At 51.1% G+C, this 250,956-nt stretch overlaps 8 protein-coding genes and 2 long non-coding RNA genes across 30 annotated transcripts; 4 read left to right on the top strand and 6 right to left on the bottom strand.

Annotated features, from left to right (window-relative positions):
* Window positions 1-9,296: 9,296 nt before the first annotated feature.
* On the top strand, window positions 9,297-20,959 carry TMEM222 (transmembrane protein 222). Its single transcript, XM_058718474.1, has 6 exons — window positions 9,297-9,538; window positions 15,441-15,525; window positions 16,771-16,802; window positions 18,413-18,509; window positions 18,594-18,724; window positions 19,867-20,959. The coding sequence occupies exons 1-6, from the start codon at window positions 9,345-9,347 to the stop codon at window positions 19,952-19,954; spliced, it is 627 nt and encodes a 208-aa protein (XP_058574457.1). The 5' UTR covers window positions 9,297-9,344; the 3' UTR covers window positions 19,955-20,959.
* A 2,714-nt stretch (window positions 20,960-23,673) lies between these two features.
* On the top strand, window positions 23,674-32,360 carry SYTL1 (synaptotagmin like 1). Of its 5 annotated transcripts, XM_058718470.1 has the most exons (15): window positions 23,674-23,830; window positions 26,233-26,461; window positions 27,432-27,580; window positions 27,773-27,857; window positions 27,938-27,983; window positions 28,403-28,475; window positions 28,748-28,953; window positions 29,091-29,204; window positions 29,378-29,544; window positions 29,789-29,885; window positions 30,223-30,381; window positions 30,647-30,725; window positions 30,833-30,932; window positions 31,721-31,926; window positions 32,134-32,360. In XM_058718470.1, the coding sequence occupies exons 2-15, from the start codon at window positions 26,271-26,273 to the stop codon at window positions 32,271-32,273; spliced, it is 1,812 nt and encodes a 603-aa protein (XP_058574453.1). In that variant the 5' UTR covers window positions 23,674-23,830; window positions 26,233-26,270; the 3' UTR covers window positions 32,274-32,360. The 5 variants fall into 5 exon arrangements, with proteins under 5 accessions (XP_058574453.1, XP_058574452.1, XP_058574451.1 ...); XM_058718469.1 differs by having other exon boundaries at window positions 27,432-27,857; window positions 28,868-28,953; XM_058718468.1 differs by having other exon boundaries at window positions 27,432-27,857; window positions 28,856-28,953.
* A 169-nt stretch (window positions 32,361-32,529) lies between these two features.
* Window positions 32,530-45,712, bottom strand: MAP3K6 (mitogen-activated protein kinase kinase kinase 6). Of its 4 annotated transcripts, none has more exons than XM_058718461.1 (29): window positions 44,805-45,710; window positions 43,404-43,543; window positions 43,294-43,317; window positions 42,855-43,045; window positions 42,571-42,739; window positions 42,079-42,185; window positions 41,480-41,650; window positions 41,282-41,394; window positions 40,457-40,616; window positions 40,070-40,232; window positions 39,883-39,990; window positions 39,708-39,757; window positions 39,523-39,618; window positions 39,282-39,369; window positions 39,042-39,175; window positions 38,523-38,675; window positions 38,157-38,289; window positions 36,599-36,704; window positions 35,943-36,100; window positions 35,647-35,839; window positions 35,401-35,539; window positions 34,940-35,099; window positions 34,623-34,799; window positions 34,210-34,351; window positions 33,790-33,961; window positions 33,585-33,697; window positions 33,428-33,501; window positions 33,055-33,131; window positions 32,530-32,843 (listed from the first exon to the last, which is right to left on the bottom strand). In XM_058718461.1, exons 1-29 carry the CDS (start codon window positions 45,145-45,147, stop codon window positions 32,753-32,755), a joined length of 3,945 nt encoding a protein of 1,314 aa, XP_058574444.1. In that variant the 5' UTR covers window positions 45,148-45,710; the 3' UTR covers window positions 32,530-32,752. The 4 variants fall into 4 exon arrangements, with proteins under 4 accessions (XP_058574444.1, XP_058574445.1, XP_058574447.1 ...); XM_058718462.1 differs by having other exon boundaries at window positions 38,157-38,293; window positions 38,548-38,675; window positions 44,805-45,708; XM_058718464.1 differs by lacking the exon at window positions 33,428-33,501 and having other exon boundaries at window positions 44,805-45,712.
* A 1,309-nt stretch (window positions 45,713-47,021) lies between these two features.
* Window positions 47,022-51,183, bottom strand: FCN3 (ficolin 3). Its single transcript, XM_058693998.1, is given in 7 exon segments — window positions 47,022-47,386; window positions 48,211-48,345; window positions 48,454-48,583; window positions 49,847-49,993; window positions 50,346-50,395; window positions 50,750-50,945; window positions 51,106-51,183. Coding segments are annotated over 7 exon segments (978 nt in total). The 3' UTR covers window positions 47,022-47,144.
* A 2,924-nt stretch (window positions 51,184-54,107) lies between these two features.
* CD164L2 (CD164 molecule like 2) lies at window positions 54,108-58,316 on the bottom strand. Of its 2 annotated transcripts, XM_058718459.1 has the most exons (6): window positions 58,148-58,316; window positions 57,516-57,683; window positions 57,344-57,415; window positions 56,693-56,737; window positions 54,994-55,138; window positions 54,108-54,436 (listed from the first exon to the last, which is right to left on the bottom strand). In XM_058718459.1, the coding sequence occupies exons 1-6, from the start codon at window positions 58,233-58,235 to the stop codon at window positions 54,430-54,432; spliced, it is 525 nt and encodes a 174-aa protein (XP_058574442.1). In that variant the 5' UTR covers window positions 58,236-58,316; the 3' UTR covers window positions 54,108-54,429. The 2 variants fall into 2 exon arrangements, with proteins under 2 accessions (XP_058574442.1, XP_058574443.1); XM_058718460.1 differs by lacking the exon at window positions 54,108-54,436 and having other exon boundaries at window positions 54,990-55,138.
* Window positions 58,317-60,785: 2,469 nt separating this feature from the next.
* LOC131505184 (uncharacterized) lies at window positions 60,786-61,911 on the top strand. Its single transcript, XR_009258296.1, has 2 exons — window positions 60,786-60,991; window positions 61,495-61,911. It is a non-coding gene; the product is annotated as an uncharacterized LOC131505184 (long non-coding RNA).
* A 3,214-nt stretch (window positions 61,912-65,125) lies between these two features.
* On the top strand, window positions 65,126-68,370 carry GPR3 (G protein-coupled receptor 3). The gene is made up of 2 exons (XM_058718458.1): window positions 65,126-65,233; window positions 66,310-68,370. The coding sequence occupies exon 2, from the start codon at window positions 66,315-66,317 to the stop codon at window positions 67,305-67,307; it is 993 nt and encodes a 330-aa protein (XP_058574441.1). The 5' UTR covers window positions 65,126-65,233; window positions 66,310-66,314; the 3' UTR covers window positions 67,308-68,370.
* A 7,160-nt stretch (window positions 68,371-75,530) lies between these two features.
* On the bottom strand, window positions 75,531-149,580 carry WASF2 (WASP family member 2). Of its 3 annotated transcripts, none has more exons than XM_058718454.1 (9): window positions 149,413-149,580; window positions 97,840-98,012; window positions 90,026-90,160; window positions 89,348-89,501; window positions 87,073-87,190; window positions 85,919-86,049; window positions 83,439-83,594; window positions 81,057-81,571; window positions 75,531-79,633 (listed from the first exon to the last, which is right to left on the bottom strand). In XM_058718454.1, exons 2-9 carry the CDS (start codon window positions 97,967-97,969, stop codon window positions 79,476-79,478), a joined length of 1,497 nt encoding a protein of 498 aa, XP_058574437.1. In that variant the 5' UTR covers window positions 97,970-98,012; window positions 149,413-149,580; the 3' UTR covers window positions 75,531-79,475. The 3 variants fall into 3 exon arrangements, with proteins under 3 accessions (XP_058574437.1, XP_058574440.1, XP_058574438.1); XM_058718457.1 differs by lacking the exon at window positions 149,413-149,580 and adding an exon at window positions 149,105-149,268; XM_058718455.1 differs by lacking the exon at window positions 149,413-149,580 and adding an exon at window positions 99,192-99,385.
* A 295-nt stretch (window positions 149,581-149,875) lies between these two features.
* LOC131505185 (uncharacterized) lies at window positions 149,876-172,202 on the bottom strand. Of its 2 annotated transcripts, none has more exons than XR_009258298.1 (2): window positions 171,453-172,202; window positions 149,876-150,412 (listed from the first exon to the last, which is right to left on the bottom strand). It is a non-coding gene; the product is annotated as an uncharacterized LOC131505185 (long non-coding RNA). The 2 variants fall into 2 exon arrangements; XR_009258297.1 differs by lacking the exon at window positions 171,453-172,202 and adding an exon at window positions 157,460-157,888.
* Window positions 172,203-185,052: 12,850 nt separating this feature from the next.
* AHDC1 (AT-hook DNA binding motif containing 1) lies at window positions 185,053-249,061 on the bottom strand. 10 transcript variants are annotated; one of them, XM_058718450.1, is made up of 8 exons: window positions 248,605-248,920; window positions 248,274-248,371; window positions 235,440-235,557; window positions 205,942-206,120; window positions 200,709-200,820; window positions 200,533-200,570; window positions 195,231-200,147; window positions 185,053-185,496 (listed from the first exon to the last, which is right to left on the bottom strand). In XM_058718450.1, the coding sequence occupies exon 7, from the start codon at window positions 200,071-200,073 to the stop codon at window positions 195,274-195,276; it is 4,800 nt and encodes a 1,599-aa protein (XP_058574433.1). In that variant the 5' UTR covers window positions 200,074-200,147; window positions 200,533-200,570; window positions 200,709-200,820; window positions 205,942-206,120; window positions 235,440-235,557; window positions 248,274-248,371; window positions 248,605-248,920; the 3' UTR covers window positions 185,053-185,496; window positions 195,231-195,273. The 10 variants fall into 10 exon arrangements, with proteins under 10 accessions (XP_058574433.1, XP_058574430.1, XP_058574427.1 ...); XM_058718447.1 differs by lacking the exons at window positions 235,440-235,557; window positions 248,605-248,920 and adding an exon at window positions 249,046-249,061; XM_058718444.1 differs by lacking the exon at window positions 235,440-235,557.
* Window positions 249,062-250,956: the final 1,895 nt, after the last annotated feature.

Below are 250,956 nucleotides of genomic sequence, written 5' to 3'. Positions count from 1 at the left end.
CATTTTACATTGTGACCCAAGATACCCATGCTTATTTGTGTGTATATAATGAACATAAGTTTTATACAATAATGTTCATTACCCTTGCTACATGCAATATGTTCTATTTATCATTCATATTTACTTTTCTATTTTATTAAGGAGAGGAAATGCTGGCCATAACCCACTAAATGGTTTCACAACCTACAGTTTTTTTGTTTTTCTTTTTTTTTAAGATTTTATTTTTAAGTAATCTCTATACCCAATGTGAGTTCAAACCCACAACCCTGAGATTAAGAGTCGCATGCTCCACCAACTGAGCCAGCCAGGTACCCCTAACAACCTACAGTTTTGTGTGTTTTTTAAGTTTATTTACTTTGGAAAGAGACAGCAAGTACGCAGTAAGCCGGGAAGGAACAGAGAGGGAGAGACAGAAATCCCAAGCAGGCTTGGGGCTGTCAGTGCAGAGCTTGGGGCTCAAACCCACAGACTGTGAGATCATGAGCTGAGCCAAGGACCAATAGTCAGATGCTCAACCAACTGAGCCACCCCTGGTGCCCTATACCCTACAATTTTTTGATGTGCTCTGGATTAGAGGACTTCTTAGACCAGATTCCCAAACTTTCTCAGTTCACAGCACTCTCACCCCAGCATTCGTGGCTCAGTAATTTTCCCATGGAGTCTCTAAACCAAAAGAAATACCTAACAGTTCAATTTATCAAGTAATTCAACCGAAATCACATTATAAGAATTTATGTCCTACCAAGTCAGTCATCATTTTAAAAAATAGTACATATAAACTAGAAAAAACTATTTCATTTTTAAATACAATAACTAATGGGATCTGTGCGCTTGTTGGGCACCATAAAACTTGTCAAACTTTCTAATCAGATTAGACACTACCACCCTCATTTCCTATTCCACATTGACTTTCAGTTGCTTTTTATCACAGCAACCACTAAAAACCCAGCTTCTCAAAGATGACATAATCAAAGGAATGTGCCACAACTTAATGATGAAACAATGAACTACCTTGAGCTAGTAGATCTCTCAGTAGCAACTGATGTTGAGTATCTCTCAAATTTTAAAATCTCCTACTGTGCCCCCTATGAACTTGTTATGGCACCCTAAGGTGTGTTGGTGAAGTTTCAGGACTGTGGTTTAATATTGTGGGAACAATAGCTTCACTGCTGGAATTTTGTGATTCTTCTGTTTGTACATTTGGGAAGAATGGGGTGGGGAGTTGGAGGGAGAGGCAGCAGGGCATGCTCGGTTTAGTACAGGAGACTGGAAGGAGATCCCACCAGGAACAGAAGCACAATAGGCTGTGTTATGAAGCAGGTGCTTTGGACTGGTACTATTTCTTTGTGTCCAAACTGAAGTCTTCTAGAAGCTTCTTCAAGACACTTGCAGACCAGGCAAAGGAGAGACCGTGTTCCGGGCCAAGGCAGTAGTGTAAAGTCCCAGATTCCCTCGTGGAGCCTGAGTGATTCAGTTCAGCTGCACTGTAGAGGGTAGGCTGGCTCATGGGCTGAAGGGGCAGTCCAACTGTAGAGAACTCCCTGTGCTTGGTGAGAGGCTGTGGACTTGATCCTGTAAGCAAGGAGGAGTCACTGGAAGATTTCACCAGGAGTTCCCTTTCATTTGGAGTTGGTACTCCCTTTTTCTTTTTCTTTTTCTATTTCTAATAGACTTTGTTTTTTAGAGCAGTTTTAGGCTTACATTCAACTGAGCAAATAATACAAAGAGTCCCATGTACCCCCCCTCCCTGGCTCAGTTTCCCCTGCTATTAATTTATTGCATTACCATGGTACATTGTTATAATTAATGAGCCAATATTGATATACCATTATTAACTAAAGTCCGTAAGGTTCAGTCTTTGTATAGTTCTGTGGGTTTTGACAAATGCATAATGTCATGTATCTACCATTACACTGTCATACAGAATAGCATCACTGCCCTAGAAATCCCCTGTGCTCCAGCTGTTCAGCACCAAAAACAAAACAAAAAAACCTTAGGAATAACTCTGACAAAATATGTACAGATCTATATGAGGAAAACTACAAAACTCTGATTGAAGAAATCAAGGAAAATCAAAATAAATGAAGAGATACGTTATGCTCATGTATAGGAAGACTCAATATTACGATGTCATTTCTTCCCAACTTGATCTATAGCGTCAGTGAAATCCCAATCAAAATCCCAGTAAGTTATTTTGAGAATATCGACAAATTGGTTCTAAAGTTGATATACAGAGGCAAAAGACCCAGAATAACCAACGAAGTCAAAGAAGAACAAAGGAGGACTGGCATTACCCAACTCAAGACTCATAAAGCTACGATAATCAAGACAGTGTGGTACTGGCAAAGGAACAAATAGATCAATGGAATGAGGAGAGGAACCAGAAGTAAATCCATATAAATACAATCGACTGATCTTTGACAAAGGAGCAAAGTCCATCCAATGGAGAAAGGATAGTCTTTTCAATAAATGGTGCTGGATTTAAACACTGTACATTGTTCACAAATGTTAACTCAAAATGGATCATAAACCCAAATGTAAAACACCAAACAATAAAACTTCTAGAAGATAAACGAGAAAAATCTGAGTGACCTTGGGTTTGGTGATGAGTTTTCAGATACAACACCAAAAGCATAATCCGTGAAAGAATTGATAAATTAGATTTCATTAAAAACTTCTGCTCTGTGAAATCATCATTACGAGAATGAAAAAGACAAGCCAAGGACTGAAATTGTTTGCAAAACATGTCAGATAAAGGATTTGTACCCCCAAATATACAAAGAACTCTTAAAACTCAACAGTATGAAAACAACCCAATTTTAAAAATGGGCAAAAAATCTGAATAGATACTTCACCAAAGAGGATTTACAGGTGACTAGTGAGCATATGAAAAGATGCTTGCATTATGTCATTAAGGAATTGCAAATTAAGTCAAAAATGAGATATCGAAAATGTTGACAAGGATGTGGAGCAACAGGAATGCCCACTGCTGGTGAGGATGCAAAATGGCACAGCCACTTGAGAAGACAGCGGGCAGTTTCTTACAAAGCTCAATAGTCTTACCAGAGGATTCAGCAGTCGCTCTCCTATTTATCCAAATGAGTTGAAAACTGAACGTCCATGCAAAAACCTGTGCACAAATGTTTGTAGCAGCTTTATTGGTAATTGCCCCAAACTGAAGCAACCAGGAAGTCCTGCAAAAGGTGAATCAATAAATTGTGGTATAGCCACACAACGTATTATTCAGTGATAAAAAGAAATGCGCTATCAAGCCACAAAGACATGGAGGAAATTTAAGTGCATATTGCATAATGAAAAAAGTCAGTCTGAAAGCCACACTGTATGATTCCAACTATATGACATTCTGGAAAAGAGAAAACTAGAGAGAAAGAAAGATTGCATGGTGCTCCATTTTCTACATGTTTCCACATGTGTGACTCACCCAGAGCTGTCACCAGCCCTGCTGATAAGAGAGGCTGGAGTCAGATAAACCCGCCCGGTGAATGTATAGCAAAACACATTAGAAGTGGACCTCCTGTGTTTGTGGGGGCAGACATGGCCCTAGAGGCCTGCTGCCCATCTCTTTGCTTCAGCATGTACTAAAATATGGCTGCAGAACTTAAAAGGCATCTAGCTCAGAGGTTCTCAGCTCTGGCTATACCATCAGAATCACCCAGGATCCTTTAAAAACTACCAAGGTCTCACCCCAGAGATCGTTTTAATTGATCTGAGATACCTATCCATTTTTTAAAGTTTGTTTATTTTGAGAGAGACAGAGCAAGCAGAGGAGGGGCAGAGAGAGATCCCAAGCAGGCTCCACACTGTCAGCACAGAAGCTGATATGGGGCTCAAACCCACGAACTGCGAAATCATGACCTGAGCCGAAACCAAGACTCAGAGGCTTAACCAGCTGACCCACCCAGGTGCCCCTCCATCCATTATTTTTAAGCATCCCAGATTCATTCTAAGCATGGCCAGAACTGAGGACCACTGATCTAGCCCTAATCTCCACATTTTCTAAAGAGAGACAATCAGTTCTAAAGAGGGGTGGAAAAGAATGGGCTCCCCAAGGACCCCAGTGAGTTAGAAGCAAAACCAGGACTGGATCCCTAATCTCTGATTCATGGTCCAAGTCCTTAAAAATCATTTTCTTATTTAAATGCTGTGATACTTTTTGAGTTCCTACATGTGCCTAGCACTGGTTTAATGAAAGTGCACACAACAGACTAGTTCCTGCCCTACTGGAACCTCTACATTATCTGAAAGACGTGGAATAGAAATGTGGAGTGTGCATGGTCCCTGAACATTAGATTCCACTGGGAATCATGAGTCCTCCCCTGTACATCCTGCCATCGAGTGCTCTGTCTGGCAGGGGTCATGTGGGGAGAAAAGCATCCTGATGGACAGAGGGCAGGCATGGGGGCATTCTATTGTTCAGTCTTGTTCTCCTGCTCCCAGCTCATTTTATATATATATAATATATATATAATATATTATATATATTATATATATTATATATTATATATATACATATATATATAATATATATATACACATACATATATATGCATATGTGTGTATGTGTATATATATATATATATATATATATATACACATACATAATAGCCTGGTCCTAATGAGGTTGTAGTTTGCACCAATTTTGTGGTGATTTACAGAATCTCAGGCCGGCTTCAGCCTCATCACTCGTCAGTAGACCACAGAGGGGTCACCAGCAGAGGTGACCAGGATCAAGGTCAAAACCCCAACTCAGTCTAATACATGCTTAGATCTCAGAAAAGTTCCTGAACCTCTCTGGGCTCATTTTCCTCATCAGTAAAATGAGTATCTTGTTACCTGCTCTGGTTACTTTACCACATTGTAAGAAGGCCCCAAATCATAGTGAGATTAGGTGCATCAAAGTGCTTTTTAAGTGAGTAAGGATTCTACAATGGTAGTGTGTGGTTTTCACTGCTATAATAGCTAACATGGAGTGTTTATTTGGGACCAGGAATGGTTTAGGTATAGCCTATCAAATAAACCTTGCAAGAACTCTGTAAGATGTGAATTATCATTTCCCATTTTAGAGATGAGGAAACTGATGCCGACAGACTGAGTTACCTCCCTAAGGTATGATAATCACTGTCAGAGCTTAAGTTGAAACACGGGGCTTGCTGGCTGACCAGAGTTCATGTTTAACCATCGTGCTTTACTGCCACCTGGAAGTAAGAGACTTAGATTCTGGTCCTGGCTGTGCTTTCTATAATCTTGGGCAAGTTTGCCCATCTATAAAATGGAACAGAGAAGGAAGTCGTTTTGTAAACTCTAATGTCTGAAGAGTCGGGGGGGGGGGGGATGTCCCCTCCCCACCATGGAACGGTTTGGAGCCATCCTGGAAGACAGTTTAGGGTTTAATGGGGAGGATCCCTGTCTCTAGGAGCCAAAGAAGGTAGTGAATGGAGCAGAAGCAGGAAGACTGAGGAAGAGAGGACTCTGCCCTTCCACATGCCAGGCACCGTGCCTCATGCCCAGCAGAAACTCCAGCCTGCAGAAGTGATTGCCCCTGGCTTGGCCCTGCTCCCCTGGATTATTGATTGAGGTGATTCTTCCACAGAGCCCTTAAGGAGGCCATCTATGGTCAACGGATAGCAATGGTGACATTTCACGAGCACTTCCTATCTGCTGGGTGCTGTGCTTGGGCTACAAGGACCAATAAATCCAGGCAGAACCCTTCTCAAGGAGTTCACAGTCTCTCTGGGGAGACAGACATGTAAACAGCTAATGCTAATGCAAGTACACATGAATATTCAATAGGTAGAAAACACAGCTCTCGTGCTCTGGGAGCAAAGAGGGAACATTTGCCAGAAACCTTGAAAGTAGTGTAGGAGAGGAGGGGAAGGGCATTCCACCGAAAGAACAGTGTGAGCAATGCCATGAGGGATGACGTGCTGGGCTCATTCTCTGAAGGGCAGCCCAGTGAGGTTAACTCCAAGAAAGTCCCAAGGGAGACGGCAATGAGGCTTGAAAAGCAGGTTGGGGTTTAGAGCCAGACCATGGGGGCCTTGAATGCCAGGATGAGGAGTGAGGTCGCCTGAGGGAGGTGGTATGTGAGCCCTGGGGACTCATAAATGGGGCCAATTGAGGGGGTGGGTGACTCCCACCGAGAGAATGTGCCCTGAGTTCACTCTTCAAGCAGCATCTTGCCCTCGAAGATTTCCCAGCTTGGCAGTTCCAGCTCTACTATCCTTCCCTCCCCCAGCCAGCCCTGTAAGTGGATCCAGATGGTCATTCCTATTTTAGGTCGGTGTGTGTGAGGGGAGGGGCAGCTGTGAGCCCTGTCAATCCTTTCCTGAGCTGTCTGTTAGAGGAGCTTCTTCCAGGACCCTGCTGTGATCCTCTGAGCCTGGAAGGAAGTGTTGGTCTTTGATGGTGATTTCCCATCTGTCTGTGGGTGATAGAGGTGGCAGCAGCAAGGGAGGCAAGTCACAGGCCAGGGAGGCTTTTTTATTGGGTGAGAACACCCAAGTGATGTGTGCATGTGAGAGGGGGCCTTGTGGACAGGCTGAGGGGTTGGGGGAGAAACCTGGGAGAGACGTCCCAAAGGAGTCATAGGAGCTGGCTTCTTCCTCCAGGTACCTGGCCCTCTTCATGACTCTGCTTCTGTAGCTGCCTAGGCTAAGGAGCTAAGGACCGCTGATCAGACACTACTCCTAACTACGTGCCCAGCAGCCTCCATGGTCCTCTTTAAGAAGCTTGGGACACCAAAAAGTAGCAGGTGATAAGCTAGGCTCCTGCCCTGGGACTGTCTGTAGCCAGCCTATGATACCAAGCTTGTGTGTGCCATTCATTCATTTTTTGCAAATGTTTATTAAGCAAATGCTATGTGCTAGACACTCCTAGGCACTAGGTTTACAGAAGTAAACAAGACAAATATAGTCTCTGCCCTCAAAGACTTTCCAGCCTAGTGGGGGAATCCAGCAATACATAGCTACAAATGTACTATAAAGGAAAAGAACAGGGTATTCCAAGGGAGATTAACAGGGACTTACTGATTCAGGGAAGGACTCTCCAAGAAAGCCACATTTAATCTGAGACTTGAAGGATAAATAGAAGTTAGCCAGTTTAAGGAGGTGAGGAACATTCAGCAGACGAATGTGTGCCAAGTCCTTGGGGGCATGAAAGTGTGTGGCACATGAGAGGAACTGAAAAAAAGGCCAGGGTGGCTGCAGTGTAGTGAACAAGTAAGACAAAGGGCATGACGCGGGGCCTTGTAAGCCACGGTAAGAGATTTGTGTTTTAGCCTAAGCACAATGAGAAGCCACTGAAGGTTGTCAGCGTAAATGTGGTACTTGTGTTAGTGCTATCAAATTTGTGGCAGACCCTAAGAAAGACTTCTTTGATTGTTTATTCCTCCATATGTACAATAAATGATTAAAGGGCACCCACCATCACTGACGGAGGAATGTATAAGGCAAAGACCTTCCTCGGAGCTTGTAATCCAGAAGAGATTAGCTATAATGACTGAATCAAGAAGTAGTGTAACTTATTCATTCAACAAACATATACTGCACACTGAATCTATTCCAAACTCTGTGCTAGATGCTGGTTGCTGTTCTTCAAGGATCACACACTACACGTGGATCATGGGAGAAGCACAAACCCACTCAAAATGTTTTTACTAGGTTAGAATCATCATCAGCTGTGATCTCTGTAAGGCCTTTTTTTGTTAATTTATTTTTTAAATGTGTGTGTTTATTTATTTAAAAAGTGCAAGTGAGGGGCGCCTGGGTGGCGCAGTCGGTTAAGCGTCCGACTTCAGCCAGGTCACGATCTCGCGGTCCGTGAGTTCGAGCCCCGCGTCAGGCTCTGGGCTGATGGCTCGGAGCCTGGAGCCTGTTTCCGATTCTGTGTCTCCCTCTCTCTCTGCCCCTCCCCCGTTCATGCTCTGTGTCTCTCTGTCCCAAAAATAAATAAAAAACGTTGAAAAAAAAAAAGTGCAAGTGAGGGAGGGGCAGACAGAGGGAAAGGGGATCCCAAGCAGGCTCCAGGAGGCTCAATATCACAAATCACGAGATCATGACCTGAGGGGAAACCAAGTCTGATATTTAACCGACTGAGCCACCCAGGCGCCCCTGTAAGGCCTTTATAAAACACCCATTCAATCATTAAATCAATAAACATCTAGTGGACATCTGTACTAGAAACTCTATTAGCTCATTGAAATCGGGACCTTAGAGTTCCATGAGACATAACCCCCAAAATGTATTAGAATATTAGCTGTTAGAAACAGGAAGGATAGCAGGCTTTTTATAGATCAGCATTGAGGGGGGGTAATTCAATGGAAGAAAAATACATTCCCAAAAAGGCATAGCTCCCGCTTTTCTGATTTTGTCCCTACTTCCCTCTAGCACGATTTTTAGCTGCTGCCTTTCTTCTTGACCCTACATTTCCCCTTCCCATCCCAGCAGATTCCATTTTCTTTGGCTATCTTGGCATCTTTAAAAAGCCCAATGTATCCATGATTTAAGCCTATCTTCTTTATATTGGTGTGTGATCTCAGACAATTGGTTAACTTCCCTAAGCCTCAGTTTTCCATTTGCACAATGAAGGGATCGGATCAAATCTAAGGTTTGTGATTTGTTCCAGCCAAGGTGATATTCACACTCCTGCACACTGCGCTCTGCAAAGCCTTTTTCTTTCTTTGCACGGCTGCACGCATCCCTGCACCCCCACCCCCGTGCCACCTGGCAAACAACAAGACAGCTCCCAATATCTCCCGGCAAGTCTCCCCTGCTTATACACACACCACGCACAGCGTTTTAGTCTGTCCTTCCTCTACCCTACCACTACCTCATCAGAGACCACAATGAAAAGGACATGGGAGATAGCCTTGAGTTTGAGTCGTGGCCACTCACCTCACCTCATGAGCCTCAGTTTCTCACTTGTAACCTGAGGGAAATAACCCAAATTCGCATGTTTGACCAGTTTATGGGGATTAAAAACAAAACATTTGTATGTCAAGTGCTTGGCACCTAGGAAGTGTTCAATAAATAGTGACTATATCACACCTCCTGGGAGGCCTCAGCGTACTGAATTATGAATTCCTTGTTCAGTCTCTCGCGCTAGACTCCGCGCTGCCTGAGGGCATCCCTTCCGCAGCCGTGCAGTGTAGGCGCAAACACTCCGGGCTGACGGGCGCCGAGACCGGGAGTCAGGCGGGCCCGGCCCGGAGGGATACGGTTCCAATTCCCCGGGGGAAGGCGAAGCCAGCGGACCTCACCTGCCGGAAGTGACGCCACGGGGCGAGCGGCGCCGGAGCAGGGGCCTGCCGGAGCGGGGCGCGCAGCATGGCGGAAGCGGAAGGGAGTTCGCCGCTCCTGTTGCGGCCGCCGCCACCCCCGCCCGGGATGGCGGAAGTGGAGGTTCCGACGGCGGCCGAGACGGACAAGAAGCAGTTCAGCGGCTCGGGCAGCAGCGCCATGGACGTGGACCGGAGCCGCTTCCCCTACTGCGTGGTGTGGACGCCCATCCCGGTGCTCACGTGAGTCTCCCCCCGGCGGCCACCCGGGGACGCGGAGTGTCGGGCGGCCCCAGGCCAGCCTCCGGTTCCGACGCCCTGCAAGCCCTTCTCTAGGGTCCGGCCCGCACTCCTCGCCCCCTGCGCGGAGCCAGTTTCTGCCGACGGATGGGACACGCTCCTCGCCCTCGTTACACCTGGTCTAGTCAGGGAGAGAGGCAATTGTAGACTGGCGGGAAAGGTTCCGTGGCTGGGAAGCTCAGGACCTGTGGGCGTGCAGAAGAGGGGCCCCTTACCTGGTCTGAGGAGACAGCTCCATTCATTCACTGCTTTGTTCATTCATTGAGCAAATGCTTGCTGATCACTTCCTGTACGCAAGAAGACGGAGTCCCGAGGCGAGAGTGGGAGTGTGGTTGGGACCACACCGCTTCTTGGGATGTCAACATTGAAAAGGCCCCCAGAGATCTGGGAGTCCAGCCCTTTGTCTCAAAGATGATGAGCCTGGAGATCACATACCATTTCGGTTCTAAGGCGAGTTTAGGTCCCAGAGTGTCTGCCTCTCAAAGCAGTGTTCCTTCTGTGGCCTCGTTTTTTGTCAGGAGAGAGAGCAGGTGCTCCTGTAGTTCTGCCGCCTGTTTTAGTGGGGGAGCTTCTGGGTTGGGGGGGAGCTGGCTTACTGTCCTATTTCAGCCTTGACAACTGATGAAAACCACACAAAACCTCACAGTTTCTCTGAATTTCACAGTCACTTTCTAAGGTGGGAATTTCTCTGATGAAGAAGCTGGGCTTCCTCTGCACCGTTAAAGGTCTGGATCAGGTTCACATGCCAGTAAGCAAGGGCATCCCAAACTCAATCTTCTGACTCCACAACATGCTCTCTTTTGACTACTTCCCCTCACCTGATGAGGAAAAATTTGTTCCCTCCATCATAAAGAGCCAAGTGGTGGTGTGGAGAAGGGATGGTTTTTTGGCTTTATATGTTGCTGATTCAAAAATGACTTTAATTTCTGTATCACGTTAAAATGCTTCACTTGCTTTGTGTTTTCAACTGCTTATGCATTTGTTTAAAGCATCCAAGTCTGAATCCTTTAAAAATAAAAATTTTAAGAAAGAGTGTTCATTTATTCATTGAGTGTGCTTGTAACACATTTGCTCAGTGACCCCTTTGTGCCTAGAGTAGTTCTGAGTGATAAAGATTTGAAGAGACAAAGCAGATATGGTGCTTGCTGTCATAGAGTTTAAATCATGGTGGAAGGAGATAGACAGTAAACAATAAGCTAATAAGAGAACTTCTGATAATAATTAGTGCTATGAAGAAAATAAAATGGCAACATGAGAATAACTGGAAGAGATAGGGAATATATTGGTTTTGCTAAAAACCTGTCTTGGTTTTGTTTGTTGTTTTTTAATTTTTTTTTTTTTTTTTTTTTTAAGAGAGAGACAGAGTGCGAGCAGGGGAAGGGGCAGAGAGAGAGGGAGACGGAATCTGAAGCAGGTTCCAGGCTGAGCTGTCAGCACGGAGCCTGATGTGGGGCTTGAACCCATGAACTGCGAGATCATGACCCGAGCCAAAGTCGAATGGTCAACCAACTGAGCCACCCAGGCATCCCCTGAAACCCATCTTGTTTTCTTAAGATCTCTTTGGCTTTTCTCGGTTCTCAGAAACACATTCATAGAGTCCTCTGCTCTTCAGAGAACTGATAGCAACATAAGGTGGAGGCACCATGATCCCCAGTCATCTCGGCTAGAAGCAGCTCACACCCCCTTTTTATTCACATCTATATGCATGCGTTCATAAGATAAATAAGCCATAGTTTCCCTGTCAAACCTCCGGCAGGAGGGGGAGAGAGAGATGACCTAACGATTGTAGTGCATTGTGATGATTGCTGACCTAGAGTGCAGAGCTAGGAATAGATGTGGCACAAGGAACCGTCATGTGTCTTTGGAAGAGGGATCAGAAAGGAGGCAACTGAATCCAAAGATTTGTCCACCCCCTCAGAGATGTTGACAATTCTGCCTGAAAAGCCAGATGATAGCTGCTGCTACTAATAAAAGCAGCTAAGATTGGATACGAACTCTGTTCTCGGCTCTATTCTAAACATTTTATATTCATTATCTCGTTCAGTCCTTACATCAACCTAATGAAAATAGATACTGTCATCCCCGTTTTATAGATGAGGAAATAAAGGCTTAGAAGCTAGTATGGGGCTTTTTCCACTGAGACAGTCTACCTTACCAGGTAGAACCCTCTAGGGTCAATACCTGATTCATTCTTTCCTTCCTTCCTTCCTTCCTTCCTTCCTTCCTTCCTTCCTTCCTTCCTTCCTTCCTTCCTCCCTCCCTCCCTCCCTCCCTCCCTCCCTCCCTTCCTTCCTTCCTTCCTTCCTTCCTTCCTTCCTTCCTTCCTTCCTTCCATGAATAGTATTGAGGGTCTATTATGTACTAGGTCTAAGTAGACAGTAGTCCATAAAGCCACCTTGGAGCTTGCCTTCATGGAGCTTCCAGACAGACAACTACTTGGAGAGTTGTTGTCTCCAGCCTCTACTCTGATTTGTGACACAGCTGTGGTATGTGGGGTACTGGTCAAACCAGATGAAAGGAATTGGCCGAAAGAATTAGGCGGGTGAGATCAGGGTCTGAGAAGCCAGAGGAGCTACTTTCCCGGAATTCTCAGTGTCCATCCTGTGGCCACTGTGGCTGTTCAGCAACTTACTCTATGCCAGTCTGGCCAATTAGATAACAAGTGTTTATCATAAACACCTCATGGTAACAACATTGAGCAACTACCAAATGCAAGGAAGTGTGTCAAGCACTTTGCAAACACAGCCCATTTAATCCTCACAACAATTGCCCCACATTGAGGTAATTATTCCTCTCCACCTCTCACTGACAAAGTTGGGAATGAGTAACTTGCCCAAAACAAAGACGCAACCCAGCTCTGCCGTCAGAGCCTGACTCCACTCTTAAATGCAGGACATTGATTTATTCATCATTTATCAGTCAATGAATTCATAGCTCCAGCTGCGTGCCACGCACTGCTCTGGGGACCATAGTAAATAAGAAAATCCCTGCTCTCTTGGAGCTTCTATACACGGGAGAGGCAGACAGTAACCAGGTAAGCAAACAAGATGATTTCGGGTAGCAGCAGATACTGTGAAGAAATTAAAGCAGAGGAATGAGACCTGGGGTGGTATATGGCTGTTCTAGAAGGCCTGGCCAGGGAAGCCCTCCCAAGTTGATAGTTAAGCTGAGGCCTAAATGATGAGAGGCAGCCAGCTGTGTGAAGATCTAGGGGAAGAGTGTTCCAGATGGAGGCAAATGCAAAAAGAGCATTGAGGTGGGAGGATTTGGTGTGTTTGAGGAACCAGAAGCAGACAGCAGCTAGAAAGAGGAGTGAGGTTATTTCAAGGGATAGGCAGGGCCAAACTGTCGGAAGGAGTCTTAAGTGCATGTTAAGTGTCATAGGAAGCCATGAATGGGTGTTAAGCAAGGGAATGATGGAACCTGAATTATGTTCTCAAAAGACCACTCTGGCCACACCACCCTTTCAGATGCCTGGGCTGCAGACCTAGGAAGACCTCTGTCTCATCAGTCATAAAACCCCCCAGTGTGCCTTTTAAGGACCTTTTGAATCCATTTTTCTCACCACCCTACCAGCAATACTCTAGTTAGCATCTCATCTCTGGCCAATATTCCAGAATAGCCTCTGAACTGGCCACGCTTCTTCCCTCCACTCTCGTCCCCTCATGTTCTCCAGACACGTGCAGCACTTTGCTGCTTTGGAGTTTTGCTTTCGTCTGCCTGTTGACATCCTGTCGTTTCACAGGCCATGGTTAAAAGTGACGTGCTCCGTGAAGGTCTTTGCTAACTGCCCCAGCCCCTAATAATCGCTTCCCTCCAGGTTCGGCCTCCACCTCCCTAGCAAGGTGCAGCTTTGAACCCAGCACTTGGCCACTGGCCCTGTAACGAGTCCTTTGTTTTGTCCCCTGTGAGTCCTTAAACTGGATCAGTTGGTCCAGCACCTAGGTAGAGCCCGGAATACCATGGTTCTCACACTACAGACAGCTTAGGGGTTCCTGTATGTTTTGCATATTGGGGTCCAACTGAAATTTGGTTTTTAAAAAATTTGAACTTTAAAAGTTCCTGGAATATACCATGCTTTTATCCGTATCTTTTATCGTTCCACTTACTGTTACTTTCCTTAGAGCCGCCTTCCCTAAAACCTTACCCACCAATCCCCGCCCCAAACCTGCACACAGATTGGTTTAAATGCCCTCCACTTTTTTTAAAGCCTTTTTACTGAGATATACACCATAAAGGGGACAGATCTTAAGTACATGGCTCAATGATTTATATATGTACTTTTTTTTAAAGTTTATTTATTTAGAGAGAGAGTGAGTGAGTGTGTGTGTGTGTGTGTGTGTGTGTGTGTGTGTGTGTGTGAGTGAGCAGAGGAGGGGCAGAAAGATAATCCCAAACAGGCTCCACACTGTCAGCGCAGAGCCTGACACAGGGCTCAAACTCACAAACTGCTAGATCATGACCTGAGCCGAAACCAAGAATTGGACACCCAACTACCTGAGCCACTCAGGTGCCTCTTATACATGTACTTTTTTGTAAGGTTTCTTTCACTGCCTAATGTCTTTGAGAATATGTGTTGTGTGTAAAAGTTTGTTCTTTTTTCATTGTTACATACTATTTCATTTTATGACTATACTCTAATTTACTTACTCCTTTTAGTATTGTTAGACATTGGATTATTTCTAGGTGTTTTTTTTTTTGGTAATCAACTTTATTGGGGTGCCTGGGTGGGTTAGTCGGCTAAGCATCTCACTTTGGCTTGGGTCATGATTTCACGGTTCGTGGGTTCGTGGCCCCTCATCAGGCTCTCTGCTTTCAGCAGAGTGCCTGCTTCAGACCCTCTGTCCCCCTCTGTCTCTGCCCCTGCCCCACTTGAGCTCTGTCTCTCTCAGAATAAATAAACTAAAAAAAAACAACTTTATTGGGGGAGGTATGGAGGGAGGCTGGTTAAACAGGTGATGGGGACTAAGGAGGGCACTTGTGATGAGCACTGGATGTTGTATGTAAGTGATGAATCACTGAATCTCACTCCTGAAACTAACATTGCACTATATGTTAACTAGCTGGAATTTAAATAAAAACTGGGGGGGGGGGGATCCATTTTATTGGGGTATAATGTATATACAATAAACTGCACACATTCTAAGTGTGCAGTTCAGTGACTTTTGACAAATGGTTCCAGCTATTTTGAATGAAGGTGCCATGAATGTTCATGCACACGGCATTGGTGGACATAAGGATTTGTTTCTGTTGGGTGTATGCTCTCAAGTGGGATTGTTGAGGGGCACCTGGGTGGCTCAGTTGGTTAAGCATCCGACTTTGGCTCAGGTCATGATCTCATGGTTCGTGAGTTCAAGCCCCACATCGGGCTCTGTGCTGACAGCTCAGAGCCTGGAGCCTGTTTCACATTGTGTCTCCCTCTCTCTCTGCCCCTCCCCGCTCATGCTCTGTCACTCTCTGTCTCTCAAAACAGGAATAAATGTTAAAAAAATTTTTTTTAAAGTGGGATTGCTGAGGCATATAGCCTAATTGCCAGTTTTTGAAGGCAGTAGAAACGCCCTCCAGCAACGGAGAAGAGCTCCAGTCACCCCCCACCCTCACCACACTCCACGTGATTGTCCTTTGGGTTCAGCCATTCCGTGGCGTGCAGTGGTGTTCCATTGTGCTGTTCATTTGTACTTGCCCCTCTTTTCTTGCTCCCCCAGTCCCCCCGGCCACCCTAATTGGCACTCACTACATAAAATTATATTCACATATTCTCACACCGGATGGAGTGTCCCCAGTGTCTGTCTGACCAGCTGGAAAACCCCCTAAGCCCTGTACCTTCCCTGTCCTTTTTTCACAGGTGGTTTTTCCCCATCATCGGCCACATGGGCATCTGCACATCCACAGGAGTCATTCGGGACTTTGCAGGCCCCTACTTCGTCTCGGTGAGTTCCCACTCTGCCCACCTCTGGTGGGCTCCAAGGCTTAAGCGGAAGGATGGCCTGTCTTGCCTGAAGCAGCCTTCCAGTCTCCCCGAGGCCCAGGAGAATGCAGGCCCCATACAGTCCTGGCCCTGGCCCTGGCCCTGGCCCTCTGCTCTTCACCGGTGTTTGACCCCTTTCCCCCTTCTCTTGCCTCCAGGACAGGCCAGGAGGGCACTGTGGCCAGAAGGATTCTTAACTAACTGACCCAGTCCTTTGCCCACCCCTGGGGTACCAAGACATGGGTAGGGGTTAGAGGCAAGAGTGGAGAGTCAGATCATCCAGGAAGCACATCTCTGGACCTTCAGAAGGTGGGAGTCACAAGGTGGGGGCACAGGGGAGGCTGACATGGTTCCCCGGGTGTGGCCACGAAGAAGAGGAGGTGGGGCTTGTAGAGTGAACCCGCTGTGTTCTTAGGTCTGTTTCCTGGGGATGTGCCCAAGATGGGTACGGTGGGCTTCCTCCAGATGAGTGGGCAGCATCCTGCCTGTTGGCAGGTGGCAGCTTCATCTCCGTTATGGGCTGGAATGAAGAGATGTGGTGGTACCAAGCTGTTTATATTAATAGTTGTCGTGATCATCTTAACATGACATAGGTCTTTTACTCGTATATTGTTATAGCGATTCATCTTTGACCAGCTCTGTCAGCTGGTCTTCCTGATTCTGAACCCAGCATCTGTCCCCGCAAAACTCCCGTACCCAGATCTTACGCGGCAGGTCCAGGACTTGAGTGAAACATGTCCCTCCTAGGAAGCCTCTCAGGCCCCCGCCCCAACCCCTAGTCGTGCTCTGAATGCAGGCAGGCTGCCACTGCGTGGGCCACCACCGTTGGGTCAGGAGCGCAGAGGGTGTTGTCATTTTTACCCCCGAGGGGACTGCCTCCCTGTGATCAGTCAGAGGTTGACCGGAGAACTTGGAGCAAATGAGGGCCAGAGAAGGTGAGAAAATTGCCTGGGAGCCGCACAGAGGGCCAGTTGTGGCGGCCACTCCGAGTCTCGGGTTTCTGTGCACTCCTGCCACAGCGCTCTCTTCCCACAGAGAAGCTGCTGCTGGCACCTCAGCTGCTGTGGCAGCCCCAGAGCAGAGCCCAGCCCCACTTCTGCCCGCCTGTCATACCCCCTCTTAGTCCCTGCACTTCCACCGCTGACCAGGTCTGTCTGCCAGGCTAGATGCGCGTTCTCCACTGACTTCTGCACTTTTCCCTCAACAGGAAGACAACATGGCCTTTGGGAAGCCTGCCAAGTAAGTGAAGAGCACCCGTGTGACTAGCCCTAGGGCCAGGCTCCTGCACGAAGCAGCAGGGCAGGCCTTCTGAGACAGCAGGAGCCAGCCCCCTAAGGAGGGGGCGAGGGGAAGGGCACTCTGAGACTTTGTCTCAGCTCTGCTAGGTCATATTCAGCTCCACTGGAAGGATGAGGAAAGACAAAGGTCTAGTCAAGATTGCACAGGAAGTAACAGAGCTGAGACTCACACGCAGGTGTCTCATTCCAAAATCTAGATTCTTCTGCCCCTCAGGAGTGAACAAGCCATTTAAGGTGTAAGGAGGCACTGTTTGGAATTCTGGTTACAGAAAATAAAAGTAGTCAGGTCCTCTAGGAGCTATTGCTATACTTTGCTTGGGATTTTGGGTCTTTGTCTTTTCTTTTCTTTTTTCTTTTCTTTTCTTTTCTTTTCTTTTCTTTTCTTTTCTTTTCTTTTCTTTTCTTTTCTTTTCTTTTCTTTTCTTTTTTTTCTTTAAGTAATCTCTACACCTAATTTGGGACTTGAATGCACAACCCCCAAGATCAAGAGTCACATGCTGCACCAGCTGAGCCAGTCAGGCGCCCCTTTATTTTCTCTGTCTTGGGGGCCCACCTCAGCTATGGGCCTAGTGACAGTGCCTCAGTCAGTATGCTCAGAACAGCCCCTATGGTCTGAGGCTGCCCCCGGTTGGTCAGGTCCCAGGGAGGAATTGGTATCCCACACAGCAGAGGCAGCCTGAAAGTGGCTCCCTGACCCCTGCTTACTTCCTCAGGCAGGTGGAAATGTTGGCCAGGGACCTCTGGGCTGTATGTCTGCTGCAAGGCTGCTTTTCGAGGTCAATTTTCAGGGTACCCGTTCCCAGACAGGAGCCTCCTAGCAGCCCCAGTCCATGCCCTGCCTCTAGGCTCCTCCACCAAGCCATTCCCCACACAACCGCCAGAGGGCACCCTGCCCTCCCAGCACTTCCTGACTTGAGACCCTCTGGGCACTCCCTTGCTTGGAACAGCTGGTCTCAGCTTGAGGTCTGTGAGCTTTCAGCTCCTCAGGCTCTTCTCCCCCTCACCCCCGTCGGGCATTTGGGGGAGGGAGGGACTAGGAGAATGCTGCTTGCGAATAAACTCAGGGTGACATTCACGTCCCCCACGACATGGCCCCACCTGCATCTCCCAACTCACCTTCTAACGTCCCATCGCTCTGTTTCTTCCTGTGAGTCCCCTAGCAGTGCCCAGCCACTTAATTCCTGGTGCACCCCGCACAGTCTTGTGCCTCTCCCTCTGTTCAAGCTCCTTCCTCTGGCCAGCATGCTCATTTCCTCTTTTGTGCGTGGCTAACCCCTCTTCCTTCAAACTAGACTCAGATGTCACCCCAGAAGCCTCTCATATCCCCCACATCAGCTAGTCCGTATCTTCCCCAGGATCCACATGGCACTGGGCATGTCACACTGGGTTACAGTTGTCCACCGTGTGGCTCTTTCCCTGGACTCGCCTCACCCCTACAGCCTCAGCACCCAGCTCAGGGCCCTGCACAGAGCAGGCGTCAGGGAACATCTTTGAAGCTGAGTGACCGTAAAAGAGGTGAGCCAGTGCCCAGAACTCCCTCTCTCTTCCCAGGTACTGGAAGTTGGACCCCGCTCAGGTCTATGCTAGTGGGCCCAACGCATGGGACACCGCCGTGCACGACGCCTCTGAGGAGTACAAGCACCGCATGGTAGGTGAGCTGCTCCTCAGAGCGGGAGCCAGGGTGGCAAGGCCCCCACAGCCCAGCCTGACCCAGCCCTTCCTGCGTCTCTAGCACAGTCTCTGCTGTGACAACTGCCACTCACATGTGGCGTTGGCCTTGAACCTGATGCGCTATAACAACAGCACCAACTGGAATATGGTGACGCTCTGCTTCTTCTGCCTGCTCTATGGGAAGTACGTCAGGTGAGCTGTCCACCTACCGCTCACCCCTGGGGCTGCTCTCTCCCGAGGATCCCAGCAGGGCCATTGTGGAGTCCTGTAGCCAACAGGGACAAAGCAGATGCTGGTTGGAGCCATGAAATTTCTAGAGCGACTAGCTGAGTTCCTGGTGGAGAGGAAGGTGACTCTGCTGAAGTTCACCTCCACCTGGGTCCCACCCGTGACATCTCAGACACCTGCCTTGGCCTCTCTAAGCTGTAACCCCCCTTGATAAAATGGAGATCATGATTCTGGCTCCTGGGAGAGGCTGTGAGTCCACAGAGCCTGCTGAGGTCGGGTGAACAGGTAGACCCTCAAAGGAGGGTGTAGTAACTGCCCCAAGGATCCCTTCCCCCCATCCCTCAGCAGAGGCAGGGTTCTGGGCAGGTGGGCCTCGGTGGTGGCCTGGGAGGACCTTTGAAACCAGAGCCTGACAACCTGTAAGGTCAAAGGCAATTTTCCAATTCACAGGTAAAGGGAGCTCAGAGAAGTTGAGCAACTCACCCACTTGGGAGGCAGCACTCACCTGGGCTCACCTGGCCACCTCTCTGAGCTTTCCTGTAGTTGCATTCATCATTAAGAGCTTCTAAAAAGGAGACACTTAGGGGTCTTTTTTTTTTTTTTTTTTTAAGTCCAAAAGTCTTTTAGAGGCTCCTTGAGAAGACCATAACTGTGGTCACACAGAGACTGAGGCAGAGCCCTGACTCCCAATCCCTCAGCTCCAGCCACAACATTATGCTAACTCTTGCCAATCCCTTCCCTCCCAGTGGGCCTCGTTCTGAGGGCTGTGGGCAGAGGGCAGCCTGGCTTCCACGCTGAGACTGAAGGCCTCCCTAGAGAGGGGTGATTGTGGATGGAGCAGTGAGGCCCAGAGGTGGTAGACACGCCTGCCCAGTGAGGTGTCAGGTGTCCGCCAGGAACCTGGAACAGCCCCCACATAGGACTGTGATTGGTGGTCCTGTGTAGTCAGTGCCGAGCTGGGCTGGCCCCATTTCCTTACCTGACCAAATTTGGGGGTTAAGTCGTGGTTCCAGGAGCTTCCTTAGCGGGAGCAGCCCCGGACAGGGCTCTGTGAAGTGCTTCCACTCATCGGGCCCTTCCCATCCTGACTCCCCTCTCTCCGTCAGTGTCGGGGCCTTCGTGAAGACCTGGCTGCCCTTCGTGCTCCTCCTGGGCATCATCCTAACTGTCAGCCTCGTCTTTAACCTTCGGTGATGGCTGCCTCATGGCCTGAACCCACCACACTCCTGCGGAGGCAGTCGCCACCCCTTTTGGTTCCAGATTCTTTCTCACCCCAAAAGGCAGGGATGGGTTTGCTGGTTTTGACCCAGGGGTCTGGGCTGGATGGGATGGAATAAGGGCTGAAGATGAGCATGGGGCGGGGGTGTTTGTTGTGTCTCACTGGTCACTAAGAAGCTCCCTGTCCCCTCCTTCCCAGGCTTGTGACCCCCGCCCTTGAGGCACCCTCTTTGTTCATCTGTTGGAAAAGCCTTAGCTTCCCTCTGTAGCGTTGCTCCTGCCACTGCCTGCGGGGCTCCCTCTGCCTCAGCCCAGTGCCCGGTGGGGAGGGGAGCACATTTGGACCACCGGACAAGGCAGCACAAGGGGCCAGAGCTGGATTTGGAGCACATCTGCCTGCCAGGGCTCTGGTCCCAGGGTGGGTGGAGGACACCGAGAAACCTTCATAAGCTAAGCTGCTCTGGGACCTTGACTACTAGCCTCTAGAACGGTCTAGTAGGGCTGGATGGGCCCCCAATCAGTTGTCTGCCAGAAGCTGCACCAGGGGCAGGTTGTGCCCTGTCTCCTGGTGTCCTCCAGCCCCTGCAGCCCCTGCTTCCTACTCTCCCTGGGCTTCCCGGCACTTGAGCCCATCTCCCCCTGCAGTTTGGGGCCTGGGCTCCCCCAGCCTTCCTGGACAGGTAGCGTGATGCTGACATGTCCAGAGCGACCCCCTGTAGCCCAGAGCAATGTAAACAGAACTGGGCTCCACCCCCAGGTATGGGCCTCGCATCGGTGAGGGCACCCCGTGCATCCAGGATGTGGGGAGCCGTCAGAGCAGCCAGTGCCATCAGGGAGCGGGAGGGGAGCTGTGTCCTCCCACCTGCCATAGCTTCCCTTATCTTCAAGCTGTAGAAAGGGCACGTGCTGCCCCTTACTCCCGCTCCATGGATTCCTCGTGCAGGGCTCCCTGGGCAGGGCAATAAAGAGTTTGACTCCAGACTCCAAGGTGTCTTGTCCTTGTTTTCTCCCTTCAGTGGTCTCTTGCCCCTTCAGCTCCTTTCTCCCTGCTGTCCTGCCCCCTGGAGAGCGGTCTGGTTGGCAGGGCCGTGGTGGAGTCCTCGTCCAGTGCTTACCTCATGCAGAGCTGGCAGGCATGTCCGCCTCCCTCCAGTACCCCCGGCCCTTGCCCGGGGCTGTGGGAGCTCCGCACCCTCCCGTGTCCACCATCTGTGGGCTTTCTCCTCAATGCAGATGAGTACTGATTGGCAGGTGGGGCTGTGCAGACCAGCGCCCTGGGCAACCAGGGGTACACAGTTTGGGAATCACCCCAGCCCTGGCCCCTACCTTAGCCATCGGTCATGTCGCCGAGTTCCTCGTGCTGACCCCCAGCGATCAGGTCACCGCCCTGCCCCATGGCACCCCACTTCTCAGGGCCCTCCAGGACCCTGCTCTCCAGCACGATGGCAGCATTTCTGTTGCTTTGCTTTCCTCCTGTTGAAGTTATGGCCCTCCTTGCCAAGGCTTGGCTTAAAAGCCACTTCCTTAGTGACGTCTTTCCAAACTTGCTCTATGGCATCTATCATTTTAGTTGAACTAGCCAAGGATTTGGTCTCTGAATCCTGAGGGCCCTTTGTGTTCATCTTGAGGATGACCTTGAGGGCAGCTCTAGCTGCTGGCCCTCAGGGCCCTGGAGGCCTCTGTCAACTCATCCCTGACCCTGCAGGGCTGGGGTTTCTCCAGGGCAAGACAGAGCCACTCCCTCCCCACTTGAGAGCAATTGCATTTTCAAAACTCCGTTTTGCATGTTGGGATCCATCTGCGAGTTGGGGGTGGGGTGGGGGGGAGTTCCTGTACAGAGGACAACCACAGCAAAACAGAAAAAAGTTGTAAGGCCTGCTCCAGCCCAGCAGAACTTTAAATTAGCCTTGGGAAAACAGGATATAAAGGGGCCATAAAAATCAATAGTTATTGAGTGCTTACTGTGCTCTAGGCCTTGGAATAAAGTATCATTTATCCTCACCACAGCCCAGTGAGGTCAGTGCTATGGTCCCCCATTTTACAGATGAAGAAATACACACAGAGAGGTAAAGTGATTTGCTCAAGGGCACAGAGGTAGGAAGAGTGGAACCGTGTTCAAGCTCAGTAGCCTGGTTCCAGAGCCACCCCACAAGATGTCCTGGCTGGAGCACAAGGGGTAAAGTAGGGAGGGGCTGTTCTCCAAAGGGCTGGGTACTATGATCAAAAAGAAGAATGGAGTAAAGGGACACTCCTTTCAGCGGTCCCCTGAGATGGCTGCTGTCATTGCCCTTGTTTTATAAAGGCAGAGAGTGAGGCTTAAAGAGATTGTCGTTGATTCAAGTCCACTGGGGACCATGTGGCAGAGCCAGAAGTTTAAGCCAGACCCACTGGCCTCCAGGCCCCTGCCTCTTCCCCGTGGGAGTTACCCAGTCTAAGTGCAGAGCACAGCATGGAGGCAAGGAGCCCTGGAGGGACAGCGGCGGCAAGTGGGGAGACCACTCCTGCAGCTGGGGACCAGGGCGTGCCAGCAGACCGGGGTGTTGAAGGGACAGGAAGCAGAGTCTTTGGGGAGGGCCCTAAGGATGTGGGAGACCAGGACATCACAGTGGGGTGTCTGGGGGTCAGCCTGAGGAGGACAGCCCAAGAGTTAGTCAAAGTGTCTAAGGGAGTCTGGGCCGGTTGGGAGCACATTTGTGAACCGGCCACAAGGTCACCCTGGTTGTCTGCCAGCACCTTCCAAAGCTGAGGAATGACAGATAAAAGTGGGGTGCTAAAAGGGTCCTCTGACAGCCGTGTGCACAGGCAGAGCTGGAGAAGCTGAATGGAGGCCAGGAGGCAGGGAGGAGGAGGGTTCCAGAAGAGGCTGGGCCGGTACTGACTCCTGGGAGGGCAACAGCGATGGGGGACGGATGGGGATGTTGGGGGGGGGGGTGCAGTCTGGGAACTGGCAGCAAGTAGCAGGAGGCCGGGGCTGTTCACAGCAGTGGAAACTTGGAAGTTAAGATTTGATAGGTGAGGGGGAGGGGTGTGGAGACAAAGTCAGGGGACCAAGCAGCTTGGCTGTGGCCAGCGCTTCCCAGGAGGCACATGTGGACAGGGAGGAGCAGTGATTGTGGACTGTGTTGGAGAGGGGACACTTGTGGAAATGGACTGTGTTGGAGAGGGGACACCTGGTACCTACCACATGCCGGCTTGTGCCGGGCGCTCTCCTGTCTCTCAGAATAGGGCTCTTCCCACTTCTATCCACAGTGTGCAAGAGAGGAAATTGCAACTCGGCGTGTTTGAGACACCTGCCTAAGGTCACAAAGTGGCAGAGCGAGAACTCTCTCTAGTAAGGGTCCTCTGACTGCAGTCTGCAACCCTTCCAACCCTGCTTCTTAGAAACGTCTCTAACCTTGCTTTCAAAGCAAGTTCCTATCAGCAATTCAGCGGGCAGGGTAGGGGCACCACCCATTCCACAGCTTAGACAACCAAGGCTCTGAGGGGTTGGTGCCGCTCTGCCCTGCGGTACAGGAATTACAGAATAAGTCCACAGTGGAGCTGGGGCCAAGCCCCGGGTGCCTCCCGCCCACCAAATTGGCTCTGGGTCCTCTGCAAGGCAAGGCTTTGCAGCACCCCACCCCACCCCCCGCCCCGGGTGCCGGGAGTCCAGGCCTGGTTTTGCATCGGGCCCTGCTGAGAAGGTGAGAAGGTGTTTCCTCCTCCTCCTCCTGGGGCAGCTGCTCTGGGCTGCTGATTGAGTCAGCCTTAGTCCCTCACTGCACGTCTCCTGAAGTTCAGCCCTGAAACTCGGCTGCCAGGGGAGCTGAAGTCACCCTACGAAGGTGTCTGAGCCATACTGGACCCCTCCAGGTAACATACCTCAGGACCAGAGTTCCCTGCCAGTGTCCAACGGGTAGGCACTTCCACCTGGTATCCTGGGTACCCTCTGGGGCCTTGGGTGTGGGAGGAGGTGGGAGAGGGTCTGGGACTGGAACATGTTGACCAATGGGTCTGTCCCATAGGGTCGAAACAGAGTGGGGAGGACGGGACACTTGGTTCTGCCTCTAGAAGGAGAAGGGTCTGCAGGGAGGGAGGCGCTGCTGGGGACCCCAGGCTCAGACCTGCAGGACAAGGGCATGGTCGGTTCTGCAGAACATCCCCCACCTCCCTACTCAATCACACACACCTGATGGTCCCCAGGGCACCAGAGCATACCCCACAACACAGCCCAGTCACACATACAGCACAGGAGGAAATACACAGTGTGTGGCACGCGCCACACAACGCTGTCACCGGAAAGTTACTGAACGTACCAACACAGACAACAGTCACCCACGCGGCATCACATTGTGACATTATGCACAGACACACACGCATTGATACAATATTCACACCCACAAAATAAACAGCCTCCTAGATCCCACAGTATGCAGACTCTCACAAGGGCACGACGTAACACAGAGACCTCAACACAGCCTTGCACACCATGCCACAGAAGAGCCCCCGACCGTGCATTTGCAACACCCAGCACTTTGAACACAGCAGATGTGCAGGAAGTATTGTTAACATTGGGCACATGGGCATTCACAGTGTTATACGTGGTACTCGATATAGACATTCAGGAACCCCAAGCCCTGGGGTGAGGGTGGGGCAGCACAGGGAGAGGGCTCTCTCGGGCTTGACTCAGCTGGGCGGGCACAAGCCAGGACCTGCCTGCAGAGCACTCTCTTCTCATCTCAGCCTTGCCTGGTGCCCTGGTGTGGGAGAGGCTGGGAGGGGCAGCAGGGGAGGAGAGGCTGCCCAGCGGGCTCACGCCATGCCTCTGCTCTGCCCATGGCCCAGTCATGGGTCTCTTGCCGCGTTCACATGCCCCTCTGAGCTTGGCAAATGTTTTCCTTCCGGAGTCACCATGGTACCTGAGCAGCCTGGGCAGCTTTGCCGAACTTGGCCTCCACCTCTGGGACCCCAGCCAGGTCCTGGGTCAGGGCAAGGGGGAGAACCCATGTGGCCCAGAGGAGAGGGGCTCAGGGGCTCAGGGAAGAGGGCAGGGGTGGCAGTAGGGGCATCCCTGGCTGGAGACCTCAGTGGGAGTGGGTGCAGTGGTTACCTCAGAGGGGAGGAAGTGGGGGTGTGGGCTGGGGAGGAGGTTGCTTCAAACAGGAAGGCCAAATGGGCCAGGGCAGAGTGGAGGTGAAGGGTGGGGGGAAGGAACCCATATTGGGAGGTTCCCCGGGGCAGGAGGGTAAGCAGATGTGTGTGTGTGTGTGTGTGTGTGTGCCTTCCCCATGTGTGTGCAGGTATATTTCTGCATTCAATTAATCAAACTTTTACCAACTATCTCTTGTGTATAACATACGGGGTTTTGGGGTGAGGCCCTGTCCCTATCTTCAAGGAGCTCACAATCCAGTTGGTGGAGGGGCAATTTCTGTGCAAAAGTCAGTGTGATTTGTATGAATCTCAGGTCAAGGTTTTGTCCCCAGGGTTATTATACGTTCTGTGGGTCCTCGTGTGCAGGTTTAAGAAAATGTAGGTACAGGAGCACCTGTGTGGCTCAGTTGGTTAAGCCTCCGTCTTCAGCTCAGGTCATGATCTGGTGGTCCATGAGTTCAAGTCCTGTGTCAGGCTCTGTGCTGACAGCTGGGAGCCTAGAGCCTACTTCAGATTCTGTGTCTCCCTCTCTCTTTGCCCCTCCCCCACTCCCACTCTGTCTCTCTCTCTCTCTCAAAAGTAAATAAACATATATATTTTTTTAAATTTAAGAATATGTTAGGTACATGTCCTGGTCTGGGCATGGGTCTATATGGGACTATAACTGCATAGGGTCCTTTGTGGAGGAACATGTGTCCACGTGCCTGTCTATGCAGGTATCAGAGTGCCCATGTGTATACCTCCCTGTGGGTAGTTGTGTCTTCAGTGTCAGTGTGTGTGCATGTGTGACTCTGTACACGTCTTCAAGTGTGTCTATGCGTGTATTCATGAGCTGGTGTATGCACGTGTCCATGGGGGTGCATCATGCCACCTTGATCTGCCAACATTTGGGTGTATATTTGGGCAGAAAAGGGCAGTCGGGGTGCCTGGGTGGCTCACTCGGTTAAGCGTCTGACTCTTGATCTCAGCTCAGGTCTTGATCTCAGGGTCGTGAGTTCAAGCCCTGCGCTGGGCTCCGCTCTGGGCGTGAAGCCTACTTTAACAAAGAAAAAGGAAAGGCAGTCAGCTCCAGGATGTGCCCCGTATTCGGGCAGGGCCTGACCTGACCTCTGGTCTGCCCCCAGGGAGCCACGTGTGCCCAGCTGGGGCACTGCCCCAGCTGATGCCCCACAGGGGTCCCCCATCTCAAGAGGGACTCTGGACCCTGCCCTGCCTCCTCATGGCGCATGAGCCAGAGCCTGAGACTGATGGACTGTTAGACCTCAGCTTCCTGACAGAAGAGGAGCAGGAGGCCATTGCCGACGTCCTGAAGCGAGATGCCCACCTTCGCCAGTTGGAGGAGGGCCGGGTCAGGTGAGGCAGGGCAGGGGAGCCCAGGAGGAAGGGGCCCCAGACTCTGGGAGGCTCAGATGTGCCAAATATCTGGGTAGTTCTTGTTTTTGCCCATTGGTTGCCTCCGCCCTTAGCCAGCTCAGCTCCTCACCCCTCCCAAGGTGGCTGCACCAGCTCCCTTACCAGCCTTCCTGCCTCCCAGCTTACCCTCTCTGAGCCCCTGGTCATGCTGTGCCCGGAGCTCCCCAGATCTGTTCTTAATATCCCCTAGCAAAACCTCCTCTGTTTCCTCAGCATCTCATGTCAGGGCCAAGCTCCTAAGTGTGGTCTGCAAAGCCTCCCTGATTAGTCCCTGCCAGCCTCCCCGATCTCATCCTCCACCAGCAAGCCCCACCCCTGACACACATAAGTGTCCACTACAGCCACCCAAGTGCTTAACAGTCTGAACACACCCTTCACTCCTATGCTGTCCCTTCCTGGAAGAAAGAGCACAGTGGCAGAAGAGCATGGGACTTCAAGTAGCATTTGGGGACAGATACCTCTCAGCCATGTAACCTTGGGCAGCTTACCTGACCTCCCTAGCAACACTCTCCTCATCTGTAAAAGGGGCCTAAGGAGCACTACCTCATAGAATTAGGAGGAGGGATTGATTATGCACAGTAGTCATTTAATGAATGATAATGATTCTCCTTCTCTGCCAGGAGAACTCCAATTTGTCCTTTAAGAAGCAATTCAAATGTCACCTCCAGTGGGAAGGCCTCCTAGATTCCCACAGGCAAAGCCGGCCCTTCTCATATCCATCATGGCACCTACCTCATTATAGTGTACTTATCTACTCTGGATGCAGCCTTCCCACCAACCCGAGCTCCTTGACCCAGAGTAGGGATCGAGTCTGATTTGTTGTGTCCTTGGGTCCAGGTCCAGGGCTTGGCACAGAGTGGGTGGCAGGAATGTTGGTTGGGTGACAGCCATCCCCTCCCTCATCCTCCAGCAAGCTCCGGGCCTCGCTGGCAGACCCCGGGCAGCTGAAGATCCTGACGGGAGACTGGTTCCAGGAAGCGCGCTCACAACGGCACCACCATGCGTACCTTGGCTCTGACCTTGTCCGAGCCTCTATCCGCAGAAAGAAGAGCTCCAGGGGTGAGAGGAGATCCCTAGGGTCGGGCTGGCTGCACACAGCCCAGGGCACTGGGTATACATGGACAGGAAGAGAGGGCCCCTGGTACTGTGTGTCTTTGGGTGGGCACCACCCCTCCCAGGAGCAGGAGGTAAGTGAGCATCTTCAAAGGCCAGACTTCCTGAGACTGAGGGTTCACAGAACTTCTTACCCAGGCACGGGAGACCAGGCTCCAGGCAGCGATAGGGAGGCTGAGGCTGCGGCTGCTGAAGAAGAAACTGAAGAGGAGCTGGAGCCCAGGTGAGGAGGGGTGGCAGGGAGGGGAGGGTGCCTACCAGTCCCCTGGGGCCTGTCCCCTGACAGCCACCTCTCCCTTCTAGGCTCCCCACGGACAAGGCCCCCCAAGAGATGCTCAGCAAGGCTGAGGTGAGTAATGAGTCACTGAATGAGCTGATGAATGAATGGGATGTGAGAATCAGGAGATCCTGGTCTGGGCCGCTGTCATCCTCCTCTGTCCAGTGGAGATATGGACCTGGCCTCTAAGGGAATCTCAGAAGCCGGCTATTAGAGGTGGTGGGGGACGGAGCTGGGCGAGGTCCAGGACTCAGACACTACTGTCTGCCACCAGTGGGACCCTGGGAGTCAGGCAGGGCAGGCCCTGGCATGTGAGGGGGTGTGAAGTACAGGCCCAACTGGTCCTGCAGCTGCTTGCCAGCCCTGCCTTGAGGGCTGTGCTGAATCTGTCTGGAGTAGCCAGCTGGAGCCTCTGACCTCTGACCCCACTGTGACCTTTGACCCCCTTGTCACTAGACCCCACTGTGACCTCTACGCCTTGCTTCTTTCAGGAACCTGATTCTCCCTCACCATATGTCCCCCTAAAGACTTCAGAGCATGAGGAAGAGCCCCAGGCCCAGGAAGGTGAGTGGGAGGGTGTGCACTGGGGAGTAAAGAGGTTTCGGGGATCAGTCTAAGTGACCCCAACCACCTGTGGGGGTCACCTTCTCTCTCACCTTCTCTCTCTCTCTCTTTCTTCTCTCTCTCTCTCTCTCTCTCTCTCTCTCTCTCTCTCGTGTGTGTGTGTGTGTGTGTGTGTGTGGTCTCCTTGGGCGTCCCGCAGCACTGGGGCCTGAATCTGCAGGTGTGTGTGTGTGTGTGTGTGTGTGTGTGTGGTCTCCTTGGGCGTCCCGCAGCACTGGGGCCTGAATCTGCAGGTCACCAGGGTCGCAAACCAGTCCCTCCAAATTGGCTCAGGGGCGGGCAGGAGAGGGCCACGCTCAGCAGCTTGTGCCCCATCCCCGCCCCGGGCCCAGGGGCCCCACAGGTCTACGCGGTGGAGGCGGACCCGGAGCCCAAGCCGCGGTCGCGGGGAGAGGAGCCACCGCCTACTACAGCCCAGGTAGGCGGGAACGGCCCGCGGCTGCTCCCAAGACCTGGAGCGGATTCTGGGCGGGCAGTGCCCTTTGCCCCAGACTTTAAGCCGCCTGGGAAGGGGCTGGGAAAGAGGGGGCGCCCGGTCACTTCCCCCCTCCCCAGACCCAGGCGGCGCCAGAGATCCTGGAGAACGGAGAGGAGACTCCGGGGCCCGGCCCCTCACTCGACCGCATGCTCAGCAGCAGCTCCTCCGTGTCCAGCCTCAACTCCTCCACGGTGAGGGGTGAGGGCGAGGACCTGGGGACGCGGGAGACCGGTGGGGAGGGGGGCGCCTTCCCTCCGTAACTCCGCGCGTGGCCCGGGCCTGACCCCTCCCTCGCCCCCCCCCTCCCCTGCGGCGACCTGAGCCCTGCCTGCACGCTCTCCCTGACCGGCACCCTCGTCCGCAGCTGAGCGGCAGCCAGTTGAGCCTGTCCGGGGAGGCGGAGGCGGGCGCCGTGCAGGTGTGCGGCTCTGTGCACTTCGCGCTGCGCTACGAGCCGGGCACCGCGGAGCTGCGCGTGCACGTGATCCAGTGCCAGGGCCTGGCGGCCGCGCGACGCCGCCGCTCGGACCCGTGAGTGCCCGACCCGCTCTCGCCGCCCCACCCCACCGTTCTTCGTGACCTCAGTTTCCTCGTCTTCAAAATGGGGAGTATCAATGTCCATGGGAGGTGTGGGTGAGATAACTCCTGGGAAGCGCTGCACGGGAAGCCTTGCTCCCCGGCTGGAGCTGGGGAGGCCCACGGTGGGGGGGGGGGGGGGTAGGCCCTGGAAGGGCCCCCCCCACTCAGCTCCAGTCCTCCCCTCCCCCTGCCTCAGCTACGTCAAAAGCTACCTCCTCCCGGATAAGCAGAGCAAACGCAAGACGGCGGTGAAGAAAAGAAATCTGAACCCGGTCTTCAATGAGACTCTGCGGGTGAGGCTGCGACGACCAAAAGACTCCCCCATTAATGAACCCGACGGCCCTTCCTGCGGGGGCCGGGTGGCAGGGACCGCCATAGTATGGTCATTGCAGGTCGCTCCGATCCTCCGTTCTGCGGGAGGAACGGCAGGGAGGCCCTCCGTCCATGCGTTCTCCAGGGGGTCAGTCTAGTGGTGGGCATGGCGCTAGTCCAGACCCCCATTTAATGGCCTTCGGGGCTCCCCCGGATTCCCTCGTGCAAGGAGAGCGGTAGGACAGGGGCGTGCACTCCCGCAGCGCTGAAGCCGGGGCCAGCCGCCGTGGTCCATTAAAGCGCACTTCCTGTCCCCAGTACTCCGTCCCGCAGGCCGAGCTCCGGGGCCGTGTGCTGAGCCTATCCGTGTGGCACCGCGAAAGCCTTGGTCGCAACATCTTTCTGGGCGAAGTCGAAGTGCCTCTGGACACGTGGGACTGGGGCTCTGAATCCACCTGGCTCCCCCTGCAGCCCCGGGTGAGGCAGCTGGCCCGCATGGGGAGATCTCCCACCTGCTCCCTGCCGAGCTTTCCTCCAGCCCCACTCAGACTCCGCCTTAGGCCTCCCCTCCCCTCGGGGCTACCTTACTCGCCACCTTACTGCTCCCTTCGAGGGCCTGGCCCCCGACGGCCGGTTGGGTGCCCCCGGCTGGCCGCGCCCGGTCGATGTATGGAGACCCCACCCCTTTGCGGCCCCTTCGGCTTGGGCCTGCTCCCGCCCCTGACGAGACCGCCTCTCGCAGGTCCCGCCCTCTCCCGACGACCTTCCCAGCCGCGGGCTGCTCTCTCTGTCGGTCAAGTACGTCCCCGCCGGCTCTGAGGGTGAGTGACCGCCCGGCGAGAGGCCGTGCTGGACCGGCCCTGGGAGGAGGGGACCTCCAGTCGCGCAAGGGCGTGGAGCCTCGGGCCTGAGCCTTGCCTCTCCGCAGGCGCGGGACTGCCCCCCAGCGGGGAGCTGCACTTCTGGGTGAAGGAAGCTCAGGGCCTCGTGCCGCAGCGCTCAGGAACCCTGGATTCTTACGTACAATGGTGAGGGGCATCGGGACCTTCGCGCTTCCCTTCCTCCGAGCCCCCTCCTCGGGAGCGCCCCACCTCCGACAAACCCCTCCTAATCAACCACCCTTGATCCCCCCCCCCCCCGTCTGATCTTTGACCACTGAGCGGGGGTGAAAGGGACGACTGGAGCAAAGGCCTGTCAGGGAAGTTAAGGACACCCTTGAGGAGCTGCATTTCAGAGTGACTGGCTCTTCCCTGAAAAGACCTGGAAGGCCAGGCTGTGGGGCTTGGCCCTGAACTTGCAGTTCAGTGGTTTTCAAAGTACCCTCTAGGGGTCTTCTAGGGGTGCCTCCAGGTGGTACCGCACACTCAGAGAGTGAAATGGAATTCAGCGGATCAGGTTCTGAGCTGCAGACCCAGATTCCACCACGGACAGTGTTGGGCTTTTACTTTTTCAGTGATATTTTATCTTGCAGAAAGGGTTCTGAGGCTTTAAAAAGTTTGGAAACAACTTTTGAGGGCAACAGGGAGCCAGTGAAGGTCATTGTGTGGGGAAGTAGCAGAGACATTACTCCAGGGTCTTGTGAATAAGAGTTGTAACTTTTATTTTTTTTTTATTTGTATTTTTTGGGGGGGAGTTGTAACTTTTAAAGGCAGGAGGCCTGAGAGGTGGCTGGCACAAAGATCCCCGAGTTGGGAAGGTTTGAGGCCGAGATCTCAGGCAGCAGCCAGGGGACATGGACATTGTGAGGGAAAATGGGTAGGATTCAGTGAATGGTTGGTTCTGGGTCATGTGATTGCCAGCCCACCTCCCCCCACAGTTCAGTGCTGCCTGATGACAGCCGGGCCAGCCGCCAAAGGACAAGGGTGGTGCGACGCAGCCTCAGCCCTGTGTTCAACCATACCATGGTTTATGATGGCTTCGGGCCTGCTGACCTGCGCCAGGCCTGTGCTGAGCTCTCCCTCTGGGACCATGGGGCCCTGGCCAGCCGCCAGCTGGGGGGTACACGCCTCAGCCTGGGCACAGGTGAGTGGGGCAGGGCCCTGGGGAGATCTGATGCTGAGAAGCAGGGGCTCCGTGTGTGGCCTTGGGCACTTCTCTGCCCTCTCCTGGGCTTTGGTGTCCACTGAGAACTGGGAGTGGAAGTGCATAATCTGGGACCAGGCAGGTGTTCCTTGAGACCTGGGGTGTCTGGTGTGAGCACGGCCTCCACCCCTGTCTACATATATCTAGGCAGCAGCTATGGGCTGCAGGTGCCCTGGATGGATTCCACACCAGAGGAGAAGCAGCTGTGGCAGACACTCCTGGAGCGACCATGCGAGTGGGTGGATGGCCTTCTGCCACTCAGAACCAACCTGGTCCCCAGGACATAGTTGTCCTATAAGCCACCCAACTCCTCTCAGGACCCCCATCTCAGGGCCTGCCCTTGGCTAAAACCAATAAAGTTTATTCTAAGGGCAGCAAGGGGCTGGTGTCTGTTTGGGGGTGAGGGTGATGTTGGGAAAGGGTGACGGTAAGTGAAGGGGAACAGGTGAAGGAACTTTAGACTCAGACGGAAAGACCTTAGGGAGCTACGCCCAGGAGCCCCTGCCCCCACCCCTTACTTCGGAAGTTGCCAAGGCCCAAGCGTACAAAGGTGTTCTGTTTAATAGTCTTTGCCTGGCGGTACTTGATATGCTTGGGGCATCTCTATGGTTGATTCTGCCCACTGGGGCTAGGCCTGGGCCCTAACCTGCCCCCCATCCACCTGGCCTCCTCCAGTTGACCCGGAGTCCTGGGGCAGGTATATCAGAAGCTTCTCGTGTCTTCTCCATTCATCCATCCTTGGGTCTAGCCTCCTGTCTCTGAGCTCTCATTCAGCCTCTTGGGGGCCAGGGGTAACCGGCGTGGATCTTGCTCGCTGTGCCAAGATGGCTCTCCAGATGCGGCATACCATCCCTCCCCTGGGGATAGCAGGCTCAATGTGGCTTGCCAGAATAAGGTCCTGGGCCCTCTCTAATACCCACTGTCTGCCTGATGCCCTCTCTCTCCCCAGAGGACATGGTTTCCCTGTAATTTCCAGGGAGGAATCCAGGCAGGCATGTAGCTGGGGGTCAGGATCTGACCAACACGAAGCCATATGCATGGGTCATCCTTGGAGGGCCCAGGACATACCTGATGCGGGTGTAGATGAGGTCATCTCGAGTGGCACAGGTCAATAGGGTATGGAGGGTGAAACTGTGGTTCAGCAGCTGGTTGCAGACAGAGACCCCGATGCAAAAACAGTGGAAGAAAAAATCAGAGAAAGATGTGTTCAGAGACTCAGGTACTAGCTGTGTATTACCACCAATATGCTAGGGCAAATACCCCTTTCGGGGCCGCAGTTTTCTCATCTATACCATGGTGGGGGGGTATACTAAGTGCTCTTCCCACAGTGAATTCTCTGTGTGAGGGGAAGAGAGAGGGGAAGTGAGAAGAGCTGAAAGATGGGCAGAGATGGAGTCTTTGGTCGGTGGGGGTCAAGGATAGCCAGCACTCTCCCCCTCACCATCTGGATGGTGCCTGAATCCACATTCAGTTCCTGTAGCCACTGCACCAGGCCCTGATCCACTGTGAGAGCAGCTGTCAAGGAGGAGTCAGGTGGTGAATCCAGGGGTACTTCCTGCCAGAAGCTGCCTCACATTCACAGCTAGTGTTCAGCTCACCTGGGGGCTCGGAGGCCAGGGCAAAGATCCCTGTCTTCCCGCTGACCTGCTGTAGAGCTTGGTGCACCAGGGCCTGGCACTCCCGCTCCTTCTCAGCCAGGACATCTCGAAGCCTGTTGGAGAATGCAGAGGCTGGGAGAGTAGAATAGCCGGAGGAATGAGGGTGAAGCTGGCCCAGAGGGGGGACAAGGCCCAGGGGCTTTACCTGTCAGTTTCTGCTCTCAAGAGGCTCAGCTGCACCATCAGGGGCGGGGATCCCTGCTCTGGTTCCCCAGGGAGCCGGCTCAACTGGACCAAGGTTTCCTGCTGCTTGGACTGGGGTTCCTCTTCTTTACTTGACTCCTCTGACCTCGGTGGGACCGCCTCCGTCTCCACCTCTGCCAAGCCAAGTGACTGGGGTGAGGTCAGGCAGGGAGGGAACGCCCATCTGGGATCCCCAAACACATCCCCAAACACTGGGGGTAAGGCGCAAGGCGCTGGGTACCCGCCAGGCAGTGCCAGTCTGGGATAGGCCCGTTTGGCCACGCCCCACCCGTTCCTTTCCGCCCCTGCAGAGCCTAACCCCTACGGGCCACGCCCCCTCCCGGCCCCATTTGTGCTCGTCACGCCCCCGAAGGGGTTTTACCCTCGCTGGCCCGCCGACCAGCTCCATTCGGCCCGCCTGGGCCCAAGACAGCCAGGGCTACCCGTACAGCTCGGCTGAGCAGCGAGTCCAGTACGAACATCCAGTGTGGGCGGATATGGCGCCTGCGGAGGATCTGCTTCACCTGGAGAGGGAGAAAGGGCGCTTGGCTGAGTCTCAGATAGAGGTGGGGCTCGAGTCGGAAGGCCCTAGAAAGCCTTCTGCCAAAGGCTAGTCGGACTTGGGGCCGAGGGAGGGGCTGGGAAGTTAGAACTGGGTAGATGTCCCTTTCCTGCGGGCTCTATCTTCACAGGGAGGACATGCAACCTTGCAACACCAAGTCCTTGCACATTCCCAGGCACAGGGAGCTCACTACCTCTTATTAGGCAGCCCTAACTTCAAGAAAGCTCCCTCACCGCATCCGGGAAGGCGAAGAGCGGTCCATGCAGAAGCGCCGGCCCGAGGCCTTGGGCCCGCAGCTGCCCTTGCAGCGCCCGCAGCTCCTGGGCCAGCTGCCGACGGTTGGGCGTGTGGATGTGCGCGGCGAGGCAGCGCAGCAGTTGTTCCACATGATTCCTGCCCAGACGGGGACCCTGAGAAGGAAGAGGGGTTGTCAGTGGGTGTTGCCGCCCGAGTCAAGAGAGTTGCCGGTGGGTGGAGGAGTGAGGGAGGCGGTCCTCCGGCTTCCCGTCCGCGCTCGACCGCCAGGGAGCGCTGGGGCGGCCGCACCCACCTGTTCCTGCTTCAGGCGCAGATTCTCCGCCAGCGTGGGCAGCTCCTGCTCCAGCACCGAGGCCAGCATGGCCCTGCGCTTGCTCTCCTGGTGCAGCAGGCTCAGCCCAGAACTCTCCTCGGGGGACGTGGGCTCCTCCGCCCCGGGTTCCTCAGGCACCCTAGTGTAATGGGGAGCTGCCGGTGGAGGGCGGGTAGCAATACCGGCCAGCCACCTCCGCCCCAGGGTTTGAATCCTGGCTCTTGTATTTTTATGCCTACCTCACAGGCATACAAGAGATAAGCCTGGCACTGAGGTGGCACAATAAATAGAAGTCAGAGCATCTGGGAGGGGGCACCAAACGCCATCCTTGCAGGTGGCTGGAGGTGCCAAGGCTGGGCGGGGTGGGGGGCTTCTTCTGGAGGGAGTACAAGGGCAAACCCAGATGAGGCAAAGTCACTCTCCAGACCCTGGGCTCTCACCGGAGCTGGCTGGTGTCTCCATAACTGAGGCAGCGCTTGGGCGGACTGGGTGGATGCTGAAAGGGTGCCTGCGGGCATGGGAATGTCTGGGACTGGGTGGTCGAGTCGGCCGAAGGAGTGGGGCTGGCTGAAGGGGTGTCTGAGGGAGGGACATGGCTGTCAGCATGGGCCCCTGTTCAGTCTTGTCACCTGCACATCTCCTCTGCCCTCACCCCAGCGTGCCCCCTCCCTCCACTTGTGTAGTACCTGAGGGCCGCGGTGCGGGTCTGGGGGAGCCAGGGCTGCGGCTCCTCTTCCCAGGCTGCAGGAAGGGGTCCCCCAGCAGTGCCTGAGCACTGGCTCGGAGACGGGGGTCTGGCTCAAAAGTTCGGAGAAGGAAGGTTTGGGCCTCCGCTGACAGAGAAGTGGGCATTGGCGGATGCACCTTGTACATGCCCACCTGGGAAGGGTCGGGGAGGGTAGACAAAGGTCAAGTTTAGAGGCGTTCAGGGCCCAGTCTGTCCCCACCCGACCTCATGAGCCAGGCCATGGGGGGGTCTCACCTGAAACATGGCGGCTTGCGGGCTCCCTAGCTCATGGAAGGGTGGGCGACCTGTGGCCATCTCGATCACAGTGCAGCCCAGTGACCAGATGTCAGCTGCCTTCCCATACCCTCGTGGGCCCTGGTCAATGATTTCTGGGGCCATATACTGTAGGGTCCCTAGGGCAGGAGCAGTAGCAATAAGGCTCACCTAGACTTGATCACTGCGGGGATGGCAGGGGGCTCTATCATCCTCTGGCCACCTGCGCCCACAGTGAATTCTATCATCCAAACAGTTCCCATCACCTACCCTGGTGGTCAAACACCTGTCCTGAGTTTCCTCACTCATCCTAGGCTCCATCATATTCTGACTCCTTCACCCCCTGGAGGTTCCACCATATATCCTGGACAGCATCATCCACTCTGAACTCTGTCACACGCTTTAGCCCGCATCGACATTTCTGAGCTCCACTGCAGGCACTTAAATTCACCATCATCAGCTATCCGAGCTCCAGTTCTAGATTCTATCACCTCACCTCTGGCTCAGTCACCAGCCCTGGGTTACATCCCCCATTAGGGCTCTAACTCCGTGGCCAGGAGAAACACCATTCCCTGAAAGGTCTTAAGAGTTCTTCTGTCCTAGGTCAGCACCCCACTCACCACCCCACACCCCACTACCTGTGAAGGTCTCAGTGCAGGGTGTGATGCCTGCCAGCCTCTTGGACGTGCCGAAATCAGAAATCTTGAGCAGCCCACTGAAGGTGTTGATCAGTACATTGTCCCCCTAAGTAGAGTGGACACTGTGCTCAGTGCACATCAGGCTGGGCTTCTGATGGCAAAACCCGGCCCTATCCTGGGATCCCATCTCCTAGAATCCCAGCCTGACCCCACCTCTATCGGCCTCCTCCCTCTGCGATCCCACTTATGACTCCTGGGACCTGGCACCTGGTTTGCCTTCAGGTCTGAAGTTCTTTCCTTCCCTAGGGAGCCTCCTTGATTAAATTCCCCACCCTTTGCAAAGGGGTCTGCACTCTTAATTTAAACTGTCAGTCTCTGTCTGGAGCCATATCTCCTCCTGTCCCCCTTCACCAGTGAGCCAGGGTGGGCCAGCTACAGGGCTTACCTTTTTTCATTTTTAAAAATTATTATGATGATTATGCTTTTTAAAAAGTCAGCTTTATAATTACTTTATAATAAAAGCCAAGGATATAATTTACATACAGCAATTTTTACCATTTTCAGAGCATAAGTCAAATGGCTTTGAAAAATCTATACAATTGTATAACCACAACCAAAATAATAATATTGAACATTTCCATTACCCCCAAAGGATTCCCTCATACTCTTTTTTTTTAATGATCTCAGGAATAGAATTTAGTGATTCATCACTTACATATAACCCCCAGTGCTCATCCCAGCAAGTGCCCTCCTTAATGCCCATCACCCATTTAGCCCATCCCCCCACCCAACACCCCTCCAGCAACCCTCAGTTCTCTGTATTTAAGAGTCTCTGATGGTTTGCTTCCCTCTCTGTTTTTATCTTATTTTTGCTTCTACAGGGCTTACTCTGATGTCACTCTCTCTCTTTTTAATTTAATTTTTTTTATTAAAATTTTTTATATTTATTTTTTTAAGAGAGAGAGACAGAGTGCAAGTGGGGGAGGGGCAGAGAGAGAGAGGAAGACACAATCCAAAGCAGGCTCTAGGTTCTGAGCTGTCAGCACAGAGCCCAACATGGGGCTCGAACCCATGAACCATGAGATCATCACCTGAGCTGAAGTCAGACGCGCAACCGGCTGAGCCACCCAGGTGCCCCTAATTTAATTTTTTTATTTAAAAATTATTTTTTAATTTATTTTGAGAGAGAATGAGAGCAGGGGAAGGGCGAAGGGCAGAGAGAGAGAGAGAGAGAGAGAGAGAATCCCAAGCAGGCTCTGTGCATCGGCGCTGAGCCCAATGCGGGGCTCAAACTCACAAACCATGAGATCACAACCTGAGTCAAAATCAAGAGTTGGACGCTTGACTGTCCACTCAGGCGCGCTCTCTCTTTTTTAATGGTTATTTATTTATTTTGAGAGAGAGCACGTGCACATGAGCAGGGGGAAGGGCAGAGAGAGAGAAAGAGAGAGAATTCCAAGCAGGCTCTTCGCTGACAGCGAACCTGTGAGATCATGACCTGAGCTGAAACCACGAGTCGGATGCTTAACCTACGGAGCCACCCAGGCGCCCTGCTTACCTTGATGTCTCGATGCACAATGCGGTTGTCATGCAGGTAGCTGAGTCCCTGCAGGATCTGGCGGGTGTAGAAACTGATGGTGCTCTCATTGTCCTGCAGGGGTCCCCACACTGACCGCAGCAAGGAGGACAGGCTGCCTGGGCAGAAGCAATCCGAGGTCATCACTGGCGCCCACTTACTCCCGCCCTCAGCTCTCTGCTCAAGGCCCGGGCACACCCATGCCATGACCCAGACTCCATCACCACCCAGCCGCACTGTGTCAGCTAATGCCAGGCTACGCCACCCACACACGCTAGGATTCATCTTCCCCAAGGGTTTCCCACCCCTCCCTGGCTCCATCCCCATGCCTTGCACTTCCAGTTCCACTTGCCATCCCTCGCAGGGCAGGTACCTCCGGGCACTTCCTCCATGAAGATCTTGAGGTAGCCGCCCTGGCTGGCGGAGCCCAGATAGCGCACAATGTTCTTGTGGCGAAGGCGTTTGTGCAGCGCGATCTCTTCATGCAGGGGTTGAGAGAACCTGGGGGCAGGTAGGGAGAGACCAACAGGCGAGCTTGGGGCAGAGACGCTCCCCCAACTCCAGCACCAGCCAGGCCACGCCCCCACGACCTGCCCCAACCACACGCCCCTCTCTGACCTTCCCCACCCTATCTGTCACCCAGCCCACAGGCCCCTCCGGACCCTTCCGCCCTCCTGGTCCCTGCCGTTCTGCCCACGGGCCCGGGCCCACCGGGCTGGGGCCCTCGCATCTGTAAGCCCGACCAGGAGGGCATCCGCGGTTCCCGCGCCTACAGCCGCGGCCACAGGACCCCCCTCAACTCGTGGTCCCGGCCACCTGGGCCCCAGCGAGCGCCGAGCCCCGCCCGCGCGGCCCCGCACGCCGCACCTGCTGTCCCGCTCCGGGATCTCCTTAATGGCTATGCGCACCCGTGTGTGCCGCTCGCGGCCCGCGTACACCGCCCCGTAGGTGCCCTTGCCCAGCACCAGCCGCTCGCCGGTCTCCGTGTACTCGTAATCGAACTGCGGGGGCGGGGGGTGGGGGGTGGGGTGGGGGGATTGGTGAGATGGGAGCTCAGCAGGGGCCCGGGCCCTTCCTCCTCCCCGCCCTCCCAGCCCCCTTCCTCACCTCCAGCACCTCCCCCACGCCCTCCGCCTCCTCTGTGGGCACCGTGGAATCCGGATTCGTCACCAAGGCTTGGATCAGGCTGCAGAACCTGAGGGTGAGGGAGGTCAGGCCCCCGGGAGGGGTAGCTTGGGCGGGAACCGTCCCCTCCGATGCCCGGGAGCACCCAGGGGACATGTCCCTTCCTTTCCCTCACTCCCCTGGCACGCCCCACCCCCGCCGCCCTCCGAGAGGCTGCGCGCACCACTGGCAGTGCCCTACGCTGGGGAAGCACAGCTGCACGTCCTGAGCCGGTGGGAGCGCGTAGAGGAAGCAGCAGCGCTCGTCCCTCTTCGAGGTGCTGAGAAGGGAGGAAGATCCCCAGTGAGCGCCCGGTGGCTGGCAGCGCCGCCCCTCCGGGGACCTGGTCGCCCTGGTCTCGCCCCTCACCTGACCCCGCAGATGGAGGCCACTGGGAAGGTCCAGCTGGATGGAATGTCCTGGGAGAAGAAGGTGGGACTGAGGGGGCTGCTGGGGACTGGGAGAGTGGCTTGGGGATGGGACAAAGGTTCTAGAGAAGGGGTGCACAGCAGTGAGGGGTGGGGGACCTCAGCGGTGACCTCACCTCGGTCTCGGGCTCCAGCAGGCTCAGGGTCACTGCGCTCACCGGGTCAGTACCCTGAATCTCGAGCCTCGCCGGCAGCAGCACCTTGTTCATCTCCAGGACCAGCACCTGCAGGTGATGAGGAAGGGGCTGGGTTAGAAGGGGCCTGCCCCTCTCCCAGTCCCACACTCCCACGGGGCGGCCTCACCAAGCACTGGTCCCCTTGGGGACAAGCCGTCTTGAGTGGCTGACAGGACTGTAGCAAAAAGCGGAGCCAAAAGCGGGCACGGTGCGGGGGTCCTTCAAGAGGCTCTAGCGTGGGTCTGAAGTGCTGGTACAGCAGGAAGGTTTCCATCATGGACACCAGGTACCTGCAGGCACAGCCTCGTCCTCAGCTCAGCCCAAGCCCCGGCTGGCACTGCCAGGGAGGGCGGACTGGCTTGGACGAGGCCAGAACACGGGCACTGGGTGCGGCGGGCACCGGTCTGGAATAGGCCATGTCGTTGGCTCCAGGGCTCAGGCTGGAATGCCAGTGGACATAAGCGCGGGGGCGGGCAGCCCAGGCCGGGCCAAGACTGTGGAGGGGACCACCTACCATATGGGAGCATTGAGCTTGTACAGCTGCTCTGCAGCCAGCACCACCTGGGCGAGGTCATTGGCGAGGATCTGAGCTCCCAGGTAGAAGCCTACATCCCAGTAATACTGCATCTTTTCCACACAGCCTTTTCGGGCCAGCAGGCAGCCCAGCTTCATGCCTGGGAGAGAGCGGTACGGGTCCTAGGGAGCGTGGCGGCAGGTGTGGGCAAAGCCCAGGTGTGGGCCACAGCATCCGTGTGGGCGGGAAGATGGAACCAGGTGAGGGGTGCGGTGAAGCGCCCGACTCTTGATTTCAGCTCGGGTCACGATCTCACGGTTTGTGAGATCCCGAGCCCTGCGTCGGGCTCTGCGCTGATAGCACGGAACCTGCTTGGGAATCTCTCACTCCCTCTCCCTCTGACGCTTTGCCCCTGCACACTGGTGCATCCTCTCTCTCTCTCTCTCTCTCTCTCTCTCTCTCTCTCTCTCTCTCTCTCTGAATAAATAAGCATTAAAGATTATTTAAAAAAAAAAGAAATAGCTGAAAACTTTAGTGGGACTCTCAGATGGGAGTAGGAGCTTCGGCACAAGGAAGGTTTGGGGAACAAGTGTGTGCAGAATTCAGTGTATAAGGAACACAGGTGTGGCCTTAGGAACACCTGTGGGCTCAAGGGCTCATGAGGGCCCAGGACAGGTATGAGGGTCCAGATGTGGGTTCGGGAAGGATAAGTCCAAAAGGGGACAAGGCCAGTCCCAGCTCCGGCCCAGTGTCCTTTCTCCCCATGCTCTCCCCTGGCCCCTCTGAGGCCCTGCCGGTGGGAGGAGGGGTGCAGGACGGACTCACCTATGAGCTGGAGCTCCTCAGAGTCCTCAAAGCGCTGCCCAGCAGCGATGAGCAGCACAGCTGCGTTGATGCCCGAGTGGAGGCTGGGCTCCACATCAAAGGCCTTGCGATACCTGGGGTGGGGGTGGGGACTCAGGGCTGGACTGATGCCCACAGGCCCCTCCTTCAGCCCACTGTCTACCCACTGGCGCCCCTTACCAGTGATAGGCTTGCTCCCGGTGCCCAGCGTCCTGGAAGCCAGAGCTGAAGAACATGTCCTTGTAGACACGGCCGCACATGCAGTACAGGTCAGGTGCCACGGAGCCCTCACACTGTACCAGCGGCAGAAGCACAGCCAGGGCCTTCTCCCGGTCCCCAGGCCTGTTCCTCCTAGGGAAAGGGGAAGATGGGCTGGGGACTTACCCGATGGCCCCGCCCCCTCTCTACCCAGGAACCCCTAGACCCTGAACGGCAGGGCCCCTTCCAAAGGCCTGACGATAATGAACCCAGAATAGCTGTGACTCTGGTCAGCACTGACGTCCCTAGAAGTAACGATCCAGAGAGAAGTGATTCCTAGCAGCTGTGACTCGGAGGAAGAGTGACGGCGGGAACTGTGACCGCTCCAAGGGCAGCAGCGCCACCCCCACCCCACTCCACCCCAGAGGCAGCAGTGACAGGACAACAGGGACCATTTGACCTCGGTGTGACCCTGGTCAGCAAATTCCCTGAATGGCACTGATCCCAGACTGCGGTGACGTCACACGGCAGAGACCCGTGTCCTCAAGTGGCTGTGACCTGAACGTGGCTCTGCCACTCACCGGTTGAGGGCGAACGTGTAGTGGAAGCAGACGTTGTGCTGCTGGGCCACGTCACAGGTGGGCAAGGCCTTCAGCGTCTCCACCAACTCGATGATGGCTGAGTAGTCCTGCGGGAGGGCACGACACACACTGGCACGATGGCCTCTGGGGGGCGGGGGGGTCCCATCGGCCCCTAGACCCTGAGGAAAACCTTGAGTTGGGGTCCCCTCCCATCCCTGACACCCCATCTTCCCACCCACCACACCTAAGGCCCAGGAGGCAGCGTAGACACCACACCTTTCACAGAGAACCGACCGTGTGCCCCAACTTCCCTGCTGCTCTGGGAGACAGCGACATGATCGTCCCCGGCCGCAAGTAAGGAAACTGAGGCTCAGAGACATCAGATAATTTGCTCGAAGCCACCAGTGACTGAGGGGCACAGCCCGGGGATGGACTCGGGCTCCTCTGACACGGAATACCGCTGCCCTGCCTGCCTCCCTGAGCACCACACACCTGCACATCGCGGTAGGAGAGCAGCAGGTTCATGATGATGTCGGGGCTCAGCAGCTCCACGCTGTCCAGTCTTCGCTGCAGGCGAGCCAGCTCCTGCCGCAGCTGCTGCCCGCAGAACCGCTCCCGGGCCTGCCGGATGTCCTGCCGAATGGTCTCCCGGAAGTAGCCACTATCGCCCCCAGCAGAGGAGGGAGGGGGAGAGAATGACGGGGCCTGTCCCTCAGCCCCAGCCCCCTGGGCCCTCACCGGCCTCCTCCTCCTGCGCCCTCTCTGCGCCCCATTACCAAGAGTCCGTGGGCGTGGCCTCCAGCAGGCGGGCGAGCCGGCCCACCAGGGGTGTTAGCAGGGCCTCCGTGCCCACCCCGGCCTGTACCAGCCCATCAGCCAGGCCCCTCAGGAGGCCTGCATCACCGCACAGCACCCGACCCGTGGCTGTCACCACATAGGGGATCAGTGTGTAGCTGCCAACACAATCCTGGTGGGAGGGAGGCAGGAATCAGTGCAGGTCAGGGGTCAGCACCAGGTCAGAGAGGGGCACTGAAGTGGTCAGAGGTCAGCACCAGTGGGGATGGGGACAAAAGAGAAGGGGCACACTTCATGAAGGCTGGCCGTAGGGAACAGAGGCCCACATGGGGAACTAGTGAGGTCAGAGGTGACTGAGGAGGCCAGAAAAGGTAGTGGAGGTCAAAGGGCACATTGGAGGGAAGGCTGGATTCTGCTCACCGAGTTCTTCTGGAAAACATCCTCCTGCAGGGGACAGTCAGATACTGGTATTCTAGGTAGGCACCACCCCAGGCCCTGTGCCTACCCCCACCAGCCACCTGGCCACCTACCCGAAGGGCCTGCAGGTCAGGGAGGTCAGCCTGGGAGCAGAGGAGCACGTTGTTGGTCATGCTGAAGCTCTCACGCACGCCGAGGTGGTAGAACAGGGAGGGCTGTGCCAAGGAGCTGCTCACCTCCAGCACCACCACATCTGTGGGCACAGAGGTGGAGGCTCTGAGCCTTGAAGCCTGGCTGGGTGGAGAAGGAGCCTGGGGATCCACCCTGGCTCGGTCGGTGTTCCCATGTGACTCCCGCAGGGTCCCGTTTTGCTCTGGGTCTCAGTTTTCCCCTTCTAGGCCCCTCTAGCTCTTCTACAGGACTGATATCTGTGGTGTTGCAGGAGAGGATTGGGCTCAACAGGCTGGGACCTTCATCCCACTGTTCAGAACCAGTGAGCACTGAGCATGGAGGAGAGGAGCTGTGCACCAGCCAACAGCCTGTTCCGCGCCATTTGAAAGGCATTCGAAAGGTGTGGCGCAAACACAGAAGTCCCCTACCCTGAGTCCTCAACGCAGTCTCTTGACAGGGGCCGGCACCAGCAGTGTGTTTAGACAATGCTGTGCCTGTGTGTGTATCGCTTAATGTTTCTACCTCTGTGAGTGACAGTGGCTGCGAGCGCCTGCGTGAATCAACGTATGTGCGATTTGTGAGTCTAAGAGTATGTGTGTCTTTGTATCCTCGAGGTCGCGTCAGCCTTCATTTTTAGGCTGCGATTTTAGGGCCATCAGGCAAGCTTGGTTCCCAGATTCTTGGATGAACAAATAAGTGTCAGGGGCGGGGCGCCTGGGTTGGCGGAAGGGAGGGGTGACCAGAGCGGGAATAGCCGCCTGTCTGGCCCCGCCCCCGAGCGACCCAGCCCTGCCTCCAGTTCCGCCCACTACCTCGCAACCACTGGGGCCTCACAACCTAAACCCCCTCGCCCAGAATCCCGCGCCGATGGATCCCTTGGCTTTTCTTTCGGCCTCTCTAGCCCGATCTTCCCAAGTAGTATGCTACCTCCCCTGAACTCCAGCCCCCAAGTACGGCCCCTTTCCCTACTCCAAGCTCCACCTCCCAGGATCCTCCCTCACGAGCTCCGCGTGAGATCGTCTTGAGGCTGAGCCCTCCAACCTCACTCCTGAGATACCACACTCTGTCCCGCTCCCAGCCTCGCCCCAATCCTAACCCCAGGCATGGTGCCGACTCCAGAGTGCTTTAAGCCCCAGTCCAAGGCCGGCCGCGCTCCAGATCCCCTAAATCCCACTTTTATCATGGCCCTACCTCGACCCCTCAGCCTAGCTCACCTTGTGCCCCCCAGACCCCATACCCATCTCGGGGTCTCCCCGGAATCGCCGAACCACGCCCCCTTCGGCCCTCCCCGGGACCCCCAAGCCCCGCCCCGGCTCCTGACCCCGCCCCCAGCGCGCCCTCACCCGCGTTGTAGAAGGAATCCAGCGCCGCGGTGTCTCCCAACGCCAGCGTCCCGAAGGGTAGGCTGCGCAGCTGAGGTCGCGGTCGCGGCCCGGGGAGCTGCGCGCAGGCCTCGCGCAGGCAGCGCAGGGGCAGCGGCTCCGCCTCGGCTCCAGCCTCGGGCTCCACCCCGGGCTGCGGCTCCCGGGTCAGCACATAAACCACGCTGAGCGGCCGGCTTCGCGCGCAGCCCCGGCCGGCGGGCGCGGTGGGGGGCCGGCCCCGGCTCAGCGCCTCGGCGAGCGGGTCCTGCCAGCAGCTGCCGGCGCGCTCCAGGGCTCCAGACCGCTGGCACGGCCCTGCCATGCGGGGGCGCTCCGGTGTCAGGCGCCCGGCTCTGGGCACCCGGGGCGGGGCAAGAGCCAGTGGCTACGGCTCCAGGGATCTCAGGATTGGGAATCTCCTACGAAATCTGGAAACCCAGAGTCGGTCAGAGGCCCTGTTCCGGGAATCTGGAGCCCAGGGCCAAAGCCAGGCTCCGACCAAAGGTCCTGAAGATCTGAAGTGGGGATTGGGTCCCGAGAATCTGGGGCATCCAGTGATCCGCCGCTCGGAGTCCCGGGAATCGGTCTGGCCGTGTCCACCACCCGGACTCCGCAGGAAAGAGTCCGCCGTCGCTCTCTCCTGCCCTCACATGTAGGCCGGGCCCAGCCCTTTCCCGGCCGACTGGGAAAGCTCCACCCTCGGCCCTGGGGCAGCGCCGCTCCCTAGCGTCCCGGGACTTGGCCTCTCCCCTCCCTCCTCTCCCGCCAGAACCTCTGAGACTGGCCGCTTCCGGAACAGCCTGTGCCCCTGCGCAGCCAACCACTGTGGTCTACTACACGGCAGGAGCTTTTAAGACGTGTGCCCAGGCAAGGGCTAGGAGGGACTTGTGAACTTCAGAACCCGCCCCCCCCGCCCCCTTCCCCCCCCCCCCCCCCGCGCCGTGCAGGTGTCTGTGGAATGAATGGATCTCCAGAGAAGACCAGAGTGTGCAGAACACAGCGAAGGACATACATTCTCCAGGGCTCCACTGTGCAGGCAGAGAGGGACTAGAATGGGAGAAACCTGCTCCTTTGCCTGCCAGGAACATGGTACTTGGCATCTGAGCCCAGGCTTTATTTTGCCTTTTGCCAGGAGGCTGCTTCCCCCAGCATCCAATCTCCTGTGGAGCCTTGCTGACCTTTGACCTCCACCCGGAATATGACCATGGGACCTGAGTCCCCACACCCACACTTCTCTTCCTACCCGAAGAAGAACCCGAAACCTCAGCCCCTGGCCTGCCACACCCGCACAGCTCCCCAGATCCCTAACCTCCTGGTGTTGGCGAGGCAGCAAACCTCAGTGGGCTCTGAAATCAGGAACTGGGGACTTAGTCTCCAAGATCACTCAGTTCCGTGGTGGAGCAGAATGCAAGCCCACGACTGCCTGTCAGACTACAGTTATTGTGCTCTGTGTGTTGCTCTGCCACTTTCTAGAATGTGACTCTAGCGAATTAAGGGCTTAATAAATGCTAACTCAGTAACTGCTGTTTCGCTGCCTTGTTACCCTGTGGAAGAAAAACGGACCTTCCCTCGTTTGACTCAGAGTTCAAACGAGCCCCGAATGGGACAGACAAGAAGTAGTAGAGAATGAGAACTTGGCTGCCGAGAGAGGAGGGGGTGGAAAACAGATGACTTAGAAGGGACAGGCATGGGTCAACAGGGGGAGAAAACTGCGCAAATCCCCCCACAAAACTGTACACTTGTAGGACCCGGAGGACGAAAGGGTGCTGTCAGTGGATGCTTGAATCCTTCTGAGTCCTCCCTTAAATGCTCCTCTGGCTTCGTCTTGCACACCTCCAGAGATAGAAGCCTCACTACCTTATGAGACCAACCCTTCCATCTTCCTGACTGGAAGATCTTCTTTGAATAGAGCTGCACCCCGTGTCTCTGCTCTGCCCTCTTTTTTTATCTAATTTTTTAAAATGTTTATTTATTTTTGAGAGAGAGAAAGAGCACGAGCAGAGCAGGCAGAGAGAGAGAGGGAGACAGAGAATCTGAAGCAGGCTCCAGGTTCTGAGCTGGCAGCACAGAGCCCGATGTGGAGCTCGAACTCACGAACTGAGATCATGATGCGAGCCGAAGTCAGACACTTGGTCAACTGTCTGCTCTGCCCTCTTGAGTTTTTCCCAGTCACTAGAAGAGTCCTGCAAGCCTGGAAAGGGTTAAAGTGATTTTATTTTTAAACGTGGACAGGGGAGCAGAGGCGTTTGGCAATGGGGAGTGTAGCCCTCGGTCCGGAAGCTGTACAGGATAGATAAGGGTGCTGGCTGCCACGGTGTCCTAGCGAAGCATCATGTGAACCTTGCGGTAAGGGTGGCCCACGCCCCGGCCTGAGGCCCAGTCGATGCCATACTTGTGAGCGGCGGCCTCAGACGTTGCGTAACGCCTGTTGAGATTGGACCGGTAGCAGGATCTGTACCACCAGGCACCGTGGACAGTCACGGCACAGTTGCTCTTGCTCGTATCGTGGTCAGCATCGTAGGTGGTAAAGGGCTTCCCGTTGTGGAGGCTCCGGGAGTCTCCTGACAGGGGATGGAGGCACCTTGGAGCCGGGCACCATGCCTGGCACCCTTGAAGAGATGATCTCACAGGAGCCTCAGAGCCACCGTGAGGTGGACGTTATCAGGCCCCAGGAGGAAACAGCAGTACCAAGGAGCCAGAGTGTTCTCCCAAGGTCACTCGGCTAGTCACGGTGGTACTGGGACTTGAACTCGGGACTGCGGCTCCAAGGCCACTTGCGCCTCCCTCTGCCTTGTCTCCCTCCCAGAATCCTCAGCTCCCATCAGCAGCCTGAACAGCTCTGCCTGGGGGAGCTGGGAGGGACTTCTCAATGCCCGGGCAAGGGGGATCCTGAGGCACGTCCCCACAACCACTTCCCTCTTTGAAGTCTCTCCTCAATAGTCACTGTTTCTCTGAAGAAAAAAAAAAACACAAAAACCCAAAAAACCAAACTTTCTGCTTCCTCTTCTGAAGCAGATAGGGCAGATGCTCAGCAGGGCCTCAGATGGCTCCCACATCCTCCCTCCCTGCCTCTTCGCCCATTTTACAGGGGAGGAAACTGACAGGGGAGGAAACTGACAGGCAAGGAGCTTGCCCAAGGTCACGCTGTTAGTAAATGAAAGGGCTGGATTCAGACTCAGGACTGTTGGCCTCCAGAGCCCAATTTCTTCACTCCTGCCTGCACCATTCTGTCTCATGGGTGCCATTTCTCAGATGAGGAAACCAAGGCTCGCAGAGGGGAAGAAATTGCCCTGGGTCAGTGATGGAGGCCGTGGTCACACTGGGAGTGGATCCAGCCTCCCTCACCTTCTTTCCCTGCTCTGGGCCCCACGTCGGGTTCACTCACCTGCAGTGCCCTCCGAGAACTTGCCCAGCACCAGCTGGCAGTGATCTGCCTCCCAGAGGAGGCGGAAAGACTCATAGCGGGCAAAGGTGTGGTTGCCAGTGAAGTCCTCCAACTCCACCCGCAGCTCCCAGGTACCTGGAGGGAAGAAGGAGGCATGGGTGGAGGAATCCTCAGATCCAGGGTGAGGATTCAGAGTGCCAGAGAAATGCCCCCCAAACTCCCTGGGACCTGCTGGGAATTTACCCTGAACAGTGAGCTGGTGCAAATTCTCATTCCCCAGTCAGAATTCAGACTCCTGGCTCCCAAAACCTGCTTTGTAGGCGGACCAAGAGCGGAAGAAATCCACGGACCCATCCTGTCGCCTCTGGAACACCTAAGGAGGCAGAGAAGGCCAGCTCAGCGGCCATTACTCCAGGCCCAGCAGGTCATGAGGAGAAGCCAGGGGTGGGGGTGGGGGTCTGTGGCAGCGGAGAGTGGGTGCACTGTGAGGGGAGGGCGGACACCTGCCCCCTCTTTGGATTGGGGGCTTGTTAGTAACGTGTAAGTCCAAGTGACTTTTGTTTTTATTTTCTAAAGATTTTTATTTTTTTTAGGTTAATCTCTACACCCAACGTGGGTTCAAACTCACGACCCCAAGATCAAGAGCTGCACGCTCCACCGACTCAGCCAGCCTGACGCCCCAATCTTTGCCTGTGAATAGTGATGAACTCCACATTCCCTTACTAACTTCTACTGACACTCAACCTCTTGCCAAAGCCTGACAAGTCCCAGGGAGACTGAAATGATTGGGAACATCCTCCCTGTCCTTAGAGGACGGTCAGTCGTGCTGGGATCAAATTTGATCAAGTCAGGTCAAAATAACCTCCTTAACTTACTATGGGAATCGAGATATTAGAGCAGAGAGGTCACCTCCAGAGGTCCAAGCTTGAGTCCTGGCCTTACCCTGATGTCCCTCGGTCCCCACTGCAGGCTAAGCTGTCCTTAGGCCCTGCAGTTTCCCTCCTCAATATCCTTCAGTCTAAGCACCTCCCCTTCCACTGTGGCCCGGGGCCCCTGAATTCCTCCTGACCTGTGTCCCTGCCTCCATCCTATCCCCCACTGCCATGCACCTTCCATGGTGCAGCCTGAGTCTTTTCCCTAAAACGTAAGTCTGACCGGGTCCCTCCCCTGTTTACAACACTTTCATGGCTGCCTGTTGCCTCCGGTGCTCCTCAGTCAGTTATTCAATGCCCTCCATGAACTGGCCTTTGCAGAGGCCCTTAATCCGTCCTTGACCCACACCTGTAGACATTAGCTGGCCTCTTATCTGCTCCCAGCTCATTCACATGGTCTCCTCAAACCGTCTTGTGTTCTCCTGCCTCCCTGTGTGTTTGTCTTTCCTTCTACTTGGAATGCCCTTCAGTTCCGCATCTACATAGAGAACTTCTATACAGCCTTCAAGGCCCTTTCAAATGGCAATTCCTTTGAGGAGCCTTCTCAGACTTCCTCAGGCCCTCTGGGAGCTCAGTAAGCATTGGTCCGGGAAGGACTGAAGGAATGCTTTAGCTCCAGAGGGCTCTGGCTCCCCCTAGGGTCCAAGAGGAAGAAGTGCCCACTGGGCCTGGCCTCTGAGCCCCGGAGTCTCCCTGGCACTCACCAGCCAGCCGCCCTCGTTGGTGTCCATGTCACAAAAAACTGGGAGGGCTCTGCCCTCGAGTAGGCATAGACGGTACCAGCCGCTCAACGTGGCACCCCGGCTCCGCAGCTCCTGGCAGTTTCTGGGGCCTGGGGAAGGAGAGATGGGCTGAGATGTGTTGCCACAGTATCTCCCAACCCTCACCCTGCAGGCAATGGAACAGGCCAAGTGTGGGACCCCAGGAACCCTCTCGATGGCTCCTGAAGAGGGACTCTACACAGGGAGTCTTTCCCCAGGGAAAGACAGAGTGTTGGATCTGAGGTCTGAGTACTCCCAAGGGAGGGCCCTCAAACCCAAGGGAGAGTGCCCAGGCCCCTTCCTAATCTTCCCCTCCTCTCCCAGCCTTCTACCTCCCCCTGCCCCCCGGGGGGCGATCATAGTGGATTGCTGAACCATGGCTAAGCAGAGACACCCCTCTCTAGAAACAAAGAAAGCAGAGGAAGTCCATGGTCCCACACACTCCACCAGGCTCACCCTTGGGGCCCATCTTGCCAGGTGGTCCAGGTTGCCCTGAAATCCCAGAGACCAAGGTGCCTTAAGTCCCACCCCATGCCCAGGGCCAAAAGGCAATGAGTGACTTGGAGGCTGAAGTCAGATCCCAGCTGCAGTCCTTCCTGGCTCTGTGATCATGGGCACACAGTTTATCATCTCTGAGCCTCACACCCCGCTCAGCAAACTGGGGATAGAACCAGCTACCTCACAGAGTCAAACTTGGGGTGCTAGGCATCCAGCCCACGGCCTGGCACACGTTAGGTTCCTTGCCTCTTGGTCATGGCCTCTCAGCACAGACAGTAACCAGTAACCGCTGATCCCCAGCCTGCCCAGTTCACCCCGGGTCCCTGCCTTCTCCCTGGCATCTCTCACCTTGAGGGCCTGCAGCTCCTTTCTCTCTGGGACTTCCTGGGGCTCCAGGACAACTGGGCAGGAGGACCACTTTGCTGGCTTCCAGTCCCCTGGGGTCTGCAGGAAGAAGCAGGGCCGGGTGGCCACAGGGTGGGCATGGGGGAACGGGTATATCTCTTCCAGGCCCCTCTGCGGTTCTCTTTCCATCTCCCAGATTCTAGCTGTCAGGACCCTTGCCTCCAGAGCCGCACCATTTGCATCAATTTGCATACATTTACAGTCCAGAGCTCCTTGCAGCTCCGTGAGGTTGGGCGGGAGAAGGACCCCCAGGGAAGGAGTGAGGGCGGGTGGGTGGGGAGAGCATCTTAGGCTGCTACCTGGACAGTTGGGGTGGTCCTGGCAGGCTTCCCAAGCAAGAAGAGCAAAAGGGAGAGTGGGGTCCACAGTAGGCCCATCTTGCTGGTGCCCCAGAGGATACCAGTTTATAAGGGGGCCAAGCTGGTGGGAGAACCTGCACTCCACAAGTCCTGCTGGGTGCTGTTTGTGCGTTGCCTCTGGTCCTTACACAGCCTGGCTCATAGTCATTATTGGCCTCGGGTTACACGCTTGGCACAAAGCAGGTGCTCAATAAATATTGGTTAAAGGAATGAACAAACAAGGAGAAAATGAGGCCCAGAGGCAGGGCGTGGCTTGTGCACTGACACTTGTCTGCCTGCGCCCACAGAGATCTTGCCCAAGCGCCCCGCCAGGGAGAGAGGCACTCTTGACAAAGGGACTTCATACCCACTCTCAAGTCTGTTGGGGAGCCCCTGGCAGGGCTTAGGAAGTAATTACTAATATAGGCAGACCATTGAGTGGGCAGACTGTGCAGGGCAGGTCTGGAGGCTAGGAGGCCAGTGAGGGGGCAGTAGCCACAGTCCAGATGTGAGGACTGACGACTGAGCTGGAGAGGGACCTCAGGTGACAGGAAAGCAGAGAGAAGCCTCATTTGCTTGTTCGTTCACTCATCCATTCTTTCACTCACTCATCCATTCATCAAACCTTCCCTGAAAGCCTTCTCAAGCCCTCTCTTCTCAGTGCTTGTGGGGGCAGGGAGGGCTGGGGTACAAAGTGAGTGTCAGAAGGTGGGGGCCAAGCTTGCCAGACAGGATGGGTCCATGAGATGGACTCTGAGATCCTGAAATTCCAATTCAAGGGATCTCTCTTCCCCACATTCTTCCACAGGTGGGCCAAGATTTGCAGACAAGCGTATTTATCATGTGCTATTTATAATTTAAAATTTTAAGTTTATTTTATTTATTTTGAGAGAGAGAGAGAGAGAGAGAGAGAGAGAGAGAGAGAGAGAGAGAGGATGAGTGGGGGAGGGGCAGAGAGAGAGAGAGAGAGAGAGAGAGAGAGAATCCCAAGAAGGCTCCGCGTTATCAGCAGGGAGCCCAACTCAGGGTTCAAACTCAGGAACCATGAGACCATGACCTGAGCCAAAATCGAGAGCTGGACGCTTGACCGACTGAGCCACCCAGGTTACCCCTGAAATGTGCTGTTAAGCATAATTATTTCTGGGGAGTGGGACCAGGGGGAAAGGGTTTCTCACTCTTTCTATAAAAAAAAAATCTGGGGGCGCCTGGGTGGCGCAGTCGGTTAAGCGTCCGACTTCAGCCAGGTCACGATCTCGCGGTCTGTGGGTTCGAGCCCCGCGTCGGGCTCTGGGCTGATGGCTCGGAGCCTGGAGCCTGTTTCCGATTCTGTGTCTCCCTCTCTCTGCCCCTCCCCCGTTCATGTTCTGTCTGTCTCTCTCTGTCCCAAAAATAAATAAAAAACGTTGGGAAAAAAAAATTTTTTTTAAAAATCTGTATCGTCCTTTTGTTCCTTACAGGCATTTACTACTTTGGAAAAAGCAAACATCCGAAAGAAATTTCCTTAACTGATGGTAAAATCAGAAGGAGGTGGGGGCATTTCCTCCCTCAGCTCTGGAAAGGATGGGCATTATCCCTGCCAGCACTAAGTGCTGGGTGGAGAAGCCAAGGGATGGCGATCCAGGCAGGAGAAACTTCGTGTATAAAGCCTTGGAGAAGAGAGAAAGCCAGACAGGCTGGGAGCAAGGAGTAGATCTGAGTGTTGAGAAAGGGGCGCTCGAAGGGGAGGCTGATGTCGGAGACGGGGGGCTTTGGTGGAAGTGTGGAAGGGGAGGGGCGAGGAGGTGACTGTTAGGCATGTCGATGGTGGCACGAGTGGGCAGGTGAGCTGTGAGGCCGAGGAGGAGCCGGAACTGCTGCGGGCCCCAGGGTCCCTCAGTGCCCTTCCAGCTGGAGTGCAGGGAGGCTGGGCCCAGGGGCAGGAAGTGGCGCGAACGCTGTGGGGTGATGGCGTCTGGAATGCGGATTGAGCTTGTGCGTCCGCTCTGAATCTTCCCCAGAGCCCACGGAGACAGACACTGCTGTCACCCCACTTTACAGATGGGGAAGCACGGCCAGGGCTGGGAAATAACTTCCTCCAGTTCACACAGAGCAGTCAGGCTCCACCCGCTGACCTCGCCACCATCACCCTCTATGGCCTCTCCACTCCACTTCCTGGGACAATCATGGGATGAAATCAGATAACACCGTCAGACTCTTAGCCACATGCCCTGTTTCCAGCAAGTGCCCCGGCAGTGGGAGATGTTATCAGTCAGGGAAGACTTCTGGGCAGGGGTGGGGTGAAGTGGGGTGGGAGAGAAGCAGAGGAGGTGGGCATGGGAGGGCAGGGGCTTTCCAAGAGGGCCTGAGTGAGGAAGGCCACGAGTACAGAAATGGCTGTCGAGTCCTAGGGGCATCTCCACCTTGGCATTGGGGCAGAGACCTAACTTTAGGAGCCGAGAGAGCCTGAAGATGCCTCTGTGGGGGAATTCTGAACTTCTGCTTATTCTGGAGTCAGAAAAACCTGGATTCAAATCCCAGCTCTCCCCTGTCCTACTGCATGATCTTGAGCAAGTGTATCTACCTTTCTGAGTTTCCACAGACTCATCTATAAAGGGCGGGGGAAGAGGGCTAAACACGTATAACAAATGAAAATATTAAAAAAAAATTTTTTTTAATGTTTATTTTTGAGACCGAGAGAGACAGAGCATGAGCAGGGGAGGGATAGAGAGAGACGGAGACACAGAATCCGAAGCAGGCTCCAGGCTCTGAGCTGTCAGCACAGAGCCCGGTGCAGGGCTTGAACTCACGAGCAGTGAGATCATGACCTGAGTTGAAGTCACACGCTCAACTGCCTGAGCCACCCAGGCACCCCCGAAAATGTTTTAAAAGGCGGCAGTAACAGTCCAAGGTTGAATTCTCATTAAGGAGAGGACAACAGCTGTACCCCAACCCCAACAAATCCACACAGCCCAAGACACAGGATGTGAAGCACAGTGCTGGAAAGAATTCCTTTATTTGGGGGCAGTGCCAGGTGGGTGGGAAGAAGCAGGCACAGACCCCGTGCCAGGCAGGGGGCCCACAGGGATAATGGATAAGACGCGAGGTGGTTGAAGGATGCTCTCAGCTGCAGGTACCAGGCCCGGGACAGGAGGGGATGTCAGCTGCCAGGCACTGAGGCTGCTTAATGCCCACAGGGGCCAGAAATCGGTGGCCAAAGTTTTTCCCACCCCGGCACCTACAAGGGGGCCGAGAGGGCAGCCTCTTCGTCCTCCTTCCCCTCAGTGTGGAATCCAGGCCTGAAGGGGGTCAGATTCTGCAGAGGCCAGACAGAGAGGGCACTCAGGGCAGTGGCCCTGCCTCAGCCGGGCTGAGGACCCCCACCCCCAGGAAGCAGGCAGTGGCTGGAAGAGCACACTTGAATGGAGGCTGCAGCAACCCACCCCACCACACACACACGCACGGCACACGGGGGCCTCAGAGCAGCCCCCCTTCTTAGAGGAAACCCAAACTGCACACACATCCCAGGCTCCTGCCTGCGGCCCCAGAGCTGCAGAACGAAGGCTTGCCTGGGCTACGTCACCTACTGGTTCTCCTCTCTGCTGGCAGCATGAGGGACAAAGACAGATGGGCTCAGTCGGGCTCTCAGACACAGGGTCCAGGCTGAGTCCTGGCCCCAGCCAGCAAGGGGCAGAGAGAACCCCACATGTTGAGAAGCGTGGCTCACATGGGTGATGATGTGGGGAACACACTGCCCTGCCCTTAGTGCTGCCGCATTGAGAAGACAGTGCACTGGCGCTTAAAGGGGACCTAAAGGGCAAGAGTCAGGTGGGGGAAGTGAGCTGAGACCCTACTGGCAGGCCAGGTACTCACAGTGTCTGGTAGGTGCTGTCCTTGGCCTTGAGGAAGCGCAAGACGAAGAAGGCCGCTGCCTGCAGGCTCAGCACGAGCACGACGCCCCCAATGAAGCTGGCCCCATCAAAGCCAGGGCCGTGGGCTTCAGGGACTGGGGGGCTCCCTGCAGGGTGCAGGTCATAGCAGGCCACTGTGGACCGGGATCCTAGCCCTACCCCAATAACCAGCACAGGTCACCTGGAGGCCCCAGTCCTCCAAATGGGAGCCTTGAACAGCAGGCTCAGAAGTTCAGCCCAATCCTGTGGGCAGTTGGGAAGCGCCTGCTGGGAGGGGCAGTGCCTGGGGCAGGGGAGGGTGAGGCCTTGGCTCCAGCCCTGGCTCTGCTCCCAGTTGCTCTGTGGCTTGATGTCTTTCACGTCCTCTCTGGGCCTCAGGATCACATGGTCCTGATAGCAATGAGCTCCCTTCCAGCCCCCCTATCCCACGCTGGCCAGGCAGGGTGAGGATAGACCCAGAAGTTAAGCGTCTAGAGCCCTTCAGCTGAGAGTTTCTTTTGGCCTCGGGTCTCAGGGTTCAAAGCCCAGATGCAGATGATATAGTCCCTTTTCAGGACTCCTAAGTCCTCGGACCCTGGAGTCACCCAACATCCGGGCCCTTAGAGAAGGAAGAAGGGGAGGCCCACACCCTACCAAGTGGGTCCATGGAGACTGGACGATGTGTATCAGAAGGAGAAGCTGGGTTCTGAGGGTGAGATCTGTCCAGTCACCTCACAGTTAAGACAGAGCCAGTCTCACAGCATCCCCTGACCCTTTCCCCTGTCCCGTCTTAGGGCCCACGGTTGCCAGGCTGTCTGGGTGGCTCCAAGCTGTGCCATGTCAGCCATCAACTCCCACCACGGATTCGATTTCAGCCCCCAGGCCAGGTGCCAGGGCAGGGCAGGACTGGTGGCAGAAGATCATTCTGGGGCACTGCAGAGGGGCCCAACTAGGAGCTGGGTCCTCCTCCTGGAGGGTATAACTTGTGTATAAGGGGGCCTGAGAATAGGAAGGGCAAAGGGGGTCCCAGCTACAGCTCAGGGAGCCCCAGAGAAGGACAGTGGGGGGAGGAGGAGAGGGAAGAAATGAGCTGCCCAAGACCGATCTGGGGCTCAGCTGGAGGGAGCTGGGCCATCAATAATTCAGCCTCCAAGATCAAGTTTCTGGCTTTAATTAACCAAAAGCCTCTGCAGCCATCCCTACCAAGTCTGGTGACCTCCAGGCCCTGAGGGGCAGTGGGAACCAAGGGGCAGAGTTCTTGCTTCCGCTCTGCCAGGAACCTGCTTTGTGACCCTCTCTGGACCTGGGGGCTGCAGTGGGCAGGTAGTCACTGCGCTACATCTCGTTGGCAACCTGAGCCACACAGCCTTCAGCACCAAGGGCAGGTTCTGAGAGTCAGCCCGAGCTCCCAGAACTGCTGGTGTTGGGGAGAAGGGACGGCCACCATCATTTCCCGATTGTTTCTATGTGTCAGACATTGAACTAGGCGCCGTACACCTGCTCATAAGATTCTCGCAGCAACTCTGTGAGGGATTACCCAACCCATTTTACAGATGTGGAAACTTCTTCTCAGCAGAAGTCACAGGGCTGAGGTCACAGAGCATGTAGTGCCTGAGCCCGGCTCTGTCTTTGCTGGCAACTCTAGTCCTCCCACCGCTACCATTCCCCCAGGTAGCACCTACCTGTTGTGACTGTCTTTGGTTCATAGGTGGGGTGGTGGTGGGCAGCTGGAAAGACAAGGGAATCCATACGAAGCCAGCCCTCCCATTCTCTGACCCCCACCAAGACCCCAGCCCAGGCGAACGGCCGGACTTCTGACTCAGATCAGGCTCCCTGGTCCGGGTCCAGGTCCACCTGACATACTTTCAAGCCTTAGTTCACACAGCTCTTCCACCAGAAGTGGCCTCTCTCCATCTCTACCTTTAAGGGTTATCTCTGATGCCACCCCCTCCAACAAGCCCTCCCTCCCCATTCCCTTCGGAACTTCTGATTCTGAAGTCCTGTGTTTTAAATTAGGCAAGATAACTCCTCCATCCCCTCTACGCATCTGTCCTGGACCCTCTGGCTGTGCCAATTTTCAGATGGGAAAACAGGCCAGAAAGGGGAAGGGATTTCTCAGTGAGCTAAAGGCAGAAACGCAAGTGGACCCCACTTCGTGGGCAGTCTGCTCCCAGATACAGACGATATAGTCCCTTTTCAGGACTCCTAAGTCCCCAGAGCCTGGAGTCACTGGAGACCCTGGAAAGAGGCCGATTCCTTCCTGAAGGGCAGGCTCTAGCTTGGGGACACCGTAGTCCCCTCTCTCCAACTTAGGCCAGTGGGAGTCCTCTTACCTGGACACGACTCTGAGCGGTTGTAGACAGAGCAACCTTCCTTGACCACCTCAGCTCGGGCCACACAGTGTCCTGGTGGGAGAAGGTGTAAGGGGGGGATCTGGGGAGAGCGGCCAAGGCTCTGAGGTGCAGAACTGGGGGCACTTGACTTGGGGAGGGCCCAACTCCATACCTGGCTCCTCTGGCTGACACTGCTCCCACACGCAGCCAGAGAGGTTGTGTGCTTTGTGCCCCTCCACACAATGCTCACAGAGCTTGAACTGTTTGCAGGCCCCCGGGACAGCTGGCCAGATGTTCATGCGGAGCAGGGCTCCCCGCCCAAAGCCTCGAGCTCCTTTACCTGGGAGTGGGAGCAACTCCTTGAAACTGAGCTGCAGCCGCTTCCCCACTACCGTGGCTCTCCCCCGTTTACACACCTACACTCACCTGGATCCGCTAAGCCCCACTACACACCTGGAGTTTCCACAAACACATGGCTACACACACCCACAACCTCCCCCACATTCATCCAGAGTCCCCTTCCTTTGCATACACCTGGGGTTCCCTGATCCATGTAGAACTGCTGCCCCCAGACACACCTGAAGCCCCTAATCCCCCAACCCCTGGAGCCTGTTACATACTCCTAGCTCCACACAGGGCTAGAACCCCCTTCGACTACCCCTAGAGCCCCGAACTCGTCTGGAAAGTCCCCTCCTGCCCCCCACCCCCAGGCCAGACTGCTCCAGAAGAGGCGACTGGATGAAGGGCACGCTCCCCCTGCCCCAGCCCGGGCTGGGCCCTCAACCAGATCCTGGTCCGCGTTACCAGCCACAGCGAGCTGGGCACACAGGAGGAGGCAGCAGCAGCCGCCACAGAGCGCGGCCCGTAAGGCGCGGGGTCCCGGCGCGGCCATGGGCGGGGCGGGGGCTGGGGGTCGGCGGAGAGCTGGTGTGATGCGTCCCTCCCGGACTCGGCTCCGCTGGGGTGTGGGGAGCGAGACCCAGGCAACCTGGGCGTGGCCAGGTGGGCGTGGTCATTCTGGGGGCGGAGCCAGCGGCAAGGCCGGGGTGGGGCCAGGTCGTCGGGGGCGGGGCCAGGTAGGGGCGTGGTTGATGGGTGTGGCCTGGTGGGACTCGCTTGGGCGATCTGGGGCGGGGCTCGGACAAAAGGGGGCGGGATCCAACGCTAGCCTCACACCTGGTTTTGGGAGCCCCCACCAACGGCTTCACGAAAACTCTGCTCGGTGGAGAGTTATTATCCCTACTTCACAGGTGAGGAAACTAAGGCTCAGAAAAGGTGAGTGGGTAGGCGGAGGTCACAGTGGCAAAATCTGGATTCCACGCGAGGTTACTTCCTCGCAGGCCGGGCCTTGTCGAGCGAACCCCACCAACCAGGCTCCACGACTGGGGGACTGGCTTCAGCTGGCCCCTAGGCTCTGGCTGCTCGCCTTGCTTCACCCCTTGCGTCGTACTCTCTTCTGCCCCTCAGCCTCCCACGTCTGCCTCCAACCCACCACACTCTCTAGTCTCATTATTATTTTTTTTTAATTTTTTTTAACGTTTATTTATTTTTGAGACAGAGAGAGACAGAGCATGAACGAGGGAGGGTCAGAGAGAGGGAGACACAGAATCGGAAACAGGCTCCAGGCTCTGAGCTGTCAGCACAGAGCCCGATGCGGGGCTCGAACCCACGGACCGCAAGATCGTGACCTGAGCTGAAGTCGGACGCTTAACCGACTGAGCCACCCAGGCGCCCCTGGTCTCATTATTAGTAGGACAGTTGGGACTTTACACAGCCTCCCCTTCAGCCTCAACTCCTGCCCTGGCACCGGCCTCTTCTGGTTCTTCCCCCTCTACGGCTACTTCTCAGGTTCCTCGGAGGGCACCTCCTCTCTCTCTTTCCCCCCTCCTCTTTCACGTCCACTCTCCTGCCCCTTCTCTGCTGCTCCTCCTTTCCCTCTTTCCCCCTCTTCTTCCCCGGTGGCCCGGTTCCTTCCTGAGCCCTAGTCCACCTCTCCTGGGGCCATTTTGGCCATTCCTCTGCCATCAGTTCCCATCTGAAAGCCATCAGGTCTCATAGCGTCATCCCCAGCCCCCTCCCCAGCTGCCACCTGTAACTAATACATACTTCACACTTTTGACCTCTTACTATTAGCAGAATATACATTCCACTAAGAGCTTTTACCTGCAGCTTCTCATCTAATGTCCACAACTGCCCTCTAGGCATGGGTTTTGTTATCCCCAATCTGTGGGCTTTGGAGGTAAAATCAGGGGCACCTGGCTGGCTCAGGCAGAAGAGCACGCGGCTCTTGATCTTGGGGTCGTGAGTTCAAGCCCCACGATGGGTGTAGCGATTACTAAAAATAAGCAAGTAAACTAGAACAAAATCACCTGCTCAGGGGCACATAGTTGTAAAGAGGGGGGCCAGGATGTAAGCCCAGGATCCAGTGGGTCCATCTGCTTCATGGGAACCTCCACCTGAGTATGCCTCAGGTCTCTGAAACTGCCCTCTTTCTCTTCCCCACTCAGGGAAGCTCCTGAATCGAAACAAAGATCTCGTCTCCATCCCCTCTCTCTGTCTCAGCCACATCAGCTCTTTCCCTCTTCAGAGACTTCGTATTGGTGTGCCTTCTCCTTGAAACTCTTCTCTTCTCTCTTCAATGACTTGTTCCATGACCTCCCTGCTTCAAAGAGGGCCCCTGGTTATTCTCCATGCTACTTCTTTTTTCCTTCAGAATATGTATCATATGTATAACGAATTACTCTTTTGTTTCCTAGGCTATAATTCCTATGAAGGGAGAAACCGTGTTTATCTTCTTCTGTAGTTAACTTCCTATACACTTAAGGGCTAAGTAGGTGTTTATTTGGGGGGGGGGGGTTCTTTTTTTTCTTTAATATGAAATTTATTGTCAAATTGGTTTCCATACATCAGCCAGTGCTCATCCCAACAAAGTAGGTGTTTATTAAGTAACCATATTGTATCGTATTGTGACTGTGTACATGTTAGCCTGTCCTTCTGGTCTGTGAGACCCTCAAGGACCCCCCTAGTTAATATCATGTTAAGTGTCTACTTATAGACTGTGCATCTTTCCCCCATCAGAATGGAAGCTCTGTGAAGAAGCCAAGGATTTTTGTTCATTGCTGCATCCCCTGGGGCCTAGAACCATGCCTGGAAAATAGCACAATGCTCAATAACTATTTATTGCATGTTGAAAATGCAGGGATGTGGGGGTGCCGGTTTGGCTCAGGTGGTAGAGGATGTGTTGATCTCAGTGTTGTGAGTTTGAGCCCCATGTGTGGCATGGAGTTTACTTACAAATTATTTTTTTTTTTTTTTTTTTTTTTTTTTACAGAGAGAGAAATAAAATGCAGGGATGTGGCCAGATCATCTCTCTGTCCATAGCACCCACTCGAAGCCCAGGGAATTTTCAGTGAATACTGGCTGAATGAACAAATGGGTCTGTGCTAAGAATGTGTGCGCTGATGATGCCCAGATTCTTGGGGCTTGGACACGGAGCTTGTGTGAATATTATCTGTGCCTCCGACACACACCGACCGCCAATGAGAGCCTAGGCCCATGGGATTCCCCTGATTGGAGAATGGTGAAGGAAGAAGTCTTACCTGGAGGCGAGTGCTCACGGCCATCTGGTGGTCACCTGGGGAACTGCAGGTATTGTCAGCCCTGGTTAAATTTCACTCCCCGCTGCTTCAGGGGAGACGGTGATGTTTAGGATAGAATGGAAGGCACAGCGGATTTGGCTACACATACACTGGCTTCAGATCCCAGCTCTGCCATCTACTCTGTGATTTGGGGCAAGTCCTTCAGCTTCTTTAGACTTCAACTATGAAATGGGGATGCAGGGTTGTTGTAAGCCCTTCGATCTAGTCTGGCACCTGGTAGCTGGAAAGGACCGGACAGGGTATCAGCGGTGGGAAGGAAGCAAGGAGGTATGGCAGAGGGCATAAGGAGGAAAGAAGAGGAGGGGCCGCACAGTAGCCCTTTAGAGAAGAGAGACCCAGTTGGCAGTGTTGGCCTCCATCGTCCCATTGATATAGGGCAGTTTGGAGCGTGGAGAGAGTGCCCATGTGAAAATCCATAACTTTGCTTGAGTCTCTTCGGGTTTCTCATGACTAGAAATATCATTGCCCTCTTCTCTTTCCTGACTGCCTGAGGACCAACTTCCATCTTGAACGACACTGTAACTCTATGGATGAGGGCGTTCTAAGCAACCAACTACTTCAGTGGAAGCATGGTCACTGATGTTCTTTGCCCTGAGAAGGCAACAGTACCTAAGACAGAACTTTGAGAAAAACTAGCCAAAATGTACAAGACCACACCAGCTGTCATCTTTATATTTTGAGTCAGAACCCACTTTGGTGGTGGCACAACTGGCTTGGGCCTGATTTACAATTCCTTGGATTATGCAAAGAAAAATGAACCCAAAGAGAGCCTTGCAGAACATGGGCCGCATGAGAAGAAAAAGACCTCAAGAAAACAGCAAATGGCACAGGAGAACAGAATGAAGAAAGTCAGGTCTCCACACAGGCCAATGTTGGTGTAGACAAACAGAAGTAGTAAAGATTCTGCCAGGGGCGCCTGGGTGACTCAGTCGGTTAAGCGTCCAACTTCAGCTCAGGTCACGATCTCGCGGTCCGTGAGTTCGAGCCCCACGTTGGGCTCTGGGCTGATGGCTCGGAGCCTGGAACCTGCTTCTGATTCTGTGTCTCCCTCTCTCTCTGCCCCTCCCCCGTTCATGCTCTGTCTCTCTCTGTCTCAAAATAAATAAAACGTTAAAAAAATTAAAAAAAAAAAAGATTCTGCCATGACTATCTGTGGTGATTGTGCAAACTTTTCATGAGAGGATTAATAAGCTATGAACATTTTTTTTTGTTTTTTTTTTTAAATGTTTATCTTGAGAGAGTGCATGCACAAGTTGGGGAGGGGCAGGGAGGGAGGGGAGACAGAGAATCTGAGGCAGGTCCCACACTGTCAGTGCACAGCCTGATGTGGGTGGGGCTCGAACCCACAAAACGTGAGATTATGACCTGAGCCGAAATCAAGAGTTGGATGCTTAACCGACTGAGCCACCTAGGCACCTCTACTTATTGAGAGAGAGAGAGAGAGAGAGAGAGAGAGAGAGAGAGAGAGAGAGAGAATGCGTTCACGTGAGCAGGGAGGAGCAGAGAGAAAGAGGGAGAGAGAGAATCCCAAGCAGGCTCTGCGATGTCAGCGCAGAGCCCAAAGCTCCGTCTCATGAACCCATGAGATCATGACCTGAATCAAAATCAAGAGTTGGAAGCATAACTGACTGAGATACCCAGCCGCCCCATCTTTTTTTAATGTTTATGAAAAAAAATTTTAATAAAGAACCATAACTGCTACTGAGAATGACAGAAGACAGTCCCTCATGCCACTCTTTCCTGCCTACCTCCCAGCCACCTTTACGCATCCCTGAGACCAGCTGGGTGGTTGTTGGGACCCAGCTCTGACGGGGGAGAGAGCAGATACCTGAGGTCTGGGGGACTGATGGCCCTGTATTCTCTCTCTATGGCGACCCCACTCTCTTGACAGTGTGCCTATCATTATTCTCCTCTCTCTCTAGATGCTGCTTTTTACTTTAACCATCCAATCAACAAGTGTTTGTTGAACGCCTACTATATAGCCACGTTCTGTTCTCAGCCCAGAACAGAACAAAGTCTCTACCTTTATGAAGCTTAAATTCTGGTGGGGCTGACCCGTAGTAAAAAAGAAGCTACGTGCATAAACAGATAATGTAAGGAGTGGTTAGTGCTCTGAAAAATAAGAAATCAAGGAAAGTGGGGGAGAGAGTGATGGGGGGAGGGGTAATCGAGGACAGATGTCAGGGAAGCCTGCTTCAGAAGAAGTGACTTGAAGGCAAAGTCCTGAAGGAAGTGAAGAGGTTCTAGGGAGAGGGAGGAAATTGGCAAGGACACACTCATCCACAGCCTGTGCCCTCAGCGGCCATGTTCCCTGGGGCTTTTTTCCTCACTCTCCGCTCCCTCCCCTGCGTGGTATCATCTACCCCTAGAACCTCAATTATTACCTGCACATCTGTGCCTCCCAGGCGTCCTCCTCCTGCCAGGTATACAATTGGCAGCCCACACAGCCAGTGCTGATATGGCACCAGGCCCTCCCAACAATCCTGAGGTAGACACTAACATTATCCCCATCTCACAGACGACAAAACAGACACAACGGGCCTAGGAAGCTCACCCAAAGTCACACAGGAAATGGAGGAATTGGGATTTGACCATCTCCACCCCCAACTCGCCACACCCAACCTGAACCACCTCATCTTCCCCAGCTCCTACCGTCTCCTCTTCCCTCTACCCTGCCACTGGCCTGTCACCCCCTCCCCCAACAACTACAGGGGTGTCGTGTTGAGGGAAGAACAACAGGCCCCGGTGGGGCCTGGGATCTGAGCCCCTCTCGATTCCTTAACCCCTAACCTGATCCCTGCCCTCCACCCCCACCCGACACGCCCGGATGGTTGCACTGAGGACCAAAGCTAGAGACAGAGGAAGGAGAAGCGGCCAGTTCCTCTCCCCCTGGGCACATCTGGCACATCTGGCAAAGTCAGCTGGGGGGAGTGTATGTCCCTGGGACAAAGGACAGGCAGGGACGGGGAAGACGGAGCCCCTTCTCCATACCCCCCCCACTCTGCCAGGATGCCTAAGGTGGGAGGTCAAGAGGGGCCTGCTCAGGGGACTGAGCTGCCAGGTTTTCTGCTTCCAAGTTCTTCCCGGCTCCCCCTCTCCTGCTGCTTCGGGGAAGTGCCCCCCACCCCCCACCCCTGCTGGCTTTCCAGATCCCTGAATAAATAATTCAGGGTTTGAAATCTTGCCAGGCCCACCTCTCCCGTGCTGGGAGGGCGCTATTGGACTGACATGAGTGACGTCACCCAACTCCTTATCCCAGCCCCAGCATCACGAGGACCTGCCCTGACAGCAACTCACTTGCCTGGTCACTGTCCGCCTAGACCGCGTACCCTGTCCTTCTCACCCTGGGGCTCATTCACCACAGTCACCTGGTATCTTCATTCCAGGACCTTACAACCCTCTTCTCGTTGTTTTGTCACCTCAGTACCTCAACACTTGTGACAGGGTCATGGTGACCCCAAGTCCTATCATCTGGACATTTCCCTCACCACCGCCTCTGACACCCTGGGATCCCTGAGCCCCATCCTGTCAGTCACCTGACCCTGCTCTGGTTGCCCTGGGGGCTTCCCTTTCTATGGCACCGTGGCCCCATGGCCACCATCCCCAAGATCCTGTCACCATGCTCATACTGTCACCACCACCCACTTCCCTGCTCCCTCGCGCTGCTGTCACCATCACCTCAGGGCCCCATCATCTTGGCAACCCCCGTCATCCTCGCCGAGGACGCCCATTCAGCCTCATCCCTCGGTCTCCGTCACCCGAATCCCGTCCGTCTCTAGCACCTGAGGGGTCCCATCACCCCACAGCCTTTCCGGGGCTCCTTTCTGCTCTTCCTACATATTCCCCGCAGCCTCCCTGCGACTGCTCCGAGGCTCTCCCACCAGCGCCCCCCGAAACCCCGGCCCGCAGAGGGCGCCGCGTCAAGGACAGCGCGGGCCGATTGGGGAGGGGGGCGGGGCCGCGGCCACGGTCGCTTTTTATGAATGGGGGAGCGGGCGGTGCGAGGCCTCATTACTATGCCGCGCGACGCGCGCTGCGCCCCAGCGCGACGCACCCATTGGCCGGCCGGGCCACTTACGTCACCGAACCGGTGGCCGGGGGCGGGTCGGGGCGGGGTGACTCACGCCGCTTCTCCCGCGGCCGCGGGGGCTTCTCCGGGTCCGCGCACACCCTGCGCCGCCCGGACCCGAGCAGAGCTTCCCCGCGGCCCGGCCACGCCGAGTCCCGAGAGGTGAGTAGGGGGCCCCGCGCGGGCACCAGGCGTCCGGAAGGGCACGCAGGATGCTGGGGCACTGGGTCCGCGGACAGGCTCCCAGCGGCTGGCCGAGGTCGGAGGTCGAGACCCGGAGCCCAGAATCTGGGGTAGCAGGCGGGGACCCAGTGTCCGGGTGCTGAGAGCCGTCAGCTGGGTGACCCCGCGCGGGGTGCGCACTCCTCCAAGGCCCCGAGGCCCTTGAAGGGACTGATGGTCCTATGAGATTGGGCCGGTGGGACCGGCAGGAGGCATCTGGGGCAGGCACCCAGGCGTCCGAGCAGGAGGAGGTGTCTGACTTAGGGATCCAGACTTACGGACAGGATGTGGAGTCAGGTCCAAGATCCAGGTGTCCGGGCAGAAGGAGGGATCTGACTCAGGGATCCAGGCCTCCAGCAGAGGGTGTCTGTTCCAAAGATCCTGAGATTCAGGAAGAAATAGAGGTCTGGCGGGGACAGAAGTCTGGGCCGGTGTATGTCGGAGGTGGGGCTGAGTTCCTAGGTGGTGATACCCCAGGAGTGGAGAGTGGGGGCTGGCAGGAGCTTCACGGCGCATTCCCTGGGGGCGGAGCCTGGGACTGGCAGTCCAGAGAATCGTGAGGGGTCTGGTGAGCCTCAGAAACTGAGCGTCATCCTGATCCGGAGGAAGTAGAGCTCCCCTCAGTCTAGAGATGTTTCCCTTCCCCGGTCCTGGGCCTACCTCGCATCTTCTGGATCCTGTGGGCCCCCATCCACTAATGGTAGTCCTTCATCTGGTTCTTCTCTGGTCGCACACGTGGGAGAAAGAGGCCTCAGGACCCAGGGGTTTGGAAGGGAGAGTGAAAAGACCCAGGCCTGGGGTCTGCTGGAGACCTGCTGGCCTGGGGGTGTGTATGTGGGGGAGACAAAGGTATTCTGGAAGGAGCCCTGGGGCATGACTGGGGGACAAGGCACTGGGACCCAGCCAGGTATTCTGAGATACTCTTACAATGTATCCTGAGTGGAACCTCATCCCCTCCAGACCCCTTCACCCAGCATCCGGTCCAGCCAACTTCTCACAGGGCCTTTCTCCTACAGGTACCATGATGTGGGGTGCAGGCAGCCCCCTGGCCTGGCTCTCTGCTGGCTCAGGAAACGTGAATGTGAGCAGCGTGGGCTCAGCAGAGGGGCCCACAGGCCCAGGCACACCGCTACCCTCACCCAAGGCCTGGGATGTGGTGCTGTGCATCTCAGGCACCCTGGTGTCCTGTGAGAACGCGCTGGTGGTGGCCATCATTGCGGGCACTCCCACCTTCCGCGCCCCCATGTTCCTGCTGGTGGGCAGCCTGGCCGTGGCCGACCTGCTGGCAGGCCTGGGCCTGGTCCTGCACTTTGCTGCTGTGTTCTGCATTGGCTCGGCGGAGATGAGCCTGGTGCTGGTTGGCGAGCTGGCGATGGCCTTTACCGCCAGTGTCGGCGGCCTACTCGCCATCACCGTCGATCGCTACCTTTCTCTGTACAATGCCCTCACCTACTATTCAGAGACAACGGTGACTCGGACTTATGTGATGCTGGCCCTAGTGTGGGGGGGCGCCCTGGGTCTGGGGCTGCTGCCTGTGCTGGCCTGGAACTGTCTGGATGCCCGGGCCACCTGTGGCGTGGTATATCCACTCTCCAAGAACCATCTGGTGGTCCTGGCCATTGCCTTCTTCATGGTGTTTGGCATCATGTTGCAGCTCTATGCCCAGATCTGCCGCATCGTCTGCCGCCATGCCCAGCAGATCGCCCTCCAGCGGCATCTGCTGCCCGCCTCCCACTACGTGGCCACCCGAAAAGGCATCGCCACACTGGCCGTGGTGCTTGGCGCCTTTGCTGCCTGTTGGCTGCCCTTCACTGTCTACTGCCTGCTGGGCGATGCCCATTCCCCACCCCTCTACACCTATCTCACCTTGCTCCCTGCGACCTATAACTCCATGATCAACCCCATCATCTACGCCTTCCGCAACCAGGACGTGCAGAAGGTGCTGTGGGCCATCTGCTGCTGTTGTTCCTCTTCCAAGATCCCCTTCCGATCCCGTTCCCCCAGTGATGTCTAGTCACATCTTGGTGACCCTTCAGCCCTGATCACTACAGAATTCCAGAACGTTAGGTCCTCCAGGGCTTTGTTCCAACCCCCACCCCCACCCCCACCCCACCCCCTCCCAGCTCCACACCCCGAAGACCCAGCTGGTTCTGGAGTTCTAGGACATTGGGTGTTTCACAGGATTCTGTTCAGATCCCTACAGGGCCCAGCTGGCTCCATGGTTCTCGAATGTTCAGGTGGCCAGGGTTCCACCCAGAAATGTCCCACAGCCCAGCTGGCTTGGAGTTCCAGGATGCTGCTGGGGGTTTTACAGTGCCACTCCAAGTCCCTGATCTTCCCCCTCCCTTGACCTTAATCATGTCACTTTACTTTTGAGTTTCTGAGCTAAAGAGTCAGAGAGGTTAGTCACTCAGTTGCCTAGATAGGAGAAAGAAATGTATCTCTATATATGTGCACATACAAAAAGAGTATCTATTTATAACTTATTTATTTACTTATTTATTTATGAATTTATTTATGGGTGGTAAGGGGAAAACAAGAGACCTACACCTTGAAATCCAGGCCATACCAGGGTATCCCCAGTCCCCAGACCCCCATTGCTGACCTCAGTTCCTAGAGGGGGAAAAGGGAGAAAGAGAAACCACGTATTTTGTTATTATTTTTGCTTATTTTTTATCAAAGAGATCATAGAAACCAGAGCCTTCTCCCCAGGCCCGCCCCTCTCGGGTTTGCTGGGAGAACACACCAGCCTCTGGTTTTTTATTTTTTTAAGAAGCCATCACCTGAGCAACCGAGAATTCCTCTGCGCTGGGGGCCGGCTGCCCTCTGGTGGCCGTTTGGGGGAAACTGCAGCCCGGCCAGGCTGCCCGGACCGGACCGCGCGACCCCACCTCCACTCCAGCCTGGCGTCCAGCGCCACAGCCAAGACCTGGGGGCCAAGCCCCACCCTGCGGTGCCCTAGAGGAGGCAGGGTGTGAGCCAACACCTGATTCCTCTGCCAACCGGGGTATGGCCTCCAGTGCTTCCCTAATGCCATCCCTGACCCATCCCTCAATAAAGAATGATTTTGTGATAAATGTTTGTCTGTATGTGTGAAGAGGGTGGAGTGGGGCTGATGTGGGGTGAGCCCCGAATGGGAGGGTTAGGCCAAGCCTGGGAGCCTGAGAGATCTGGGGAGCTGGAGACCCAGAGCGGCGTGTGGCTCTCAGGTGACATCCCCACCCCTTTAGAGGATCTGATGAGCCCCACTCCTCTGCTCAGACCAGGGCATTGCCAAGCAAGGACCCCCATCTTATCCTGGGGACAGGAACCAGGGTGCTAGACCCGTCCTGGGTTGAGGATGCCCAGGTTAGCTTTTGTTTGGAGCTTTAGCATGAAGTAGATGCTCAAAGCATGTCCATTTCCTTAATAACAGCTCCGAATTGTGGGTGTTTACTGTGTGCTAGGCACGGTGCCAGCACACTACATATGTTACCACATTTACGCCAAACAAGCATCCCATGGCACAGGTAATCCCTTCTCCATTTTACAGATGAGAAAACCGAGGCTGAGGGAGGGCTGCTGACTGGCCCAAGGGAACATCCATTTCCACAATCTGTGCGCTCTATTGGCCAACAGCCTCTCATCTCCTTCCTTCCCGAGCCTGGTTTGTATTGGGGTTCATTCTCGGGGCCAGAGGCCACATTTGGGAGGAGGTTGGATGGAATACGGTCATTCTGGAGCTGAAAGAGCTTCTCTCCTATCCAAAGGAGAGTGATGGTAAATGTGCGCATGTACCCTTGTGTGCATTTGACGACCTAAGTGTGCAGGACCCTGAGCGTGGGTGTTTGGGAACCAGAAAGAGTATGTTCACCAGGCAAGGGCAGGAGCAGGTTTTTGGGAGTGTGGCTAAAGCGGAAGCTCTTGACTGAAGCTTCTCAGCCTCCCAGGCCTCACAGGTAGGCAAAGCCTAGAGATGGGACCCTCGGAGCACACCCCTCCATCGTACAGATGGGGAGACTGAGGCCTGGAGAAGAACAACCACTTGCTCAAACCCACACAGCTGCTCCAGGCTAGGACTCAGGTCTTTCTCCATTTCTCCGGCCAGAGCTCTCTCGCCAAGTATTCAAGGCTCCTTCCCCATAGTGGCCACAGGACTCCAAGGGGAGTGGACATGCCAACAGGGGCTGGGTCAGAGCTGGTGGAGGGCAGACCCAGCTCCAGTGCAAATACAAAGCAGGGAGGTCCCGTCAGGTCAGGTGGAGTCTTTCCTTCCCCACCTTCCTGGAAGGTCCCCGGAAAAAGACCCCCATTGAGCAAACACCTCCCCCATGCCAAGCTTTGGTGCAAACATTTCACACATCACCATGGCCTTTTCGGTGATGGCTCTCTTCCCATCTTACGAAAGAGGTAGTTGAGGCTCTGAGAGTAGAGGCTCTCATTCATTCACTGCTGTCCTTATGGACAACTTGAATTTCAGCTCGGGGAGATAGTAATAAGGAGACAAATTTAAGATTTGGCAATGTCAGAGAGTGAATAATCCGCAGAGAAAAATAAAGTAGGAAAGGGGGCCACAGGGAGTACATGTACTCTGTAAACAAGGGCTCCCAAAAAAGGCCTCACTGAAGGGGACATTTGATCTGCTCAAAGTCACATAGTAAAGAGTTGAACTGGGATTTGAACCCAGGTCCATTTGAGTCCAAATCTGTTTGTTTTCCTGGGTAAGGGAGTGAGTTTCAAGAGCAACTCAGAAACAGCAAAAGCAAAGAAACTGCGGCAGGGAACCCTTTCCCCAGGCTGAGGAGAAGTTGGGGGTCTCCAGACTCCCCCCAGACCTCTGGAGTGGGCAATGTGTAGAAGGGCCTCCTTACTGCCTCTCCCGTGTCCAAGGAGCCCCGCCAGGGGAGACCAGGTGCCCATACTATTCTGGGCAGACTTGGCCTTTGGCCTCCCCTTCCCAGCTTCGGTATCCGGGGCTCAGCAGAGCCTAAGCCTTTTTGTCTGGGAGGGCCTGGGGGGGCCCCGTGCCGGGGGTCCTCCTCGGTTTATCCAGGTGTGGTTGTGTGGTGGATCTGAGGCATTTCTGGGCGCCTGCAGCTGGGGTGTCTCTGCCTTGGGCTCTGGGCCCACCCTGAGGGATATCTGAATCTGCCCCTTGGGTTGCAGCCTGTGTGTGAGGTGGAACTGGCTGGCTTCTCCTTCTTCCAGGGATTCTGTAGATACAGCTGAGGTCCTCCCTGTACCCCCACCCTGTGCTTCCTCCCAGGAAGCCTCCTTGGCTGAGTCCTCCCATGGCTGTGAAGATGTGCTTCATGCAACATACCTTGCCACACTTCTCGAGTAGGCATTATAGAGCTTGACCTCTTGTCAGCATGGGGGCCCCCCGAAGGCAGGGCTGTGTGTCCCCTTGCAACTGAGGGTCCCTGAGAGAAGGGACATGCCTGCCCTCTCAGAATGAAGCCTTCTATGTCTCTTTCAGCCTCAATTCATCTGGTACTCAGCCTGGAGCTGCTCAGCACTGCATGCCTGGCTGTACGTGTGTATGTGTGTACCTGTTTTTTGGGGGTGTCTCCAAGCCCCTGACACTTTTCCAACCCGGTGCCTGATCCCACCCTACCACAGAGGCTTGGGAGGGTGACCTAGGCAGCAGAAGGGGGAGTCCCCAGGATTGGGGGGAGGTAAGGGCTGGGGTCTAGAGCCCTGCCTTCCTGCTTGGATAGGCCCTAGGGCCCACCTTTCCTCCTCTTCTTCCCAGGTCCTGTGTGGGGGAGGGGAGGAGCCCTGAGTGCTGAGCCCCCGCTGGGGCCATGACCGCCTCTCCCTGCAATAAGTGAGGAGACAGCAGCTATTAATATAAGATGAGTTCACGGGCTCACAGCTTCCGCGGGCTGGAAAACAGGCTCCCGGGGCTGGGGGCTGCGGCAAGTCTCATCGTCTGTCAGATTCTCTCCTGGAGCCCGGAGCCCGCCAGCCCCACGTTCCCTAGCTTCCTACATGCTGAGGCCTGTTATACATGCAGACCTATGAGTACACACACATGGGCACACACAGGCACACATGGGGGGGGGGGGGGGTCCAGGCCCCTGGCCAAACACACATATGCACATACATCCAGACATGCGTGTACACCCAGATGTATTTGCACACTGGTACATACACAGTGTGCACACAGATATATCACTGCACACATGCTAATCGACTTCACGTGCACATTTGCAGGCAGATATACCTACTTCAGTGTACATACATGCCTTCACACAGAGTATACACACAAACTTACTCCTGTATACACATGTGCACGAGGGTCCAGACATGCTTGCATACCCATCTGCACACCACTGCACACCCACATATATACAGACACAAAACTGCACATGTATATACAGATGGTATCTGGTCAGGTACGCACATTTGCATATAGGACCACATTCAAGGACTTGAATGCATGTATATATGTCCTTTTGCACACAGTGTCACACAGGCTCCCTGCTGCTATCGGTGCTCAGCAATCATGAATTCACAGGCAGACCCTCAGTTTCCAGCCAGTAGGCTGGCTCTGCCTCCTCTCCTTATCTCTCCCCTCCCCCACCCCCATGACAGGCAGCAAGTGCTCCTGCCAACCCCAATGCCTGCCTTCAGCTTCCCGCCCCCCGGGGGGTCCCCAGATCCCTGATTAACCCCCTCGCTAATTGGCCACCAGCCCCTTGACTTTGCTGCAGGCCTTCTCGGGGAGCTGGGAGCGAGAGGCTGCAAATTGGCCAAGCAGGATGGGTCTGGGGAATAGAGTGCGGGGGTGGGGTGGGGGTGCTACGAGCCCAGTGCCTGGCTGGAGCCAGAGCTTAGGTGAACACTGACATCATATTCCCTTGGGAGGGCACCCCTATGATTCATGTGTACACAGTCACATGAAACCTTCCCTGCACACACATTTACATACACTCCCCAGTCATGCAAATGGATAGAATTCACTCTGCTTTTTTACACAAATGCATGTATTTGCATATACCCAAGTACATTCATGAACAAACCCAGTACGTGTGCAAACATGTTACACGTACATAAACGTACCTGCCAGATACACAGAAACCACTTACACATGTACATCCAAACACACCTCACCTAAGCACACAAATATAGTCACATGTACACAGACTTGCAAACATGTACACTTACATGTTACACATGCCTATTTGTAGGCATATATGAACGTACGTCTACATGTGAGTGCACGCCTATGGAGCCTAGGCACGCATGCACACCACTCACGTGTGTGTACATACCTTAGTGAATATAGCCTCCTCCAGCTCTGCAGAAGAAGTCTGAGGTTTGCAGTCTGCTGGTAGGGTGGGGGGTGGCAGAACCCACCCAGGGTGCAAGTTGCCGTTTCCCAGTCTCCATCTCAACGCCTAACTCTGGAACGTCCGCTGGGTTCCCCTCAGCCTTCAGGACTCCAGACAGAAGTGCAGAGCTTCTGGGACACCTAGCTGGCTCAGTCAGTGGAGCACGTGACTCCTTGATCTTGGGGTTGTGAGTTCAAGCCCCACATTGGGTGGAGATTACTAAAAAAAAAAACGTAAAAAAAAAAAAAAAAAAAAGCAGAGCTTCTGGCTTAGTCTCTGTTGTTCCTATCTCCTGGACTCTGGGTCTGAGCCCCCAGGGTTTTCTACTCTCTTGTAGGCAGCTTGGGGCCTATAAGAGGATTCTATTTCCATGCCCGCTGCCAACTTGCTGTGTGACTTTGGACAAGTTGCTGTGTCTCTCTGCGCTTTGTTTCCTCAACTGTAAAAACAGCACTAAAAGGTTTTGTGTTGGTAATCCTCCCAGGACTGGCCTAAAGAATCCATGGGGTCGTGTTTATGGATGTAATGTACTCGGGCACATATGTTTGGGAGAGGTGTTATTTCTGGACATGGTGAGATGTCAGGATGGAGAGGTTTGCATACATCATGGTCAACTTAACTCTTCACTAAATAGGTGAGGAAGCTGAGGCCCAGAGAGGGAGCAGCAAGGTGGGAGCTGAAAGACCTGACCTCTGACTTCTCAGCCATGAAGTCTGCTCCTCTTTAAATATGTATCCAGCATGAGCAGGTAGGTGTGTGCACAGTTCGCAAGGTTAAGGGCAGAGTGGCTGACTGCTGAGGTGGGAGGGGGTATTCACGCAGGACTCCTGCCACCAAGGTACTGAGAAGTCGACCATGAGAGTTTCCTGAGGGTGTGAAAGCCTTTTTCTTTTTTGGTCCTCCAGCTCCAGACCTCTCTCTAGACACCTTCATCTCCTGGGGCTGAGGGGCAGTCTACGCAGAGCACCTGAAACTGCTCCCAGCCTCATTATCAAGAAGGGAACTAGCTGACAACCACCTCAGAGCAGAAGTCACAGGAAATAGTGCCAGGTTGCCCTGGTCACTGGGCGGCCAGGAGGGGGCAGTGAGGAACTGGTGGAGGCAGCGCGAAGGGAGGGGTGGCTCCTGAGGACCGTGTGAGGTTTGCTTGCTATTACGTGTTCCTGTAACCGTGTGCTGATCTGTGTCCTTGTTTGCACAAGGGCAGGGCTCTGTGTACGGCGTGTGCACGTGACCCTGGGCCTGGGTTCTCAAGTGTGCCCACTCACGTGGACACGTGTCGTCTTGTGTGTGTGTACGTCTTTGTGCAGAAACGTGTGCACCTCCGCGGGTGTGCGTGCGTGTACTGAGCGGTGTCTGTGGGAAGCCCCAGGCCACACCTAGGGAACCCACTTTGTTCCCGGGCAGCTGAGGGTGCAAGGTATTTTCAACTCTTATGATCTGGGACAGTTGGGCCCTCGGCCCAGCCCACTTGATTTCAAAGAACAAAAATAGCCAACACCTGTAAAACTGGGCACCAGAGGGTGGGGCAGACCCAAACAGAAAACCTTAACATGCCCCCAACGACACCAAAGACCATGATTCTAGATGCAGAGGTTCTGAAAGCTGCTTAGAGTTGCGTGGTGGACAGAGCACGAGCTCTGGCTTCAGAGAGACCCGGGCTTGAACTGTGACTCTGCTCCTGGCCAGCTACACGGTCTTAGGCAACTCAACCTCTGGACTTGTTTTCCTCACGTGGACAACGAGGGACCGACCCTTCCCTTATAAGGCTGAAATAAAGTGTGCGCAGTCCTGAGCAGGTAGTAGGCACTTAGCAAATGCTCGTTCTTCTCAGGATTAGCCCCAAGAGGTGAAGCATGGGGTCACAGCTCCCAAGTTGAGGAGCCGGAATTTAAGCTGGGGCCGCCCGCTTCCCAGAACCACATTCCTCCCTTCCAATTCCCCAGCAAGGGCGGCTCCCGACACCACCATTTTGTCTTCTCCCAGGGCGGGCGTCTGGCCGCCTGTCAGTCACCGGTCTCGGGAAGCCAAGTGCTGACTAAACACAGGCCTGAGCAGGAGGGTGGAGCAAGGGGCTCCGCCGGGGCGAGCTGGCTCCCGCGCCCCCTCCCCTGCACCCCCACCTCCAGCGATGAGCTCAGAGCGGCTGGCGCAGCAGTTGCTGACAATTCAAAACTTCTGCCCCCTCTCCTGGGACGCCAGTGGGTGACTCTCTCTGAACAGCAGGCGTGACCAGCAGTCACCAACCTTGCTCCCACCCCTCTTCCAGGGCCACCCCACTGCAGTCTGCGGGGCCCGGGACTGGGACTGGGTGTCTGCCCATAAATTACCCCCAGGGACAGTCACCCGCAGCAGCTGTGCTCGGAACAACCGTTGCTTCCTGGGTAGGTCATTTTTTTGGGTCAGAATATAAACCCAGCCCCTTCGCCTTCCCAGGCGGGAGAAGGGGCGTGCGGCAGCCGAAACTTTTTATCAGATTCCACTGAAAATCATTCTATTTAAGGTAAGTTGCTTGGGTCTGAGAGGCAGACAAGATGCCGGCCAGATGTTGGGAAGCAGTATCAGCATTCAGCCGGTGCTCTTCTCCTGCCTGATGAAATGGCCAACAGCCGGTCTCCCCCCCTGGCCCCACACACCCACCTCAGCCAGCTAGGAGGGCCTGGGGATCCGGCCTTCTGGGTCCCCCAACCTGGTCTCCTTCTAAACCAGAATGGTTTCCGCCCTTCATCTCCACCTCCCACACAGGGTATACCATCCAGAACCAGAGGCCTCCTGCTCCTGGAGCCCACCCACACTAGACTTCCCTCCAGAGCTCTGGCCACCACCTGTGGCATTCAATGTTGTCCCCTTCCAATCACTTTTCCCATTAGAAACAGAGAGACGTGCACATACACAGACACACGCACACACACCAAAGGTGGCTGAGTAGCTACAAAGACTTTATCAAATTATTTAAAATGTCGGCATTTACATATTCGCATGTATATATAAAATTGTTACATGGAATCCTCAGGTCATGGGGGTGCTAATGTGGTCCACACATGAGCCTGGCAGGGAAACAAATGAGGCCAGGCTTGGAGCCACGGGGCTTTAAAAAAAACAGGACATCCTCCTAAGGGCCTAAGAGGAGGAGTACAGCGAAGAGGAAAGGGTCACCTCAGGGGTTTGGTTTAACCTCACCCTCACAGATCTCTAACTGAATCTCCTTTCCCACCCTCAGGGGAAAGGGACCCATATCCAGACCATTTCCCTACAATGTTATAGGCCCACTCCCTAAAAATCGATGTGGCAAACATACCCAAGAATCCACTGGAATAGGTCCTTATAAATATATTTATATCAGAGAAAACAAGGCACTTTGGGAGCTTTACAGCTCACTCTCCTACATGTACATCATTCTAGACAGAAAGTAAAAATTGGTTAGTTTCTCAAGTGAGTTAACTGAGTTAAGTTAATACAATAACAGAATTGTTCCCTAGCCCTCACTGAGACACAATATGAGGCACAATCTCCTAGCGAAACCTGGTCCCAGGTATGCAGGACCCCAGTAGAGCTCAAAGCCTGATGCCCCCAGGAAGCCTGACACTTCTCTGGAGCAAAAGCCCCTTGCCCTGGGGGCACTGGTCCCCTCCCCAGGCCCTGAGGTCAGGTGAGGGGGGCTGCAGAGGGAGGCAGGCAGAGAGCCGAGCTGGGACACGGTGGGAATGCTTAAGCAGGGTCACCAAAGCCACAGAGACCTCAATCTGTCCAAGCTGGCGCTGCAGAGCCGGAGGATCGGCGCCACGGGAAGAGATTTCACATTAGCCCTGACAACACCGCCTCGGCTCTGCGGTGACATTGGCCAGGGTCGTTTCTGAGGGCGCTTGAGCTTCCGTTGGAGGCGAGCTGGAGCTTGGGCCAGCTGCTCTGAGCCCTCCAAGGGACTGCAGAGCCCACCCCCTCCCGGTAGCTGCTCCTTTGGAATGTAGTCATCTCACAAGCATGGCAAAGCCACAAGTCACTTCTGACACTGCCGAATGGAAGCTGGGTCCCTGGGCCACAGGAATGGGGGCAGGTCCCCTGGGCTGGGCAGGCCAGGGAAGGGAGGTGGCTCCTTGGCTTCAGAGCTTAAGAGTCCTTATGAGCCATTGCTCCATACTCCTACCAGCCTTGGCCCAGTTTAAATAATCACTAAACTTTGCATTCTACAATTACAGGATTCCAAAGACACACAATTACCTGCACAGGGTCCTTTATCATCTTAAAGGGCTCTGGGTTTAAAGAAGTTGGGTTTTTTGGGGGTGGGGGGGTGGGGGGATGCGCATATGCATAAATAGAGCCCAGAGGGCCTCTCGGCTGACTGGGTCCCCAGCCCCCAGAGCTGAGGAGGCTTCGCAAGGCCGGCTGCTACAAAGCACAGAGCTTGGCTGCATAGATTTTAATGAGAGCGTCAGGCAGAGCTGTGCTGTTGCTCTCCGGGACTTGCAGATCATTACCAAACCAGCTGTAGGATGAGAACACAGCACATCGAAACCCTAGGAGGTCACTGAGCTAATGATCTAATCCTACCTTCCGCAGGCAGTGCCCCCCCAACCCCCCCACCCCCGCTCCTGCCCCCAGCCCTTTCCAGGGCGGATTGTGTCCATTCCAGAAGCCAGGCCAACACCGCCCCCTTCAAGGTCAGAGCAGAATGATAGCAAGTGGCGCTGGCTCCCCCTTTTCCGGAAAGGAGGGGGATGGGGGTAATTTAGTCAAAGCCATTAGGCCCAAACCCTGGCCTGGCCAGGCCCCAGGACTCCTATTTGGGAGAACCACTGCCCTCCACCTGCCTCTCCAGCCACTGCTGGGCTGCAGCCAGGGGCACCTTCAACAGCCATTTTAGGGTTCTGAAGAAAGCACCTTCAGCTTCCAAAGTGCAAGGAGGGAAGCAAGGCGGGGGCACACACAGCTTGGTATGCTCAGCACTGTAGCAGGGTACCAGACCTGTGCCGCAGACACCTGATCTGGGGAGGGCGAGGAGGGTATATTCTGAAGCGGCCCCAGCAGGAGGACATGCTGGTCCCTACTGGCTCAGTCACCACGCCAGAGTTCAAGGAAAGAAGGCAGAGGGGGAGCATCCAGCCAGGGCACAGCGGTAGTACCCGTGATTACACACTCTCCTCAAGCCGGAGGGGTTTATGAGGGCTTTGGCAATTACTACAACCATTTGCTGTGCTGGGTAGAGACAGATCCTGTTTCTCTTTGTTTCAGGGCTCTGAAAGCTGGAGAAGCCAGGAGAAGCCGGTTTCAGCATAAGAGGCTACACAATAGTTAGGGCAGAAGAGAAGAAACCTCACTGTTGGCCAAAGCTGACCAGTTTTTTTCTGAATAATAGCACCTGTGTATTAGCTCTGGAAAGAGGGGGAGCGAGGGAGGGAACATCACTGCACGCAGTGAGGAGGGAGCTGGAAACAAGACCCAGAGCCCCTCTGCCTTTCAGCCCTCCTCACGGCTGCCAGGCCCCCCTAGGCAGCTACCTGCGGCAGCCGCCAGCCTGAGGGACTGAAGTTTCTACAGCTGGCAGAACCTATGCTTAAATTGGGGAAATAAAAAGGGGATGAGTTGCAGAGGAATTGAAAACAGCACCTGTCAAAGCTGCCTACCCCCTTCCTTCTCTCACTACCTCTGGTCCCCCAGAAGGATGGCTCCCAAGGCCATGTGGTTCAATGGTGATAGTAAAGGGGAAGCAAAGAATTTTAAGACAGGCTATAAGGGTCTGAGCAGCACTGACAGGCCTGGCACTGGCTCTGAGCCCTCCTACTGGGACCCCCACCTATGGGGTAAGGTCTGGAGTAGCACAGAGCCAAGACTGCTCTGCCTAGACTCCAGCAAGTCTGGAACCCCTACTTGGTTCCAGAAGACACAGGTGACTTGGAATGAGGAACTCTGGGCTCCAGTTCTGTCACCAATCATCTGTGTGACCTGGAGCAAGTCATTTCCCATGTCCAGATTTCAGCATCATCAAGAGGGCAGGATTCAAGGAGTTTACCATTCTTTCAGTCCTGCAGCTCTGAGTCTCTAAGCTTGATTCCTGACAGCTGGCAGAGGTCCACACACCAGTGTGTTGGGGCCAGTTTGGTCATGGATATTAGAGGTCTGAGCCGGGCTGTGGTGCCTAACGCACCTGGTAGTGAGGGAGGGACATTTAAGGGACACCTGGACACCACCCTCTGGAGAGGGAGCCTGGGAGGGAGGTGAAAACTTCAGCCTTTAGAAAGGCACAATTTCTGGGCAGATGGGGAGATGCTCCTTAGGGCCTGATGGCTCCTAGCATAAAGGGCATCCAGACATAGAGATAGCTTAGCAAAAGGTAGCTCACCCTGCTCACCAGGGCAAAAAGGTGTGGCAGGCAGTCTGGCTGCTAGGACGTGTGGCCTGCTCTGCCCTCTCAGTGCATGGGAAAAGGGGCTGGCCAAGTCCATGCAGGCATTAGGACCAGAAGATGGCTCGTATTATTCAAAGGGTAAGGGTAAGGGTAAGGATTCTGGAAGAAGACCACAGTTGAAAATGGCTCCTAGGGGAAGGCACCAACTCCAATCTAAGCCCAATCAAAGGGATCTGCTCTGGAGTTTTCCTTCTCTTCAATATGCAACAGTCACTTGAAGGGAAGAGGGAACATCTCAGCTACTGAACCTCAGGAGCCCCACAGGGCCTGACTATGGGGAGACGGGAAAATATATGTTGATTTGGAGGAAGCACTTGGATATATCTTTGGTTGCTTCAGAAAAGGCTTTGGCCCCTTGAAATTGTTTTTTCCTCCCTCTTTCCCCCCATTGGACTGTTGGGATAGGCATCAAAGGCAGCAGCAGGAAAGAAAAAGGAGGTGGGAGAGCAGGCAGAAAGAGTTAATCCGACCAGTCGTCCTCGTCAAACTCAGAGGAATCATCTTCCGAGTCACTGTACTCCACAGCAATTCGACGTGACAAGATGGTGGCCACATCGTTGCCCACAACATCTCTCTTCTCTTGTTCCTGCTGCTCCTCAACCTTTCGCAGCTGAAAGCCTGGTGAGAGAGAGAGAAAGAAGGAGAGAGAGAAGGGTTCAGAAGGTGAGTAGGTCTCAGAATCCACACAGGACTGAGGAAGGGGGAGTGGCTACTGGTGGGTGAAGTATGGGGAAAGGAGGAAGAAAAAAAATCCTCTGGAAGAGCAAAGAGAGAAAGGGGGAAGCAAGAAAAGACAATGAGGGTTTATACAATTCTGGCCCTAGTGCTGTAGGCATGTTGGAGAGGAAGGCTGCCATCCTTTCCAGTTTCCATGCCGTCAGGCTGGTGAGGCCGGTACTTCTCAAGAGGCTCTGAGTGGGGAGTGGCCACCATACCGCACCAAGTGGGCACTCAGTCTGCTCAGTTCATCGATTATCACGGAGCTCAGCTGCCCCAACTTGTCTCCTCCAGACAATCCTTCAGTTCCAGGAGGCTCACACACAGAAGAAACCACTCTAACCCCTAGGGACCAGACCTGACCTCTGACAGAAAGAGAATAAATGCTCCACAAGGGTCAGACGATGATGAGGGAGCACAGAAAGGTGGGGAAGGAGACAAAGAGGGAGGGGATAGGAGAAAAAGGGGAGAAGGACAGGGTGAGAAAGGGGGAAAGAGAGAAGGAAAGAAGGATGTGAAAGGCACAAAAGTGGAGGAGAGGGCCATGATGGAGTCTGGCCAGAGAAGTACCTTCTAGGGAGTAGTGATGCTTGTTTTTTTCCGGGGCACAAAATGAATGCAAACACATGCAAAGCATGTATTTTCAAGGAGTTCAAAGACCCCAAGTTAAGAACACATTACTTATTTTCACGACCCCGATATATCAAGAGTCACATGCTCTTCTAAGTCAGTCTAGGAACCCTAAGAATCCTTTAGTTTTTAATTTAAAAAAAATTTTTTTTTTAACATTTATTTATTTTTGAGACAGAGAGAGAGCATGAACAGGGGAGGGGCAGAGAGAGAGAGGGAGACACAGAATCTGAAACAGGCTCCAGGCTCTGAGCTGTCAGCACAGAGCCCGATGCAGGGCTCGAACTCACGGACCATGAGATCATGACCTGAGCCGAAGTCGGATGCTTAACCGACTGAGCCACCCAGGCGCCCCTAGTTTTTAATTTTTTAATAGGCTCCACACCCAACGTGGACTCAAACTCAACGACCCTGGGAACAAGAATCGGATGCTCTACTGACTTGGGTAGAGTACCAGGTGCCCCAAGAATCCTTTACTTCACACCAAGGTGGAAAGAAATCTAAATCTCTGTTATTTTCAGAGCGAAGCCTTTCTTTAGGCTGATCTGAAGCCTGAGGTCCCTCCCAATCCCTCCCCACCTAATGAAAGCTATTTCCTGGGAAGGGCACAGAACCCCTAGCCCACCCTCCAATCAGTCATCCCGGCTGCAGAAAGACAAGACTTCATGGCCCCGGACCCAGCACTGGGAATTACCTTGACGTATGGCTGAAAGTAAGTCACTGCGGGCATCGCTCACAGGAGGCAAGGAGGACTTAGGCTTGGTGGCATCGGCAAGTGGTGGGGGTGCAACAGGCTGGTCATCCACACCACTGAAAGGGAGAGGAGGGGGCCCCGGAGGAGGGGGAGGAGGCGGAGGAGGAGGTGCGCCTATCACTGGTTGGGACAAGGGAGGTGGTGGCAGAGTCGGGTAGTCAGCTGCGGGCGGTGGGGGAGGAGGTGGAGGGGCAGCAAAATTGGGGTGAGGTGGGAAAGATGGGGGTGAAGGTGGTGGTGGGGTCCCCGGAGACCCAAATCCTCCAGGCGGTGGTGGGGGTGGAACGCCCATCACTGGAGGTGGAGGTGGAGGAGCAGGTGGTGGAGCAAACCCGGGTTTGGAGCCTGGAGGAGAGCCCAGAGGAGGCGCTGGTGGTGGATGGCTTGGGCTGACCACACTGGATCTTTTGGGTCCAGCTAAACCGGACCCTCTTTGGTTGCTGTCTACGGGGCAGCTAAAAGGACACAGAAAGAGACCCATCATCACTCTCAGCATGTGAACATCCACCTCTAATTAAGCTTATCTACGAGCCTAGGTTCATTTCAGTTGACTATTATTTCATTTTAGCTCAAATAGAAAGAAAAACCCGAGAATGGTTAGAACAAACCAACAATGCAATGGGGCAGCCTGGTAATGTAATGAGCTTTCATCAACAGAGGAATATAAGCAGAAATTGAGAATAACTATTTGAAAGAAGTAGACTAGGATTCCTCTACCAGGTAAGGGTTAGCCAAGGTCATCTCTTAGGTCCTCCTCAAACCTTTCAGCTTTCCAAGGGAAGGCACCCTCCTGAACCCTCCTCTAGGAGGAAGAGTCTGTTTAATCCTAGAGCTGGGGACCAAGAAGGCATGCAAAAGAAATTTAAAACAACACCCACTCACTGGGCTCTATTCCTCAGGCTACTGTCATTCACCAGATCTTGTGAGGGCAGGAAACCCAAGCCAAGCTGACCAATCTGAGCAGGGTACAGATTTAGGCAAATGTACCTCCAGCGTTCATGTGGAAAAACCTGACAGGGATGAGGATCTGAGGGTCAGCAGAGATGGGAAATGAATGTGCCACTCATTTAACTCATACTGAATTGAAGCTAAGTAAAAAAGTAAAAGATAAGTTGGTGATCTCTATCTGTTCCAGTATAGCTAAACAGTTAAGAATATAGGCTCTGCAGACAGAATGACCTGCTTTCCAATCATGGCTCTGCTGTGCAACCTTAGGTAAGTTCACTGACCTCTTTGTGCCTTACCATTCACTCATCTGTAAAATGGGTACCTAGCTCAGGATGATTGTTGTGAGGATTAGGCAACATAGAAGGTGTTTGGCATAATGCCTGGCACCTAACAAACACTTAAAAAAAATGTTAATCATTTCTATTATCTAGACAGACTTCACTGAAGTTATTTTACTGGTCCTGGCCTGGATTTGGAACACACATTTTGTACTTTAAAAAAAAAAAAAAAAAAGTTTATTCTGAGAGAGCGAGCGAGCACACATGAGCAAGAGAGGGAGGGGCAAAGAAAGAGGAGAGAAAGAATCCCAAGCAGACTCTATGCTGTCTGCACAGAGCCCAACGTGGCACTTGATCTCACAAACCGTGAGATTATGACCTAACCCGAAACCAAGAGTCAGATACTTAACTGACTGAGCCACCTAGGCATCCCTCGTCGTCTTTTTTTTTTTTTTTTTAAGATTTTATTATTTTTTTTTATTAAAAAACCTTTTTTTTAACATTTATTTATTTTTCTTTTTTCCAACGTTTTTTTTTTTTTTTTTTTTTTTAATTTTTGGGACAGAGAGAGACAGAGCATGAACGGGGGAGGGGCAGAGAGAGAGGGAGACACAGAATCGGAAACAGGCTCCAGGCTCCGAGCCATCAGCCCAGAGCCTGACGCGGGGCTCGAACTCACGGACCGCGAGATCGTGACCTGGCTGAAGTCGGACGCTTAACCGACTGCGCCACCCAGGCGCCCCAACATTTATTTATTTTTGAGAGACAGAGAGAGACAGAGCATGAGCATGGGAGGGGAAGAGAGAGGGGAGACACAGACTCTTAGCACAGAGCCTGACGCAGAGCTCAAACTCACAAACCGTGAGATGGTGACCTGAGCCAAAGTCAGACGCTTAACTGACAGAGCTACCCAGGTGCCCCAAGATGTTATTTTTTAAAGTAATCTCTATACCCAAGATGGGGCTCAAATTCACAACCCTGAGATCAAGAGTTGCATGCTCTACAGACTGAGCCTGTTCAGGCACCCTAAGGAACACATATTTTGTTCTTGAGTATGTAACCACTCAAAGTAGACAGAAGAGATAGCATCATTTACCTGAACTCTACGGGTGGGGGAGGCAAGCTGTCCTCAGAGAAGGAAGGAGAAGGTGGAGAAGTGGAATCTGACTGCGGTGGTGGTGGGTAGCTGCTTCCATCCATATTTTCAACAGAGCCAATACTGCCATTCTGGTACACCAAGGTGGGCGGATACCTGCCAATGAACCCAATGCCAAAACAGTCATTTAAAAAGTGTGAGTGAGGGGCGCCTGGGTGGCTCAGTCGGTTGAGCGTCCGACTTCAGCTCAGGTCACGATCTCACGGTCCGTGAGTTCGAGCCCCGCGTCGGGCTCTGGGCTGATGATGGCCCAGAGCCTGGAGCCTGCTTCCGATTCTGTGTCTCCCTCTCTCTCTGACCCTCCCCCGTTCATGCTCTGTCTCTCTCTGTCTCAAAAATAAATAAACGTTATTAAAAAAAAAAAAAAGTGTGAGTGATACGCTCATGCTTTTTTAAGCGACTCCACAAAAGTGCATTTGATACAAAAGCTATTAGGAAGAAAGAAAGAATAAAATTCCACATAAAATTCTGAAATTTAATTTTAGGACTAAATTCTGGATTAAAATTTAGGACTAAATTCTATTGTTAAATGTCTCCCAACCCAGATAATCAAAACCATGCCGTTCCTTTCCCAGTGCTGGTTGGCTTTGGCAAACCCAGCAGTTGTTTTAAATTCTCTCCCAAATGTTAAGAGCAGCCTATACCCAAATCCCAAAGTCTGTCTTGTGGCAAAGGGCAAAGCCAAGCCCCAAGGCTAGTGAGCTGTAAACACGTGACTGGCACACAGCCTCGTTTGGAGGTCAGCAAGCCTCTGGAGTACTCAAAGGCCAAGGAGGCATTTGATTGCAAAACCAAGCTGAGGACAAATGCAAGTTGCTGTGTGGTAGCTAGACTCGGTCTCCCTGCCAGGTCTCTTATCCAACACAACAAGCTGCCAATTTAAGTAAGGTGCTAGGGCCTGTGCCTCATGAAAACCTGTCCCCCAGAGCACTGGGCCTTGGGTGAACAACAAACCTCCAAATGAGCATAAATACACCAACTAGCAGCTAGCAAAATATGGTTGGTTCCGCTCCACCTCCCCCTTCTCTCCACCACTGCTGGGTTCTAAAGAACTCATTGCAAACAGACTCCAGGAGAAGAGAGTTGAAGAGAACTAACAAATCAAATGATGCTCTGATGCAGAAAATCCCCAAAGCCCGGACCCCTGTAGGCTTGGCACATCTCTTTATAGGTTCCCCAACAAGCATATCCAGGTAGGCCAGCCATGTGGCCTGATCCCAAACTTCTTGGACAAGAGGAAAATGGGAGGCAAAGTCCTTGTTTTCACCAGCCCCATTCCACACCCACAAAAACAACAAAAAACAAACACGTAATAGTTGGCATTCTGAACGTGCAAGATTCTGGCCTTAGAGTCCCAGAACCTGAGACAAGGCCTGACTGAACAAGATGGGACCATGGAACAAAATGGCCCCTTTTACTTGGAGTTGAAGGTAAGGAAGGTGCCCTCAGGGCTGATCTCCCTGTAGAAAGGTTCATTTTTTCTCACACCACCTTCATCACTCTTTAAAACAAATCTCTTAATCCAGGAAGAACAAGTGTCAGAAGTGTCAAGATTTTCAAAAGTCAAGATTTTCATGGTAGAGTTATTCCTAAAAGCAAGAACAACTCAACTCTTTCCTTTTATCATTCCTAGACACCCGGCATGGGCTGGCATCGTTCTCCGACAGCCAGGATGCAATGTATTTAGAGGAAAAACCAGGGCAACATTCATGCCAAGCAGTCGTGGTAACTTGGCTTTGAATGTCACACAGGTCGGACATCAGGATAAGCATCAAACCAAGCTCTAAAACCATTTTTTTCCTTTTAAACCTCCAGTGTGATTTGGTATTGGGAAATGGGTCAGACTGACATCTACTATTTCCCCATGGAGATATATAGCCTCAATACTGGCCAAGCGACCTTTCCCACACTGTCTCTGAGGTCTGCTTTCAGTCCCTTGGCCAGCCTCTCTCCCGAGACTGACAAAGGCTGACTGAAAAGTTGCTTTGGTGATGTGCACAAATCCTCTGCCTGGCCCTCTCCGCTCCTGTGAAATGCCCAGCCCTTAGGCACGACCTTCAAATCAAAGCTGTGGAGGCAAAGGGCTCCCAAGACCACTTTTCTTCTCTTTCCAGTCTTTTCTTTGAGGCCCACAGACATACTAGTGTCTGGCAGAGCAAGGGCACTAGAAGCCATGGGTTTTCTTTTCCAGACTACTACAGTCACTTCATTTAAACTGCTGCATCTCTTGATTTATTTAGCAAATTTTAATCACCAGATGGATGTGCTTTAAGGTAGCTGATTAATAGTGGTATGATCTATGCCACACGGCCAGACTTCAGAGGGGTGTGAAAGGTGTCACACCAGAGCTGTTAGGCTGTTGCCCCCAGGTCCCCAGGCCTTTCAAAGAATGCTACCAATATGACGAAAGCATCACCTACCCAGAAGGCCCCAGCTTTTCTTTGGATTCCACAAATTCTTGTCCCATCTTCATTTTCTCCCACTCTTCCTTACGTGTCTTGATTTTACGTGGATTTACATTCCCTCGATTTGGATTATCTTTCTTTTCTTTCTATAAGGATAAGAAACAGAAAAGCCTTTGTAAAACATTTTCCAAAGTTCATTAAAATTCCACCAGGTTTCATGGATGCAAAGAGATGATTTGCCTGGACAACACACGGTAACTAGAGAATTTATAGAATTGCTCGTTTGGGAATGACCTAGAGTCATCTAGTCCAAACCACCTCCCAAAGTCAAACACATTCACTCAATCCCACACTCAGACACCTCTACAGATGGGAAACTCACTACCTCTTTGGGTAGCTCACTGATGTTTCTGAGCAGCTCTAATTGTTAGGAGGTTAGTAAAAAAGCTATTTGTTACTCGCTCTGCCACAAAGGTCAGTCAACAGAGATGAGGAGTAATAACAGCCGTAAATATCTGGGACAGATATAAGGAAATAGTTAACAAAACAAAATAAAACAACCAAGGCAGAATTCCTCGGCCTGTGCAGCTGCACTAGCCCCTGGCGCTCTCTTGGGCCTCCCAGCAGACATGCTAATGGGATTGTGAGGTAGCCACCAGTAGGTCATATGCTTAAACGCATCACTGGAGGTCTAGGGGAAGGGAGCACCTCCCAAAACTAAGTCTATGCCTTCACCCCACCCTACCGAATCAGTAGTGAAGGTGTTAAACTGTTCCTGTTTGTAAATCAAACACTGTAGGGCCCTGTGCTGATCTCTGAGAAATGAGCTGCAAAACTGGCGGGGAAGGGACTAGCCTAGCTTGAGTGTCCAGCAGAGTCAGGTGCAAATTGCAAGAGAAATAAATGGTGAATAGAAAAGTCAATTTCTAAAACTCAGCCTGAATATACTCAATTGTTAATAGCGCTAGGGGGAACAAACACATTTTTGGTGTGATTTATACTTTCATCTTGGTTGTGCTTGGAGTGGACACATTTTTTAAAGAGTTTCACCTGGCATCCAAGCAAGCAGCCACTTGGAATGATTACTTCATATAAGACTGGCTTCCTTTTTATCCCCCCTCCACAATCGTGCCTACTGATGTGTAGAACAGAGGCCCCTTTCCCCTCACCCTATGCTTTCTCTTCTCTTTCATGATATCCTTGGTGTCCTGCAGCATCTTCTCCTTCCAAAGATCAAAGAAGTACGAAGGGTCTGTGTAGAATTTGAGTGCCTCTTTCCCATCGTCCCTGGGATAGAAATGAAGACAAGTAGCTGTCAGTAGACAGATGAGCTCCCAACCAAATCCGATATTCCAAATACCTACCAGTTAGCAGTTTTTACACTGAGGAATCAAGAAGTCATTCAAATCGACTGCATATTTCCTCTTCCACACCAGCATTCCAATGCCCCCTGAATGGCGCCTCTTTATTTATCTGGCTTTTTAAGAAACTTAGCCTTACTTTCAATTCCTGATAGAGGAATTTGCATGGTCAGGGCAAGAATGGGCTAGAGCAGCAGGGATCCTGATTATTTCTAATGATCTGCATGGCTACAGACATTCCCCCTGAGGACATCCTGATATCCTGGCACACCAGAGGGGATTTCTGCCATTGGTTCCCCTTCCCCCACCAATTCCCCAGCACTCTCTAGGAAGCATTAGTGGCTTCCCACCCACATGAAACCTATGCACATATGTGCAGGTTCACATGTGTACATTATGTATACATATATATACATGAAAGCATTTATGTGTGCAGCTGTTATTCCTCTGTAAAAACAGGTAACCACAGCAATCCACCTTCTTGCTCCCTTCTAGAATAGCTCAGCACCCCCCACCCAACCCCCCAACCACAAGGGGCCCCCAGTGAAAACACATGGCCAGCTGTTTTATGATAAGATTGAATTACCATCTTTTAGTGGCTGTGACAGAAGTACAGAGAGAGCTACTGAGTGTCCATGTAAGGGTTACCTGCCAGACTTGATGTTCCTGGTTGGAATCCTGCACTTTGGCATGACTTAAGTCTCTCTCACTTTCTAAAAAGTATGTGCTAGGTAGGGGTGGACATTTATTTTAGCACTATTCTAAACTAGAAAGGATTAGAAAGGCAATTCCATTCCCTGGCCTCCAATCCTGTCACAACACACAGAAAGCATTTCCAAATCCAACACTAATGATTTTTATATTAAATCTTATTCTGAGTTAGCTACACCATTGCTCATTTCTGTTAGGCCAAATCTAGATAATTGAGAGGAGAATAAGTAAGAAAATACCATTAACTGGAAAATAAACTTGTCTTAATATCATTTGTTTACCCTATCCTATCACACAAGCCCTTTGTCGTATGTCATACTCCCTTCAATATCAGGTGTACACTCCCTTCTTGCCCTGAAACCCCTCTGCCCAAATCCAACTTGATAAATGATGGAGGCTACAGAGTCAAATCTCTGCCCTGCTCTGCCAGCTAGCCCCTTTGAAAGCCAAGGTGCAAACATAATTTTACGCAGTAATAATGCAGGATAGATGCTATGTGCTTTTATCCTGTGTGAATAGCTACCATGCTCCTATTCCAGGCTCCCTGGATCAGGTGGGTGTCCTTGAGTTTCACACACACATTCTACTTTGCAGTATACCCATGTCTCACAGAAGACATCTGCCTCCAGCTATCTGTAATTACTTTTTACCTGTTCCAAAGATATTTATGGATACAAGCAAGATAAATATTCGCTTTCTGCCCCTGCTCAGTGTTTTTTTGCAGGATGATCACACTACAGACCACTGGAGGGGGGAAGGGCTTTAAGCTGTCTATAAGGCTACCTTCTTTCTCAAGTTTAGCTGCAGCAGCATAGGTCTTTGCAGAGGGGAGTGTCGAAAGGATGTTCTAAACAAAGTAAAGACACTCATTTGGAAGGATACCAATTATTCCTTAAGCTCTGAAGGACCCTCAGGGCCCAGAGCAGCCAGTCCACAAAGCTAGCCCCACTAACACACCCAAACATCTGGTAATCTAGTGGTTTCTGAGTAAGTGGGAGCCTTGCTAGAATGCTGCCCCTGGGATGCATGCTCTAGGACTGCCTTGTAACAAAGTCCTTTTGGTTCTATAATAACTAAATTCCTTGGACAGAATCCAAGATGGACCTGGCTTACACCAAATTAAACTCTGCAGCATGCAATGTTATGGCAAACTTTCAATACATATTATATTTACTATGAATTTCAGAAACCAAACAATAATAAGTGACAAGTGTTTATATGGTAAATATTAGCTTCTGCTGCCACAAACAACTCTGGGGTAGGTAGTAAGCTTTTTGATACAATCCTCTAATGTAAACATCTTTAAATAAAAAGACACTCTAGTGCTGTTAACCACAGGTTGAAAAAGGGAGGAACTAACTAGCCAGGTTACCTGTAAGGGGTAAGATTGTTGAGAGGTGGAGGAGTATCACAGGTGTTATATGTTTCTAAGACAGGTACTGGGAGAGAGTTTCTGTCAAAAAGCTTCTGGTCTTGAATGGTAGAGCTTCTGAAGGCCTTTCGGGTGTTGATTCCTTGCAGTGACACTGAGAGAAGATGGAAGGCATTAGAAAATGGACGACAGGCTATTTGAGCAAACACTGAGTCACACCAGTCTGAGAGGCCTCAGCTGCTGCGTTTCTTGGCTGCGGCTGTCTGCAGCCAGGTTTTTTTTCCTCCCCCTCTGGGGAAGCCCCACAAGGCTGTCAGCAGCCCAGCCATTTCACGACTGAACAAAATGAGGCAACACAAAGGTTTACTATGTGGCCAGATCTAGCAGGCCTCTCCTTGGGAGGAATGAATCTTCCAAGTACTTTTATGGTAACAAAATACGACTGGGGGAGGGGGCATTTGAGCAAGAATTGGGGGAATGGGAGAGAGGGAGTGTGTGGGGGTGTGGTAGAGCTAAAAAGGTTTCTTTACACCACCCAGGCTTGTGTCATTTCAAAGCAGAACTCCATAGGTCTCTGTGATTTTTCCCTTTACTTTTTTATAAATCAGGAAAAAAAAAAAAAAAAACTCTAAGAAACTGCTCGGCAAAGCCTGCAAATGCTGAGCTCAGCTTCCTTACCTTCTTCTTCCTTGGGATCCAGCTGAGTGACTTTAACTTGTAGGCGGTCGACCCTCTCAGCAAGGGAGCTTACCCGAGAGGCAAAGGTATTTGCCTGAGTAAAGAGCTCTCCAACAATGTCCTCTGCATATTTACCTGAAAGAGCAAAGAAACCAAGTCACTAGTGCATAAAAATGACATAAATGGTTAGAAAAACTGGCTACTATAGATTTTACTCCCCACCTCCCCAACACATGCACACACCCCCTAAGATGGTTTGGGTTACATGCAGATGCTTGCTCTTCATAGATAGAGAGTTTGAGCAGTCCATAGTTTGAGCAGTCTGCTTATGTTCTCTAATAGTCTTCTTGGCAAACTCTGAACAGTCACGAACTCAATGCAGGATGAATAATACCAAAAGGTGCAATACAAAAAATTAATCCTGGAAGAGCAGACAATATGTAGACATATGCCTACAGCCCTTACCCCCTTGCTGCTTGGTAAAAGCACCTTATAAAATGGTTCTGGGAAACAGACTGGGAGTTACAAGGACCTTGTAGGTGTCTACCATTAACATGAAAAATAAGAAATTACATCCTCAATGGAGCCTCCAAAGTACATTCAACAACCATGATGAGTTGTGGTATCTTCGAGGGGCCTTGAACTTATCAACAATTCACAGCACAGACTTATAACTTCTTCTAAGGGGTGAGAAGGTTATCTTATGTTTTATAACACACAACTTTGGAAGTCTTTGCTTTAGGTTATAATCCTTCAAATTTACATCTCAAGGAAGAAGTGAAAAGCTGAAACTTTCAAGCCCTCCCAGAAAACCAACACACCAGTGGTCTCTTTCTGCAATATCTTATTTTTTTAGAAAAAGAAAAGAGTTCGTACTTTCAACCCTGGAATGCAAGGAGAATTTGCAGCCAAAGAAACCGAACAGCAATTTGACACTACCTCCATATTGTCATTCTAAGCCACAAAGCACATTCTTGCTAGGAATGAAAAGTGGTACATATGAATAAATATATCATCTGAGTTTCTTAACTTGCAAGGTGAAGGTAGGCAGAAGTCACTGTGCCCAACCAAAAAAACTATTGAGAACTATTTTAAGTAGGCTCTGATTCTTAGCTTTGAAACTACATGTATGCTTAGTCCACACTTGAGGGGAAAAATATTAGTCAAAAGGCCAAAACTGCACCTTCAGGGTGAACTAACTACAGCTCACCTTCCCAGTGTAACCTGGAGAGTAAGGATAAGACCAATCAACAGCATATTTTGAATTGCTGGTAAATTTAGTCGATAAGGAGTTTCTAATCAAGGAAGGAACAAGTCTTTGCACACTGAACGATTGTGCGATTTAAACAACCATGGGAAGCTCCTGGGCTCAAAGAACACAAATTGGCAGAGGATCCTATCTGATCCCTGTCCATAATACAGCTAAGTCCTATAAAGACCATACTGCATCATGTTCAACCAGGTAATGGAAAACTGATTGGAAAGCTAAAGCAGAGAAACATGCAGCATTATGTGTGGAAAATAGACCAGGCTCAAAAATATCTGTTAACCAGGGCACCTGGCTGGCTTAGTTGGCAGAGTATGCGACTCTTGATCTCGGGGTCATGAGTTCAAGACCATCTTGGGCATGGAGATTAGTTCAAACAAAACAAAACCTCAATCAATCAATCAATCAATCAATCAGTCAGTCAACCGATGAGCTATTCTGGAGGAAAAGAAAACCTCAAATCAACCCACCCTTAGGTCACCAAGAGAGTACCCAGGATTTTCTCAGTGAAGGGAGTAGTGGTAACGTGAGTAGTGGCTGAATGTGGCACAGTGATTTTCAAGATAAAATCTTACCCCCAACATATAAACATGCTAACGTTGAGAATGCTGTTTGAAGTGGGAGTGAGGTGGTGTGAAGGTTTCCCCACTGTCACATCATCCCCTCAGGCCCTGGGCCTACTCAGAACTACAAGATGATGTATGGAAAAAGCAGCAGACTTCAATCAGAAAAGTCTGGATTTAAGTCTCAGTTCTTTCTATTTATACCTGTGTACTCTTCAGCAAGTCACAATGTCTCAGCCTCAGTTTCCTCATCTGTAAAATGGGGATAACTGTATCAACCTTACTAAACTGTCATAGGATTAAACAAGCTAAAAATGTAAGTTGTTACAACGAAGTTCTCCCTTATACTGCTCAACCACATCAGATGACTTTCAAGAGTGTATCTAAATATCCTATTTTACACTTACAAGAAATTTAAGATATAATTCCAGTCAGTAATATGATAGCCCCTATTCTTCAAGTACTAAAAACTACTCCAATCTCTGAAAACAGAAGTGTGATACTTATATAGGAGAAAACCAAAGCGCCTTGTTCAGAGTAAAATTTCATTCAGATTACCAAGATACACCCACTATCACATCAGGACATTCATAATAGTTATCAAACACATTTTGCAAAAAAGAATCCAGAAGCAGTCTTTAATTTATTTTTTCCTTAGCAGGACTCTTCAAATGAAAGCCTATGTGGAAATGAACAGGTAAAACTGATTTTTAAAACTGTGAAGTTGCTCTTGTTGAAGTCTGAGTGGGAGTCTTGGAGCCCCCAGGGGCATGGCCCCAGTATGCTCAGAAAACCCAGTATCATAGCATGATTTCTTCAACGTGTTTTTTTTTTTTTTTTTTTTTTGGGACAGAGAGAGACAGAGCATGAATGGGGGAGGGGCAGAGAGAGAGGGAGACACAGAATCGGAAACAGGCTCCGAGCCATCAGCCCAGAGCCTGACGCGGGGCTCGAACTCACGGACCGCGAGATCGTGACCTGGCTGAAGTCGGACGCTTAACCGACTGCGCCACCCAGGCGCCCCTCATAGCATGATTTCTTAATGACCCAAGTGGGGGTTCCATTCTACCAGGTGGTCAGGATACTAATTCAAAAGTGCAGGCTGGCTGGGCTGTGTCTATATCTCCTAAGATATGGCAACCTAGTATGTGAAATGCCAATCTCCCTGCACTGAGGGAAAATAAAAATTCTGGATATGCTATCATGCAGCAATCCAAGGCTGTGGAATTTTTAATTTTATGCCTTATCCACTCCATAATCACACTTTGCCTACTAGGCCAAGAACTTTGGGCTACAGCACACGAAGACAAGGTCATGACTATGAAGTACATATGAACTTGTCCCTGTGCCACTCTCTGCTAGATGAAATACTAGTCATCTTTGGAGGCCTGGTGTGAATCTACCCTCTTCTAAGAAGCATTCCCTAACTCTCCCTATACCCCCACACCATGCACTGAATCCCCATACAGAGTACTACTTCCTTCCCTGTGTTCTCTGTGCACTGACAGCATGGAATGGTGGAGAGAACACAGGCATGCATCATTCAACAAACATTTACTGAGCTTCTACTGGGTGCCAGATTCTACACAAGATAAAACACTGGGGTTCAAGGATAAACAAGACGTGATTTCTGCCTTCAGAGAACTTTTAATTTAGTATAAGAGATACAGAAAAGTTTCAACACAATGTGGCAAGTAATGATATAGCTCAGAGGAGCACTTAGTCCAACCTAGAAGAGATCCTTGAGCTAGGCCTTGCAAGAGCAGCTGCAAGGATGGTGAGGGTACTCCAGGCAGGAAACAGCAAGGGCATCGCATGCAAGTATGAGAGTATGATCTCTCTCACAAATACTATAAGTGATAAATCATTCTTCCTTCCTTTTCCCCCCTCTTTTCCTTCTTTCTCATTAAAAAAAAAAATCTTTTAAAAAGATTATAAAATGGGAGGGGTGCCTGGGTGGCTCAGTCGGTTGGGCATGCGTCCGACTTCAGTTCAGATCATGATCTCATGGTTTGTGAGTTCAAGCCCTGCGTCCTGCTCTGTATGACAGCTCAGAGCCTGGAGTCTGCTTCCGATTTTGTGTCTCCCTTTCTCTCTCTGCTCCTCCCCTTCTCATGCTCTCTCTTTCCTTCAAAAATAAATATTAAAAATTTTTTTAATAAAATAAAAAATAAAAGGATTATAAAATGGGAGAAGATGGATGGCAGAAAATGAGATTTGAAAGGAAGGCGGGTCTTGAAAAGTCTTGAATGCCAGGCCAAGAAACTTAAACAATTCCACAGTGAGGAACAGGGGAGACTTCTAACATTTGCACTCTTATGTACATACATTTATTTTTTGTTCATTCATTCATTCGAGTAGGGGAGCAGGGAAGGGGATAGGGAGAGGGAGAGAGAGAATCTTAAGCAGATTCCTCAGGGCTCGATCTCAACAGCTCAGGGCTCATTATCATAATCTGTGGGATCATGACGTAGGCCGAAACCAAGAGTTGGACGTTTAATCGACTGAGCCACCCAGGCACCCTTGTACTCTTATTTTTAAAACACTTTTGGGGCACCTGGGTGGCTCAGATGGTTAAGCATCTGACTCTTGATTTCGTCTCAGGTCGTGATCTCATGGTCATGAGATGGAGCTCTGTGTTAGGCTTCATGATGAGTGTGGAGCCTGTTTGGGATTCTCTTTCTCTGCCCTTTCTCTGCTCTCTCTCAAAATAAACAGACATTAAAAAAACAAAAAACAAAAAACTTTTAAATTGCAAAAGTTAACACAGACTTAACTTTTATTTTATTTTTTTATTTTTATTTATTTTTTTTTTAATTTTTTTTTTTTAACGTTTATTTATTTTTGAGACGGAGAGAGACAGAGCATGAACAGGGGAGGGGCAGAGAGAGAGGGAGACACAGAATCCGAAACAGGCTCCAGGCTCTGAGCTGTCAGCAGAGAGCCTGACGCGGGGCTCGAACTCACGGACTGTGAGATCATGACCTGAGCCAAAGTCGGACGCTTAACCGACCAAGCCACCCAGGCGCCCCACAGACTTAACTTTTAAAAAGTCAAATAATTCAGAATTATAAAAGTAAAAAGTGAAATTTGCATTTTGAGCAGACCACTCTGGCAGGGATACAAGTTTTAAGATTTGTAAGATCTTTAAGGTTTATATATTTAAGAGGACTGATAGAGAAAGGGAGGCCAGAGGGAGGCTAAGGCAACAGTTAATTTTATTATTTTTTATTATGTTTGCTTATTTGTGAGAGAGAGAGACAAAGCACAAGTGGAGGAAGAGCAGAGAGAGAGAGACACACAAAATTCCAAGCAGGCTCCAGGCTCTGAGCTGTCAGTGCAGAGCAGGCTGCAGGGCTCGAACCCATGAGCCGTGAGATCATGACCTGAGCCAAAGTCGGATGCCCAACCGACTAAGTAACCCAGGCGCCTCTATTTCTTTTTTTAACTTTATTTATTTACTTAGAGAAAGGGAGAGAGAGAGAGAGAGAGCGAGAGAGAGAGAGAGAGAGAGAGAGAGAAAGCGCACGTACGCAGGGGTGGGGCAGAGAGAGAGAGGGAGACAGAATCCCAAGCAGGCTCCGCACTGTCCGCACAGAGCCTATTGTGGGGCTTGAACTTACAAACTGTGAGATCATGACCTGGGCCGAAGTCAGACACTTAACCCACTGAGACACCCAGGCACCCCAAGGGAACAGTTTAGGTGAGAGTTAACGAAGGTCTAAACCAGGGTGGTGTTGGCAGAGACAGAGCAGAGAAATTCTTTGGAAATCTTACTTTACCTCTTACTGGCTATTGTCTCTCTAGGCAAGTTACTTTTCTGAGCCTTCATTTCTTTACCTGAAAAACGGGAATACCACCACCTACCCTCACAGGATCACTGAATAGATTAAATGAGATCATCTATGTCAAGATCCTATTAAAACCTGGCATAAAGTGGGCAATCAACAAATGTGAGTTCCCCTCTCATCGCCCTCTCCCCTTAAAAATTATTTATTTCTGTCTCCTCTGGTAGATTATAAGCTCCTATAAAGCAGAGACCTTTTTTCTTTATTTTTTACATTTATTTTTGAGAGACAGAGAGATACAGAGCATGAGCAGGGGAGGGGCAGAGAGAGAAGGAGACACAGAATCCAAAGCAGGCTCCAAGCTCCGAGCTGTCAGCACAGAGCCCAATGTGGGGCTTGAACCCATGAACCGTGAGATCATGACCTGAGCCGAAGTCAGACGCTCAACTGACTGAGCCACCCAGGCGCCCCTGGCAGAGATCATTTCTTATTATCACTCTATTCCCTCAGCATCTGGCACATAAAATATGTTCAATACATGTTTATTGGATAAAAAAAAAAGGGTCAGTTAGCTCTACAGTGTGAGGAAATCTTGTTTCTGTAGGTACAAACCAATCCTGGCCCTCAGATCAGCTTCTTCAAGATGGGAGTGGTCTGATCACAAGTGAGAGAGTGAGCAATGACATCCATCAACACTACCCTGGAAAAACACCTGAGAGAGAGCATAACTCCTGCTGAGTGAGAGTAAGAAGCATCATTAGCTAGATGTCCTTTGTCCTATGGAGAAGGAACCGGTGTGTGATTGACTTGCACCCATTTGGCCTTCTCAGGGTGACAGAAGCAGAAATGATGCTTTTAAGAAGCACTGAGGCTCTCTACAGCCTTCATGTGCTTCCTTGTCAGCTGCACTGCTACTGCACTGCTGTCAATGTTCCTTTGTGTAAGACGGGCACTGGCAGGGTTTCGTTTCTTCGTGACGCCCCATCCAGGTTTCTCTAAACCCTAGATCAACAGAGATGGCCTCTGGAGCTAGGAAAAGGCTTAGGAATCTCAGACCCCATACATCATATGGTCGCAGAACTCTGTCTCCTCAGGCCCCTGTTTTAAAGGCAGGGCCTGTTACTATCTGGGGGAATGCAGGCTTTCCTGATACCCCACTGCCTTCACTAAGGGTAGTAGTGATTCAATAGAAGGGGTGAATGTCTGAAAGAATTCATACCAAGATGCCTTTGCTAAGGAAGATCACTAAAATGGCAATTTGACAAAGGTTCTTATGGGAGCTGGAGTGGCACTAAGACAAATGCAGAGCCTATCCAAGCGTCTGCCCTTCCCCTACCTCAGCTTCAAACAAAGTCAGCTTGATTCACAATGAAATCCAAACCATGCATGTACTCCACCCTAGGCAGTCTCATTCATTCTTGCCAATTAAAACAACAACAACAACAACAACAACAACAACAACAACAACAAAAATATCATTGAGCTGGCTTTCCCTCAACTCCAAAACAGACTGGGCTAACAACCGTCTTCTTGCTAGAGAAGAACGGCTCCAGCTACACTTTGTGTCATTGTGTGTTCATGCAGCTTGCAAAATTCCCAATACCCTAGAGACTGCAAAAGTAATTTGCACCCTGAACTTGGACCTGGGGGCTTGCAGCACAATTAAACGTGTACCGGGGTACACAAGTCAGCTAGAATCTGAGTGCATGTTTGCTTTACTCTTCTTTGGGAAGAAAAGTTGGGGGAGGGGGTGTAGGGTAGAGAAAGACTATTGGCACATTTGAGGCTTCAACAAAGTCAGCTACATTGAACAGCTCGTGCAATTACGGACACATTCCCCAACCCAAGATACTGCTCTGTGAACCTCCCACTTTACACACAGAGAATTCTGCTCTGTCATTCCATCTGCAGTTTCTGCTGCAGCCCTTCCTGCCACCCTTCCCACAGATTTCTTTTGAAGCAGGTGGAGGGGGAGGTGGAGGGAACCTAGAGGGTGGTGGTAGATGAAGAAAAGGTTGAGGGGAAGAATTCTGTACCAAAAATGAACCTCTCTTTGGGGAGAGGGGGAGGGATACATTTTCGCATTACCTAGGGAAGGCAGATGGGGGAGAAATAGGAGCACGGGAGGAGAAGGAAACTAAATAAAGAGCACCAACGACCCCTGAGGGCAAAGCACAGGCTCTCTGCGGCACTCACTCAGGCTGCCCAGCTGTCGGATGACATTTGCCAGGGTGATGTTGGTCACGCATTCCAGCTCGCTTCTAACGCTAGGCAACGTCTGACGGCACAGGTGCCTTGGCTCGATGTTCCTCGTTACTAACGGCATGGTGGACCTGCTTCAGGCAATGTTCTGAATGATGAAAAACAACCTAAAAAAGAAATAACAGGAAAGTATTACTCAACCACAAATTCCAGGCACACTAGGGCTGTGCGAGTCTTTTTTTTCTTTTGTCTTGTTCTGATCTAAAACAGCTTTAAAAAAAATCTCTCCCCCATCATTTCTTCTTTTTTAAGCTCCCCCCGCCCCAATCTTTAAGGTTTGCTATTAGAAGGCTTGCCGGATCAGTTTAGAAATTCTGAACTAGTGACTGCTGGCTGAGTTACATAGGCAGCATAAAAACCTAAAAACCTTAAAATAACAACGACGCTCCAACCAACAAGAGTCTCCAGAGGCAAGGAGGCATGGTCAGAAAACAGTCCATTCAGCAGACTCTGGATAGTACGGACAGATCCTATCCTTGGTGTATCCATAATCAGGACAGATCAGATTCCAGATGATCAATTATAAGGATCAAAAAAGAGCTGCTGTCATCTGATCATCTCCACAACGGAAATTAAGTTGCCAGTAGCAATTCCATTGATCTACATCAGGACATAACTTCTCCAGTTCTTCCCTGATGGATGACTGTTAATGTACAACTAAACGCTAGCTGCCAGTGTCTATTAACACTACTAAAGTTTAGTCTGTAAATTGACAGAATTAAAGAATATCAAGGAAAATTTTACACGTTCAATATGTAAAACATGATGCTAAAGCAAACTGTGCTATAAGATTCCCTAGTCCTTTCTCATCTACCCAAGAGCTCCCTTTCTCTCTCATATTCGTATCCGGATCAACACACCTGGGCCAAAAGGCTCTTGAGCCGGCAGGAAGTGTCTGGAGCAGATCCGGAAACCTTCCAGTTACCGTTTCTTATCCTGTCAGCTGAGCCCCTTTCCCTAGGAAATCCCCACCACTTCAGGTTCATGCTGAGCTATTGTTTTAGAATTAGATTACCAAATTCCTAGCTTTACAAGGATAGGAGGAGGTTTTAGTCTCAACAAAATGGGTATGACTACAGCCAAGGCATACCAGGCTGTTCCTGTTTCTGTATCTCGTGAAACTAAAGAAATTTAAAACAGCCTAATGGTTTTCATGCTAGGGAAAATGCAAATTCACTTCAAATGAAAAGGTAAAGCATAAAGGTAACACACCCAAGTCCCCGGTATTCCCAATTCTTCATTTAATTAAAACGAAAAAAAAAAAAAGGCAAAACAGGTTTACTTACATCAAATCTTAAAACACCAGCTCATCACCAAAAAAAGTTGATTGTGAATACAAAAAGCTAAGTATTACAAATCTTAAAAGTGAACCAACATATTGTCTGACCAAAAGAAAAAGGAAAAAAAAAGCCCTTCAGGCTCAAAGGGGGAGTAGAACCCTTTGGAACAGACTGCTCCTTGTTATGGACATTCTGATCTACTAAGAGTAAAAATAAAACAGGAAGCCAGCAGCTTGGGGAACAAGATTTCCTGTCACCAACAGCAACAGCCCAAGAACCAAGAGAATCAGCTGTTTGCTCATAACTCTGAACCTCCCTTTAATAGTCACTGTGTGGCAGCTGTGCCTATCTTTGGGGTGCAGAGGTGTTTCCTGAATATTTGTCTACTGTCTAAGGAAATAATTTTCATTCCGTTCCTCTGCTAAATTCCCCTTTGACTCAACAGGTTTTCTAATCCAAACTCTGGACTCTCCCTTCCAGTTGAACTCCTCTTCTCTACATGGTGCAGAGGTACTAAGATGCAATCATTAGTAACTAACTCACTGGTGAAAGAGTTTAGAACAAGAAAGGAGGCAGGAGGTTGCAAATGAAAGAACCTCACAGGGCTCTGTACACCATCCTCTGGATGCTCTTATACTCTCAAATTTCAAGCTTTCTGGAAGAATCAAATTCGATGGTACAGCCAGAGATGATTGAAAACAGCCACTGTGGCTCCCTCTATTAGCAATCATTTCAGTACTTGTTCCAGCTTCTCAGAGGAGCTAAAGGAGCCAGATCCCCTTGAAATTGTACATCAAATGTGGCCACTGACAAGGCATTCCAGATGTTCTCTCTGGACACCTAATGGAAACTGGATTCCAGATGGCTAGGTACATGTAGAACTGGGGGCCAGGAGGAGGTTCTTGTAACACCTTGGTACTTCAGAAGTTATACTTTCCCAAGGGCCTTGAGTAAGCAGAACACAAATGGAGTCAACTCTACGTCATATGGTGGGGGGAGGGGGGATGGGATACAAGTTTCCAATAGCAAGATGGCTTCTTATCACTAAAAAAACCAGTTCCCACAACCAGCTAGAGAGTGTAGAGGCCACTTTTAGGCAAACAGGCTTGAGCAATGGAACGCAGAAACAGGGCCACAGTGACCACCTGGTTGAATACAGACAGACCCATCAGGTAACCCCCTCAAAATATCCGTAGGCCCTAAATGACCAACGGGCTACTTGCAACTAGGCACAGCTACCAAAAATGGGAGAATTCCATATGTCCCCATACCTCCTTCACCTTCCCTCTTTAAAAACAGCCTCTATACCTCTATACCTCATTACAGACAGCCTTCCCCTGGCTGTCCTCCCCACTGTTCCCCTATGGTGTATTCAATAAACTTCCATCTCCTTTGTTCTGCCTTGGGTGAATTCTTGGCACTGCCTGCACCATCAGCTTCCACCTGATCAGTGATCATTTGGGGCCCTCATCTGATTGGGAGAGACACCCCATTTAGACACCACAGACAGTACTCAAGAAATGACAATATGTCAATATCTATCAAGACAAAACAAACAGAAAAGTAAATCTGCTACTAAAAAAAACCACTTAATATGTTTCAGAACCACCAATGAGAAACAAGATTCCCTGTTATACGGAATTACCCGAATCACTGTTCATTTTCCTTTTGGATAATCAAAGTTAATTATATTTTGGGGCACCTGGGTGGCTCAGCCAGTTCGATGTCTGACTTCAGCTCATGATCTCATGGCTCGTGAGTTCGAGCCCTGAGTCGGGCTCTGTGCTGACAGCTTAGAGCCTGGATGGAGCCTGCTTCCAATTCTGTGTCTCCCTCTCTCTATGCCCCTCCCCTGCTCGTGCACTGTCTCCTTCTCTCTCTCTCTCTCTCTCTCTCAAAAATAAACAAGAACCTTAAAAAAATTTTTTTAAGTTAGTTATATTCACCATAAGAAGTATGGAATTATGCATGATCTGAAACACAACAGTAACTTCGTTAGGGAAAAAAAAAAGCCTACATTCCAGTGAAGATAAACTTAGAAATGGGCAAAGACTCTCAAGGCTCTTGACTCAACTCAGCTTCAAGTTGTGCCATTCAAACATACTAGGGTTAGTACCGTGACTCTGATAACCTTACTAGCTATGTGATCTTGGGCAATTTTCCTGGAGACATTAAATAATGTAACATACATAAAATGTCTACTACAAGGCTAAATAAAAAGGTAGTTATTTTGTAGTCCATGGACCCTAGGAAAATCTTACTGTAAAATCAACTTTATGCATTGATAAATATTTTTAAACACCCTCAACTATAGACATATCGTGTGGTAGAACGCAAAGATGAACGTAAAGATGAAACAAATGTAAAGATGAAACTCTGGACTTAAATGAAATTTACTGAGGTTTATTTCCTCCAGAGGTTGCTCCCAGCCAGGCTTCTGGACCTCCTGAAGAACACACATTCTCTCTCTCTCCACTCTTTCACACTGAGTTCCTCATCTGATCCACAGAACAAAGAAAATGATTAGAGTGACTATTTTCTCAATTCTCCTCAAGACCGTACATAACTACTAGCACCATTCCAGATGCATTGGAGAAAAAGTTAATACATTATATACAATGGATGCCTAATGGCATTAGGGTTTAATTCTCTCATGGAAATCCAGTTGAGAAAGGCTCCTCTATCATCAGTAGTCATTTAGTGGAAAACCTGTGGAGTACTGGGTGTTGAGAAACCACCGTATTAAGGAAGTAACATGGCCAAATTTGCATTTTAGACAAGTCATTCTAACAGAAGCAAAGAAGTTATATTTGGGCAGGAGAAGGCTGGAGATAAATAGATCAGTTGGGACTCTTCACAGGTTAAGACAATGACAAGAGAAATGGAGAGGCCCACTACAGCTAGCAAATATGAATGAGGACAGGTTGTAGGGGTAAGGCTAACTCTTCAGTCCTATTTGCTACTCTCTCAATAGGTTTGTACAGTTATACTCACAAAGTGATAAGACATATGTCTCTTTTTAAAAGTATCATGAAAAGGGGTAGTAAATGCTAGTGTCAGTGACAGAAAAAAAGAGAAAGTGAAGAAAACCAAGAAAGTAGTGGTTCTTAGATGCCAAAAGAAGTTTTGGAGCCATGAAAGAGTGAATGACCTGTCTTCCAGAATCAATAAAGTTCTGGGGCACCTGGGTGGCTGAGTGGGCTAAGTGTCTTACACTTTTTTTTTTTTAAACGTTTTATTATTTTTTTGAGAGACACAACAGAGTGCGAACAGGGAGGGGCAGAGAGAGAGACACACACAGAATCGGAAGCAGGCTCCAGGTTCTGAGCTGTCAGCACAGAGCCCGATGTGGGGCTCGAACTCACAAACTGCAAGATCATGACCTAAGCCAAAGTCCAACACTTAACCAACTCAGACACCCAGGCTCCCCAAGCGTCTGATACTTGATTTCAGTTCAGGTCATGATCTCAGGGTCCTGAGATCAAGCCCTGTGTCGGGCTCTGCGCTGAGTATGGAGCCTGCCTAAGACTCTCCCTCTGTCCCTTTCCATTGCTCACACACATTCCCCCTCTCTCAAAAACAACAACAGCAAAACAAACAAAAAAATAAAGTTCTTTTTCAGTTATATTTTACTTTGATTAGGGAATTATATGCTATAATGATATTTGCTAATATGGGGTTTGAGAAGGTCTTACACCTTGGGAGATGTTACACAGGAGAGGACTGACCACTGCGGAGATAAAAGTTATAGAGAAACAGACTTCAGTTTAGCTAGTTCCTTTTAATTAGAGCAGTCCTATATTAGAATGGGTTCTCTTCAGAGGTTATGAGTTCCCAGTACAGTCCTGTGGATGACCAGCTATCAGGAATGTTGCAGGAGACATTCCCAGACTGTAGGATGTTGATGTTGAGAGGTCAGATTGGATGACTTCTACAATGTCTTCTAAATCAAAGATGATTGATATAATTCTCACTCTGGGCTTCAGTTTCCTCATCTGCAAAATAAAGAGACTAAGCTAGATGATTTTTAAGAAGTTCTAAAATTTCTAGATTTGCTTCTAAGTTGCTATAACCTCCTTACTTGGCCAACATGGACTTGCATTCTGAACACAAGGCCTGAAGCAGGTCTAAGAACTGTAGAGAGGGATGGGTCATGGCTATGAATCAAACCCTCCTCCACATCTAGATTCATCTAGTTACCAGGACCTGCAGGATACAGAATGGTCCAAAGGACGTTTCAGACAGAGCCCCAAGGTTAAGTTATTTACATCCTGGGCGGCTCCCAGGCTGATCTGGGAGTTGGCTATCCAAGTAAGTCCAAAGGAAAAACTGGCTTTGGAACAGTTCCAGACATGCAGCCAGACTCAGTAGCAACCCCATCTTTACTCCTGGCTATTTTCAGCTTAAGGGACTTGAGAATGAGTCTGAGAACAAGTAAAAGACTTTAGGCATCCCTCCCTAGCCATGACCTGGCAGTATATGGACCAGTCTAGACTGTCAGTACCATGGCAGAATTCATGCTTTGAAATGGAGACTGGATGAGATATTCTCTAAGGTCCCTTCAAACAGTAAGATTTTATAGGCCTATATATTAGAAGTTATCACAAAATACTTATATATAACATGTGGTCAGTGTAAAGTCAAAAGGAGACTTTGACATCTACCCTACACTCTCACAACTCTGATTCCAACACCGTGAAGCAGAATTGGGGTGAGGTGAAAAAGACAGAGGGTGGAAGAAGGTCATAAAGGAAGGCTACATGTGAGGGAGGACACATTCATCTTTACCCCACTCTGAATTCCTGTTATTACCAGGACAGAAGACAAATTACTGCTCATTCTGGTAGTAATATTTATTACTAGCTATTTATTATAAATAAATATACAATGCTTCATTTAGAGCCAAGGTCACTGACAACACCTGCAGATTTCTATGGTTCCATCCCAAAACAAGTATATCTGAGCTATAGCAATAACCATAACAACAGAAATGCTTCTCAAGGCAGTTCCTCTTTGAAACATACCCCCAAAATGCTGATCAGCAGTAGCAGGGGATGAGAACATGTGGGGATGTTATATGTGTGACAATTAGGACTTCTGCTTTCACTTCAGCATTTCCCACTGTTCTACAGTTAACAGCAATTTGGATGGGGGCCTATGAGAAGAGCTTTACTTTGTAGACCAGTTTCCTCTTTCAAGAGACAAATTTCTTGCATTCCACAGGGGTTCAAAATCCCAATTGAAAAGTCAAATAATCATTTGATTTCAAAATGACAGACAATACACAGACTTACTGTAATCTAAATGTGTCTACAAAAATGTTTAAAGAAGTATGAATTTACTGTTGCATACAGCAGTCCTCACAACTATGCAACAACCACAAGGAAGAATGCCTCATTATAGACTTAAGCATCCACCCACTTCCTGTTGAAATACTGGGTGAGGCTGAACCTACAAATATAACTAGACTCTTTCTAAACACAAAGCATTACTGACAAATCAGTTTAGGTCACTAACGTCCAAGAGAGATAGCAAGACAGAAATGAAACTCCTTTGGTTGACAGAGAAAGTATCTGACTGGGAGAACCAAAAAAGTTATCTGTGATCCAAAACCAGGAGAAGTTTCCAATTTCCTAAAGTAATGACAAAGGTGATGAACCTACATTCAACAAACCTAAGGCTTCTTCTTGTCCTGATTTGGTTTTGGGCAAGTGGTCCAGGAAACAGGACTTCTAAACTCCAGTATTTTACTCCTTGAGCACACTACTGATCTATCAAGGACCATTCATACCTGGTAATTCCCTAAATTTCTATTACACTTTGGGGGCAATACCACCTTTTGTTCTTACCTTTATTACTCTTCAGGCTCTAATCATAGCTTTGCTCTTAAAGCTAAAACTGGGGGATCACCTTCACCTCTAAAATTGTTTTTTTCTAGTATAAACTATTCCACAGACAACTGCTTCTTTATTGGTGGAAATTAGGCTCTTTTAGTGTTGTCCATCTGGTTGTCCAAAAGAAAATACATTTAAACAGTAGACCTGGAACTTAGATTCTAGTTCTTAAATTTTGTTAATGTTTTACTTATTTTTGAGAGACATAGAGTGAGAAAGAGTGCAAGCAGGGAAGGGAAGATAACAGAAGATCTGAAGTGGACTATGTGCTGAGAGCAGCAAGCCCGATGTGGGGCTTGAACTCATGAACTGTAAGATCATGACCTGAGCGGATGTCAGATGCTCAACCAACTGAGCCACCCAGGCGCCCCTGGATTCTAGTTCTTAATCTAATGATGACTGGCAAATGGGGGGAGAATTTCAATTCACCCTTCTAGTTCAGCTTTGGGCTGCCCTAAAAAAAAAAATCTCGGGGCGCCTGGGTGGCACAATCGGTTAAGCGTCCGACTTCAGCCAGGTCACGATCTCACGGTCCGTGATTTCGAGCCCCGTGTCGGGCTCTGGGCTGATGGCTCGGAGCCTGGAGCCTGTTTCCGATTCTGTGTCTCCCTCTCTCTCTGCCCCTCCCCCGTTCATGCTATGTCTCTCTCTGTCCCAAAAATAAATAAAAAACGTTGAAAAAAAAAATTAAAAAAAAAAATCTCAAAAGATGCTAATATAAAACTGAGATTTTGTTTGCAAAGTATTCTGATCTCCAAAGAAAAGATTTATTCACATAAAATATTTCTTGTATCTCCATCCTGGCCCAAGTTCCCTGTTATGTATCCACTTATAATATACAAGGTCTACCATGTTATCACTGATGACTTTCAGCCACAAACACAAAATTCATTTCACATTCCCAATCTATTGCCCATTTCTAGCAATACCCAATTCATCAAAATGGAATGGTTTGAAATACGCCAAACTATCCATCCATCTAAATGGGCTTACTTCTACTGACTGAATACATATAAATTATGAATGATTTTACTTAGAAATGGAGAAATCTTACCCCTGGTATTTGTAGGTACTCAAGTACCAGATTCCTTTCAGCTGTAGTCATTAATTCAGCATTGAATTCATACAGGAGTCTAGCATGAAAAACAACTAAGCTCCTCTGAAAAACAAACACCAACATACAAACCAAAACAAAACAAAGCATCAAACCTCAACAAAATCAGTTCACAAGATTACTAGAAATATGCCACTAACTCACACAAGCCCCAACAAAGTATTCTTCACTTGTAAGAGCTTCCTTTTTTTATTTTTCGCTAATGACAAAGTGATCTCCAGTTACTGGTGCCTAAAAACCTGAGATAAGAGGGTAGATACAAAATGCATTCCTCTCCAAATACCCAGGCTTGAGTACCTGTGAGTAAGCCAAACCTGGGCATGTGCTACATATGGGAACACACAGTTGGTTTTTATGGAAGAATGTCTAAATCCCACTTTACTATCTTACTCAAAGATAAAGTGGATGGGACTAAGTGCAACCTTTCTTTCTTGGTTCCTGCAAGTAGCAGTGAGTATTGCACTAGGTTAAGCTCCCTATAGACAGGTCACTGACACAACCACTGGTGATTAGATACAGAGGTGGGTTTGAAAAAGAGGGAGAAAGGAGATAGAGCCAAACCACACATCAGGCACTGAGTCTCATTTCATCCTGCCAGCTGTCTAACCATTCATTTTAATCCCTATGATGCCTCACTTCGTATTTCAAGCTTCTCTCTGGGATGGAAAGGCCAAAAAAGAAACTGACTTTACACAACTGAGAAAGGCCAGGGGGAAAAAGGTTGCAGACCAACAACAAAAAAGGAGATTCAGCAAAATGTTTTGCTGACAGCTCAGGGCAACGTACAAACACACCGTGTGGTCATGGAGCAGGCAGAAGCAGCAGTCCTGGATGTGACTGTTAATATACCAACTTAAGTAAGGAGGGAGACCTAGCAATGACAACCGCATCTGAACACCAGGAAGTGGAATTATGGAGCAAACTGCAATTCCATATCAACTGTTCTATTCTGCCAGCTGTAACAAGAATTCATTCCTGAAAAAGTGTCACACACTCATCTGTCACTAATAGCCAAGCCGCCAGCAACTAAGAGTCAGCAGCAAAGGGCAGCTGTACATCTACTTCCTCTCACAAGGTCTATTCACCACTCAAAATATGGGATTTATAAGGAAAAGTCCTTGAACAGAGGGAAAGTAAGTACCCATTCTTTTTTTTCTACCCTCAGTTTACTAAGCAGTTACCAAAGCCGTCAAAACCTAATAAGCAGTGGTGTACAGTAGCAAGAGCATGGACAGTAAGAGGCAGAGGTGTGGGTTTCAATTCCCAACTGCCAAATTTTAGCTTTGGGACCTTGGCAAGCAGTATAATCTCTCAGTCTGTTTCCTAATCTGTTAAATTAGTATAATGATTCCTAGTTTGTAAGGTTGTTATGACGAAAAATAAAATAATGCATGTGTAAAATGCTTAACACAGTGCCTGGCACAAAACAATTATAGTAATAGTCCTAGTGATGGGTACCTGGCTGACTCGATGAGTAGAGCATGTGACTCTTGATCTCCAGTCAATGATAACGTTGGACACAGAGCTTACTTTAAAAAAAATAGTGATTTCTGTTGTAGTCATAGCAGTAGTAGTGGAAGTACGAGTTCCACACATATCTAGCATTTAACTACATGTCAGGCACTGTTCTAAATGTTTTTTTTTTTTAAGATGTAGTGACTTTAAACTTTTTTTTAAAGTTTATTTTTATTTATTTTGAGAGAGATAAAGCACGAGTTGGGGAGAGGCAGAGAGAGGAGAAAGAGAGAGAGAGAGAGAGAGAGAGAGAGAGAGAGAGAGAGAGAGAATCTGAAACAGGCTCCACATTTTCAGCACAGATGTGGGGCTTGAACTCACAAACCGTGAAATCATGACCTGACATGAAGTTGAATGCTCAACCAACTGAGCCACCCAGGTACCCCTGTTCTAAATGTTTCATGGGGCACCTGGGTGGCTCAGTCACTTGAGTGTCTGACTTCAGCTCGGGTCATGCTTTCACGGTTCGTGGGTTTGAGCCCCACATTGGACTTTGCACTGAGAGCACAGAGCCTGCTTTGGACACTCTGTCCCCCTCTCTCTTTGCCCCCTACCCCCGCTCATGAGTGTGTGTGTGTGTGTACACGCATGCATGCTCTCTCTCAAAAATAAACACTAAAAAAAGAAAAACATTAAAAAATGTTTTATATGTGGTTCCCTCAACCATTAAACAATACAATTAATAAGTTTCAGGTTGTATTAATACTTAACTAATTATAGTAGTACCCTTATCAATCAATGAATATCTATCAAGTAGACACTAAAAGACACAAAGAAGTATAAATTCCCTTCCTTGACTACAGGAGCTTATAATTTGAGGAGACAGATAAAACCAGTTTAGTAACAATACAGCAAGTAAATAGAAGTTCAGTTATCAAATGAATGATGCAGTCAATGATAACAACAGAAAGGATGAAACAGTCACTCTGACTTGAAGGGATCAAACAGGCAGGATTTGGATATAAAGTATAAAGAGGGGTACACTTATGATGTACACTAAGTAATGTATAGAATTGTTGGATCGTTATATTGTATACCTGGAACTAACATAACACTGTATGTTAACTATACTTGAATTAAATTTAAAAAAATAAAAAAATATCTAAAACATAATAATAATAATAATAATAATAATAATAATAATAAAAGAGGAAGGTTTTCCAAGTGGGGGTAATATAAGCAGAAATCTTGAACTCTACCACTAAGAATTTATGGAAAAGTTACAATTCTAATAGGCTTTTTACCACATTTCATCAAATCTAAGATGCCATTGATTATGAGATGTATCATGATTCAAGTTCAAGAGATGTTAAAATGTGGGGAGGGGCACCTGGAAGGCTCACAGGTTAAGCACCCAACTCTTGATTTTGGCTCAGGTCTTGATCTCACAGTTCATAGGATTGAGCCTTGTGTGATGGGTGGAGCCTACTTAGAATTTCTCTTTCTGCCCCTCCCCAACTTGTTCTCTAAATAAACAAACATTTAAATAAAAATAAAAATGTGGGGAAAACGTGCATCTTAGAATCAATAAAATATATTTATTTTTTCTATAATATGAAAGGGTAGACAAAATGACCTTTAAAATTTCTCTCCAACCCTAAAAGGCTATGATTCTAGAACTCAGACTTCTACAAGCACATTCAAATTCCACCAAATCATTAACACCATAGAAGAACAAAGATAATAAAAATGAGAGATTGGAACTTTACTCCACTAATTATTTGCAAGGCTACAATATTTATCTCCTAACCAGTATGTTCGTATTTTCCTTTATATACTTGAACATAGAGCTATTTTAATATCCTTGTTTGCTAATTCCATCATCTCTGCCATTTCTGACTGTTTCTACTGAATGATTTTTCTCCTAGTTATGGGCCACATTTTCCTGGTAAATCTGGTGACTTTTTTTAAAATGTATGTTTGTTTGTTTAGTTTGTTTGTTTAGAGAGATGCGTGGGGGGCGGGGAGGGCAGGGAGAGAGAGGGGGAGAGAAAGAAACCCAAGCAGGCCCCACACCAACAGCTCAGAGCCAGAGCCAAACATGGGGCTCGATTCCATAAACTGTGAGATCATGACCTGAGCCAAAATCAAGTCAGAAGCCCAACCAACTGAGCCACCCAGGCACCCCAAACATGGTAACTTCTGATTGGATGTTAGACATTATGCTATTACAATGTTGACTATCTAGCAATTTTCAAAAGTGTTTTCAAAAAAAAAAAAAAGTGGTTTCAAAAGTGTCAGACTTTACTCTGGTAGGTAGTTAAGCTACTTTTGGTTCAGTTGGGTACCTGTAAGGTTTGTTTTTAAAAAGCTTTATTAGGATGGCTCTAGGGTAGCCTATACTTTATGGGTATTTTAACCCCAGTGCAAAGATGCGGCCCCTCTGCAATCTCTACTGGGTGCTCCCAGTGAGCACCATGGGCTCTCTATTCTGGCTGGTAGGAACTCAAACACCTCCCTGCTCATAGCTTCCTGGTCACTCTTTCCCCATTCTCCCTCAGTGTGATCCCAGTCATGTGTGTGGTCAGCAAAGATTCAATAAGACCCTGAGATTTCTAGAGCAGTTCTTCTTCATAGCTTCCCCCTTTCCAGAACTCAACCACACTGCTTTCAGTTGCTTCAGCTCCCCTTGAACTATAATGTCTCTTCAGTTCAGCAAGACCAGTGTGCTCTGCTTGGAATCCCCCACCCTGCTCCATAGTTAGAAGAGACATCTAGGTGCAGTGTACATACACACACACACAAACACACACACACACACACACACACACACACACACACACACACACACAGGAATACTACTTAGCCATCAAAAAGAATGAAATCTTGCCATTTGCAATGACATGGATGGAGCTAGAGTATATTATGCTAAAGGAAGTAAGTCAGAGAAAGATAAATACCATATTATTTCACTTATATGTGGAATTTAAGAAACAAAACAGATGAACATATGGGAAGGGGGGGTAAAGAGAGGGAAACAAACCATAAGAGACTCTTTTAAAAAAAAAAATTTTTTTTAATGTTTATTTATTTTTGCCAGAGAGAGAGACAGGGCATGAGCGGGGGAGGGGCAGAGAGAGAGAGGGAGACACAGAATCCGAAGCAGGCTCCAGGCTCTGAGCTGTCAGCACAGAGCCTGACGCGGGGCTCGAACTCACAGACTGCGAGATCATGACCTGAGCCGAAGTCGGACACTCAACCGACTGAGCCACCCAGGTGCCCCAAGAGACTCTTAACAATAGAGAACAAATTGAGGGTTAGTGGAGGGGAGGTGGGTGGGAGATGGGCTAGATAGCTGATGGGTAATAAGAAGGGTACTTGTTATGATGAGCACTGGGTGTTGTATGTAAGTGATGGATCACTAAATTCTACTCCTGAAACCAATACTGCATTGTATATTAACTAACTAGAATTTAAATAAAAATTTAAAAAGAAAAGAAAAAAAAGAAGACACATTTAGACAGAAAGCCAGGTAATCACAGGGCTCACCTCTTTTATTTCCCTTCTCACAGGGATCACAGCCCTGTCCTTCCTGTTTAGGTCAGGGTTGATTTCCACTCTAGTTTTGCAAGGCCCTCCATAATAAAGAGGTATTATAAAGTATTATAACCTTAAAGTCTGATTAATTTCAATTTATCTTCAAGTACATACACAGAGTAATTCTAGGAATAACAAGGAAAAGTAGGTGTCCCGAAATCAAACAAACAAGAAAGCACTGCCAATAGGTATATCACTACCATAAGCATATAACATATTTGGATGACATATTTAATTAATTTTTTGAATGATCACAACTGATGACAATGACAGAAAGTTCTTTTCTTACAGCTAATACTCACATAGGTGCCTACCACCTTCAAAAATCAATACAGCTTGGTGAACTCAGAGGGATGTTCAGTCAAGAGATTCAATGATTTCCTGAGCCACTCATTATGTGACTTTGGGCTGGTTAATCTCTCTAAGCCTCATCTGTAAAATGGGAAAAATAAAATCTACCTCATATGATGGTTCTAAGGATAAAATGAGATAACATATGTGAGCCTTCTAGAGGGATGTCTAACACCCAGTAGGTACTCAGTAACTGATAGCTCTGATTACTATTAATTCAAAGGAATGCAGAGTTTGTTTAGACTCACCTCCTGGTGGTAATGAAATAATTTAAGGACAGCAAATCAAATTAAACAGCATTGAGCACACTACACAAAAGGCTCTCCTAATTGATCCTCTTTTCTTCAGTCTCAGTGGAGGCCAAGTAGTAGGTGGGTCTCTTACCTTCTGGGACAGGCTCTTTGGGAGTGTAGAGACAAATACTGAGAAAGAAATAGATGGCCTCTGTTTATATTATGACAATTTTAAATATTAAGATAAAGAGTATCAGTCTTCCAAATCATAGTCAAAAATCAATTCAGTTTTTTCACTTTACAAACTTTGAAAGACAAATAGTCTCAAAGGGACTATTACTTGGATCATGGCATTTCTTTAAAAAAAAAAAAAAAAAAAAAATCCTTTCATCTTGAAGGCCCAAGGCAAATGTCACCACTTCTAAGAAGCCTTCCTTGACTCTTCTAGTCTGAAGTCATCTCTCCCTTTCCAAAAGTGCCGAAGAGGTATGCTGAACCTCTTTGATGGCAGTCATTACATTCTATGTTGTAGTACAGATTTTTGGAGTGTACAATTCTCTGAGTACAGGAACTGAAAAACAAAATACCTTTAAACCTAACAGAAGTAGTACTAACAACAGCAGCTAAGGGTGGGATTCTTAAAACTTCTTTGTATCCTATAGTGTCTGCTCAATAAGTGTTGAATGCCTAAAATATGGCTGGTATTTATTCACGTTTTCTTATATATCTCTACTACTCAAAACACTTCTATGAAGTAAGTTTTAGCATTCTGATTTTACAGATGACAGAACTAAAACTAAGAGCAGTTCTGTAACTTTATCAAAGTCACACAGTCAACTTTTAAACCCAGGTCTATCTATGTCAAAAGTTTATGCTTATTCCATGACTCCACACTGACTCTTCAAAAAAACACACAAACCAAGAAATTATACAAATAAGCTCCTATTTCTCATTCTCATACACAAGTGCCACGAAGCCCTAGACTAGTTTCTTCTCCCTTGAAAAAAGACCGCATGCTAACACAAGAAAGCCTTCCTGACATATTTACCCTAGAACTGAAACGGTGTTAATGAGGATAACATACTGCTTTCTCCCTCTCTACACCCAATTTTAGCCAGCTGCTCAGGGGCTTCACATCTTTCACTTTAAACAACATAAACACTGGCTCATTTCAAGTGCCAGCCTCACATAACATGCTTAGATGCTACTGCTTTTCAAACAAACTCCTGTTTTCAAACAGCCAGGCATTTGGGGTTCCATCACTTCTGATGAGTTACTTTTATCTGCAGGGTCCCTGAAAATCACTTTAAGTTTCATTCTCTGTGCACTGTTTGGCTCATCAAATCTTGTCATCAGGGGCTTTTTTTTTTTTTTTAAGCACCTCATCTTTCAACTTCTTTTACAATGAACCAAAACACATTCCCATGGGTAATTCTTAAACTATATATGTATTTTTTAAAATAATACTCTTCTGACTTCTTCCAAAGAGCATGGTTGTTTTCCCTTTTTAGCCCAAGTAAAGATAATTATATCAGAAGTGATATAATTTTCCCCCATTTCTTTCTGCATATGGGGAATACTGAAATGATAAGTCTTTTTTAATTATTAAATGTAAATAGCTCATTAAATATAATCCAATTACTTTAATTGTAAAAAGGAAGTAATTACAATATGTACATGTATTCTTGCCTGGTAGATTTAATATCTTAAATTAATCTTTTCAGCATTAATATTTTAAGTTAACCTTTGACATTTGAAAAATGCAAGAAACTGATGTCTCTTTTTAAAAATATATACATATAAAGCTGTACTTTATGGATCTTTGTTGTGATTTCACCTACAAACAATTTTAGTGAGAACAGCCCCACTCCCACAGAGAGGGGTAATTAAATACCACCTGCCCTAACTGAACTGGTATTTCTTGTCTGCCATAAATCATGTTAAAGGGTCTAATGCCTTCTGGGACAAAAAGCCAAGAGATGAATTGTGTCATTCTAATAATCACAAAAGCTTTACTTACAAAGATAATTCCAGGCCAAAATTTGTTAGAAGGATGGCTTTGGTATAGTACCCTAAATTTTCCACTACCTAATTTATATTCTGTGACTACCATTTTAGCTCTCTAAGACCACCCCAAGCATTCTCCTTTCTCTCTGGTCTCTAGCCCTTCAAGTTTGCTGTTACAATAGTTTCCCTCAGCAGCCATCTGGTTCTTTGGTTTCTACTCTTTTTTGGTGACCAAGGGCAAATAAATTGCAAAGCTAAATCTCTATGAACTGCTTTGAAAATGGGCTCTGCCACGGTCTGTGTTCTGAAAAACCTCCATTAAAATGGAGGGAAAAGGCTTACACAGAAGAGGAATTAAGAAGATGATACTTTGTTTTGTTTTTCTATATCTTACCAAAATCTACCAGTGAGTGTTATTTTAAGATATGAATTATGTATATAGAAAAAGTAAAACTTGATTTAGATTAACACAGAACTTTTTCTAAACTTTAAAACTATATGAATATTTATGTTGTAGAGGTAACAACCAGGGCCGTGTATATACAGCACTTTCCCTGCAAAAGAAAAGCTCTCTTTAAAGTACTAACAAGGGGCACCTGGGTGGCTCAGTCGGTTAAGTCTGTGTCTCCCTCTCTCTGACCCTCCCCCATTTGTGATCTGTCTCTCTCTGTCTCAAAAATAAATAAACGTTAAAAAAAAATTTTTTTTAATAAAATAAAATAAAATAAACGTTAAAATAAATAAATAAATAAATAAATAAATAAATAAAATAATAAAGTACTAACAAGCAGGGTGCCTGGTTGGCTCAATTGGTAGAGCATGCAACCCTTGATCTCACAGTTTTAAGTTCAAGCCCCACGGTGGGCATAGGGATTACTTAAAAGTAAAATCTTTAAAAAAAATGTTTTTACTAAAATAAAATCTTAAAAAAAAAGCATAAGAAGCATTATGTGTTTTCTGCAAGTCTCAAGGATTTCACTGAAATAGATTTTCCTGTTCAGACCCTGTATTAATGAACCAAAGATGCAACTCTGCCTCACTAATACCACTTCCCAAAACAAATCAATGAAATGGAGGAGGGTAACTATGACTAACTCCTTCAGTCATTGACTATAGCCAGGTTGGAGCAGTTCCTGACTACATAAGGCTGGCTTCTGCTGTCATCCAGGCTAACTATGGAAAGCTATTTTATGGTTTGAAAGGATAGTCACATGGGTCATTGTGGGTTCCCTCATTCTCAAACACTGTAATGAATTCTGAACAGTTACCAAAGGTCAGCAGAAGGAATGGAGCCTGATATCTGATGATGATCACAGTCTTCCAGGACAGCACCATTATAAGACAACAAGGAATTTCACAGGTAAAAGGTATACCAGCAGCTAAAACTTAGCCCCTTTCAGGATTTAAATGATTCAAGTTTCATCTTGATAACACCGGTATTTTTGTACAAAATATATCTTATTAGGCCAGCACTTAAAAGTTAAAAAGGTGTCTTTAAATGCCTGCTGACCTAAAATTGCCACGTTCAATGCTTTAAAGGGATTGATCTTCTGGAGAAGGACAATAAGATGCCAAATTCTGTTCAATGGAGATCAGAATATTATTTGGTGAACCTATTCTGCACCTGTGGAAGCGAAAGACTAAGACTGACTTACACACCCCAGAAGGAGGATGGTATTTATCTGGGCTCTCCCTATGACCTCTTTGGCAGCAAATGTAAGAAAGTCCTTTTTTGAGGCTAAGGGGCGTGCCCAGGACTTTCAACTACCCATTCAAGCAGGGTTACAATTCCCCTCCTCCATAATTAAGTTCTCTTTCCTACTCTCCATGCATGCATGAATTGCAATGACATTGACATGGGGGCCTGACATTAGTCTTTGAAGGTCATTTAAATCCTCCTACTTCCAAGCTCCCTTAAAAGCAATGCGTCATCCATTCCACAATGCCTGAGTGTGGGGTCTGACTAGATGGTACTCAAAGCAGAAAAAGCAAGAGGGCTCCAAACTCAAATATCATAAAAAAAAAAAAAAAAACAAATCAAAGAAATAAAACACAATAAAACTCAGTTGCTCAAGAGACAATAGTAAGAGAAACACTAAACTTTTAACACTGGATGAATGAAAACACTTCTGATAATTCCTTTTATTTAGGAAAGTAGAAAATGTCATTCACAATATAGTCCCTTTATATGGCTTCAGTCTCATCTACTATCACAACTTCATACATACATACCCATCCCTGAAGTCCCACAGACCCTCCCATGGCTGCCTTGCCTCCATACTTTTGTTCAAATCTGACCACCCACCACACCCTCACCAACTTCTAAGGTCTTCCAAGATTGAGCTCAAGTGAAATGTCTCTTGACATGCCTTGCCCCAAGGGAGCTTGACGCCCCTCTCCACACATTCTTTAAACTCCCGTAACACCCTGTGCATGCCTATCCCATCACACTGCATTAAAATGACTGATTTTCTTACTTGCTCTCCCACTAGACTGCAAATACTTTAAGGCTAGCGATCAATCATCTCTGATCCTAGTGCCTATCACCATGCTAGGTACAGAGAATATGCTCAATAAATATTAATCAAATGAGGGGCACCCAGGTGGCTCAGCTGGTTAAGCGTCCGACTCTTGGTTTCAGCTCAAATCATGATCTCACGGTTTATGGGACTGAGTCCCACACTGGGCTCTGTGCTGACAGTGTGGATGGAGCCTGCTTATGTCTCTATCCCTCTCTCTCTGCCCCTCCCTTGCTCATACTCGCTGTCTCTCAAAATAAACTTAACTAACTTGAATTGAAATAAATTTAAGTAAACAAAAAAACCAAACAAACTTTAATATTAATCAAACGAATGAAGCCACAGTTAGTGGTTCTTGTGCTCTGGCCATTATGAAGGTGAGGATAGGGAGGGTGTGTGGACATTCAGTCTTAATAGTACTGCTTTCTGAGGGACGAGAACTCAATTTGAATAGCCCAAGCTCGACCTTTGTTTTATTTACTTATTTTTTTTAAATTTTTTAATGTTTTTATTTATTTTTGAGACAGAGAGAGACAGAGCATGTGCAGGGGAGGGGCAAAGAGAGGGGGAGACACAGAATCTGAAGCAGGCTCCAGGCTCTGAGCTGTCAGCACAGAGCCCGATGCAGGGCTCGAACTCACAGAGTGTGAGATCATGACCTGAGCTGAAGTCGGACGCTTAACCAACTGAGCCACCCAGGTGCCCCAACCTTTGTTTTAGAATTAAGATTCCTAGTAACTCATCAGATCACAAGACAGGATCTATACATACTCTACAAACCCTAGGAAATGATTAGAGGTCTAATCTGTATATAGCAGAGTGAGACATTAAAAATTAAAAAAAAATTTTTTAAAAATTTTTTTAATTACAAAAAAACCACCAAGGCCATCCCAACCAACACAAGCTATCTGCCACCTCCCTTTTATTCATGCACCTCTAAGTTCTTATCTTCTAATGTAAAGAGAGAAATGATTAAGAGTTATCAGCCAAAGGAGACACATTTCTAAAAAGGCTAAGGAAGGTCAGAATAGGGTAAGTCATGAAAATCAGCACATTTTAAAAACTTGAAAGAAATCCAGGCTGTCATTAAAATCTCCAGGCACGTGGCCTAAAACATTAATAAGCCTCTGAACCTTTTCTTTCCCCACCAAATCAGCTTTTTGCCCCCCTCCCCCAGCACCAATACTTTGTCCCCACCAACTGACCCTGCCAATGGCCAACCTGCCTGCCTTTCTTTCTTTCCCTTCCTTCCTGCCATTATAAATACAGATACAGCTAGTGAGAATCTGGCAAACATATGACAGCTTCTAACCATATATGAGATTTGTATAAACTGATATCCACTTTTCCTTTTTCCTTTCTTCTTTCCCTTTTTTCTTTCTCTCCCTCTCTTTCAATGAGCCTTATGTACTGAGCACTTCTTTCCTTCTTTCCTTCCTTCCTTCCTTCCTTCCTTCCTTCCTTCCTTCCTCCCTCCCTCCCTCCCTCCCTCCCTCCCTCCCTCCCTCCCTCCTTACTTCAATGAACCTTAGGTACTGAGCGCTGTGCCACACACTGGGGATAAATTCAACAATGTCCCTGCCCTCAGGAAGCTCAAAAGCTACTGAAGGGGACAAAATTACTCTTTTCGTAAGTATGACTACACAAGATGTTGTGGAGGCATCCAGCTCAGACTGCGGGCAGATGTAGTTAAGAAAGGGTGTCTTAAAGGACAAAAAAAAATTAGTTAAGAGAAGTTTCAGATGAAGGAAGCAGTGTGTGCAGAGGCAAACAATGTTCCAAGAGCAGCAAATAGCTTGGTGTGGCTGAAGTACAAGAAGTCATGAGCGATAAGGCTAATAAGGTAGATAGAAGCTGAGGCACAGAGATCCTTGTATGCTGCACTATAGCACTTGGAGTGTGCTGAAGGCTACTGGGAACTATTTAAGATTGAGACTAGAGAGTGACATGATGGGATTTGCATTTAGAAAGCTCTCTCTGGCAGCAGTGTGGAGAACGTACTACATGAGAGGGTGAAAGACTGAGGCAGTATTCCAAGTGGAAGCGCTTCTAATTGATGGATAGAATCTACATAATGGGAGAGTTACAACAGATGACAGAAAATACTCTGTACAGAGTTTGAGGCCAGGCTGTCACTGATGAGCTCTCCCTCTTGAACAATTAAATTATTTAGTCTCTCTGGGCCTCAGTTTTTACATTCTGAAAAATGTGTTTGTAAAAGTATTACCGGGGGCGGGGGGGGAACACTGGAATAGATTCAGTATCATCAACCTTACCTTAATGCTTTACAATTTACAGATACAAAAATTTTTAGAAATACGTGCAAGGTAATAAAGAATCGTGAGAGGGCACCTGCCTTGCTCTTTTGGTAGAGCACGTGACTTGATCTCAAGGCCATGAATTCAAGCCCCACGCTGGATGTAGAGATTACATAAACACACTTAAAAAAAAAAAAAAAAAGAATTGTGATTTAGCAAACATCAGTGTGCCTGCCTACCACCTAGTTTAAGAATATCACCATTAGGGGCACATGGGTAGCTCAGTGGGTTGAGCGTCTGACTCTTGATTTCGGCTCAGGTCATGATCTCACCATTCCTAAGACCAAGCACCATTTCGAGCTCTGTGAGCTCTGCGCTGACAGCTTGGGATTCTCTCTCTACCCCTCCCCCACAAGTACCTGTGCACACTCTCTTTAAAAATAAACTTAAAAAAAATAAAAAGAATATCACCATTAGCTTTAAAGTCCCCTACATGCCTCTCCCCAAACCTATCTCCTTCCCTTTTCACTCTGATGACGCTATCCAGAAATGTGTTTACTATTCCCTTATTTTTCTTTACAGTTTTATCATATCTGTATCCCAAACCATTATAGTTTAGTTTCACATGTTTCTGTACTTCACATGAATCTAATGCACATTTTTCTGCAACCTTTCACTCTACTATTTGTTGGGATTCATTCATGTTGCAATGGCTGCAATTTAGTCATTTCTACTGTTACATGGTATTCTATTATATGGCTATACCATGATTTATTTATTCAATCTAAAGTTGATAGATACTGGGATTTTTCCCAGTTTGGAATGCTTATGTTTTTGCTATTGCCAACGAAGTTGTTATGGACATTTTTGTACACGTCTCCTTGTACACGTGTATAAGGTTGTTAAGGGTAGACACCTAGGAGTGGAACTGCTGGGTCATGGAGTATGAAAATCTTCAATCATGAGATAATGCCAAATTGTGTTCCAAAATGGGTTTACACTTCTGTCTGTTGGGTTCTGGTTGCTTCATATATCCTTGCCAACATATTTGGTCAGATTTTAATTTTTGCCAATCTGATGGACATAAAAGAATGTGTCATTGTAGTTTTGATTTGCATTGCCCTGATGACTGCTAATGAAGCTGAACATTCCCAACCCTTTTGATAGGAAGGAGCTACTTTTTATTTTTCCAAAACACCGAAATTATCTTCTCTGAAAGCCTAAAATGGCTGTAGGTCATTCAGAATGCTGCCTCCCAGTAATTAACCAGATAAAGACTGGTGTCTTTCAGCACCAGGGTAAAACTGTATGACCAAATCTAAGCCATACTGACACAGAGGCACACCTGAAATTTTTCATCTGAGAACTGAAGGTGAGTTAGGGATTTTAGAAGGACTGAGACTGAGAAAATCTGAGAGGGAATGATCAGGGCAAATATGTGATACTTAAAACCCTTCAGTATCTGCCATCAATGTACTTCTTTAGTTTCCTTTCTGGCCACACCTTTCTAGTGCACTACACTTCAGCCACTGTTCACCACAGATGCCCTCCTGCACTCTCATGCCTCTGTGATCATTCAAGACATTTCCTGCTTCCTGGAATACCCACTTTTTATCTGTTTTTTTTTTTTTTTCCCTATGCTTCTTGAAATTTTATTAATCCTTCCCTGCTCAGTTCAAATGAATTGCTTCCACAAAGCTATTGTGACCCTGTTCCCTAGGAAGAATTAATCAAGCCCTCTGTTTCAATAGCACTCTATTATACCATATATCCCACATTGCACTTGTAACAGGGATAGACTATGAGCTCTTTGAGGGAAAGTTACCATCTTTTAAAACCTGAGGTGCTAATAAGCAGCACTTCTGTCACCCATCAATCCCCCATAAAATACTGGATAAATATATAGAAAGATGAGCAGAATTTACTGAGAAAATAAGTATCTAAACAATGCAAAGGCCCTTTCTGACTCTTGCTGACTATGAAGAAAAAATGAGAGAAAAGGCAAGAGAGGAGAAAGGGAGTGAGAGCTAATGAAAAATAAATTGTGACAATTAGGTCCCAGGAAATGAAATTGTAAACCATACAGTCACCTTCTTAATGGTGGCTTCCAATAGCACGGAAAAGTGGAATTTATAGATGACTCTAAAACCTTAAGCTGGAAACACTTTTTTTTCAAAATTTATAAAAATTTTTTAAATTTTAATTTTTTAATTTTAATTTTTTAAAATTTATTTATTTTTGAGAGAGGAGAGAGAGGATCCCAACGTAGGGCTCAATCTCACCAACCACGAGATTATGACATGAGCCGAAATCAAAAGTCAGATGCTTAACCAACCAAGCCACTCAGGTGCCTTATTTATTTTTATTTATTTTTTACTTATTTATTTATTATTTTATTTATTTAGAAAGAGCATGGTAGAAGGAGAGGGCGAGAATCTTAAGCAGGCTCCATACCCAGTGAGGAGCCCTACGCAGGGCTCGATTTCACAACCCTGAAATCATGACCTAAGCTGAAATCAAGTGTCAGACACTTTACTGACTGAGCCATCCAGGTGCCCCCAGACTCGTAACTATAGAGAATACACTGAGGATTGCTGGATGGGAGGTGGGCAGGGTGACGGGAAATGGGTTAAACGGGTACTGGGTTAAGGAGGGCACTTGTAGGGATGAGCATTGGGTGTTGTATGTTAAGTGATGAATCACTGAAACTAGTATTATACTGCATGTTAACTAACTGGAATTTAAATAAAAACATGAAAAAAAAAAACTTAGGCTGTATTTCAGAATTTCATCTGGGTGTGGTGTTTTCTGAAGATAACTATAATTTCAATTTATTTAATAGTTAAAGGTTTTCAATTTTTTCATGAGTCATCTTGTTATCTTTTCCTAGGAATTTGCCCATTTTATCTAAATTTTGAAATAAACCAAGATAGTATTCACAGTATTCCTTAAATTGAGTGGCAAATATTATTATCATTAGAACAAAATGGCTAGATGAATGGAATAATGGCAGAGATAAAGATCCATGACATAAAGATTTGAGATTCCACAATATTTCAACATTTTCGTGTATCTCTGTATTCCAAGAATAGAGCCTTCTTTTGGACACAAGGTTTGATTTCCTATATCAAATACAAAATTGATAAATCAAGTTAATATTTTTTTTTTTCAACTTTTTTTTTTGGGACAGAGAGAGACATAGCATCAACGGGGGAGGGGCAGAGAGAGAGGGAGACACAGAATCGGAAACAGGCTCCAGGCTCTGAGCCATCAGACCAGAGCCTGACACGGGGCTCGAACTCACGGACCGCAAGATCGTGACCTGGCTGAAGTCGGATGCTTAACCGACTGCGCCACCCAGGCGCCCCTCAAGTTAATATTTTAATAAGCTGATTTTGGGGGCACCTGGGTGGCTGTCAGTTAAGTGTCTGACTTCAGTTCAGGTCATGATCTCGCAGTCTGTGAGTTCAAGCCCCCATGTCAGGCTCTATGCTGACAGCTCAGAGCCTGGAGCCAGCTTCTGATTCTGTCTCCCTCTCTCTCTGCCCCTCCCCACTCACGGTCTTTCTTTTTCTTTTCTCTCTCTCTCTCTCAAAAATTAATCAATGTCTAAAACAATTAATAAGTTGATTTTGATTAATGCATGGTTGATCAGAATGACACTTGCAGATATCTTTAAAATAAAGGCTCTTTGGAACACCTGGATGGCTCAGTCAGTGTCCAACTCTTGGTTTCAGCTCAGGTCATGATCTCATGGTTCAGGAGATTGAGCCCTGCATCAGGCTCTGCACTGACAGTGTGCATAAAAAAAAAAGAAAAAGAAAAAGAAAGCCTTTTTTAAATTAAGTAAAAGCTGGTTTCAGAGGCCAATCATTAAATTAGATGCAAAAAAAAAAAAACTATCCCTTTAAATATAGCAATTCACTGAATTTAAAGAAAAAACCATCAGAAGAAATTTAACAGCTTTGAACTTATACATCCACATTATTTTTAAAAATAAAAGTGTAATTATTATTAAGACTATTGTTACTATAAAAGCACATTTTGTGATATAAGAAAAAAAGGCACTTTAGTGGCTTAAAAAAATTATGCTAATCATTTGTTTTATCTACTCCTTCCCCAAACCTTATGCCACAGTAGCTAACTGGAAGGAAAACTAACTGATTTAAATTTCAGCATCCTTGCTCTATCTCACCCTCTCCTGTTCTAGTGGAGCTATACTTGGTTAAATACATTCTATATGAAGAAGGAGGAGCCAAAAGAAACTGTGATTTTTAAAATCCAGAGCAGGGGCCCCTGGGTGGCTTAATCCATTAAGGGTCTGACTCTTGATTTCATTAAGGGTTGGATTCTTCATTTCGGCTCAGGTCATGATCTCACCATTCATAAGATGAAGCCCCAAGCTAGGCTCTGTGCTGACAGTACAGAGCCTGCTTGGGATTCTCTCTCTCCCTCTCTCTCTGCCCCTCTCCCACACATGTGCTCTCTCTCTCTCTCTAAAAATAAGTAAAATTTTTAAAGTTTTTTTTTTTAACTTTTTATTCATTTATTTTGAGAGAGACAGAGAAAGCGTGAGTGAGGTAGAGGCAGAAAGAGAGGGAGAGAGAATCCCAAGCAGGCTCTGCACTGTCAGCACAGAGCCCAATGTGGGGCTCAAACTCACAAAACCGCGAGATTATGATCTGAGTCGAAACCAAGAGTCAGACGTTCAAGTGACTGAGCCACCCAGGCACCCCTAAAAATAAATAAACTGTAAAGTAAATAAATAAAATCCAGAGCAGATCATAGTATAATAATTTTGAAATCCTGTTTAGAGATTGACCAAAAAATACTAGTCCTGTTTTAGTGAAGGTCAACGTCTTTAATTAGACAGAGCTCCAGGGCAACGAAATTGAAAATAAGTATGATTAGAAAAATGGGAATGAACACTACCTGGGCAACAGATCAATGAGACAGCATATCTGCCTTTGATTCTACACTGGTATAATCCTCCTTAACTAACATTAACACAGCCTCCAGCACCATACAATAAGGTTTTTCCAAATATCTATGGGAAGTTGACAACAGCAATACTTCTCTGCCAACCTAGCAATACAGATGCATTTTACCAGCTCCTCTCCTTGTAGAAATCATGTTAATAAAGATGTTTGGAGATTTATGGATTAAATGCCAATATTTTAAAAAACTGGACAACTGTTACAGAAATTCTTGTTGGTATTTTTCAGTCTTGGAGGAAATGGGGTTTGACAAAGAATATTTCCCAAGTGGTCTGGAAGGAAGCAGAAGAATTAGCAAAATCAAGAGGAGAAAATATGAAAATGCATCAGGTGAAAGCCCGAGGTTTGTTGGCAGGAGAAAAACGTGTCTGTATTGTGTAAACTAGAATCTATGGCAAACAAAATTCAATTATAATGAAGCAATTATCATGTCTTGTCACATTTGTTAAAATTGGTATCTGCCAAGTAGTATCCTTTTAGGCTGTCCACTCTTCTTGGTTTGCATCAATCGTCCCACAGTAATTATTAATAGTATATTCCCTCATACTTTTAAAAGTGAACTGGTTTATACAATAAGTTATATGATCACCCTATCCTTGAGGAACCAGGAGGCAGGGCTGCTAAAATGGCTCAAGGTTCAGGATCCAATCATAGTCCCAACTAAAATTCAGTACAGATTTATTTCTTTCATCTAGCGCTATGAATGGAACAATACAATAGTACTGTGATTAAAAACCCAGTGGACTGGTGGGGCGCCTGGGTGGCTCAGCCGGTTGAGCATCCAACTTAGGCTCAGGTCATGATCTTGCAGTTCATGAGTTCAAGCCCTGTGTTGGGCTCTGTGCTGACAGCTCAGAGCCTGGAGCTTGCTTCAGGTTCTGGGTCTCCCTCTCTCTCTGACCCTCCCCCACTCACACTCCTTCTCTCTCTCAAAAATAAACAAACATTTTTAAAAAATTAAAATAAAACAGAAAAACCCAGTGGACTGGAACCAAATGGCTTGAGTTCAAATCTCAGTCCTCCTACATAAACTCTTCAGTTGTGTGACCTCATGACATTTTTTTGTTTTCCTTTTTATTTTGAAATAATTTCAATCTTGGGAAAAAGTTGCAAGAATAGCACAAAGGACTCACTTACGCACTCCACCTAGGTTCACCAATTATTAACATTTTACCACATTCATTTCCCTCTCTCTCTCTCTTTCTCCCTCCACACCCTCTCCCACACTCACACTCTCTAACTTATGACTAATTTTTAAAATCATTTGACAATAGGTTGCAGACATGGTAGCCCCTATCTCTAAATACTTCAGGGAGTCATCTAATAGCAAACTATCATACAAATATCCCATTAGGAAATTTAACAATTGAGGGGCGCTTGTCTGGCTTGGTTGGTAGAACGTGTGGCTCTTGATCTTGGAGTTGTGAGTTCAAGCCCCACGTATGGTGCAGAGATTACTTAAAGAAGTAAATCTTTATTAAAAAAAAAAAAAAAAAAAAAGGACAGGGGCGCCTTAACAGCTTAGTTGGCTAAATGTCTGACTCTTGATTTCAGCTCAGGTCATGATCTCACAGTTCGTGGGATCAAGTCCCTCAACAGGCTCTGTGCTGACAGCATAGATCCTTTCTCTCTGCCCCTTCCCCGCTCACGCTCTCTAAATAAATAAAACAAAAAAGGAAATTTAACAATGATACATTATTATTTAACATAAAATCCATATCTAAATTTTATTTTTTAAAATATTTTTTAATGTAATCTCTACACCCAAAATGGGACTCGAACTCACAATCCTGAGATCAAGAGTCACACATTCTATCGACTGAGCCAGCTAGGTGCTCCAATACCTAAGTTTTAGAAAATGTTGTCCCAATAATGCTCTTTATAGGAATTTTTTTCCCCTCAACCCAGGATCTCTATCCAGAATCGTGGGCAGGTTTCCTAATCTCTTTGTATATCAGTTTTCCCATATGTAAAATGGTAGATAATATGACCTACCTCATGGGAATATTGGAAGAAATGAAGGAGTAAAAATATACAAAGACTTTAAAACAGTCGCTGGCGTTCAGTACAGGTGTTAGCTGCTTTTAGAGAATGACAGACTCTACATAAGGTAGAATTATGCCAGATAATAGAAATAACTCTCTCTCTCTCTTTTTTCTAATGTTTATTTACCGAGAGAGACAGCGAGAGAGCACAGGGGAGGGGCAGAGAGAGAGCGGGAGACACAATCTGAAGCAAGCTCCAGGCTCTGAGCTGTCAGCATAGAACCTGATGTGGGGCTTGAACTCATGGACCGTGAGATCATTACCTGATTAGCTGAAGTCGCTTAATGGACTGCGCCACCCAGGTGCCCCGATAACTCTTTTTTAATAAAGATATCTTCAGATTTTAATTTATTTATTTTGAGAGAGGGGGTGGGCAGCAAGAGAGAGAGAGAACTCCAAGCAGGCTCTGCACAGTGTGGAGCCCAATGCAGGGCTCGAACCCACAAACCACAAGATCATAGCCAGAGTCAGACACTTAACCAACCAAGCCACCCAGGTGCCCTAGAAATAAAAATAACTCTTTAAACACCATACTTTCTGAAGTCATTTTAATGAAAAACTCTATACTGTGCATATCCAGTATTTCCTAAACAGAATACACTAAATATAATTTAACCTTTTCTTGGTAACTCAGGGCCTTCACATTAGCAGTGGTACTATGCTATGAAACCATGATGCTGTCAGAGGCTCCTGAGGTGTGAGCGCTATATGCCTCAGTAGTAAAATGGTTATAAAGTTCTGGACAGACATCTTGAATCTCCTCCTTCTGCTGTCATGCTTCTGATCATTAGTATGTATTAGTACCTCTATTCTATATTATTCTAATAATGCTTATGGTCATATAAAGCTTCTAGCTAAAAAAGCATTTTTCATATCATCTCTCATTAATTCAATAAATATCTGCTATATCAGTTAAATAGCTGATTTGAATCTCACAAGATTCTGTGATGTAAAAAGAACACTCCCAATTTAATTACCTCATTATAGATGAATAAACTAAGGCTCAGAGAGGTCAAGTGACTTACTTTGGGCCACAGGACCAAGAGGCAACATAGCCAGCCCTCACACACCTGGATCCTCTGTCCTTCAACATACACAATTATCTCTGAGTGAGGCCCTAGGGTGATGCTACTTTTGAGGTAAAATGAACAAGCTTTCTGAAAGCTCTCTGCCACTCAAAAGCACTTTTAGCTTACTTTTAAATACAAGGAGTTATGTTCTGGTTGGCTGAAACTGCCAGATGTCTGACTTTCAGATGTTCTTCCTCTGCACTTTCTCAATATTCTTTGTAAAATTTTCTGAACTTATGGCAATCCTTTATTAATACAGACTCCACACATTTGTAACTTGAGATAAATTCACACCTGAAATAAAGTTTACCTCTGCACTCTAATAAAGAAAAGACTGGGTAAGAAAACAGTATAAATAAGATTGCAGGGAGAAATGTTTAATGAGCTGTTTTTAAGCATTTCAGGAGTCTAATTTACATACAATTAAAGTCAAATTGCACATCATTCTCAGCTATTCATTAAACCAGGTACAGGGACCTCTACCTACCAAAATAACCTGGTAACACTATTAGCCTAGTTTCAGCTACTCAAAGTAACAGCTGCACCTAAAGAAAAACAACACACAACACTCTCACTAGGATTTACTCCAATTAGTCCAAATTAATGAGATTTGATTGTACCTCCAATGATGACCCACAAAACCTATCTTCCCCTGACAACCTAGAGTAGGAGCTCAAATGCAGTTAAACCATCAGTCCTAAAAACTAGGTACAGGAAACATGACAGGAAATGGCCATGGTATAGAGCTAAGAGCCAGCAGGCTAGGGTTCTAGGCCAGATTATGCTGCTAAACCTGTGTGACTCTGGTTCAATAACTCTACTTCTTTAGCCTTCAGTTTCCTCATTTACCAATGAAGGAGTCAATAATGTGGTCACTGAAAAGATCCACAGTTCAGGGGCACCTGGGTGGCTCAGTCGGTTAAGCGTCTGACTTCAGCTCAGGTCATGATCTCACAGTCCGTGAGTTCGAGCCCCGCGATGGGCTCTGTGCTGCCAGCTCAGATTCTGTGTCTCTCTCTCTGCCCCTCCCCTGTTCACGCTGTGTCTCAAAAATACATTAAAAAAAAAAAAAGATCCGCAGCCCTTTGGCTAAAGGGCAGGAAATGTACAAGACAAGTCTGGAACATCTTATACTAGAAAGCAAGAAACACTAATCAACGACTACTGCAGTAACATCAAAAGAAGTCAGAAGCCAATGTGAAGAGGCACTCACTGATCCAAGATGGAACAAACTGAACATCAATAAAAATAACTACAATGGATTAAAATATATCAAATATGTTAAAACATCTAATGAAATAAAAGATCTAGGTAATTATTATCCATGACCACTCACAACACAGAGTTACATCTTTATACATCATTATAAGCCACCACTTGTGAAGCATTACTGCCAAAGCAGGAAACCTAATTCAGCCCGAGCCTCGAGAGCTGTGCTGTCCAATAGGTAGCCGCTACACACATGTACTTACTGAACATTTGAAATGTAGCTCATCTGAATTGATATGTGCTGTAGGTGTAAAATGCACACTGAGTCACAAAGATTTAGTATAAAAAATTGTAAAATATCTTATTAATACTCCTTATATTAGTTACATGTTGAAATAACAGTTTACAACTACCGGGTTAATAAAAAATATTATTAAAATGAATTTCACTTGTTTCTTCTCACCTTTTTAATGTACCTATTAGAAAATTTAAACTTAGGGGCTCCTGGATTGCTCAGTCAGTTAAACACCCAACTCTTGGTTTTGGCTCAGGTCATGATCTTGCAGTTTGTGAGTCCAAGCCCTGTGTCGGGCTCTGTGCTGACAGCTCAGAGACTGAAGCCTATTTCCGATTCTGTGTCTCCCTCTCTCTCTCTGCCCCATTCCCACTCTGTCTCTCTCTCTCTCAAAAATGAATAAACTTAAAAAAATAAATAAATAAGGGGCACCTAGGTGGTTCAGTCAGATAAGCGTCCAACTTCAGTTTAGGTCATGATCTCACAGTTTATGAGTTCAAGCCCTGCATCAGGCTCTGTGCTGACAGCTCAGAGCCTGCAGCCTGCTTTGGATTCTGTCTCCCTTTCTCTCTGCCCCTCCCCTGCTCATGCTCTGCCTCTGTCTCTCAAAAAATAAATTAAAAAATTTTTTAAAAATAAGTAAACTTCAAAAAAGAGGACAATTTAAATTTAAGGCTTGAGTATTTCTATTAGACAATGATGCTCTAGATCTAATACAAGGGATAGAGGAACATCTATCAGAATGCATGCATCAGAAGCAGGTTCTGTGCTGATAGCAAAGAGTCCAACACGAAGCTCGAACTCAGGAACCATGAGATCATGACCTGAGCCGAAGTCAGACGTTTAACTGAGTCATCACGTGCCCCAATGGAACATAAATGGATTGTAGAAATTCAATTAGCAAAATCCAGAATGGGGGGAAAAAAAAGTACAAAATAACTTGCTTTCTTCAACAACAACAACTCTATACAAGAAAAAAGATGCAAGAGGACCTATAGATTAAAAGAGATTTAGGAGCCATATAAACCAAATCAATATATGGACCTTTTTTTTGGAACCTGATTTCGAATACACCAAATGTTTAGAGAGAAAAGGGAGCAGGGAAGAAGGGAGAAAGAAACAGAAAGTAATTGTGCAAATTTGAACATTAACGGAATATCTGATAATCTACTTTTTTTTTTTTTTAAGAGTACTTATCTTTTATCTCAGACCTATATACTGAAGTGAAATGATATGATGTTTGGGATTTGCTTCAAAAGAATCCAATGAGGGGGTACCTGGGTGGCTCAGTTGTTTGAGCGTCCAACTTGATTTCAGCTCAGGTCATGATCCAGGGTTGTGGGATCAAGCCCCACGTTGGACTCCGCTGTGCTGAGCATGGAGCCTGCTTAAGACTTTCTCTCTCTTCCTCTGCCCCTCTCCCCGGCCTGCCCTTTCTGTCCCTTAAGAAACAAAAGACTCCAATGAGGATGAGAGAGTAGGCAGTGGTACAGATGAAACGAGACTGACCATGGGTTGATAGTTGTTGAAGCTGAGCAACAGGTTCATTATCTCATCCTCTCTAAATGTATATATGCTTGAAATTTCCCACCCTCCAAAATTTTTTTTTTACTGAGAGAAAAGTTCATATAAGTTTATCTAAAAGTTTTTCAATCTATAAAAATCTATGAAAATAAATTATGAGGTTGACTAGCACCTCAAGGTCATTAAATCTAATTTTCTGCCTCTAGGAACATTATCTTCAATATTATGTCACTCAACACCTATTTACTGAGTAACTACTAAGTGAAATGGCCCTAGCATTGTAGATACATAGAGATACAAGAAATAGTTTCTATGTAAGGAGTTCATTTAGGAGAGATGAGAAAAGTACACAAATATAAAACAAAAAATGATGAAGTTATGGTTTTACTTCTGGTTAAGTAAATCACAGAAGCACCACAGAGGAGCATCATCTAACTGGACATTAAAAATAGGCAGGGTTCGGATATGCAGGGACAAGGAATATTATATCTGAAGTAGACAATGTAAGCAGAGTCACATAAGCAGAAAATAATGAGACATCTCTGGGGAATGAAAAGGAGTACATTATTGCAAAAGTAGTGGGAAGCAAGGCTGGAAAGACAAGTTGGGCCAGATCACAGAATCTTAAACAGGCTGAGTTTGTACTCTAGTCAATAAGTAATGAGAGTCACACAACTGGAGTTACAGATTACAGAATATTTAGGAAGATGCTATGCATCTCACTTAAGGAGAGTAGAAGATAATAGAGCTGGAGATGGAGACTGGAAGTAGGGACAACAGTCATGGAAAAGGTAACAAAGGCTATGAACTTGAGTAGTGGGAGAAAAAAAAAAACAGGGAGAAACCTAAGAGTCTTGGCATGAAAAGAGGGAGTTCAGGGGAGCCAATGGTAACTAAGGCTTTACATCTGGATGAATTTGGAAAATAGTGGAGCCAATGCTTGGTATGTTGGCAGACCTATAACCAGCCCTGAAATATGCTGAATAAATGACTGAGTGAATGAATAAATAGAAATATGCAAGTCAGGATAAAGGGCAGCAAGTCAGGGGATATGGAGGTGAGGAATGAGCAGAAGATAAGCTTAGCCTTCTCATTTTAACCTATGGGGAAGTCAAGGTCCTGAATGAAAATGCTGCCCAGGTGTGCTAAACATCTTTCTTAGAGAAGCAAAGCTTCCATCATCAAAATCTGTATAATGGGTATAAAATCTATCCTTAAAACCTGTAAGCATGTCTCCCGAGCAAGGAGGAGACAAGCTATACCAAACTGACTACAGTTCCCAAAAGCAAACAGTCCATGAAAACCTGGAGATGCAGAAGAGATACCCTGGTGGAATGATCCAGTAGGAATTCTGGGATTGGGGTTCAGAGGTGGAAATACAGATTTGGGAGTTTTACTACATGGAGATTTGTAAATTAAAGACATGTGACAGTAGATGACCTCCCAATACAAAAGTGTAAACAGAGCGACAAGGTCAGAGGACAGCATAGATACTGACAAAGAAGGAAACATCACGAAGGCAAAAGGAGAACCAGAACAATGCTTTCCCATAAAAGCTAAGAGAAGAGTTTCCAGAAGGAAGGTATGCTCAATCCTTCTGTTCTTCCTTGACCCACATATCTAATCCATCAAGTCCTATCAGCTCTACCTCCAAAATACATATTAAATACGTCTACTTCTCTCCATTTCTTTTTTCTTTTACCAACCTAGTTTAAGTCTTCATTATTACTTGGATTTCCACAATAGACTTCTATAACCCACTGCAATCAGTTTCTGCCCCCAGGTAATTCATTTTCTTTGCAGCAATTGGATTAATCTTTTAAAAACGGAAATCAGTGGTGCACGGGTGGCTCAGTTGGTTAAGCATCCGTCTTCAGCTCAGGTCATGATCTCACCTTTCGGGAGTTCAAGACCCATATCAGGCACTCTGCTTAAAGATATTGCAGTGTGACAATGCTAATATAATTATGTTACAGGGGTACTTGGCTGTCTCAGTTGGTAGAGCGTATGACTCCTAATCTTGGGGTTAAGTTCGAGCCCCACACTGGGTATAGAGATTACTTAAAAATAAAATCTTAGGGGCGCCTGGGTGGCTCAGTCGGTTGAGCGTCTGACTTCAGCTCAGGTCACGATCTCACGGACCGTGAGTTCGAGCCCCGCGTCGGGCTCTGGGCTGATGGCTCGGAGCCTGGAGCCTGCTTCCAGTTCTGTGTCTCCCTCTCTCTCTGCCCCTCCCCCGTTCATGCTCTGTCTCTCTCTGTCTCAAAAATAAATAAACGTTAAAAAAATAAATAAATAAAAATAAAATAAAATAAAATCTTAGGGTGCCTGGGTGGCTTAGTCGGTTAAATGTCTGATTTTGGCTCAGGTCATGGTCTCACAGTTTGTGAGTCTGAACCCCTTGTGGGGCTCTGTGCTGAGAGCTAAGAGCCTGGAGCCTGCTTCAGATACTGTCTCCCTCTCTCTCTGCCCCTCCCCCACTCACACTGTGTGTGTCTCTCTCTCAAATATAATAAACATTTAAAAAAAATTTTTTTTTAATTTTAAAGGGCACCTGGGTGGCTCAGTTGTTTGAATGTCCAACTTCAGCTTATGTCATGATCTTGTGGTTCATGGGTTCCAGCCCTTCATGGGACTGTGTGTTGACAGCTCAGAGCCTGGAGCCTGCTTTGGATTCTGTGTCTCCCTCTCTCTCTGCACCTCCCCCACCCGCACTGTGTCTCTCTCTCTCTCTCAAAACTAAATAAGCATTAAAAAAATAAAAATAAATCTTAAAATTATGTTTCAATTGGGGAATACTTGTATTTTAGAGATATATGCTGAAATATTTACAAATGATACGAAGTCTGAGATCTGCTTCAAAAGTAATAAGGACAAACACATCTGAACCTATTCTATGAGGCAAGTACTACTGATATCAAAACCAGAAAGATTTTCCCCTCTAAGATCAGGAACAAGACTATGATATCGTCTTATCACTTCTATTCAACAGTGTCCTAGAGGTTCTAGCCAGGTCAATCAGACAAGAAAAAAGAAATAAAAGGCATAAAATTGTAAAGGAAAAATTGGAAATTATTTGCAGATGACATGATCTTGTATACAGAAAATGCTAAGTTACACACACACACACACACACACAAACTGCTAGAATCAAGGTAGCAAAATATAAGATCAATATACAAAAATGAACTCTATCGCTATACACTAGCAATGAAGAATCCAAAAATGAAATTAAAAAAATAATTTCATTTACAATAGCATCAAAAAGAATAAAATACTTAGGGGTGCCTGGGTGGCTCAGTTGGTTAAGCATCTGACTTCAGCTCAGGTCATGATCTCATGGTTCATGAGTTTGAGGCTGGCATCGAGTGAGCTCAAGCCCACTTCAGGTGAGTTTGAGTCCCGCTTTGGGCTCCGTGCTGACAGCATGGAGCCTGTGTGGAATTCTCTCTCTCTCCCTCCCTCTGCCCCTCGCTCACCTGCGCCCTCTCTAACTAAAATACAATACAATGCAATACAACACAATAACTTAGGAAAAATACAAACAGAAAAAATTACTTTCAGGGGCGCCTGGGTGGCTCGGTCGGTTGAGCATCCGACCTCAGCTCAGGTCACGATCTCACAGTCTGTGGGTTCGAGGCCTGCGTCTGGATCTGTGCTGACAGCTCAGAGCCTGGAGCCTGCTTCAGATTCTGTCTCTCCCTCTCTCTCTGTTCCTCCCCCACTCATGCTCTGTCTCTCTCTCTCTCTCTGTCAAAAATAAACATTAAAAAAAATTTTTTTTAAAGAAAAAAATACTTTCAGGTGCACTCACGTTATACTGTTTGTCACAAGAAGCAAGCTTTAAACCGTTAATTAACACTGTGTGACCAAATAACAGTGCTTGAGGATTAACCTAGAAATGCACAAATATGATGTAAACACCAAATTTTTAAAATTGTACCCTTTTCAAGAATTCTATTAAATATTAAATGCTATTAAAGGGCACCTGGGTGGCTCAGTCAGTTAGGTGTCCAACTTCGGCTCAGGTCATGGTCTCAAGTTTCATGAGTTTGAGTCCCGTATAGGGCTCAGGCTGACAGTGCAGAGCCTGATTGAGATTCTCTCTCTGCCCCTCCCCCACTCACTCTGTCTCTCTCAAAATGAATTAACTTAAAATTTTTTTCAAAAAAAAAAAAAAAGAACTTTTGTGCTTTAAAGGGCATGAACAAAGAAAGTGAAAACAACCCACAGAAATGAGAGGAAACATTTGCAAATCATATCTGATAAGGAATTTGTATCCACAGTATACAAAAAACTGTTACAACTCAATAATAAAAGAACAACCCAATTTGAGAATGGGCAAAACATTTACATAGACGTTCTCCAGAGAAGATATACAAATAGCCAACAAACATTAAAAGATGCTCACCATCATTAGTCATTATGAAAAGGCAAATCAAAACACGAGATATCACTTCACACTCACCAAGATGGCTACAACCAAAAAGGTAAGTAAGAAATATTGGTGAGGATGTGGAAAAATTGGAATCATACACTGCTGGCAGAAATGTAAAATGTGTAGCCACTTTGGAAAAAAATCTGGCAGTTTCTCAAACACAGAGTTATCACATGGCCCAGCAAACCCACTCACAAGTATATACTCAAGAGAACTGAAAACACATGTCCACACAAAAATTCTGTACATGAATGTTAAAACACCATTATTCATAACAGTCAAATAGACAATCCAAATGTCCACCAACTGATGAATAGATAAATAAATGTGGTCCATCCATCCATACAATGGAATACTATTCAGCCATAAAAGGAATGAAGTACTGACACATGCTACAACACAAATGAACCTTGAAAATATTATGCTAAGTGAGAGGAGCCAAACACAAAAGACCATATATTGTATGACTGAATTTAGATGAAATGTCCAAAACAAGCAAATCCACAGAGACAGAAAGTAGATTAATAGTTGCCTAGGAGGGAGGAGGGAGGTATGGAGAATATCTGCTATCTCTTTGGGGGTGATTAAAATGTTCTAAAATTAAATAGTGACGATGGTTCTACAACTTTGTGAAAATATTAAAAAAACACTGAACTGCACACTTTAAATTTAGGGTAAATTGTCTGGCATGTAAATTATATCTCATTTTTTTAAATCAAAAAGAAAGGTCTATACAAAGACTTATACACAAATGCTACAGCAGCTTTATTTTTAATAGCCCCAAACTGGAACAACTCAAATGTCCATCAACAGGTGAGTGGATAAACAAACTGGTATATTTACACAATCAATCATTATTGGGCAACTACTGATACTTGCAACATGGATGAATCTCAAAATAATCATCCTGAATGCAAGATGTCAAACTTCCATGTCCCAGTGAGCACATACTCCATATTTCCATTTATGTAACATTCTAAAAGATACAAACTAGGGGCGCCTGGGTGGCTCAATCAGTTGGGTGTCCAACTCGATTTCTTGATTTCAGCTCAGGTCATGATCCCAGGGTTGTGGGATCAAGAACCAAGTCAGACTCCATGCGTGGCATGGAGCCTGCTTGGAATTGTCTCTCTCCCTCTGCCCCTCTCCCCCACTTGGCACACGTGCTTTCTCTCTCTCTCTCTCTCTCAAATTTAAAAAATTTTGAAAATTAAAAAAAAATAAAAGATACAAACTAATTTATAGTGATAAAAAGCAGATCAGTGGTTGCTGATGAAGAGGGTGGGAGCCAGGCAGTGGGGCAGGAGGAAGTGATCACAAAGGGGCAGAAGGAAACATTGAGGGGTAATGGAAATGTTTATTTTCTTGACTATGGTGTGGTTTCCCGGGTACATACATGAGTCAGAACTAAAATTTTACATTTTAAATATATGTGGTTAATTGTAGGTCAATAATATTTCAATAAACTGTTGTAAAAATAAAACAAAAGCACGATTAATTCAAGTATTTAAATTGCTGGAGTTTTATATGTCAGATAATAATTTTTTGTTGTTGTTTTATTTACTTTGAGAGACAGCACGCACAGAGAGGGAGAAAGAGAATTCCAAGCAAGTTCTGCACTGTCATCATGGAGCCCCACATGGAGCTCAAACTCACAAACTGTGAGATCATGACCTGAGCCGAAATCAAGAGTTGGAAGCTCAACCGGCAGAGCCATCCAAGCGCCAATAATTTTTTTTTTAATTTCTTTTATTTTTAAGTAATCTCTACAAACAATATATATTGGGCTTGAACTCACAACACTCAGATCAAGGGCTGCATACTCTACCAACTGAACCAGCAAGGCACCCCAATAATTTTTTATTATTTTTTTATTTTTTATTTAAGTAGACTCTACCCTCAACATGGGGCTCAAACTCATGACCCCAAGATCAACAGTGACATGTTCCAAAACAAAAACAAAACTGGGGCGCCGGGGTAGCTTGTTGGTTAAGCATTTGACTCTTGATCTCAGTGTCGAATTTAAACCCCATGTTGGGCTTCGTGCAGAGTGTGAAGCCTACTTGAAAAAAACAAAACAAAACAAAACAAAACAAAAACAACAAAAAAGAGTAGCATGCTCTAGCAGCTGTCTCAGTCTATAGAGCATGTGACTCGTGATCTTGGGGTCATGAGTTCCAGTCCCAGGTTGGGTATAGAGATTACTTAACAAATTAAAAACAAACAAACAAACAAAACAACAACAAACAAACAAAACCAAAGGAGTCCCCCAGGGATTGATGCTGAAACCTATCCCAAGTAACATTTTTAGAAATTACCTAGAAAAAAACATCTAGTGAAATCTTCCCTGTTGGCAGATAAATCTACAACAGTAGCTAGAAGTATGGTGGTACAAAGTTACGTGTTAAGAAATGTGGAAAATAGCTTCCATGTAGACAAAAATAAGGTAATGCAGTAAAGGAAAAATAGTCCAAACTATAATTATCAGAAGATGAGCTTCAAAGCTACCTGTTACAATATAAGAAAAGGATTTCAGAGTCTCTGGTCTTATCCTGAACACAGCTACCAAAAAAAAAAAAAAAAAAAAAAAAAGGCAACAAAATGCTGGCTGTTATTCTGAAAGCTTTGGAAACACAGAACACATTATCCTGCCCTTGTACAAACCGAAGTGTATCTGTACCCAGAATAGAATGTGCAGTTGTGGTCATCACTGCACAAAAAAGGTAAAACAGAGAAGGCATATAAAGGTATCCAAAAAGACCAAAGGACAGAGGAGCTTCTGTATGCTTACAGGTTTTTTATATAACATAGATAGACAACACTTTTCTTTTAAAATTTTTTAAACATTTATTTATTTTTGAGGGAGACAGAGATCGAGCAAGCAGAGGAGGGGCACAGAGAGAGGGAGACACAGAATCTGAAGCAGGCTTCAGACCCTCATGCGGGGCTAGAACTCACAAACCATGAGATCATGACCTGAGCCGAAGCCGGATGCTCAACTCAGGAGCCACCAACTTGAGCCAAAGTCAAATGCTTAACCAACTCAATTAAAGTGCCCCAACAGACAACACTTTAATATTAAAAAAAAGGGGGTGTGACAGGGTAAACACAGATTCACATCAAATCCTAGAAATTATAAAGCAGATATAAGTCTAAAGAAACAAAGTGTATTAAATTATTTTGTAAGTCCAAATTTTAAAATCAGAAAGACAGAAGTTGGGGTGCCTGGGTGGCTCAGTTGGTTAAGCATTTGACTTTGGCTCAAGTCATGACTTCAGGGTTTATGAGCTCAAAATCCACATCAGGCTCTGCAATGACAGTGCGAAACCTGCCTGGGATTCTTTCTCTCTTTCTGCCCCTACCCCCATTCACATGCACAGTCTCTCTCTCTTTCAAAATAAATATGCCCCCCCCCCAAAAAAAAACAGGCAAAGAAGGTAAAGAGGAAGGCTTTGTGTTTGGGGTGTTTTTTTGTTTTTTTTTACTTCATTGCAAAAATTTCTTTTATTTTTTAATTTTATTTTTTAAATTTTATTTATTTATATATATATATATATATTTACATCCAAATTAGGTAGCATACAGTGTAACAATGATTTCAGGAATAGATTCCTTAGTGCCCCTTACCCATTTAGCCCATCCCCCCACCCACAACCCCTCCAGCAACCCTTAGTTTGTTCTCCATATTTATGAGTCTCTTCTGTTTTGTCCCCCTCCTTGTTTTTATATTATTTTTCCCTTCCCTTATGTTCATCTGTTTTGTCTCTTAAAGTCCTCATATGAGTGAAGTCATATGATTTTTGTCTTTCTCTAATTTCACTTAGCATAATACCTTCCAGTTCCATCCACGTAGTTGCAAATGGCAAGATTTCATGCTTTTTGATTGCTAAGTAATACTCCATTGTGTGTGTGTGTATTGATATATATATAAATATATATAAATATATATATAAATATATATATATATAAATATATATATAAATATATATATATAAATATATATATATAAATATATATATAAATATATATATATAAATATATATATATAAATATATATATAAATATATATATATCCTGCCCTTGTATATATATATATATATCTCACATCTTCTTTTTTTTTTTTTTTTTTTTTTTTTTTTTTTTTCTCACATCTTCTTTATCCATTCATCCATCAATGGACATTTGGGCTCTTTCCATACTTTGGCTATTGTCGATAGTGCATCTAGAAACATGGGGGTGCATGTGTCCCTTTGAAACAGCACACCTCTATCACCTGGATAAATGCCTAGTAGTGCAATTGCGGGGTCGTAGGGTAGTTCTATTTTTAGTTCTTTGAGGAACCTCCATGCTGTTTTCCAGAGTGGCTGCACCAGCCACTTTTTGCATTCGCAAAAAAGAGGAAGGTTTTGAATACTAGTACCAGTAGGCTTACCTGTGTGACCAAGGACATAATAATTTCTTCCAACCTCACTTTTCCCATCTGTAAATAACAACTAATTTGAAGGACTGCTGTGAGGAGGAATGTGCACAATGCCTGGCACATAGTTTGTATACACTTACTACCCAGCAGCTATTTGCTTTTATTAGGACCAATAAAAAAGTAATAGTTTACTATGCAATCAAGCATATAAAGTAATAAAACTCATTACTCAGATGGGGTGGACAGGATATAAGAAAAAGTAATTCAGATAGTCTAGATAAATGCATAGGTAACATTTCCATAAGAAATTTCTAAGATAGGCGTGCCTGGGTGGCTCAGTTGGTTAAGCATACAACTTCGGCTCAGATCATGATCTTGTAGTTCATGGGTTCAAGCCCTGCAGTGGGCTCTGTGCTGACAGCTCAGAGCCTGGAGTCTGCTTCAGATTGTGTGTCTCCCTCTCTCTGCCACTCCCCTGCTCACACTTTGTCTCTCTCTCTCAAAAATAAACAAATGTTAAAAAAATTTTTTAAATAAACTTCTAAGAGAAATTATGAATTTGGGGCAACATAGTCCTAAATTTTGAAGCTGACATTTTCATCCCTTTCCCACAAGCAGAATTCAAGGTTAGATAGATGATGTCCCCAACTAAATATTCCATTTCCTAATTTATAACAACAACTGTTAACATTTATGGAGCATTGGGCTAAGTAATGATGTCATTTAATCCTTCTAATACTCTTTGAGATATGCTCTATATTTTACAGAAAAATTAGACAGGTCTCCATTTTACACATGACAAAACTGAGGCTGAATCACTGCCCAAGACAGCATACAGAACCAGTAGGTGAAAGAGCCTACAACTGAACTCAGACGGACTGACTCCAGAATCTTCACTCACAACCATACAACTATTCTGTCTCCTACTCTGCAAGAAATGTTGGGTGTTGGATATATAAGAATGAGGTGAATGGTGGAGTGCACAGGAAATCTTAAAAAATGATGCCTGATGAGGCCAACTCAGCCGAGATCACTGCCAGCAAGATATTTAAATTTAGGATGGCCAAAAACATGAACGCTGAAACAAAAAAACTGATTAACATGGATGTGGCAAACCTATGGAAAAAGGCAAGCCTAAATATCCCTAAACTATGGTCTTAGCTATGGCAAACAAAATGCACAGAAAGAGGAAGATACGCCAAAATGCTAACTGGTAAGATCACAGATGAGTCTTATTCTGTGCTTCATACTTTTGAATTTGGCAATTCTTTAAAATTTTTTTACAAAGAGCACTCATTCTTTTCATAATTGGAAAAAGGCAGAAATAAAAATAAATCTGACAAAACTTTCACTCTTTATTCACTTCTGATTGTGTAATTTATTGCAATGAGCATGTATTACTTTTGTAATTTCAAAGAGATCTTAAAAAGAAATAAATCTAGGATATTAGAAAAAAGAAATAAATTACATGCAAATGCTAAAGCAAAAAAACAAAAAGTCAGGAGAGGATGTGATATAAGTGTAAGCAAATTAGAAGCTGCAGTTTGTTGGAAAGAACTCTAGATATGCATCAAAAGACTTGGGTTCATACCAATATACACATCAACATGAATGAATCTCAAAAACTATATCAAACAAGGGTGCCTGGGTGGCTCAGTCAGTTAAGCGTCGGACTTTAGCTCAAGTCCACATCTCATGGTTCGTGAGTTCAAGCCCTGCGTTGGGCTCCTCACTGACCGTGCAGCTTGAACCCTCTCCATCTCTCTCTCTCTCTCCTTCCCTCCCTCCGTCCCTCCCCCCGCCCCCCTCAAAATAAACACATAAACTTGTAAAAAAAAAAAAAAAAAAAACAAACCTTTATATTGAACAGAAGAATTCAGACACAAGAGTGCACATGCTATGAGTCAAGAACAGGCAAAATTAATTTGTAAGAATAGAAATCAAAACAGTGGTTGCCTCTAAGACAGTAGGGGCTGACTGAAAGGATATGTGGTTATGGAAATGTTCTATCTCTTGGTTACACATGTGTTTACATTTGTCAAAATGCATCTAATTACATACTTGGATTTCTGTCCATTTCACAGTATGTAAACTGAACCATTAAAAAACTCTCATTAAGGGGCACCTGGATGGCTTAGTCAGTTGAGCGCCCAACTTTTTGTTGTTGTTGTTTATTTATTTTGAGAGAGAGAATAAGCACAAGTGGAGGTAGGGCAGAGAGGGAGAGAGAGGGAGAGAGAGAATCCCAACGTGGGGCTCTGTCTCACCAACCATGAGAGCATGACCTGAGCTGTTATCAAGAGTCTGACACTTAACCAATTGAGCCACCCAGGCGCCCCAAGTGTCCAACTCATTTTTTCAGCTTGGGTCATGATCCCAAGGTCATGGGATTGAGCTGGCATCGGGCAATGCTCTGAGCATGGAGCCTGCGTAAGAGTCTCTCTCTCCCTCTGCCCCTTCCTCACTCGCATGTACATACATGCATACTCTCTCTCTCAAAATAAATAAAAATGAAAAAAAAATCTCATTAAAAAGTAAAGGACAAGAGGCTGGGAGGATAGGCAAAATGGGTGAAGGGGAGTGGGAGGTATAGGCATCTAGTTACAGAATGATAAGTCATGGGGATGAAAGGTACAACATAAGGAAGATAGTAAATGGTATTGCAATAGCCCTGTTACAATGACAGAAGGTAAACTGTACTTGTGGTGAGCACAGAATTGTCAAATCACTATGTTGTACAACTGAAACTAATGTAACATTGTGTGTCAACTATACTTCAAATAGATGGGGCTGGGATAAAGGGTAGAGTACAATGAGGGGGCAGGGAGGAGACAGTGTTCAATCTCAAATCTGCTATTTATTAGTTGAGTGACTTTAAGTTACTCTTCTGAACTTGTTTACCTGTAAAATGTAGCTATTAACATAATATAACTTATCTCAAGTGCTGGGAAGTGACTATAATGGAATATATCAAAGTGGGAATACTGTGCTTTGCAAATTATTCATTGCAAATGAATGCTGAAGGAGTTTTAAAAGTAAAGAAGGGGGCATGGGGCACTTGGGTGGCTCAGGAAGTTGAGCTTCGGATCTCATGGTTCGTGAGTTCGAGCCCCACACTGAGCTCTGTGCTCACTGTGCAGACTCTGCTTGGGAATCTCTCTCCTTCTCTTTCTCCTCCCCCCCACCCCCCAAAAAAATAATAAACTTTTTAAAAAAGTAAAGAAGGGGGCAAATACGTTTCTACAGAGATGGGGTCTTATACTTCTTATAATTCCACAGATGACCTTGGTATCAGGAATACTGTTCTTAAGATACTATCAGTATTCTACAAAGGGAAATTTACTTAGAGTTCTTAATTTGTGAATGAAAAGGAACATCTATGTGCATGACCTAAGACCTCCTTCTACACAGTTAAACACAATTTCTCAAGATGTGATTTGAGAAAGCTTTTTAGACTGAGTACTTGCTAGAACAATGGCATAATCAGGGGAGACAAAGGTCTCGGTTTTGAATACTTGAAAGTAAAAGGATTGTTCTTGTTATTTTACTATGTCAACTACAAAGTTTAAGGGTCACCATAAGCCACATCATATTTATGTGTGTACATATGTATGTGTGCATATACATACACATATTTACCTAAACTGGAACTAAGCTGAACCACTGCTACTTTTCAAAAGGGCTTCTATATTCTAAAAATAAGAGACTTACTTCTGTTCAACTGGAATTAATCTTACATCTAAGAGAGTATGCCTCAGACTCCCATATTTTACCAGAAAAGAAAAGCAGCTTGAAAAGTAATATCACAGGCTAAGTTTAATAGCCTCTCCCATCAATTTCAAACTATTTTTCTTTATTAGTGTGTAATCATAAAGAGCACATTTTTCTGAGATATTTCTATATCTGAACATTATTTCCTCTGCAAGCATTCAACAATTCTTGTTTCTATTCTTCTCTTTCCTAATTCAATTCTGTTTGGTTTCTAAGTTAAGAAGTGTGTTTCATTTGCATAAATGGTAACTATTCTGAGATACCATTCATAACTATACATTTGAATTCTCCAGAGTACCATTCACAACTTCAAATGGAACAGGAAAAAACACTCATTCAACATCACTTTAATGGTGACTAAGACATGAATGATTATAATGTTATATTGTAGAGGGTTGGCCAAAGGAGAGTGAAGTCCCCAAATGTTACTACTGACTTGTAATCACTTTATGAATGCCCCAAGGGACCAAGAACCATTGCCTTGACCAATCTAGCTATTACAAAAAATACTGAGCTTAGAAAAACACATCCATTAGTTAAACATGTTTTTTTAGAGTTATAAAGTAACTATGCAGGGACATCAAAAGATATCTTAGCCATAAAGCTCAAAAAGTATCAAAGAAGAATCCTAAACAAGTCCTGGAAAGTTCTCTATTATACCAATGCTGATTTTTCTTTAGGTATTAAACTTTTCAGCTATGAGCTTTTCTGAGAAAGTCTTTTACGCAAGGTAGTAATATTCTAATAGTTCTTTACTCCAACTTATCAGTGGTAGAAACTAAATTTACATAAATCTGCATAAATAATGCAGCTAGCTATACTGCTCTAATATATTTAAACCAAATAAAATAAAATTGAACAGAAAAAAAAAATAATGAGGCTATTTTAAGGTTGTCACCTGGTTTCCCTGATTTTTCTTTCTTATCCAAAAGTCATAGACAAGAAACTATGTAACTAGAAAAAATGAATAAAAGGAGAGTGTACACCTCTCAGAACATCTATATTTACTTCTCTCTATGATTCCACCACTTCTACCCTTGATATAGTAGTTCTCAACAGGGGCAATTGTGCCCCTCAGGAGACATTTCACAATATCTGGAGACATTTTTGGTTATCAGAGCTAGTGAGAAAAGGGTGCTAATGGGTAGTGAGGAAAGACCAGGGATGCTGCTAAACATCCCACAAAGCACAGGACAGCCCTCCAAAATGACAGAATTATCCAGCCCAAAATGTCAACAGTACCCAAGGCTGAGAAACCCTACCCTAAGGCCTAAGAAAGACCTACCTCTCAGAAGACATTCAATAAATAAATATTTGCTGATCTGAACTGAAAAGACTATGAATTGGAAGAAAGTGAAGCTACAAGAATGAAATAGAAGACAGAGGCCACGGTTTAAGCATTATTAGCATCTACCACGCCTTTACTGCATATTGGGCATCAGTCTAATAAAAATGAACAATTCAGGGGCGTCTGGATGGCTCAGTCAGTTAAGTGTCTGACTTCGGCTCAGGTCATGATCTCACGGTTTGTGGGTTTGAGCCCCGCATTGGGCTCTGTGCTGACAGCTCAGAGCTTGGAGCCTGCTTGGGATTCTCTCTCTCTCAAATAAACATTAAGGGAAAAAAAAAAAATCAGTCTGTTCTTAAGGAGCTCATGGACAGGCAGGGAGAAGAGTTTTGTAATTTGTCTAATATCAGATTTGACAATCTGATAAATGTTTTGACAAAGGAGAAAACATATAAAGGAGTCACTCAATTTTTCCTGGGAAGGCTTCATGGAAGAGATGACATCTTAGCTCAGTTCAGAAGGAAGAGTAGGAAGTATCTTATTTCACAGCATATAAGCCTCTTTCCAAACAAAGAGCCATTCATTTCTTCAGTCAACAAAAAAGCTATAGAACACTAATTATGTTCCATACATTGTGTTATGTGTTGGAGACCCAGTCAAATTACAACCTTTCATTTTTTCTCTTGGCATCCCTGGTGCCCAGCAACCCACCTCCCTTACCCAAACCCCAAACAATTATTGCATTTTCTACCTGTCTTCAGTTTAGCAACTGTCATCCTAATCAATCATACTCAGTAAGGCTACTACCCAAGAAATAAACAAAACTTTCAGTTGCCTGTATCCCATCCTGCCTAAGTCACAAAATCAGGGTGGTGATGTGGCAGAGTAACTAGCAATGAACTGACTATGGGTCCAGATCTGCCAACTGTGTCAGTTTCTTGGAAAGCGATTTTACTTTATGAAAAAATCTGGGTCCTCTTCCATCCCATCCAGTGCATGCCAGGAGCCCCAGCAAAGTAACCAACATAAATTTATTGAGCACCTACAATGTACTGAAGTCAATGGTTGTCAACCTTGGTTGTGTTCCGACATCAGAGCTCCCAACCCAGATATGAATATGTTTTAATGGTAAATTCTAATGCAAAACAAGTTTGATGCACTACAGAATACAAAAGTACAAGACACAGTTCCTGTCTTGAAGAGCTTATCCACAATCACAACAGAGTAATTTAGAATAGGATATTAGTCCACCAGTTGTAATCCTTTTACAATACTAGCAGTGCTTATGAAATAGAAAAAACTGGGGTAGTCAGGAAAAGAACTGCTCCTCTTGCCTAGTCCAGTCATACACCGAATCTACCTGCAACTCCTGATACACTGTTCTGCACCCATTCAATCTCCCAGACAGTGAAAGTACCATTCTCAGGAACTATGGAGAGACCCCAAGTAGAAAGATGAATGAGGACCACAAAACAGGAGGCTACGGGATATCCTGATGGCCAGATTCTCTCAAAATTTTTTAAGTAGGCTTCATGCCCAGAGCAGAGCCCAAACACAGGGCCCAAACTCATGACGCTGAGACCAAGACCTGAGCTGAGATCAGGAGTGGGATGCTAAACTAACTGAGCCACCCACGTGCCCCATGGAGCTTCTTTTAAAGAGAAGAAATAATTCTTTAACCTCCAACAACACCAGTCCACCTCACTTTATAGCTGAAGCACCCAGGAAGAGTAAAGAATAGAGTTTTTATAATTTGTTCCTAGAGGTCCTTGGCCATTTAAAGAAATCATCCAAATTCATAAGGCTGGTAAATTCAAATTTCTCATATAGCACATGCTTAAAATAAAAATATTCTAAATTTTTAAAAATATTCTAAATTAAAAATATATTTTAGTAAACTCCTTACTAGGATGTTCAAATTGTGGAAGCTTCAAAAATAAAAAATAAGAAATACTGTTAAGTAAACTCTACTCCCAAAGTAGGGCTTGAACTCACATCCCCAAGATCAAGAGTCACATGCTCTCCACTGAGGCAGCCGGACTCCCGAAAAAATAAAAAATTTTCTGTCAGTAGAGTATGACTCTTGATCTTGAAGTCATGAATTCAAGCCCTGTGTTGGATGCAGAACTTACTTAAAAAAAAAAAAAAAAAAAAAATTTTTTTTTTCTTAACCTAAATCCTACTCAGCATCCTACCCAGCAGTGATAACCTCATATTAAAGACTATCCTGAAGAGAGCATGAACTTTACATTCTGCAAATATGAATATAAAGATCCTCACTTGATTAGTCTCTCTCTGAATTACACAGAAAAAAGGTACGAGTCTCTCTTTTTTTAAAGTTTATTTATTTATTTATTTTGAGAAAGAGAGAGAATGCACATGCAGGGGAGAGGCAGAGAGAGAATCCCAAGCAGGCACCACACTGCCAGCGCAGAACCCAACCTGGGGCTCAAACTCACCAAACTGTGAGATCATGACCTGAGCCGAAATCTAGTTGGACGCTCAACCAACTGAGCCACCCAGGTGCCCCAAAGGTACAATTCTCTTAACTGCTACACAAAAACTAATGAGCACAACACCCTATAGATTACGCTTCAAGTTCGGCTCAGGTCATGATCTCAGGGTTGTGACATTGAGCCCATCATCGGGCTCTGAGTTGGGCATGAAGCCTGCTTAAGATTCTCTCCCTCTGTTTTGTGCTCTCTCTCTCTCTCTCAAAAAAAAAAAAAAAAAAAAAAAGAAAAAAGAAAAAAGAGGGTTACGGTGTCATTCAAACATCTAAACCAGGGATCAATGAGGGTATTAAAAGGTAAATCTTGGTACTTAAGGAAAAATGTACATTGGCATATATTAAGTAGAATAAGAATATTACATGAAAAAAGCATACAAACAAAAATTGTCTTCCATGTAGTACTGTTTTTAGGACCCATGGCTTTGAAATTAGTTTGGTTTACAATACTTTTCCCTGTAATTATCCTCCTCATCTTATAAATTTTATCCATACAGGTCCACAATCCCTTAACTTCAATTCCAAAATCTAAAAGGCTGTAAAAACAAGTTTGTCATTATCCATTTGGTGGTAAAATCTGACATGAAATGACATGAACCTATTTATACTATTTACTTATACCAGTACATTTCACTACAGAAATGGTAATGTGTTTGATTACAAAGTACTGCCCCAGACCTCTCTGGGATGTTACATAACACACAGTACATGTACCATATTCCTTTTCTAAAATCCCCCAAATTCTAAATTCAAAAAAAAAATCTGGCCCCAAGAATTTTTTTCAAGTTTACTGATTTGAGAGAGAGAGAGAAAAAAAAACATGCAAGCAGGGAAGGGACAGAGACAGAGGGAGAGAGAATCCCAAGCAGACTCCTCACTGTCAGGAGAGCCCTAAGCGGTGAGATCATGACCTGAGCCAAAATCAAGAGTAGGACACCTAGCCAAATGAGCTATCAGGCGCCCCCAGGAACTTTTTTTTGGCCGCAAGATACTATGGACTGACATGCTAATTTAGGACTAAGTCTTATACAGAACATATAACTAATACAGAAAATGAAGGTAGATCTTCACGTACAATAAATTCACTGCCTTAACAACATCTATTCACACATACACAATCCTGTAAAACAAAGCATTAAAAATACTTTCAACAAATGTCAAAACTTGAACACACCATTACGTGTTTTCTCAAGTGGTGGTGATATTTACAGTATCTAGTTCAATTCTTCTTAGACTGAAATTAAACTGCAATTAGTAATTAAGTTGGGTAAAAGAATCATCCACTGATAACGTACTCAGTAAAATGTTCTAATTTTTAAGAAATTTATCTCAGAGGGTTTCAGATTTAAAATTATTTCATTCTAGAATACAATTTCTCAACTTTGAACAAATTACAATGGACTTTTTCTGTAAGAGCAGCTCCTTGGGCAGGGACAGCAACAGGAACAGCTCTTAAGGATATCTGAACTGGAAGAAGAGTTTCACAGTTCTTTCCTTCCTTCCTCCTTCAGCTGCTGCTTTTCTGGTTTTAGAATTTCAAACAAAGAAATACATATTGGCTCCACTGCTAAGAAACGCCCTCTTTCTCAGCAACTTCCTCTTCCAATTTTCTTCCCTACCATTGACACAGAGAACAATACACACTGCCGGTCCTACCATTTTGATTAACCAAGAGCTGAAGCATGGAAAAATTAAGGGCTACAATTTATAGTATCTAACTACCAGTCTCTCACTCCAGGTCCACAGTCTTCACTCACCTAGAAGTTATCTAACAGAGAACACACAGAAAGGAAGGAACATTATGTTTCATGAGAGGCGGGCTACTGAAACTTTCATTCCAGGAATCCAAAGAAATTTGAACAAACAGGAAATTTCTCTTATCCCAAGAAAATTTAGCCTTCTTAGCTAAAAAGGAGAAAAAATTACCTGGCTGGCACTACCCTGCACCGAGAATCAAGTCTATACGCCAACAGTTGGTGAACTTCTACAGGCCACCCAGTCAGGATTCAAACTGAGTTCTTTGGGGTTCTGAAACACTTCAAAACGACTTTTACCATTTAGAAATTGAGTTTAGAAACTCACAGACTGAAGAAGGGGAATGTACTTATAATTAGCCATCCAGGGATGGAGACCCAGCCTGTCTCCAAGCCAGAAGTCAATTGAAGTGTCTGGGACCAGACCCCTCCCCCTATTTGTGACAGAGCAAACTTCTTTTTAAGTGGACAATGCCTTCCCCCTTGCCCAGCGATTCTCAAAGACAACACCTTGTGGTTGATAAGCTCTGTACCTTACCGCATGACCTTGGACAAGTTACTCAATTCCTCCGAAACTTAGTTTCCTATGTGTAAACTCTCAACAGTGGCTGTAAAAATTAAATAACATAAGCCTAAACAAGGGCTGGCACGTAGCAGGAGCGCCATACATGCTCTCTGCGCTACTCCGAACCCTCCTGAATTCCTTTGGGCCTAAATTTCAATCATTGCCCCAAGAGGTTCCAAGGATGCCTTCCTCTCCTCTGATGCTAGGGAACACCAGTGTGTAAAACTGCACCACCTCTGAGACTCTAGGATCCTGGAGCACCAAGACAGCCGGACTCCACCTTATCATCGTGTGGGGTCCATCCAGAGACTTCGTGGAAGAGCCGCCCCTTCAGTCAACTCTCCTCTCTACCGTGCAGAACCATCCCGTGCGCGCGCGCGTGCACACACACACACACACACACACACACTCCTCTCTTCAACTTAGGCTAGGGGTCTCAAAGAGCGCCTCAATTCTTTCATAGCCCGAAGATGGAAACCGAAGCTCCGCCCGGGGAAGAACTTGCCCAAGATATCAGACATCTGAGATCCAACTCATGTACAACTGCCTGCAAAGCCTTCGTTTTACAAATCGGTAAACTGAGGCCCAGAGAAGAAAGTGACTTGCCCAAGGTGACACAGCGAGTCGGTGGCAGCGCCAGATCAGGCTGGGGGCACTTTCGCAGCCTCACAGATTCGCGGGCCCCTCAAAGTCTCCGAGGGGATCTCCAGGACGCCTCCTCCCTGGGGAGGGGACTGAAGAGGAAGACGCTACCCGCGCTGACCGCTCGCCCGGCCACTGCCGGTCCGCGGCAAGAGGCACGCCATCCACTCCCTCAGGACCCTGCGAGGCTCGGGGCGGGGAGGTGGGGGGGAGGGTGGCGGCCCGGCCCGGCGCCTCACGGCGGGGCCCGCCCGCGGGGACTTGTTGCTCACCTGGTCTCGCGCGGCCGCCCTCAGCGACAGAGGGGCCGCCCAGCCGCCCTTCTCCGCGCGGGGTCCGTTCCCGCTGGCCGCCTCCCGGGACGCCACACAGCCAGACCCCCCTCAGCGCGCTACGCCCCCAGCCGCGCTCGCCCGGCCCGCGTCCGCCATTACGCGATTCCCCGCCCTGGGACGCAGCCCCACCCCGCCAACGGCCCTGATTGGCTCTCTGCCCCACCCTGCTGGGGCTTCCGGGCATTCCATTGGCCTGAGTGGAGTGCCAGTTAAATAGATACGCAAAAGACGTACTCAAGGGTACCTTCTGGGGAGCTCCACCCGAGCTACTTCCGCAATCGGAGTAAACAGCGGGGGAGCAAACCAAGTGGAGTAGGGGTGGAGATTAAACTAAATCAACTCCTAAATTCGGGGTAGGAGAACCCCACTTAAGAAAGTGTAGAAACTCGTACAAAGTGTATTGAAAGAGGAGTTCTTCTTGTTAGAGTTCAAAGAACCAGGATTTTTGGTGGAAAGAAGGGGACAAACCCATGAACTTTCAGAGGACACCCCTCAAATTGCAGATAGTTTTGTCCCTTCCCTCCGGCTCTCAGGCCCCACCGAAAGTAGGAAGGGGAGAGTGAGTCATAGGCTCCAGCCGGCTGCTAAAAGATCCTTCCGGGGCGAGGCCTGGCGTCTTGGGACGGGCAGGTGGTTCTGAAAGGCCGGGGTCAGGTGAGCGGGACCTTGGCTCGGCCGCCGTCTCATTCTGCGACCTCAGACAACTCCCTGAACTTATCTGGGCCTCAGTTTGTCCTTCTGCAAAATAGGAACAGTCATGTCTGCCTCATGTCTTGGCGTTTGTTGAGGCTACATTCCTGAGTTGGGTATATGTGCGCCTTGTTGATTGTAAAAGGCTGCAGCTGGATAGCAATGTGACAAATTCACATGTTAGCGAAGATCTCATTTAGTTCTCTAGAGCAACTCTGTCAGGCAGATATTGTCCTCTGTCCTCATTCTGCAGAAGAGAAAACCAAGAACTCCATGACTTACCCAGGGTCGCCCCCCGGGGGGAATTTGAAACAACCCTGGGACTCAAATCTGTTATCTTTTGTCTTCATTTCTGCACTTCTCCTTCCAGGCCTGGTGTCCCCTGAGAAAGCCTTACTTCCACCAACCCGTTAGCATAACAGAGAGTGTCATGAGGGTGACAGGCCAGCCCCCCATCTCTCTGGTCACCATAGGCCCCAGCTGTTTCTAGGGTCCTAGGAATCAGGAGGTGAGTAGGGGATGGCAGGTGGGTCAGCAACCCAGACAGAATCCCAGACAAGGACACAGAGGGGCAATGACACCATTGTGGGCCCTCAGCAGGGCAGCTTCCACGCCAAGACTTAAATGCAGGTCTCTCTGCTCTCAGAACAGGGCTCTTTTCATTGCAGGATTGTTTTTCCCAGAAGAGCTGCCTTGGCTGCAATTCCTAGTCCTTTTCCCTCTCTGGAAAGGAAGGAAGCCAAGATGGGAGAGGGAGGGGAAGCAGCCTAAGACTTTAGAAGGGCAGAGACCACCAAGTGCGTGCGTGGTGCTGACAGAGCCTCAGTGCTGCTGAGTCAGTGACCTCCAGGCGCAAATTGGGACTTGTGGTCTGACAACCAATGACTATTTTCTGACAACCAATGACTATTTAAATCGTGACTGTGGCCATTGGTTGCTGGGAGGCAGCAGGTGCTGTACAGAAGTCAATGGTTTGGGGGCAGCCTGACCTGAGATTGAATCTAAGATCTACCACTTTCTAGCTCGCTGAGCCTCATCTATGTCTTCTCTAAAATGGGGACAACAGACATCACTGCTAAAAAAAAAAAAAAAAAAAAATTATATAAATATATCCACATCACAGTTAAAAATATAAATAAATAAATAGGGATAACAGGGCAGTTGTGAGGATTCAATGAGTTAATTGTGGAATTAATGAGTCATGTGTGTAAAGTACCTGTCTCTTCATTCATGGAGTCATCTATTCAATAAAAACTTATTAAGCACCGGGGCTCCTGGCTGGCTCAGTAGGTAGAGTTTGCAACTCTTGATCTCTGGGTCAGTGAGTTCAAGCCCCATGTTGGATGTAGAGCTTACTTAAAAAAAATTACTAAGCACCAACCATGTATAGGCAGCCTACCAGTGATGCAGCTACAATGGTGGGCAAAACAGACAGAGCCTCATGGAGCTTAGAGTTTAGTGAGGAAGTAAGTCATTAAATGACCAGACGAATCAAAATACAGTTAGAAACTGTGATAAGGAACAAGAAGGCAAAGTACGATGTGCTTATGATGTAAATGTTGGGATGGGGTGGGGACGGAGGAGACTTTCTGAAGAGGTGATATCTCAGGTGAATTGATGAATGGGGGTTAACTAGGCAGCAGGTGGTTGGAAGAAGTGTTGCAGGCCAAGAGAAAGGGTGTGGAAGGCATCTAGGCCAATTGGGATAGGTGGCAACGGGGGAGGAGGGCAGAGTTCATGCAGGGTCCCGAACAAATGAAGTGTTACAGGGGAGAGAACCTGGCTTTGAAAGTGAGGCTGTTTTCCAAGGGTCTCTGTACTTTTCTGGTAGTCCCTGAATGCAAGCTTTGAGGCCAACCCACCTGGGTTTGAATCCTGGCTCTGCCATCTCACCTCAGGCTGTGTGACCTTGACCGGTCACCACACCTCTCTGTGTCTCATCTACTTTTCTAAGAAAGGGGGATGATAATAAAGGGTCAACAGGTAAGGGTGAGCATTCAATATGGAAATGTATATAGAGTGTTGTGGCATAGGGGCGCCTGGCTGGCTCAGTTGGTTAAGCAACTGACTTCAGCTCCGACCATGATCTCACAGTTCGTGGGTTCAAGCCCCCACATTGGGCTCTGTGCTGACAGCTCAGAGCCCGGAGCCTGCTTCAGATTCTGTCTCTCCCTCTCTCTCTGCCCCTACCCCTGCTCTGTCTCTCAAAAATAATAAATAAAATTAAAAATTAAAAAAAAAATAAAAAGGGCACCAGGGTGGCTCAGTTGGTTAAGTGTCCAACTCTTGGTTTCACTCAGGTCATGATCTCACAGTTCATGAGTTCGAGCCCCACATCAGGCTTCATGCTGTCAGTGTGGAGCCTGCTTGGGATTCTCTCTCTCTCTCTCTCTCTCTCTCTCTCTCTCTCTGACTCTCCCCTGCTTGTACTCTCTCTCTCTCTCTCTCTGAAAATAAATATATAAAAACTTTAAAAAAAATCAAAATAAAGTGTTGTGGCATATAGAAGGTACTCCATAAAAGGTGCTTGGTCTTCCCCAGAATGGAAGGAGATGAGCCTGAGGCATCAGATCCAGCAGATAAGTTTGGGAGAAAGCTGATACAAGTGTCTATACACTGGGCCAGTTCTCATCTGACCTTAACTGTTTTGGAAGTCTTTGAAGCCAGGCAAGCCCGGATCAAATCATGGCTATACCACTCCCTAGCAGTGTGACCTTGAGCAAGAGACTTCACCTCTCAGAGCCTCAGTTTCCCGATCCGTAAAACTGAGGTAACTGTTTTTATTTCCCAAAGCTGTGAAAATTAAATGAAATAATAAATGCAAAGCACTTAGCACAGTGATTAGCACATAGCAAGACGCTTGAATGTTAACTTTAATAGTATCGTTGACTTTAACAGTAACTTTATTAGTCATTTGATAGTAATTGTTGTCGATATCAGCGTTACTACCTGTACTAGGTAAGATTCTGGAGCTTTGCTTAAGGTTGTCTGGCGACAGGAGGCATAGTTTCTCCTTTTAGGCAATGGACGTAGACAAGTTGCTTTCCGAGGGCATGGTGCTGAGCACTTTAATAGTAATATTAATAAGTGCTAACATTGCACATACCATTTACTATGTGTCAAACATGTGCTAAGTGGTATACATGCAGTAACTCATAAATCCTCGTTGTAGTCCTATGAGTGAGGTCCTGTTATTACCATCATTTTACAAATGAGATAAAGGAAGTGTGGAGACGTTAAATGACTTGCCCAAGGCCACCCAGTCAGGAAGCAGCACAGCTGGCATTTGAACCCAGCCTCTGAGAGGGCTTAACTGCTCTTGAGGAGCAAGCTCTCCCTTTTCCACCGAGAAGTTAGAGTTATCACCCGGAGGGATGAAAGTACTCACTGCCGGTAACCAAGTCCCCGGGTTGTGAAGGCCAAACCCGTGCCTTTCCCACCAGTTCTGAAAAGTAACCCCTGCCTGTTTGTTCCCTGCCCCCTGAGGCAGATAAGAGCAGGGAGTGGACCCTCTTACCCTGCAAGGGAAAGCAACAAGACATTTAGAGTCGCTAGAACTGGATCTGAGTCCCAACTTTGCCACTTAATGGCTCTGCAGTCTTGGCCAAGTCACATCCCGTGTCTGAGTCTCAGTTTCCCTATCTACGAAGTAAGGATGATCGCGGTTCTGCTACAGGGCTGTTGTGAGGAGCAGAAAAAATAAGGACTGCATGAACTATGAAAGGCTGTCAGCACAGGAGTGCCTCTCCTTGTTGTTGCTATGGGGATGGAAGCACCCTGGGGAGCCGAAACCAGTATAGCAGGCGAAATTGCCATCTCTGGAGATAGTCCTGGGTTTCAGTCCCAGATCCGCCTTTTATGCCCCGTGTGATCTTGAGCAAGTTATAAAACCTGGCTGAGCCTCAGTTTTCTCATCTATACAATGGAGTGAATAATACTGATTTCGTAGAGCTGGATAGAAAACACGTTGAGGGAATGCATAAAAAGCCATGAATCAATTCCTGGAACAGAGCCCACAGAGCACAGTGTCTTAAGGGATTCCAGGGGGGAGAAACAAAGCACAGGGACCATGAAGAATCACAGTGACCCCTTTTCGCCACCCCTGTTTGAAGGGAAGAGAGTGGAGAGTACTGTGTTTAGAGCCCAGGACAGTCTCCAGCCGCTACCCTAACTCTAGCATCCTCGGCTCTCGCTGGGTCCATCTCTCTCTCTCTCTCTCTCTCTCTCTCTCCCTCCCTCTCTTCAAACAAGTTCCTCTCCACTGAGCAATCCCAGGGGGCCCCGAACCTCGGTTCCAGCCAAGCTAGCAGGCTTTCCCCGCCTCCACATCCTTAATCCACAGCCTTTGCATTTGCCATTCCTTCCACCTGGAATGCTCTCTCCTCCTGGAGTGCCTGTGATGGGGAAAGGGGGGTGCTGGAGGGAAAGGATCTGGAATGATGCTCCCCTACCTCCTCACTCCCCTCCCCTACATCTCCCACGCTGCATGCCTGACCTCCCCCCTCCCAGCGTGGGGGATGAAGCAGCACCGGGAGGGGGAGGAAAAGGAGGAGGACTCAGTGAAGGGCCCTCTGTGGGGTTTTTCACCTGCTCAGAAGAGGCAGACGGAAATGAAAGCTCTAGAAAAACGCCTGCCACTCTGCTCCGGAGGCCCCAGCTCAGTGAAGCCTCCCTGCCTTCCCACTGTGCCATCTTCTCTTCCTCCCCCTCCTCCTGCAGGCAGGTGCCACAGTCAAGGAACACGGGTGGGCGGCAGGCCAGAGAGACCTGGGTTCAAATCCCATTCCTGTCACTTACCCAGTGAATGGCCTCAGCCAGAACCTTTGGCCCCCACACACCTCACTTCTTTGTGAAAGGACACAACAACCCTGCCTCTCAGGCTGCTGTGAGGGCTAAGTAGAGGTGCCAGGTGAAAGTGCCTGGCACATCCGAGGTGCTCAGCAATGGAGATTACAGGTGACCGCAAACTCCCAAGTGTCCATGTGTGCCCGGCACAGCCCTCAGCACCTTGCGTGTATTAGCCCATTTTGTTCCTTTTGACAGATGAGGAAACTGAGGCACAGAGAGATAATATAACTTGTCCAAGGTCACACGGCCAGTAAGAGGCAGAGCTTAATCTCCGTTCCTACCCACGACACTACGGTGCCCTCAGTACTGGTTGTCAGGATTATCGTTGCCGTAATTTGTTTTTATCTACACAGACTCGATCCCCTCAGTGAGTACATGTTATTCCTCTCCTCCCACATTCAAGATCTTGCCTGAATTTTCCCTCCTTTGTGACATCTTCCAGTCTGTTCATTTAAAGAGCATACATTGCCCTGTCCTCTGGCCAGGCCGATGCAGGGCACTAAGGACCACTGATCAATCCACCTAGTCTCTGTTTCTACATGGCTCCCACCCCGATGAGGGAGAAGATACATACGTGGCCCGCCTGCGTGGTTCAGTCAGTTAAGCAGCCGCCCCTGATTTCGGCTCAGGTCATGATCTCAGGGTTCATGAGTTCGAGCCCCACATAGGGCTCTGTGTTCACAGCATGGAGCCTGCTTTGGATCCTCTGTCTCCCTCTCTCTGCCATGCCCCCACTCCCCTACTGATGTGCACACACTCTCTCTCTCTCAAAAATAAATGTCAAAAAACATTTAACTTAGAAAGTACATAAAAAGTACAATAAAAGAGGAAGACGCCAATTGCAACAGGAGGTGTGACCTCCGAAAAGCCTAACACGATTGAGGGATTGGGGCAGGTTTATAGAAGAGAGGTCATTTGAGTGGGGTCTTGCAGGGTGAGTAGGAGTTCCTCAGGGTTATAAAGTAAGAATATAGAACATGACATGTAGTGCAGACCCTGCAAAGGGGATTGAATAAATAAAGGCTAGAGAGTAACATATCTGGGGGTCAGTTCTATGCCAGGCCCCGTACTATATGCTGCAGGAATAGAGGTGGAAAGATATTAACTGGGCGCTCAAGATGCTTACAGACTTGGTGCTGGGGTGGAGAGAAAGCAAGTAAAGCAAAAATACCCATATTCGAGAAAAATCCAGAGGGGCTTTGAGACTACCAAAAAAAAAAAAAAAAAAAAAAAAAAAAGACCTAAACCTGTGGAGGGATCAATGAAGGCTTCCTGGTGGGGGAGCTGATGTCTAGGCTGAGCCTTAAAGAGCAGAGGCAAATTATATCACCTACCTCCACAACAGCCCGTATATCAATGCAACACAAAAACAATGCAAACTATAAAATGAAGAGTAAGGAGCCCCAGTAAAGTTCTAATTTTTCTCATGAGTGCGACTCAAATGTGTTTTTTAAATTACCAAACATCAGATTCGTTTTGTAAAATAAGATTAAAAAAAATAGTATTTGTAGTGCCCCTGCTCTGCTGGGGCCCTAAAGACACGTTGGCTCTGCTCGTTGGGTAATCTGACAGGGTGACAGGCCAGAGGGAGTCATCCAGGTGAGAGGTGGAGAAGGGTGTGGAAGGCGGAGGGAATTTCACATGCAAAGGCCCAGAGGCAAGAGAAAAGATGGCACTTTGGGGAAAAAGGAAATCCTTTGATGAGAGCTGGCAAGGGGGAAGAAGTGCTGTGGAGGCACGGAAGGGTTTTAACTGCGATGTGCCATAATCAACTGTCCCTTTTGTGAGATCGCTCTGAATACTTCCAGAGACCTATTTATGCTCTGAATCCATTCATTCAAGAGACACCGTGTACCTACTATGTTTCAAGCACTGACCCAGGTGCTGGAGCTGCAACAGATCATTAAGTGTTCTGCAGACAGAGCAAGACGTGGCAGGGACATTACGTGCCACCCCCCACAGTGGGATCTGGATGGATGAAGGCTCGAAGTGTGGAAGTGTGTGACCTTCACAGAAAGGGCCAAGCCCTGTGCCGGACAGAAAAGGACTAACTGGGATGGAAGATGGCGTTCAGGGCACTTGCCGTGAAGAGGCCAGTGATTCATAAGACAGAAGAAAGGGGTGAAAGCGAGAGCGGAAGCAATGGGCCAGGGGTGAAAAATCCTGATCTCGTAGCCTCCTGAGAAGGTGGGCAAGTGGGCAGCGGGGTGGAAGCCCCAGCCTACCCCGTCAGCCCCCCATGCTCTCCTAAGTCCTGCTGAACCCCGCAGCCTGTCTCCTCGAGGCTCGGAACCCTGGAGGAGAACAGAGGCGGGTGAGGAGGGGGTGGGCAGGAGACAAGCCCAGGCCCCTGCCCAGCAGGGCCTTCCTTCCTAAGGGCTGGAGCCAACCCAGCTGAGGAGCCAGAGGTTACAGGGAAGGATTAAGGAGTTGGTTGCTTTTTTACCCAAGCTGTGGCTGCATTTCTCTCTCTTTCTTCGTCTTCTTCTTCTTCTTCTTCTTCTTTTTTTTTTTTTTTTTAAAGAAAAATGTTCCTGTACACGCACCCGGAGGCTTTTGCAGGAGGCGGCTGTTGGAGAACCGGGAAAACAAGCCAAGAAACAAGAGAGAGGAAGAAGACCACGCCTCGCCTGGCAGATTCCTAATGGCCCAGGAGACCTGAGGCTTTACTGTGGGAGGCCAGTGGGGGCTGGCTCGGGTGGGAGGGAAGGGCAGGCCGAAGGACAGCCACTTGCTGGTCAGTGACCTTGGGCGGGATGCTGCCTGCTTGCTTCCCTCTGGTGAGAATGGGGAGGAGGGGGGCAGGGGCAGGGTTGGCCGGCTGAGGTCACAGGAAGGCCCCTTCCAGCCTGAAACGCGATCTCGGGATGTGGGGCCTGCCAACCTGCAGCGACCCTGGGCCAGCAGAGATGAAAGGCTGCCTGTCCCCAGCTTCCGGACCCCCGAGGCCCCAGTGCCTGACTTGAAGGGCAGCAAAGCTGCTGCAGCTGGCTGGAGCCGGTTGCTGGACTCCCCACCCCACCTGATGTCATCCAACCCTCCCTTCCCTGTTTGGCTGGGGACACTCAGGCCCAGAGAGGGCTGGTGACCTGCCCGAGGTCACACAGCAAGTTGGAGATGGAGCCAGGGCTCACCACAAAGTCTTTGGACTCCAAGGCCAGGCCTCATTCCCTTTCCCAGAAACTTGGCTGCCTGGGGGCTTACCCCAGGGAGTTGGAGAGACCTAGGGTTAGGGGAGACAGTTGGGAGCTGTGTCCTTTGAAGTCAAGACTTAATGTTGACTAAAGTGCTTTTCTTTTCTTTTTTTTTCTTTCTTTCTTTTTTTTTTTTTTTTTTTTGAGACGAAAGGAACGTTCCCGGCCCCTGCCATGAGCCCGGACTTGCTCTGCTGGCAGGGGAAGGAACGCAGCTCTGGCCGCCACAGCTGCTGGTGGCCAGCTGAAGCCTCAGCTCCTGCTGCTCCCACCCCAGTGGGCAAAGGGACAAAGGCCTCTTCTCAGGCCTGTCCTCTCCAGCCCCCTGGAGGGGGCAGAGCATCAACCAGGAGGCTTGGTCACTGACCAGCTAAGTCGCTGTTCCTCTCTGGCCCTTAGTGCCCTTTCCGGAACATGGGGGCAGAGTATCTGCCTGACCTGCTTCTCAGCAATGTGTTGAGGCTCCAAAGAGGTCGAGTTACGGAAATACAGACCCCTCAGCACCTCCTTCAGCCTGAGGGTCTGCCTACTCAGAGACCCCTCTGCCTCAAATGCCCCTCCCTCTTTCCCTCATGCCTCGCCTGGCCGGCCCCAGTTCACTCAGCTCTGCCCAGTGGGACCCTCCCTCGGTCTGAGGAGGCTTCCCTCACCTCCAGACTGCAAGTGCTCCTTCAGGGTATTTATCGCTGCTGTAATTAATGAACTGTGTGATCGGATCTGTCTCCCCACTAAAATATGAACTCGGTAGTTCTAGCTGACAGCGAACGCTTACCTGGTACCGGAGACTTTACCCATATTAGCCCATTTAATCCCCATGACAGGTACTGTTAGTTCCCCCATCTTACAGATGAGGAAACTGAGACAAAGAGGTTCGATGACTTACCCAAAGTCACAGCAAGGTGGAGGCTCAGCCAGGACTTGAGCACAAAGAAGTTGAGCACAAAGAACCAGGATTCAAACCCAGACCCCAGGGTGTAATGGTTACTCTACTAATAAGGCAGGTTGAGCTAATCCCCTGCTTCTCCTCAGCTCCCAGAACATCCAGCAGACAGTAGGGGCTCCACGTATACTGGGCGAGTGAATACACACACAGGGATGAATACACAGGAGTATTTAGAGGAGAATAAAGCACCTTCCAGGAGTGAATTTTGCAGGTGCCGTGGGTGAAGCTGAGTTGTTAAAGATCAATTATCGGGCTTCCCTCTGGAGCACACACTTGGGCCAGAAACCCTAGACATCATCATTGACTCCTCCAATCATTCCTCAAGTTCTGTTTGATTTCTCCCTGGTACACCTCTTCTCCATCCCTCAACCCTTATCTCTTTCTTGGATCGATCTTTCTTTCTTTCTTTCTTTCTAGCATGAGGTGTGGGGGAGGGGGGAGCAGAGAGAGAGAGAGAGAGAGAGAGAGAGAATCTGAAGCAGGCTCCAGGCTCTGAGCTGTTAGCACAGAGCCCAATGTGGGGCTCGAACTCACAAACCCTGAGATCATGACCTGAGCCAAAGTCAGATGCTCAACTGACTGAGCCACCCAGGCGCCCCTTGCATTTTTTTAATGTTTATTTATTTTGGGGGCGCCTGGGTGACTCAGTCGGTTAAGCGTCTGACTCTTGCTTTTGGCTCAGGGCATGATCTTGCAGTTTGTGAGCTCGAGCCCCACATTGGGCTCTGCACTGACAGCATGGAGCCTGCTTGGGATTCTCTCTCTCCCTCTCTCTCTGCCTCTTCCCTGCTTGTTCTCTTTGTCTCTCTCTCTCTCTCTCTCTCTCTCTCTCTCAAAATAAATAAGCTTAAATTTTTTTTTTTAAATAAGTGTTTATTTTTGAAGGAGAGAGCAAGCAGGGGAGGGGAAGAGAGAGGGGGACAGAGAATCCAAAGTGGGCTCTGCACTGACGGTGGAAAGCCCAATATGGGGCAGGAACTCACAACCCACAAGGTCATGACCTGAGCCGAAGTCAGATGCCCAACCAACTGAGCTACCCAGGCGCCCAGGATTTTCTTTTAAGTAAGCTCTATGCCCAACGTGGGGCTTGAACTCACAACCCAGAGATCAAGAGTTGCATCCTCTGCCAACTTAGCCAGCCAGGCGCCCCTTTCTTGGATTTTTGTAGCAACCCTACATAGGTTTCTCCGTCTCTAACTTCTCTTCCTCCAAAGTGGACCTCTAAATACAGAAAGCAAAGTGTGAGTGCTATCCCTCTTTATCCCCCCCTTCATTAATGAACCTCCCATGGCTCCCCATTGCTCTCTGGATAAAGTCCATACTCTGCACCAAGGTTTCTGCCACCAAGCCCTGCCTCCACCCTTCCAGCCTCACCTTCAGCCCCTCTCCTCCACATGTCCTTTGCCCAAGCCACTCTATGTACTAGAAGTTAAGGGCATAGAAACAGACTGCGTTTGAGTCTTGATTCTGCCATGTATCAGCTGCGAGAGTTTGTAAACAAGTCAATTCCCCTTTCCAAGCCTCGAGTTACTGCCTCTGGAAAAGGGGCATCATCACAATACCCACGTCATAGAGTCATTGTAAGGAGTATATGAATACAGAAGGTGCTGAAGACAGTACCTGACATTCCCAATGGTCACTATCGTTCTTACGCTTTCCAATGTCACAAAGAGCATTTCTTCCTGCCTGCCTTAGTTATTCTTTCCGACCCAGCTCAACTATCACCTCTTGGAGGAAATTTTCCTTGATGGTCACACCCTGTTCCCCAGGTGAAGTCAGTCTCACTTTCTACACTCGTACTTTGTTGCTCTATAAAGCACTTGCATATTTTGCCCTCTCTTTCCCCCGTTACCCCAAGAATTCCTGGAGACCAGAAATAACGCCCTTTTACTCAAGCACCTGCCTGGTATGCAGCAGGTGCTCAGTAAATGTTGGTTGAGCGGAGTCACCACTTCCAGTGCCTTAGTGAGCCCCTTGCAGGGAGAAGGCCTAAGAGGTGAGACAGCTGGACTCCGCTGGGCCCTGGTGCTAGGTATGTTGGTGTGGGAGGGAGGGGGTGAAGGAAACTCCTGACCTCTGGGCTCTTCCCCCGCCAAGGGAGGAAGAGAAGGGAGAAGATGTGAGAAGGTCAGGTGCTGAGCAGGCGTGAGGTGGGGCTATAGCAAGCACCGGGCCGTGGGTGGAAGCTGGCAGACTCCGGCTCCTCTAAGACCAGGGCTGGGCCTGGCAGGACAGGGCCTCACAGCCCCAAGTCCCCACCTCCACTCCACCTCATCCGGCCACCTGGATTAAGTGACTTTCCAAGTTGCAAAGCTACATCTTGACTTGCAAGGAAGCAAAATCCAAGCTTGGCCTTGCCTGGTTGCTGAGCAGGGAGAAAAGGGGGGGGGGTATTTCCTTTAATTCTCCCTTCTGTATAGGCAGTGCCTTGCAGTCCTGGGCACATCAAAGAAAGTAATAACTTGATTTTGCAACCCCGGTTAAGGTCACACTATCTCCGATTGTTGCTTCAATTGCTGCTCCTACCACCCCCCCTACTAAGAACCTTTATCTTGGGGCTTAGCCTGGCTCACTCAGAAAGGTATGTGACCCTTGATCTCTGGGTCTTGAGTTCGAGCCCCACGTTGGGTGTAGGGATGACTTAAAAGAAAAAAAAAAAAACAGGGGCACCTGGGTGGCTCAGTGGGTTGAGCATCTGACTTCGGCTCAGATCATGATCTCATGGTTCGTGGGTTTGAGCCCCGTGTCGGACTCTATGCTGTCAGCACAGAGCCTGCCTGGGATTCTCTCTCTCTTGCCCTTCCCTCACTCTCTCTCTGTCTCAAAATAAATAAAACTTAAAAAATAAAAATAAAAAAAAACAAAGCCAAACAAAGAGAAAACTTAAAAACCCTTCTCTGACTGCCTAGGACCCTCAGGATAAACTCCCAGCTCCTGACCCAACCTGTAATGCCCTGACTTGTCAGCCCCGTACCTCCTCTTGGACTTTCTCAGACTTCACTCTCCCCCTGCCTTCACTCCTTCTGGCCTTTTCTCAGTTCTTCTAACATACCTTGTCCCTTTCTTCCTTTGGGCCTTCACACATAGTTTTTTTCTCTGCCTTGAATGCTTTTCCCCATCCCCTGACAATTCTGTTTTATGTTTAGTGTTTTTGATGCCTGAGAAATTTTTGCCGATCCCAAGATCATGGAGATATTCCCATACATCTTCTTCTAGGAGCTTTATAGTGTTAAGGTTTCACATTTAGGTTCATGATTCATCTTGAATTATTATTGTTTTTTTAAAAATTTTTTTTTAATGTTTATTTATTTTTGAGACAGAGAGAGACAGAGCATGAACGGGGGAGGGGCAGAGAGAGAGGGAGACACAGAATTGGAAGCAGGCTCCAGGCTCTGAGCCATCAGCCCAGAGCCTGACGCGGGGCTCGAACTCACAAACCGTGAGATCGTGACCTGAGCTGAAGTCGGACGCTCAACCAACTGAGCCACCCAGGCGCCCCTAATTATTATTGTTTTTTAAGTAAGCTCAAACTCGTGGCCCAGAGATCAAGAGTCACATGCGCTACCGACTGAGCCAGCCAAGTGCCCCATCTTGAATCGGTTTTTGTGCCGTGTAAGGTAGGGGTTGAGAATCATTCCCACTCCGTTCATGCCTTCTCATTCTTTACAGTTCAGCATATCCCCCACTTCCTTCGAGAAGCCTTCCTTGACTACTCGCAGATTAGATCAAGTTATTGTACTCCACAGCCCTTAGCAACCTCTACTTTTATTGTAGCACTTGTCACAATGGTAACTAACCAATTATTTGTGTAATTACCATCTCATCTCCTCTACTGTACTGTAGTTCTGTAAGCTCAATGCTTGTGACTCTCATACATAGATAGAGATAGATATAGACATAGATATATTTGTTTGTTAAGTGTATTTATTTTGAGAGGGAAAGAGGGAGAGCACAAGTGGAGTTGGGGCAGAAAGAGAGAAGGAGAGAGAGAAGCCCAAGCAGGCTCTGCACTGACAGCACAGAGCCCAACCTGGGGCTCGATCCCACAAACCGGGAGATCTTGGCCTAGCTGAAATCAAGAGTTGGACGCCTAACCAACTGTGCCACCAGGCACCCTGCCCTGGGACTGTCTTTTATTTTTTTATTATTTTTTTAAATGTTTATTTATTTTTGAGAGAGAGAGAGAGAGAGAGAGAGAGAGAGAGCTCAAGTGGGGGAGGGGCAGAGAGAGAGGGAGACACAGAATCCGAAACAGGCTCCAGGCTCTGAGCCATCAGCACAGAGCCCGACGCGGGGCTTGAACCCACGAACTGTGAGATCATGACCTGAGCCAAAGTCAGATGCTTAACTGACTGAGCCACCCAGGCTCCCCGGGACTGTCTTTTAAAAAGTGTTTTAATCGAAATACACATTCAGAAAAGTTAACCTATCAAAATGTACAGCTCGATGGATTTTCACAAACTGAACACAACCATGTAACTGGTACTTGGATCAAGATGCCCCACATTTCCTGTCCGAGGACCCCCTCCTATTCCTACCACCTGTGACTTTTTTACCCTTACATTCTCAGCAGCCAGCATAGAGCCTGGCATTATTAGGCTCTCAAAAAAAAAAAAAAAAAATCTTTGTTGAATGAATGAATTAGTTGGTGATGCCTAATTTTTCATCAGAGAACTTGACACGGAATCCAGTCTCAGCTCTAGTCCCCGCTTGGTGTGACCTCGAGGAGGTCCCATCTGCTTTTGGGGTCTCAGTTTGCTTGTTTATGAAATGGGGGTATATGGAAGGAGGTTGGACAAATAATGTCTTTGGGGTTTTTCCAGATACGACATATGAGGCAGAATTAACCATCCCCTCCACCCTCGTTCTGATAATACATCATTGGGAAATATTTTGGTCTCCTGCCTGAAAATGAGGACCTAGGAGGATTATTAGAAGCTCCATCCAGGTAGTGTCAGAAACCTGCAGCTGAGCGTCACAGGACCTGGGTTGAGTACTGGCCTGGCCTTTGGGTGACGTTGGGCAAGTTCCTTCTCCCTGCGCCTTCTGGGTTTCTTCACCTAAGGGTGCTTTGCTTTCTCTTTGAGGAAGACAAAGTCGCAGCCACAGCAGGGTTTTGGCTGACCCCCTCCTGCTCCTGATTCCCTGCTGCTCTCGGCGCCAAGGAACAGGTCCTTCTGGAAGCCACGCTGCAGCCATGGCTTTTAAAGACACCGGGAAGACACCCTTGGAACCAGAGGTGGCGATTCACCGAGTTAGAATGACTCTAACCAGCCATAGCATAAAATCTTTAGAGAAGGTATTTGCTGACTTGATCACAGGTGCAAAGGAAAAGACTCTCAATGTGAAAGGACCAGTTTGGATGCCTACCAAGACTCTGAGAATCACTACAAGAAAAACTCCTTGTTGGGGTGCCTGGGTGGCTCAGTCGTTTAAGTGTCCGACTCTTGGTTTCGACTCAGATCATGATCTCCCGGTTTTGTGAGTTCAAGCCCCATGTCGGGCTTTGTGCAGCTGGCAGCACAGAGCCTGCATGGGATTCTCTCTCTGTCCCTCTCTCTCTGTCCCTCCCCCACTCGTGCTGTCTCTGTCTCTCTCAAAATAAATAAATAAACTTTAAAAAAAGAAAAGAAAAACTCCTTGTGGTGAAGGTTCTGAGACTCGGGATCGTTTTCAGATGAGCATCCACAAGCGACTCATTGATTTGCACAGTCCTTCTGAGATTGTTAAGCGGATTATTTCCATCAGTATTGAGCCAGGAGTTGAGGTTGAAGTCACCAGTGCAGATACTTAAATCAGCCTTTTTAATAAATTGATTATCAGTTGTTTAAAAAAATGATAAATGAAAGGCACGCTTTGCTCTCAAAAGCTTAAAGAACAATGACGCTGACTTCAGGCCTCTGAGTACCAAGGTTCAGCTCCTGGGGCATGGGCAGCTCTGCTCTGGGCTCCTCCCTGCCTGGCACCGCGGGGGGAGAGGGAAGCACACGATGTGATAACCGCCTTGGGGAAGAGAACTCACAGTCTGGCCAGGGGGACCTAATGTTCAGCCAGGAACCAAATGGAAAATGGGCTGATGGTCCAAATGATTCTCTATGTGTGGGGCTGAAGGGAGAGGAGCTGGAGTGTTCCAAGGAGGGGTAGGAGACCTGGGGGTGCGGGTGGGGGGAGGACAGAGAAGGCTTCCTGGGGGAGAAGCCTTTGGAAATTGGCAGGGCAGCCCAGGGGCGCTTCCCAGAGATGGGAGGAGGCAGGAAGGAGGAAATTGGGTCCAGGTGACCACAGAGCAGCAACTTGGCCAGGGAGTAGGAGAGGCGGGGCTGGCGGGAGCTTGGGCAGCCGCCCCACAGCTGGGCCTTGGAGAGGAAGGCTGGGGGGGGGGGGGGACGCAGTCTCTGCTTCTGGCCCTGAGAAAGCGCCATCTTCTCAGGCCACAGGCTGGGAGGGAGGGCATAGTCGCACAGTCGCCAGAGGGGCCTCTCTGAGCAGCCCCCAGGGCCCTGCCCAGCTCTCCTGGGCCTGCAGGGCAGAGGGTGAGGAGTTAAGCCCCAGTCCCCCCCGCAACTGCCACATGGCCTTCCCTTCAGCTTGGATCACATTTGTGCCTCTTCGTAGCTTTACGGACTTGGGCGGGGGGTGGAGGTGGCTGGGGGGCACTTTACTGTATCCCATTCCTCAGAGAGATGACTGAGGCAGAGTGGGTGCTAGCCAAGTTAAGAAACTGAATGAAAACTCTGATAATGGTGATAGACAGCAAGCCTAAAGTTAAGAGCTGGACTGCCAAGATTCAACTGCCGCTAATGAGTTGCGTGACCTTAGACGAGTCTGTTCTGTGCCTCGGTTTCCTCATCTGTAAAGTGGGATGCTAATGTTGCTTTATCATAGGGTCGTTGTGAGGATCGAATGAAGTGAAGATGTAAAGCACCTGGACATAAAGCACTGTGGCCTCAAAGCCAATAAAACTAACAGGCTTTGGAATCGCCCCTCTAAGCCTGAGCCTTGGTTTCTTTCTAAAATAGTACTAAAAGGGGCACCTGGGTGGCTTAGTTAACAATCCAACTCTCGATTTAGGCTCAGATCATGATCTCACAGTTTGTGAGATGCAGCCCCGTGGTGGGGGGGGCAGGGTTCTGCACTGACGGCGTGGAGCCTGCTTGCGATTCTCTCTCTCCCTCTCTCTGTTCACACACTCTCTCTCTCTCTCTCTCAAAATAAATATTTTTAAAAATGTTCTGGGGCGCCTGGGTGGCTCAGTCGGTTGAGCGTCCGACTTTGGCTCAGGTCATGATCTCGCGGTTTGTGGGTTTGAGCCCCGTGTCGGGCTCTGTGCTGACCTCTTGCTCAGAGCCTGGAGCCTGCTTCAGATTCTGCGTCTCTTTCTCTCTCTGCCCCTCCCCACTTGTGCTCTGTCTCGCTCTGTCTCTCAAAAATAAATAAATGTAAAAAAATTTTTTTGAAATAAAAACAATTTTTAAATGTTCTAAAAAATTAATTAAATACAATAAAATGACGCTAGTAATCCCTACCTTTTGGGGCATTTGTAAAGATTGGTAAAGGCAAGGTAGTCCCTGATGAGAGCACACCAGAGGCCCTTCTCCTCTCTCGTCCCCTCCCTGCCCTACCACCAGATGTTCATGGTTTATTCACCCACTCCCAGCAAGTAGCTGTCCCTCAGCCACCCCTCAGGCCTGGAAATCTACCCCAGCAGCCGAGTTTGGATTAGGCAAGGACCCTTCCAGGCCCCAGAAGCTAGCTCAAGAGATTCTGGGATCTGGACACCCAGAGGTGGTCTAGAAGGGGGTAGAGATGGGCTTCAGGTGGGCAAGGCCTCTTGGCCTCTCTGACTCCTCACTCTACAGGGATGGGCCCAGCAGAGGAGGTCTGGAGTGGGCTCTCTGAAATGCAGGGGCTCCTGCCTCCTGGTTGCCTGAGCCCAAGGGTCACACTGCTCGAGAATAAACAACAAAGCCCAGCACAGCACACGTAGTGGACACTTGGGAAATAGTAAGAATGGCTGCCATTCACTATCTTCATAATAAACACTTAAAAGCAGGTACTACTGAGGGGCGCCTGGCTGGCTCGGTGAGTAGAGCACATGACTCTTGATCTTGGGGTTGTGAGTTTGGGCCCTGCGCTGGGTGTAGAGATTACTTAAAAAGGGGCGCCTGGGTGGCTCAGTCGGTTAAGCGTCTGACTTCGGCCCAGGTCATGATCTCACACCCATGAGTTCGAGCCCCGCGTCGGGCTCTGTGCTGACAGCGCAGAGCCTGGAGCCTGTTTCAGATTCTGTGTCTCCTCTCTCTCTCTGCCCCTCCCCCATTCATGCTCTGTCTCTCTCTGTCTCAAAAATAAATAAACGTTAAAAAAAATTTTAATAAAAAAAAATAAAGTCCTAAAATAAATAAATAAATAAATAAAAGCAGCCACTGCTGAGCCCATTTTGAAGATGAAGAAACTGACACTCGAGACGTAAAGTCATTTGCTTCGTACCCCAAGCACAGCTTATGGCATAGCTATATCTAAGGGCAAAACTGAGATTCAGAGCTGAATCTGTCTGATTCTGAAGGGGCCGCTAGCTAAGGGATGGGAATCCCAAGGTCACCAGCAGACCCTTGTTGGGGTTGGATCAGGAGCTAGGTGCTGGACTGGGTGTCTGTCCCAGGACGATAGCCAGACCCACTCAGGATGAAGGGGTTTAATCCACCCTCAAAAACCTGTGAGCTCCGTGCACAACCCTCTGGTAGCCTTCTGGCAAAAGTTAGTCACTCTACACACATTTGTACCTGCTCCTGTGTGTGGGAACATATGCTAGACCCTAGGGACCTAGGTGAATCAGACTTGGACGGTGCCCTCCAAGTGCTGCTCATCTGCTAAGGGAGGCAGATACGTCTCTAGAAAACCCTAGTAGAGGGTGAGGTGGCCTAGGGATTAAGCACATGAGCTGTGGCAGCCAGGCACCTGGGCTTGAGTCACCTGTTACCTTTGCAAACTGGGTCAGCCCCTTCACCTTTCAGAGCGTCAGTTTCACATGAGTAAAATGGGACTGATGATAAGATACTTTCGTAAAGACTATTGTGAACGTGAAATACTTCTATAAAGCTGAGCAGAGAGGAGAAAGCATCAAATGAGTGTTAGCTCTCCGTTATTAAGATAATGGGGGCATAGAGGAGAAGCTTAACTCTTGCTGGGGACAGCGGTCAGGAGAGGCTTCTTGGAGGAAGGGACATCTGCGTTGGGCCCCAAAGCCTGAAGACTTCACCTGGGGAAGTGGGGGAGGGCATTCAGGGAAGCATGTGCTACATGGACAAAGGCCCAGAGCTGTGAAAGGATATGACCTGTTTGGGTGTGGCAGAGCAGAGTGGGCTGGGAGGAGGAGTGATAGGAAATGAGGCTGGAAAGACGCTTTCAAGGCCCTCAACTGACTTGCTGCTGAGAGTTTGGACTTTAAAAGACTGGGGACAGAGCAGGATTTTAAGAGCTGGGAAGGGACACGATTGTGCCAATTTTAGAAACATGATTCTAGCTGAAGTGTGGAGAGTGAAACGGAAGGGGAGAGACGGGATGTCGGGGAGCAGATCTGAGTGTGCGCCCCCGTGGGTGGGTTAGAGTCCCCCAGTGGCTCCCCACCAGCCTGCAGATGAGGCCCTGAGTCTCCTACTTCCCGCCTGCCCATGTGACCTGCCCACATGCTCTTTCCTCTGCGTGGGATACCTTCCCCCTCTCTTTGTCTGGCAAATTCCTCGCTCTCCCTCGGGTCTCTGTTTAGCCACACTTTCTCTGGAAGCTCTTCTAGGCATCCCTGGTCCAGATTAGGTCCTCCTACTCTTTCTGTGGACTTGTGGACTTGTCTGTCTCCCCAACTGGACTCGGCCAGCAGCAGGGACTGCGTGGTCCTGCTTACTGGTGTGTCCAGGAAGCCCAGCCTAGTGCCCAGCACGTAGGGGGCGCTCAATGCATGATCAGATGGACAAAGGAACTAGTGAGTGAATGGATAAGTGTGAGTGGGGTGAAAATGATGGGGTCCGAAGTAGCAACGAGGAGAGAGATGACAGTGGTAGGTGGTAGAGGAGACAGAATACTGGATTGACGAGAGGTGAGCACAGTGGGGCGGGGGGAGTTGGTGATAACTCACAGGTCTCTTCCTTGAATAAGCCTGACTTTTTTTTTTTTTAACATACATTTATTCTGCTTCACTATTTTTTTAAGTTTATTTATTTATTTTGAGAGAGAGAGAGAGAGAGAGACAGCATGCGTGGGAGAGTCAGAGAGAGACAGAGAGAGAGAGAATTCCAGGCAGCCACACTGTCAACGTGTGGAGCCCGATGCAGGGCTCAACCTCACAAACCCACGAGATCATGACCTGAGCCGAAATCAAGAGTCGGATGCTCAACCCACTGAGCCACCCAGGCGCCCCAAAACCCGATGGTTTAGCCAAGATAGGAAACACGAGTGGGGGTGGAGGTGGGGAGGGAGGAGCAGGCCAGGGCAGGAGACTGGGGTCCTGGCCCAGGCTGTTCCCGGGAAAGCTCTTCATCCCTGTCTCCCCGCTGGTGGATCCCCATCAATGTCTGTGACTCTGTCAAAATGTTGTCCTCTCAGGGAAGCCACGCTGACCGCTCTAGGTAGGCCGGCCCCCTATAAATTAATGTCTGCCAACACACGCTCTCCATTTCCTTCCAGTCCTTGTCATGATTGTAATCAGGTATCGATTGATTTGTATTGTCTATAGTGTGTCTTCCTCACTTCCACGATGGCAGGGACCTCGCTCATTTTACTGACCGTGTATCCCTACCTGGTAGTCTCCCTGGCACACAGTAGGTGCTCAAAAACAGATTTGTCGTATGAGTGAGTAAATAAACAGATGAAGGAATGACGTAGGAAGGCCTTGAATGCCACCATAAGGAATTTGACTCAGCCTCGAGGGAATGGGGAGCCATGGAAAGTTCTTAAGGAAGACAGTGTCAGGATTCAGCTTGTGTTTTAGAAGGCTCACCCCTGGGGGCTGTTGGGAAGGTGGATCTGGAGGGAAGGCAGGGGGAAGTGAGGAGGCCCTGGGGGAGACAAAGACACAGCACCTGGGCCCGGGCTTGGGAACCCCCTCCCTGTGTTTCCCCCCCCCACCCCCGGCCAGGCCTGTTGTCTCTGAGCCCAGCAGCGGGCGGTGGGAAGAGCAGAGCTGGCAAAGCTGACACTCACTAATCACGGCCCTCACCCCGGAGCCGCACTGACTGTCTGGTCTCCATGGAGACACGGCAACCTCCGGCCACTTGTTAATGGCAGCTCAACAAGGCTGCAGCAACGGGGACAGGCCTGACCAGCGCGTCCCAGCCCCGCACCACCTGGCCCAGCCTGGGCCTCTGCAGCAAACCCCAGGGGCGCCTGAGTTGGGGGATAGGACCGGAGGTCTGGTGGCTGGCGGGCTCCCCCCACCCCTCCCCTCCGCGGCCCCGCCTCCCTTGGCATTGCCAAGCAGGGAGAGGGCAGAGGCAGCCTCCGCCCTGGCCGACTCCTCCGCAGGGCTGCTGGGAAGCTGAGCTCATGCAGGTCACCCAGGCAGGGCCAAAGGGCTGGAGGGGGCTGGTGAGGAGAGTGTGTGTGTGGGGGGACCTGCTTGCATCCCACACACAAGAGGAATGGAGGGGAGGGCGCTCTGCTTGCCCTGACAACCCTCTGCTCTGCTAGCCCGAGGCAGGGACCCGATTGGGAACCATCTGTCCAGAACCTCTTCCCTAGTTTGCTGTCACTACATCTGAAATCTGAAATGCCACCATTAGCAATTCACTCCTTCGGGAGGCAGCGTGGCCGAGCACAGAAAACACGGGCTTTGCAGTCAGGCAGGCCTGGATGTACGGCCTGGCTCCGTCCCTCTACTCCTGAGAATTGATTTCCCCATCCGTAAAATGGGATGGTAATTGCACCCCCGCAGACACACGTTGGAGCACGCGTGCTTCTCCAGGCTTACTCTGACCTCTCCCAGAGGCCTGAGCTCAATACCTGTGACTCTTCCTCCCAGAGCCCTTTCTTCGCCCTCACAGATGAGCTGGGAGCCTCCTCCGCAGGCCTCAGGACTGATCCCTCAGCATTCGCCACCCTCCCCCTCAGGTAGCTGCCCCACATTTGTCCTCCCCACAGACTCCCCTGCGGGGCGGGGCACAGTGACCTTCAAGAGAGGTCTGTGGAATAAACAAAGGGGGAAGGTAGGAGGAGAGCCTCCCTCTGCCTTCTGTCCTCTTTCCTCCTCAGGGGGTGCTATGGCCCTAGAACACTGGTTGAAGGCCTCTGTTCCCTTCTCTCCTTCATACCTTTGTTTGTCCACTTGTCTGTCCATCCATCCATCTTGCAAACACTCCAAGTTGGGACTTCAGAGAGGACCCAGATGTGACCCCAACCCACAAGGGAGGCAGAGGCCAGATTCTTCGGTCCAGACACCTGAGGCACACCCATGGCCTCCCGGGGACTTTGGTACAGCTGCCTCTCCCCACCGTGTTTCTCCTCGGTCACTCCCTAGGCAACTGTCCAAGCTGAAAGGGCCCTTGGAGATCATCTAGACTGCGACCAGATGAAGACACGAAGGCCCAGAGAGGACTGTGGCTTGCCCGAGATCCCACAGCACAGCTCTGTTTCTGAGTTGACAATGTACCAATTATGTGGGTCTGCTTGGGAGGCGGCTTTTGGCTCTCCAGCCCTGCTGACAGCTGTGTTCCCAGTGGCAGCGGGGAATGCTAGTGGGAGGCCTGTCTGGCCTTTGAACCCGGACTCCCCAGGGCAGAACCAGGTGGCTCTGGTGGGGCCCCGGGCTGGGAGGTGGGGAGCTTCAGAGGGGCAGCCCAGATACCAGTGGGGGTGCGGACGACTGAAAGCTAAGGGAGCAGCATTGATTCTAGAGGCGAACTGCTAAGCCTTGAGCTCCTGTCCCAACTCTGCCACTCACTCACTTGCTGGGTAACCTCGGGTGCATCATTTGACCTCTCTAAACCTTTGTTTTCTTATCTGCAAAATGGTGCTACCTTCATAGAACAAAAATGTGGTGTCCACGGTAACAGCTGCACAGAGCTCAGGAATGTTTGGACCGAAGGGCTAAGTTTCTCAGAGCGGAAGGGACCAGCCTGAAGCCACAGAATGAGCCCACATCTCCCTCCTATGAGCTCTCTACGCCGAACTGGATACAAGGTTTTGGAGATGAAAGGAGCGTCCAGTCCAGTCCAGACTGTTTACTGAAGGAGAAAACAGGACCAGAGAAGGGGAGCAAGTTGCCCAAGGTCACCCAGTGAGTCTGGGGCCAATGTGGGCCTAGAGCCCAGGCTGGGCACAAGGTCCCCCTGCCCAGCTGCACCGCTCACTCATCCAGCCCCCTTGGTTTTGTCTCCCCCAGTGAGTGGGCGCAGAACAGGCCCCGCTTCCTTCCTGCCGCCCTGCCCGCCGTCTGCCACGTTGGCAGCCGCCCGCAGCCTTCTCGCCCCTGCTGCTGCTTGCTGCTGCTGCTGATGCGGCATCAGCCGAGACCAACCCGCCGAGAGTTTGCCCAGAACAGCCAGGGCTGCTGGAGCCCGGGCTGGGTTGGCTGACTCTGCCAGACAGGAGGGAGCGAGCCAGCCGGCAGAGGGAGGGAACAAGGGCTGAGCCAGCCCCCAGCCTTCCCAGTCCTTCTCCACCCTCACCAGCCAAGGGAGAGAAGCAGGAGCCTGGGGTTGGGAGCCAGAGGGCTGCAGTGTCTATGTGTGTGAGGCTCAGATAGCTGGGTCTTTTCTGGGAGCGTGCACACTTATGTATGCAGGGAAGAGCATGTTGGGGGCGACCTGTGAGTCCGTGTTTGCCTTGGTGTGCACGGGTGACGCTGTGCGTGTGTTTGTGCTAGTTTGTGCACACCCAGGCGGTCACTCTGCGTCTGCGTAAGCACAAGGAAAAGCTGCATGTGCCGCGAGTTTGAACACATGCCTGTGTTCGGAGAGAGGCTGTGTCTAGCAGTGTGTGCACATGGAAGCCAACTGTTAGTGACAAGGAATCTGTGTGCGCACCGAAGGGTCAGCACGCAGGCCTGAGTTCATGCATGCCATGTCTGGGTGTGTTTGGGGCCCCTGTGAATTTGTTGTTGTGTATAAGAGGATAATGATGTAATTGCGAGTTTAAGCTCATCCGTGTGTGCCCAAGGGACGGTGGTTGTGTGTGCACAGAGGAGTGCTACGATCCACAATCGTGGACGTGGGTCCATGCCCAGGAGGACATTGTGTAACTGTGTGGGCTACTCCAAATGTCCATGGTGTGGGCACACCGTGTCTCTGTGCCCAGGAGACTTTGTAAGTGTGGTTATCTACAGCGACGCAGGGGATCACTGTGTGGGACTGATACGCTTGGCCGTGTGTACAAGGTCACAGGCAGCACAGGCATTGTGTTGCTGTGTTGCATCTGCACAGGGTGATGGTGGTGGTGGCGGTGGCGGGGAGACAATATGCTGTGGATTTGCACTTGTTCCTCCGCACGACAAGGTCCTGCGTGTGATTATGTTTGTGCGTGTCTGTGAGCACCGTGTGCTGCAAACTGTGCGTGCTTCTGAGTCTGTGGTAAGCTGAGTGTGGGAAGGAGGGGGGGAGTACATGGCCGTGTTTGTACTTGTCTGTGAGCCCAGGGTCAGATGCGCTCCATGTGCTACCTCCTGTGTGCACAGGTGGCCGCTGTGTCCAACCGTGTCTTTGTGTGTTTCGGGTCGTCTGAATGTGCGCAGGAGGAGGACACGGAGGGGGGATTTGAGTGCGTGCCTGTGCAGGCCCCTTTAACGTGGCAAGTCTAAGAAATGTCGGCCTTCTTGGCAGCAGATCTGGGCTTGGTTCCACTGGGGGTGTCTGCAGAGAGGGGCTCTTAGAAGGGACGTGCTTGAGCGAGAGAGACAGGAAGGGAAGGGGGGGCCAGCCCCAGCTCGGGGTTTCCAGGAGGGAAAGCCAGACATTGGAACTTGTCAACGCTACCTCCTTCCCCACCCCCACCTCCCCGACTGCTGCCTCCCCTCCTGGCGCCTGAAGGCTGCTGGCAACCAGACAGACAGACAGACAGTGCACACATAGACTGGCTCACGGCACAGAGCCCAAATGTGAGCCCCAAATACACAAGCCTGGATGCCAGTGGTCCACAGAGGGCAAATGACATGGCTAAGGGTTGAGGGGAGCACACGTGTTTATATGTGTTGGGGGGCAGGGGGTGCTGTTGGCCTCTCAGAACCCAGGCCTAGAAGGGGGAGGTGGGGGTTCTGGTTGGAGAGCCTCTGGGGAGCGGGCTGTCCTTTCTCTAATCAGACTCCCAAGGCTCCAGGCCTTCTCCCTGTTTATACAACCACTGCAGTGTCTTTGAGAATCTCATTGCTTCAGAAATTATCGACTGCAACTCCCTCTTTGTACAGAGGCAGAAGAGAGACCCAGAGAGGCATGGCAACTGCTCCAGGGTAACACAGTAGAGCGGGCACACAGGGCTTCTTCTCCCTGTGACTGTTGTGCAGGCTGACCCATGGGCCAGTGGGCCGATCAGTCCTACCCTTCCCTTTTCTTGGTGGCCCATTTATCTCTTTCCCCCTCTCAGGACTTCAGGATTTGACAATGACTCTTGCTTTTTTTTTTTTTTTTTTTTGTCCTCTCTAGGACAGCAGAACCTGGAAGAAAAGAGGAGAATTTGGTTCTGGCACAAGGGCTACTGGGGAGATGGAATGGGGAGATGGAGAAATGGAAGGAAAGGAATTTGAGGAGAGAGGAAAGAGGAGAGGGGAGGGCAAGGAGGTTGCTGGGGTCAGATCTGAGAAGCATAGACCTTCTTTGCCTCCGCCTCCAGCCAGGGCACCAGAGGCCACCTCTGAGCGCCTCGGAGGGAGTCCTGCCCCTTGGGGGCTGGGACAGGGACAGCAGAATTGGAGTCTCGGGGGCATTCTGGGGGTGTGTGTGCCCAGTGACCAGATCTGCCTGGTGAGAAAGGAGGGAGGGGCTGTGGGTGGGACAATGGGTATGAAACTGACTTGGGGTATGGGGCCTCTTTAGGGCGTGGGAGTTGGGTGCGTATGACCTTGTGACTGTGCTAGGACTCTGTGTGTATACCTGTGAACGTGTACCGCAAACAGACTCGGACCTCCCTGGGCTGGGGGAGGATTGCGGGAATGTGTGTATGTGTATGTTTGTTATGGGCAGAGAGAAATTTTACTTGAGGGAATGGTCCTGCACATGTGTGTGTGTGTGTGTGGGGGGGGGGACAGGGAGAGGGTTGTGGGATCGATTCTGCACTTACTTACATGTTCCTGCGGAGGCTGTGTTCTGTGTGCGTAGTGTGTACAGCTCTGTACAGTGTGTGTGTGTGTGTGTGTGTGTGTGTGTGGCTGCACGGGTCCGCGTGCATCATGTGTTTGAGCCGCGTGCGTACTTATACGGGAAGTGTGTAACTGCGTGTGTGTGTGGCAGCATATGCATGCTGGTGGTCGTCGTGAGGCTCATGGGTGGAGTTGTCTGTAGGAGTCTTGGCTACAGGTTGTGTGTGCAAGCTGTGTGTGTTTGCGGGGTGGTGAATGTCACGGAACTGTTCACATGTGTGGTTGTATACTTGGGGGACTGGGTTAGCTAGCGGTGTGGTTCTTGAAGCAGTATTTTATTTATTTTTTTGTTTATTGTCAAACTTCCCTTGCCAGAACATAAACTCTATGAAGGCTGGAGGATTTCTGTCGATTTTGCTCCCAGTATCCCCGGTGCTCAGAATAGTGCCAACACACAGTAGTTACTAAACCATCTTTCTTGAGTGTATGACAAACGAGTGTGCGCACACTCGGCCGGGTGTGGGGAAGTGTGTTATGTGTATGAATTGTGTCTGTGGGCATCTGGGTGTGTGAACAGATACATTCTGTGTCCGGGTGTGTGAGCTTTTGGGCACAAGTGGCACGCGAACCGAGTGTGTGCACAGGTGCGTGTGTGCGTGCCTCGGTGTGACTGCGTCCCTAAAGCTGTGCCCCTTATGTGAACATTGGGGTGTCGAGGGATGCAGCTATGTGCGTGCAGCGCACAGTTGTGAGTGTGTGTGCAGGGGGGGCGGGAAGGCGCTGTCGGCTTCTCCCAGCCTTCAGCACTCACTCAGCTTCACCCCAGGTCGCCTGCTGCGAAATGTCAGTGGCAGAGAAGCTAAAAATATCCGCTCTCCTCCTCTGCTCACTGCTTGGGCTGATGGGGCTGTGGGGCCCCAGCAGGCCCCTTGGGCCCTGGGGGGGAGGAGGAACTGCTGGATGAGGGGCGGGGTATGGGGTAAGACAGGGAGGCCCTCCTCAGCACACTCCCTCCCCCACTTCTTGGGCTCCAAAGCCAGGCCCCGGGCTCACCTCTATCAGGAAGCCCTGGAGAACCCCCCAGGAGCTGCCACATACTAGTGTGTGTGTGTGTGTGTGTGTGTGTGTGTGTGTGTTCGTGGTGTCCAGAGCCGCCTGGGAGGGCAATATGGCCTCCATCAGACTGGGGCTCATCTGAACAGGACAATGCCTCTTTTGTCAGTCCAGGGGCTCCAGAGGACAGAGCTTCAGACAGGGACTCCTGGGGGTGAGCTGGATCTCTTCCTTCCGTCTGGGGGCTTCCGGCAAAAGAGCTGGCGGTTTTCTCCCTAGAGCTGAGGGTCAGGTGCACAGCACAGGACGTATGGGTTCATCTGGCCCTGGGCCTGGCGCCTCTAGGGCTCTCTGACCCCAAGGCACATCTGCTGATACTCGGGGCTGTGGGCCGGGAGGAGTCTCAGCTCTGCCCACACCCTAGGCCGGCATGTGTTTGTGCTACAGGTATTTGTGTGGGTGCGGGTGGGACATGTCAGGGCCCGTGGTCTTTCAGCGACCTGTGCCTCCTCACACGTTGGGCTCCTGGGTGTGTCTTTGCCTGTGTCAGTGGCTGTCTGCCTCCGGCAATCAATAAGGGGTTGGGGAGTCGTGGGTTTCTCTGTGTGCATGCGGGTGACTCTGTATGTGGGTCATAATGTAGACCCGCAAACTCCAGCTGGAATAAACTGTGTTAACGTGAGAGGTGCCGGTGTTAACACGTGGGGGTTTCTGTATATGCGTCAGTGTGTTTGTGTCTCTGTCAGACGGTCAGCGCCTGTTTATCCTCTGTATCAAGATGTCTGCGTGTCGTGTTGGGGTTTCAGTCATTTGATTACTGTGTTACTGTGTGTCTGTCTGGATGCCATCATGTCAATGGCCACCTCTGTGCCTATGTGTGCGTGTACCCAGGTCAGTTTGATTTTGTGGGTCCGTAACGTTCGTGTGTCCCTGTGAATGTTGGTGTTCTTGTGCGTGGGTTGAAATCTGTGCATAAACTCGGCACCCGCTCCCCTGTCCCTTTCTTAGTCTCTCCCACCATTTCTGTGTTAAAGGCCTCAGGTTGAGTGTGTGTGTGTGTGTGTGTGTGTGTCTATCAACTTTCCCCAGCTCCAAAGCCTCCAGCTCTGAGATCTGCCCTCCCACTCTCTCTCCTTTTGGACTTGAGGTGGGAGCTGAAGCGGAGAGGGCAGGCAGGCACGGAGCCCACCACAGCCGGGGGCCGGGGCCAGGCTGCCACAAGGGCCCTGCCTCAGCTTTCCTCCAAGCAAGCGCTAAGCCAGAGCCTCGGTTACATGTAAACACCAGCTGTGTCAAGACAGCGCAGCTTCTTCTAGGTCAACAGACAGCTGTGGGGTTGCTAGGCAACCGCCTGGCTCCCCCCCATTAGGCCCCCCTCCCACCGTCTCTACCTGCAAACCCTCTGTTGGCTCCCACCCCCCCCCCCCCCCAGGGTACCGCCGTGCCCCTCCAAGCCAATTAAAACAGTGGGGCTAAGAGGGTAGGGGGTCAAGGTTGTACGAAAGGGGGACTCTAGGACTGGGATGGAGGTAACGGGGAGGTGTTAACCATCCCGGTGCCACTGCCCCCTTCTCCTCAGTCCTCATTGCACACAGCCACATCACCAGTCAGACTCCGGGCAGGGCAGAACTGGGGTGGCGGTGAAGTGATGCGCCCTCCCTCCCCTGTAGGTCAAGCCAAAACCGGAGAGATGCTGGAAGCAGAGAGAGAGAGGGGTGTGGATTGTACAAGAATTGGTCAAGTCTCCTCCCCCTCCCCAGTCAAGCCTGGGGAAGACAGACTGGTGGGGCCCTCGGGCAACAAAAGGGTTACGTTCCCCCTTTTATTTCTCACCCTCCCAGGATAGCCACCCCCATTCCAAGGCGGCACCTGCGCTCCCAGCTCCCATGCCCCTTCGGTGCCCGCACCCAGGCAGGGCAGCCCCACAGGCCTTCCCTCGGCCCTCTTTGCACCCGGCCTGGGCCTTCTCTGGGGCACTGGGGGAGGCGAGGGTCCCGGAGCCCGGGGCCTCCCGAGAGCCCCCAGGACTCGGGCCCTTTGTTGAGGGGGGGGGGCGCCAGCGGGGTGACTTCGTAGTGCCTGAAGGAAGGAACGGGAGGAGGGAGCCGGGCCGGCAAGGGGGCAGCGCCCGTGGCCTCCCCATTAGTATGCGGCCGCGCTCTGCGCGCCATGGCAACCGCTCCCCCCGCGCCGCGCCAGCCGGGCAGCCCCGGGCGCAGTGCGCACCTCTCCTCCCACAGGTGGCGGCGCGCACGGGGGGGCACGCACGCACGCACGCACGGGCACGCACGCTCCGGGCGCCTGGGGGCGAGCCCTGGGCGCCAGGTGCGCTGAGGCCGCCAGGCTTCCCCCGCCCCCCTTCCCCCCCCTTCCCCCCCTTCCCCGCAGGCTCCGGCCGCCTGTGGGCGTGTCCCCAGGTGCTCCAGAGTGAGCCCCCGAGGGGGGGGAGTTGTATGTACCTGAGGATGTTCTTGCCTGTGCCTGGGTGTGTCCCTCAGTGTGCCTGTTGTGCCTCCGTCTCTGGTTGTCCTTGAGGGTATTGGCCTCTCCGTGCTCATTTCCCTCCCTATCCCGAACGTATGTGGCACTGGGTGTATGATAGCCCAGGTGTAACTGAGTGTACTTGTGTCTTTGTACATCTGTGTACGAGCGTGTGATTGTGTTTATCTTTGAGCCTGTGTGCCTGCACATGCCTGAAGGTGTGTGTGTGTTTGTATCCGTTTGTGTGCCCGTGGCTCTGGGTTTTTCTCTGGAAGAATGTCCCAGGTGTACATGGGACTGTTCTGGTGTGTGCCTGAATAAGTATTTGCCGTGTGTGTGTGTGTGTGTGTGTGTGTGTGCGCGCGTGCGCGTGTGTGATCCCTTGCTATCTGCATGTGATCTTGTCTGGCATCCTTGTGTTTCTGGGCTTAGCTGTGTGTTGAATTGTGCACCTGTATGTATGTCCCTGAGAACCCATCTCTCCATGTATGTCATTGTGCATTCCTGTGAGCGCCCTGAGTGTGTCCTGGAGTGTGGCTGTGTGTCCAGGGGCTGCTGGCTCTGTGCCCTCCTTGGCTTCACTCCCTGCTGCCTGAGTGAGCTGACACCTGCTCCCTGAGCACTGGACCCCCTCCCCCCACCTGGCAAGGACAAGGAAGGACACGGAGACAGAGTCAGACACGGAGGCAGAGACAGACTTGGAGGGGGGACACAGAGAGCCAAGTAGGCTGGAGAGGTGGTGACCCAGAGTCATGTGATCAGCCTTGGAGCCCAAGACCCAGAAGAGGGAGAATGATGCCAATATCCAGACATCAGAGAGAGGGAGACCCAGAGTCACACAAAGACCCAGAGCACCAAGTCCGGAACTGCTGAAACAGACCAGAGATCAAGGATGTGGCTCCCCAGCCTCCCTCCCTCCCACTCTAGACTTTCCAGCCCCAGCTGTGCCTCCTCCACATACCCAAAGCAGAGTTCTCCGGGTCCTGGGAGTCTGTGCCCCGGGACTGGAAACCAGCCTCCTTCTTGCAGCTGCTGGCTGTGTGCGCGTGTGTGTGCATGTGCCACCATCTGTGTGCAGTCCTGGGCTGGTGCCTGCCTACCTTGCACGCAGCCTTCCCTATCATGCTCTCTTCGTGCTGTTGCCTACATTTTCACAGGCCCAGATCATGCACATCTTTACACACATGCCACACAGCCAGCCACACTCATTCAAACCCAGAAACATGCCCTATGTCTCCTTCTCTAATATATTTGCACATAGGGCTAGAAAGGCCACCATGCACACAGCCAACTAGCAAATCTCACCTTCCTAAGCTCTCCCAGCCAGCCATTCACCCTTCAGCAACCTCCAAGGGCAGCTATCCCCCTGCCACAGACAGGCAAAGACATAAGACCAAATCTGTCAATTCCAACAGACTATGCACTCAAAGGCAGAGACCCCATCTGTTTTGTTCACTGTTATATCCCCAAATGCCTAGGCCATTGCCTGGAATCTTGTAGGTGCTTAAGAAATATTTGTGGAATGAATGTGTTTACAGTGTCTCTAACAGTCACTCAGAAAACCCATAGTAATTTACAGCCACTCAGTGAAAAACACTAATGGATACCACAGTGTACACATACTTCTTATGTGTACATAAGATGTACACATCTTCTTCTTATGTGTACATAAGATGTGTACATCTTACGAACACCTAGGACAACACATTAAATATAGGTGTGTGCAGGGGCGCCTGGCTGGCTCAGTCGGGTGGGCGTCCAACTTCGGCTCAGGTCATGATCTCACAGTTCATGTATTCGAGCCCCGCGTCGGGCCCTGTGCTGACAGCTCGGAGCCTGGAGCCTGCTTTGGATTCTGTGTCTCCCTCTCTCTCTGCCCCTCCCCGGCTCGCGCTCTGTCTCTCTCTCTCAAAAATAAAATAAACATTAAAAAAAAATTAAAAAAATATAGGTGTGTGCACACAGGTGGGTACTTGTGTGTAAACACTCAGCACAATAGTTGGATTAGAGATTCTGAACTTTGCACATTAGAATCACCAGGGTAGCTTTTAAAAATCCCATTACCCAGGACCCATCCAGCCCAATGAAATCAGACTTTCTGGGCTGAGAAACATTGATCTAGATGAATGGACCTGAAAATGTTGACATGTAGGTTATTACCAGGGATGTGGGTAGAGTGGATTTTCACTTTTAACAGTACATCGAAGCTGACTCCCAAACCAGATTACTTGGGTTTGAACTCTGGGATCACTATTTACTCACTGAGTGGTCTTTACCTCTCTGCACTTGAGGTTCCTTCTATAAAACAGGATAATAATCATTACAATAAAGCCTTGTCATAGAATTGTTGTGGACATGGAATGAATTTTATATATAGAGTTTAGAACAGTACCTGGTACATACTAAATAAATCATTTCCTATATTTATTTAAACTTTGAATTAAAAAATTTTTTTCTTTATGTTTATTTTTGAGACAGAGAGAAACAGAGCATGAGTAGGGGAGGGGCAGAGAGAGGGAGACAGAATCCGAAGAGCCGTTAGCACAGAGCCCGACTCGGGGCAGGAACCCGTGAACCGTGAGATCAAGACCTGAGTGGAAGTTGGATGCTTAACCAACTGAGCCACCCAGGTGCCCCTTGAGTGAATTTTTTAAGCAAGATTTTTTTCTTAATTTAAATTGTTATGGAAGACCAAGGACTAAAAGAAAAGAAAGAAAAGAAGAAAGAAAAGAAGAAAGAAAGAAAGAAAGAAAGAAAGAAAGAAAGAAAGAAAGAAAGAAAGAAAGAGAAAGAAAAGAGAAAGAGAGAGAAAGAAAGAAAGAAAGAGAGAGAAAGAAAGAAAGAGAAAGAGAAAGAAAGAGAAAGAAAGAAAGAAAGAAAGAGAAAGAAAAGAAAGAAAGAAAGAAAGAAAGAAAGAAAGAAAGAAAGAAAGAAAGAAAGAAAAGAAAGAAAGAAAGAAAGAAAGAAAGAAAGAAAGAAAGAAAGAAAGAAAGAAAGAAAGAAAGAAAGAAAGAAAGAAAGAAAGAAAGACTGACCAAGGGCTCTGAGACACACTACCTCTGCCCACTTCTCATGTGGTCTTGGACAAGTCACTTTACTCTCTGTCTCGAACCTATTTTCTCATCTATAAATGAGGCGAGTAAATTCTCTACCTCAAGGAGTGTTTTGAGGAACACAAACTTCAGGGAAGTATTCAACAACAGTGCTGACCCCCAAACATCTTTGAGCCGCATTGCCTTGATGCTTTCTGGAATCGGGTGCAGGGCTGTGACTGTGGTGAGGCCAAAATTTCTGAAAAGAACAGATCAAAATAGGATGACCCCCATCCCTGCCCTACCCACCTGGACGGGGTCGGAGAGACTTCCATCCCAAAGGCCGGGCCCTTGGCCCTGGCAGATCTCCCAAGTCTGCTCTCCAAAATACACCTCTGCCCTCCTCACCCCTTACTAAGCCTCAAGACTGAGACCCTTTCCCTCCCGGCGCTCCCATTCTCACGTCGCCCCCCACTTTCACTTTCCAGGAGCTTGCTCTCCAAGTCTCCCTCCCATCCCAGAAACCGTAGCTCCATTCTTGGCAGTGAATCCCCATCCTTTCTCCAAAACCCTCTTCAAGTTAATGAGCCCCCTCCTGGGCTATAATCACCTCCCTAAACTTCCATTTCCTTCCTGGGTCTTCCCTCCCCACCCCCACCAATTCCTGGGCACACAAGCCTTCACTGCCCTCCCTCCCCGTTTCAAGCAGAGCCCCCAGTCCCTTCCACTGAATTCTCCCCACTGCCCCCTTACCTCACCGAAACTCCTCTGGGCACCCTCCGTACCCCGCCCCCCCAGTCCTCAGCCCCCTCCCCCAACCTCTCCCAAGCCAGCCCCACCTGGACAGCGTTCCCAAGCTTCTTCTGCTTTCTCAGCAGCACTGAACACACTTATTTTCTCCCTGCAGGCAATTCATGGGGCTGAAAACAAGCTTCTCTCACCTCCCCCACTGGTTCCATCCATGCCACCTACTCCAAAGAGCCTCCACCGGGCTCCAGAGTGACCTTGTCAAAGCCCTCTCCCTGTCCTCTCCCCTCCACACACAGCGTCTGCTCCAAAACGACCTAAGATGTGTGGCTTCTGCCTGCCCTGCCCCCACCTCCCAGGCCTTTGCACGTGCTGTTTACTCCTCAGGTGACAAAGACCCCCTTCCAGGCTCCTACTGGGTCTTACTGCTCCCTGCCCCCACTTGCAGCGCCATACTGGAATGTAGCCTTGAGCTTAGTGTTGCTGCCTTCGCCTCGCCGTGCAGTGAGGCGACAGTGTCTTCTTCTGAGTTTTATGGACGCTTAGAGGGGGCTTGGTGGGTGGCTAAACCTCACATCCAGCACAGAGGCTGCCGTTTTAGGGGACTTTTTTTTTTTAGGGGACTGTTTTACCTGCCCCATCTGAATCCTCTGGCCTCCTCCTCCAGACAGGTGTCCCCAGAAGCTGGGGGTCTCTCTCTCCCTCACACCAAGGGTTCCTCAGACTCTCTCAAGACCTGAGCCTTGCTGGTTGGGCCATTTGGAGCCCATCCCTTGGGATCTCCTTGATCTTCAGCGGGAGACACACAGAGAGCCACGTTTCACAGGACTTCAGCATGAAGTGGATCCATGGGAAAAGCTGTCTGCTAAAGACCAGGCAGCCCAAAGTGGTCAAGGACAGCCAAGTGCTCCCCAAAGTCAGGGAGTGGGGAACAATTTAGCTTTTCCAGGCCCACCAGAAATAGGCCAGAAATGGGTTTTCTTTATACAAAATTTATAAAAGCTGGGAGGAAACAGAGCTGGGATCTGGGGTTCAGGGTGGAGAAAGAAAGGCAGAAATATCAGGGTTGGGGTGCCTGGGGGGCTCAGTTGGTTGAGTGTCCAACTCTTGGTTTTGGCTCAGGTCGTGATCTCACAGTTTCCTGAGTTCAAGCCCTGCATCTGGCTTTGCACTGGCAGCACGGAGCCTGCTTGGGATTCTCACTCTCTCTCTCTCTCCCTCCCTCTCTGCCCCTCCCCTGCTCACATTGTCTCTGTATCTCTCAAAATAAATAAACTTAAAAAAAAAAAAAGTATCAGGGTTACTGGCTTAGTCAAACTTTGGAATTTGCACAGGTATGCAAATGCAGGTGTGTTGGGGCAAAATGGGGGGCCCGGAGACCAAGGAGACCCAAGACCTGGGGTGAATGGGAGATACGCAAGCAAGAGTACTCCAGTCCTTGTGGGGAAGGGGTGTATCCCACAAGGGTTCTTGGGTTTAGGATGGAACGTGTATCTCAAAGACAGGTGTCCCTGAACCAGGGTACAACTGTAGGGCCCAAAGACTGAGGTGACATAGTACAAATGAAGAGACTAGAGTCAGGAGACCTGGGATCTAGGATGGAATGAAAGGGTCCAGAAGCAGAGAGACCCAAGACCTGATTCATAACGGGGATCCCTCAGGGAGAGGAAACCTAGGACTTGGGGGGAGAACAGGGGATCCTAGAGGCAAGCATCCCTGTACTTTGGGGTCCTGATGCATGGGACAGAATACAGGTCTCAGGATCAGGGGAGACCCAGGACCAAGACCAGGCAGAATGCCTGGATCTGGGACATAATGCATGGACCAGGGACCACAAAGGCCTATGGAGCTGGCCGGGGAACCCCAGGGGCAAGGGAGACCCAGGGCCTGGGCGGTAATCTGGGAGTGGGGTCTGGGGGCGATTCCCAGATGCAAAGCTGACTCTGATCCCAGGCAGAAGGGAGAACTCAGAGGGAGGGGACACATGAAGGTATTTCAACTTTGGGGAACCAGTGCCTGACAAAACACGGCCATGCCTCTTCCAATTCCATCCACCCTCACTCACCCCCTTTCACAAGACACAAGGTGGCTTTTTTTTTTTTTTTTTTTTTTTGCTTTTTTTCATTTCTTTTTAATACAAACTTGGATCTTTGGGTGTGTCCTGCCAAAACAGAAAACAACAACAACAACAGAAGAGAAAACCCAAAAGAGTGAAAAATAAGAAAGAAAGAAAAAAAAAAAAAAAGCTCCCGCAAGAGGTTCTTCTCCCTCCCCCCTACCATGCGAATTTGCACACCACGGGACCACAGCAGGTTTACAGAATGCAATATACAATCCACGATTTATAATAAAACAGTATATACAATAAATAGGATATTGTTCATTTTTGTCAAACGACCTGTAGATAAATTTCTCAGTGCATACTTGCAGGGGCTCTGGACACCTCGGGGCCCCGCTCGCAACCTCTTGCACACGCTCGCTCTCTCTCTCTCTCTCTTTTTTTTTTGTCTTTTTCTAAAACTGTGTTTTGTTTTTAAGTTTTGTACATTTTTAAAAAGTATTTACAATTGCTGGTTTTGTGCAGAAAGGGCTCACCTTCGGCTTCTGCGTGGAGGAGATGGGCAGGGAGAGGTGGGGGGAGGTGGGAGTGCAAGGGGTACCGGGGGGGGGGGGTGGGGCGGGAGGCAGAGGGGCAGGCGCTCCTGCCAGAGGACAATGTGGACGCTGGGAGGGGTCTTGGCGTTGGTTTTCTGAAAGCTGCAAAGAAACACAAAAGAGGCAGAAGTCAGCTGTAGGCACAGACATGGAATTCTGAGAACAGGGATGTTAAGAGTGGGACCCCCCACCCACTTCCTACCAGCATCCTGGGAGAAGCTAATGACATCGTTCTTTCTCCCAGAAAACTCCAAAGAGTACCCCCCCCCCGCCCCCGCGACAATGGACTGCTTCTGGCCTTCTCTGAACTCAGTTTCCCCATCTGTAAAGTAGGTTCGTATCTAAGGCCCGTACCACTGAGAGGTAAAGGAGAGGAGTCAGGGCTCCAGGCAGTGCAGTTGGTTAAGAACTTGGGCTCCTGAGTCAGACACAACCAAGTTCAAATGCTAGCACTACTACCGGATAGCTCTATAACGTTGCGCAAGTCGGTGAATCTCTAGGAGCCTCAGTTTGCTCATCTGTAAAAAAGGGGATAATGAAACCAGCCCATATGTTTGCTGGGAAGATTCAGTGGTTTAAGGTAGATTAACCCTGGTACATAAAACACAATAAAGGATCCTAATTACAAGTCGTTATTATTTTCCTGGGACCTGGGCCAGCTAGGTGCCCCAAGCCTCAGTTTCCTCGTCCAACAATGAGTTTAGGAATTCTGTTCTGAGGAAGGACACGGTGGGGAAGACAGGGCTTGAGCACAGCACAGGTGTGAACTGCACACCCGTGCACTTTCGTTTCTTCTAATTCCAACCCTTTCTCAGCCCCCCCTCCCCGCCCCAATGCTATTCTGTTCCTTACAGAGGCTCGAGGTGAGGAGGAAGTCTGTCTGAATAAAGGAAGAAAGAAATTGCCCAGCACAATACCATCAGTGTTTGGCTGTACCCCTCGCCCTCCTGAGGCTCAGAAACTCCCAAGTTCCCAGTCTCTACGATCACTAGACATTGCAGGTCTGAAGTACCCCTTCTCCAGACTTCCCCATTCAGAACCCAAGGTTTTGCTGGGGCTAAGTGGGAAGATGCCCAGAGGGACAGGGATGGGCTGGGTTATTCTCAAGACTGGCAGTCGTTAGCCTGGCACTTTCTGAGTTCTGGGGGCCTCCTCGCAGAGCCCTGAAATTCCCATCCCACACTTGGTGAGTGACCCATCCCACCAGAAATAAGGGGTGGGGGGTTCTAAAACTGCCTTCTAAGACCCCTCAGCGGGCCGTCCTCCCTCCCCCACCCCTGCAGGAAACAGGCGGCCACAGAAAGCCTTTCCTCCCTTGTCCTTTCTTGGCTTCCCTTCGCAACAGGGCCACATTTAAATTCTGCTCAGCCTCGGCTGCTGTCTGCTGGGCAGTCGGCCCTGGGGAAGACTTTTGTCCTGAGGCTGGACTTGCCAGGACTCCCCCCAGGGCCAGGGGAGCCAGGTGGGCTCTCACAAGGCTGGGGCAGCCCCCATCCCGGTGTATCACCCAGGCAGGCAGCAAGCAGAGGCGGGAGGGGAAGGGCAGGAGCTGCAGCCCGTGAAGCCCGTCAGGTCCCCTGCAGTGAGGGAGGGTGGTGGATCAGCCGCAGGGGGACGGGGTGCGCCTGTCAGGGGGCAGCTGTGTTAGAACTAGGGTGAACGGTGGGACAGCAGCTCTTGGGGCAGGGGGTGCTGCTGGGAATGGATGTCAGTTCTCCAGTTAAGGTGACAAACAGGAACAGCTGTAGGGCTAAGCAGGGCATCCACGAGGGCACAGGACTACTGTATCTGGGGGAACGGGTGGGTTCAGCTGGGGCCTGGGGGTACCTATCTGTAGGGCAGCCTTACTGCAGTTGAGGAACAGCTGGCAAGCTGAGGAACCGCTGTTGGGGAGACGCGTATAGTGTGCTGGGGTGACAAGTGAGGGGGAGATTCAGGACCAGCTGCTCCAAACCACTCAGCAAGTGGACCATACCAAACCCCAGTCTTCTCTGCTCCCCCTAAGGGCCCCGGGGCAGGCTGGGAGCCTCTGCACAAATCCCTGTCACCCCCGCCCCCTCCGGCCCTTAGCCACTGCCAGTGACCCTCTCCAAGCCAGGTCTCCATGGTGATCTCAGCCCAGCAGGCAGCTCCTGCCAGAACCATTCCCGTGGTGCCGGCGGCCAGGCAGCAGGGAGGCTTTCTCACCCCTCGGCTCAGCCCTCGCTGTCTCACCTTCCTCCTCCCTCTGCCCTCCCCAGCTTTCGGGACTGGGCCAGAATCTGGGGGATGGGGAGAGAATCAAAACCAGAGGTTCCTGAGCGGGGAGAGGGGAGGATGCTGTAGCCATGTAGAACCCTGACTTCTACAAAACAAAACTAATGCTGCCATGCCAGGCGGCCCTGTGCTGGGCACTGGGGACAAAGCAGAGGAGACAGATCTGGCCCCTGCCCTTGCGGGGCTCACAGAGCAGAGACGGAAGCAAAGCCGACCCCCAAAGCAGGCAATTTACAAATGTCGGGAGATGGGGGCTGTGCTAAAGGCAGCCGTTGGTGGGGGTGGGGGTGGGGTTCAGGGAGCACAGAGGGGGCACCCAACCCAGCTTTGGCAGGAGGGACTATGGCTCTTCAACTCACTGCTGAGCGCAGCGCCCAGCACATGCCGGCGTCAAGAATATGTGCCGACCCAATGCCAGAGCGACGACCAGCGTAAGTCCAATCAGCATGTCAAGGTCCAGCTCAGGTCTTGCACATCTCCAGGACGCCTCCTTAGACCACCCCGTTACCATAGCTACTGGTGCACTTGTCATTCCCTTCCACGCTCCTCCAGGGCAGAGACCTGTGTGTGGTACCTCTACATCCCCAGTGCCAGCATGCACCTGGCGCCCCAGGACACCAGCCATTGTTCATGAGACTTAACCTTTTAGTGCCTCCATACTGAACAACTGCAGAACCACGTTCCACTGAGTCCTCGCGCTCTAGCAGTTTTACCCTCTGAGGTGCCAAGGCATGAAATGGTCTCTGCCGGTCAGTAGGGGCTGGCACCGGGAGCATGGAGGGATAGCGGAGCAGGGATTCACAGTGCTGCAGATCATGTAGATATCAGGCTGTCCAGGCTGCTCTTCCCCGCAAAGGAGCACATGTTTTGTGTTTTCGTTTAAGCAACCAGCGGACATGTATTCACACCCACTAACTGCCGGGCTGTGAGCCCTGGTCTAACCTCCACCTTCTGGTCTCTGCCCTCCAGGAGGGGGTCTCAACACCAAACAAGGCAGTGGAGCAGAAGGCACAGAGAATGCATGGAAGTTTGAGAGACTGATTTGCTGTGTGACCCAGGGCAAGCCCTTTCCCTCTCTGGACTTCAGTTTCTATGTAAAATTGGGGGTTGAATAGGTAATGGAAGAGATCTTCAGGCCCCAAAGAAAAGGGGTCAGAGGCAAACCACAGTTGCCCAAAGGCAACCCCTCTGACATCTTCAGGCAAAGTCAGGCCTGTGAGTCCCTCAAATGTAGAGAGGATATTGCTTCCCTGGGGGCTCAGACCACACTTGACAGATGGGAGGCAGTCTGGCGGGACTGACCGGCTGTAGGGTGTGGGTGTGGCTCTCCTCCCCACTCCAGAACATTTTTTTCAAAATCTGTGTCCACTAGTGACCATAGGCATGCCTTAAATTCTGGCTCTGCCAGCCATTCTCTCCTTAGGGACCTTTCCCCACTTCCTCTACTGCTGGGCATAGAGGGGGAGGCTATGGGGACCAAATAGGGTTCATATCCATGGTCACCCACCAAGCTTCTGTGTATCTCCCACCTTGCTGCTGCACACTGCTTACCAGTCCTAGGAGGCTCTACACCCAACACCCGTACTCTCTGCCTTCCTGATCAGAGGTGACTCCGCAGGCGGGCACTAGTGATGCGTGTATGTTGGGCACGTGACCGAGTGATCCCCAAGGGCCCCTCCTGGCTCTGTCATTCCATGCTTCCTGCTAGGGTGGCTGTTGTGTCTTTGGGCGAGTCCCCCTCCCTGTCTGTAAACTGGGCGGGGTTTACTTGGAGAACTCCAAAAACCTAGTTAGCCTGCAGAGTTCAGACTGGTTTATTCATACACCCCTCCCCTGCCCCATCTTAGGAACCTATGTGAGGACAGCAAGGGGGAGAGAGATGGTCTCCTACTGACTCCCAGTGCTCACCTTTCCCTCTCTCAATTCTCTATGGTCTACATGCTCCTCTTTGTTTTTTGTTTTGTTTTGTTTTGTACATGCTCCTCTTTGACTCAAGGCAAAAAACAACGTCCCAGGCACGGTGAGACATCAGGGAAGGCAGGGAACATGCACAGAGACGAGCAGCCAGTCTAAAGGAGCCGATGAGGACGTGATAAGGAGGACATTCCCAGGAAGGGCTGTCATGGATGCATAAAAGGCTGGAGATTAAGTGCGCCTGGGAAGGATCCTGGAACACTTCTTGGAGGAGGTGATGTCTGAGTGAAAGATAGGAACTGACAGGTGGGAGATGGATGGTAGGCAGGAAAGGGCAGCCCAGGCCAGGGACAGCCAGAGGAAAGGCACAGGGTACCCTGGGGAAAGGCTGCCCCGGAAAGCTCCCTGCTCCCTCCTAATTCCACATTCTAGGGCTGGAAAGGGAGAGTGTGTGAGGAGGTCAGAGACGAAAAAGACCTGACTACCTGGAATACCAGGCTAGGTAGCTGGGCCTTTATTTTGTAAGACTGGAGAGAGGATGCAATCAAAAGATGTTAAGCAACGGAGTCACAGGAGCAAATGTACTTGAATTAATTCATCCAGTAAATATTTGGGGGGTGGGGAAGGGGCTCCAGACACCATGCATCCAGAAATGCTGAACAAGCACTTTGGTGGCCACAAAGGGGAGAATGCACTCGGGCTGGGGGCAGGACTTAGGGCAGAGATGTGGCAGGCACCGGTTGCACTGACCCAAGGCTACAGCTTCTGGAGCCTCAAATTTGTTCAAGACCCATTTTCTGCCTCCAGGAAGCTCTTGCTGCTCGCCCTGCTCATGGTTCAGGAGGGCGGCCCCTGGTATATCCGGTGGGACTATTTCAGTCCTTGCCCTGGAGAGTGATGCCCACATGGAGGCTTTCAATGAACACCTGTTTATAGGCTGTAAACGCCATGAGGGCAGGACATTGCTTGTCTCGTTCAGTGGTATCCTCAGCACCAGATGCAATACCTGGCCCAGGGCAGGTGTGGCTGGCTCGTGTGTGTTGAACACAGAATTAACCTACGTCCCCTTGCCCTCTAGCATAGAGGGCACTATGGCAGCAAAAGTCATGATGACAAAGATGGAAAATCTGCTGGGAGAAAAAAAAACCACGATGTATTACAAAGTCACAAGGCTATCTTTTTCAGATGATCTGCACTGAGAGAGGGGACTGGTGCGAAGAACCGCATGGGAAGCGTGTCTAGCTGACCTGGGTCATTTAGAAGTCTGGGTCCCGTTGCCCATCAGGCTTCAGAGGCCTTGGGGTGGAGCCTGTGACTTACCTTGTCTCTGCACCACTCCCCTCTCCAGGGACGAATCGGCCAAAAACTAGGTGGTGTTTGTTTCACAGCCTCCCACCAAAGGCCCCAAACCCACACTAGATACAAAATCCTTCCTAGGAGACAGCAGGGACAGCAGGTGAGGGAAGCCTGGCTACAAAGTCCGGAGCAAGGAGGAAAGGGTCAGAGGTGTGTGTGTGTGTGTGTGTGTCACATAGACTGGGTGACAGAATTCAGCTGGTGGGAGGCATTTATCCACTCATTTACCAACCACTGGCTACGTGCCTATTGTGTGCCAGGGACCGGGCTAAGGGCTTCAGGGGTAATCTCATTAATTCTACAAGATACGCAGCAAGGTGATGTGACTCACCAGGTCACATAACTGGTAAGGGATGGAACCAGGCCCTGCACGGAGGCTGGTCTGCACCTACACGCATGCTCCTTGCCACGATCCTCCCGTTTCAGGGCCTCACCCCCTCAGGTTCTTCCGGGTCCACAGGGATGTGGGGAAATGGGGGAGGAGGAGCATGAGAGAGCATGTTCACAGAGAGATTATATTTCCAGGAAATGAGGGCTCAGAATGAGAAGGCCTGGCCTGAAAATGGCTGTGCGAGAGGCAAGAAATAGGATGGGAGGGAGGACAGTGTGAAAAAGAGCCCGCAAGAGGCCGGGGAGAGACGGCTGACCCCAGACGCGAGGGCTTCTTGCTCAGAGCCAGAGGCAAGATCAAGCGACCTCTTGAGGTTTCAAGACACAGAGAGACAAAGCACAGAGCAGCCGGGGCCTGGCCCAGGTCCGGGCATGCCTCCTGACCCTGGCTGGCTTAGTGGCCTTGGTTGGAAACTGCTTCCTGCTCTGGTCAGGCCCCAGGCTGGTGTAACCTTGGAAGACCTGTGACATTTCTCTTGGCCTCAGGTCCAGGCCTGAGAGGGAACAGGGAGGACAGGGGGACTTGACATTCCTGAGCACCTTGGAGGGCCCTTCCTGATCCCATCCCCATCCCCAGGGTCTAGGTAGGGCTGATCTTCAGTCATGAGGGCCCAGTGTGGAGTCAGTCTCCCTGGCTCTGCTTTCCATCTAAGGGACTGGAGATGGGGCCCAAGCGCTCCCCACCCCCTACCCCTTCCCTCTCTGTCCCACCAGCTCAGTTCTCTGACCAAGGGGGTCCCACATTTCCAACTCTGGCTCCCCTGAGCTTTCCTCTTCTAACTCACAGTGGGGTGTGACCTCCCCTTGCCCACAGTTCCCTCTGCCTGGAATGCCCTTCCCCCACCAAGTCTCTGGCTGTCCAAATCCTGCCTATTTTTCAAGGTCAAGTTCAAATGCTTCCACAGAACCTCAAAATCCATTTAAAATGTCAGACCCAGAAACATTTGTAGGGAGTGTCCAATCTGTCATTTGGTGGATGGTGAGTCAGTGGCATGGGCTGGAGGGGGAGTGGTATGGCCGGGTACCCAGGTTCTGGGGAAGCAATACTGAGTTCAAATCCTGACTACACCATTCACTAACTGTGGATACCCTGGCAAGGTTCAGAGCTGCACCTGCTTCCTCGATAATCTGATGGGGTGCCAGGGGGAGGGCGCAACCATTTCCTGGCCTGCTGTGAAGGGTCAGCGAGGCAGCATTGCATGAAGGCCCCAGCACAGATAATGTGCCCCTTTTTTCACCAGAAGTTCTGAAAGATGACTTCTGACCCTAACACCCACCTTCCTGGTACATAAGCTTTGTTTCTCCCTACGTCTGGGCACCTGCCACTTTCCACCAGGTACTGGTTTTAGCTTCCTGGGGTGGATGCTGAGCTCTGAGGACAGGAGCCGTGTCTGCTTTGCTTCCCCTATGCCTGGTACTGGGACGGGCATCGAGGGGCTCAAGATGTGAGGCTGAGCTGAACCACTACTCCTGATACTTGCTCGGTGGGGGGGGGGGGGGGGGGGGCGCTGGGGAGGGCGCCTTCTAGCGGAGAACTCCTCAATTGTTCCCACTGGTCTTGGAATATAGTTCAAACTCCTTCCAATGCCCTGCCTGCCCTGCCTGCTCGGTCAGTGTTACTGTCCTCCTACCAGTTTTTCAAATCTGAGCTCCTTCCTACCCCAGGGCTTTACCCATCGCTGTTCCCTCTGCCCAGAACGTTCTTCCCACTCCCTGTCTAGCTGATGCCCCTTCAGGCATCAGCTTCAGGATCTGGTCAGCCGGGTGCAGGCTCCCACGGCCTCCTACCTTTTCCTCTTTTGCAGTCCTTTGTACAGCAATCGTTACCAAATGATTATCAAATGTCCTTCTTTCTAAACTGGAAGCCCCCTGAGGACCAGGACCTCCTCTGTGGTGTTCACTGTGGTGCCCCCCCAATGCCTGGGTCACAGTGGGTGCTGGACAGATGTCTCTGGAGCAACTGAATGCATCAGTCTGAGGACAGTGCTGTCAACTCCCAGCCCTGAGTAGGGAGCGTGGCCAGAATGTGGGGCTGGATGGCATCCCAGTTCCTCCTGTGTTCAGGCCTCACTGGATGGCTCCATTATGTATCTCACTGAGCTGTGACCTGCTCAAACACCCAGCCCCCACATTCATTTATTTTCCCACCCAGAGCCCAGGAGGAACGGTTTTTGGATTATTTCACATTTCTGGATTATCCATGAGACATCTCCCCTCCAGTGAGAAGGATCAAGAGTTTGACATTTTAAACCCTAAGCAGCTTCTCCCTGGCCTGCTTCAGATCTGCAGCACTGCTGCTTGCAGTGAGACGCATGGGGAATGGAAGGCCATTTTAATCTTGGCCTGGCTTCATTAGGAGGAAACTATGCTGCCAAAAAAAAAAAAAAAAAAAAAAAAGGTTGGTCCACTGTCTATGCCATGCAGAGTTGGAACACCTAAAAGATGATCAAAGTCAAATTTCTTGAACAGATGGGGAAACAGAGGCCCAGAGCTGGAGGGAGTAAAAGCGTGGTCAAGGGCATAGAGCAAGTTGATGGCCAACTGGGGAACGGTCCTTCTCCAGGCCGCCTGACTCCCGCGTGCTGCCCTTTGCCACCTCTGGGCACCAAGGGACGTGGGGTCAGGCAGAAAGGGGATAATAAGTTTCCACTGACACAACTTCAGGACCCTGAGTCACCCTGGCCTCGAATGGCCTCCTCAGAGCAGGGATGGGACTTTCCAGGAGCCCTGCTATTCCTCCTCCAGGAAGAGACACTCCCAGGAGGCTGCGGTGGCAGCAGAGGTGGAGGGTGAAGGGCTGAGACAGGCCCCCAGTCCCCTTCCCCACCACCTACCACATCTGAGCCACTTTGGTGACGGGTCTGTTGTCCAAACAGTGAAGATCTGATGGACCAGCTGTGGCTGTCTTTCTGGAGCTGGTTGTGCTTCAAGAAAATGACTCTTCCAACCCTGTCTCTTTTTATCATTTTGGAGGCATTTCCCCCTCGTTTATTTTCCTTTTCTTAAACAAAATCTTAAGAATACTAAAATTTTTGACTCCACCTAATGAGGACACGGTGCCTAAACATCTAGCAAAATTTAGCAGAACTCTTGGAAAAGCATTCGGCTTCTGGAAAGGGACTGGTTTCTTCTAGGCAGGAAATATCCTGCCTGGGGATAGACCCACTGGGTGCGGGTTGTCAGGCACAGCAGGATCCCAGCAACCTTTCTCCACTTCTGGATCCCTATCCCGCCTGCCTCTGACCACTCTGAGCCCACCTCAGGTCGAAGATATTGACAAATAATCTCTGGGTGCACCCCGAGGGACCAGGAAAGACACTTCAGGCCATTCTGTAAAAAGCCCTCGCAGAGTGTGACCAACACATAGTGACCACACCCTCGGCCTGACCCCTGCCAGACTGCATCTCGGACTAAATGAAGCTCCTAGAGAAGTGTGGGAGGCTGGCAGGGGCCGTACCTTGGATGGGCCCTGGCAGTTAATTATCACCCTGCTTCACCTTTCGCTCATCTCCCACAGGGCCCTGCACATGCCCTCCCTTGCGAGAGGTCAAGTGGTAGGTATTTCCTGGGACTCAGGCAGTGCCCGCCTAGGAGCTGGCCTGGACAAGGAAGATAAACATTTGATGAACCAAACCAGATGGCCACATCCAGTCCAGGGTTCTCCAACCATTTCAGTAACTCAACGTCCAAGCCTCATGCTGGGTTCCCCACCCAAGCACCCCATCTCTTCCTGAAGACCGTCCCCAACACCTAATCCCAGACTCCTTCCTGAATCCCAACTTCCTATTATCGGGTCCCTGAGCTTGTCCTTAAATCCTTCCTGCTCATCACTGCACCTCTTCCCCTTGTCCAAGCTCTAACGTCCTCATCCTTCCCACCCCCCAGGCCTCCGCCCACTCCACCCGCATCCCCAGACTCACCCAGGAACAAAACCTCGAGGTCCAGTCGGCACTTCAGTTGGCACTACAGGGAGGTGACGGTGAATGTGTCCTCAGGGTGAGGTTCCGCCACGGGCCCCAGGAAGCCGCTCTTGGGGCCCCCACCCAGGCCGGGATGCGCCTGCGGCATAAAGCCTGGATACCTGTAGGCGGTATCCTGCAGGGGCAGCAGCGAGTCCCTCGGCACAGGGGACAGGGTCAAGTCACTAAGGAGTGGGCAGCCATAGCCAGCAGCGGCAGCAGCGGGGCCACGGGGTGGGCCAGGCGGCCGGGCCATCTCCAGTGGCTCCTTGTCGGCCTTGGGCGTGGCCGGCGGGCTAGCCAGGTGTGGGGCACTGAGGCACGCGGCCTCCGTCCTGCCCAGGAAGTCAGCCAGCAGCCCCGTACCCACCTTCCCTTCATAGGGTGGGCTGCGGGCAGCTGAGCCTGGCGGGTACCAGTAAGCTGTGCCCTTGCAGCTGGGGGAGTCATAGTGGGGCTGGCCCAGTGGCAGGTCCCGACAGCTAAGATGGGCCTGGGCTGCAGCTGCGTGGCCCAGGCTGGCCCCCTGGAGCCCGTGCTTGAGGGGCTCGCAGGCAGCCAGCTTTGTGGGTGGCGGCCGCAGCTCCTCCTTGAAGCCCAGTGTGGGTGAGCAGGTGGGTGAGTACGCCTTCTGCAGGCCAGCATCAAACACCGTGGGTGGGTGGGCCAGAGGCGGGAAATGCTTGCCGTCTAACTCAGGAGCACCCAGGCTGGGCGAGTCGCAGTGGAAGCCTTGGCCGAAGGTGCCGTCAGAAGGGGTGGACGGGTTCATGGAGTAGGGTCCCATGAAGTCACAAGGGTCTCGCTCACCCACACCAAAGGCCCTTGACTGGGACGGCAGTGGCGACATGCTGCTGTCTCCACTGTAGTAGTCCAGGCCAAGGTCCGGGCTGTCCTGGAACAGGGGGTTGACTGGCTGCGGCTTGGGGATGAACTTGGCTTTGGCTGCTGCACCGCCTCGCTCCTTCTTGGCTGAGCAGGCCCCACCACCCCGTCCACCTCGTGGTTGCCGGGGCCCGGTGCTCCGTTTGGACGGGTAGCCTGAGGCAGTGGCCGAGGCGGACGATGGAAAGCCCAGATGTGAGGCCTCGAACAGGTCCACCTTCTTCCGCCGTCCACGGCCCGGCTTGGAGCTGCTCTGGAAGAGGACGCTCTGGTTCCAGTTGTAGCCGGGGGCAGAGGACGCCTCATTCCAGTCCATCATTAGTTTCTCCAGGCTGGACAGGCTCGACTGGCCCTCGCTGCTCGAGGCCTCGCTGTTGGCACGCCGAAAACCGCCGCCGACCGGTTGATTGAACTGGGTGCTGTCGGAGGATGATTCGGAGAAGGTCTCGGACACGGCTGTCTGCTGCTTCACCTTCTGCGGCGTGTAGTTGGAGATGTCCAGGATCACGTTGGGCTCGCTGACGTGGCAGTCGAAACCGGGATTGTAGAGCTGACTGAAGGCCTCCGAGGCCCAGTCCAGGCCTCCATAGCCCTGCCGGAAAGGCCACTGAGAAGCCCCCGCAAACTGCCGACAGTTTTCAGGCGAGGGCTGGAAGGAGGAGGAGGAGGAGGAGGCGGCAGAGGCAGCAGAGGTGGCAGAGGCGGTGGTGCCCTTGGGTACCATGTAGCCGCCGGGTGAGACGGTGCTGGCCCGGCTGTCACAGCGCAGGGGTGTGGGGGCTGAGCCAGAGAAGGGGGCCCCCTCAGAGCTGTTGAAGAAGGAGGCCTTGCTGGGTGGCAGGCAGGGGCCACCAGTAGGCGGTGGGGCGTAGCCGGCGCTGTGGGCGCTGCTGGGAGAGGCAGGCAGGCTGTTGCCGCTGCCGTAGGCGAAGCTGCAGTCCTTGCTGTTAGCACAGTCCTGGCCCGTAAAGGGCTTAGCCGGGGCAAAAACGCTTTGTCCGGCCCCGTAGCCACCATATTGGGGTGGGTAGGTGTTGGTGGGTGGGTGGGTGGTAGGTGAGCGGGCCACAGCTGAAGGTGGGGGAGCCAGTTTCGGGAAGGTCTCGGCTGCCCGGCAGTCTGAAGTGGCCGGGGTTATCCCATAGCTCGCTGCCCGGCCTGGTGGGAAGGTCTGGCGAGAGGGCAAGACGGGCTGGAAGGAGGGGTCCGCACCAGCCCCGCTGCTGCCCACAGCCACTGGGCTGGCCTTGGCTCCCCGGCTGGGGAAGGTGGCCAGGCCCCGCTGGGAGGGCAGGGTGCTGGTGGGGGGCCCTGCGTAGGTGCCTGATGCCTTCCGGGACTCGGGGCGAGAGGCTGAGAGGGCAAAGTCTAAGAGGTCGGAGGAGTCATCCGAGTCGAGCAGTGAGCGAAAATAGCCGGTGAAGAGGTTTTGGCGCTCCTGGCTGAGCTCGGTCTGACCTGCAGGTGCACCTGTGCTGTAGTAGCTGCCGCGGCCTGAAGCCCCACTCTCTAGTCCAGTGGAGGCAAAGGCCTGGGCCTCGGTCCCCTGGAACCCACAGTTTCGGCCGGCTTGCCCGCCTGGGTGCCCATGGTGAGGGGCCCAGCCGCCACCCTTGTCCCCGGCCCACTCGGCGCCTGCCTCCCCAAAGCCTGGGCCACTAGGCACCTGTTCTGGGAACAGAGTCCCGTTCTTCCGGGACCGCCTCTTGCGCTTGGGCTTCCCAGTCATGGCGTCCACCTCCCCCCGGCCCCGTTTGCGTGGGTGCCCCAATTCGGTGAGGCTGGGACCCCCAACGCCAGCAGCTGTCACTGCCACCACTTTCTTTTTCTTGCCGATGCCCTCGAAGAAGTCACTGAAGGAGCATCGGGCTGCCTTGGCTGCATGGCCCCCACCCCGGCCACCAAAACCGCCTGCTTTACCACCACGCCGTCGGAAGCCCTGCACACGGTGCAGGAAGTGGGAGATGCTCTGGGTGTCGGGTGCCTGGTGTACCGACTCGGGCTCGCTGGGTGTCCAGCAGCGGGGGGGTGAGCACCGCCCAGCACACTGGCTCTGGCGGTTCAGGAAGGCCAGCTTGGCGAGGACGTCAGAGTACTCGGCCTTACTGTCATTGGCGTCTGCTGCGTAGGATGGCTGGGGAGATGCCAGCTTCTGCTTCCGCCGCCGCCGTTTCTTCACCTCTGGCATGGCCATGGTGGCCGCTGCCACGGTGGCCGCTTCAGCCGCTACCACCGCTGGCTCCTTGGGCTTGCCGGGACCCAGAAGCAGGTTCTTAGGAGGGCGGCCGCGTTTACGCTTAAGAATAATGGGCATCTCCCCGGGCGGGAAGACCACCACCACGTTCCGTCCATTGTTCTTCATCTTCAGCAGCGGGGTGGGCTCGGCTGACACGCGCAGGCCCAGCTCCTTGCCCTCCACACTGAGGCTGCTGCTCAAGGATGACACCTTGTATGTGGTCTTGTTCCGCCGCCCCAGTGATACAGGGATTTTGGCCATCTTCACCACCATGCGCCGCACACCCCGGCACTTGCCTTTGCGGGTAGGGGCTACTGGAGTCTGGGAAGATTCTGGCTCCAGCTCTGGGACTGGGCCTGGGCCCGGCAGGGCAGGAGGTGGTGGAGGCGGCGGCGGCGGGGGCTCGGCCAGGGCAGCTGCCAGCCCTGTGGGCATAGGCAGGGGCAGCAGGCGGCCCTCTGGTCCAGCGTCTGCCTTGCGTCCCCGTCCGGCTTTCCGCCGGCGACACAGGATCTTTGGCCTATCAGTGCGCCGCAAGGCGTACTTGGGGTGACCCTCGGGCCCATGGGGGCCGTGGGGTGAGCACAAGTCCAGGCGCAAGGGCTCAGCCAGTGGGCAGGGCCCCAGGGGCTGCTGAGGCTCCAGACGGCGGCCAGGGACATCAAGCAACTTGGGCAGGGGGTCAAGTGCCTGAGGGTCAAGCAGCTGCGACTCCAGGGAGTCGGGCAGGGTATCCAGGGCCTGGAGAGCCAGGCCTGGCAGCCCCAGAGGATCAGCAAGAGGTTGCAGGGGTGGCAGCTCCAAAGCTTCCCCGAGCGGCTCTAGAGCCTGTGGGTCCAGGAAGCGGGGCTGGGGGTCCAGGAGCTGAGGCTCTGGCTCAGGAGATGGTGGCTCAAGGGCCTGGGCCTCCAGCAGCTGGGCCTCGGGGCAAGTTAGGGAGGCCAGCTCGCTAAGGATGTCAGCGTCAGCAAGTTCTGAGTAATCAGGGCCGTCTGGCTCAGGCTCTGGGGGCAGACCGGTGGCCGCGGCTGTGGCTCCGGGACTATGGCCTTGACCAGGCTGGGGGCTGTCCCTAGGCTCGGGCTCAGGCTCATAGAGTGGGTGGCTGGGCCTCTCGGACTTAGCATGGGGGGTGGCCCGCTCCTCAGGGCTGCGGATGCTGTTGGCCAGGCTGGGTGAGGAGAAGAAGCTGTACTGAAGGTCACCAGGGGGCGGGGCAGGTGGGCGGCTGAGTCGGAGGCCACCGCAGTCCAGGTGCACACCGCTATGCTGCAGGTCTTGGGAGAGTCGCGTCAGGTCCTTCATGATGTCAATCAGCTGCACCACTGGACGCAGGTTCACCCGCCCGTTGTCCCAGCGACGTCGGGAGCTGTTGCCGTCTCCCGCGGGTGTGGGGCAGCGGGCCTGTGAGACGGGACGGGCCGCCCTTGGGGGCAGCGGGTCGTCCCCCTTGGCAAGGACTGGTGGGCGCCGGGTGCTGGGGTCCCGGCGTGGGGGTGGGCGTGGGTTCTCGGAGAAGGTGTGGGCGAAGGCCTTGTCGGGTGGGCTGGCAGGGGGCCGGGTAGGAAGCAAGGGCCGTGGGGTAGGGGGGCCGCCGGGGTAGTACTTGGGCTCCCGGAGGTAGTCAGGAGAGCTGCACACGGCACTGGAAGTCACCACCAGGCCCTGGGGCTTCACACGCATCCTGACCTTGTCCTCCGCGGGCCGCCGGGCGGGGCCGGGGCTGACATGAGGGTGCGAGAAGCCGGGACCAAGACCTGCCGGGCAGGACAGGCAAGAGAGCCCTCACTCAATGCCCAAGACCTTCTCAGCTTCCCACGTCCTCAGTGAACCCCTGCACCTCTCCCATGAGTCCCTTCAAGCCCAACGTCCCGTTGACTCCCAGCCCTTCCCAAACTACCCCATGCACCATGAACCACTCAGGGGTCCCAGTTCTACCGAGTGACAGCTCACCCACTTCCAGACGCCGGCTATGGGCTCAGGGAGAAGAGGATGCCTGCCTTTGAGAGGGAAGCCCATCGGCAGACTGGGGCGGCCACTCCAGATCAAACTTACGCAGAGGGCCAGGAAATCCTATCAAGGGCATGACCTCTTCCCTCTTGCCCCCATCCTCAGGACTCCAGGAGAAGCCTGGCCACTCACCCTCGGCTCTGCCGCCTGGGCTGTCACACTGGAGATCTCTGTGGACAACAAGACAGGCAACAGAGGATCTGAATGGTCTGGTGGCCACAGCCCAACCGCTGCCCGCTGGCCCAGTCTTCTCTGCACACCAACCCCGGCTCCCTCGGTGCTCCCTTCAGTGCACACACCCGGCTGACCTGGGAGAGAGAGGGCCCCCGTGCCTGGGGGCTCTGCCGGTTGCTGGCTGTCAGCTGGGGGTGCTGGGGAGCAGCTTCGGCCTGAGCCCAGGCCTCGGGGCGTGGACAGCGCCTGGAAAGGACCACCGCAGCTCAGGTTTAGTGAGCACCTACTGCGCGCCAGGCGCTGGGCTGGAAGCTGTCCAGGCATCGTTTCATTTAATTCTTCATACAAATCCTGTGAGGTAGGGGCTATTAATAACCCCATTTTGCAGATGAAGAAATGGAGGCTCAGAGATGAAGTCACATCATTCATTCATATACTCATTATTTATGGAGTGCCTACTTTGCACAAAGACCGGGTAGACAAACAGTGATCACATAATCATAACTGATTTAATTATTACTGGGATAAGAGCTGCAAAGAAAAAGCGAAGAGTGCCTCAGGTCAGAGGTTTAACAATCATACCAGGGAGTCAACAACAATAAAAGCTCACACTCTGGGGATACTTTCTCTGCTGCCAGACGATGGGCTAACAAGCACTTTTTGTGGGTGATCTCATCTAAGCCCCCTGCAAACCTGAGATCAGTGTGATTATCATCCCCTCTTTTACAGGTGAGGAAACCATCTACTGGAAGGTGGTGAGAACCACGAAGGCACTTCCAATCCAACACCCGGATCAGCACGTGGCCCACAGGCATGCTTCAGAAAATATTTACTATTTCTTATGAATGAATGAACGAGGTACACAGAGCAATGAGCCCGGCCTTTTTCCATGTAGTTCTCTCTCGCCCCTCTCCAGACCAAAAGTGGAACCCAGGAAGGGTGCGGAGTGAGGGTGAGAGACAAGAATGTGGAAAGGGCCATTGTCTGACCCCTCTCTCACCTTTATCAGACAGACCCTCTCTGACCCTCCACCGGCCCCACGCACCTCTGGCCACAGTCTGGCCCCTGCTACCTACTCTCAGAGTTGTCTCCACATCCCCTTCATAGTATTTATCACAACTGCAAACAATTACTTGTATGACTGGCTTTTTGGTGTTGTCTCCCCCCAGAGCGTGGGCCCTTCACAGGCAGGGACTGTATCCGTCTTGTTTACCATGGTATCCCCTGACCTCAGGGCCTGGGCTTTGGATGCTACGTAAATATTTACTGACTGACTCCCTGAGCTGGTCAGGGCAGAGCTGGGATTTAAATCCAGGCATGTCTGACTCCCAAGGGAGCCTGAAGACTCAGGGCCCTGACCACGGGAAGGGTCTTAAAAGTTGGACCCCGATCACTCCTTGGTGTTTGGCTCTGACCTGATCCCGTGGGTCGACCCCCCACAGACACACGTAGACTCCTACCAGCTGCTGCCCAGTGCTATCATCCCACGGGAACACTGCAGAGCCAACTCAGGGACAGGATGGTGTGGAAAGGAACATTCTTTCGCTCCCCTGCGGTGGGCAGCGATTTGCAATCTACAAAGCACTTCCACACATATGACCCATGGAATCTTCCCAGCAACCCAGGAGCCATGGTTTACGATCCCTGTGTTACAGAGGAAACAGGCTCAGAGTGGTGGTTGCAGAACTTGCCTGCTGTCACATAGCTGCTTAAGTGGCAGGATTCCTAATTCTGCCCGAAGTCCGAAGTCTCCTTCCCCTCCAAGCTCCTGCAACTTTCCTCCAGCCACTCCTTCTTCTAGAGCTGTGGTCTAATTTAAGGCTGGGAGGAACCTTAAAATCGCCAAGCCATTTGGCTTCCAAACCCTGGGCCTGGGGAGCTGTGTAACATTCCAGATACCCAGGCCCTGGTCCAGGGGAGTCTGACTCACGGATCTGAAGGGACATCTGGGAATCTGTATTTTTAATCAGCTCCCCCATGGGTACACTGTTCTAGTGCCACCTTGTGCTCTTCCCATTTTACAGATGAGGAAACTGAGATCCAAAGAGGGAAAGGGACTTTGCCCAAGGCCACAAAAGAGCACGGAGAGAGCCCTTCTGTTGCCTATCCAGCCAGACAGAAAACATCCCTCTGTCCACCGTCCCTTTTCTCTTTGCAATTCCCAGGCCACAGCTGCGCCTCCCTGCCCTGCCTACTCCATCACTCAGGGTCCTACTCTCTCCCATGACTGGTGGTAGACTGTGGACTGGCCCCTCCCAGGCCAGGCTCTCTCAACTGTTGGTCTTGAAGGCAGGATTGTGGGTAAGAACCTCACAAAGGAGGGAAGGGGCTCAGACTGTGGAATCTCCAAGTCCTATTTCCAACAGTATGGTTGACCCATGGCTCCCTGAGAGTCTTTGAGATGTCTCCTTTCCTGAGGGTGGGGCTCACCAAACCTCCCTGCTCTGGAGACCTCCCACTTGGGGCCCAAGGGTGTGATCTTGGCAAAAGAGAAAACCTCCTCTCCAGTGGTTGCTTCTGTTCCACCCACCCGTGAGGACCTTTGGGCATGTCCTCCTGCCAGACCTCCTGACTCTGTCCACTGCTCTCTCTCTTTCAGCCTCCAGGATCTGAGGGAAGCAGCTGGCTCCCCTCCTCACCACACCCAGGCAGCCATTTTCTTGGACCCCTCCCAAGGGCACCACCTATCCCATGTCTGTGAACAAAATCAAAAGGGTCCTTCTGTCTGACAGTCTGCTTCTGGGTCAGTGTGTCTGAGCCTGCCCGTGGGGACACCAACAGGCTGGGAGGGGGGCTGGGGGCCCCAACCTGCTGTGCACAGTGCCGGGAAGCGCCAGCCCACATCCTTGAGTCCCCAGCCCCACCCTCCCCCGCTGCGGCTGTGACCACCCCACCCCTTCCCCAGCCCGCCTCCCCCTCCCCCACCCACAGCCTCCCCAGGGGAGCCAGGCTGCCAGCCCCAGCTCTCACTTCCGGCCTCATGACCCTCTCTCCAGCCGGCACACTCCTCCCCCACCCCCCCAACACCATTTCCCTCCCAGCCTGGATTGAAGGCCCAGGGATGTCCTCAGAGGGAAAACACTGTATCAAAGGGGCTATTACTACTGCTGTGGGCCCTTCCCCATCACCTCCCTTGGGGCCTTTATCCCCCAGGATATGCAGCCCCCCTCTCAATCTCCTTTAGCCCCCTCCCACCCACCCAACGGTGCCTAAAGATTCTCTTCCTACCAGACTCCAGCCCAAAATCCTACTAAGAAGAATAATGATGAAAATAATAATGGCAGCCATCACTTATTTGGCATTTAAATAAAGGCACAGAGAGGTTAAGTAATGCCCTTGAGGATAAACAGCCAGGACATGGAAGGGCTGGAGTCTGAATTTAGGTTTGTTGAGCTCCTCTGATACAAACTTCTACACTGTCCAGAGAGTGAGCCCCCTCCCCTGCAGCCTACTCCAACAGTCCCAATCCTCATCACCAGTTCTAATTTTTGCCTTCTACTCTACCCCCTCCCACCTCAGTCATCCAAATGCACTACCCTCCCTTGCCACTAGGTGTCCCCTTAGAGCCACTGATGCCCCCAAGGGGAAGCAAGTCCTGCCTGGCCTCCTGGAGTCATCAGGGCCCCCCCACGGTATAGCACACCCCACCCCACCCTACCCCCAGCCACACAGAGCTCCTTTGTGCAGCCCTCGCCCACCCCCTTCCTGCCCAGAGCAGGGCACCTGGCAAGCAGGTCTTCCCTAGACTCCGCCCCCTGCCAGCCCCCTGCCCTGGGTGCCAGGTGTTGTGGGCACCACCGCCAGCTCTGGCTGAACCTGAGGGTCACCCTGCCGGGCGGCCCTCCCTTCCTCCCTCCGAGGTCACCCAGGGACTGTGCTTCCCGCCCTGCTCCACCCCCATCCCCTCCTGCCCTTGGCCCTTCCAGACTCCTGTCCTAGTCTTTCCTTCGGTCTCCCGGAGGACACCCCTCCTCCAGCCCCACCAGGCCCTCCCCACAGCCTCTCACCCCCGCCCACCTCCTTCCCCTGAGAGCTCCTTGTTCCACCCCCCCCACTCCCCGCCCAGGTCTGAAGAACTCCTCCTCCTGGAAAGTTGCTGCTGGAAAGGAAGTGACTTCAGCGATTTGGCCACAAGGCTGGGCACTGCTGAGCCCGGCTCAGCTGAAGGCCTGCCCAGCCCACCTCCAAAGCACAAATGGAGCCACATGCACACACCACCCTCAAGTGTACACCCAGAACCCTGAACACAAGCTTCCCCAGGGACATGCGGAGAGATCCTGTGTGCACATTCCACACCATCCCAGTGTGCCCACATTATCACCCCAGTGTGTCAGATTCTTGTCTAGACACCCCTCCAGCACCCGGCACACATACACCATCCAGTGTGGTCCACACAACACTGCAGCATCCCCGCAGCTACCCAGTATACACTCTGGATCCTGCACACTCACCTCGAGCCCTCGAACGTCCCTTAGCCCCGTCCACTTATTTAACTCCTGTATACAGAACCCTGTGTACCTAAGGACAGAGCCCTACACACACCTGTTTGCACACAGCCTGAGTGCTGGCACACAAGACGCCCTGTGCATTTACAGTTGGGTACACACAGCCCTGCATCCTCCCATAGCCACACCTCCCACCCTTACCATCCCAGGAGGCCCCACCCCCAGACCTCAGGCCCCAGGAATGCTCTTTTGGAAGTTGGGTGGAGTCCCCAGGCAGGCTGGGCTCTAGGGAGCTTCCTGGAACCCCGGAGGCTTCATGTGTCAGTTCAGGGAGTTGCCTCTGCAGGGCAGGGCAGCCCCACCTGGCCTCTGTGGCTCTAGAGCCTGGGTGGGCTAAACTGGGCCAGAAGCAGGGAGTCAGGCAGTACCCCCACCCCACCTCATCTTATGAGGGTAACCTAGCATACTTGAACGACCCCGGTCCTCCCAGCACCTCACCTTGGCCTCCCAGCTCTCTGCTTCCACAAACTCCAGTAGGGTTGGGGGGTGGGGGGAGTTCAGCTGCATACATCAGGCACTCTGGTTTCCATCTCTGCCCTGCGTTCTGGTCATTGTCACAACCCCTTTCTCTTCCCAGTTGTCTCCCGTCAACAAAGTGTCAGGAAGAGTCCCCGGACTAGGAGGCAGGACTCGTGGGGACTTGCTGTATGTCCACGGGCCTCAGTTGCCCTTTCTGGATAGTGGGGGAGTTTTGAGTAAGTTGGGTTAATTAATATATTTTGATTCTATCCAGGGCCTCTTTTTGGCCTAAGCTGGGGGGTGGGGGGTGGAATTCCTGCTAAAACTGGGAAATAAGTCCCCCCTGATCCCCACTTCCTGGTGGTGGCCCAGGCAAAGACCTGGCTTCCCTGTACACTGTTACCTGAGCAGGCTATGCAGACAAGGTCCGACTCAGCAGGAAAGGCCTGTCTTCACCAGTGATTCCAGGGTAGTCCCTGCGGCAGCCTGAGAGTTGCCCCGAAACCGGGGCCCTCTGCATGCACTTAGCTGGGCAGGCTCTGGGGTCCAGGCCAATGGGTAGACAGGTAGGCAAGCTCCCATCTGTGGAAGCAAACACAACACCCCAGGCATGAGCACAGTCACAAGATGAGCCAGCTAGAGGGACCAGGAGGCTGTCCTGGATGGGGTCCACTCTTGCAAAAAGTGAAATCAGGTACAATCTCATTCCACTGGGGAACGGCAAGCCTGTCTCTTGAAACCCCAGGTTCCTACTGAGAAACAGTATCATTGTATATGTAGGTACCCACATGCATGAACATGAACACACATGCTACGGTGGAAAGAACCTGACCATCGGGAGTCACAGTCCCTTGGCTCAACCCTCATCATATGATCACGGACAAGTCAATTACCCTCTCTGGCTCTTGGTTTTCTCATCTACAAAATGGGGAGATCTTATGAATGGGGAGGAATGCTTTGGGGAAACTGTATATGCTAACAGCTTACTTATAATGCAGGTGTGAGAATTGCTGTTCAAAGCGATGGTGAATGCAGATTTCCACGCGGGGTGTATATGCAGCTGGCGTGTACTCTTCTCCATCAGCAACTTGGTTAGGTCTCTTGTTTTCTTTAATAACCATGGCCCTTCTCACCACCCTCCTGCTTCCTGCCCATTTGTCTGCCTCCCCGAGGTCTGTACTGGAGCCCAGAGGGGGTCTGGGAACCAGGCCTCATGGACTGCTTACAGGTTCTGGTTGCCTGGGAATTTGTATGTGTGGTAGAGATCGTGCCTGTGTAAATGAACGTTTGTGAATGTTCAGCTGTCTGGGTAAATACACCTGTATGTGGGCTCCTGGGTCTTTTTGGCCTCTGTGTGTTTCTAAATGTCTGTGTGTATACATATGTGTTTAAGAGTGTACACGCATAGGATCCTAGGTTTGCTCAGTTATAGTCTGTGTGGTCAGCCGTGTGTGTGTGTGTGTGTGTGTGTGCGTGTGCGTGTGTGTGCGTATGTGCGCATGTGTGAAAGGCTGATGTGTACCTGGGTTCAGTATCTTCAGTTATATGTGTGGCTGTGTTGATCCGGCTCTATTCAGCTTTGTTTGTGTGTCCAGCTGAGCCTGTTTGCACGCCTATGAGGACATAGAAATGTGTGTCCGCCTTTGTGCGAGCACCCTGACCCCAGCTGTGGTTGGGTTTGAGTGTGCCTGTGTGTGTGCACATGCTCTGCCTGGCTCTCTGCATCGCGCTGTGTCAGGAGCTGAACCGGCTTCTGCCTGTCTCAGAGCTCTCTGGATGTGTGTGTGGGGGGCGGGGGGTGTCTCAGAGCTCTCTGGATGTGTGTGTGTGTGTGTGGGGGGGGTGCGCTTGGCTGATCTTCTGCTGTCCCTGCAGGTTTCCAATCTTGAGGCCTGTGACTGCGGGCACTGGTGTCACTGTGGATCAGTGTTACCTCCCTCCTACCTCTGCCTTTTTCTGGGCTTTCAGGGTCATGGTGTGACAGTGTGTCTGGTCACGGTGTCCCCGTGGGTCTGTTTTACTGTGGGTCAGGATGCGCTGGTGCGTGTGTCCACTCATGTGTGTTGTGTAACCTCGTCATTGGGTGCCTTTGTGTGTGTCAGTGGGTCCTTGTGCCATATCACTGTATGTGTGTGCCAAAATAGCTATGTGTCAGTGTCAACATGTGTGTGAAGGTCTGTGTGCCATGGTGTGCCTGTCAGCACAATAGTGCCTCAGTGTTTGTGCAGTACCTTTGTGTAACTCCTCGGTGCGTGTCTGTGTGCATGTGCATTGCATGTGAGACCCTTTGTGAAACAGTGTGTGTCTGTGTCACTGTGTTTGTGTGCCTGGTTCCCTCCTCCCTCCTATCTCCTGCCTTCTCTCTCTCTCTCTCTCTCTCTCTCTCTCTCTCTGTAGGAGCCAGACAACTCCCCAAGCCTGGATTAGGGACAATTTATCCACAGGCAGAGAAGGAGAATTCCAACCTGCCAGAGCCTCCCTCCTCTGGTCCATCCCCCCTTTCCCCGTGGTTGGGTGGGCACAGAAATGCAGCCCGGCAGCTCCCAAGCCCTCTGGGAGCCCCCACCTCTGCAGCTCTCCAGAGGCCCAGGAAGGCGGAAAAGATGGAAATCTGGGTGGCCCCAGAGCCCTCCAGTGGGGGTGGACTGGCTGTCCCCCATCCAGGCCCCCACAGCTCAGCTCATCTTGGCCCTGTTCTTCTACATATGGTGGTGGTGGTTGGGGGGGGGGGGGTGGTAAGAAGTCTGCATGGGGTCTGCCTGGCCCTGCGGGCTAGAGGGACCCATGGAGCTCCCAGCCCCTCCACAACCTGATACTCCCCAACTGATAAATGCCAGCTCCCCCCACACCCCCTGAAATGGGAATAACTGGGGATCTTGCAACTGTGCCCGCAAAGGCTGGGGGAGATGCTGGGAGGGGGGCAGTGTGGTGGGGGGAATGCAGGAGAGGGGGCAGGGGGGCTGAGCTGGGACTAAGGCTCCCTTCACGGTGCTCCAGGCGCAAGGCAGAATCACATGTTTCCCATTAGCTGCTCTGGCCTCCTTGTTCAGGGGGTGTTGGCTGGGGGAGATTTGTTCTGGTTGCAGACACCAGCCGAGACCACACAAGAGAGAGAGAGAGAGGAAGAGAGAGAGAGAGAGGGAGAAGGAGTGGGAGAGAGAAAGAGAGGGAGACTGAACCCCAGAGGGAAAGGAAAAGACAGAGAGGGACAGAGAATGATACACAGACACACGGAGGGAGAGAAACTGAGACAGAGAGACATGAGAGACAGACAGGCAGTGACAGACAGAAACTGCGTGACAGGCACACAAGAACACAAAAGCCAGAGAGGCAGAGACTGGTGATGGGGAGGGGCTCAGAGGGTGGGGGACAGCCACAGTGGACGGGAAGGTGGAGACACAGGTCAGAGGCCCGGGAGTGGGTGTCCCCAGGCACAGAGTGTGAGTGAGACTAGGAGGGACAGAGAAGGGAGATCAGCACTGGTCAAGGGACTGGGAGGGTGACAGGGGGGCGAGATGCAGGGCACACCCGGAGAGGGACTGGGTGAGGGCACAGAGATGGCCCCGGTGGCGTGTGGGCAGGGGGAGTGGACGCTGAGAGCTGCTGGGTGGGGGCGGCCAGCACGCCCGGAGCCTCCCGCCTCCTGACCCTCGAGCCTCGGCGAGATAACAGGCCGAATAGTGCTGACTTGCGGTTCAGAAATCCAATATCCTCCGCGGCGCACTAATCGACTACCTGAGCTCCCGGCCCGCGCTGAGCTGCCCCGATTAATCCTGCGGCTCCACAGCCTTAATTAGTTTAACAGTTTCAGGGGCAGAAGAGGCAGGGACTGGGGTCCCCCCACGCCTGCAGGGACACAGACCCCCACGCCAACCCTGCCTGGTGCCCCACCTCCCCAGTCACCTCTGTCCCAGCCCCAGAGGCCGCTTGCCACATCGTGTGAAAAACACTGGGTCCTTCCTTCTGGGAAATAGTCCCAAGGGTTGGCACATGGGTCAGAAGGCAGGTCATGTGGGACTCAGACACCCCCCCCCCCCCCGCCCTCACACTTGTCCCTGTGCTCACGGCTCTGAATGCTTCCCCTGGCCAGCCCTTTGGGGTCCTGTGGTCTACACGGAAAGGCCCCGCCAACTGTGGGCCCCATACCACTGGGCAACATGTTGTCTCTTTAGGGTGAGAGACAAGCTCCCAAGTTACTGACAACCTCCCAACAGCATGAGATAATCACACATGTCACTCCCCACAACAGCATGAGATGGGCACATGGTGACATCTCACACATACCCAACAGTCAGAGACAGGCGTATGGGTTGGTAACTACCCGCCTAACAGGATGAGCGAAGTACATAACCTGTCACTTCGCCCAAAGTGTGAGATGGGCACATCTGATACCCCCAGACAACAGGAGATAGGGACACAGGTTGTCACCCTCACAATGGTGTAACTAACATGCAGCCAGGCACTCCTACACCCACGATGGAATGTGAAATGCAGAGAACCTCTCTCTCTCTCTCTCTCTCTCTCTCTCTCTCACACACACACACACACACACACACATAAGCCTTACCTCCCAGGTGTGAGGAAGGTATAGAGGACCCCTGCCCACAACCTCACCCTTTCCCCATGAGTCCTCCCTTCAGACTGCTGGAGGGGCACACAACATATCACCCCCTTACTGCTTCAGAACAGGTGACAACCCACCCCCACTGCTCCCCCATCACTGTCGCCAGCCTGGGTGGTGCTGTCCTCTGCCTGCAGAGGCGTCACAGCTCACAGGGCATGAATGTCACCCCAGCACTGCCAGAGCCGGGCACAGCCGCATGTTGCCCCAGTGATAAACACCACTGGCCCCAGGAGGAGGTGGAGGCGCACAGGGCTCTGGGCGTGACCTTGGTCCCTGGACACCAGGAGGGGAGGCGCTGTGGCCTCCCTCCTGGGTAACCTGTCTGCCTGGTGCTGCGGTAGATGAGTGCTGGGAAGGAAGCTGCCTGGCCACACGGACGACCTGAAAATGCCACCTCCCCAAGCTGCCACCCCTGCCCCATTTCTAATTGAATGTAGTGATCTAGGAAGGGGGCAGCATGAGTGGTGGAGGGACAGCTATTGCTGAGACCTGAGGAGCTAGCTGTTCCTGTTAAGACTTCTCAGAGATGGGTGGTGGGGAGGTGGATTAGAGGCTGCTATTACCATGTCCTTAGGGCCCGGGACTGAGGAGGGAGTGTGATGACAGCTTCAGACCCGCACGGAGCCCCTAGTCCTTATGAAGGCCCCCTCTCCAAATCCAGGCCACAGAGCCTGACAAGGAGGCCAAAGTCCAGGGGCATGACTCACCCGGGGAACAGGCCCAGCCCGCTGGCCAGAGAGTGAGGGAGGCCAGGAGCCAAGGGGCCTGGGTTCAAGTCTGAGCTCCTCCCAGGCCAAGCTGAGTGACCTTGGAGCAGCAGCTCAGTCTCTATGGCTTTTGGGGAGGGGGAAGGGGCAGCAGCGAGGGAAGGGCCAGAAAGAAGCTGAGGCTGGAGACCAGCTAGCAGAGCACTGGGGGCCTTGGGAAGGAGGACACAGCAGTCCGGTCCCTGACTCCACTGCTTCCTCACAGGGAACCTCAGCTTTCTGTACCTCAGTTTCTTCAGCTGTAAAGCGGGGATGGTAATAGCCTCACAAGACAATGTGATATGAAGCGGGCAGGTGCTCAAAAAATGGGAGCTTCTTGTCCAAGTTCGTAGCAGCTGAACTGTCTCCAGCCCTAGTTTCCCACCTGAAGCTGTTTCTGTTAAGACTGCTTGGATGTCAATAACGAGTTGGGTGGGAAGAAGGGGAGGCTGTTGGGGTGCTGTTGGCCACAGAGCTGCCCTAGCGTCAAGACCAAGGAAACTGACAGGAGTCTGCTATACATCCCAACCTTTACCCTAAACCCCACTCGGCTCATCTTCAAACACTGGACCAGAGGGCCAGATCTAAGGGAGGAGGCAGCCCACACACCAGCCTATGACCAGTGCCTGGATCTGGTGCTTAGAAGGACTGGGGTATCTGGGATGTCAGTGTGCAGAGTCTGCTTGTTGTCCAGGAGCCCAGAGAGGGACAGGCCTAGCCTGAGGTCACACAGCATGACAGCAGCAGAGCCCAGAGCCCTGGCCAGGGACAGTCTCCGAGCAGAGTCCCTCTAGCCCCTGGGGACGGCTGGAGCTGGGGGAGCCCTGGGGGACTGAGCAAAACGTGGCGACAGATGGCCTGCCGAGGCAGCGGCGATCTGGGCGGCTGGCAGGCATGCTCGCTCCCGCGCAGGGAAGCGGCTAATTTTAGCTGAGGCCTCGATGCCAGCTTTGTTCCCCCCCACCCACCCACCGAGGGGGCCCAGCATGCCTTGCGTGCAACCCGCCTCCCCCAGGCACCCCTACTCCCCCGCCTGGCCCCTTGTGAGTAGTGCCCAGACCTCAGGGTCCTAGAACTGTCTGCCTGACCAGGTCCCATCACACCCAGAGGCAAGGGCTAGGCCCTGGAGGCCTGGCACCCCCAACCCAGGGCCTGTTTCCCATGATTCCAAGCTCATTCCTTGAAGAGGGACAGTGAGTGGGAAAGAGGGCTAGAGGCCACTGCCCAGACTGGGAGAGAGGGCTTGACAGCAGGGGCTGGTAGTCCTGGGGGTGGGGTGGTGGGGTGGGGCACGGTCCTCTACTCATACTTAAGATGACCAGACCCTTATTCTACCCCTACCCTGAGACAGATTCCTCTGTGCTGGAGTCCCCGTGGTGTCGATAAGCAAGGGGGCAGAAGTTACTCTAACCCTTCCCTGTTCTGCACAACTTTAACTTTGTTCCAGGAACTCAAAGTACTTTAAAGAAGTCAGAAATAGAGCTAGGGTAGTACCCTTGTGCCATTGGGGGAAACTGAGGCACAGTCGGAGACAGCCATCATTATAGCAGGGGAGGAAACCAATCCCAGGAATTGGTGAGGCCCAGACATGCTCTTCTTTGAGTTCTTACAGCCAGGGGGATTCTTGGGCCAGCTCAGCCCCTGGAACTACTCTCTGCCCTGGCCTGGCCTGGTAGAAGGTAGACTAGATGGATGCAGGCCAGGGCAGAAGGTAGACTAGATGGATGGAGTCTGTGCTCTTAAAGCCTGGAAAGGCTGGCACGCTTGGCATCTGGCACCCCATCTCCTATAGGCTCTCTGACCTTAGAACCTCCCTTCCCCACCTCAGATTCAACTATAGATGCCCAGCAAGGTACCAGCGCATCTGGCCCCTATTTGAAAGGGGACTCCTTTGGGGTGACTCTGGGGGGGGGGGCCCATCCCTGTTCCAACCCAGGGGCCATGAGGGAAATGACCAAATGGAAAATAGAGGAAGACAACTTCCTCTATTCTTTCATAGAAAGAAATCTATGTAATTAGAGGAGAGAGTCAGAAGAAGAGAAGAGGGAAGGCAAAACGAAGTAAGGAATCAGATTCAGGAAGAAAGAGAAAGAGGAAGAGCACGGGGGCAAAAGACACAGGGCAGAATGATGTTTAAAGAGAAGGAGATGGGGCAGGGAGGGGATGAGAGAGACAGAGGACAGGATGCTGGAGGAAGGAACACAGCAAAAGAGAACTCAGAAGAGAGGGACAGAGGAGGAAGAAAAAGACAAAGACACAGAGAGACAGGCAGGATGAGGCAGAGACAAAGAGAGAGAGAGAGAGAGAGAGAGAGAGAGAGAGAGAAAGGGAGCGCAAGATCCACAAAGAGGGGAAGAGATGGAGAAGGAGCCTGCCACAGACAGGGCAAAGCACAGAGAACTAAGGACACCGCAGGGAGCTGGAGACAGACAGGGATTGACACACCCAGAGACCAAGAGAGACAGTCGGAGAGGGTGAGACACAGAGAATGGGGCGGGAAGAAGGGGGGAGACCCTAAGTGATAGAGTGTATGTGTGTGAGGGGGGACAGCACAGAGTGAGGAGGGAGGGGGCATGAGGAGGGGGGAGATGTCGTCGCCAGAGCTGGGGGGGGACAGAGGACAGAAATGGAATGTGGGTCTGGGCATGAGGCTCACAGATGCATCGGCTCCGGTTTCAGCTGGGGCAGTTGGCTGATGGGGGGGCGGTGGGGGGGAAGGAAGGAGCAGAGCTGGTGGGGGGGGGCCTGTTGCCATGGCTGCAGGCACTGCAGGGGCACAGTCGGCTGGCACTTGGAGTTCTGGGCATGGTAGGGGGCTGACTGAGGGGAAAAGAAGGGGGGGGGGGGCGATGAAGAAGCCTTGCCCCTGCCCTCGGGGCTCTACCAGGAAGAAAGTTTCCAGACAGAGGATGGGAGAGGTTGGGGCTGAGGAGGGCTCTGGGCCCTGCTCCACCCCACGGAGGCTGCCAGTGGGGCACAGCTCTACAGGTCGTCTGTGGGCATCCCAGGTTCCCACCCGGGCCTCAGGCTAGCCCCTGGGGACCCTCTGGCTCCATCCCCTCCAGTCTAGCTGAAGATCCCGCATGCTGCTGCTGCTGTTTTTGCTTGCAGGGGAGCAGCAAGATTGTGAATTCAGGATCTGTAATCCTAACGCAGAGCCCAGGCCTACCGGGCTCCAGTTGCCAAGGCGACGGAGGGTCAGAGGGCAGCGCGGGGCGCCCGCTCCTCCAAGTCAGAATCCCAATTGTTAAAGCCCAAGAATAAACAGCTGAAGCGGCCGTGGGGGGGCTGGGAGGGGGGCTGAGGTCTGCATCGGCTCAGTGTGGTGTTGTCAAGCGAGATGTCACTAATTGTCTGAAGGAACGGGCTGAGGCAGCTCTTAACTGCTTCTGTGCCACCGGAGACACCTTGGCTGCCTGGCCCCATCCCCCGGGCCTCCCAGCATTCCACTGGGCCAGCCTGGTGCTGGGATTGCTGGCCCAGCATAATCTCTGCCTCTCTTGCACTGAACCCCCACATACTTTGGCTCCCAACACTCCTCCCAACTTGGAACCTCCCACCTGCAAGCTAAATCTTTATGTCCCCAGAACCAGTACCCCCCCCCCCAACTACTGGGCCCACAGTACAGCCCTGAACTGCCCATTTGGCCTGCAAAACCCCTCCCTGCTCCCCCAGCATCTCCACCTCAGCCTCCCAGAAGTCAGGGATCCTGGTACAAGGTGTATAGATTGCAGAGATCAGACTTTGGGCTCTTCTGATCTTTGGAGGGTAGACAAAGGCCCTCCTATAGCAAAAAGGAAGGTCTATGGCATCTTTCTGTGCAACTCCTGACTCGGTCACACACCAGAACCAAAAAACCTGAGCGGGGCCAGGAAACCCCATTTCTAGCTTTGGTTGTTCTACCTACTTTCTGCGTGACTTTTGACAGGGTCCTCTCCCCCTGCAGCCTGCTTCATCTATCATCCATCCTGAACATTCAGTAGTGCCTATGCTGAGCCAGGCTGCGTCTGGGGCCCCTGCCCAGAGGAACTCCCAATCCAGTGGGTGGGAAAGGCTCATAATACAAAGTAGAAAACAATCTGAGATCCATCAGGTAAGATACTCCATGAAAAACACAGAGCAGTTTGGTACGCAGTAAACTGATCAGTGGACTACAGCTAGTTAGTGGTATACTGGTATCCCGTTATTACAGAGAGTCGCTAAAAGGGGGGAGGTAATCAGAAAAAAGACGGGGGAGGGCGAGGCCGGTTCTGGAAGGCTTCCTGCAGAAGGTGGTAGCTGGTAAGATTTGGATAGGTGAGCAAGGTAGAGTGCTCCCTGTGAGAGGTCTTGTGAGCTCCTTCAAAGGGAGCTGAGCTCCAAGGTCTCAGGGTCGCATGTTCAGCCCCTCCCAGAGCAGGAAGGAGGAGGCCCTCTGTGGTCTCCCAGCCCCACACGCCAGGCCCTGCCTCCTTCTCCACCCACCGAGCCTCCGGAGAGCAAGAGATTGGTGCCTGGAGTGGGGGCGGAGGGCGTGGGCAGGGCTCCTGGAGATTGGTAGCACCTGGAGTGATGTCACGAGAGGCGGGGTCAGGGTTTCGGGCACTCCCCCAGCCCGAAAGCCCCAGACCCCTGCCCAAGGCCAGAAGTGCGGTCCCCGGGAGGGGGCGCTCAGGCCACCTGGCCACCCCTCATCAGGTGGCGGGCGGGGCTGGGGCGCTGTCCGTGGGCGGGGAGCTGGGCGCGGAAACAGGGGATCCCCCAGAGAGGGCCCAGCCCAGCCTGGGGCTGGATGCGTACAAAAGGCGACTTGTTCTTTCTTGGGATGCCTGCGCCTTCTCAAACATACCTACAGCCACACTCCAGGGACAGCTACACCCACACATTGCTGCACAAAGCCTGCCAGGGTGGGGAGTAGGGGGGCTGTCGCCGACCCAAGAGGTCACTTTTAAGAACCTTGCCCCAACCGCCTTTTGCCACAGGCTCAACACCATTCGTTTCACACCATCCCACCCCAAGTGACCTGGATACTCCCACAGCCACACACACAGCTCTGGGGACACTGATGCAGTCACATTCTCATAATTCCCCTCTCTCTCAGACCATCTGTAGCTCACCAACTCTTTCCGGCTCTAGAGTCAGACCAGGAGCTTCAACAGGGTCACCTTAGCAGACGATCAAGCCCATTAAGGTTACTTTTTACTGAGCCCTTATTCTGTGCCCATCCTTACAATGACCTTTTGTGGGGAGTGGTATTAGTCTCATTTTGTGGGTGGGGAAACTGAGGTTTAGGTTTACTAGCTCACGTAAGGCAAAAGCAAGGATTTGAACCCAAGTCAAACTTGACTTTAGAGCCCATGTTCTTCTGTGTATTGTCTCTACCAATCATAGCACCTTACATTCTAACACCCCACCACACACACAACCGCGGACGGCAAAACAATCTGAGTCAAGGTGTAATTCTCCACCCCAAACACATGTCAATGTCACAGTCTAGTATCAGTAGTATCAGGCGGTTTCTCTCACTCATCAGACAGTGTACGTGTGCTGAGGGGGAAGAGCCTCTAAGCTTTGCATCTCCAAGGTTGGCTGTCAGTCATTATAAATGGGGCAGAGAGTGAGAGCAGGGCCAGAACAGGCTACCTCTAACCTTTCCAGCAGGCTCACCTCCACCTCCCCTGACCCCGGGATGACAAAGCACTGCCATACTGGCTGGGGCGCCAGGCCTGCAGCTCTCCCAGACCCCTTGGGCCAAGATCCTCCCTTAGCCCCCAACCCCTGCTGAGAACAAGTAGAAACAAACTCCTTCCTGGGGATGTCAAAGCACCTTTCCTGGGGGAGGCGGCTCTGTGATCCCCTGAGCCAGCTAGGGAGAAGGATCGGGTTACTCTTTCCCCAGCTGTGCCTGGACTCCTTGGGGCTGACCTTTCACCTCATCCAGGCCAGGACCCAAAGGGGGCCCGGAGTGCAACCCTCACCTCCGGTTAACCCTCTGCATTCCTAGTCTTTTCATTGTGGGAGTGGGGTTGGCGGTGGGGGTGCTACCAGGACCCAGAGGGTCTCAGGAAGCCCGGCTGGGCTTGCCAACCTTTCCCCACCCTCCCATCCTGGGGTCCGGTTTCCCAGAGAGCTTTACAGAATGCTCCTCCCTGCCCCCTGCCCAAGCTGCCCTGCCCTGCCAGGATCAGATACCTCCCTCAGCCTAAGCAGCTGAAAATGACCTGGGCTATTTTCGCTCTGGGATCGCGTTGCAAACTCCCCCTTGAGCTGGCAGCTTCCCACATCCCTCCAGACCATCGCCCCCCACTCCTCATCCCTAACCCAGAGCCACTGACTTATAGGACAGGAGGACTTTTAGAGACCACAGGCCTAAGCCCCTCAGATGGGGAGACTGAGGCCATGAGGAGTCAAGCACAGGGCCGGGCAAAGAACCAGGCTTTCTGGGGCTCCGCCCAGGTCTCTTTCTACTGTCTAGCACAGCCTGCTCTGTACCCTAGATCTCAGAGCCTCTGACCCAGCCAAAAACCCAGCCGACCTCCTCCAAGCACCGGAAAGTCACACTGGAGGCTACCCACAAGTCTCTGTGCCTCTCTGCATGTCAGAAACTGCTTCTGCCACACTCTTCTCTTTGTTTAGAAGTGGGACCAGGTCTGTACCTGTATCACAGCTATGTGGATCACGGGAATGTTTTGGCAGGTGCAAACTGGGAAGAAAGACAGGGAGACCGAGGCCCAGAGGAATGGAGGGTAGATTGATTCAGGCTTTCTGGGGTTTATGTGGCATAATGCTTCCATGTTCCCAGCAGCCCCTTGCTCCAGCTTCTTGGTACCCCCTCTCCATTCCTACCAACCCAGCCCCCTCCAGGCCCCTGCCCCTCCACCTCAAGCCCCAGTCCTCCTGGGCAGGAATGTGACTGGTCAGGTCTGAGCTGACCACATGAGTGGCTATAAGGCGACAGACCCCCCCCCATCCTCCCATCCCCCCAGCCTGGGGGAGCTCACATACCAAGGCAAGGTGGGGGGGGGGGGGTGCAGCTGCTTTAACCCTTTGCAGCCAGGCTTTTAGGGTGAAAAAGAGAGGTAACTTTATTTCCTATGGCCACTCCCGTTTAAGTGGTGCAGAACTTGGAGTTCTGCACCTGGGGGATGGGGGTGTGTGGGGGGGGCCTGGGGATTGCAAGCATAATTGACTTCACTGAGGAGGTGGAATGAGGGCATTTGCCCTGCTAGTCCCTGTTAAGAAAAATTATCCTTTGCCACCCCAACTGTTTAATCTCATCTCCCATGACATTTGGAAAAACAGTCAGGAGCTGGTACTGAGGAGAAGGAAAGAACAAATCATGAACCCCAACCTCAGGAGCCCCTAGTCTGATGGGAGAAATACAACCCTGCCCTGGGGAGTCTGAGGGGGGAGAGAGCAGGCACAGAGGTTGGGACAAAGAGCTGTGAGCAGAGAAGAGCATGTTGCTGCGCAGGAGTGGGAGGAAGCCAGGGCAGGAGCAGAACAAGCCAGGTGGGGTCAGATCAGGCAGGCTTCCCGGAGGCCCCTCGGCCCACACCCCTCCCCCCAGGCTCTGGAATCTCGGGGGTCAGGGCTGAGGGACAGCCCCGCCCCCTGCTCCCCTCGGGCTCAGGAATTCCACCAGCCAAGGAGGGGGGGGGGGGGGCAGCTGCTTCGGCCTCAGTCCAAGTTGGCTCCCACTGGACCGGGAACTGCAGCTCCTCCTTGGGGGGGCCCCCCACCCCCACCCAAGCCCCTGGGCTGGCCCCCAGCCCCCTCCCCTCCCCCTCCCTGGCTGGCACTGTGTGTGCCAGGCGCTGGCAGAAAACAAACCCGCCGGGGTGGGTTTGCAGGGAGCGGGGTAACCTTGACACAGTTGCGGCAGTCGCTAATGGCAGACACACACTCCGCCTGTTCTGGGGGGACTGTTGCCGTTGCTAGGAAACCGGCAGCCGCGTGAATGGAAATGGGTCAGTAAACCTGGGGAGAGATAGTGTGACACTCGAACCACTGCAGCTGCTCCAGCCCACACCGAAATCCCTCCTCTTCAATATTTATCACTCCCGCCTGGGCCCTCAGCTCCTGCCAGACCCTGCACCAGCCTGGCCCTCAGGTTCCCCCCCCCCCCCAAGGCTCCACAGGGGAGGGAGGAGAGGAGAGATGGGGGGTTGCTTATCCGCTCCTTGGGGGGGCCCCCCAGGCGGGATGGAACTGGTTCTGGAGGAGATTGAACAGGAAACAGAGTCTAATCCTGTGGCGGGGAAGGGGTTAAAAGGTCAATTCACGCCTGTTCCTGACTTAGGCACCGTGGTAAAATTACTGCAAGTGTGAGCAGGCTAGCAACCGCCTGCTTGCCTACCTGCGGAGGCACTGATTAAGACAGGAGACCTCCCTCCCCGAAGAGATGGAGGGGAAAGAGGCACCCAAAACGCGGCCAGGATTCGCTCACAGCTTGAAAACACCTTCCTTTACAGCCAGGCAATCTCCCTAATGTAGCCTAAGGCTTTCTAACAGCCAGAACCGATGCCTCTCGTACAATCTGATAAGCACCCCAAATGGACAGGCGCTGCTCGCTGCCTTACAATAAACACAGTCCCGTACACACACCCCTCAAAACAGCCAGACACTCACTGTTCAGGAAACCTTGACGAAACCCCTACAATAGAACATGACAACTGCAATCCCGAACAGTGCGGTTCAGCTCAACACCTGTAAACAAGCCGACTAACCTAGGCACAGGCAAGACCGTACTGTGTCAGACTGTGCTGAATCTTCCATCACTTCCCAGTAGGGCTGGAGGCTCCCCGCGCTGTCTGCCCGAACCCAGAGCTTCGCTCTCTGGTTCACCTACGTTTCTTTCTTTGCCACCGCCAGCTTTCTTGTCTTGCACACACCCCAATATACGGCCCCTTCGATCGCTCTTCCGGACACACCATCCCACAAGCTAGCTGCCTCGTGCACCGCACCCCCCATTCCCTAGAGGCTGACTGGTCACTGACACACACATTCCCTTCCCCTAGAAGCAAGCGGTCTCACAGCCCCGACTGACACAAACTCTTGTTCTTAGGCACAGGCCTCTCTACTGACAAGAGACACCCTGGGAATCAGCAGTACCACTCGCTTGGGTGCCATGCCCCCTCCGCCCACCACAATCTCTGCCAGTGTCCCTGAGCAATGTGTGTAGGGAAGGGAGGCACTCCAGTCTTCTGGAGGTGGGGATACCTCCACAGGAATCTCCCATCTGACTCGGTTCTGTGTGCTCCTATCTCCTAGGATACATCAGTCAACACAGTCTCCGAGCCTGTCAGAGCTGGAAGGTGCCTTAGGGAGTCACTAATCCAGCCTCCTCTGCTATGCAGGAGGAAATGAAGGCCCAGAGAGGGGAAGTGGCCTGCCCGAAGTCACAGAGCCCAACTGTGGCTACTGGTCCCTCTCTCTTCAGTCTCTCACGGAGAGCTCTCTATGGGTTGGAGAGAAATTGAGGGGGTACAGGAAGCCCAGGAGGGCTTCCCTGAGGCGGAAGGAGGTGGGGCTGGAGTAGTCAGGAGAGGGCGTCTACAGTCCTAGAGAGGAGCTTATGAGAACTGCCCAGCAGTGGGTTCAAAGACACGGACACCTGGCAGCCCTGGAATCTGGGCCACATAAATTTGCTCGAATCTGGACTATGCCAAAATGGTCTGGTGGACATTCATCCCCACCCCCACTTCTTATCCCAGGGCCCCTGGCACCCCCACCCCCCAAGCTGCTTCCCCAAACCACAGGTAAAGGAAGGCTCTGTTCCCCATTGCTGGCCTTGAAAGTACATTCTAGGGAATCTCTGGCTTTTATTATTTAAATGAACCTCTGCCAGAAAGCCTCTGGGATGCTCCTGAAAGAGGTGTTCTGCTAGGTAGCTTTTATGTCCACTCCATTTTGCAGAAAAGCAAACTGAGGCTCACAGAGGCACATAGTTTGCTCAAGTTCACACAGACAACAAATGGAGCCTTGAGTTCCTTCCAGTACATAAGGAAGGCCAATCCAACAGGAAACAGGGAGAGCTGGAGGGGGGGGGGGGTCATGGGGGGAGGGAAGGGTGGGAATTGACACAGGCCCAGGCCCAACATCCTGGGCTGAGGGGGAGCCAACAGGGATCTTAATTTGAATCTGGGTATCTGGGTTCCACCCCCACCCACTCTCTAGCAGAGGTGGAGTGAAAGGTCAGCGCGGTGATGGGAGGGAAAGGAAAGCAGGATTCCACCAGACTCTCAGACTGCCTAGGCCATACCCCAGGGAGCCAGGCCAGGGGCTGCCCAGCTTCCCCTGGCCCAGAGCTCCCTGCCAGCCCCCACTCCCACTCCCAAGGAACATTAGAAGGAGTATTATAAAGAGACCTGGCCCCCTCTGTGGGCCTCAGTTCCTCCATCTGTACTAAGAGCTAGCTTAGCAGGAAGGACTTCTAACAGCCCTTGCAGCTTTAACAAAGTTTGGTGGCCAGTCCCCAGCACAAATTCAATGTCTCTTCCCTAGTCTGGAGCTAGCTGAGAACGTTAACTATGTGTTCAACGAATAAATGAACACCCAGTAAAACCAACATCTTTCCACCCTCCCCAGCTTGAGAGGCACTACTTACCTGGGGAAGCCAAAGTTCACAGGGTTGTTGGAGGGGAAGGGGATTCAAATACTTTAAGTGCTCTGAATGAGACTGTATGTTACACAGGTGCCCTTTATTTCCTGTCCTTACTACGTGCAGACACTGTGGTAATTGCTTTAAACATTGTGCAACTTGAAGCTCCACAAGGCCATGGCCTACCTACTATTATCTAGTTTTTCAGATGAGCAAAGGGACTAAGGAGTGAAGGGACTAGCTCAAGGTCACACAACCAGTGGGTAGCAGAGGAGGGATTCCAACTGTACCCACCTCCACTGCTTTTGTTTAACGTGGTGAGGGTGTGCTGGGCTGGGGCAGGAAATGGAAGTTGAACAGGGACCCTTGGCAAGGGGAGAGGTAGTCCACCCCAGGCGAGGGAGGCGCCTGAGTTGCCAAACGGTTCAACAGTTTGCAGAGCGCCAAATGGTATTGGAACTAGCAAAGTGTGGGAAAGCATCCCTTCCCCTCCCCCACAAAGGGCAAGGTAGACCTCTTTCCCTCCCCCTTCCAAAAGTGAGCCCTGAGAGGCCACTTACCTACTCCCCTGGATCTCAGGGCTCCTGTAAAAGGAACCCCCTCCCTCCCGGAGCCCTTTTCTGGACTTCAGGACCTTGCAAGGTGCAGAGCTGCCCCCAAAGAAAGCTGCCGCCAACGTCCAGAAAACTGTCCAGGATTTTTCCGGCACGTCCGCCCCCCACCCGCTCGGCAGTTGCGGGGGGGTGAGGGGAGTGGCGGGGGGGGGGTGTTGGGAGAAGACGGCCTCGCCTCCCTCCTAGAAGCCCTGGGGCTCCTCTTGCTCGAGCAGGAGGCTCTGGTCCGTAGGCCCAGCAGCTCTCGGGCCGGAACAGTCCGCCTCCGAGTTTTCCCGCCGCCGCCGCCGCAGCCGCCGCCGCCTCTCCGGCTACCTGGCAGGCCGGCGCTGCCCCCTGATCCCTGCCACCCCCCCCCCTCCCAGATGAGGCCGTGGAGCTTCTGACTCCTGGAGGAGGTGACGGGCCGAGAGGGAAACCAGGCGGCTGGGGGAGGGGCGTTGCCTGCACCTGGCCCCTCTCCGCCGCCCAGGCCGGGAGGGGCGGGACTGGACCCCCGCCAGACCCGCGAAGAGCGGCGGGGGGAGGGGAGGTGTGCCGCCCTCCACTCCAGCGGCCTGGGGGCGGGTAAAGAGATGTCCCCCCACGGCCCTCGCCGCGGAGGCGCCCCCTAGGGTCGGGCTTCGAGGCGCCCCTTCCCGAGCCGCGCGCTCAGCCCGCTCCCCCGGCCGGCCGCGCTCTCCAGCTGCAGGAAATTCCAGAAGCTCTCCATCATCCCGGCGCAGCGCGCAGTCCGGGCTGCCAAGGCTCCCCGAAGGAGAGCCACATGCCGGCCGGCCGCGCGGCCCGCCCTCGCCCCCCCACCTCCAACCCGGCGAGGCAGCCACGTCGGGCCGGGCGGGGGCCGGGCCGGCCGCCCCTTCCCGCGCCCCGGGCCCGGCGGAATGCGTGGCAGCCCCGGCCGGGGGCTATTTTGAGCGGGAGGGGAGCGGCCCAACCTCGGTGTTTTCGGCTTTTTCCTGGCCCCCGGCCCGCCCTCCGCCAGCCCGGGCCCTCGGCTGCCCGCGGAGTCGGGGGGGGGGGGGGGGGTTGTCACGTGGCGGGGGGAAGGGGAGGGCCGCCGCGATCCGGCTCGGGCTCAGGCCCCGGCCCCGGCCCAGGCCCGGGAGGCGCCCGGCGGCGGTCCGGACCTGCGCTCTCGGGCGGGCGGAGCGGCGGGATTATTAATAGCGCGCCTGGCTCCGGCGGCGGCTCCAGGGCGCCCGCTACCTGTACGCCCCTCCTCGGGTGAGCACGGATGGCCTGGGCACTCCCTCCCCAGCGGCGGACTCGGGCCTCACTGGATAGCGCCACTGTGCACCAGTGGCCAATCATCGGCCTCGATTTCCTTACCTGTAAATGGGGGATGTGCTACCTGGCTTTATATGGTGGGTACCAAATAAAGGTTTTACTTGCTGTGTGCCTCTCTGGGCAAAACACCTTCCCTTTTGAGGGCCTCAGTTTTTCCATTTATAAAATGAGGGGGTCCGAGAGAACTCTTTCCAGGGGAAGAATCCCTTGCATGTGAATAATGTATTTTCACTTACAACTCAACTGAACTTATCAACTACCCAATGGTAATAGCCAACACTGAGTACTTGCCCTGCATGTATTAACTCACTTCATTATAAGGTTCCCATAAAGTAGGTAATATCCCCTTTTTGCTGATGAAGAAACTGAGGCTCAGGAAGGTTAAGTGACCTGCTAAAGTTCACACAATGGCAGAGGCCAGAGTCAGATAAACTTTGGCTCCAGAGTCTGAGTTAACTATTGAAGTACAGTGCCCTGAGATCAGCAGGACAAACACCCTTCTTAGAGGGAAGGAAACAGGCTCAACGTGTGATTTGCCAAAGTTGCCTTTGGCCAGTTAGTGGCAGAGGTGAGCATCCAATGCAGATCTTCCAATTCCTAGTCTAATACCCCACGGCAACGCTCTGAATCTGTTCAGCTTCTGCCCTGGGGTAGCTAGCAGGTTTCCCTGGGATGGAGTCCTAGAAATGAGCACACAGGCACTATCCCCATGGCCACAAAGCTTTGTCTAGGGCCCTGGGGATCACCCTTTGTTCCCAAGGGTCTGACCCAGGCTCCTGGGCCCACAGGGTTCACTAACCCACCAAATTCTAGACTTAGCCTAGCCTCAGAGCCATGGGAGTGAAGGCACCTGGGGGTGAGGGGAGATGGCACAGAGGGGTAACAGCCTGGGACAGGGCATGGAGTTGCTTCCTGCCCCCCCCCTCCCTCCAGCAAGGAAGCACAAAGGCTGGCAGGCCCCCCACTCCGCCCCGGAAACCTGGCAGTTTATTTCTGTCTCTGGGCCCCCTGTTTCCACACAGTCAGTCCAGGAAGGCTGGCAGCAGCTGGCTTGGAGGGGTGGAGCTCCTGCTCCCTCAAGGGTCCAGCTGCTACCCTGCCCCACCCCCACCTGCCAGGCCAGACCAGACTCCTGACTCGGAGGTGACTCTGGGATGAGGGAGGGAAGAGCTGGAGGCCACTTGGTCAGGACTGCAAAGGAGGGACCCCCTCCCAACTCCCAACCCAGAGCCTAAATGCTCCCCTAGGGTGAGCCAGTCTACATCCACTTCAAGTCCACTAAGAGTATAACCCCTGGCGTGTCCAACTCTATTCACTCCAGATCATTCTGGCTCATGACTCCTCTGGATCCTGGTCCCAAAGAAAAGCCCATTTCTAAACCTGTGCTGCCCAATATGGTGGAAACTAACTTGAGCACTGGGAATGTGGCTAGTTGGAATTAAGATATGTCATAAGCACAGAATATGCATCAGGTTTGGAAGCCTAAATACGAAGAAGAAGAAAAAAAGGAAACTATTTTATAATGATTATATGTTAAAATGGTAATGTTTTGGGTATATTGGGTTACATGAAATACATTATTAACATCAATTCATTTATTGCTTTTAACTTTGTTTAATGTGACTACTAGAAAATTTAGATTACATGTATGGCTCCCATTACATTTCTATTGGACAGTGTTGTTCTAGATCATATGGGACTCTGGCTTAGGGCCAAGACTTTGCCTGCTCTAGATCAATATCTGTGTGGCTTTAGCTCACCCACTTCCCTATATTCAGACCACAGCCTTATGTGTTGGTCTAAATCTCACCACCCCACACCACCCCACCCCAGCTTTCTGTGAATCTAGGCTCAGCCAGAGATTACGGCTTAGTCTGCTTTAAACCACTGTCTATTACATGTCTTGTTCACCAATTCTCAATATCTGGATCCCAGCAAGAGTGTGGTATGGACTGTTTTCCATGTTAACCGGCCTGATAGCCCTGAGGCCACAACCTTATTTGCTTAGATCACTGTCTAGTAACATTTAAGATCTAGACATCCTTAGGAAGAATGAGGTTCTAGATCAAGAGTTGGCAAACTATGGCCCAAGAGCCAAATCCAACCCGCTGTTTTTATAACTCAAGTTTGATGGGAACACAGCCATGCTTATTCATTTACACATTGTCTATGACTGCTTTCAAGGTACCATGGCAGAGTTGAGTAGTCATGACCAACACCCAATGGTCTATAGCCTAAAATTTGTACTATCGAACTCTTTACAGAAGGTTTGCCAACCTCTGTTCTACATGACCAAGTCCAACCCACCATAAATCTAGATTCCAGCCTAAGGCTATGCCCTAGTCTAATCTAGATTACCTCCTTCCAGATGGTACTGCTGACCAGGGTCTAAACCAGAGCCTAACATGGACCACATGCTGTTTGGGTCCAGATTCCACTCTCATCTCAGGAGATGGGCCCCAATACTCTTTTCTGGGATGGAAAGGGTGTCTCCACTTCTGAGCTCCCCTAGAGGGATCGAAGCCCACTGGCCCTTCCTAATGGCCTTGGGAATGGGAAGGGAGGGTGGATACCAGAGATAGCACTGGAGGCTGAGTCAAAGAGTCAGGAGTAAGTCCTCTCTTGCCAAGGGGGCAGAGCATAATCTGACCTAGAAGACAGAGCAGCCCCATACCCTACTTCTTCCCAGCAGTCTCCAGAGCAAGTCACTTACCTGGGAGTCATGTGGGACAGGTACCCTCCCCCAGCCCCCGCTCCCCCCCCCCCCCCCCCCCCCGAAAGCTAGACCAGGGAGCTTCAAATGGCAGGCTCCAATTCCAGGTTTGACTTTGGGCAAATCACTCCACCTCTCTAGGCTTCCTCAGTTTCCCCATCTGTAAAGCAGAATAATAATGATGGTACCTACCTCACAGGGTTGTTGAACAGACTTCACAAGATCATGATGTATACCACTCTGCCAAGCCCCTGGCCTGTAATAAGCATGTAATGCTACCTGCTATTTTTATTACTATTGATCACCTAATTTGGTTCCATGGATGGACTTTGGCAGATCTGTAAACCTCCCAACATTGTAACCAAAAAACTTTTTTTGTATCTTTCTGAAGAGAAGTTCCATCATCTTCTCAAAATGGATCCTTTGCTCAAATGTTTAGGGAAAAAGAAAAAAAGAGAGGGGGTGGGGGAGTCTTTAGTTCAATCCAAATGGGGAAATAGATGGGAAAGGACTAGCCCAGGGCCCCTCAGAAAATGTGAGGCAAATTAATAATAATAATAATAATAAAGTAAGAAAGAAAATGTGAGGCAGACCCAAAGCTAGCGGTCAGGAATTCATCTCCCAGGTCCCTCTTTCCACTAGTCCAAGCTGTTTCTCCAACCTGACCTCGCCATTTCTTTCTTGCTCAGCTATGACAGTCCCCCAGTGGGCTCCCCACCTCCAAAATGCCTCCACTGAACCTCCTCTGCCTAGTGCCACATTTGTCTTCTTCAGTGTCATTCTCGTGACACAATGTCCCTGCTCCAAAACCTGTAATGGCTCCCTACTGCTGCTGAGGTCTTTAGCCTGACATTCAAGAGCCTTCACAGCCAGCTCTGGCCCCCGCCAACCTCCTTCCTCGTTGTGGCCTCTTGTCTGGTCAGTGGAGCTAACTTCTTCCTCTCCTCTTTCCCCCTCCCCACAGTCTCCATACCACCCACACACTCACTCAGTTCTGGACAGATTCTGCCCCTTTGCTCAATCACACAGTGTCTCAGGCCCAGCCTGCTGCCCCCGCTCTGCCCTCAGGGCTGCCCCTGGGTCCAGCCACTCTCTGAACTCACCCTGATCAGGCCATGCTGGGGTATGCTGACTGCATCTCTGGCTTCAGGAAGCAGGCCTCTGCCCCTGCTCTCCAGTTCAGCTCCATCCCTGGTCACTGGCCACTGTCCATATCCTCCCCCATTAACCCCTCCTTCTGTCCTCTAGACTTTTGGGAATAACGCTCTCTTGTCACCCGGAGTCCTAGGGAGCCAGCACTATCCTCACAATTGTGACTCCTGGGTCAGATTCTTCTCTTTGAGCCTCAGTGTCCTCATCTACAAAAGGGGGACAGCAATACCTACACCTTGAGTAATTCTCATGAAGGAAAAACACCTTATAAACTGGAAGGTGCTTTTTCTACTAAAACCTGCTATACAAATAATACTAATAATAATCTCCATTTATAAGTTTACTTAACCCTGCAACCCTGGCCTTCCCCAAGCCCTTTCCCTGTTTCATTTTTCTCCTTGACACTCATCAACATCTAACACAGCATGTATTTTACTTTATTTTGGTGTTAACTGTTTCACCCTCTAAATGTAAGCTCCTTGAGGGCAGGGGTTTTTCTCTACTTTGTTCTCTGCTGTGTGTCCTAGAAAAGTACCTGACACTAAATGTGCACCTGATAGTTGGGGAATGAATGAATGAATGGAGTGCTTACAGTGTGCCAGGCCCTGTGCTAATCCCTTCTCACAGATTGTCCCATCTTAGGTGGGTACCGGCATTACTCCTCACTTTGACAATGAGGCCTCAAGCAACTTGCTCTGATCGCAGGGTAGGAAGCAGCCTGGCTAGGATTTGCCTCCAGAGCCTGCCCTCTTGATCACTATGCTCCATTTCCTGTCCAGACGGGGGGTTATTTCTATTTCTATATTAGCTAAGCCTCTTGAATCTGTCACCCTCCCTATTTCCCTGGGGCTGTCACTCTCCCTAGGCCCCTGAGGCCACCAGTCCTCCCAACCCTCATTCTGACCTCTCTTAGCCATTTCCCCCACTTCTCAGCTCTAAACCATTCTTCTCATTCTCACCTCTGGGCCTTTGCTGATACTGTGGGCTATGCCTGGAATGAGCTGGCTCCCCATCGTTTTCAGTTGTGCCCATTTCTCAAGGTGACCCTCTTCCAGTCTTCATTTGCTCCCTACCCTGAGCTCATACCTTGTTTACTGCCGGGGAAAACCACTGGGGGAGCATATACTGACTTGGTCCATTCCCTCATTGTTTCCTGAATCTGGAGGCCTTGCCCACTTCTGTCCCTCTCCTGGCAAGGTCTCCCCCTCCTTCCTCTGCTGGATCACTGCCCCCACCCTACAACATCTCTTAAGCAGGTTTATAGCTTTGTGATTTCACAGCCTGGCTTTTGAGTCTCTCAATCTCCAGCTCTACCCTTTACAAGCTGTGTTTCTCTGGGCATGTCACTACACCTCTTTGAACTTGTTTCCTATCTGCAAGACAGAGATAATACAAGTACCTGAGCTAATGTGCCTGGCACATAGTAAGCACTCAATAAATATCAGCCTGCTGTTACTTCTACAACATTTTATTGTGTCACTCAACTCCATTCTAAAAGCCTCAGCCTCTGCCTCCTCCCTGAATAGCCACCCCCAATATGAAGAATGATAATAAGATTGCTAACATGTATTGACCACTTATTATCTGCAGTGAGTAGCAATATATTTGGTACCTAGCAGGTACTCAATATTGCTTACTGAATAAGTGAATTAACTAGTTTAATCCTCATAATACCCTGTGGGGGTGGGAAACACTATTATAATACCATTTTACAGATAGGAAAATCAAGGCCCAGAGAGGGTAAGCAACTCGTCATGTTTGGGATTTAAACTCAAGCAGCCTGACTCCAAAAGTGAGATTCTCATTACCCTCCTCATCCTCACCGTTCCCATCCTGATCTGCTCCAATACCAGCCCCAGGGGTGGGACCCTTTCCTTCTCCAGAGATTGGCTCTCAGCATCTATAGATGGATGTTCACTGAGCCCCTGCTCCAGAGCGCCCTTCACATTTTATCTCCTTTGAACCTCATCAGACCCTATAGAGTCAGTGCCATTTTTATTTCCCCTTGACAAGCGAGGACACTGAGGCTTAGAAAGGAGTCAAGTAACTAAGGTTAGTTACATGGGTCCAAAGCTCAAACTCTTTTTGTCTGCATCATGCTTTGTGATGTTTGTCTCCTGTTGTCTTATACAACTATTGGTAACTGTTCAGACACATCTGCCTGGTTTTCCCAGACAGCAAGCTCTCTGAGGGCACAGTCTGAGGCCCACCTTAATTGTCCCCACAATCCTCCCCCCCCCCACCCCACCCCCCACCCCCGGCCATGGCCAGCACTGCAGCCCAATCCAGGCTCCACCCAAGGCTTCCTAATTGTTGACCTGTGCCTTCCAGCCAGGCCCACCTGATGATGCTCTGACTGCTTCCCCCACAAAACAGGTCTTGATTTGCGGGATCTGTCTGCCTTAGCAGACTTGGGGTTGGCGAGGGTGGGGCCAGATCTCCCTGTCAACTTAGACTAGAGACTCCCCAAAGATGCCACATCTCCAGGGAATTCAGGGCTCCCATCTCCCACCTACAGCATTAAGAGGGGAGGGGAGTATGGTAGTTCAGAACAAGGACTCTGGATCCCAGAGTTCCAAATGCAAATGCTGTCCACCACGTACTAGCTATGGGACCTCGGGCAAGTTACTTAACCTTTCAAAGCCTGTTTTCTTTTTTAAAAATTTTTCTTATATTTATTTATTTTGAGAGAGAGAGAGAGAGAGAAAGCGAGCGCACATGTGCACAAGTGGGGGGTGGGCAGAGAGAAGGAGAGACAGAACCCCAAGCAGGCTCTGCATCATCAGCACAGAGCCTGATGCAGGGCTCGAACTTAGGAACCACGAGATCATGACTTGAGCCGAGATCAAGAGTTGGATGCTTAACCGACTGAGCCACCCAGGTGCCCCTCGAAGCCTGTTTTCTGATATATAAAACAAGGATGATCATAATAGGGCTGCTTTAATGATGAAATGAATATCCATTTATAAAGCTAGAAGAGTACCTGGAATATGGGAAATGCTATGTAAGTGTTTGCTAAATAAAAGTAGGGCTCCACCTAGCCATGGAAGGGCCCCCCTGGTATGGTACAGTGCAAGTGACAAAGCAAACCCCAGTTCCAAAAAGACAACTGAAGACACACAGGGAAATGGAAACAGGTGGCAGAGACCTCATACCTCGGGAAGCCCCCTGTGGCAAGAACCCACAGCTCTCCCCACATCCTCCAAAGCCAGAGGACCCCATTTCCTGGCTCCATCAGTCTTCTGACCTAATCCCCCCTACCCTAATCCCCAAGCCACTTCCCTTCCCCTCCCTCCCACTGTTAACCCTTTCTACGCAGCCAGAGGGATGACAGCCAGAATCCGGGCCCTGATTCTCTTAGTTGCTGTGTGACCTTGGGCGAGTCACTTAGCCTTTCTGGGCTTCATTTCCTCATCCCTACAAGGGAGGTCCATCCTAGAGATTAACTAATAACTGAAAACATGCTGTGGATGTGTTTGCAGGTGGGTGGACACGCTACGGTCCTACAGGCCTGACCACACAAATGTGTGTGCTCTTTGGGCACTGGAGTGGGGAAGGGGGCTGCCATTCAAAAAGCAGACCTCCACTTTGAAAGTTTCCTCAACCAGTCTCTAAGTACTGCTTGGGTTGCATGCCAAGCTCCCTACCCTCTAAACCACCACCCTCTGACATTAAAATATATTTACTGGGGCATAGGCAGGGGCCTTGGCCTCTCTTTACTTCACATGAAGCCCTGAGGCCAACCTGGGGAGAGAGGAGTAGGAGGCATCACAAGTGAGGAGTGTGGGGTGGGGGTGGGGGGGCTTTTGGAGGAGAGCCAGGGAGAGTAGAGAAGACCCCTGGGTTGAGAAGGGCAAAGACAAAAAGGAACATACCCCCAGGGCTCTCCCTCTCCCCCATAGCTGACTCAGCAATCACCTGGCCTGGCCTTCCACCCCTCCGAAAAGAAGAAGAGCCAGCAGCAGCAAGTTATGATAGACGATTACCGCCGTTAATTAATTAAAATAAACAGCAAATTAAATACAGCAAAATTAAAATAGTACAGGAAATTAATTCTCTACCAGCCCCACCTCACAGGTGAGATGCTTAAAGGGCCCTTTGCAGCTAGGATCCAGGGCAGCTGGGGGGTCACCAGAACCTGCCTTATACCACAACTCCTGGCAACCCCAAATATCAATGGTAGAGCCCACAGGCATTTATTTACCTGCCCACCCCACCAATGGGCCTCCTGGCTCCTTGCCCCCAGGGGACTCCAAGCCCGGAGCCACATTCTGGAATTCCAGCCCTGCTCCTCCCTGAGTGGGCAGGAAGGGTCCTGACACCCCTTGGGCCAGGGATTGGGCACTGTGCCCTCCTGGGCACATGGCCCACATCTACCACTACAAGGGTCAGGGCAGGAGGGAAGAGGGACCTTGGCCTTCTCTCCTGGGCTACCTCTGGGACTTGGAGTCTGATCCTGGCAAAGATGCCTCTTTTCCATGTTGAGCTCCTGGCCCCTCACTCAGAAGGCCCCAAATCTGTCTCTGGGGAACCCCTCATTTTGTTCCTTTCTTTTGCTCAGAATGCTCAGGAAGAAAGCACTGCTGAGGCCCAGAATTCTAGGCCAGATGATGCCCTGCAAAGTTGGCTAGACCAAACCCTAGCACATGATACCAGAATTCCCTTCTACTCAAGACTAATCACCTCATCACACAGATGAGGAAATTGACACCAAGGAGGGCACGGTATTTGTTTGAGGTCACCCAATGGCTTAGCAGCAGAACCTGGAGCACAGTCTCTAATGACCACATTCCGTGTCACCACCAACAAATCAGGTTTCTAGAGTGCGGCTCAACCCCATGCTGACCACCCCTTTGCCGGGCCCGCTGGTCACCTGGCCCCTCCTCCATAATCCCATCCCAAGACTCCCCAGTCTGTGTCCCACACAACAGCCAGATTAGACTCCTTGGCCTGCCCAAGGCCAACATGCGGCTGTTGTCCACATGGTTCCCTTTATCTGAAGCCCCTCCCTCCACCTCTGCCTGCCCAAGTTCAACCAGCCTCTTTAGGGTCTGGCTCAATGCCAGCTCCTTCGTGAGCCTCCCGGAGCCCTGACGGGTGCTGCCTCGTCCTCCTTTAATCTTCCAGGGTGCTTAGCCTGCATCCCCACGTTCAGCCCTATCTTGTCTGCGTGAGCCATGGTTACCAGGTGCTTGGGCTACCCAGAGCTGCAGACTACCTCACCTCGGGGCCCCAGCCCTGGCAGAGCACCCAGCACTCAGGAGGGGCTCAGTGCTCTTCATCCGATGTCCCTGTGCCCTACTGTTAATGACAACAATGGCTATCACTGATTGAGCATTTACTACAAGCCCAGCTCCTGTACTGTCCCACTCTCGCATGGTGGACCCAGCTTAGAGGTTGTGTAACTTTCCTGAGGTCACGCAGGAAAGAATGGGGGATGCCACATGTCCTTGCTCCTAAATGAGCCTCCTCTTCCATTCCACTTGCCTCTTCTAGATCAGACCACCATCACCTCCCATCTGTACCACGTAAGCCTCTCGACTAGCCTCCCTGCCTCCAGTCTCTTCCCACCTTACTTTGTCGCTAAAGACTTCCCATGACTCCTTGTGGCTCACTAGACAAAATCCAAATCTGTGATCACAGCAGCTAAACTCTGTGACATCTGGCTTCTGCCTTCTATGCAGCGTCTCTTCTCAACATCACCCCATTTGCCTACCATACCATACCATACCTTGATTTATTTCCAGGTTTTGCATATGCTGTTCCCTCTGTGTGGAACACCTTCCCCATATGTTTCCTCTTGTGAATTCCTACACATCCCTCAACATACAGGACCCAGGGTTACCTTAAAATCTCATCAGGTGAGATAAGCAACAAACTGGTCACAAAACTGAGAGCTCTATGAGGGAAGGGCCTGTGTCCCCAGTGTCCCCAGTGCTTAGCCAATAATCCATGCTCAATCAACATTTGTTGAATGGACGCTCCGTATATAAGTGTTGGCTCAACAGAGAAATGACAGAAGAGTACCAGGCCACAGCGTACAGGGCTGGAGGTGGAGGGGAAGGGACTGGGGCCAGGCAGGCCAAGGACGCGGTGGAGAACAGTGACAAATACTGTCAGGGGCTGCTCTGCGGCAGAGCTACACTCTTGGCAGAGGGAATGTTTGTGAGAGACAGAGGAAGGAAAGCGATGGTGTGAGGGAGGCTCTGAAAGTGTGTGCGCGCGCGCGCACGCATGTGAGAAAGTGGCGAGGATGCATGTCGGGGAGCGGGTGTGTGTGCTGCGTTTGTGAATGAGTCTGTGAGAGAGAGGGTGGGGTATGTCAAGGAGCGCACGTATATGGGCCTGGGGGGGGGGGGGTCTGTGTGGGAAGGGGAGGGTGCCCGTGAAAGAGAGCCTGTGTGCTGGGTTCGTGTGGGTCTGTGCGAGAAAAGGTGAGGGTGTGTGTCACAGGGCTGTGGGTGCAGGTGCTCGAGGTCGTGCATGTGTGCTTGGGGTGGCGGGCGGGGAAGGTGACGGAGAAAGACAAGGAGCAAGAAGGGGCCATCTAAGGGGGGGGTGAGTGAGAAACTCTGTGTGGGCATGGCGGGGGGGGGGTGCGGGGTGCTGTAAGCATGCGCAGGGGGAGACAGTGTGCCTGTGTGTGTCCAACAGGCAGGGTAAGGTAAGAGATGTCGCAGCTCTACTGAGGGTGTGGCTTCCATAGCCTCGGCCATGGGCCCTGTGCCAGAGGTGGGGGCTGGCCCTGGGCCCAGGGTGGGGGGCTCTGAGAGATTCCTCAGAGTTCTCCCTGGAGCCACAGGCGCCAGATTACTATGTCCCCAGGCAGGGAGGCCGAGGAGGCCCAGATGTGCGTGCTCCTTACATCTGTCCACAGCAAAACCTCTGGGCATTTATTTGTCTTTGTCTGTGTCCGGGTATGCACGCCTGTGCTTGTGTGCGCACTGCCGGCTGTGTGTCTGTGCCTGTCTTTGTCTCTGTATGTATCTGGGCCTTTGTCTCAGTGTGTGTGCCTGTTGGTCTATGCCTGTCCGCATGACTGTGTCCGGGTTTGTGTGTGTCTAAGTGTATCTGTGTCTACGGGGCACTGTGTGTCCTTGATCTGTGCCTGTCGAAGTAGGGCTCCCGGACTGCCTGTTTGTAGCTGTGGGTCTATGTGGCCTTGGTGTGAGTGAGGGAATGTTGTGCTTTTGAGGCTGTGTGTCTAGATGTGAGTGTTTCCTTGTACCTCCGTGGGACTGTGCTGTGTGTTGTATTGTGGAAACGTTTATCTGTGCCTGTGTGATGTGCGTTGTAAGACCAAGGATATGTGTGTCTCTGTGCGTGTATGTGTGTGTGTGTGTTGGGTGTGAGGGTGTGAGGGGTTTGTCACAGACTGGTGAGCAAGTTAATCTCAGACTCCGTGACACGTGGAATAAAATCACGCTCCCATAATGGGATCATTCGTCTTCCTGTCCAAGGAGAGAACCAACTCTTCACCCTCCGCCCTGGGGGAGCCAGTGGGGCCAGGGCCGGGCTCAGCCCCCATCCAGGCCCCCTCTGGCTTCAGTACCCCACCCCCACCCCTCCTCATCCGCACCAGGCCCATTCTGCCTCCAGAGTGCCCTGGTGCCCACTGCGGGCTGGGCTGGGCTCCAGGACATGTGACCCAGAGCCTTAGAGGCCTGTCCTGGGCCCCCCAGCCCCACCCACTACCAAGGAGAGCCCTGCCCCAAATGGGAGGGGGAATGCAGGAAGGAATCTTTGGGCCCCTCCTCCTCCCGGAGGGGAGGGATGAGCTGCAGGCCGGGCCGGGATTTTCCATCTCTCAGCAACAAGATTCCTGGTGAGCAGGCTGCGGGGTTTGGCAGGGCGCCTGCTGGAGACCCGCCCTCACCCGCCAGGACGCCTGGGTCCCCAGGGCCAGGCAGCAGTGGGTTCCCTGGGGAGCCAGGAGGGCCCCAGAACTTCAGCTTACTGCTGCCCAGGCCTGTGGGAAAGCCAGACACTTCCAGGCTCCCCCCCCCCACCTCCCGCCCCCCGCAACCCCCAACCAAAGACGGCTCTCCAGGCCTCTAGGCGAACCATCACCCTTCCTCTGGCCTCCCCCTAGCCTCAGCCTTTGCTTCAGAAAGCCGTTCAGCACCACCCACTCCCCACCTGAACCTTGGCACAGGCCCAGCCTGGGTTCTAGACCTCACCTCTGGGTTTGAGGGCTCCCAAGGCCAGGGCTGTGCTTCTCCTCTCAGACTGGGGCTTCTGAGGACAGGGCCATGTGTCCTGCAGCTGTGAGATCCCTCTTGGACTTAATACTCCTTCCTGATTGAGCGGACAGGCATCAAGAGAGGATTTCAAACTCAAGGCTGGGGAAACTGAGGCACTGAAGCTCTCTGCCCTACCTACCCCTATGAATCAGAGGCCAAATGCAGTAGTCTGGAGACACAAGATCCTAATTTTGTCCAACAGCAGTGGCTGCCACTCTCTTCCCTATAGGGGGTACAATGTCAGGAGGGGCTGAGCATCAGTTGGAGGGTAAGGGGAATGAGAAGGTGGATTCCCTAACCCCCCAGCCTTGGATGCGCAGCTGGAGAGCAGGTTTGGTAAGAGATTAAGGTCGAGGAGGAGGAGAAGTGAGTTGCTCCAAGATTTATGAGCCTAATTCTTCTCCCTTAAATTCCCCTCCAAGCCCCCAGTCCCAGCCTGGTCCCTCCAGGGTCATGCTGTGGCCCCAGGCCAATGTCAGGGCCCTAACCCATCGATCAGCTGTTGCTAGGGAGTTTCCACCCCAACGGGTTCTAAAGGGAGGGGCTCAACTGACACTAGGGACCCAGATTGATTGGGAGGGGGCATGGCCCTAAAGCGGCAGCCAACAGCCCCCTACACCCTCCCGGTTGCTGGGGGCTCACAGACTCCAGGGAAGAAGCAAAGGCTGGTGGGTGGGGCCCAGGAGGAGGTAGCCTCCCAGCCAAGGCACCACACCCAGCCCCGCCCTTTCAACAGGCCAGGAGACCTGGGATCCCTTGGGGCCCTACAGCTCACTGGGTGTGTGACCTTGGGCGGTTGCTGCTCTCCAGGCCTCAGCCTCCACACCGCACAATGCAGGAAGTGGCTCACATATCCCAGGTGTCCCCTCTTCAGCTCAGTTCCCTCAACACTTAGCCCTGCCCTCTCTCCAGTCCAAAATCTGGGCCACATGGGGTGAGTATGGGGCAGCTACCTGGAGGAGTCCCTGAAAGCCGTTCAAGTCAGAGCTGAGAAGCTTATGGTGATCACCCCTCCACCAGGCATCCGTTTTCCAGAAGAGTGAAACTGAGGCCTTGAAAAAGGGTCTGAGTCTGGACCAAGAGTTCTACTGAAGTGTCACTGATGGGGTGGTTAAGGCATGGTGTCGGGACAGGAAGACCTGAATTAAAATTCCAGCTGCGCCAGAAACTGTGTTAAGTCCCTTGCCTTCTTGCAGCCTCAGTTTCCTCATCTGCAAAGTGCGTAACGGTGCCTCCCTCCTTGAACTGTTGAGTGGAAATGAGAAGATGCACCTCAGGGTTTGGTGCAGTGTAGCAAAAGCTTGAACAATGGTAACTATCATGATTGCGGTAATACTAGCATAAACCCAAGCAGTCAGAGGGTAGGGGAGGAGGGGTCCCAATCTGGCTGGAGGATGGCTCGTCCTCCAGCCAGTTTGGGACCCCGAGGGCCTCAGCTCTGGAGGGCCAGCCAAACTCCTCGCAGCCCCCAGCTGCCTCCCCTATTTGTTAAAGGCCTCTCATTAGTGAGCCTGGGCACCTGCCCCTCCACACGTAATAAGCCTCATTAGTATCTTAGCCCCAAGCTCTGCGCCCAGAGTCTATGTGTGTGCACACGCATGAGGGTGGGGGGCTGCAACAGGCCACCAGCCAGGAGACAGCATCCTCGCCAACCACACCCCCTGCCTGTCATCAGCAGGGCCCGTCACCACCCAGCTTGTCACCTGCCTGCCTCGCACCCGCACCACCTGTCACCCACCCAGCTCGTCACCCACCCAGCCCATCACCTGCACCACCTGTCACCCACCCAAGCCTGTCACCGAAGCTGCCTGACAGGCATCTGGGTGGGGGACAGAAGATGGGGAGAAGACCACAGGGGTGTGGAGCTGGGGGCCCCAGAGACCCTGTAGGACCCCCACTTCAGCTCGGCATCCTGCAGCATCGCCATGGCAACCTCTCAGCCGCAACCACTTTCCCAAACATCCCCCGCCCACCCCACCCCCCAGGCCCTGCTCTTAGCTGAGCTGAAGCTGAGAAGAGCCTGAGTGACAGCAGAATGGGGCAGGAAGGAGGGGTTCATCAGCTGGCTGGCCTTGGCCATCCTTCCCTCTCTGGACTCGGTTACTCCATCTGCAAAATGGAGGAGCCAGAATGGGTAAGGCCCCTGTAGAGCAGGACAGCCATCTCCAGCCTGGATTGGCTGAGCCAGCTGCTAGTTAACCTGTGAGGGCTAGGGGGTGGGACAAAAGGACAGGGCTTTCTGGGTTCTTCCACGGCCCGGCCCAGAGAGGCTGGGCCTCTGGCCCAAGCTCACACAGCAAAAGAGGAGGAGCAGGCTGGAAGGGAGAGGGGCTCTGCCACAAGACTGCCAGCTGGAGACGCCACAGTGGGTGACCCAAGGTGACCGGGGGCTGAGCCGGCCCCCACCTCTGAGCTGCATTATTTATAATACCCGGAGCTTGGAGCTGAGCAACAGCTGGGGCGCTGCCCCTCCAGGGGGCACATGCCACAGTGGAATGGAGAAGACCAGGTGCCTCCTCAGGGAAGACCCCTGGGGTCCCTGGCGCCCTCCACAGCTGGCTGGGGCAGAGGCTGAGGTGGGAAAGGGGCAGCAGCTCCATCCTTTCCCTCCCTGCCCCCTCTCCCCTCCACTCCTCCAGGCAGGCAGCGATAGGATTACTTCTGCATGACTGCCCGCTCCACGGGGTTCCAGAGACCCTCCTGCCTGCAGCAATCTTTAAAATTCCTCCAGCCCAACCTCGCTCCCTTTCTCCCCGCAGTGAATGCTCCGGCGTCTACCGCAGTGTGCCCGCCACTGCCACCACCAAGCAGGCTGGGGGCCAGGTCCCTGGCACCTATGGGCAGAGGTGGTCCAGTCCTCAGAGTGTGTATAGTCCAGCGTCTCTCAGAACCCCGAGGCCCAGGCCCTGGCCCATCCCCTCCGACCCCCAGTGCTGGTCCAGCCCCGCAGAGCATGGCTCAAGCTGGGAATCAGGCTTTCTAGTTGCACCAAGGCGGATGGGCACATGCGTGCAAACACACCCGATGGGTCTTGGCATGTCTGCCCACGTCCTCTGCTGCCAGAACCTAGTTGCCCCCACCTCTGCTCTGACCCCCCTTCTACCTCACCAATCCCCTGCTACCCCTGGGGTGGGCAGACAGCTGGGCCAGGCCAGAGTCTGTGGCTCCCCAGGGCAAAGAGGCAGGCAGGAGATCGATCCACTGAATTTTTTAAGGCTCTAATGGAGCCTGCATCCTAGGACTTGGGGCCTGGGACGCAGGCAATGTCTTGGGGACCCCTCCCTCAGTATTGCAGTTGCTTCCTCTTTCAGGTCTTGGGGGTCGGGGGAAACTTTCTATGAGCCTTTCCCCAGCAAGAGAAGAGGCATGAGGGGCCCCTGGGAAAGACATGGGATGTTGGGGGGGGGCTGTGAGCAATACCCAGAGCACCCCCCCCCCCAAATCTCCCCAGCCCTAATGCAGGCAGAAGCAGCTCAGCCTCTAAATCACTCCCCTCACGCTGCCCTCTGAGGCGGATTCTGTGCATCTGTAATTAGGGGGTGGAACAGATGGTGGAGATTCCGTTTAAAATCATGCATCTAGTAAAGTAACCTTCACTGTCGGAACTGACTCCCAGGGAGACCAAGCCCCGAAGCCAGATCTGGGGGGGGGGGGGGGGCAATGAAGGTGGGGGGGCAGGGAGTATGTCAAGCCAACACCTCACCCATCTCTCTCCCTGAAGCCCCAGGCCCAATGTCCCTCTCAGGTAAGCCAAGGTGGGGGGGTTGGCAAGCACCTGAGATTGTGCAGGCTGGGGGTAAATCCCCCTGCACCACCACCCCCACACAACATATATGCCGGATCCAGGGCAAAGCTGTGTACTCAGAATTCTTGGCTGTGAGACCAGGGTGACCAGGTGCCAAGAGCCCCCAAAGAGGCTCCAAGCCCCCAAAGCCCAGGCCAAGGTGTCCAGAGCCCAGGGTCTCGGGTGGGGCAGCTTTGAACCAGATGTACAGGCTCACTGTCCAGGAATGAAAGGCCTGGGGCAGTGAGGGAGGCGGAGGTGCCTCCCCAGGCAGAGGAGGCCCCGGGAAGTCGGATGGGGGTGGGGGGTGCTGGACAGCAGAGGAGAGAGAGTACACAAGAGTGAGCAAGGGTGTGTGCAGGGATGACTGAAGCTGTCTGGGAGGGTGTCTGGGGGATGGGGCCCCCCAGAGCAGAGGTGGGGGGGGGAGCCGTGATGGAGAGTGCTGGGGGCGGGGCATGTTTGGGGCTGGGAGTGAGGGCTGCAGAGCAACTGAGGTGGGGTATGCGACAGGGCAGGGAAGAGCCGCTTGTGGGCTCTGGGGGGGTGAATGGGCTGTCACCAAGCTGCTGCTATGTGTGCCTGGAGAGGTGTAGGGCTGTCCCTGGGCCCCTGGATGGCTGAGGAAAGGGCTGGGGCTTACTGGGGATATACAGAGGACTGCCTGTTGGGGTGCTGGGTCTATGGGGAGTATGTGTATGTGCATGCCTGCGAAGGTACGAGAAGCTGGGGGGACATCATCTGTTTAAAAGTATACTAGAACTCAAGCCATGTCTGCGCGGCTGAGGTAAACGGTGTGGCTGCAGGTAGCGTCCTTGTGTGAGTGGGTGTTGAGTGGGCAGTGTGCGTATGTGTGATGTGGGTGGGGGGAAGTTGTGTGTTTGGAAAGGTGTAGGGATTGGATTGGTGTGTTTGGGGAGGTGCTGGGCTGCAGGTGGGGGAAACATTAGGGCTGCAAGGAGTCTGTGTATGTGTCCGGTGAGGTGTTGCTGCTCTGAGAGTTTGAGGAAGTGGAAGGTATTAGGGCTGCAGCAGGGTTCTGGGGGGATCTGGGCAGGTGCCGGTTTAAAGAGGGACTTGCTAAGTGTGTGGGTGTTGGGTCTTGGGTGTTTGGGAGTACGCTGGGGATCATAACAACCTGGGTTTGGGTTCACTACTAGGGCTGTATCTATGTGTCTCTGTGGGGAGGTGTGTGGCAGTTGTGTGTTTGGGGGCGTGACGGGGCTGTGTGTGTATATGGGGCAGCTGGATGTCAGAAAAGTAGATTATGTGGAGAGGTGGTATGTTTGTGGAAGTGTTGGGGCTGTGTTATAGGTGGGGCAGTTGTGTATTCAGGGGTGTTGGAGCTGTGAGTAAGGGAGGGGCACTGTATATTCAGGTGTTGGGGGCTATAGTTGGGTCCCTGTGCTCAGACACGTGATGGGGCTGCGGGAGGACAGGTGTCCCTCCGGGGAGATGATGGGCAGAGTCCTAACCTCTGCTCAGAACTGCCTGCGAGAACCCCTCTTCTGGGGGCGGGGATGCTTGCCCACCCCCAGACCCTGTGCGGGGGTGTGGAGAACAGAGTAGGGGTACGGGGTGGGGGGTTGTCCATCTGTCTCAGCCTGTGCCCAGGCCAGAGGAGCAGAGCCGCCTCCTCGCTCCCTGGGGGGCAGCAGCGGATCTCAACCCACCCATCTGCCTTCAGATGGTTGAGGCAGGAGCCTCCACAAAGCTGCCTGGAGGGCATCACTGTGTTTGAAGAGGCACAGGCTGGGGGGTGGGGGGAACTGCACAGCAAACAGTCCTCATGGAGGCTCCTTTGAAAACCACTGACGCCAGGAGAGAGGAAGAGGGAGGACAGGGGCGGGTATGTCTGTCCTTGTGCGTCTGTGTGGGTCAGTGCCCAACTGTGAGCCTTGGAGCCCCTTTGCATGTGTTCATGCTGATGGCCTCTGTTCAAGCGGCATCCTGGCCTTGGAAAACAGCCCTCCAGCCCTGGCTGCAAGCTCACAGCCTCACACAGGCAGCTACCCCTGTGCACACTGCCTACACCCCCCTACACCCCCGCACCTTCACATCTGCATAACACTGCACCCTCACATACATGTAGCTCACCCCCAGGGCCCTGTACCCTCACGCACAAGTGCTACAAGTCCCTACACCCACTAGGTACACTCCCACTCTGCGAAGCCAGGTTTCGCACCTGTCACATATACATACATGCGCATGTACATACCTGCCAAGTAGCTATCACACATACACCCACAGAGTCCACGCACCTTGGATCTCCCCGTCGCACCCACATCTCCCACCTCACACGCGCTCCTCTCTCACACACACAGCAGATACTTGCCATCTTGTACCTATACACATGTGCCCATGTGTGTGTACGTGCACACGCTCACCCTGACCAACTTTCAGATAGCTCTTTGACACCACCCAACCCACCAGCCAACTCCCTAGGAAGACTCCCAGTGGCCGAGAGGGCCACCAGCCTCCCCACCCTGCCAGCTGGGAAGGACGGGGAGGGCATACCACCCCCCCACCCAGACACCTGCGAACACTGATCTTCACCTCCAGAAAGAGCCCTCCCTCTGCTCCGGCATGAGTGTCACTGTGTATGGGTGAGAGCGTGACTGCGTGTGTGTGCGTGTCAATGTCCTGACATCCCATGACGAGGCATGTGTGTCACTGCCTATATGGGTAAGGAAGCACAGGCATGAATTCCCCAGTTACGTTTCTGAGACGTGGGGTGAGTGCAAGGGTGAGATTCATATGTCACAAAGTGTGTGCGTGTGTGTGTGTGTGTGTGTGTGTGTGTGTGTGTGTGTGTACAGATATGAGTATGGGGGTGCATTTACACAAGGAGATGCACACCCAGTGAGTGGTGAGTGCGATGTTTTCTGACACAAGAGGGGTGTCCACCCTGGAATAGGGGTCAGAGCTGGGGAAACTGCTCCAGCAACTCCTTCCCCCACAAAAACAGCAGGGAGGAGGGGGTCTCTGCGCGCTTCTCTCTTTCTTGTTCTCGCTCTTTCTCTCTGACCTCTTTAGCAGCTGGAAACTGAGCCGGGGGTGGAAGGAATGGAGACTTGGCTGGCCCAAGGGTTTGGGGAGGGAAGCAGGAGAAAACACCTTCCAGATTCTCATCAAATCCCTGTTTGTGGTCTGTAGCCTCAAGCCTCTCCGCCTCTCCCCTCTCTCTCTCCGTCTGGGTTTCCCCCTTTCTTTATCTCTTCCTGTCTCTCATTCTCTCCCCATGTCTCTCCTCCTCCTATCTCAGTCACCTCATCTCCCTTCTGGTATCTCTGTGTCTCCACATCTCAGTCTCTCTGTTTGTCTCTCCCCAGGCCCTTCCATTTTTCAGACTCCTCCTCTCTCTGCCAGCACCTCTGTCTGTCCGTCTCTCCCTGTCCTGGTCCATCTGTCCGTCTCTCTCCGTCTGCCTGTGCGTGGGTGTCTCTGTCCATCTGTTCCACCACCCATCTGTCTGGTTGTCTGTGTTAGTCCTTCTAAGGGTGCCCACTCGCTTCCCAAGGTACCCTCCCCCAGGTCAGCAAAGGCCTCTCCTGGCTCAGGGGTGGGGAGGGGATGCAGAGCTGCAGCTTCTGGAAGCTTCAGTAGCAGCTGGGCTGAGCTGGGAGTTCGGGGCTAGCCAGCTGCAGAAGCAGCCCCTCCTCTGGGCTCCCAGGCCAAGGACCCCAGAGCAGAAAGGGGAGAGAAAGCAGGGCCTCACTGCAGCTGAGTGTATGTATGTGTATGTAAGGGGGGAGGCAGAGGGCCTCACTTTACCCTCACTTCACCAACCCCTCTACCAAATCGGGGCCAGGCAGGAGAGGGATCCTCAGTGCCCACCTTTCTTGTCCTCTAGCCAATGGCAGAGATGCTGGGATCCAGGAAGGAGGGGTTGGGGGGGGTGCTAGGTCTTGGGAGAAGGAGGGCCACAGCTTCTTGTCAGCTGGGTGGGAGGGGGGTCCTTCCCTCCTCTCTTCCAGGCAGTCCCTGGGGATGGTTCTAGTTCTGGTCTCAGCTCTAGGCATGCAGGGCTGCACAGGCAATTCTCACTGGCTCCCACAGGGGTTATTCCCACCTCCCGGCTTCTCTAGAGCCTTTGACCCATAGGGATATAGGGGGAATACAGCAGTATCTCCCCCTCCTCAAGTGGAGGTTGGTTCTAGACATGTGGGCACTGTGATCCTGTCTAGGCACTGGCCATCCTGAGAGGCCCCGGGAAGCTCACCTACCATTGCCAGACCAGCACCTCATTCTTTCTTTCTTTCTCTCTCTCTCTCTCTCTTTCTCTCTCTCTCTCTCACACACACACAGTGCACCCCAGCATTCCTGGCCTGCACCCCCACACCTCCACTTGGTAACTCAGAGGACTTAAGAGGGACAGTGACAGGCTCCCAGAGTACCTCCAGCTCACGGTCAGGAGCTAGAAGTGACATCCATCCCTCAGGACCCTCCTAGTTGGCTCTGTGCCCCTTACTCCCTCTCCAAGAATAGTCCAAATCCCACAGGCTCACAGGGGATGGGGAAACTGAGGAAGGGAGGGGAGAACACAGTTATTCCTCCTGAGACCTTGGCGTGGAATCCTAGGGAAAGAAAGGGACGCTGACCTACCACAAGCAAAGTCCATATTGGCTGCTCCCTCCGCATAGCCCTACCGCTGGGTCAGGGCCAGAGGCTGGCTCCCTCCCTCTAGAGCTCTCCTTGCCCCCGGCTGGGCCCCCTCCCTCTCTGAGCTTCTGAGCAGTCCTCCCTGCCCTCTCCCTCCCAGCTCTGGCTCTCATCCTCAGCTCTTGGAAGCCTGACTCACTGTTTCCCCTCCTCTCTCCCCTCCCTCCCTCTCTCTCCCGGCAGCGGCGCCTCCCCCTCCCCTGGGGGGACTCTGGCCACAAGGGTGCCCGCCTGCTCCTCTCTCCAGGCTCTAGTCCCCCACTGCACCCAGGAGGCCCCCTGCAGCTGTTCCTATTCTCTAACTACAAAGTGGTAGAGTGCAAAGAGCCTAGGTCCCAGGCCTGGCACTGCTGAGTATTTGTGACCCTGGGCAAATGGCTCCCTTCTCTAGACTTGGTTTTCTCCTGTCAAACAAGGTTGGGGGAGGGGGTCCAACTGGATGATGCCCCTGACGTCTCTAGAACCCTAATGGTCCCTGCCTTTAAAACCCCACGTGCCTCCTGGCCTAGAGTGTGTGCACAACCTGTGGGGCATTGTACCTGCCTCAGGCCCCGCCCCCAGGTCCAAAGAATAGCTCTGCTCGGTTCCCAGACATTTGGAAAAGGCAGAGAAGAGCCGTTGCCCTGGGTACGACCATTAGTCAAGTGACCCCTGGAATCCCCCTGTCTCCCTATTCTCCCTCCTCCTGTGAGAGTCTTTCCCTCTCTCCCTATTCCACCTGTCCTCCTCCCTCTTCCCAGAGACATTTGCTTGTCTCTCCTCCAAAAACAACGCCTCATCATTTCAGGCTGTAGGGTCGGGAACAGCACGTGCCTAGGCCTTCTTGGTCCCCTGGGCCCCACCTCCAGGGGCTGTGATACTGGCTCTTCTCCTTGCCTGTTTGCTCTCTCACCCCCTCATCGCTGGCTTCTGCCACCATCTTTCCCTCTCTCCACCTGGCATGTGGCTGTCCAGGTCTCTCTTCTCCCCCCACTCCCCTCCCCCAGCTCTCTCCCTGGGGCGGGGGGGGGGGGGCATATGCTGGCATTAGCAACAATGTTATCCTTCCTCCCTCCTGCGGTCCCCATCCTGGCTTCGCCCTCTCCAGAGCTGTCCCAAGAGACCCAGGGGACCCAGAGACAGAGCTGGGCTCCATCCCATAATAGTGAGTCTGCTTGACCTCACTCAACCAGACCAGAAGAGTCTGGTCATCTGGTATGAAGGCATGGCATGGCACCCCCTGGTCTAGGGTGACTGGCATGAGACGCAGAGCTCTGTATTCCACAAACAAACAAAAAAGTTGGCCTGGGGGTGGGACATCGGGGGTTTGGAGGGAAATGAGGGAGATCAGGTTTGCCTGGAGAAAGCCCCTATCCAACTGGGAACAGAAGCAAGTGGAGGGAGTGGCTCAAAGTCAATGCTCTAGACTGATCTGAGAACCAGCAATGTCCCTCTAGGGCTCTGAGAATCCACAGCAGCAGCAACCCCCCCCCCCCTTTCCCACAAGTTGCCAGCCAGGGACACTTGGCCCCTCCAGCCTGCAGAATAGCCACAACCTCAGGTGGAGATCCCATCCCTTAATCTCCTGTAGGGTCCAAGGCCAACCTCCCAACAGTACACCTCCACTTAGCTCAGCAGGGCGTCCAGAAGCCTCCCTGCCAAGATCTAAGCAGGTGGAATGGGGGAAACAGCCCCCCAACTCCCAAGCCCCCTCATCCAAGTCCCAGTCAAGGGCTGGGAAGCAATGCAAAATAATCATGGACCACACATACTGCCAAACTGAGAAGTAGCACTGTCCATCCACAGCACCTGGGGGTGTGGGGCTCCCTGCCCCCCGACCCTGTTCCAGACCCCCCAGCCCAGCAACCGTAATAAACAGCAAGCTCTTTTTCTTTATGACACCAAATTTCTCCAAGCCCAACAGCTCCTTCCATCACTACCTCAGCCATAGATCACATTAAAAACTCACAGAGGGCAACTTAAACACATCACATTTGTTTCTCTCTATATTATTTCAAAAGTAACGGCATTAAAAATGGATTTTACTACAGAAAATAAATATCAGCACGTGGGCCCGGAGCCCAGGCAGGAGGAGGGAGCCCACCAGGAGAATGTCCCCGAGGGCTTGGGCACAGCTTAGGCACTGACCAAGGAGGTGACTGTGAGGCCAGACAACACCCTGGGGAATAGAGGGGATGTTTGGGGAGGGGGCGACACCTGCCCACCCCACACCCGCCCCAGTGCCAGACCAAGAGAAACAAGAGTCACTGGTTTGGACTGGGGCCCACTGGTCCCCCTAAGCTCATACCCTCACGGATCTCTGTAACCTCTGAAGGGTAAGAGCTCTGGGGCAAGAAGTTCACCAGTCTCTGGGGGTTATTCCAACTATTGACACAGCAGGAGAAAAAAAATGAATTCAACTTACTATCCAGTTTGATTTTCCATTGCTATAAAAATAAATATACATCTGCTCAAAGGAAGGAGATGGCAAGCAGCGTGCACATGCCACCTGGGGGGTCCCCCCACAGCTCACCACCACAACCCAGCCTCCAAGCCAAGGGTGGGGGGGATGGACAGACTGGTAATCTTTCACTTAAAAGCCCCAGCTCACACAGTTACACACACACTCACACACACACACACACACACACACACACACATACACACACGGGGCCACAAGGAACAGGAACAAGCCAACAATAGAAACACCCCAAATACTCCTGGCAGGACTCTGCCCAGGCCCGGGCACATGCCCCCGCCCCGCCAGCAGCAGCAGCAGCAGCAGCAGCAGCAGCGGACAAAATGTGGCCACCCTGACCCGGAGGCAAAGCTTGTCCTCACACCCTGAGCTCTGCCCAGGGAGCTGGGGCCAAGTCCCGCCTGACACCAACTGGTCCGGCGGGAAACGCCTGCCCAGCCAGACAGGCACAGGCCCCCCAAGGGTCCCTCCTTGTGCTCAGGGACCAGGCTGGTGCAGCCTGGCCCTGCCTCCCAGGGTGACGCCTGGGCCCAAATTCAGCTGGCCCTGCCAGTCAGGCACTGGTGCAGAACCGAGGGCACCAGGCTCAGCCCCTCCCAGCCCAGCCCCAGGGCCCCCAAGCTAGGAGGGAGGGGGGACTCCCCACCCCTCCACATCTGGCCCTGGCCCCCAGGGTCTGCGGTAGAGAATTCCCGCCCCCGCTTCTCTCTCTCTCTCTTTCTCTCTCCCTCCTCCCGCTCTGTGCCCGCTGCCCGCCTCAGGGACAGCCCCAGCTCCCGCCTCCGGCCAGCAAGGCCCACATCCTTCCTCCCTCAGCTGGCCCCTTTGCCTGGCAGGAGGCTGGGGGGGGTCAGGCTGCTAGGGAACCCCTCCAGCTCCCATCAGTCCTCATCCCCAGCCCCCAAACTCTGGGTTGCTGTCCCTTTTCCTGTAGAACAGGAAACAAGGTTATTTCCTAGACTCAGAGCCAGCCCCCTGCCCCTCTGGCTCTGCCCGGGGACCAGGACCCAGCAGGAGAAGGCGCACTCAGCCAAAAGGCACAGGGATTCAGCAATTCACCCCCAGCTTTGGGCCCAGGGGGCTGACAGCTGTCACTCAGCACCCCACCCCCTGGGGAAGAGGGGGCCCGATTCAATCAGAGCCCCAGAGGAAACGCATTGATAGGCGATTATTTATTTATTTATGCAAAAGTGAGCCGACTTTGTTCGCCAGGTAACCGGGCATGCGGCCCAACCCCTCCGGCCCTGGCCACCCCCAAATCCCTCCTCCGCCCCACACCCCCTCCGGGTCATTAGGTCCCCGCCCCTCAACTCCCAGAGCACCAGCGGAACCTTGGGATTTGGGGGTTGGAGGGGAGGGGCTCCTCCCTCCGCAGTCTCCCCCTTTCCCAGCGCCGTTCCTAAAATCCAGCCTTGTTCTCCGCTCCCACGGTCCCCCCTTCATTCCCCCCCCCCACATTCTCAGCAAGCTGGAGAGCAAATTGCAGTTTTAAATCCAAAGACCGAGGGAGGAGGAAGGAGGAGGGGGCGCGCGGCAGCGCTGGGCGCGCACCTCGCCCCCGAGCCGGGGGAGCTGCGGGGCGGCCAGGAAACCCGAGAACCCCCCCTCCCCACCCCCCCTTCTCGTCCACCTCCCCCTCCCCCTTCCCGGCGCTGCCTGCCAGGCTTCGAGCCGAGCCCAGCCGAGCCGCGGGCCCCGGTGGAAACAAAGACCGATCGCACCGCGGGCACCGCAGCCACCGGGTCCCGCGGACCGGACCGGGGCGCGCGGAGGGGGCGCGGGCCCCCCCCCCCCGGTGCGCTGCACAAAAGAGCCCGGCCGGCCGGTCCCCAGCGGGGTCTAGGGCTGGGGAGGAGGCGCCACTCACCGGAGTGCTGGGCTGCCGGCTCCGTGGGTCCGAGCCAGGCGAGGGGCTTTGGGGGGCGTCTGTCTTCCGGCGGCGGCAGCGACGCGGGAGCCCGGCTGCTGGGGAGAGGAGTCGTGGAGGAGCCCTGAGCCGCCCGCCGTTGCTGACAGCATGGCTCGCGTCTCGGCTCACATTCTCCGCCGCTAACTCCGCTGGACACGGCCCCCCGCTCCCGCGGCGCCCCCCCCCCACCTCGATCACTCCTTCGCTCTCTGTGCCCCCCTCGCTCCCCCCGCCGCGCACACACTCTCACAGCCCTGGACACCCCCGCCCCCACCCCCCCATTGCAAACCTGGGAGGGAACGCGCCCCGCGTAGTCCTCCTCCTGCTCCTCCTCCTCCGCCCTCCTCCCTCCCGCTCTCTGGCTGTCTGTCTGTCTCTCTGACTGTCTCTATCTCTCGCTCTCTCTGCCTTTCTCTGCTTTCCGAGCTGGGTGGGAAAAGGAAATGAGGACAGAAAGCAGACGCTGGCTTTGGGTGGTGGTAGCTGGATTCCCTCTCTCCCTCCCTCCTCCTCCTCCCCTCCCTCCTCCTGCCTTCTGCTCTCTCCGCTGCGAGCGGGGCTGAGCGCAGCCTGGCGGGTGGCTCGCTCTGCCCGCCCGCCCGCCCGCCCGCCTGTCTGTCTGTCTGGTCTGCCTCGCTCGCTCCCTCCCTCCGTCTCTCGCCCTCGCCCTGCCTGCCTGCCTCTCTCCGTCTCCGCCGCCGCCGCCGCTGCCTCTGCGAGCTCGCCTTACCTTCGCCGCTCACCATCCGGAACCCCAGGGGGGAGCGCGCGCGCGGCACGCCGGGACTTGTAGTCCCCACCCCGGCCGCTCGGCGAGCGGGGCGGGCGGGGCCGCGCCGGCTGCTCCGACGGCGCGGCCCTGGGCCCGCGGGGACAGCGCGCGGGCCCTTCTGGCGGGGGTGCGTCCTCGTTTACCAAGGGTGCTGGTTCTCCCCAAGGATTAGGGATGTTTCCCACGTTCCTTGTTCTCCGCGGGAGGCTCTGGCTCGAGCGAAGGTTGCGGGTGGGAGCGAAGGGGCGGGGTCTGAGAATGGAATGAGTCGAATAGGGAATCAAGGGATTAGCCAAAGGGCCTGCGACTTTCTGGGGCGCCCCAATTAAATGATAGACGGAAAAGAGAGAGGGGAGGACTCGCTTTCTGAGTCTGGGGACGTTCTTCGTCTCTGAAAAGGTTTCCTATTGAGTAAAGCACAACGGTTTTTGACGGGAGGGCTGCTCCAGAAACCTCAAAGCCCACCACTGCTTCCTCCTCATTCAGGGACCCCCGTCCCAAACTCTGAGCTCTGGGTTTAGCCCCTCCACCTCCTAGTTTTCCTAGAAGTCCAAGGGCGGCCAGGGCACCAAAGTCCTGGATAATCAACAAATGGCACCCCTCCCCCCTTCCTGAATTCTACTGAGCATTTTGGTTTTTTCAGGAAGCAAGATTCGCATTCAACAGTTCAGAACTCCTGCTGCGGCCAGGGGGCTGGGTTCAGCACTTTCACCTACCTCCTCTTCAGGTCACATCTGTTATCCAGCCCCTAGCTCTGGGCCCCCTGCCTGGCCTATCCCCACAGATGGGAATGTGCCCTGCCTGGGCCTGGTTACCGAGGGGAAGTAGCTGGACAGCCCAGGAAGGAAAACTGCTGCTGCTGCTGCTGCTGCTGCTGTCATTTACTGGACACAGCAGGACCCTTCAGTCCCAAAAGGACCTGGTGAAATGGTGCTGTTACCATTTCCACTTTAGGGATGAGGGCAGTGAGGCTCGGGTCCCCTCCTTTGGAACTGGTAGAGCCCAGGCAGACCAGGCAGGAGTTGTCTGATCCCAAAGCCCACTTCTTAATCTCTGGGCCATGACAGGGAGTTGTGACTCCCAGGTCTCTGTCTGACCTTCATTCCCAGCATCTGTGTATCCTCCCTCGGTACTTTAATTCAACACATGTTAACTGAGATATGCAGGGCTCACAGGGGACACCAAAATGAATAATGCAGGATCACTGTCCTGTCCTCAGTATCTACCAACATCAGCCCTGACTGGTACTCTGCTAGTCCCATTTCATCTGTGTGTCTGACATTCCTTTGCCCTGTGTCTGCTGGCTTTGTCTGTCTTGCTCCATGTCTGAAGTTCCTCCAGCAGTGCCTTTGTCCTTGGCCCACCTGTTTCTGACTCCTCCTTTGGCCCTGCCCTGTGATGGCCAGCGTGTGACAAAGGCAGGTGGTGACATTTCACCAACTGTAGCTCCCTGTCACCACCTTCCCTACACCTCTTTAGGACAGTCTGAAACCCCCAGAGGGCAAAAGAAGGGGGTTCTGGGGGCCACTCTCTATTGGCCGTTTGATGGGGAAGGGCAGGGAGGGCAACGGCAATGAGACAGACCTAGGACTCTAAACAGTGCACCTATTGATCTGGCATCATGGGGCTGGCATGGCCAGCTGGAGAGGCCCCCATTTGGAAGCAGCTCCTCTTTGCAGGCAAGCCTTGGGTTCAAAGATTTATTCATTGAATGGGAAGTATTATAAGGTCAGATATTAATGAAAGCAGTGGTTTAAGTTGTTAGGGGCCCTTTGCAGGTCCAAAGCCTGATTCTAAAGTTATCACAAGTAGATGAGGCTTTTTTGCATCTTGCTCTAACTGGTCCCCCATGGGAGCGACTTTAGCATT

This window comes from Neofelis nebulosa, chromosome 2, assembly GCF_028018385.1.
Source record: "Neofelis nebulosa isolate mNeoNeb1 chromosome 2, mNeoNeb1.pri, whole genome shotgun sequence".
NCBI lineage: Eukaryota > Metazoa > Chordata > Mammalia > Carnivora > Felidae > Neofelis > Neofelis nebulosa.
Note: the sequence above shows the minus strand (reverse complement) of the source record. Positions and strands in the feature narration are given on the sequence as shown.

Bases quoted from the DNA above. Each gene is read 5' to 3' on its own strand.
- MAP3K6 (XM_058718461.1), bottom strand. From the start codon at position 45,147: ATGGCAGGGCCGTGCCAGCGGTCTGGAGCCCTGGAGCGCGCCGGCAGC. The intron at 41,651-42,078 runs GTGAGTGGCAGA...CCCTTTCCCTAG, and splicing joins TACACGTTCGCCCTCAACCG to GAGGAACAGGCCTGGGGACC. The intron at 40,617-41,281 runs GTGAGTCCGTCC...GCTCTCTCCCAG, and splicing joins TGAGGAGCTCCAGCTCATAG to GCATGAAGCTGGGCTGCCTG.
- CD164L2 (XM_058718459.1), bottom strand. From the start codon at position 58,235: ATGGCCGCGCCGGGACCCCGCGCCTTACGGGCCGCGCTCTGTGGCGGC. The intron at 57,684-58,147 runs GTAACGCGGACC...TCCCACTCCCAG, and splicing joins TGCCCAGCTCGCTGTGGCTG to GTAAAGGAGCTCGAGGCTTT. The intron at 57,416-57,515 runs GTATGGAGTTGG...TTCTCCCACCAG, and splicing joins GTGTCAGCCAGAGGAGCCAG to GACACTGTGTGGCCCGAGCT.
- SYTL1 (XM_058718466.1), top strand. From the start codon at position 26,271: ATGCCCCACAGGGGTCCCCCATCTCAAGAGGGACTCTGGACCCTGCCC. The intron at 28,954-29,090 runs GTAGGCGGGAAC...CCCCCTCCCCAG, and splicing joins CACCGCCTACTACAGCCCAG to ACCCAGGCGGCGCCAGAGAT. The intron at 29,545-29,788 runs GTGAGTGCCCGA...CCCCTGCCTCAG, and splicing joins CGACGCCGCCGCTCGGACCC to CTACGTCAAAAGCTACCTCC.
- WASF2 (XM_058718454.1), bottom strand. From the start codon at position 97,969: ATGCCGTTAGTAACGAGGAACATCGAGCCAAGGCACCTGTGCCGTCAG. The intron at 89,502-90,025 runs GTAAGGAAGCTG...ATCTTCTCTCAG, and splicing joins GGATCCCAAGGAAGAAGAAG to TGTCACTGCAAGGAATCAAC. The intron at 79,634-81,056 runs GTAATTCCCAGT...CTCTCTCACCAG, and splicing joins ACTTTCAGCCATACGTCAAG to GCTTTCAGCTGCGAAAGGTT.
- TMEM222 (XM_058718474.1), top strand. From the start codon at position 9,345: ATGGCGGAAGCGGAAGGGAGTTCGCCGCTCCTGTTGCGGCCGCCGCCA. The intron at 16,803-18,412 runs GTAAGTGAAGAG...CTCTCTTCCCAG, and splicing joins GCCTTTGGGAAGCCTGCCAA to GTACTGGAAGTTGGACCCCG. The intron at 18,725-19,866 runs GTGAGCTGTCCA...TCTCTCCGTCAG, and splicing joins CTCTATGGGAAGTACGTCAG to TGTCGGGGCCTTCGTGAAGA.
- AHDC1 (XM_058718447.1), bottom strand. From the start codon at position 200,073: ATGCGTGTGAAGCCCCAGGGCCTGGTGGTGACTTCCAGTGCCGTGTGC.
- GPR3 (XM_058718458.1), top strand. From the start codon at position 66,315: ATGATGTGGGGTGCAGGCAGCCCCCTGGCCTGGCTCTCTGCTGGCTCA.